Below are 249,437 nucleotides of genomic sequence, written 5' to 3' on the forward strand. Positions count from 1 at the left end.
ATTGATATATTTGCCGTTCGATATGATCCTGTTCCAGTTTCGAAAGATTTGTTGTTTCACGTTGGAACTGAAACCGAATGGGTCTATAGTACGGTGTTGACGAAGTTAGTGCGTTTTGCCAGAAAGCGGTTCGCCCTTGTCCGTCCGGGTTGTCGTCAATTAGACGTATACAGTAGGCACAAATGAAGAAAGGAACACGTTCGAGTATGTGCCTCCGGATTCACTTGAAAATGTTTGTTTTATTCTGATTATGTAGAACCGTTTTCCACCTGAAAATGATTTTTTTATAAGTCGAAAATATTCATGGTAATAATTTTGTAACATGACATGACAGAAAATTAATTCTGTATTTCTATAAAGTTTGATAAGTTGTAGACTGAAATTATATAACACAATAGCTATTTTATTAGAAAAGGAGATGCTCATATTGTACACTGACATAATTTTGTTTTTACTAACATTTCCAATATTAACCTGACTATACCTTTGGATTAACGATTGAGAACCGGAAACAATGTTTGCTACCCCCTTCCACGACCGAAGTTTGACGACACTAGTGTAAAATACAATGCAAACAACTCTACTAGGTATAGGAGTGCATCTATTTACGTAAACTAGGAAATGTTGCGATTTTGAGTTTGATCATTTTCGTCAGGTTTTTGTTTAATCAAAATACAGTACAGTATTAACAATAAGTGTTTTTACTCACTAACTTAACTATCCAAGCGGACGTATTTGTTATGCAATGTATAGTATACTGTCTATAGCACATTAGCATAGAATATTTACAGTGCATTTAAATTAAAAAAATTATCAAAATATGGACATTTAAACAAATTATTGAAAATAGTGATCGTTCATTTCGATACAGGCTTCAGTTCTTTTGTGCATATTATCAAAAACGTTTTCAAGTAAAACTTCTGAAATTGAATATATGGTTTGTTGAATATTTAATTCTTCTATTGTTGTAGGATGGTTAGCAAACACAACTATTTCACAGTAAGTCCAAAGAAATAATACAAGGCACTCAAATCAGGCAACATGGGGGAGCCTGTTGAAATGATTCTGCACCTACTCTACAACAGTGTACCTTACTTACTGTCAATTCAATCTTCACTTCTGCCCGATCCGCATAGATAAATTTACTCAGATATGCTATCTAATGTCCTTCCATGTGGTTATGTAGGAGGGTCTTAGAAAGGGGGGAAATCACGTGACAATTACTTATTTTACGAGGCCCTTTATTTAAATTATTTAAAATAGTTGTATAATATTAGTAGAAGTCCAATTCCTAACAGCAAGTGTTTTAAGAAAAGAGCTAAGACAGCTAACCATTACAGAGGGGCCAGAAGAAACGGGTGGGGGAAGCCGGGATGCGACGTAACTAAATGAACGCACAGTACCAGTGCGAAAATGTGATTTAATAGTGAATGAATGCTCTTTCTTCACTGAAAAATGCGATCATATTTCTGGAACATACTATACTCACTCTGTACTGTTTACTATGACCGTAAGACGACTTTGACTGCATGCGACTTTGGTTGTGTGTGGAAGTTTGCTACTAGAAGGAGTAGGAGTGAAGTACATTAAAAAAACTCAGGTACAATAAAAATTGAAGTAAAAATAAAATGATGTCTCTGTATAAATTACAATTGATACTACTTGATAAAGAACTACAACGGACGCGGATACTTCAGAGCTCTTTGGTTCAAGAGATCATATGACATGATAAGCGCTTTGATGAGGGACACTCAGTTCTTATGGACGGGAGATAACTAAATGATTGATTGTCTGCAAAGAATCGAACTCAAGTTGGCAGAATTATAAATGCTGCTATTTGATTTGCAGTCTAGAGTTCCTTACAAATGATATAGCATAGAGGCACAATAACGTGATTCGAAGGCGTGAATCGATTGAGAGAATTAGTATAATAAAAACCACATACAATAAAAGAAAGAATGTAATAGCACTAACGGTATCTAAACCAAAGAACCCCAGCATTACACGTCGTGACAGTGTGTGACAGCGTGCAAGACAAGGAAACATTGAGGAACAAACGCCATTTTATTTTAAGAGTACATACTGTATAAAGTTTCCCATGACCCTATTTTTAAATATCCATAGAAGAGAATGCTCGAGAGACGTTAAAGAACTTGAGTCAGCTACGACTGCCTGTTTGAAGGTTAAAATGCAGTTCTGTGACTAACACGACAGGAAGCGTTACGAAGAGAAATGCATTGTCCCCTTCAATCAGTTGCCTTATTAATAATACTTTCTTTTTGAACTGAGGTAATTTTGATATTGTTTTTATTTCCAATGGTAAGAAGTTGTAATATTTTGAGCCAGTACTGTACTCCAACCACGAGAAAGTCTCCAGGGAATGAAGGGAAGCAGGGTGATGCTGTGAATGAATGTTGATGTCATAAGATGTCATAAGGTCACACACGAGGGTACTCATATCTCTATTGGCTATCTCTCAAAGCACAAACCATAACACATTTTTATACTACCCTAGTTACAAAATTAGATCACTGTTAATCTCTTGGAGTTTTAATCCCTCCATACAGGAAATAACATATGGAGGAGTGCGCATGATTTTTAAACTGACGTTATAACTCTAATATTATCTATCTACTTCGCTCCAATAGATGACGCAATAGTAAGCACATTCCTTTCACGGTTCATCTCCTGGTTGGAGAACAGTATATACTAGAGTCTGTGTGATGTATCTTGTCTCACTGTGAAAAGAGAGAGAAAGGAGATATGTCTTACTTCGTCTGTATTGTTATGGCGATGGGGGAGTAGAGCGGTGCCGTCCATCCATCCAGTGGTGGAAGGGACTAGTTGATACATTCTGTAGCGCAAAATAAAATTACAAAATATCTCTCTTTGTACTGTGTAGTTCTGTCACTGAGCTTGTCTTTCAAGAAACTGAGTTCCGGTAGCCTGCACAATAACAAGGTCTTGAAAGGAATACTGAAAATTTACAACCCTCCTATAATCTCCACCCTCATTTGAAGGGACTTGGTTTTATTACTACTGAGACAAGATAAACCTTACCAGGTATACTCCCTCCGTTGCAAAATATGGTACAGTAACAAACAAAACAAGTTTGATTACTGCGCATGCGCGCACGAAATGTTTCGCGGTGTGGTATTCTGTTCAGTAGTGAAGGGACTGTCAGACAGGGCAGTTGTGAATGTTTCTAATCTTCTGTAGTGCATCAAACTATAATATTTAAATAGTTCATTATGAACAGAAATCAAATGGGCACCTTCTGTGGTGTTCCTGTTGCAGAAAATGTAACGCCAACCCAGTAATTTTGAACAGAACATCTAAGGCTCAACAGTCGTACAAAAACCGGTTGTAATTTATTGCAGTTTTTATGTAAATTGGTCTCTCTCCAAACAATGTTTGTGTTCTCTTTTATTAATTTGACATCAGACAGAATGCAACGTATTTTATTTATTAGTTTTTCTTATGTTAATTTATCAAACAAATAACTATTTATTGTCGGACCATGGGATCTATGCCCCTTCAGCGCTGTCGTCGTTCTTGGAAAAGTTAACGCCTCTATTCACCCCATTCCACCCGTTTCTCTCCCACTATGTCAAACAGCAGGCCACGAAACTTGCCGAATAGGGATGTTGCCAAACTTCCGTCAACAGTGTCATGTCTCTTGAATATTGCTTCTAATAATGTAAGGTTAATTATTACTTATTCATAATTTAATTTAAGTAGGTTTAATGACGCTGATTGACCAATGCAAAATGCTATTACTTGCTTAATAATATTTCTTTCACCACTCCGTGCTACAGTATTCATGTTGAGTTGACAACACTGGACTGCAAGTGCAAATAAACTATCCCGCAAGAAGGCTCAAAATTGTGAGTAGTGGGAGAGAGAAAGAGAGAGGGATAGAAAAGAGAGAAATAGGAATACAGGGAGAGAAATGAATTGGCGAGGCTGAAAAGGAATTAAGGTTCAGTTCGCATATCTTACGGGGGCCCAGATCCGATGGTCGGACTATAGAAGATGTATTAAAGTTACATTGTATTACTGAGAACTTTAACAAATGTATACCATATTTTGGAATAGAGGGACTACTTATCTAATGCCATATTTAGTCGAATTTGTTATTAGTTTTATGCTATTTTTTTAGTACCGGTACAGTGATTATGAATTTCAGTGTTAAGTTGTAATTTCAAATTTAAGTGGGTAAGAAATTTTTTATAATTTTATAAATGAAAATTATTTACTAACATTTTAGCAGAAGGTATTTTTATATTACTGTACAGTACTCGATTCGGCATTCCATATGGAATTCCATATAAGATTCTTATTGCTAGTCATCTTCTGCTTATCGACATTCGGGATTTAGGCATCTTACGGCCTGTTCCCATGAAATTCTAGATAATCTTGTTGGATCCAAAGTTGTCTACGCCTTACTATGTCCATTTGACCACGAGGTTTGTAGTTGAAAGCAATTTTGGGTAATCTGGTGTCTGACATTCTTGAGAGACGCAGTAGCCAATCCTGTTGATACTTCCTAATTTTTTCAATTATATGTTTTTTTACGTGCAGTTTTGCTTGTATATCTGCATTTCGTATCCCTCTCTCCGAGTGACACCTAGTAAGGATCTTAGGAACCTCATCTGTGTTGCTATTAGCTTTTAGCAGTTTCTTTGATTGAGTATCCAAGTTTCAATGCCATTTGAGGACCGGCTTTGCTGTGATGTTGTGTATTCTTAATTTTGTTTGCATTGACATACTATTCTGAAAGAGCCGTTCTGTACCGTTTTATTGGTCGAAAGTAATATGACGTAGTACAATTGTAATATTGAATATAAATATTTAATAATAGAGGTGAGATACCACTTCCTTGTCTAAGTCCATTGATTGTTTATAGATAGTCTGATAGTTTTCCATTTAATTGTTTGATACATATGCTGGAATTTTTATATAACTTTTTGATTATTTACTTACAAATAGCTTTTAGAAAACCCGTAGGCTCGATGCCGCCCTCATTTAAGCCCGCCATCGGTCCCTATCCTGAGCAAGATTAATCCAGTCCCTAGCATCATATCCCACCTGCCTCAAATCCATTTTAATATTATTCTCCCATCTACGTCTCGCTTACCCAAAGATCTTTTTCCCTCAGGTCTCCTAACTAACATTCTATATGCATTTCTGCATTCACCCATACGTGCTACATGCCCTGCCCATCCCAAGCGTCTGGATATAATGTTCCTAATTATGTTAGATGAGGAATATAATGCGTGCAGTTCTGCGTTGTGTAACTTTCTCCATTCTCCTGTCACGTCATCCATCTTAGCTCCAAATATTTGCCTAAGAACCTTATTCTCGAACACCATAGCTTTTTGAATGCTGCAATTAAATTATGTGTTATGTATATCTGTGTTAAAATTTCCCAAAATTTGCTTTTGTTTGCATCCATTTTCATAAAATATACTTACTTACAAATGGTGTTTAGAGAACCCGGAAGTTCATTGTCGCCTTCACATAAGCCCGCCATCGGTCCCTATCCCGAGCAAGATTAATCCAGTCTCTATCATCATATCCCATCTCCCTCAAATCCATTTTAATATTATCCTCCTCTCTACGTCTCGGCCCCCCTTAAGATCTTTTTCCTCAGTTATCCCAACTAACACTCTATACCAGTGGTTGTCAGCACTCGCTGAAATAGACAACGGGAAAGCAGTGCATCGTAATATGCCTCGTGGTGCAGCAGGAAGAGGGAGAGAAGCATACCCGCCAGCAGCCACGGATGCACCATAGTGCAGAGTTTTATCCGCGGGTAAGAGTCGCTAGCCCGAGGGTGCACTATGCTGATGATCGCTGCTCTATACTCATTTCTGGATTCACCCATCTGTGCCATAAAATCTACGAGGCGCATCCAGAAAGTAAGTTTCCCGATTTTTTCCCCTTGAAAGTAAACGTAATTAGCCGTGTCAATTGCGCATGCGTAACAGATCTATGACGTATCAATCATATGCCAGCCGGACAGGTCCCGCCTGGTGCCAGTAGCGTGGCAGCAGTGGTCCGAAATGGAAGCTCTTATTCCTTCTCCCGCCGCCTGCGAAGTTTGGTCGGTGGTAAAGTTCTTTAATGCACAAAGCATTGCGCCAATTGAAATTCATCGGCAGCTCTGACAGGTCTATGGGCCGAACATCATGAGTAAGCAGATGGCACGTCGTGGTGTAGGCAGTTTTCCGAAGGTCGTCAAAGTGTCCATGATGAAGAGCGCAGTGGGCGACCGTCCCTCATCAATGATGATCGTGTTGAGGTGGTGCGGCAGTGCATCATGGAGAACCGTCGCTTCACGATTACGGAGCTGAGCAGCCATTTTCCGCAGATATCGCGATCCTTGTTGCATGAGATTGTCACTAAGCACCTGCTGTTCAAAAAAGTGTGTGCCAGGAGGGTGCCGAAAAACCTGACACCCGAACACAAAATGCAGCACTGACATTTTTGCAACGGTATCACGATGACGGCGACGAGTTCCTCGACAGGATCGTCACGGGCGATGAGACTTGGATTTCGCACTTCACTCCGGAAACCAAGCAGCAGTCAATGCACTGGCGGCATAGTGGATCTGCGGTCAGGACGAAATTCAAACAGACGCTGTCGGTACGGAAAGTGATGTGCACGGTGTTCTGGGACAGGAAGGGCATTCTGCTCATTGACTTCCTTCCAAGAGGTGAAACAGTGAACGCTGACCGTTACTGTGAAACACTGCGAAAATAGCGACGTGCCATTCAAAACAAGAGGCGTGAAATGCTTACTGCAGGTGTTGTGCTCCTCCATGACAATGCTCGTCACATACGGCTCGGCGCACAGCAGCTGTTTTGACGGAATTTGGCTGGGAGTTGTTTGATCATCCACCCTACAGTCCTGATCTTGTTCCCAGCGATTTTCACGTTTTCTTGGACCTCAAGAAATTCCTGTCCTCCGGTGAGCGTTTTGGCAACGACGAAGAGCTGAAGTCGTCTGTCACACGCTGGCTCCGTTCACAGGCGGCAGAGTTCTACGACAGAGGGATACAAAAGTCGATCCCACGATACGACAAGTGTCTCAATTCTGATGGTGGCTATGTTGAAAAATAGCTGAAACATTGCTGTACCTGTTGCCAATAAATGTTTTCCTGAAAGTGTGTGTTCTTTTTTTTTTAATAGGGAAACTTACTTTCTGGATGCGCCTAGTACTAATACACCGTGTCCCGCTTAAAGGGATCGAGAAATAAGTGATAATTTCAAGTGTAAATAATGGTTTATTAACAAACTTTTTTACATAACTTGATGTAAAAACTCTGCAAGTTTCGGAGAATGCTCAATGCAACTGGATGTATGCGTCTTGAGTTGCTCTGCAAATATCTATCACTTCCCGCCAAGTGTTACGTGGCATTTGTGGAGTCACTAGCGCACCTGCATATTTTGTGATGCGTTGCCTCAGTTCCTTCAAAGTGTTAGCTCTGCCTCTTTGGTACACAGCATCCTTCACAAAGCCCCAGGAAAGAATTCCAAGGAGGTTAGATAGGGTGACCTGGGTGGCCAAGCAAGGGATTCTCGTCTTCCGATCCACCTGTCGGGGAATTTTTCATCCAAGAACTCACGCATCCGTTGATGATAATGATATGGAGTCCCATTCTGCTGAAAAACCGATCCTGGGGAAAGTTGGTCAACAACAAATTTCTGCAGCATGTCCAGATACACATTTCTTGTGACTGTAGCCTCTATGAAGAAGAATGGTCCAGTGACTCGCGTAACAGATTTTCTTCTGTTAGTCATAGCACGAACTGAACTTTCTGTTGTGGTGTTTACATGGTGTTTACCATAGCGTGTTATCCTACAAAATTACGCTAGGGTTGTTTTAGTGTCCTAGCAACAAACACAGGAAAGTTACGCATAAACAAACGAAAATTACGCATGCAGCTGTTTTCAAACTTGGTTGCACAAACTTGGGCAGTTTATCTTGTCAGATGTAAATCACAACGATATCTTTATCTGATTTTAAGTGGTGAGCATTTATACTCCCTGTAAGCGGGACACGGTATATTCTAATAAATTCCCTTAGATAACTTTCATAAAAGAGTCAGTCTGAAAGATATTCCAGAATTTTGAAAACAACAAATTCCACAATTTGGGACATCTGGCTGAAATCTACGGCGGACCACTAGGATCCAGAATACAAAGCAGAGGTTAAATGAAAAATACAATATGATTGCGGAGAGAATACGGAACAATGATAAATTTAAAAATAAAGTACAATTTGAGTTCGGAGAAACATGAGATGAAAATACATTGAAGAGTAATGAGATGAAGTGAAAAAAAATACATAGTATTATACAAGTGATTGTGTAAAATGGATAATGAATCTCTCAATACCAGTAGACAAATTTTGTTAATGTCCTCATTAGAAAATTTAAGAGAAAGGAGAATGGTTTTGGTTAACTTAAATGAAGTTCCCCTAGCGCCAAAAAAGAAGTCCTTTCACTTCCCATGTATTAATATTCATTTTGTATCTCTCACTGAAGTGAGGAATATATGGGTTGTTGTTGTGTCGACCTGGTTGGCGAGTTGGTATAGCGCTGGCCTTCTATACCCAAGGTTGCGGGTTCGATCCCGGGCCAGGTCGATGGCATTTAAGTGTGCTTAAATGCGACAGGCTCATGTCAGTAGATTTACTGGCATGTAAAAGAACTCATGCGGGACAAAATTCCGGCACATCCGGCGACGCTGATATAACCTCTGCAGTTGCGAGCGTCGTTAAATAAAAAATAACATTAACATTATATGGGTTGTAAATAGACTTCTTTTCATTGTTAACGTTGTTGGCTTGTTGATCATCCTTCTCGAAACGGACAGTGGGGTCTGGCTGTAGGAATATTCCACAAATTCTTCACAGGAATTTTTCTCTTTAATAACTCTAACTGAAATGACAACTGCATATACTCTGATCTTGCCCATGACTAGTATCATGGCGGGGATTGACTAATAATCGCGTCCTCTAGCATTGAACGACCGGAAGGACTCGCCTATTGTGTAGTTGAAGTGGAATATGGATGAGAACCTCGACTGCGCAAGCAGAAGAGGACGGACAACAAACAACCAATGTCTATATATTCATACTCACTTTCAAGAAGACTCTCCGACGGTAATAAAGTTGTAAATACGGGCGAATGGAGCAGCGTTGGTGGAGTTGACTACGTTGTTATGATTATTCCGTGAATATGAAAACGTAGCCATAAAAAGTAATACCAAGTAACTTTTATGACAATAAGTTGTCATTAATTCCAAGTTGGCTGAGTAAATTTACGTAGTAGTGGAAGTACTTCACTCCATATACATTTTTATTGCTGCTACGACTCAATTAAGACAGCCGAATCGCTGCCTGGTAATAGCACGTAAAAGGAATGACGTAAATAATGTTATGACTCATATCTGTGCCCTGCAGCGGACAACATAATCGATGAAAGCCGCTCTTGTTTTCGGATGAGTTCGTTTCTATATGTGCATCTTCAACATTTTTCCTTTCTCCGTCTGTTCTTTGCTTCACCTGTTCTTACATCTGCTTTCCATCTGTCCGTTTCTTTATCCTCTGTACCTCTATTTTTCGTCTGTCCCTAAGTTTTCTGTCTGCACCCTGTCCTACAGTCTACTCCTGTTTTTTTCCGTCTGCCCCAGTTCTTACGTCTTCCCGCTATTCTTCCGTGTCTGTCTACACTCTTCTTTTCGTCTGCCACTTGTTATCCTTCTTCCCCCCTGTTCTTTCGTTTATCCCTATTATTCCTTCTATCATCTGTACTTTCGTCTACCAGTTATTCCTCCTACCTGTCTCTATTTTTCCGTTCGTGTCTGTGTTTTCCGTTTGTGTCTGTTTTCTTTTATTTTTCTCTGTTTCCTTTCCTTTATCTCTATGTTCTTCCGTTTGTCTCTGTCTTCTTCCTTTTCTCTATGTTCTTCCGCTTGTCTCTGTGTTCTTTCGTTTTCCTCTGAGTTCTTCAGTTTGTTTTCTGCCCATCTCTCTCTCTTGTTTCCTCCCGTCTGTGTATCGTGTTTCTCCCTTATCTCTTGTTCCTCCCGCCTATCTCTTGTTTTCTCCAGTCTGACTCTTATTCCCTCCCGTCTGTGTTTCTTGTTTACCCCTGTCTCTCTCTTGTTCCCACTGCCTATCTCTTGTTTCATCCCGCCTCTCGCTTGTTTCCTCCCGTCTGTCTCTCTTGTTTCTCCCTGTCTGTCTCTTGTTCCTCCCGCCTCATTTCCTCCCGTCTGCCTCTTGTTTCCTCCCATCTGTCTCTTGTTCCTCCCGCCTCATTTCCTCCCGTGTGTCTCTTGTTTCCTCCCGTCTTTGTCTCTTGTTTCCCCCTGTCTGTCTCTTCCCGTCTGTCTCTCTTATTTCTCCCTGTCTGTCTCCTTTTTCCTCCCGTCTTTGTCTCTCTTGTTTCTCCCTGTCTATCTCTTGTTTCCTGCCGTCTGTGTCTCTTGTTTTCCCCTGTCTGCCTCTTGTTTTCTCCCGTCTGTGTATCTTGTTTCCCCCTGTCTGTCTCTTGTTCCTCCCGCCTCATTTCGTCCCGTCTGTCTCTTCTTTTCTCCCATCTGTGTCTCTTGTTTCCCCTGTCTATCTCTTGTTTCCCCTGTCTGTCTCTTGTTTCTCTGCCTGTTTTTTTGTTTCCTCCGGCCTGTCTCTTGTGTCCCCGGGTCTATCTCTTGTTCCTCCCGCCTCATTTCGTCCCGTCTGTCTCTTCTTTTCTCCCATCTGTGTCTCTTGTTTCCCCTGTCTGTCTCTTGTTTCTCTGCCTGTTTTTTGTTTCCTCCCGCCTCTCTCTTGTTTCCCCGTCTGTCTTTCGTTACATCCCTCCTGTCTCTTGTTCCATCCCGCCCATCTCTTATTTCATCCCGCCTGTCTCTTGTTTCCTCCCGTCTGTCTCTTGTTTCCCCCTGTCTGTCTCTTGTTCCTCCCGCCTCATTTCGTCCCGTCTGTCTCTTCTTTTCTCCCATCTGTGTCACTTGTTTCCCCTGTCTATCTCTTGTTTCCCCTGTCTGTCTCTTGTTTCTCCGCCTGTTTTTTTTGTTTCCTCCCGCCTCTCTCTTGTTTCCTCCCGTCTGTCTCTTGTTTCTCCGTCTGTCTTTCGTTACATCCCTCCTGTCTCTTGTTCCATCCCGCCTATCTCTTATTTCATCCCGCCTGTCTCTTGTTTCCTCCCGTCTGTTTCTTGTTTCCTCCCGTCTTTTTCTCTTATTTTCCCGTCTGTCTCTTGTTCCCCCCGCCTGTCTCTTGTTTCATCACGCCTGTTTCTTGTTTCATCCCGTCAGTCTCTTGTTTCCTCCTACCTGACCGTGTTTTCTTTTTTCTTCCTCTATGTATGTTCGCCTGTCCGTGTGTCCGTATAAGGCAACTGACGTTTCATTCAGTGTACGATATGGAAGAATGTAGATCCACATTGTATTGGTTGCCCATTGTTTTGGCTCTGTATCCCTGTTGCATGAAGTCGTATTACATCGAAAGCCAGACGCGAGAGCGGTCGGCCCTCGAGTGTTGGTCCGACACGACAGCTATTAACAAAACTGCTCCTGTTTCCGATCAATTTGCTGCTGATACATCTTCATGTAATTCATCAAATTTGTTCACTTGCACTGACAAGTCGCGTCTGACATCCTGTGATCAGTTGGGTTTGCAAATTTCCTTTGATTATGTTCGCTCTTCGTCGTTTTAATTTTTGTTGTAATAAAACCGTGTTAGTCATGTTTTGTGTCACAGCGTCGTCATACAAAAGAGCCCTTGTGCTCTGTCAATACGCAGCTCGATAACAAAGCCGAATCGATAGCTTTTTGTACCCAATACGAGTTTCACCATGCATTTCTGAAGTTTCCTGGTATATAGGACAAGCTATTGATTATCCGAAAAACTGAATGCCGTGTCAAACTTCGTACATTTCCTCTTCGTGACCTACATAGAAATATAATCTTCAACAGACAGGAATATTATGTTTACCGAGAGTAAATTTTCAGTTCTTTGTGTCGTTGTGCTCGTCAAAATTAATTATAGAAAAGAGAACAAGAACTTTCAATGAGTTTTGCTAGAATGCCTAAAGCATTCATTTGAATACTAAGAGCTTTCTGTATGTCCGTGAATATCATTGGGTAATGTGTGTGTATGTGCAATATAACAGGTTGTGTGTATAATGAGAAGTAATATGTTATATTGAAATGTAATACTTAATAGTAAAAGGTAAAAAAGGTAAAGGTATCCCCGTAACATGCCATGAAGGCACTTGGGGGGCATGGAGGTAGAGCCCCATGCTTTCCATGACCTCGGCACTAGAATGAGGTGGTGTGGTCGGCACCACGCTCTGACCGCCTATTACCCCCAGGAAGGAACCCGGTACTCAATTTTATAGGAGGCTGAGTGAACCTCGGGGCCGTTCTGAAAGTTTGGCAACGAGAAAAAATCCTGTCACCACCTGGGATCGAACCCCGGACCTTCCAGTCCGTAGCCAGCTGCTCTACCAACTGAGCTACCCGATAGTATTGAAATAAAAAGTGTGATTTATATGTGGAGGTATGTATACAGGGTGAAAGTAATGTAACTGTGCAAATTTTAACAGCTTATTCTTTGGATAGAGTACAAACAATTCTAATACCATATTAGTCCCAAATGAATACTTTTCTCAGAAAAGCTCATCATATCCTTATTTTGAAATGTTTAGACCTATTAATGTTCAGAATATCACTGTAATTTTATGTTTTTTATTTATTATTTTCAAAAGTTTCAACTGGAGAATCTAGAAAATTCACCTGTTAACACATTGATGATATTAAATTTTTACCAGCAAACTTTCCATAAAAACATTTCCATCCCAAAACGCTATAAAATGCTAAATTGTAATTTTAATTTTATATATATATATTTTTTTTTTTTCAACTTTTATTGTCGGTATACTTAAATCCTAGGTTATCTATCATTCCCGTTATTATTGTATTTTTGTTTACCTTGTCTTTTTCGAAAATCTGTAAATTCAAGAGATTATTGTATAATAAATTATACATCGTATACAAAAGTGCTATAAAATGCTAAATTACATTTTTAAAGTGCTCAATTTCTAATTTTATGTTGATTTTACACTTTTACTACGTCATATTACTTTTGACCAATAAAATGGTATGGAAGGACGTCTTTCAACCAATCGTGGCTCCTTATCGCACAACTTTCCTAGAATTTCTTTATTTTTATCACTTCCCTAGCATTTGTTTGTTTATTATCATTTCCCTAGCATTTGTTTCTTTGTTTGTCAACATTTCAAACTGCAAATTATTTACGGTACTATAAAACATGCTTTGCGATCGTCATTTGTTCCCGCATAGACAGTGGACTGAAAATGGCGGCTCTGTTCAAACGTTTTGGTGAAGGTAACATTAGTGAAATAGAATTTTAATAAGTCAATTGAACCGGAATATTGAGAAACCCGACATGTCCAGAAAACTAAACTTTTCAGGAGATACAAACAACACCTCAGGTCCTAGATTTGTGCTCATATTATTTTTTTCTTAACACTTTAGCTGAAATGAATGTTGATGGGAATACGCTATGTGGGGTTTCTCTTCATAATATCATGAGTCTACATGTTTAGAGTACGAGATCATATACAACTTAATGTCGTAAAAAATGGACATGTGAGGTTTCTCAATATTGTGATTAAATTAATATCTATTTTATTGCATTAGAGTACTTTATTTCTTCTAATCTTTATATACTTTCTTCTGTTTTTATCACATTGCTACCATTTGTTTCTTTGTTTGGCAACATTTCAAACTGCAAATTCTTAACGGTACTATAAAACATGCTTTGCGATCGTCATTTGTTTACCGCATAGACAGTCAACTGAAAATGGCGGCTCCGTTCAAACGTATTGGTGAAGCTAACATTAGTGAAATAGAATTTTAGTAAGTCAGTTAATATTTTGTTGCATTAGACTACTTTATTTCTTCTAATCTTTATATACTTTCTTCTAATCGTGTAATAGTCAATTAAATCCCACTTGAGTGTTGATTTTCTCTAGATAAATCAAAACCTCTAGTGAGATTACCGGGCTTAGGGTCGACCTGGTTGGCGAGTTGGTATAGCGCTGGCCTTCTATGTCCAAGGTTGCGGGTTCGATCCCGGGCCAGGTCGATGGCATTTAAGTGTGCTTAAATGCGACAGGCTCATATCTGTAGATTTACTGGCATGTAAAAGAACTCCTGCGGGACAAAATTCCGGTACATCCGGCGACGCTGATATAACCTCTGCAGTTGCGAACGTCGTTAAATAAAACATAACATTTAACATTTAACACCAGGCTTAGGATCCGAGACAACGTAGGAATGAAGTTACAGTGCAACGGAGTACAGATGGAATGAGGTGCGCGTTGAGTTTTGTTTACCTGTGCGTAATATACAATCCGGTTCGTGATCAGAGGTACAGTATTCTTCCGTCTCTCCCTACGAAACGAACTCAAGCTTTCACAATGCATTTACAATTCATAGTGAACATGGTTGTTCATTGTAACACTAACGCCTTCAACGTCGCCGAAGGACATAAAAACATGTGAGGATGTGTCCTACTTCATTCTCCGTCGTCATTAGATTGTACTGTTAACAGTAGAATATAAGCAGCATATTGATGTCGTTGTTTACATGCTCAGTATATCTGTCTATTATTTCAGGGAACTCTATAGTTAAGTAGTGCGTACATTGGTTACTAAAGTGTCCCGGATGCTAAGTCTGGAGATTACTATTGACTATTACACTCTTACTACGTCATACTACTTTTGATCAATAAAACGGTACGAAAGGACGTATTTCAACCAATCATGGCTGCTTATCGCACAATTTTATCGCGTCCCTAGCATTTAATTTTATCGCGTCCCTAGCATTTGTTTAATTTTATCGCGTCCCTAGCATTTGTTTCTTTGTTTGCCAACATTTGAAACTGCGCTGGTCTGGACGTCAAAATATATATATATATATATATATATATATATATATATATATATATATATATATAATTACAAACCACTCCATTCGATGCACAGCAGTTTCAAATATGACTCGCATTGGCATTCAAGAACAAGAATTAATAAAAATCAATGATCATACCTATGCATCTTCTGAAATCCGATTTACAAATAAATGAAGAGCACCATTCGGAAATCCTGAATAAGTTGAATACACCATGTAGGCCTAAATCAACGAGTTCCACTTCTATTATGCACACGTCCAATATAACATCAATTGAACCACCAACCACATTCAAATTTGAAAATTGTACATTCAATAATTATTCCTTTTAAAATTATTCATGTTTATTTTTTATGTCATCGTCGTTAATTAAAACTTTTCTAACACTTGTGTATATTAGTTAGGTTATGTTATAGCTTCTGCTATATGATATTGTGAATTTTATTTCCACTCAACAATAGGATTTTATTCTTCCAACAATAATTCCTTTCTACAATTCGCCTTAAACGCTCTCGTCAACAATTGGATTTTCACTCAACACAATATTTGTTATAGCACTCCACCGACGACAATGACAATTTACTTGGACTATTACAAACAACAATGAACTGTTAATCTTAACTAATATTTACAAAGCACTATTTACAAATCAGAACTATCAGTTCTCAGTTCACAGTTCTTCTAGCTCAGTCACTCGAGTTCACAGTTTCTCGAACCACAGACCTTCAGAGGCAGTCCACTGTACTCGAACTCAGGTTCCTCCAACTGCGGTCCACTGCACTCGAACTCAGGCCTTCGGATGCTGGCACAGTTGCGGACGCACACACGAGTCGAACTCCGGTACACAAGACTGGCTTGCTTGCTCTGGCTTTCTCACTTTCTGGCTGACTAATCAACTGAAAAACTGCTCGAGTTCGTTGGCGTTTCTTCTTTTATAATCACAGCGACGTAGCCTCGAAAGTTCGACGCGTCTCCAGAGATTGCACCCCAGAGAAATCCAGAGCCCTCTCCTCTCTACCAGCACCAGATGCGCGCGCACTCTCGTCGCGTTGACAGTAATACACCCCCTTTCTTCTCTCCGCCACGCGCCGTCCCAAAGTGCTCCGCGCGATCTTCTCTCTTGCGGGACGCTAGTCGTGAGTTCGAATCTCACGTCGCTGTCACAATATTATGGATAGTCACGTATCAGAGATTGTTTCATATTAAGATTTATTGAAAATCATCTGTCAAGTGACGTTGATTACTGGGATTCGGATAATTGAAGTGGAATGTAGCATTTTAATGAAAATGAAACTGAATCAAAGCCTTCTTGACTAGTAACATTGTCATCGTGTATAGATCGAGAACTTCTCGACGAGAAGGCATTGCTCACTACTGCCATCTAGCATGCATCTAGCGTAATATTTGTAATGTTGAGATGGTACAATAATACATTTGAAGACAGTTGTATTTTCGTAAGTCAATTAATATTTTATTGTATTGGAGTACTTCGTTACTTCTAATCTTTATATACTTTCTTCTAATCGTGTAATAGTCAATTAAATCCCACTCGAGTTTTGATTTTCTCTAGATAAATCAAAACGTCTAGTGAGATTACTGTTGATAAATATACCTCCTCTAGTAATTACATGCGTTCTGACATCTGAAAATAGGGAATAGTTGTTCTGAAACTCCTTGTATACGAAGCAGTTGTAAGATTATAATTTGCAAGTCAATTTCTGAAGCAACAAAACTTACAGTAATGTGATAGTTCCCTATTGCATCTGAATTCCCTGTACAAACTTCCTTATGCACGAATCGATTTTAATCAAACTTGGTAAACACATAAAGAAGCAAGACGACGCTTAAGCGACATAAGTTTGGGTCTTTACTTGATGAAACTTTTCCGCAATATTCAAGATAGAAGCCCTACATCAAAGTCATTTCATTAGCACGGACGGTAACGCTAATCATCATTTCATCACATTCCGTCAGCCAAATCGCGCGTAACTTTGTGTAGACGTCATCAGCATCGCGCGTAAGAGACGATCCTAGCCCAAAATCGCTATCTGATAGTGAACTTAGCGTACGTATATTCTACAGAATATTTTGAAATTGGCGTACACGGGCTACATCTTGTGAATCCTGGATGAAAATGGAGACGAAAATGTTAGTGACAAGATTTCATACGAAGAATTTTTAATAACACAATTGGGCAATACTATACAATATAAAATGTTTTAGTAATTCACTGTAATATAATTTTGTGCGAGATCGTGCGTATTTGCTTGTTTTCCGCACAGAACCAATACGCGGTAAGTGTGAAATGCCACATTCAGTATTCCCAACGTAACACACATAACAATTTCCCTCTTCTTACCGCTTAAGCGCGACATTCATTTTACTGCTTTAGGCTTTTAACATATTATTTTTAGAGACGTTTAACATAGTAATAATTATAAATTGGAAACTTACCACTGCAGTTTTACCTAAATTGCAATGTTAATTATAGTTTTTAAATATTTGCAAAAATTAAGTAAAGTCTACTACTCCACGAAACTTATTGCATTCCTGATACAAGTAACATTAAGGAAGCCGTGAAAAAATCAACAAGATTCCAGATGCCGATGTTATTACTGCAATATGTTATATAAATAATATTGTTAAAATATTAAAATGAAAAATAAATCATTACATAACCTTACGTTTGTTTTAAGTTCGCATTTATAGACTGGGGGAAAAAAAAAGACAGACGTATATCACGGCCTGCTGGAGTCTAGTAAACACAGAAAACATTTTATAGCAACAATGTTGAAGAAAGATATTTTGGTGTTCCGAAGTTGCCGTCATTAAACAGAAACCAAGATGGAGATTTCATTGCAACTAATTAGAAATTCGTCTTTCAGGTATGTAATAAACGATCTTCGCACAAAATAATGTACGATACACGAGCGGTATGTTTGTTTTCATGTTCTCGGAAGTTAAAAGAGCTCAACTACGTTTCGCTTTTTCAATCTTTTCCTCAACCATGAAAACGTCAACATACCGCTCTTGTAACGCATATTACTATTATGGAACAAACAAATCCTATATTTATGAAACGGAGTGCATGTGTAGTTGTTTAGTCAACTGTCCGAAGACAGGTCTGAACCTCACAAGTGATACTAAGAAGCCACCACTTGTGAGGCAACTAGGCCAGGAGATAATGGAGTGTGTAAATTTATTATCCTCCATTCATTTTTACCAATTTATGATTTATGAATGATCTACTTGTTATTAACTTTATTCCAACCCATTATTAAATATGGGGATGAGTTTCGAAATCATTCATTACTCATTTAAATGTACTCCAAAAACGTATAATTAAAATTCACTTATCAAAATCTATTGAATACACATCTAATTCGATGGCTCAGTTCAAAAGAAAAACAACTCAAAATTTCAAGTTTTGAGAAACCTGCATTTTAAAGCTTTATGTTGCTGTGAAAAATCAAATGACCATTGAAATTACCCAAATTCTGTTAAATATATTTTATACAAGTAGGCTGTATACAATAAGTATCAAATTAGAGTGTGTTAATTGGATTTGTCACAACAAGAAGCTTTAAAATTCAAGTTGCTCAAAATTTACATTTTTAGTAGTTTTCCTATTGAACTGAGCCGTCGAATTATTTTTTCAGAATTTAAGGTATTCATTATTTATCAAATTTATGAATACTTATTCTGGTACATTCATAAACATAATTCCTTGATAATATACGTGAATACGACTCAAAAAGAAACCGGACAAATCCATTAATAAAACCTAAATCTTTCACTACTCCTGGCCTAAAACACAGCTCAAGTTTTGATCGTAAACTATTTAATTCTCTTGTTACAGATAACTCTGAATTAACAAAAGCACAATTTAATTTACAGAAAACAATTTGTAAAGAAATTTTCCTTTTGGCCTTTAAGTTATCATCAAATTTTGAAGTATTTATATAGGCCTAACAACAGTACATAATTTCAATTTTTACACTCATTATATGTATTCTAAATTTGAATTTATTTTTATTATTTCTGTAGTGCGCGGAAAAAGTGGCACAAGTCACAAATGTTAATTTTAAAGGAGAAGGAAAAAAACTGTCTTCACACTGGTTTATGTCGATTTGATTTTCTTCTGTATGAATTATTGCAGTGGGAGAAATACTTATGTCTCTTTTTCCAAGCGAGCAGATGTTCCGTAAATTGTCAATAAATTATTATTAAAAAGTGTTTGCGGAAACTGACTTATGTCACTTTTCCCAGGCGCTGCAGATTTAAAAGTATCGTTTTACTAGATTACTTATCAAGTTAGGGAGGCCACTCTGGTGTTAAGTTTGGTAAATAACAAAATATTTAAGAGTAAAAATTCTCAGACCGTTGAGGAGACGGGAGAGAGGGCTTATCACTCAGACCGTTGAGGGGGAAAATGTGAAGGGGGGGCTGTTGGCGTAAAATGGTACACGGGTTTAGAAAGATGGCGGGGTGTGGTCGTCAGGGTGTTAGCGGTTAGATCGGTGCGACGTAGATGGGTTCGGTGGGCATGCAACTCATCCCAGAGGACGCACAATAGACCTCAGGTCGCGTTGCATTGGATGTTCCCCTCCCACCATCATAGAGGGAGAGAGAGAGAGAGAGAGAGAGAGAGAGAGAGAGAAAGAAAGAAAGAAAGAAAGAGAAAGAGTAAAAATTGAACATTTAATATAACATTTATTTGGTATATATTTTTTTGCATATTCCTTCCTAAATCATATTTATTTGTTTAATTCATTTTTATTAACTATTGCACACTAACGTACTATGTTCTTCGTTATGTAGTTATTATAATGATGGTATTTTGTATTTATTTATAAAGACAATCTTGCAGTTTTCCCAGCCTATGAGACTGCCTCATTGGACAAAGCATAACTAACACACAGAGCGAAAACAGAATTGAAATTAAAAGAAGAGAACAAGATAGAAACATAGGAAACGAAAGAAAAGTGAAATTAAGAACACGAAAGATAACAAAATATAATAAACATAGTTAACAAACAGATTAAACATTCAGAACTGCCCTCGACCACGAGTTCTGCACATTTGGGTGGCACTAGAACATGTCTGGGCACTAATATCTCAATCTAGTCACTTCAGACCACTCCATAACTCTCATTCCATCTTACCCGGCTGAAACAGTAATGTTTTGGCTCGTTAAGAGTATTGTATTGTATTGTATTGTATTTATTAACATTCCATGGTATTCATACATTACTTTACAGCTAGAATATGGAACAAGTCAAAAAATTTAATATTATTATAAAGTCTTAATTTATAGTCACAGTCTAGATGAAATATATATACAGACAAGATTTACAATATAGTCTACTAGTACAACACAAAGTTTCAGTATCAATTTCATGAAGTGTTATTGGATGTCATGAATTCATTTACAGAATAGAAGGCGTGAGAAGTTAGGTACTTCTTTAATTTGGCCTTAAATAATCTTATGTTTTGAGTTTCATTTTTTATATCGATAGGGAGGCTATTAAAAATTTTTACTGCCATATAACGCACTCCTTTTTGATAGCACGATAGACTTGCCGATGGAGTATGAAAGTGATTTTTTTAACACGTATTTATGCCATGAACTGTTGAATTAGTTACAAAGTTTTCGCGATTACATACGAGGAAGACTATTAATGAAAAGATATACTGACAAGCCATGGGCATTATTTGTAGTTTTTTTAAAATAGTCCTACAAGATTCCCTAGATTTGGCACCTACTATTATTCTAATTACTCTTTTTTGTACTAGAAATATACTGTTACTATCTGTGGAATTTCTCCAGAATATTATTCCAAAACTATTACCGAGTGGAAGTATGCAAAGTATATTGTTTTTAAGGTATTGATATTTACTATCTTTTGCATAGTTCTAATAGCAACACAAGCTGAATTTAGTTTGGGGGTAATTTCTTTAATATGATTTTTCTAATTTAACACATTATCGATTTTTAAGCCAAGAAATTTGGTTGTTGTTGTTTCTAATAGGGATCTATTGTTAATTATTGCGCTAGAAATTTGCGACGTTGAATTTGGACAGGATTTAAATTGAATTATGTTAGTTTTGTTACAATTTAATACCAATTTATTGACTGAGAACCAGTCACATATTTTGAAGAGAATTTCCTCTGTTGAAGATTGGAATGTGTTGGAGTTATTGGCTGTAATTACTATACTTGTGTCATCTGCAAATAATATGGGATGACCTACGTCTTTTATTAGGGGGGCAAGATCATTTATAAACACCAGAAAAAAGTAGGGGACCTAATATTGATCCTTGAGGAATTCCATTATTAATAGTTCCCCATGTCGATGCAGATTTCAAAGTTGTATTGTATAGACAGTAAGGTAAGCATTACTCATTGACGGATTGTATAAGGTAGACATCATAGCTTTTACGAATTTTCTGCTCTCGCTGGTCGCCTGAAATCCATCGCTGATGCACAGTGCCTTACAGTGTGTTGTTTATAAGACGGTGTAAGTGATAAGGCCATGAGAGGCGGTTCATGAGTTCCCTTTCACTTCAGCGTTGTGCCTTGGGCTGCAGTAGAATATAAGAGTGATTTTCTTTTTTTATTTTGATTTTGATTCTTTTCTGTAATTATTTTAAAAGTAGTTTTTAAAATTCTTGTTTATATATTTAAAATTATTCTTTGTATATTAAAACAGAAAACCTATAATAATTGTAAAATATTTGTAAATGCATGTAATTTTTGCTGTCAAATTCTGTTTCAATTCTACTAATATCTTTTGGGTTTCATATTAAAACGTATCATTTTTATATATTTTTCGAAATATTTTTCAAGAAAAGTACTTCAAGTTATAGTATTCGCAGCATGACAAGGGAATTGAATTATTTTGAAGCACACAAAAATGGACTAGAAAGTATGTGTCAGTTTCTTAATAGATTTTCAATACGTAAGGATACAGTTATACCACAGTCTAATATATACAGTCACGAAGCTCAATACGTAGTAAATATGCATTCATAGACAGTTGCTAACCACTAGGATCGCTAATATCGCTTCATTACACACAATGCGAAATAGTACCGGCACAGTCTATTGTTCGTAGCACCCTCACAACTCAAGCTTCGTGACTGTATATACTGGTTTGTGGTTATACCTACTGTATGTCGACAATCTGAAAGACATCAATTGACACACCTTCACATGAACTAATTACTTTAGTTTCGCATAAAATATATGAGAAATAAATCATAATTTGCATAACGCCTTTTATTGAGCACAGGACCCAGTCTCAGCGTGGCAAGCAAGTGATGATTCTGCTGCCCGACAGCGAGATTCATTCCTTCATAAGAGACATAAAGCGTGCGGATTCATTAATACGAATGACGCACATAAAAAGACTTCAACTTTTTCAGGAAAATCTGAGCAGCTGTTTAGCCTTGACAATCACTTTGTTACTGTCCTTGAAGGGAACTGGAAGCAAATCAAATGGGTACAAAAACTGGAAGAATGCGTCCCACACGTAATACAGTCTATACCTGTACTTTATGGACAACTCCGACCTCCCACGTCTTTGACAAGAAACCACAACTCAGTGAATTGGTGAACTCCACGCTCTGAGTAAATCTGTACAATAAGAAACCGACTATCAGTTTTCAAATGCTATTTACTATTATTTTTATTGTTGTTATTATTATTATTATTATTATTATTATTGTTATTATTATTATTATTATTATTATTATTAAAGACGACGTATATGATTATGTCTCGTGACCAGAATATTGTACGAAATGGAAATATAAAAATTGGAGATTTATCCTTCCAAGAGGTGGAAAAATTCATATATCTTGGAGCAACAGTAGCAAATATAAATGATACTCGGGAGGAAATTAAACGCAGAATAAATATGGGAAATGCCTGTTATTATTCGGTTGAGAAACTTTTATCATCTAGTCTGCTGACAAAAAATCTGAAACTTAGAATTTATAAAACAATATTATATTACCGGTTGTTCTGTATGGTTGTGAAACTTGGACTCTCACTTTGAGAGAGGAACATATGTTAAGGGTGTTTGAGAATAAAGTGCTTAGGAAAATATTTGTGGCTAAGAGGGATGAAGTTACAGGAGAATGGAGAAAGTTACACAACACAAAACTGCACGCATTGTATTCTTCACCTGACATAATTAGGAACATTAAATCCAGACGTTTGAGATGGGCAGGGCATGTAGCACGTATGGGCGAATCCAGGAATGCATATAGTGTGTTAGTCGGGAGACCGGAGGGAAAAAGACCTTTGGGGAGGCCGAGACGTAGATCGGAGGATAATATTAAAATGGATTTGAGGGAGGTGGGATATGATGATTGGGACTGGATTAATCTTGCACAGGATAGGGACCAATGGCGGGCTTATGTGAGGGCGCCAATGAACCTTCGGGTTCCTTAAAAGCCATTTGTAAGTAAGTAATTATTATTATTATTATTATTATTATTATTATTATTATTAATATTATTATTATTATTATTATCTTCCAACTGCAATATGGACACTATTCCCGTTCTATGACTAGTGAGGGTCACGTAGGAGCATTTCTTAAACAGCAAATATTGCCGTCTTGTCAGTGTCGCCAACTGTTACCAGATATCACACGATTTTACGTAAGGCATGACTTATTTACTGTCCACACCTGTGGAGTAACGGTGAGCGCGTCTAGCCGCGAAACCAGGTGGCCCGTGTTCGATTCCCGGTCGGGGCAAGTTACCTGGTTGAGGATTTTTCCGGGGTTTTCCCTCAACCCAATATGAGCAAATGCTGGGTAACTTTCGGTGTTGGACCCCGGACTCATTTCACCGGCATTATCACCTTCATCTCATTCAGACGCTAAAATAATCTAAGCTGTTGACAAAGCGTCGTAAAATAACCTACTAAAAAAACTTATTTACTTACAGTACTTTACCTTTATGTTGGAAGGTTATTCTAAGTAATTCAATAGTTTGTAACATATTTTCATAGGCAAACTGTACGAGAAAGGGATCAACATGTTAGGTATTTTGTGTGGAAATGTGAAATTCATTTGTTTGACTAAACAATTGATTCCCGTGACATAACCTAAAAATGTATTTTGTTTGACCACATGAAATTATTAGTACTAACTCCGAAAACTTACCTGACTATAGTCTTGAATTATAACTACAACGCAACACATAAAATAATTATTATGTATTAATATTAATACTGATATTAATTAATTATTAGTATGTTCAAATTTCACTAGCTTCCATAACCGGCTCAGAAATCTAGTACAATTTTAATTTCATGGAACTTCAGTACCGACAAAGTTTGTCTCAGCTGCCAACACAAAAGCTACAAAATCACTACCATTTGTAGTATTTGTCAGTATCGGAATTCGAAACGAAGTTGGCAAAATAAAATTCAACCTGCAAACTATAAAATCACCACAATCCACAAGCATATGTAGTAATGGGGGAAAAATGGTTAGGTTTTACCCTTAAGATATGAAGTAAGCTGACTCAGGCTATACATAAGAGAACTGATTAATCCATCTGCGGAGTAGTGGTTCTAAATCTTTACGTCCTCTTGGAGTATACAGTATGTACTTTGTAAAATCTTAAAAGGTAGATGATACTGTAGTATCATAAAACATGCTGTTTATATTTCTGTTGATATTTATGGACTTCGTCTACCATCTCTTCTTTTTTCTAATGTTTCCTCAAATGTTCGCTTTTTATATGGTTCGTCAGTGAGACTCCTAACAAGGATCGTATAAATTTCATTTGTGAGGCGTTTACTTTTTTAATTTTTTACGCAATGTTCAACATTCACGGCCATAAGAGACTTCGTTTTGATATTATATTATGGAATCTTAATTGAATATCATTTTTCATTTGTTTGCCAATATTCCAGCGTAATATCCCATTCAAAGTTACATAACAAAGGTTGCTTGAAAAAAGTGTTTCCGACAAAATTTATTCTAAGAGTAATTTTCATATGACCGATATTTAACGAGGTGTAATTTATTGGATTAAAATTTTCTCTACGTCCTACAGTGTGCTTAAAGGGACTAATCTAGCTTGACAAAATTAATAATTTCTCCGCAGTCTGACGGCTTGCCATAAAACTTGGTACAAATCTTATAGGTAGCACATATTTTTTGTGTACAAATTCTGATTGCGTTTGTATAAGAGGAACTGCCCCTTTATAAGGGGTGGTTTTAAACAAAATTAATAACTCCTCTATCCAACAGATTTTTATGAAACATTGTATGGAAGTTACAGATAGAATATATTTTATGTACAAACTATATTTACGGTTCCATAAGAGGAACTACTCCTTTATATGACGTGCATTTACATGAAATTAACTTCTCTCCTACATAACAGATTTTTATGAAACTTTGTACAGAAGATACAAGTAGCATATTTTTTGTGTACAAACTCTGATTGCGTTTGTATAAGAAGAACTGCCCCTTTATAGGGGGTGGTTTTAAACAAAATTAATAACTCCTGTATCTAACAGATTTTTATGAAACATTGTACGGACGTTACAGGTAGAATATATTATGTACAGTAGTGGCAAAAAAAAACGGACCGACCTTTGTAGCTGATACAAAAGAATCCTGTGCTGTGTATTGTGTCAAACTGTGGTAATTTCTATATGAATAGTGAAGCCAGAGATATGTACTGCTACTTAATGTAAAAATACGCAGTTATCTTTGCCGAATACAGGTAGAAATGTAATATTGATGCCAGATGAAAATAAAACTCTCAAAGTTTTCTCGTATGTAAGTTTGAGGCACTGAAGGAAACAAAAGACGGTAAGAATCGAACAAATGCAATAAATTTAATTGTTACAATTAATTATACAAGATGGATGTGTTTGTGACTAGCAAAATTTGAATCTGTGACTCTGAAATCAGCTACAAGGGTCGGTCCGTTTCTTTTTTCCACTACTGTACACTGTGCCCACACTAAAAGTATACAGAAATAACAGCTTATATCGTAACTTGGATAAGGTTTATCAAATATTTCTTCTTCATTGTATAGAGTAACTGAAAAAGTTTTTATTTCCACTAGTACACTTCAACATGAGCACCATTTATAGCTCGACAAATACCAAAACGATACTCAACCTCTCACCAGGTGTTCACCAACATATCAAGTGTTATAAGCTAAACTGCTTGAATGATACGCTGTGTCAAATCAATCAAAATATCACAAGTTTTGTCTTTAGAACATTTCAAACATTTGATTGCAGTTGCATTTCTGGAGTAAAACTTAACTTGGTCGAAAAAATCGTAATTATATCAGACTTACATAATGAACAAGAAGACCTTGTGGTGTCTACTTTCATTTTAGCGACTTCATACGAATGGAAATATCGGTCTCACTTGAAGATTATTATGCATTTAACTTCGTAATATGTTTTATGTAATACTTCCTACCGCTTGTATTTAATTTCACAAGTTCCATAGCAGCAAATTCGACGATGTAGTAAGCCTTGGAATATTTGATTCGAACCTACTTCCACTCGGTAATGAGTTTTGGAATAATATTCTGGGGAAATTCTACAGATAGTAACAGTATGTTCCGACTACAAAAAAGAGTAATTAGAATAATAGTAGGTGCCAAATATAGGGAATCGTGTAGAACCATTTTCAGAAAACAATAAATAATGCCCATGGCTTGTCAGTATATTTCTTTATTAATAATCTTCCTCACATGTTATCGTGAGTACTTTGAAACTAATTCAACAGTTCATAGCATAAACACGCGTCAAAAAATGGCTTTCATACTCCATCGGCAAGTCTATCGTGCTGTCAAAAAGGAGTGGGTTATATGGCAGTAAAAATTTTTAATAGCCTCCCTATGGATGTAAAAAATGAGACTCAAAACATAAGATTATTTAGGACCAAATTAAAGAAGTACCTAATTTCCCACACCTTCTATTCTGTACGTGAATTCATGACATTCAACAACGGTTCATGAGTCCACCGAGTTAGCTCTGTGATAGCGTGTCTGCCTCCAGACTAGCCGACCCGGGTTCCATCCTCTGCGGGGTCAAAAATTTTCATGTAAAAACTCTACCTCGGGACTAGAAGAGATGGTAAAAACTCTACCTCGGGACTAGAAGAGATGGCGGTGAACAACTTGTAATCACCAATATGCCTGGGTTAAATCCCAAATCTCTCCACAATGCATATGAAGAAAGTATATGTCACTATTGATAATGATTCGTACGTCGGACGGAGACGTTAAGCCTGGCGGCCCCCTTCGTGCTATTCGACAGGAGTAGGCTACGTGCCGGCGCCGGGTTTCCCCTTCTCCCTTCCTCATCATCATCGTCACCCATCCCATACACTACACTTATATGAACATTTACATATACATTCACCCTAGCACGTGAGATAACCTTCCACAGATACACGTAATGTGCAGCGTGGCCTGCCGAAGTGGTGTGCAACTAGAAAATGGGTCACAGTCCAGCCATCTAACCACTATATGCCAAACCCGAATCACGTAAAGTGAAGTGGGTACGCATTGGATACACTCTAATAATTATTATAATTATAATAATAATGATAATAATAATTACTATTATTATTATTATTATTATTATTATTATTATTATTATTTATTTATTTATTTATTCTGGCGAAGTTAAGGCCATCAGGCCTTCTCTTCCACTTAGCCAGAAACTAAGAAGCTGATACAATTTTACAGACTAATATTTAAAGAACAGTAATAAAAACATACATACATGCATGCATACATACATACATACATACATACATACATACATACATACATACATACATACATACATACATACATACATACATACATACAACGCTTCGTGAATATTTTTGTCTTGTATTAAGTATCTTTGTGTTGTATTAGTAGATTATATAGTAAAACATTTCTATATGTATTTCAACTAGACTGTGACTATAATTAAGACTTTATAGAACTATTAAGATTAGCTGTGAAGCGATTACGAATGCCATGAAATTCAAATAAATACAATACAATATTCCAGTTTTAAGTATATTTAAACTCTTTAAGAATTATTATTATTTTTAGTGACTTATTTTACGACGCTTTATCAACTGCTATGATTATCTAGCGTCTGGAAGGCGATAATGCCAGCGAAATGAGTCCAGTGTTCACCGTCGAAAGTTACCCAGCATGTGCTTTTAATGAATTGAGGAGGGGAAACCCCGGAAAAAAACCGAAATCAGGTTTTGAACCTGGACCCGCTAGTTTCACTGTCAGGCTTGCTAACCCTTAATCTACAGCGGTGGCCTTAAAGATAATTCTTTTCGTAATATTAGGCTACTGATCTATTTTATCAACTTAAAAGTTTATGTATAGGCATATTTAATTTATTGCTGAGTGAATAATTTGCAAAGGCATTGCAAAGCAGTGACCTGGTTTTCAGTAGTGCCGCTCGCAAACTCTGCTTAGTGTAGGCTCGCAGTTGCGATTTTTAATCGCACGATTGTTTAGCCGCAAAAATTAAACGCGTGGTTTTAAATGCCAATACATATACATGTGACTATTCGCAGCGATTGAATAGAGCTGTTTCTAAGACGCGAGAGTGTCGCAAGCTCGAATGAGTCATATGAACAGGCACAGACCTGATAAACATGTCTGACAACGAATCAGAAAGTGTTGATGGCCTCGTAAATAGTGAGCTTGACACTGACTGAATGATAATAAAGATAAGAAACAGTTTTTATGATAAACAATTAGAAGAATGTAGTGACGTCAATTTAAGTCTCAGAATAACTTGTAAAATTGCCCTTTCATTACTCTTTGATTTGAAATCGGATGCACCCAATAACGGTGTGCGTTTTGCTTTGGCACGAAACAAAACAGTAGCTAGTGGTTTCATTGAAGTAAATAGTGATACTACTAGACTACACCCGAACCAGCATCACACTACATTTCTGCGACAGGACTTTTTAATCGCAGCGATAAGAAATCGCAAATGCGCTCTTTGCTTTGCGCAGACAACTTGCAATAGTGATATGCAGCGTAGTTTCGGTTGTTTGACACACCACAAACCATTAATGTGAAATATTATTAGATACAAGCAGTTAAAACATAATTTACTACATAAATTAAGAAAGGCAACACTGAAACTGTCTGTCTTCTAGTTCCAAATATTTGTCATTCTTGTTTAGAAAGTGACGCATCACAGATTAATTGAGAAATGGAGGCGATTTTCCTTTGTGAGTGCTATTTTTTTCAATTCCTCCATGGATTATTTTTATATGCTTTGTCTTTTGGAGTTCCACGTAGATATTAGTCACAAAAGGTTCGCTCAAGGAAGGGGGTAAAAAGGGCCACACATTTCTACTGATTTATTTATTTATTTATTTATTTATTTATTTATTTATTTATTTATTTATTTATTTATTTATTTATTTATTTATTTATTTATTTATTTATTTATTTATTTATTTATTTATTTATTTATTTATTTATTTATTTTTTATTTGTTTGTTTGTTTGTTTGTTTGTTTGTTTGTTTGTTTGTTTGTTTGTTTGTTTGTTTGTTTGTTTGTTCGTTTGTTCGTTTGTTAATTCCATTTTTATTCATTTCTTCTTTTATTCGTTTATTCCTTTATTCGTTTATTTATTTATTCTCCCAAAAAGGCTCGATTTTCTTGGGATTGCTACTGTGATACACCGTGCACTCTGACTATGAAATCACTCACTACTGGTCTGTCACCTCTGACCACAGTTCAGTTGTCGTGTGAGTCCTTACGCACATGACGTCATTCCAAAATCGTTATCAGAGATCGGAAACAATCCTGTATTCTCCACTAGTTAGAAATTTAATCCAAATCATAATATGTCTGTATGCTCATATTTATAGAAAGAATCACGTCAATAATTCTCTCTGAAGTCCACACCTGTGGAGTAACGGTTAGAGCATCTAGCCGCGAAACCAGGTGGCCCGGGTTCGATACCCGGTCGGGGCAAGTTACCTGGTTGAGGTTTTTCCCGGGGTTTTCCCTCAACCCAATATGAGCAAATGCTGGGTAACTTTCGGTGTTGGACCCCGGACTCATTTCACCGGCATTATCCCTTCATCTCATTCAGACGCTAAATAACCTCAGCTGTTGATAAAGCGTCGTAAAATAACCTACTTCTCTCTGAACTTCAGTCAGTGGATTTGTGCTAAGTATAATTATTTCAATACATATTATTAATTATTTCATTATTAAGAATTTAATTTTCTCTGAAAGGTTTTACGTGCAATTCGGTATTTTTCTGAATTATGTGAATTACTACGATTCAGTTTTTTTTTTTTTTTTTTTTTTTACTTGAAGCGTCCATGTTCGAGGTACAAGAGAGAAAGATAGTAAAATTTTAACATGAAAAGTCAAATCTCAGTCACTCATGGCACCATGGAAACAGAAGTAGGGCTATAAGATTAGTTTCATGCCCCGTGGTCTTCAACACCGTTCGTCCCAGTACATTGTCTATTTCATAGAGGTGCCTCGAGATTTTTCAGAATGAGGAAAGCAAACATTACCCACTCCAACCAATTTTTAAGCAAGGGACACGCATTGTTTTCCATCATATTTTGCTTTCAGGATCCATCGGGCAAGATTTTCTTAAAATCAACTGGTAGCCAATTGGCTAGTCTCTTAAACTGAAAACAACTCGTCTTGCTTCTATTTTTTATGATTTCTAAGACGGTAAGACGAGGCCTGAAAGATTGCCGGTAAAATTCATGTTCTGGGAATGATAAGTAGTAAAATATCGCTGCAATCGAATAGTATTGGGAATAAATTTGAATAAGGAACAAAAAAAAAGTTTACTTCCCAGGCAGGATTCGAACCACGAAAGTCTTAGTTACCAGTCTATCGTGCTCTGGAATGAACAAGGCTCTGAAATCAGCTACAAGAGTCGGTCCGGTTTTTTTTTTTTTTTTTTTGCCACTACTGTACAGAATGAAGCACTTAAAATAAGCGAAATGATTTATGTCAATGACTTGGCCATTTAAATATGGACAAAACTTCTCTTTTTCGGTAAGTCTGTCGCTCATTTCCCTAAACATACGTTTTCCAAATCCGTCTTCCTCATAACTTCTACTTTTTTAAAATATAAATTTATGAAATTTTGCTAGCAAGTATACTTCATACTGGAGAATAAACCCTGCCTTTAGCACATTTATTATTTCAAGTTACTTTTTCATTAATAATTATTTATATAAAATATTTAAATTTTACAATTCATGGCAAAATATTTCTTATTTATACGTATATTCAACTGATAATGGTTTATTTTATTAACACATTAATGTGGATAAAAATAGAAAAAAATCATTTTTAAAAATTTTCAAAATTATACAAGATATCAGTGGAATTAATCTTCCCTGCAAAAATTGAACCCCTGCAATTTAAAAATATAATTACCCTTAACAACAGAAGTTTTTTGGATTATAAAAATTTATTATTAATCTAGAAGTATTATCTAATCACTATACCAAATTCCAGCGCAAAATTAATTCAGGATTATATATATGAAGGCACTTGGAGGGCATGGAGGTAGAGCCCCATGCTTTCGATGACCTCGGCACTAGAATGAGGTGGTGTGGTCGGCACCACGCTCTGGCCGCCTTTTACCCCCGGAAAAGACCCGGTACTCAATTTTATAGGAGGCTGAGTAAACCTCGGGGCCGTTCTGAAAGTTTGGCAACGAGAAAAAATCCTGTCACCACCTGGGATCGAACCCCGGACCTTTCAGTTCGTAGCCAGCTGCTCTACCAACTGAGCTACCCGGCCGCCATATATATATATATATATATATATATATATATATATATATATATATATATATATATATATAAATTAAATTTTGAATTTTACTAAATTTATCCTAGCGAAAGGTTTGCTTACTAGAGATGAACAAAAGTAACTGCCGCTCTCGCTCGCTGTGTCCCTTGCATTTGTCTCGTAACTCTTGTGCGCTTCGAGTTTCGCTCATCATTCTCGAAGCACCATTTGGTCGGGGTGGAAAGATTTCGTAACTTTGAATAACATGCATAATTGAAATAAATAACGATATAAATGTTTAAATGAGACAGAAAGACAAAACAGAACAGTATCTTAGTCATCGAAATATTTTGGTTCTATTATATGGTTATATAAATAAAAATAAAAGAATCTCAAATAAATTTGCATTTCTAAGAAACATAAAACATAACGTTAATATTTTTTTACTTAAGATTGTGCACTTAATTTCAAACAGAAGAAAAGAAAATTCCTAGTCTTTTAATAAGGCCTAGTAATTAAATAGAGACTGGGGAACGGATTATTATACACTGAAAGGTAGAGATGATGTTTCAAATAGGCTACTTGATTGTTTATACATATATAACAGTTGCCAAAGTAGATAAAAGTTCAGTCTGGTATAAATAACTGCGGCGATTGAAGGCTGCTTGACGTTCGGGACTTCGGGAGTGATCAATTGTCAATGTCTTGAAACACTCACAAGGAGTTTTTACGTCAACGACGCGACGTATACAACATTGTCGTGCGGGTTTTCGGCTTTGCAGGCGCTATTAGTCTTGCTTTCTCGATCGTTGTTCAACTCTAATGCTTACTTTCTTAAGGCTTGTTGAGGAAGAATAGTTTTTGCGCCATAATTTACACGGAATTTGAAGCTGTAAGCAATCATACTTCAACTCGACAAGAATGTTCACGCAATTACCTCGAGGTATTTTACAATTACAAAGCAACCTGCTCATTCTGTAGTAATGTTGTACCGTATGCATGTTCCCTCCCACCAGGAGTCGTGTAGCTGGTTTGATGCCAATTTCCGTGAAATTGCTGTAGAATAAATGATAGTTATTTCTTAATAACCTAAACAATATGTTTAACAAGTTACAACGTTTTATACCCTACATTGTGGATTAAGCTGTAATGTTTTCGACAAAAAATATAGAATGAGTACAGGTTTTATTCCTGCTAAAAAGTGAAGTGCTCTTCTTTTTACTCTTCACTGGACGACGTATAAAAACATAGTATTGTAATCCTGCAGTAGTTCTTTACGATATAAGCGTTAAAAATAAAATTTTATTTTCTGACTTGGGATGTTTGCGAAACGAGGCCATAGGAAAATATTAGAATAGTATGCAGGACATATGGGAAGAATGGGCGGTTATAGAAAAATGGGAGTTAAGGGCCGAAACGAGAAAAATTTTAGTTATTTTCAATCATAAATCGCATTTTAATTTCTTGTGTGTGAAAAATGAATCTGCAATCTCTTATATATTGAGCAAGTTTCAATGGTACGGCGCTCGGAAACATAAATATTACGTCATATTTAAATGGCTGCACTTTTGAATTTGAATTCCATGCAGACTTTACCAGCTGTTTTCTCACACTTTTTCTTTCCACCGCATTTCGTCATGTTCATAATATAAAGACTGTTACAATTTTTGTGCTAGGAATATGAAATTTTTACTGCATGTTCAATATATTGTGGTTAACGAAACACAGTAGCATTTTTTTATGAACTAAATACTTTCGAAATTAAGAAAAAAGATACATACTTAGTGGATACTAGAAATTTATCTTTTGAAGTTGCATATTTAAAACTATAGCGGTCTTACTAATAAAAACTCTATATACAGACGTTTAACTGTCTTATACTTATACAATGAGTAGCTCGTTTATAAGTCGTGTGTAAATTCCTTACTAATAATCACTACATACGTCGTGTATAACAGTATAAGTGTTACACTGCTACGTCATAGTTTCGTCATTACTTCGTTACGAAAGGAAATAGAATATCTGAGGTTCTCTACTGGATCCGGTAGGGCGCTCTAGTGTGGCGTGTTAAATATCGATATTACAACTGGCTCTAATCGATTACCACACTACATTTTGGTCAAATAGTACAAGCTACAGCAATATTATTCTAATAATTCTATGATTTTTGGTTTGATCTTCTGTGGTTACAAGGTAAACATCATCGTAAAATGACAGTCGATACGAACAGCTGTTAAAGGGACGGCCATTTTTTCGCTATATACAACGCTTAAACAAGGGGTTTCGTGTATATAACTACTGCAAAGCAATTCCCATTGTATAGTTACAGCCTGTTTATGCGTCCATAGCTTATTCACGGTTTATTAGTAACGTTTTCTGTCTCATCTCAGCATAAGTCTCGTATAAAAACTATACACGGTTTATTAGTAAGACTGGTAATGTGTATTTAAAATTGTCTATAACTTACTTAGTTTTTTCTAACCACATCAGAGATGTAAAAAGGAGAAGAATCATGCATGAAATTTAATTTTGTAAGAAGATATAGTTTTTAAAAATATACTATTTTTTTAATTTAAATACCTCAAAAACCATTCAACGGATACATGGAAGACTGATTATATCAAGAGGATGAAATGTACAAAATATGAAGTTGCCACCTTAAGCATTGTAGAAAATAGAAATGTAACTGATCACTCCCTTAATCTGTGGTAGCCTATAATATGCTAGAACGGGAAACATTAGAATGGTTTTAATATTTCGGAAGAATGAACGATTATATATAGATGTATAGTGTCAGAAAAGAGAGGGCGAGAAAATAGGACAGGAAAATAGAAAAACATTGTAACTTACTATTTAAGACTTGAAAAAGCGTTAACATTACCAAAGTGAGAGAATGTTTGTATGAATTTTTTAAGCAATTTCCGTTCGATTTGTCCGAAGGATGAATTTTATTTTTGTCATAAAATAATTGTTAATATTTTCATTACCAAGATGGGGGAATTTTTGTGAGTTTATTAAGCAGATTCCTGTTCGATTGGTCAGAAGGATGAATTTTATTTCTCTCATAAAATATTTGCTAATATTAGAATTACCAAGGTAAGGCAATTTTTGTATGAGTTTGTTAAGCAAATTCCTGTTCGATTGGTCAGAAGGATGAATTTTATTTCTCTCATAAAATATTTGTTAATATTAGAATTACCAAGGTAAGGCAATTTTTGTATGAGTTTGTTATGCAAATTCCTGTTCGATTGATCCAAAGGATAAATTTTATTTCTCTCATAAAATAATTATTTATATTATCATTACCAAGGTGAGGGAATTTTCGTATGAGTTTGTTAAGAAAATTCCTGTTCTATTGGTTCAAAGGAAGAATTTTATTTCTCTCATAAAATATTCGTTAATATTAGAATTACCAAGGTAAGGCAATTTTCGTATGAGTTTGTTAAGCAAATTCCTGTTCTATTGCTTCAAAGGATAAATTTTATTTCTCTCATAAAATATTTGTTAATATTAGAATTACCAAGGTAAGGCAATTTTCGTATGAGTTTGTTAAGCAAATTCCTGTTCTATTGCTTCAAAGGATGAATTTTATTTCTCTCATAAAATATTTGTTAATATTAGAATTACCAAGGTAAGGCAATTTTCGTATGAGTTTGTTAAGGAAATTCCTGTTCTATTGCTTCAAAGGATGAATTTTATTTCTCTCATAAAATATTTGTTAATATTAGAATCACCAAGGTAAGGCAATTTTCGTATGAGTTTGTTAAGAAAATTCCTGTTCTATTGATTCAAAGGATGAATTTTATTTCTCTCATAAAATATTCGTTAATATTAGAATTACCAAGGTAATGCAATTTTCGTATGAGTTTGTTAAGCAATTTCCTGTTCGATTGGTCCGAATGATGAATGTTATTTCTCTCATAAAATGATTGTTAATATTAGAATCATCAAGATGAGGGAGTTTGTGTATGACTTTGTTTAGCAAATTCCTGTTCGATTCGTCCGAAGGATGAATTTTATTTCTTTCATAAAATGATTATTAATATTAAGAATACCAAGGTGAGAGAAATTGTGTATGAGTCTGTTGAGCAAATTCCTGTTCGATTGATCTGACAGTTTATTTTTCTCGTAAAATACTTATTAACAGGGAACGGATTTATATGGACTAAAAATATATGAAATATGTAAATATATATGTAGTTATTTTTACCAAAATATGGAATTAAATATGGATTTTTACCAAAATATGGAATTAAATATGGACTTAAAATTATAAAAAAATGACTATGTACGTTAAATATTGGTACATTTTAATCAAACTAAACAAAAAATATAATGGACGTACCTTATCTTCCAATGTAGTTTCAACAAAACACAATTTTTATTGTCTGTTACCATAACAATAGGTTACAAACATTTCTTTCAAGTGCTGAAAAGTGAATCTTCTTCTATTGTCTCTGAGGATAGATTTATACTGACTAAAAGAGCGTTCGACGTCACAAGAAGTAACTGGTACATAATTCAATTTCACAATGTCTGCTGGGGATAAGTCCAAGTTAATCTTCACTGTTGATTCACCACTCATCACAGCAACAACCTTTTGTAGTTCTTCATATCCAGGGTTTTTTGAAAGTACAGTGTCCACCTTAGCTCTTACTGCATCTGCAACTTTACCTCTACCACGATTCAGTTGTTCCACAGTACTATTTATAATTTCAAAACTTTCAGATAGTGAAAGGTGCCTATTTTGGAGATTTTTGAGCGTTTTTATGATGCATGAAAATGTATGCTGAATGTGAGCTAAGTCATTCTTCACACTTATGTCACAGGTAACTGTTTTCGCAGTATCAATTGAGACTGCATCTTCAGAGTCCAATGCAAGGAGAACATTGTTAATAGAGTCTATATGTTCGGCATAATATTCAACTGCTTCTAGCCATGTACCCCATCTAGTTAAAATTGGCTTTGGTGGCAATGGAATTTCAGGGTACATTTCTTTCAACACGTTAACTCTACTGGGAGCTTTGAGAAATACTTTTTTCACTGATGAAATCAACAAATCTACTTTAGGGAAATTGTCTCTGACCACTTCTGCCACACGATGAAATGCATGCGCCACACAAGTAAAATGAGTCAATTTAGGATATACAACAGATAATGCTTGTCCAGCTTTGACCATATAAGGGGCAGCATCGCTAATAAAGAATAACACATTATCGTACATAATACCCTTTGGCCACAGGATACCCATAGCTTCGTTGAACAGTTTAACTATAGTTTTGTTATTGCACTTTTCTAGAACATCACAATGTAAAAGAATTCGTTCAGAATATTGTTCACTTAACAAACCGATAACTACATTACCAACAAGTCTACCTTCTTTGTCGGGAGTCTCATCAATGGAAACCCAAATTGAACTATCTTTAATTTCATCTCTTATCTTCTGTATTGTCTCATCGTAGATGGATGGAGCATACGTCTTCCTAAGTGTTGACTCATCCGGGATTGTATGTTGAGTATATTTTTCAAGGAATTCCCTGAAGACCTTATTCTTTAGTTTGTAGAGAGGAATATCAGCAGAGATGAGAGAACGGCACAGGTCGATGTTAAACTCAGATCTTACATTCGATGTTGTTGGTTGTGTTAAAAACAATTGTCTCTGCTTGGAATTTAGTTGTTTGTTGGCCTGATGTTTACTAGTTGTAATGTGTTGTTGCACCAGGAACTTTTGTGTAGATGATACTGCACACTGACACAAATTACAAAATAATATTTTATTGTCAGTTGATAAACCATCTTCTTTAAATTCTGAAATGTAACTTGTTAGTTTTGATTTTAAATTGACTGAATGACGTACTTTTGGCATATTTACCGTCTTTATAGTATGATTTACAAAACTGAACCTATGTGTACTCTGACTGGCATTTAACTGTTGAGCTGCACAACTGAAGTCTGTTAAAAATTTTAAATTAAATTAATACAGTTTTGTAACTTACTTTCCCATTGTTGATAGGACTGCTAATTTTCAAATAACTCTGATGTTAAAGGGATTACTGAACATGTGTTTAAATCTCTATTGTTGAAATGTATTTTTAAAAGTTAATGGAATTTTGTTTTGTTTTATTGTTAAACCTAATATAATATGGACTGTTTTATATGAAATATGGAAAATATATGGAAATTAACGAAAATATGTACTAAACTCTAAAATATGGAAAAATATGGAAAATAAAAGTAGGATTTTTCAACCCTACACATTGTGAAACATAAAGATAATGCAAAATATAAATTATATTATCTTTATAAGTAAATATGTATTTACATATAAATCCTTTCCCTGCTTATTAATATCAGCATTACCAAGGTACGGGAATTTTTGTAAGCGTTTGTTTTAGATTATTATTATTATTATTATTATTATTATTATTATTATTATTATTATTATTATTATTATTATGTAAACATAACATTTTACGTCAAGATCTGATTATGATGCCTTCGTATACCTCGTCATTACTCGATGACAATATTTAAATAGGGACACACTCACCGCTACAGTGACGACGCATCCTCCACCTCGAAGTTCAAGTACAGAAAGTAAGTCGCACAGTAGTAAATAACGCCTTGCAACTGCTCCTACCTGGCACAGTTGACGTCAGCAGGTCAGTTCACTCCGCACTCCCAGTAACAACTGACACCCGCAGCTGTGCGGGCTGCGTTCCGCGCCTGCGTCGATCGATAAAGGATCCGGGCAGCAGCGAATTCAGAGAACAGATAATGATAATGATAACTGGGAGCTCGCACTGGTTTCTTACACTGTGTAACAGCATCCTGCTCCAGATTGCTGTTTACTTTGTGTCGTACGGTCCACATATTGGCGAAGAGGAGAGTAATGAATCCTGCCTAGGGTATGGATGCATTTCCTTCAATAGTGTGATGTCCAAACTTTGTGTTAATTGGAGACCCAGAGGCCTAACAATTTCACGTCATATGAGTTTATCGTGTGCGCGTGTAATGTTAGGTTAGGAGAATTCAAAATCGCGTTGTTTTCTTACACAGTGTTCCGCCTCTAGCCAAGCTCGCCCGGCGGGCAACGATGCGTCACTGCTGGGAAGAAAGTTGAATGAACTCACGCGTTTAGTTGATCGATCAGTACTGGCTCAGTTTTTGTGAGTGTAAGGTTACATTTCACATTAAATTCTGAAGCAGGTTATTTAACGACGCTGTATCAACCGCTCTCTTACCCACTTGCTGGTCGAGAATAGTGTCACTTTTGCTCTCAACACTTAAACCTGTTTAGATACTTGTATACGTAGTTAATACGTCGGTACATGTTGGGGTCTGTAGCTCCGCGGTTAAAGGCATACTGTGATAAATGTCTGGCCAACAGTCAGTTGAAGTCAGTGATAAAGGATGGGGAGGGACCATGTAAAATATTGCCAATTAATTCTTTTACTTGCCATTTCAAGAATTGTCACACAATTTTACATTTCTAATTACGTTACCTATCGTTTTATTAAATTGATATTATTATTATTATTATTATTATTATTATTATTATTATTATTATTATTGGAATTGAACGGGTTACATCAGATTCTTGTCTATGCGGATGACGTGAATATGTTAGGAGAAAATACACAAACGATTAGGGAAAACACGGAAATTTTACTTGAAGCAAGTAAAGCGATCGGTTTGGAAGTAAATCCCGAGAAGACAAAGTATATGATTATGTCTCGTGACGAGAATATTGTACGAAATGGAAATATAAAAATTGGAGATTTATCCTTCGAAGAGGTGGGAAAATTCAAATATCTTGGAGCAACAGTAACAAATATAAATGACACTCGGGAGGAAATTAAACGCAGAATAAATATGGGAAATGCGTGTTATTATTCGGTTGAGAAGCTCTTATCATCCAGTCTGCTGTCCAAAAATCTGAAAGTTAGAATTTATAAAACAGTTATATTACCGGTTGTTCTGTATGGTTGTGAAACTTGGACTCTCACTCTGAGAGAGGAACATAGGTTCAGGGTGTTTGAGAATAAGGTGCTAAGGAAAATATTTGGGGCTAAGCGAGATGAAGTTACAGGAGAATGGAGAAAGTTACACAACACAAAACTGCACGCATTGTATTCTTCACCTGACATAATTAGGAACATTAAATCCAGACGTTTGAGATGGGCAGGGCATGTAGCACGTATGGGCTAATCCAGAAATGCATATAGAGTGTTAGTTGGGAGATCGGAGGGAAAAAGACCTTTAGGGAGACCGAGACGTAGATGGGAGGATAGTATTAAAATGGATTTGAGGAAGGTGGGGTATGATGATAGAGACTGGATTAATCTTGCACAGGATAGGGACTGCTGGCGGGCTTATGTGAGGGCGGCAATGAACCTTCGGGTTCCTTAAGAGCCATTTGTAAGTAAGTATTATTATTATTATTATTATTATTATTATTATTATTATTATTATTATTAATTCCGTCATCTGCCGGATGTAAGCAAAATCACAAATCGAATTTCAAAAGCGATGGAAAACATGGTGTTCGATTAATCATCACTGCTTTTACTCGCGTTCAGCAAACGATTGATCATCAATTAGTCATCGATGTGTTCTACTGAATGCGGCGATTACTCACGAAACCAATCGCTGAACTCGTTTCATTCGTTTATTTCCTTTTTGGTATATAGGCCCCTAAACATCTTCGGAATTCAGCTCCCAACTAATGATAATCAGTTTTGTGTTGGGAGTATTTATCATCATACCATATTCAGCCCTGGTGTTACGAAACCGATCCATCAATAGCTGCAAGCCGTGTGCGCTGTTAGATAGAATCGCAGCGTCATCTGCATATCACATGTTGTTTACTGGCTTTCCATTTACTCTGATGCTATGTTGACATTTGTCTGGGACAATTTGGAATATGAAAGCCTGATCCGAATAGAGGTTAGAGAGAAATGACGATAGGATGCGTCCTTGCCTTACATCTTTCAAATCTTAATTCATCATTTATTTTATGACAGATTTTTACCCGAGCTGTTTGATTCCAAAAAAGTTTCGTAATTATTCAGAAGTGCTTTTTATGTACAGCATAATACATCTTTTGAACAATAAAATTCCAGTAAAACATAATGTTTTACTTTATCAAAAGCTTTTTCAAAATCAGTGAATAAAGAAAATACTGTACCTCTTTCAAGGAAACAGTTTTGTGTTAATATTTACATGGAGAAAAGGGGCTTCTTCAGTTATTAACTTAGTTCTAAACCCATTCTGAGTATCACCGATGTCATTATGTAACAGTAACGGTGTAATATTATATTCTTGGTAGCTCTAAACGTTCTGATAAAGGAACCTTCCATAACATCAGGTAGAAGCTTCCTAGGGAAATCTGTACATGGATAAATCGTAGGCTTGCTGGAAAAAGTCAGTAACTACATTGTAAAGCAATGAGACTTATAAGCAACTAATGAGATAGGTTTGGACGTAAATCCCGAAAAGACAAAGTATATGATTATGTTTCATGATCGGAACATAGTACGAAATGGAAATATAAAAATTGCAAATTTATCGTTTGAAAAGGTGCAAAAATTAAAATATCTTGGAGCAACAGTAACAAATTAATATAAATGACACTCGAGAGGAAATTAAACGCAGAATAAATATGGGAAATAATAATCCGTGGCGCTACAGCCCGTGAAGGGCCTAGACCGACAAGCCGGCTGCTGGTCTCACGATCACATGCCGAAGCAGAGGTGGACGATCATCCAACCTGAATGGAGGTATCGTGTGGTTAGCACGATGATCCCCCAGCCGTTATAATTGGCATTCGCAACCGGATTTCGCTACCTATCGTAGCTTCCAAAGTGCATCACGATACTGGTGGGCACCGGTCCCATACATTACCAAAATTTCATTAGAAAAATTTTTCCCCCATGAGGACTCGAACCAGCACGCATTCCGTAACGTGAGTTCTAGACAGGATGCCTTAGACCACGACGCCACGGCGCGGGACAAATATGGGAAATGCCTGCTGTTATTCGATTGAGAAGCTTTTGTCATCCAGTCTTCTCTCAAAAAAAGCTGAAAGTTAAAATTTATAAAACAGTTATATTACCGGTTGTTCTGTATGATTGTGAAACTTGGACTCTCACTTTGAGAGAGGAACAGAGGTTAAGGGTGTTTGAGAATAAGGTGCTTAGGAAAATATTTGGGGCTAAGAGGGATGAAGTTACAGAAGAATGGAGAAAGTTACACAACGCAGAACTGCACGCATTGTATTCTTCACCTGACATAATTAGGAACATTAAATCCAGACGTTTGAGATGGGCAGGGCATGTAGCACGTATGGGCGAATCCAGAAGTGCGTATGGAGTGTTAGTTGGGAGGCCAGAGGAAGAAAACCTTTGGGGAGGCTCAGACATAGATGGGAGCATAACATTGAAATGAATTTGAAAGAGATGGGTTAATCTTGCTCAGGATAGGGACCGATGGCAGACTTATGTGAGGGCGGCAATGAAACTCCGGATACCTTAAAAGCCATAAGTATTATTATTATTATTATTATTATTATTAATATTATTATTATTATTATTATTATTATTATTATTATTATTACTACTACTCTACTACTTTATTATTATCGTCATTCTATATTATTCTGTTGTAACATATTTTCTTCTAATACGGGTATTTTATTTATGTTGTCTCAAACAAAGTTACCATAAAATTTAATGATTATCATAAACAGCTGTTTGACTGGCGTGTGCATTTCAGTACATATTATGACCGTCAGTGTTTTATAGTTGTCACGAACGTCGATCATAATACACAACCTCTGAACGTTCGGTAGGAGTTTAACGTACGGACGAAAGCAACGTAACTTAACGCAAACGAACGTTCATCGTAATCCCAGCCCAAAAATCATCTGTAAGTAAGTAAGTATTATAATAATAATAATAATAATAATAATAATAATAATACTTATTTACAAATGGCTTTTAAGGAACCCGGAGGTTCATTGCCGCCCTCACATAAGCCCGCCATCGGATCCTATCCTGAGCAAGATTAATCCAGTCCCTACCATTATATTCCACCTCCCTCAATTCCATTTTGATATTATTCTCCCATCTACGTCTCGGCCTCCCCAAACGTCTTTTCCCCTCCGGTCTCCCAACTAACACTTTGTATGCATTTCTCGATTCGCCCGTACGTGCTACATGCCCTGCCCATCTCAGACGTCTGGACTTAATATTCCTAAATATGTCAGGTGAAGAATACAATGCGTGCAGTTCTGTGTTGTGTAACTTTCTCCATTCTCCTGTAACGTCATCCGTCTTAGCCCCAAATATTTTCCTAAGAACCTTATTCTCAAACACTCTTAATCTCTGATCTTCTCTCAAAGTGAGAGTCCAAGTTTCATAACCATATAGAACAACCGGTAATATAACTGTTTTATAAATTCTAACTTTCAGATTTTTTGATAGCAGACTGGATGACAAAAGTTTCTCAACGGAATAATAACAGGCATTTTCTATGTTTATTCTGCGTTTAATTTCCTCCGGAGTGTCATTCATATTTCTTACTGTTGCTCCAAGATATTTGAATTTTTCCATCTCTTCGAAGGATAATAATACTTACCTACTTACTTACTTACTTACTTACTTACTTACTGGCTTTTAAGGAACCCGGAAGTTCATTGCCGCCCTCACATAAGCCCGTCATTGGTCCCTATCCTGAGCAAATTTAATCCATTCTCTATCATCATATCCCACCTCCCTCAAATCCATTTTAATATTATCTTTCCATGTGCGTCTCGGCCTCCCTAAAGGTCTTTTTCCCTCCGGCCTCCCAACTAACACTCTATATGCATTTCTGGATTCACCCATACGTGCTACATGTCCTGCCCATCTCAAACGTCTGGATTTAATGTTCTTAATTATGTCAGGTGAAGAATACAATGCGTGCAGTTCTGTGTTGTGTAACTTTCTCCATTCTCCTGTAATTCATCCGTCTTAGCCCCAAATATTTTCCTAAGAACCTTATTCTCTCTCAAAGTGAGAGTCCAAGTTTCACAACCATGTAGAACAACCGGTAATATAACTGTTTTATAAATTCTTTCAGATTTTTTGATAGCAAACTAGATGACAAAAGCTTCTCAACGGAATAATAACAGGCATTTTCTATATTTATTCTGCGTTTAATTTCCTCCCGAGTGTCATTTATATTTGTTACTGTTGCTCCAAGATATTTGAATTTTTCCATCTCTTCGAAGGATGATGATAATAATAATAATAATAATAATAATAATAATAATAATAATAATAATAATAATAATAATAATAATAATAATAATAGGGACAGATTGTATTGAATATTTTACTATAGGATGTACGCCGATAGCAACTTTGTCTGAGGCAAAAGGGCTAATTCGGGCTTACAGTGAAGTAATGAGCAATATGAAAATAATATCAACACATTTCTTGAGTAGACAATTGCTAAGACTTCATGATTACCAAGATGACAAATTGTGCGCATGTGGAAAGGCATCGCCCCTTGTGTTAGACAATATGCGTGTTTACCTTTATACTGTATAATTTTGTCACTCGTTATGGAGTCTAATAGACTGCCATTACCTCGTGCAGCCTTGCATAATATGCCCTTCTCCTCCGTAATATTATGTGGAAAGAAATTCTTATCCCTCTCCAACTTATATTTTAATACATATCGCAGCTCTTACTTTGGATTGTGCCCATTAATTATTATTAGACCTACTTGCATCTTAATGCTGACGTAAAAAAACGCGAACTAGCTTGTAAACTAAGTATAAATTTATAATAGACCTACATTTAGATTGGGCATAGTGTAAACAACAATTACATCTTAACTTTGAGAGATATTTGGGCTTCACTGTGTTAGAAACCCGCCTGCTATGGGACTATTGTTTTGTTTCCTGTCTGTTTGATGTTATAAATTGTGTAATGTCGAGGCATGTTGTCTTGTATATCTCCTATACATCGGTTCGTTGGGGTATGAAAAGTCTCGAAAGTGCATTAGGATAAATCCTCTGTAGTGGCGTAGATATACAGGGTGTTTCGCAATGATTTACCGTCCCTTACAGAGTCTATTTCCGAAGACATTTTGAACAAAAAAAAAGTCATATAAACATGTGTCCTAATCTTAATATTGCCAGAATTACACTAATTTAAAGTTTTTTTGTAAAATACCATTATTTTTTAATTTTAAGGGTAAAATATTATTACAGATAAAGAATGAACTATTCAGGAGTATCATTTCTTTAATTAGTCAGTATTGTGAAGCGAAAAATATGTTGTGAATTCCACAGTTGTTTTCTTACAGATTTTTTTCGATTTTTAACTACAAAATTATATTTTTTTTACGCATTTATAAAACAATTGTTACAAATCACGCCACTCTTATAAATTCTCTAAGATTGTACATTAGGATGCATATTTAAACTGCAAATAATCAAGTTCCTACTGCATAGTGTTGCCTCAAAGCAACACACTAATTTTTAATTTTTTCTGTGTGATGTTTATATTCATTCTGTTGCTTTGAGGCAACGCTCTGAAGTTAGCAACGAAGACAGAGTCGAAGAAAAGTTAAGAAGTTGGTATCTCTGAGTGTATGGCGCCAATAAAACAGCTGACCGTTATTTGAGAAAAAAAATAACTCGTGCAGTAGAGGGCTAAAGTCGGATGATTTGTAACAATTTTTGTGCTAAGTGCGTAAGAATTATGTAATTTTTAGTTAAAATTGAAAAACAAAATCTGTACAACGCAATTAACAACACATTTTTAGCTTCAGAACACCAGTCAAATAAAGAAATACTTCTGAATACTTCATTCTCTATTTGTAATATTCGTTTATCCTTAAGGTGAAAGAAAAAAGGTATTTTACTAACAATTTCAAATTACTGTAACCCTGAAAATATTGAGATTGAGACACATGTTCAAGTAACATTTTTTGCTCAAATTGTCTTCGGAAATAAGCTCCGTAAGTGGCGGTAAATCCTCGTGAATCACCCTGTATGAACATAGATGACACCCTGACGGACGGATGGATGAATGGTTGATGGATGTATGACAGGATGTATTGATGCGTGGATTTATAGCTGAATATATGGATGTGTGGTTTTATGGATCAATATATGGATATGTGGATTTATGAATAGATGTTTGGTTTTATAGATGGGTATATGGGCGTGTGGATTTATGGATGAATATATGGATTTTTGGTTATATGGATAGATGTGTGGATTTATGGATTGATGTATGGATTATGGACTTATGGATGGATATATGGACTTTTGGATTTATGGATGGATAAATGTGCATGTGGATTTATGGATGGGATATACGAAGAAAATATTTGTGGCAGGAGAAACGAGAGAGTGGTGTAAACAGTGCTCACAGCGGAATATATTTCCCATGTTTGTATTAGACACTTTCCCCGTTCATTCCCCCATATCGAATTAAGGTCACTCTCCCTTTAGTTTCTTTAATTTTAGATTATTTCCCAAAGCTGTCATAATTTCTGCCTCTTTGACTTAGTCACACTCTACCAGCCTACAACACATCAAGAAGACAATAAATTATACAGTAGCTTTTGTGCGAGATCGTGCGTATTTGCTTATTTTCCGCACAGAACCAATACGCGGTAAGTGTGAAATACCACATTCAGTATTCCCAACGTAACACACATAACAATTTCCCTCTTCTTACCGCTTAAGCGCGACATTCATTTTACTGCTTTAGGCTTTTAACATATTATTTTTAGACACGTTTAACATAGTAATCATTATAAATTGGAAACTTACCACTGCAATTTCACCTAAATTGCAATGTTAATTATTGTTTTTAAATATTTGCAAAAATTAAGTAAAGTCTACTAATCCACGAAACTTATTGCATTCCTGATACAAGTAACATTAAGGAAGCCGTGAAAAACTCAACAAGATTCCAGATGCCGATGTTATTACTGCAATATGTTATATAAATAATATTGTGAAAATATTGAAATGAAAAATAAATCATTACAAAACCTTACCGTTCATTTTAAGTTCGCATTTATAGACTGGGGGAAAAAAAGACAGACGTATATCACGGCCTGCTGGAGTATAGTAAACACAGAAAACATTTTATAGCAACAATGTTGAAGAAAGATATTTTGGTTTTCCGAAGTTGCCGTCATTAAAAGAAACCAAGATGGAGATTTCATTGCAACTAATTAGAAATTCGTCTTTCAGGTATGTAATAAACGATCTTCGCACAAAATAATGTACGATACACGAGCGGTATGTTTGTTTTCATGTTCTCGGAAATTAAAAAAGCTCAACTACGTTTCGCTTTTTCAATCTTTTCCTCGACCATGAAAACGTCAACATACCGCTCTTGTAACGTATATTACTATTTAGCATCAGGGATACTGAAAATGTGTTTTCCGTGTAAATCTTGTAATAGGTTTTTGCAGCACCATAACACTCTGCCTTGATACTTCATACAAAGCAATCGATGTCGGTAACGGAACAAAAGAGCTATTACTGATACAGGTGAAGTGTCGGAAGTAAACACTAGATACGAAAATGCCCGGCATCCAAACAAATGTATCTTATCAGTAATATCCAAACATCCCTTCAATTGCAGCTAACTTTGTTGCAACGATGCAGATTCAAAGCCCGCGTCTGTAGCCTACATGAATGTTCTTAAGCGATGTGTGGTGTTCGGTTTCGTGACGCTAACTTGTTTGCATATGAGTGAAATTTAATCATCCAGAGTACAGGTTTGTTTGTTAAATTATACATCTGAAGTTCTCAGTAATCTTTTATTAAACAGAATTCTGCACGCAAATACCGCGAATAGCGAATGTGTATCGCTTACTGTACGAGGCCAGTACGACACTTCCTGGATTTCCTAATTAAAACTGCAGTAGAACTTCATGTTAGTCTAATATGGACTCCACGTATTGTTACTGGAGCAACTGCAAATTGACGCCTTTCATTTCTCCTGGTAACTCTAGTTCCAGCACTGAAGTTGAAACTGTACGATTTTCTTACTTTTTGATTGTACAAAGAATACAGAAAGTATTTTGTTACTGTCAAAGTCCCTCAGAAGTTTCGACGTAGAATTACGTCTTTCTTTCACTAGGTATGGGATACAACTTCGGAATTCACCGCCACAAAAATACAATAACCTCTCACCGCTACTGCTCCCCTTGTTCCCTTTATCTTCCTGTTTTCTCCTTGTTCTCCTTGGCTTACATTTGTTCTCATTTCATGCCCATGGTTCTCGCTGTGTTCCCCTTGATGTACTGGTGTTCATCTTGATCTCCATGTATTTCCCTTGATCTCCTTGTATTTCATTTGCTCTCCCTGTATTCCTATTGCTTTCCTTGTATTCTCCTTGTTTACCTTGTATTCGCTTGCTTTCTTTATATTCCCCTGCTCTCCTTGTACACACATTTTTATCCTTATATTTACATTGTTCACCCTCTCTTCCCTTTTTCTCCCCGTCTTTCTCTTTTTCTCCTAGTAGACATTTCCCTTTCTTTCCATTTATTTCCGTTTTCCACATTTTTGTATTCCCCCTTTTTCTCCTGATATTCCCGTTGTTCTCATTGTATTCCAATTATTCCCTTATATTCTCCTTCTCACAGTATTCCCCTTGTTCTCATTGTACTCCCTTTGTTCTCATTGCATTCCCCTTGCTCTCATTGTAGTACCCTTCTTATTATTGTATTCTCGTTGCTATCATTGCATTACCGTTGTTCTCATTGTATTCCCCTTGTTCTCATTATAATTCCCTTCTTCTCATCATATTCCCCTTGTTCTCATTGCATTCCCCTTGCTCCCATTGCAGTACCCTTCTTATTATTGTATTCCCGTTGCTATCATTGCATTACCGCTGTTCTCATTGTATTCCCCTTGTTCTCATTATAATTCCCTTCTTCTCATCATATTCCCCTTGTTCTCATTATATTCCCTTGGTTCTTATTGCATTTCCGTTGCTATCATTGCATTATCGTTGTTCTCATTGTATTCCCCTTATTCTCATTCTATTCCCTTTTACTCTCATTGTATTACCCTTGTTCTCATTATATTCCCTTGGTTCTTATTGTATTTCCGTTGCTATCATTGCATTACCGTTGTTCTCATTGTGTTCCCCTTGTTCTCATTGTATTCCCCTTTTTCTCATTGTATTCCCGTTGTTCTCGTTGTATTTCCCTTGTTCTTATTGTATTCCCCTTATTCTCATTATATTCCAGTTGTTCTCATTGTATTCCCGTTGTTCTCATTGTATTCCCCTTGTTCTCCTTGTATTCCCCTTGTTTTCATTGTATTCCCCTTGTTCTCCATGTATTCCCGTTGTTCTCCTTGTATTCCCCTTGTTCTCCTTGTATTCCCCTTATTCCCATTATATTCCCGTTGTTCTCATAGTATTCCCCTTGTTCTCATTATATTCCCATTGTTCTCCTTGTATTCCCGTTGTTCTCATTGGATTCCCCTTGTTCTCATTGGATTCCCCTTGTTCTCATTGTATTCCCTTTGTTATCCTTGTATCCCCGTTGTTCTCATTGTATTCCCCTTGTTCTTCTTGTATTCCCGTTGTTTTCATTGTATTCCCCTTGTTCTCCTTGTATTCCCCTTATTCTCATTATATTCCCGTTGTTTTCATTGTATTCCCCTTGTTCTCATTCTATTCCCCTTGTCCTTATATTCCCGTTGTTCTCATAGTATTCCCCTTGTTCTCATCATATTCCCCTTGTTCTCCTTGTATTACCGTTGTTCTCATAGTATTCCCCTTGTTCTCATCATATTCCCCTTGTTCTCCTTGTATTACCGTTCTCATTGGATTACCCTTGTTCTCCTTGTATTCCCGTTGTTTTCATTGTATTCCCCTTGTTCTCCTTGTATTCCCCTTATTCTCATTATATTCCAGTTGTTTTCATTGTATTCCCCTTGTTCTCATTCTATTCCCCTTGTCCTTATATTCCCGTTGTTCTCATAGTATTCCCCTTGTTCTCATCATATTCCCCTTGTTCTCCTTGTATTACCGTTGTTCTCATAGTATTCCCCTTGTTCTCATCATATTCCCCTTGTTCTCCTTGTATTACCGTTCTCATTGGATTACCCTTGTTCTCATTGTATTCCCTTTGTTATCCTTGTATCCCCTTGTTCTCATTGTGTTCCCCTTGTTCTCCTTGTATTCCCCTTATTCTCATTATATTCCCGTTGTTCTCATTGTATTCCCGTTGTTCTCATTGTATTCCCCTTGTTCTCCTTGTATTGCCGTTGTTCTCATTGTATTCCCTTGTTCTCCTTGTATTGCCGTTGTTCTCATTGTATTCCCCTTGTTCTCCTTGTATTCCCGTTGTTCTCACTGTATTCTCCTTGTTCTCCTTGTATTCGCGTTGTTCTCATTGTATTTGCCTTGTTCTCATTGTATTTGCCTTGCTCTCATTGTATTACCCTTGTTATTATTGTATTCACGTTGCTATCATTGCATTACCGTTCTAATTGTATTCCCCTTATTTTCATTGTATTCCACTTGTTCGCATCATATACCCCTTGTTCTCATTACATTCCTTAGTTCTTATTGTATTTCCGTTGCTATCATTGCATTCCCGTTGTTCTCATTGTATTCCCCTTGTTCTCAATGTATTTTCATTTTTTTTCTTTTACTCCCCTTGCTCTGCATGTCATTTTTGTCACATTTTAACCTGATTTTCAACGTTATTTTGTTTAAAAGTGCAGTAAGCTTCGTACATTTTGAAATGTCAACATCCTCATGAAATCTTAATACAGTTTAATGGTTCGTTGGTGTGTTGATTAGTCGGTCGGTTGGTTTAACGGTTGATTGATCTGTTTTCTTTTGCCATTATATTTTATTTCATTTTGTCATGTTATTTTATTTTATGTTACTCTATTTTGTGTCATAAAGTTTTATTTTATTTTATATCACGTTATTTTATTTTATATCATGTTATTTTATTTTGTCATGTTACGTCATGTCATTTTATTTTATTTTATTTTATTTCACGTTATTTTATTTTATGTCAAGTTGTTTTATTTTATTTTGTCATGTTATTTTAATTTATGCTATGTCATGTCATTTTATTTTATGTGTCATGTTATTTTATTTTATTTTTCAGCAAGTTCAATAGTTCTCCTTTATAGTTTAAAGAGAAAGTAAAACAAAATATGAATATATTTTAAGTTAAGCGGTGGGTAACATTGCAAATAGTAATAATTACTGTAATTAAAAGCACCGTGATCAGAGATACCGCATGCCTCCATGAATAACAGAACTCGTATATGTAAGTAAGGAAAGACAGAGTTGAGATAAAAAAAGATTAATGGTGCAGAGAACATCACGCAATGTGCAACAGAATGTGAAGTTTGAAGTGGAAAAGAGGGCGGACGCCAATTTTATTTTATGTAGGCTTATACCGCTGTTTATTAGTATCCCCAGATTGACTTGCGAGGCTGGGTAGTTCAGTTGACAGAGCAATTGATTATAGACTGGAATTTCCGAATTCCATCACATGACATGTGTTGGCGGGATTTTTCTGGTTGTCGAAAGTTCTAGAACGACCAAGAGCTCCTCTGGGTTTCCTGTCAAATTGAATATCGGGTCTTCCTCGGGGGGGTAAGATGCGGTCGGAGCGTGGTGCTAACCACACCACGAACAATAGCAACAGAAGCAGGATGATGATGATGATGATGATGATGATGATGAATATAAAGCAGAAAGAACTTTCTTCCTACACGGATAAAGAAACCCAAGACAAAATATATTTTATTTCCCAGTGGCGAATACGCATGCACTGCATGCCTTGTTATTTAAAAAAACACATACTCTATAATTCAAATTATTATAGTTATTATTATTATTATTATTATTATTATTATTATTATTATTATTATTATTATTATTACTACTATTACAATTTTATTTACGTTTATTTTTCGCGTTTTATTTTCCTCAAAAATGTTAAATACTGCTGTATTTAGTTTAAACATAACAGGTTAGACTGCATGCAATTATATATCCTGTATGCAGCGTTTGGCAAAAATGCCTTTTGAAGCCTCGGGGTGTATTACTGTTTACAAATCTCAGAGAAGCGCCGAGCAGAGAAACGGTATCTTAGGGTGAAATACCAGTCAGTTTGGATGCCATAAGGTTCGTTCCAACAACAGTCAGGAACCGTCCGTAACCATCGTGAGCATGCGCAGTACAGAAAAAGCATTCCAACACAGTCCGAACCAGTTCTGAACCGGAAACATGTACTGCAGTCGGGCGTTCCAACCAAGCCCCTACAGTCTCGGCTGCGCGAAACGAGCAAACCGGGGAAAATTGAACGCTGCGCTTGCCGCCATATTGTTGGAGAGCAGACGCATAATAGTAGTACGTAAATCACGCAATTTAACGCTGTGATGATCTAAAATTGACAGATTATGGCCATTTTCGACATTTAACGTAAAATTAGGACGAAATAAACATATTCAAAGTTTCATTGATATGCATTAGAACATTAAAGAAAAGAAAATACGTACGCAGCAATTTATTAGAAAGCCTACTCATACATCCATAAATAGGCCTACACAATACACATTATAGGTTGTATAATTTTACGATAATCAGCAAATTGTTAGGTTTCAGAGACTCTAATATTATATTAACATACATAACTCTTAGATCACAAGACATAAATATATGCACCTTGATTACACAAGTTCTTATTATAATCAAATTCTTAATTGAAATAAATATGTGATAATCAGTATAGACCTGTTGTTAAGTTTTAGAGAATCGAAAATTATATTACCGATACTTCTAGACCACAGGACATTAGGTAATCTGGCAAAATATAATGTGCGAAGTTAGCCAAATTACATTGAATTCATTCTTCAATTAATAAAGGGAATGCTATCAATTATAAAAAGTATCGGTACCGGTACCTAATAAATTGCAAACAATAGGTAATGTGAAGACCTAAAAACTAAACAATCACTTTATGCAAGATAAAAAAAAAACCACATACTTTTCATGTGTGGATTTTTTACATACCGGTATTGTATTTTTATTTTAAATAAATAAAATAGATATATTATCATTGCTTGCGGAGTGATGGTACATAATTTTTATGCATATATGTAATATCAATAAAATGCCATTCCTTGCTTTTGTTAATAAAATATATGTCCGGCAAAATGTAAAAGAGTTATTTATAGGTGAACTCTGAATCCTAAGTTCACAAAGACGGCTTAGCTATTATAGCTATTTATTTATTTATTATCTGTATATTTATTTATCCATTTATGGATCTTGAATGAAAGTTTATAATCTTCCAGATAAATTCATTTACATAATAAAAACAAAAATTTATCTTTCCACTAATGTTTTAACATCTGATGTCTTAGTCTAAATAATTCACTCAGTGGGATTTCTCTACAGTCTGATAAGTATTCTTTATTGTCGTAAACTACTGATAGATTTTTAATGATATTGATATTGTAACAACAGAGATAATATTATATCGCACCTTTTGCAAATGGCTTGGAAAATTAAACAGGGATGGTATTATCGCCGCGCTCTCGTGGTTAACATTCGGCAGGTCTTTGAGCGGCCTCGTGCATAACATTCGGCAGGTCTTTGAAATTTAATTGCATTATTGTTTTCAATTTCTTGTGTCGCCGCTCCAATCACTCGCCTCAATTTCAATATTGCAACCAATAAGCTGCTTCCATTATTAAATGACACTTACTTGTCTAATCCACGTGGACTAAAACCGAGGTTGCAATGTCTTGTGCTGAGGACGAACATTAAGGTATGTGATTAAAAATTATTATTAAAGAATTATTATTAAGAGTTAAGAAAGCCAGCGTACTCGTATATGATATAATAATAATTATACTAATAATAGCCATTTAATAATATAACAAACTAGTGCTTATTCTTATCGAGGAAGTAGACGTGACGCTTAGAGTGAAACCTACAGAGCAACAATCGGTCGGCAAAATTATGTTTTAAAAGCACACCGCACGTTATTGTATGATGCAGACATGTTAAGCATGAGTCCGCGGCGATAATATTTATCATCTTTCAAAATTCTATTGCCATTACTTTCAAACTGTTCACAAAAAACACCAGAGACAAAACGAACAATTGTGTTTACCGCTCTATTTCTACCAGTAGCATGGCGGCGTAAACATGCGCAGACTGGTTTCAATTTTGGACAGCACACCAGCGCTCTGTGTGAGTCTAGTATACTATATAACGTCTTTGGTTCCAACAAGCTTTTGACACGGGTTCGGAACGGTCAGAAATAGTCCGTGGATTGAGGCATGTACGGAAAAGTACGAGAGACGCGCATGCGCATAAGCTCACCAACGTCTCCTGGATACTGAAGAAAGACATGATCGACTGTTCACATCAATGACGTTAAGATGAAAAGTGACAGTGCAGACGAATAATAAAACTAGAGATTTAATTTAAATTTTCGCCAAAAAGAAAGGGAATGGAAATTATTTGGGTATTGAAATAGTTAATTACAATTTCAACATCCAGCTTTGATTAAAAGTATAATAAATAACGTACATACATTAATAATTAAAAAAGAACTATTTTTAGACGAGAGTCCCCCAGTACACGACATTGAATTAGCGGAATTCTTGCCTTCCATATTTTTGTCATCTTTTTATAGAAAATGATCGAAATTCTACTTTCTGCAATTAGAATTAGCTGCAAAACGATAATAATAAGCATCCCGTTCTTAGCAAAGATGATCACAGTTATAGCATCTCTGGATTTAGTACAAAACGATCCGCGAAAGCGTACCAACAGCGACCAGTCCAGTTTCAATCCCATAACAGATGATCAACTAGCGCATGCGCATAAGATGGTACAGGAACCGTACATGAACTGATCCATAACCGCTTGTTGGAACGAACCTATAAAAGCTGAGAGTAAGGATGCATGCTGTATAGCAGTGTGGACTATCTCACAGATTTCTGCCTGCTTGACCGTTTATTTTGTATGGTTATTCCGACAGTGATATGTTTCAGCACAACAGCAAAATCGACACTGTTACTTATCATTCAAAGATCCGCAACTTTCACAATTTAGCTTACAGTGTAGCTTGATTTCGTGACACTTGCAGCAGTGACATGACAAAATTGTATTTGTTGATTTATTTAATGTAAAAATTAAATAAATCAACAAATACAATTTTATCAAGTCACTGCTGTAAATATAGAGTGTTAGTTGGGAGGCCGGAGGGAAAAAGACCTTTAGGGAGGCCGTGACGTAGATGGGAAGATAATATTAAAATGGATTTGAGGGAGGTGGGATATGATGATAGAGAATGGATTAATCTTGCTCAGGATAGGGGCCAATGGCGGGCTTATGTGACGGCGGCAGTGAACCTCTGGGTTCCTTAAAAGCCAGTAAGTAAGTAAGTAAGTATTTAATGTAAAAGTGGGCGACTGTAACGAGTGTGTCAATGTGGGAAAACTTAAATTAAAACATTTCCTACATTCGAACTTCGAAGAAAAGCAAATGATATTTTCTCGAGACAAGCCAGTGATTAAATTAACAGTGGTTACATTTCATATAAACAAATAAATATACTGGTAAGTCCACAGAATTACATTTTGAAAGTTAAACAATTTAAAAAAGGTAAAGGTATCCCCGTAACATGCCATGAAGGCACTTGGGGGGTGCATGGAGGTAGAGCCCCATGCTTTCCATGACCTCGGCACTAGAATGAGGTGGTGTGGTCGGCACCACGCTCTGACCGCCTTTTACCCCCGGGAAGGACCCGGTACTCAATTTTATAGGAGGCTGAGTGAACCTCGGGGCCGTTCTGAAAGTTTGGCAAAGAGAAAATATCCTGTCACCACCTGGGATCGAACCCAGTCCGTAGCCAGCTGCTCTACCAACTGAGCAACCCGGTCGCCATAACTTTATTCTGTATAATAATAATAATAATAATAATAATAATAATAATAATAATACTAGGAATGATGTCCATATTCTTTTGAGAAGATTAACTCCGTACGTAGATGAAATTATTGGGGATCATCATTGCGGTTTTCGGCGTAATAGATCGACTATTGATCAGATTTTTTGTATTCGACAGATAATGGAGAAAAAATGGGAGTATAAGGGTACAGTACATCAGTTATTCATAGATTTCAAAAAGGCATATGACTCGGTTAAGAGGGAAGTATTATATGATATTCTTATTGAATTTGGTATTCCCAAGAAACTAGTTCGATTAATTAAAATGTGTCTGAGTGAAACATACAGCAGAGTCCGTATAGGTCAGTTTCTATCTGATGCTTTTCCAATTCACTGCGGGCTAAAGCAGGGAGATGCACTATCACCTTTACTTTTTAACTTCGCTCTAGAATATGCCATTAGGAAAGTTCAGGATAATAGGCAGGGTTTGGAATTGAACGAGTTACATCAGCTTCTTGTCTATGCAGATGACGTGAATATGTTAGGAGAAAATCCACAAACGATTAGGGAAAACACGGAAATTTTACTTGAAGCAAGTAAAGCGATCGGTTTGGAAGTAAATCCCGAAAAGACGAAATATATGATTATGTCTCGTGACTAGAATATTGTACGAAATGGAAATATAAAAATTGGAGATTTATTCTTCGAAGAGGTGGAAAAATTCAAATATCTTGGAGCAACAGTAACAAATATAAATGACACTCGGGAGGAAATTAAACGCAGAATAAATATGGGAAATGCGTGTTATTATTCGGTTGAGAAGCTCTTATCATCCAGTCTGCTGTCAAAAAATCTGAAAGTTAGAATTTATAAAACAGTTATATTACCGGTTCTTCTGTATGGTTGTGAAACTTGGACTCTCACTCTGAGAGAGGAACATAGGTTAAGGGTGTTTGAGAATAAGGTGCTTAGGAAAATATTTGGGGCTAAGCGGGATGAAGTTACAGGAGAATGGAGAAAGTTACACAACACAGAACTGCACGCATTGTATTCTTCACCTAACATAATTAGGAACTTAAAATCCAGACGTTTGAGATGGGCAGGGCATGTAGCACGTATGGGCGAATCCAGAAATGCATATAGAGTGTTAGTTGGGAGACCGGAGGGAAAAAGACCTTTAGGGAGGCCGAGACGTAGATGGGAGGATAATATTAAAATGGATTTGAGGGAGGTGGGATATGATGATAGAGACTGGATTAATCTTGCACAGGATAGGAACCGATGGCGGGCTTATGTGAGGGCGGCAATGAACCTTCGGGTTCCTTAAAAGCCATTTGTAAGTAAGTAAGGAATGATGTCTCGCCACGCCCAATTTATTGAGAGAAATTAAAGCAATTGCATAGGGCATGCCTTGGTGTTGACTTCATGCTTTCTATATAAATTTCGCACATCAAAATCCACTCCCTTTAATGAGAAGTAGAAGGCTAAGTTTGCCAAGCTGGCCCACCTGTTAGAAGCGAGCAGCTCGTCTCGTCCAATCAATATTTAATTTCGCTCCATGTTCCGAGGATCTTGTCAGTATGAATAGACTCGATTGCTTACTTGATATAGTTCCTCGCTTCAGCAATTCCACTAACAAGTTACTGCTTCTTGTCAATCGTGGGTTTGCTGTGCCGTTCCTAAGTTGGTGTAAACACGCCTATTCATAGCCAAGTTATTGTTGAGCCTTCATTAGATTGCAGGTTTGTGGTAACATTGTGTTTGCTACAGTAATATTTCGATAAGAATCAACAGTTACAAGTCTGCCAGATACACTCATGGATTTTATACAACGGACCTACGGATAAGTACAGTCGACACCAACGAAAATCATCGCCCTTACTGCCAGTTTTATTGTGTAATCATCATATTCCCCGTGTAAATATAATTTTCGTTTCGTTTTTACTATAAGCATATTTGTTTTCACTATTTTAATTATCAAAACTTTTTGATCAACATCATAATCGTTTTCATCACCATCACAATAATTACAATCGCCAGTACAATAATTTTCGTTGACAACAGTAACATTTTTCGTATTATCAACGTCATCTTTGTCTTTGTTATCTATTGGTCATTTTTTAGGAAATATTCTACTTTTTTTTTTTCATTTCTATCTCAATTCAACGCAACAGAATAAAATACTCCAGCCGCAGTGCCCTCCGTCACCGTATTGAATCTCACAAGTGAAGACGTAAAATAAGAATGCCGGAAGTAAAACAACCTGGCGATCCTTCAAACCCGAGACCCTACGAATGGAGATGACTCTTTACTGCAATGCTTAATAAGAGGCATGTTTGGGAAATTGAGTTCTTCCTAATATTTAAATGCTCATTGAGGTGATTTCGGAGACATTCAATAATAATAATAATAATAATAATAATAATAATAATAATAATAATAATAATAATAATAATATTATTATTATTATTAGTACTATTGTTATTATTATTATTAGTACTATTGTTATTATTATTATTACTACTACTACTACTACTACTATTATTATTATTATTATTATTACTATTATTATTATTATTACTACTACTATTATTATTATTATTACTATTATTATTATTATTATTATTATTATTATTACTACTACTACTACTACTATTATTATTATTATTATTACTATTATTATTATTACTATTATCATTATTAAAATCTTGGCCCTTTTTTAATTTTAATGTCATTTTCAGAAATTTACTATCATTTTTTTGTGATTTACAGGTCATCAAGTTCCGAGCTCAAGTAATTATCTTTATGTACAGTAAGTTGGACGGAGTTACGCAATAATAGACCAACCGACAATTAGAAAAAGAAGAAGAAGAAGAAGATATTTGCACAAATTGTTGATGATTAATTTAACTCGGAAAAAATCAAATTGCGATATCTGAATTTTGCTGCTATTTATAAGCAAAAATTCGTTTATTGCATAAAATTCATTTATTTATTTTGCTTTGAAATATTAATTCATCTGCTGGTCTCTTATAAAAAAAATCGGTTAGCCTTTTCTGTTATTATTTGTGCTGTTTTTTTGTAATATTATAATGTTATAATACTTCTTGTATAAAATGTTTTATAAAAAAAAACGATTTATTTCAATGTCCAATATTTCGAAACAGGTTTTGGCGCTTGGTCTCTTATTGCGTAACTCCATCCAATTAGAGGTTGTTGTGACATCATCTATTATATGCATTAGGCCACCACATATCTAAACTTGTCACATTAACATCCGATAATATACAGTAATTAGTACGAAATATTACATTAATTATGTATAATATCTCTATCCTCAATTTCATTGACTGAAATATGCAAAATTGCCTTCTGTAAGTTGTTATTCATGAACGTGTTTCCCTGTGTAAGTCTGGTTCAAAACAAAAGAAATAAGAACCTTGCACGTGCGCCCCTTCCAACCCATTTCCTGCTGTTGTGTTACTGGGATTTGGGATGAGAGTTTTTCTCCGAAACTCTAGGATCGATAAGGACCAGGGTTACGAGGCTTTACACCGAAATGTCACCCCTAAGATATATGAAATGCGGTATTGGTTCCTAGAAAAGTAATTCCGTGAGAACACAGCACTCAGATCGAAAGCGAACCAAGTCTGCGTAATCTTATGTTCCTTCTTGAGTCGCTTAATAGCTTTTCTATAGCAATGGGACAGAATCAAGTAATCATCTTCCGAAGCAATCACAACTGTTGAACCACATCGTCACAAACTTAAAAAAAACGATAGCTATAATCATTTTTTTTTTAATTTTAGTAGGTTATTTTATGACACTTTATCAACATCTTAGGTTATTTAGCGTCTGAATGAGATGAAGCAGTGGCTGTTCCTCGGGGGAGGGAAGGGAGGAACGTCCTCCTCACATTTTCTTCTTTTGAAAGTAAATACCAAATAAAATATTTGCCTTGAAATTCGAGGAAGATTCAATAATTTTTAAGTTCACAGCTATAAGAAAAACTCGGTTGATCGAGTTTCAAACGACGCGCGCTCATGTGCTGCTAGAAAACTGTGAGAAAGATGCGAGATTGTCTGTGTGGAGGAAAGGCACTCCATTCCTCCTCTACTGCAGTTAACACACATAGACAACGGCGCACTAGCGGCCAGAGAAAGAAGCAGAGTTTTAAAGCACGTAAATGAACGGAGAGGGAGGAGATCCTCCTCTGAGTCATGGGCGGGAAATAGAAACCGACTGGTCGTGCAGCAAGCTCGCTACTGCTGCCACCTAACGATGTTGCATTCAACCAGACTATAACACATCTAGGAGGAGACACAACAAAAACAGTTTTAACGCAAAGCTATGAAATACACCATGTAAACTTTTTTTTAAATTATAAATCAAAAATATTATTCATTGCACTTTATATAGGCTACTATTCATGGTTTGAAACTTTCGTGGATATTTGAAAGTTAAATTCGGGTTTATGTAAAACAAAGAGGAAGTAGTTCTACGTAGTTGACCCCTGAAATTCACTTCTATTCATTGTTTACTAGACAGGGCAAAAGCCAAGTTGTCAGTTTTGCACAAATATATTTGAAACTGAAAGTAGGTACTCAAAACTACAGTACATAATTTTTAACATAAAAAATTAATCGGCCACCGGCAGCTTTGAACAATAATGATAGTATGACTTTACAAGAACTGACATTCTTCAAAAGCATGTGATACTGAACTCGTAAAATGTACATATGGCAACACAGACCACGTGGTTGGGTGCAGTGTTCTCGCTTTCCTCAGATTATTTACCATTCCCATTTCCGTAAAACGGTTCCGGTTACGAGTTAGTAGCTAGTCTCTTCCAACACGTGTGATGCTGTAGTGTGCTCGAAAAATGCTACGAGGTTGTGAATTTCCATGTAATTGTTAATTTTCGCAATTATTCAACAATGAATGGAAGTGAAAACATAATATATTTTGGACAATTTAGGAAACTCTGTTTACAAGAACAGATTATTGCTATACAGAAGGGAAGGCCAACCCCAACACTACCTGGTCTTACATATGCATGTAGGCTAATTTGTAGCATGTTTCATTCAAGAAGGTGTCATTTCGTGCTGTTAACTTCTTTCCTCCTCTTAAGAAATATGCAGGAGCCGCCACTGAGATGAAGATGATAATGCCGGTGAAATGAGACCGGGGTCCAGCACCATTAGTTACCCAGGATTTGCTCGTAATGGGTTGAGGGAAAATCCCGGAAAAACCTCAACTAGGTAACTTGCCCATACCGGGAATCGAACCCGGGCCACCTGGTTTCGGGTCCAGACGCGCTAACCGTTACTTCACAGATGTGGACAGTTATAATCATCTTCATCGTCATCATGAACTTTACCCTTCGTTAATAGAAGATTTTAACTTATTTCTTATGCTTTCAAAACATATGCTTTTCTTTAAAGCTTTTAAACTTTAATTATTTAAATTATCTCCCTTCTTCATTTAAGAAAGGTGTCACATAAGTTTTGCACGTCTCATATCAAATTCAAGCCTTGGTTATTTTGTAGCGTGTTTTGTTGCAGTGCAATTTAAGATATATACAGATTATTAAAAAAAATATTACGTACACACATACATGCTTCTTTGACGGCACACAGCGCCAAAACTATGTTTTTCTTTTATTTTTTTTTCAGGACATGGGTTTCTTCTTTTAAAAAACGATCACTTTGCTATTGTATACAACATACCAAATGTTGTCGGTGTTTTTTTTAGACACATTGTATGTAATCAGTTTTGCACAGTAGTATAGATATTGATAAATTTGCAACGAAAAGTGGAAATATATCTTTACGTAATTATATTTCATTGTTGTTGTTTAGTCAACTGTCCGAAGACAGGACTGAACCTCACAAGTGATACCAACAAGGCGCCACTTATGAGGCATGCATTGCCGAATAGCTACATATTATACTAATAATTAGATTTCAGATGTGTATATTTCATTTTAATTAATTAATTTATCTTAGAAAACTCGGTTACTTCATTTGTCGGTTTATTATACATAACACAAAAAATAGAAAATTTTCCTATGATTTTTTTCAGTTGAGAATTGGTATGATTTGGATCTAAAATAAGGCCCATTAATTTTCACAGTAAGTTATTATACTTCATGTTCATCACTCTTTGATGAACGTGAGGTATGGACTCATGCATACTGAATTTGAACTAAATCGTTCGATAATTTAGTAGAAATCGCTGTACACAGATTAATACTAAAATTATTTTGTTTCATGTGCAACATTCCCTGATAAATTGACACGTAGATATTGAATATGAACAAAATCCGTCTAATAGTTTATTGAAAATCGCTGTACACAGACAGACCAGACTAGTACTAAAATTATTATATTTCATGTAGGGTAAAGGTTGGTAATACTGTGTTACAAGTACTATTCTGCGTCAACGTATTAAAGAAATGTTCGTGGATAAGTTGCTGCATAATTTTACTCGTAGCACAGTTTTACCAACCTTTACCCTACATCATTCCATTATAAATTGACTCGTAGATGCTGAATATGAACAAACTCCGTCCAGTACTTTGATAGAAATCGCTGTTCACAGACAGAATAGTACTAAAATTATTATATTTCATGTACATCATTCCCTGATAAATGGCTGTACAAAGACAGACTAGTACTAAAATTATTATATTTCATGTACATCATTCCCTGATAAATTGACTCGTAGATACTGAATATGAACAAAATCCGTCCAATAGTTTAGTAGAAACCGCTGTACACAGACAGACTAGTACTTACTTACTTACTGGCTTTTAAGGAACCCGGAGGTTCATTGCCGTCCTCACATAAGCCCGCCATTGGTCCCTATCCTGAGTAAAATTCATCCATTCTCTATCATCATATCCCACCTCCCTTAAATCCATTTTAATATTATCTTCCCATCTACGTCTCGGCCTCCCTAAGGTCTTTTTCCCTCCGGCCTCCCAACTAACACTCTATATGCATTTCGGGATTCGCCCATACGTGCTACATGCCCTGCCCATCTCAAACGTCTGGATTTAATGTTCCTAATTATGTCAGGTGAAGAATACAATGCGTGCAGTTCTGTGTTGTGTAAATTTCTCCATTCTCCTGTAACTTCATCCCTCTTAGCCCCAAATATTTTCCTAAGCACCTTATTCTCAAACACCTTTAACCTATGTTCCTCTCTCAAAGTGAGAGTCCAAGTTTCACAACCATATAGAACAACCGGTAATATAACTGTTTTATAAATTCTGACTTTCAGATTTTTTGACAGCACACTGGATGATAAAAGTTTCTCAACCGAATAATAACAGGCATTTCCCATATTTATTCTGTGTTTAATTTCCTCCCGAGTATCATTTATATTTGTTACTGTTGCTCCCAGATATTTGAACTTCTCCACCTCTTCAAAAGATAAATCTCCAATTTTTATATTTCCATTTCGTACAATATTCTCGTCACGAGACATAATCATATACTTTGTCTTTTCGGGATTTACTTCCAAACCTATTTCTTTACCTGCTTCCAGTAAAATTCTCGTGTTTTCCCTAATCGTTTGTGGATTTTCTCCTAACATATTCACGTCATCCGCATAGACAAACTAGTAGTAAATTTATTATACGATTAATTATTATCTTATGTTTCGAGTACTTTATTCACTGATAAATTTACTCTTACACGTAAATTCTGAATATTAACGAAATCCTTTCAGTGGTTTAGTAGAAATCGCTGTACACAGACAAACAGTCATACAGATAGAAAGCACGCAGTTACTGCAATATTTCCATTATTTAGATAAATATGACTCGTTGATGTAGGTCTAATTCCATGACTTGGAAGTGACTTGGAAAACAAGAGTACTTCAGATATTTTAAGTAATCGGTCCTCACATGGCTACGTGTCCAGACCATTAGTCCATCACGCAAGCGGTTCGAGTTCTTGAGGTCTTGGATTTTTCATTGAAAAATTTGTCGTGGCAATTGTGGCAAGTTGCATTTAGGTTTCTCCGGGATTCGGGCGTCAACATAATTCCGTCCGATCTCCATTCTATTATCCTTCTATAATATTTCTCGATCACCAGATTGGGACGAGCGGGATTTCCCACAATGCCCGCACGAAAACTGGATCTTCAGCGACCTTTAGGGGAGAGTCGGGTAGTATCGGACGTCGGGTAGTATCGGACAGTGCGTTTCTTTCATCTACCACCATATGGTAGTACCTCAATGACATGGTTACGTTTCTCTATGCGACATCACAGAAATGTAACCATGTCAATCAGGTACTATCATCGTGCAGTAGGTGAAAGAAACTCACTGTCCGATATTATCCGATGTCCGATACTACCCGACTCTCCCCTAAGGCTGGTCCACAATAAACCGGGAACGGAAACGATAACGAGAACGGAAAATTGTTAATATAAAATATTTAAATGTGAGCATTCACTATTAACGAGAAACTTTCCGGAGCCCGGGAACTGGGACGTGAATGTTGGGGAACTTTTAACTTTGCGTTCTCGTTTTCGATCACAACCTACTATATTCATTCTGTTGCCATCATAAACCTATTTCTTCGTCGTATATATTGTGGCAAGGAGGCTGTGACATAATTTTTTCATCCATTGCTTATAACTAACTCGGAAATTCAGTGGAATCGCTTTCAATATATGCTTCGTGTGTATGTGACCATACTACCACATGAATTGAATTCTTGAATATTCGGTCTTACAAATTTTTAAGTTGGTTAACCTGTGTTTATGATGGCTGACTTGTACTCATGAGAGAACACCATTGGTCAATTATACACAAATAACATCAGAATGCGTAATATCGACTTTACAAATCGTTATTGACATACATATCGATATGCATAGCAGGTTCCGTTCTTCGTTTATTGTGAATCAGTATTCACGTTCATGTCCACCACTTCCCGTTCTCGTTCTCGGTTTATTGTAGACCAGCCTTTACTGTAGTTAGCTATAGTGAGGGTCACATAAGAACAGTTCCTAAACAGCAAATATTGCCGTCTTGTCAGTGTTGCCAACTGTTACCTGATATCACCATATGAAGTAAAATCACGATCCTACGTACTGAATGACTTATTTACTTACCGTACTTTACATTATGTTGGAAGGTTATTCTAAGTAATTAAATAATTTGTAACGTATTTTCGTAAGCAAATTATAAAAAGAAATGTATTTTGTTTGACTACATGACATTATTTTTTTTATTTTACTTTTATTTATTTATTTAAGCTGGTAGAGATAAAGCCATCAGGCCTTTTCTTCCCCTGTACCAGGGTATTACAACTACAATATTAAGGATACAATTACAATTATAATTACAATTAATATTACATTTATAAATATAATAAAAATCAAAGTACTAAAAGATTAACAGACTAATAAAAGCTAGACAGTTCATGTTAAAATTAAGAATAGAGAGAAAAAGTTTTTTTATTAACTAAGTAAAAATTAAACCTACTGTACGCAGTAAGTAAATGCTTAGTACCAACTCCGAAAACCGAATATAAATATGTAATGTATGCTTAAGAATACTAATAATTTTGCTATTCTAGTTATAATTGCTGTCTCCGTGAGCATAATTTTATTCCTTCTTCAATAATCTTCTTTTAGTTAGGGGAAGTTATCCCCACTCTCGCAGCAAGCTTTACGCTTTCTTGGTGGAGTCGCTGCCATGCTTTTTCCTCTTTTTGACATTATTGTAATATAAATGTAAACCCGAAAGAAATTCGTTAAAATGTGAAATGGTATTTCTATCGATTACCCACCTGCATTATCACTTACTTACTTACTTACTTACTTACAAATGGCTTTTAAGGAACCCGAAGGTTCATTGCCGCCCTCACATAAGCCCGCCATCGGTCCCTATCCTGTGCAAGATTAATCCAGTCTCTATCATTATATCCCACTCCCTCAAATCCATTTTAATATTACCCTCCCATCTACGTCTCGGCTTTCCCAAAGGTCTTTTTCCCTCCGGTCTCCCAACTAACACTCTATATGCATTTCTGGATTCGCCCATACGTGCTACATGCCCTGCCCATCTCAAACGTCTGGATTTAATGTTCCTAATTATGTCAGGTGAATAATACATTATCACACCCAAGTTTATTATATTTGTTTACACTTGATTATAGTTTTGAATTGTACCCACAACGCAACACATATAATAACTATTATTTATTAATATTAAAACTGATATTAATTAATTATTAGCCTGTTCAAATTTCACTAGCTTCCAGTAACCGGCTCAGAAATCTAGTACAATTTTAATTTCATGGAACTCCAGTCTGTCTCAGCTGCCAACATAACAGTTACAAAATCACTACCATTTGTAGTATTTGTCAGTATCGAAATTCGAAACGAAGTTGGCAAAAGAAAATTCAACCTGCAAACTAGAAAATCACTACAATCCACTAGCACATGTAGTATGAGGGAAAAATTGGTAGATTTCACCCTTAGGGTATGAAGTAAGCTGACGCGGACTATAGTGTGGACTAAGCATGAGCCTAGCTGGGGTTAGGATAATATATCAGCAATGGTCGCAATGCTGGGCCTTAATGATCTCCTCCAATAACAAAACAAAAAAAAATATAACCTTGGCATTGTCTTGCAAATTGCACTGTGCAATCTTACAACGCACAAAAATTAAGGTGGAACTTCCGGTTAAATTAAGTAATAAGAAAAAACAAAGCAATTAAATATTCGTTATGTAATTTGTTACCATAAGCGGCCATTGCTCTCCATGAAGTGACACTGAAAATCGTGGGAGAAGTTTAATGAGACTGGAAGGGCAGGTAGTAACGAAGCTGTGTCGCCAGGCAATTAATTTTGTGCGAGATCGTGCGTATTTGCTTGGTTTCCGCACAAAACCAATCCGCGGAAAGTCCGAAATTCCACATTCAGTATTCCCAACCTAACACACATAACAATTTCCCTCTTCTTACCATATTGATTTTACTGCTTTAGGCTTTTAACATATTATTTTTAGAGACGTTCAATATAGTAATAATTATAAATAGGAAACTTACCACTGCAATTTCACCTAAATTGCACTGTTAACTGTTGTTTCACAATAGAAAAACCTGGTGGTGGTGCTCCAGTGACTCTGAATAACTACACAAATGTAACAATTAATTTCAATGTGCAGAATCAGATGTCAAAGATATTTTCCATTTCTAAACATCTCCTTGACCGGCAAAATTAAACTTGCCGATGTTATTACTGCAATATGTTATATAAATAATATTGTTAAAATATTAAAATGAAAAATAAATTATTACATAACCTTACCGTTTGTTTTAAGTTCGCATTTATAGACTGGGGGAAAAAAAAGACAGACGTATATCACGGCCTGCTGGAGTATAGTAAACACAGAAAACATTTTAAAGCAACAATGTTGAAGATAGATATTTTTGTTTTGCAAATTTGCCGTCATTGAACAGAAACCAAGATGGAGATTTCATTGCAACTAATTAGAAATTCGTCTTTCATAAACGATCTTCGCACAAAATAATGTACGATACACGAGCGGTATGTTTGTTTTTATGTTCTTGGAAATCAAAAAAGCTCAACTACGTTTCGCTTTTTCAAACTTTTCCTCGAACATGAAAACTTCAACATACCGCTCTTGTAACGAATATTACTATTATTTAGATTATAAAAGCTGAAGGAGCGAACTTAAATTAGGGACAGATATTACGGTGTTCAAACAAATCCTTGCGCCAAGAAAGGAAGGCAATCACACGGAAATGCGACACTTAAGGGGAGAGAATAGTATTTTTGGTAAAAAATGAGTAAATTAAAAAAAAATCTTTAAAATACTCTGTGATATGTGTGGAATGCATAGCATAACATTTTGTGGGTATTTGTGCCCTTATCGGATGTTGAGTCGCCATTTTTAAACTTCCTGCGTTAGGCCTATGGATTTTTAAATCACACGGCCACTTTTATTGTTGTTTCCGGTAAATTAAATTTTCAATTTTTTTTTCTTTAAAATACCCTTTGATATGTGTGGAATGCATTGCATAACACTTTGTGGGTATTTGTGCTCTTATCGGATGTTGAGACGTCATTTTTAAACTTCTTGCGCTATGGATTTTTAAATCACACGCCCGCTTTTATCGGTTTCCAGTAACTTCATTTTTTTTTTTTTGCTACATTGCCAGACAAAATGGATATAATTTCTGAACTATTAAAGATTAATGCATGAAATTTAGAACACACATTCTTTAGACTATTAGGAAACTTTTCTCTGTAACAGAATTTTGTTAATTGATTTCATTTTAAAAATATGTCCGCTTGTTTGCAAGAAAGGAAATCAAAAAATTGTTATTCAATTTTAATTGTTTATTTTACAAACGTTGGGACTAATATCAAAATTCTGTTACAGTTTGTAGAACATGCTTTTGCAAATACATTGCAAAAAACTATTTGAATCTATCTTTAAAAACGGTTTAGATATATCGGTTTTAGTAGAATCCTGCATTGGGTAATTTTTTTTTTCAAATTTGGGCCCCCAAATAATTTTTTTTTTTTTTTTCAAAATATTTTTATTTGGTTCAGTTGCCACAGCTATGAGCTCTCTATACACAAAAAATTAATATTTTACACCTAATAGGAAAAAAGTTTTAAAACATACCATTCTCTCCCCTTAATGAAAAGGTGTCAAATTGTTGGGTTCGAAAAGTACTGGGTAGTAGCGGCCGGTGATCGAAATTCTCGGTGACGCCAGATGCAACTACATAGTTTAAGTGCCTCCGATAGGATATTTTTATTCATGATATTAATTATATTTTGTTATATTATTAATATTATTATTATTATTATTATTATTATTATTATTATTATTATTAATGAAAAATAATGTCACTCACGAAATAAGTTATGCTGTGAGTTTGTTCCAGTGATTGAGTGTGATGAAGCAACACATATTATGCTCAGCTGAAGAAGTATGTGTTGAAATTCCCTTTTCTTCTTTTTTTATCCTTTTTCCCCCTTTGACAGCAACAAACAAGGCCACCAGAAAAGTTTATTTTGCACCACATTACCACTTAACCATTTATGTTGCCCGTACCAGGATGCAATAGAAACTCGCGCTTAAGATTATCTGTCAGAAAAATTGTCAGCCATGTCGTAGGTATCTCGGTAAGCTATCTCTCTATTTAAAACTTATTTTCTTTCAATATTATGTCTTCTCGAAAAAGGACACTCTAAACAATGAATTAACTATATCATCATTATTTCTCGCATTTGTGTTTATATTTTCCCGAAACACATAACAACATTGAACCACACTCACTACTGTACTACGAAGTAGAATAGTACAACACCCCCCGCTTGAGTCATAAACTGAGACATAAAGAGAGAGAACAGTGTGGGTCTCTGCCTGCCAAAGAGCGGGAATTTTTATGTTATTTATGGCCTATTTAGGAAGGCAAGTCACAACCTCTATTCCCACCCTTCTATCCTTAAGACAGGCCCATGAGTTGGAGGAGTGAAAGCTGACCATGCCACAAGGCCAGACGAATTGTGCCTCAGCTACTGTTTTTCAAGCCCAACATCAAAGTCCGCGGAGACATACGAAATGCAGAACCCAGACCCGGCACGAGCGATCCTGGCCTCAGGAACAAATTTTACTGCAAAACAGGTCTATATACATCACAAGCCAGACCCGGCACGAGCGATCCTGGCCTCAGGAACAAATTTCACTTGAAAACAGGTCTATATACATCACAAGCCAGACCCGGCACGAGCGATCCTGGCCTCAGAAACAAATTTCACTTGAAAACAGGTCTATATACATCACAAGCCAGACCCGGCACGAGCGATCCTGGCCTCAGAAACAAATTTCACTTCAAAACAGGTCTATATACATCACAAGCCAGACCCGGCACGAGCGATCCTGGCCTCAGGAACAAATTTCACTTCAAAACAGATCTATATACATCACAAGCCAGACCCGGCACGAGAGATCCTGGCCTCAGGAACAAATTTCACTTCAAAACAGATCTATATACATCACAAGCCAGACCCGGCACGAGCGATCCTGGCCTCAGAAAAAATTTCACTTCAAAACAGGACTATATACTCGTACATCACAAGCCAGACCCGGCACGAGCGATCCTGGCCTCAGGAACAAATTTCACTTCAAAACAGGTCTATATACATCACAAGCCAGACCCGGCACGAGCGATCCTGGCCTCAGGAACAAATTTCACTTCAAAACAGGTCTATATACATCACAAGCCAGACCCGGCACGAGCGATCCTGGCCTCAGAAACAAATTTCACTTCAAAACAGGTCTATATACATCTCAAGCCAGACCCGGCACGAGCGATCCTGGCCTCAGGAACAAATTTCACTTCAAAACAGGTCTATATACATCACAAGCCAGACCCGGCACGAGCGATCCTCGCCTCAGGAACAAATTTCACTTCAAAACAGGTCTACATACATCACAAGCCAGACCCGGCACGAGCGATCCTCGCCTCAGGAACAAATTTCACTTCAAAACAGGTCTATATACATCACAAGCCAGACCCGGCACGAGCGATCCTGGCCTCAGGAACAAATTTCACTTCAAAACAGGTCTATATACATCACAAGCCAGACCCGGCACGAGCGATCCTGGCCTCATGAACAAATTTCACTTCAAAACAGATCTGTATACACTACAAAGTTATCAAATACTTCAACAGCGATATGTGTTTCATTCAAATAACTAATATATTATATAAAAACACAAAATTTGATTTCAGTTAAGCCAAGTGACTGAGGCCCGGCTTCACTTGCCTCAATCAGACGCCACTGGTACTGGGTTATTCAAAAGTCACTTTTTATTATTATTATTATTATTATTATTATTATTATTATTATTACTATTATTATTATTATGTTGGACAAACAATATGGTTTGGCCTCACGTTCACATGACGAAGCAGAAGTCGACGATCATCCAACCAAAATGGAGGTATCCTGTGGTTAGGACGATGATCCCCCCAGCCGTTATAGCTTGCTTTCATAGCCGGATTTCGGTACCGAAGCTCCCCAAGTGCATCACGATTCTGGGTGGGCACCGGTCCCATACACTGGCCGAAATTCCATGAGAAAATTTCTTCTCCCATGAGGATTCGAATCAGCGCGTATTCCGTAACGTGTGTCATAGAATGCCTTAGACCACGACATACTCCTCTATTATTTTGCATAATTTATACCCACCAATTGTCCACACCTGTGGAGTGACGGTCAGCGCGTCTGGCCTCGAAACCAGATGGCCCGGGTTCGAATCCCGGTCGGGGCAAGTTATCTGGTTGAGATTTTTTCCGGGGTTTTCCCTCAATCCAATACGAGCAAATGCTGGGTAACTTTCGGTGCTGGACCCCGGACTCACTTCGCCTGTATTATCACCTTCATATCATTGAGTCGTTAAATAACCTATAGTCCCGACGCTGTTATTTCCGGCGTGACTCCGCCTCTTTGCTTACGTCTTAGAAAGTGAAGGCTCTATAAAGTCTAGGTAGGTAGTATCATTCGCCATTTTTGTTCTTACGTTGCCTAGCTACCATACGAGGAACCTATTTGCCACACCGTTAAACATTATCATGTCGTAGCTCCTATGATAATAAATCAAACGCAATGTAATTCAGCAAATAATTGAGCGGCAAATAACGCCTTCGTGTGCTTTCTGCGAACGCCAACGAAAGAGCTAAAATGGCGCCCGATTATATTATGTATTTATCGAGCCTTAAGGAATGAATCAGCGAATCACAAGACGCACACGTTTAAATGTACCCGACCAGCAACGCGATTGGCTGCCTGAAATTAGAGCGACGGGACTATAGATGTTGATACAGCGTCGTAAAATAACTCAATTAAAAAAATATGTACCCACCAGTTGATAATTAATCCTCCGAATGATTCATTATACCGGAATATCCGCATCATCCGGGTCATCATCGGATCGTTCACTCTTCTGTCAAGAATTAATAATGGCTGGTTGAAATATTCTGACATGCATTAATGTAGTCGTCCAAATGTATTATGGCATGATTGGTGTAGTACTCAATTTTGAAAGGAGGGATATTCCTTGTTTCGCGTCCGCTGGCGCAGATTCACACACCCCTGGTACCACCTTGAACCGCAACTCAAGGCCAGCAGAACAAAGCAGCTAAGAGCAGGTCTCCCAGTTGCCAACATCCCAAGCAGACACTTCATTTCCTCTTTTAATTTTTTTGTTCCATTTTACCTCTACACTAGTCGTCCTTCTGATGCATTTTTAAGCGTAGACAAGTGTGATGTAATAAGGGCAAGGACCCGTCTCATGGTGAAGAAGATTCAAAACGATCCCTATCTGTATATCTTTAATGCTTATCATTTCCTGCACAAGAAATTGAAACTTCCATGTAAAATGACACATTTTCTCACATATGAAGAGCATGTGATAATGATAGATAATGATCTAATTGAGTCTATAACTGCAAGATGTAGTGCTGTTTCTATAGAAAATAAAGGAAAGGATTACTGTATTCGTGGTGATAATTCTCCTTTTTACCATTTTTCATAAGAACAACATTAAATTTCGTGGTGATCCATGAATTAGATAATGACATCAACCTTAACAAAACTGTGACATTCATCGTTTTTCCCGCGAACTCTACATATGTTAGGAGGTAATTAAAACAAGTAGTGTTATGTAAATCCTGTGTGAGTTTCTATCACCACGGCATGGCGCGTCCTCAGGTTACGGATAGAGGAGGCGGCCCCAAGATATGGAGGATAGCTGCGAATAACTTATATTGAATAAACAGCCGATAAGGGGCGATCTTTCAACTTATTACGAAACCCCTACATAAACCTAGAAGTGGGATTGATTCTCCGGCACGACCACAGCAAAGAAATAATAATAATAATAATAATAATAATAATAATAATAATAATAATGGTTTATTTAACCTGGCAGAGTTAAGGCCATACGGCCTTCTGTAACACTCAACCAGGAGTAAAACTGCGACACAAAAAAAGAACACTATAAATTTACAAAGTAAAGTACACTACAATTTTACACTCAAAACTGAAGTAGATAATCATAATATAAACAACAAGTCAGTAGAAATCAGACATGTAGTATATAACGTATAGAAAGAAAGAAAAATGCATAATAAAATGTGAACAGTAGGTCAAAATAAATGAGACATACAAAGTATAAAAATATAAGACAATAATAATATTCATAAACTCTCAATGAACTGCTACTACTGTTATTATCAATGATGATAATAGCAGTATACTAGTAGCAGTAGCAGCAGAAGTAGTAGCCTATAATGAACACACTATTGTTAGGTACACACAGTAAGGAAAATTATGATTATATATGAGCTGTTCAGAGCAGAAGTGGTGTAAGTCAAAAATGGGTAATGGGGGTTAAAGTAAACATTCTGTAAAATACAGCGCAAAGTAGCAATTAACATTCAATTTATTTAAGCTATTAGTAGTCAGTGGATAGCAAGAAGGACACATTAATTGCTACTTTGCGTTGTATTTTACAAAATTTTTACTTTACACCTCATTACCCAATTTTGACTTACACCACTTTTGCTCTGAATGGCTCGTATAGCTCAAGTTATCACAATATAGAGATACCATTATCGGGAATATGATTTTATATAATAATAATAATAATAATAATAATAATAATAATAATAATCCGTGGCGCTTCCGCCCGTGGAGTGCCTAGATCGACCAGCCGGCTGCTGGCCTCACGCCCACATGCCGAAGCAGAGGTGGACGATCATCCAACCAGAATGGAGATATCGTGTGGTTAACACGATGATTCTCCCAGCCGTTATCGCTGGCTTTTGCAACCGGATTTTGCTACCTATCGTAGCTTTCCAAGCGCATCACAATGTTGGGTGGGCACCGATCCCATACACTGGCAGAAATTTCATGAGAAAATGTCTTCCTCCATGAGGACTCGAACCAGCGCGCATTCCGTAACGCGAGTCCTAGGCAGGATGCCTTAGACCACGACGCCACGGCGTGGAACGTATGATTATATACGTATAGCTCAAGTTATCACAATATAGACGTACCATTATCGGAAATATGATAAAACTAAAAAAGATAAAATAAAGTATTACTAGAATACCACAAATATAGTGATTACGTGAAAACATGCAATACAACACTTGTCATAACAGTAAGTTAGTTTGGCAACTCGTCATTAGATACTTTTCTAAATTGGATTTGAAAGATTTCAAGGCTCGGCAGCCTTTGACTTCAGGCAGCAGAGAGTTCCAGTGACGAGAGGTAAAGTCTGTGTGATGTATCTTGTCTCACTGTGAAAAGAGAGAGAAAGGAGATATGTCTTACTTCGTCTGTGTTGTTATGGCGATGGGGGAGTGGAGCGATGCCGTCCATCCATCCAGTGGCGGAAGGGACTAGTGGATACATTCTGTAGCGCAAAATAACTTAATAAAATATCTCTCTTCGTACTGTGTAGTTTCGTCACTGAGCTTGTCTTTCAAGAAACTGAGTTCCGGCAGCCTGCACAATAACAAGGTTTTGAAAGGAATCCTGAAAATTTACAACCCTCCTATAATCTCCACCCTCATTTAAAAGGACTTGGTTTTATTGCTACTGAGACAAGATAAACCTTACCAGGTATAACAACAGTGAAAAATGTGTGAAGTGGAATTTCTAGCGTGTTATCACGTTGTGATCGAGTATTAATATTATGATAGGGAGAGAGTGCATGAAAACGGGCGAATAAATAAGAGGGGGATGAATTATTATTATTATTATTATTATTATTATTACCTGCAATTCTCATATTTGTAATAGCTGCAAAAAGGAAAGTTACTTTGTTTATATAGCGCACTGCTCTTGGAATTCAAGAGACCATTATTGTTAGACTGCTATTGTTGGTACTGTTTAGTCAACTGTCCGAAGACAGGTTGGAACCTCATAAGTGACACCAATAAGGCATCACTCATTAGGCAACTAAGTCAGGAGATAGTGGGAATGGGGTGGCCAATTCCTTTCCCCCAGACATTATTTTTGCACTCTGTATGTAGCGCATTGCTTTTAGAATGCAAGGCACCATTGATTTATTGTTACACTGTTGTTGTTGTTGTTTAGTCAACTGTCCACCGACAGGTTGGAACCTCGTACTCATAAGTGACACCAAAAAGGCATAACTGATGAGAAAACTAATCTAGGAGATAATGGGATAGAATGGCAAATTTCGTTTCTCTAGACTATTATTATTATTATTATTATTATTATTATTATTACTACTACTACTACTACTACTACTACTACTACTACTACTACTACTACTACTACTACTACTACTACTACTACCACTTTCCATTCTTTTTAGTAGGTTATTTTACGACGCTTTATCAACATCTTTGGTCATTTAGCGTCTGAATGAGATGAAGATGATAATGCCGGTGAAATGAGTCCGGGGTCCAGCACCGAAAATTACCCAGTATTTGCTCATATTGGGTTGAGGGAAAACCCCGGAATAAACCTCAACCAGGTAACCTGCCCCGACCGGGAATCGAATTTCCATTCTTCTCTTTGTAATGGATGCTGTAAAAAGGAACTAAAAATTGCTCTCTCTATGTAGCTCATTGCTTTGAAAATGCAAGGGGACTTTGAATTATTGCTGTTGTTGTTTAGTCAACTTTCTGAAGACAGGTTGGAACCTTATAAAGTATCACTCATGACTAAGCTAGTAGGTATTGGAATAGGATGGCCAGTTCCTTTTCTCCCTTGACTGTTATTATTATTATTATTATTATTATTATTATTATCATCATCATCATTATTCTTTTTCCACTCTTATGTGTTTATTAATTTTATACTATACGTTGGTTAGATCCAAGCTTGAATATGCATCTGTTGTATGGAACTCCATTACTTCCACTGACTCGGCTAAATTGGAGAATATTCAAAGAAAATTTATTTCCTTGTGTTCTTATAGATTTTTACCAAATTCCGATTATAACTAAGAGATTAAATGCAAGTATTTTAATTGAGGTAGTTTGTTCACCAGACGTCAGGATCTTGATTATTATTTTTTTTTTGTAAAGTCATTAAGGGTGATATTGATTGTGAATCTTTCATAAGCAATATCAGTCTTCATATTCCTGCTAAGGGTTTAAGATTTCATAAAATATTTCATAATAGGAATCCTAAATCTCTCTCTCCGGTCTGCAGATGTATTAAATATGCTAATTTGCATGGATTCAACTTGGATCCATTTAATGTGTAGTATATCTTTGAGTTTTTATGTCAGTATTATTAATAATGCCATTTGTTAAGATATGTATCAAACTATTCTTGTCAATTGCATATCTTTACAATATTACTCATATTATTCCAGGCTTCATTTTTTAATTAACTCACTGATGTAATTTTAATAATTATTTGTCCATTTATTTGTTGCATTTGGTCAATTGATTAATGTAGACTATTCCACTATTTCAATTATCTCATTGTACTAATTTTATAATTATTTATGCTATTCTATTCTGTTGCATTTGATCAATTATTGATGTAGACTATTATATTGTTTGTACTTCATCTCATTGCCATTTTCTGTCATTCATTCTCATCATCATTTGTTGTTTTGTTCTGTTTTGTATCGTGCTAAACTGTAATTGGCCTTGTGCTGTTGTTTTGCACGTTAATATTCTAAATAAATAAATAAATCATCATTATCATTAAAATTGTCGTCATAATTCACATTATTGATATGGTTTATCGATCTTGGGTCATTTTCCGACGATTTGCTCGGACGTGGGTTCGATTCCCGCTTGTGATGATCAACTGGTTGGGATTTTTCCGATGTTCTTCGCAACCGTAACGCAAAAGTGAGGCGAATCCTCGGCCTCATCTCTCCAAATGCCATCTCACTATCATCAATTCCATCGATGCTAGGCGGTTGCACAGTTAATACAAATTGTTAAATAAGCAATATAAATTATTAACCACTACGACCACATAATTTCACTGTCAAAGAATATATGTACAAAATTGAAAACTAACCAGAAATGAAGGAAATAGTTAAAGCAATATATTTTGTGAGTGAACAAAGAGTAAAGTGATTATGTTCGATGTTTGCTGACACAGTGTGCAAATTGTTTTAGCTAATGTTGGAATTACCACTCTCTGCTACTGATCATGTTATTAGTTTAGCACCTAACGTGGAAAGGCAGTAATTTCGCGGCTGTAATAAGTGATACTTTGGTCGTAATTGCTTCACCGGATCTAATAGAACGCTACCGTCCTTGGAGCCGTGCGGTTGATGTTATCGGCAGAGCTTCCGATTGTCTCGCCACCTGCCTTACTTTGTGCAGTTTCATTTCCCGTAGGTGTGGGCAAAACCGGTCTAGTTGCTGTAGCTCTCAGCCTAGGTGAGTAAGTTCGGGGAACTTACGTCTGAAAGCAGAAAAACTCTCATTGCTTTCCTTATTACTACACATGTTTGAACTTGTCATTTTGAATTGTAACAACTGTTAGCACATGCGCTTCAGGTATTTCCAAGAATTCATTCCTACAAGAGTACAAGCTCTAAATTACAAGTGTAACGTGACTCTTCAGTTACTCAGGAATAGAGAAGGACCTTATCATTCCGGAAAGTTACGTTGGATCTCCAGCGTTTACTGAAGCAATTGAAGAGTTCTTTTTTTAAATTGATTATTTTACGACGATTTATCAGCTGCTATGGCCATCTAGCGTCTGAATGAGATGAAGGTGATAATACCGGCGAAATGAGTCCAGAGTCCAGCGCCGACAGTTACCGACATTTGCTCTTAATGAGTTGAGGGAAAACCCCTGAAAACCTCAATCAGGTAACTTGCCCCAACAGGATTTGAACACGGACCTGCTTCTTTCGCTGTCAGGGATGTGATAAGTAACCACTCAGTTTAGGGACTTTATTATTATTATTATTATTATTATTATTATTATTATTATTATTTTGTGGTAAGAGTGATTTTGTCATCCAATGCCACCAGGTTGTCATTTGACATTTCTGATCTTCTCTCCTAGCAATGGCTTAGTTGTAACCCACTTCTGGGTTGGGAAGCCTGGAAGGCGGAGTTACAGTGCCCCGATGATTATGATGATATTATCATTAAGAATTGGCAGGAGAGGTCTTAACGTAAGCCTAACCTGATTTCCACACCATGGACGAACACAGGAACATTCCCCTTTAAAGAAACATTCCTGTGTTCTAACCGGGAATCGAACCTGGGACCTCATGACCACAGGCCCATGAGGCTAGTGACTGATATATATATATATATATATATATATATATATATATATTAGTTGGTTATTTAACGACGCTGTATCACCTACGTGGTTATTTAGCGTTGATGAGATTGGCGATAGCGAGATGGTATTTGGCGAGATGAGGCCAAGGGTTCGCCATAGATTACCTGGCATTCGCCTTACAGTTGGGGAAAACATCAGAAAAAACCCAACCAGGTAATCAGTCCAAGCGGGAATCGAACCCGCACCCGAGCGCAACTTCAGACCGGCAGGCAAGCGCCTTAACCGACTGAGCCACGCCGGTGGCTGATATTAATATTGTAATAGTAATATACATTACAAGAGCGGTATGTTGACGTTTTCATGGTCGAGGAAAAGATTGAAAAAAGCGAAACGTAGTTGAGCTTTTTTAATTTCCGAGAACATGAAAACAAACATACCGCTCGTGTATCGTACATTATTTTGTGCGAAGATCGTTTATTACATACCTGAACGACGAATTTCTAATTAGTTGCAATGAAATCTCCATGTTGGTTTCTGTTTAATGACGGCAACTTCGGAAAACCAAAATATCTTTCTTCAACATTGTTGCTATAAAATGTTTTCTGTGTTTACTATACTCAAGCAGGCCGTGATATACGTCTGTCTTCCCCCCCCACCAGTCTATAAATGCGAACTTAAAACAAACGGTAAGGTTATGTAATGATTTATTTTTCATTTCAATATTTTAACAATATTATTTATATAACATATTGCAGTAATAACATCGGCATCTGGAATCTTGTTGATTTTTTCACGGCTTCCTTAATGTTACTTGTATCAGGAATGCAATAAGTTTCGTGGAGTAGTAGACTTTACTTAATTTTTGCAAATATTTAAAAACAATAATTAACATTGCAATTTAGGTGAAATTGTAGTGGTAAGTTTCCAATTTATAATTATTACTATGTTAAACGTCTCTAAAAATAATATGTTAAAAGCCTAAAGCAGTAAAATGAATGTCATGCTTAAGCGGTAAGAAGAGGGAAATTGTTATGTGTGTTACGTTGGGAATACTGAATGTGGTATTTCACACTTACCGCGTATTGGTTCTGTGCGGAAAACAAGCAAATACGCACGATCTCGCACAAATTTAATAAGTGTGTCTCATCCTCATATTTTGTACAAGACAGCAAACTAGCCTACAGTGGCCGGTCGAATCATGAGTGTACTGTATGTGTGTTACTAATAAGGATTATCGGTCAAAATTCTAATCCAATCAATGTACTTGGCGTGGCTTCCAGATGCGCTCATGAGCGTGATTCATTAGTTATACTCCAAAAGTCACGATGGCATCGGACGCTATAGATCTTGCAAGCAGGGAATAACGACGGAAAGAATGCGAACCAAACAATGCGATAAGGAAGAGCGGGCGACAGGAAAGATCACGAGGTAGTTTGAATGATATTCAAGAGTACAGTCGGAAGAGAAATGACATCGATAGAATCAGTCTTGCGCTGTGATAGTTACATTACACTTTAGTTTGTTCCATTGCATGTGAATACGTGTCTTGTATCGCACGGTATTATTATTTCATTCGTAAGCGTATGTTGCGCGTTTAATTAGCTTCGAATTTTTCTCTTGCTACATTCTTTATCGTTATATGGGTGTCAGACATGGTTTCTCACTGCCAAACTTTCGTAACAGTCTCCAAATATGCCAAATGAAGATGCTGAGAAGGGTATTAGGCTTATCACTGAGGGACAGAGTTCCAAACGAAGTGCTACAAAAGATGTCAGCTATTAAAGATCCAGCACTGCAAACCACCAACACCAAATGGAAGTGGGGAGGCCATGTTGCACGACTTAGAGACGGAAGATGGACGCAGAAAGTCACACTATGGGATCCCCGCATTGGCAAGAGATCACGCGGAAGACCAAGAAGAAGATGGGCCTACCTCTTCAGTGAACGTGTAGGAAGCCATTGGTCAAGCAGAGCAAGACATAGGGAAGACTGGAAAAACCTAAGAAGACAAGTGAACAGCGACTAAAACCAGTGCGACAGAAACAAGCGAACAATATCCAACAGTGCAAAATGTGAACCAAGTGAACAATTCCAAGTTTGTAAACATCTCTTACGCGGAGTAGCTCACCGCGTGAGACAAATAGAGCTCTCCCTCTATAGGAGGAGACCTTTGCCCTTAACGGGACACTTTTAGGCTAATCATTTCACATTCTTCATTTCCACAGCGATGTCCTCATCTGTTCATTTTCTTGGAAGAGACAGTACTTCCATTGGCTCGTACCTCTCGCCCCCTTGGCGTGCTTACATACACACGTCAAAACAGACAGCAACGCCACCATTGCTTTTCGGTAATCGTTCCTTGCACGAGCTATACCAAGAGCGTTACTCCTTAGATAGATTCCAAAAGCCACGGTAGCGTCACTTGTGCAAGGGCATAAAATGGCGTTGTGACTAACAAGGAAAAGACACTACCATTAGTTCAGGTTGGACGACTAGTTGACCTCGTGGTTAAGATTCATCTTCATCTCGTCACTGTGTATCATCAACTTGTAATTTCAGATTGATTGGTGAGTGATGCACTCCGGAGAGATTTGGGATTTAACCCAGGCATATTGGTGCACTATCTTGTGGTTAGAAGTTGTGCATCGCCACCTCTGATAATCCCGAGGTAGAACCTTTACATGAAAATTTCTGACACCGCCAGGATTCGAACCCGGGCCGGTTAGTCTGGAGACAGACGCGCTACCACAGAGCTAACTCGGCGGACTTGAAACTAGAAAGTATAAGCATAAAGACACAGAATTGCATTTTTTCAAACTTTCGGCCAAATTTCACCCGTGTGTTCCATTAAGTTTACATTCCAAATGGATGAAATCTTACAGTTGTTTTGCAAGCTATAGATGTTCATGGGTCCCAACCGTTTATTAAATTTGTCACAATTCGTAGAACCGGTTGTTAAATGTTTTAAGTTTAAAACTTTGTCCTTTTTTTTTTTTTTTTTTTTACAGAAAAGAAGAACATTAATTTTACGCAAAATTCTGTTACTTTTTAATATCGCAATAAAAATAATACAAAAATAAATAGCAATACAGCTCGAAGCGATCATTTTTATTATTGTATTGTTGTTTCCTATCCAAGTGTGTAGGCAGGGATACATGTCTGTAACCTTGAAACCCATGTGCGATTACTTTTTTTTCCCTTCAAATGTCAATATCGGATACGTAACAAATGAAACTTAATGTTCAAAACCACAATTAAAAAAAAAAAAACGAATGGACTTTCAACTTCAGAATACACTATTAAGCACATTAAAATACGATACTTTGTTTTCCTCTTTTACTTCTCGTAAAATTATTTTTTTCATTCCACTTCAGTGAAACAGATTATTCTTTTTCATTAAGAGTATTAATAGTAAATACATTATTTGTCATTGGACCAGTAGCATTCAGTATCATTTAAGCTACGCTTATGTATGATTTGGCCTATGATTCGCACAGAGCAAGCAGTATAGTGCAATGAAACGTTAAAGCTTTCGAACAAGTATTTAGTAGTGGTGGTAGCAGTACATCTGAAAAAAGTAAAATAGATGATGTAATGGTTGATGTTTCGAAAAATGAAAAATTAAGTTGTTAAATGTTCAGTATACCACCGCTATTTCGTAGCAATGCATCGCTGTATTTTTGATCTCGGAAAAATATTTGTCTTTTACGAAAACATTCACATCTGCCACTTCGTAGCATCATGATTGTACATTATTTCTCATCCAGAAGAAATACTATATAGCATTGTAGCGAAGTGGTGGTGATGTGCTGAACATTTAATATTAAAAGGACTTCATACAACAGTAAAAAATATACAAATCGCAATCAATATATTTCTATTCTGCAATTGTATTTATTGTACCATTAAACATACATGTGCGTGTCACTGAAGATCATTGCTTCCATGCCTACTGAGTCAGTCTATCAAACAGCTTCAGATTGTCTTCAAGAACTGAGCTTCTACACGTGATTTTGTCAAGGACCTCTATTGCGATTTTTCCTGGAATCTCTCCATATACACCTTATGGTTAGTCTTCTTCTCTGTGTTTAAAGTGATGTATTTAGTATAGATTCCAGATGTTTACCTGACTTTAGATAAATTCTCAGTTTCCCATGTCCTTTGTGTTCCCTACTTTCAGGGGAGTCCGGAAACTTGTTGATTGTTCCTTGTAAGTGCATGTGCAGATGCATTTTCGGATGTTTCAAACAATATGTCGGTGTGGTCAGACATCAAAGCTAGTTAAGGGTGGTTCACAATAAAACGGGAACGGAAACGACAACGAGAACGAGAACTGAAATAATGTTGAAATAAATGTATTTAAATGTGAACGTTCACAATAGTTAATTGTGAATCCTCACATTTAAATACATTTATTTTAACAATATTTCCGTTCTCGTTCCCGTTGCCGTTTCCGTTTCCGTTCCCGGTTTATTGTGAACCAGCCTTTAGTTGGTATTGTGAATATACTGTACTTCCTTTCTTCGTGACGCGAGAAACCATTTGCGAGTTTAAAATTTCTCTACACATAATTCTGCAGTAGCATGTTTTCATTGAAATTTTCCTTTTTTTTTTTTTTGTAGTCGCATATTATTACTCTATTGAATATTTTTGGTATTAAAATCAAGAAATTTGTGGTTATTATCAGACAAGACGAAGACCATGGTTGTCGCAGGAAAAATAAAGAAGTAAACTGGCTAATTCTAAATGAGACAGTAGAGCAAGTGAACAGCTTGAAATACTTGGGATGTACTATAACCAGTAACGTGAGCTGCTATACTCTATTTTTTTTCATGGAGTGCAGTTTCATAGAAAGGACTTTGCCGACAGACCTTCTACTGCCCCCTACTAATTGGTTGTCATAAATAAATGTCTTACTTACTATGACGGAAATCTTGTCTTCTCTTGTTAGTAACCAATCACAACCCTCGTTCAGAAAAATTGACAGGTGCCCGTCAAATCCACGTGGAGGCAGAGTTGCCGCATCTCTTCCGAATTCCAATAATCCCGTCAGTTTCATTGCATAATTTCGAAGGTCATCAGGATTCTGGCAACTGTGCAATGTTGGGACGAGGGGACAGGATGGAATTGTCAGAGTTGTTTGTGTAGGAAGTCATAAATCTGTAAATGGGTGTTCAAAGGAGCCACCGAACTGCACTCCTTGAAATAAAATAAGGTATACCAGGAAGTCAAAAGGAGGATAGCAATGGCAAAGGAAGCTTTAAAAAAAAGGAGCATCTTCTGGAAAAAGAACCAAGGAAGATACTAGTGAAATGCTGTATGTGGAGTGTGGCATTGTATCGTGCAGAAACATGGACATTACGACGAAGTGAAGAGAAACGACTAGAAGCATTTGAAATGTGGATATGGAGAAGAATGGGGCGTGTAAGTGGACAGACATAATAAGAAATGAAGCTGTGTTGGAAAGAGTGGGTGAAGAATGAATGGTGCTGAAACTGATCAGAAAGAGAAAAAGGAATTGGCTGGGTCACTGGCTGAGAAGAAACTGCCTACTGAAAGGAATTGTGAACGGGGAAAAGTTCGGGGCAGGAGAAGATATCAGATGATAGACGACATTAAGATCTGTGGATCATATGCGGAGATTAAGAGGAAGGCAGAAAATAGGAAAGGTTAGAGAATGCTGGATTTGTAGTGAAAAACCTGCCCATGGACAAAACACTTGTGTACTGTATGTATCAAGCAGAAAAGGTTTTTAAAAATTAGACTGTCAGCTGTAGATCCAACCACCGTGTCTTTACAGAGAAGTCGCTAGATAGAACTGGTTCTGAAGAGATACATTCAAACAATTTAAGTGGCGTCAGAGCTGTTTGCGATGACGCAATCTGGACCGCACCTCGAACAGATGTCATCTCGGGTGATTCCCTTTAGTTCCACGCACTTCGACCAGGTTGCTTGTCCTCGCCGCGTTGCTTTGAATCACGCAGGGGAACTCCGGGCTATTCGCCTGCCATTGCCTCTCCTACGTGGAGGTATGCTAAAGCGTTTAACTTTAACGTATAGGAATTCCAACAGTAAGAAAAAACACTTCGACATTGGAGATGTTGCTGGTTTCTTGCACAGCCTATTGCCTGAAGGAACAGAGTTTGCTGTTATGAATTCTACTACAGCAGTATAAATCAATCAATTCTAAAAGCCTCTGCTTGTCAATTCAGCCATGTTTCTCTTTTCCTCTGTTGATATTTTAATTTCGTCATAGTTGTTGCATCTCGTTCTACTGAGCATGTATTTGATGTACAGTTGAGGTTGTCTAATGCAACGTTTTTAATTCGAAATCGTGAAAAATTCGAACTTACTTTGACATTTCTATACAACACAGTTACCCAGCATTTGCTCATATTGGGTTAAGGGAAAACCCTGGAAAAAACCTCAACCAGGTAACTTGCCCCGACCGGAAATCGAACCACCTGGTTTCGCGGCCAGACGCGCTAACCGTTCCTCCACAGGTGTGGACTATCCGTTCTTAAATTCCTTTATGCCCTTATATTAATCTCTAATGTTTTTATTCTTGCTATTTGTTTCTACCTCATTCAGTTTTTCCTTCAAGTAACCTCTCTTTTTATTCCTAAGTATGTGACTTGCTTCCCGTCTTTCATTGAAATAATTATCTCTATTCGCCTCAGCTGGATCCTGTAAAATTTCGCAGGTGCTCGTGTAAAGGGGGTTAAGTATGATTTGTCTAAACTGGAATAAGTACAGATTTGAACTATCCACAATTACTTTTCTCTTGTGTTAAAGGGGTTAAGTCATTCTTCCATCCATGATGCAGTTCCAGTGCTCCATATTTTGTGACAAAGGGGTTTTGTTCAGTACCAAAGGAGAGAAGTTTACATACCTTACAATTTGACTTAACCCCCTTTACACGAGCACCCGCGAATTTCAGTTTTGCCTGTTTTCTTCTTTCTGCTATCATGGAACAATCTTCATCAAACCACGGTTTCTTTTTCTTAGTTTAATAATAATAATAATAATAATAATAATAATAATAATAATAATAATAATAATAATAATAAATTCGCAAGGGGATTCGCGATCTATTAATTTGTTATTGTTATTATTATTATTATTATTATTATTATTATTATTATTATTATTATTATTGTGCGTTTTGTGGGGTCACGTGGCTAAGAAGTTTGATAAACCCTGTACCACGGCCATATTGATTTTTTTTAATTATCTCTAGTGTATGGACTTGTGTACCACGGCCTTTTTTAATTTTTTTAAAATTATCTCTAGTGTATGGACTTGTGTACCACGGCCTTTTTAATTTTTTTTTAAATTATCTCTAGTGTATGGACTTGTGTACCACGGCCTTTTTTAATTTTTTTAATTATCTCTAGTGTATGGACATGTGTACCACGGCCTTTTTAATTTTTTTAAAATTATCTAGTGTATGGACATGTGTACCACGGCCTTTTTGAATTTTTTTAATCTCTAGTGTATGGACATATGTACCACGGCCTTTTTGAATTTTTTTTAATTATCTCTAGTGTATGGACTTGTGTACCACGGCCTTTTTTAATTTTTTTTAATTATCTCTAGTGTATGGACATGTGTACCACGGCCATTTTGAATTTTTTTAATTATCTCTAGTGTATGGACTTGTGTACCACGGTCATTTTGAATTTTTTTTAAATTATCTCTAGTGTATGGACTTGTGTAGCACGGCCTTTTTTAATTTTTTTTAATTATCTCTAGTGTATGGACATGTGTACCACGGCCATTTTGAATTTTTTTAATTATCTCTAGTGTATGGACTTGTGTACCACGGTCATTTTGAATTTTTTTTAATTATCTCTAGTGTATGGACTTGTGTATCACGGTCATTTTGAATTTTTTTTAATTATCTCTAGTGTATGGACATGTGTACCACGGCCATTTTGAATTTTTTTTAATTATCTCTAGTGTATGGACATGTGTACCACGGCCATTTTGAATTTTTTTAAATTATCTCTAGTGTATGGACTTGTGTACCACGATCATTTTGAATTTTTTTTAATTATCTCTAGTGTATGGACATGTGTGGAAATCCCATGATGTAGCGTCCTCACACCGCAGGACTGGATATCACTCTGGCAAGCGAAAAATATCAAGAATCTGTTGTTTGCACAGTGTAAGTTATGATTCCCATAAACATTCGGGCTTATAAATCAAAGTTAATAGTGAAGTTAATACGCTATATCAAGTACCTGCGTTGATTAGAGGCCTGGTCGCGGCTGACCTTGCCCCAGTTCCTGTTCCCGCCTGTTCCAAGGCCGCGCGGTACTTGATCCAGCTACAGGGGTGCCAAACTCGGCGACACGCACTCCGCAGCCCCGTGGTTCTCACTCACCATCTCGACCTCTGTCGTCGGCCCTGAACACTCCTCGATCTGTATGCGTGCAGCATTTCACCCCGAATAGTTTCCGGGTGGGGATGGTGCACGTTTCGTAATTATGTGTAACACGCACTTATCAGGTGTGCAGTATGTCGTAAGTTACTGTGCGCCGCGCCTTAGGTTGCGTCCTTCACCACCTTCCATCCATCAATCAAGCCAAAAGTTCGTTTACCCGCCCTTTTAATCATATGTCAGTCTTTTCGTCCACCGTCCGATCCGTTTTTACCGTATACATCACCATGAAAAGCCACATTTTTTCCTTAATGTATTTCAAACTTTGGTGACATGATCATTGGGAGTAAACTAAACAATTTATATAATTCAAACTTGAAAATCGAATTTGGGGGCCCAAAGAATTTTTTTGTTCGGAAAAATTAATAAAATTCTGAACCGATGTAACTCCATTAGAAATTTAAACTTCATCTTTCGATGTTGGATGACGTATATATACGTCCGTTGATGTGACATATTAATGAATATTTAAATATAGTCACAATCATGCCATGGTATGAAAGAAAATTTCACTACCTCGAGCGGGATTCGACGCCTGACCAGAGTACAGGAAGCCGCAGGTTCGAATCCCGCTCGAGGTTGTGAAATTTTCTTTCATACCAGGGCATGATTGTGACTATATAAGTATTTAAATGTTCATTAATATGTCACATCAACGGACGTATATACGTCATCCAACATCGAAAGATGAAGTTTACATTTACAGTGTTTCTTTCCACCCATAAGCTGTGCTGACTAGATCAGACGCTATGGACAGTACTCTATAATAGAGTCGCTGGTATGAGAGGAGAATTTCGAGCCTTTGGCGTGAGACGAATTCGATAGCTCAGATGGTAGAGCGCCTGACCGGAGTACAGGAAGTCGCAGGTTCGAATCCCTCTCGAGGTTGTGAAATTTTCTTTCATACCATGGCATGATTGTGACTATATAAGTATTTAAATATTCATCCATTAGAAATTGACTTAGTGTAAAACTTCTTTCGCCAAAATGATCCCCTACTTATGCAGAATGTTACTTACTTACAAATGGCTTTTAAGGAACCCGAAGGTTCATTGCCGCCCCCACATAAGCCCGCCAGCGGTCCCTATCCTGTGCAAGATTAATCCAGTCTCTATCATCATACCCCACCTCCCTCAAATCCATTTTAATATTATCCTCCCATCTACGTCTCGGCCTCTCTAAAGGAGAAGAATTTTATGGAGAATGTTACATGCTGAAATTATTTATTTATCTTGAAACATTCAAAAGATATGCCATATTATATAAGCACCTTAGAAAAAAAATAGGGATATTTCACAGTTACTAACGTAACAATCGTATATACATTGTGGATACATACATGAAACATAATAAATGCTGGTATTTTTATATTAGTACCATAAATTATTTAGTACATAAAGCTCTATTGATGGAATTAATAGGAACGTTTTAAATGTAAACTCTAATTATACAATATTCATTTTAGGTAGTGGGACAAACGTAACATTTTTATTACGCTCTGGAAATAGAGACATAAACTAAACAATTTTTCTGTGATTTGGTATTTGCAAAATGAAACTATAAATTGCATAATTAATAATATGTTTTAGATAAGCTTCGTTGAAAATTTCATATTTCAATTATGAATAGATCACCCAATGTATGAATATATGTCAATACATGTGTGTGACTAACGTAACAGAAAGTAACATGCACAAAAGTAAATTAATACGCATTTACTGATTACGTTTTACTACTGAGTAAGAAGAATATCATTACGTATTCCATCTAAGATTTCATATCTGCAAGTTTTTACAATGAATACTTAATCAATTAATAGATATTACTTAATATCCATTCGGAAACAGACACTCCTATTGTACTGCCAGAATCTTACAACAGTTTCACATCTTTTGCAACTGCTTCCTCATCTCCTGTATTCCTGTAGAGGTTAATGTAAAGATGTCCTACTTTCACTACACTGTGGGTCCACACTTGTGGAGTAACGGTGGTTAGCGCGTCTGGCCGCGAAACCAGGTTGCCCGGGTTCGATTCCCGGTCGGGGCAAGTTACCTGGTTGAGGTTTTTCCAGGGTTTTCCCTCAACCCAATATGTACAAATGCTAGTTAATTTTCGGTGCTGGATCCCGGACTCATTTCACCCGCATTATCGCCTGAATGAAATAAATATATAATATATATTGGAATAAAATAATTATAATCAATTGAAAACAATAATTTTAGTTTACTACATAGCCACATGTGTAAGATTTAATTTAGTACCTCAATGAAAGCTTTTGCCCAATTTATTGGAAGTCTAATTTTTGTTCGTGGGGGGGGGGGATAATAAATGTCGGAAAATGTGAAATACATTAGAAGGGAAGAGGCACTGAAGATGGCGTAAGATATAGAATGTATAGTGCACTTATATTATACATGCAAAAATAATTATAAAATTATTGACATAATGGATACAATTTATATATTTGTGAAAAATTACAAGAAATGAACTTCCAGATGAGGCAAAAACATTATTTGCCAAAATTTTGAAGAACTATGTCATTTCTAGAGTCGATGTATATCTTAATCGCTTCGTTAATCCATTTATTCATCCATTAAAAAGTCCGCACATTTATTAATTTACTTAGGCTTAATTGAATCATTCTTGAGTTTGTCCCTTCATCTTTTTTCTTCAGGTCACCCATCCTCCCACTCATCCATCAATTTGTCCAACTATCCATCCAATTATTGTCGGTTCTTCCTTCAATCAATCCGTTTACTCGCTCGTCTAACCAACCACTAATTCATTTCTTCCACACATTTATCCATCCGTTCGTCCATCTCGACCTTCCTTTAGTCCGTCTATCCACCATCCATTCGATAGTTAGTCCGTCCGTCCGTGTACATCCATCCGCTAGTTCGTCCATCGATATATCATCTATATATTTGTTCGTTCACCCATACATTATTTTATCAGACCGTTCTTCCATTCATCCATTCTTTCATCCATCTATCCATTTATTGAGCCGTTCGCCAATCCATCTGTCCTTTCGCCTATCATTCTATCCATCCGTTCACTCATCCAGCCGCTCATTTATCCATTTATTGGGCCGTTTGGCATCCATCTATTCGTCCATCTATCCTTCCATCCATCCATTCATCCATATATGCAGCCGTTCGGCTACCAGTATATTAATTTATCCGTTCGTTCCCCATCCATCTATCTGTCTATTCGCTCATTCATCTATCCGTTAGTTAGCCCATCCATCAATTCGTTCGCCCATTATTAATCTATTGGGCAGTTCGTCCGTTCATATTAGGCCTATGCATACATTCATCTATCCAACCTTTCGGCTGCCAGTCTATTAATCCATCCGATCATTCAGCCATCCATCTTCTGTTCGTTCGCCGATTCATCCATCTGTTCATCCGTTCTCCCATCATTCATATATTTATCCGTTCGCCCATTCATTCATTCGTCCGTTCCCCATCCATCCATCGTCTGCTCGCCCATCTATCATTTCTTTCATCCATCTGCCAATCGTTCGCCCATCCTTTCATTTGTTCATCTGTTCGCATATCCATTTTTATACAGTATTTGTCCGTTCGCCCATTCATCCATCCGTCCGTTCACAATCAATCAATTCGTCAGTTTGCCCAGCCAGCCGTTTGTCCGTTCGCTCATCCATTCATTCGTCCGTTCGCTCATCCATCCATTCGTCCGTTCGCTCATCCATTCATTCGTCCGTTCGCTCATCCATCCATTCGTCCGTTCGCTCATCCATCCATTCGTCCGTTCGCTCATCCATCCATTCGTCCGTTCGCTCATCCATCCATTCGTCCGTTCGCTCATCCATTCATTCGTCCGTTCGCTCATCCATCCATTCGTCCGTTCGCTCATCCATCCATTCGTCCGTTCGCTCATCCATCCATTCGTCCGTTCGCTCATCCATCCATTCGTCCGTTCGCTCATCCATCCATTCGTCCGTTCGCTCATCCATTCATTCGTCCGTTCGCTCATCCATCCATTCGTCCGTTCGCTCATCCAGCCATTCGTCCGTTCGCTCATCCATCCATTCGTCCGTTCGCTCATCCGTCCATTTGTCCGTTCGCTCATCCATCCATTCGTCCGTTCGCTCATCCATCCATTCGTCCGTTCGCTCATCCATCCATTCGTCCGTTCGCTCATCCATCCATTCGTCCGTTCGCTCATCCATCCATTCGTCCGTTCGCTCATCCATCCATTCGTCCGTTCGCTCATCCATCCATTCGTCCGTTCGCTCATCCATCCATTCGTCCGTTCGCTCATCCATCCATTCGTCCGTTCGCTCATCCATTCATTCGTCCGTTCGCTCATCCATCCATTCGTCCGTTCGCTCATCCATCCATTCGTCCGTTCGCTCATCCATCCATTCGTCCGTTCGCTCATCCATCCATTCGTCCGTTCGTCCATCCATCGTCCGTCCGTTCGTCCATCCATCGTCCGTTCGCTCGTCCATCCATCGTCCGTTCGCTCATCTAGCCATTCGTCCGTTCACTCATCCATCCTTTCGTTCGTTTGCCCATCTATCCATCTATCCGTCCGTCCATCCATCCAGCTATCCATCATTCGCCCATCTGTCTCTTCTAGCCATCATTCGTCCATCTGTCTGTCTTCGCCCTTCTGTCCATCATATGCCCATCTGTCCATCTTCGCTCTCCTGTCCATCATTCGTCCATCTGTCCATCTTCGCCCTTCTGTCCATCATTTGCCATCTGTCCATCTTCGCCCTTCTGTCGACCCGCTCGTCCATCTTCCTGTTGGTCCGATTATCCATTCATTTACTCATTGAAATATGATTTGTGTGAAACGAAAGGAAGAGAATCAGCATTCAGTTGCATTTCCTAATTTCAAGGAAATTCGAAAGTTTCATCTTTCACTACTGCACGTGATTTTTCCGGATGTGACAGAAAATAAGTCATCAAGGACAGCACGGAAACGCGCGGCAGATCTTGTGATATTCTGGATGGCATATGATTCATTTTCTTCCGGTTGATAAGCAATACGCACACCTCCGTCGTTCTTTCCCGATGAGACATACAAAATTGTTTTCCATCTTTTAGTTATTTTACGTATTTGGTGTTATGATTAAGTTTTTTTCATGACTGACTACTATTATACTTTGTCATTCAAATGGAAAATCCCATTTTCAACACTTTACAATTGACGCATTATCCTTCTTGATGCCCACGATAACGAGGAGGAACAATTTATATTTATTCTTCTAGGTAGAGATAGTTATAGATAATTTCAGTTGAAAAGTAACTGGCAGATGTTGGCCGTTTACTTTATTCCACTAACAAAAACTCTTCACACATACATCGCGCCACGACAGTTTCTCGACAATGTTGATGTCTAAAGACGTTGATACAGTTTTGGAAATGTTTTATGACAGGGAATATGGCGCTGACCATGTTGCACCGCATAAATTCGCTGTGTCTCATTAGCATTACAGTAAGCTGTAACGAGAACGGAAATGTTAAAATAAATTTATTTAAATGTGACCATTCACAATAGTTAATTGTGAATGTTCACATTTAAATACATTTATTTTAACAATATTTCCGTTCTCGTTCTCGTTGTCGTTTCCGTTCCCGGTTTATTGTGAACCAGCCTTTAGTGTTTCCATGTTAACGGGAACAGCTAGAAACACAATTAAAGACAACCATGGACGATAATAAGTCAATGAAGAGTTTTGACTTTTACTGTATTACCTCGATACGACACCCACAACTTTACCATGAAAAATGTCATCATCATCATCATCATCATCATCATCATCATCACCATCACGCTTTAGGCCTCTCGACCTGTTGCGAACTTCATACATATTCCTTATTCTTGGTCTTGCCATCGTTTTCTTGGTCTACCAATACTACGGAAGCCCTTAGGTTGATACCCGAAGATTAATTTAGGCAGTCTTTCATTACTCATTCGTTCCACATGGGATCTCCAGTTCTGTCTATATTCCACAATTTTGTTGTTTAAGTTGTAGATATTCAGTGATTGCCTAATTTCTTCGTTTCGTATTCCGTCCCTCCTTGTTACACCCATCACTGAGCGAAGGAACCGCATTTATGCAACTTGAATTCTACTTTTATCTCTATTGGTGAGGACCCACGATTCTGCTCCATATAAACCCGCTGGTACTGCCATCGTCTTATAAAACTTCAACATTGTTTCCTTCCTTGCCTTGTTTTTTAAAGTTCTAGTTATTGTACCACACATTCGGTTGAATATTTCCGTTTTTTGTTTGACATCCGCTTCTTCAAAAGGCGATAGTGTGTAACCAATGAATTTAAACTGGTTGACTTGTTTAATCAATCTATTATTAATAACAAACTTGCAACGAATTTGCGTTGGACCCTGGAATGTCATAGATTCTGTTTTATTAGTTTAAATTTCGAAGTTATACACCTCTATTATTTTCTGCAATTCAAACAGAGCTCGTTGGAGTGCATTTTCAGAATTTGAAGCAGTTACTTGAAAAATGTTTACTTACATATTCTGTAAAAAAAAAAATCTGAAAATGTGAAATAGTTATTCTGAAACATCCTCTATAGAACCTTTTAGGGTGTGAAACCCTGTTGCGACAGGTCGCACCACTTAATTACAAAGTTTGGAAACCTGGCTCTGCCATCTTGCGGTAAGTGCTTCATGGCTACGTGGAACGAGAAGATTGCAGAATTGAATCACGTGTAGTTACCTGTTGATCTTCATCTATCGAGCCTGGCCTCTCCAGGAAGACAGGAGTTTTTCTTCTTCACTGGAGCTTAGCCCAGAACGGACGCCGGCTCATTGCTTCCTGATCTCTGCGTCCGTGAGCGGAAAAGCAATCAGTCAGATGGTTTCCAAGTTAATATTCCCACGAATTTTATAAATTAAATTAAATCGTTGCGCGACAGCCTATTAAGGGCCAAAATCTACCAGCCTACTGCTGGTCTCACATCTACATACCTCTTCAGAACTTAATGATCATCCAACCAGCATGATGGTAGAGTAACTTGTATTCAGCACGGCATTTTCCTCCCCCTAGCCGTTTTAACTGGCTTACGTAATCGGACGAATTTGTAAAAGAAAAGAAACGTGAAGAATATATATGCATTTATGTTGTAAAAATAGATAAATATGCTACAAAATATGCACTATCAGTCTGAGATTATTTTAACAGAATAATAAAGTATAGGCAACTTACGTTTAGTCTGTGGATTTTGAAGTGCTTGCCTCATTGCTGAATGCTCCATTTATGCTGTTACAGTTCACAACTAAGCAGTGACGTATGTTTTCTGTTGTCATTCTTCGCCTGTTGTCTCTCAGCATAGCTTTGTAGCGCGAAAAACTTCGTTCTACGTCACAAGAAGTAAGAGGGGCTTGCACAAAAGCTGTGAGCTGTTCTACAGAAAATTTTGTTGGTTTTTGGGGGGTTTTTCCTTCGAGAATATCTTGAATTTCTGTAAGTTGATAATAGCCAGGGTTTTTGAAAAGAATATTTGCTGTTTTCTCGTTCACTTTATCTCCTACATTTCCTGGAACTGATGTTAAACTGGATATTGTTCTATCGAAATCTGCTACAGACTGCAGTAGAGGAATACCAATTGCTAACTTGAGAGGCTCCCTATGAGGGCGTCATCGTTACGTTCAAAATTCATAAACATAAATTAGTCGTGTTTATGAGGTTACACACTTTTAAAAATTAGGGAAAGATAAATAAACATACATAATATGCAGATTTCCTGCATAAATATTAAAATATGATGTTTTTATAAATAAAGGCAAAATATGTACTTTTATGCACAATAAAAGTAATATCATTGTATTCAGAAATTTGTGATTCATGCAGATAATCTTTCAGCATATTCACACAACGATAGAGAACAAATATGCGAATGCATGAACTTCCTTTCCCTACCCATGAGTTGTGCCTTCTTGGTATCACTTCTGAGGTTCAGACCTGTCTTTGACAATAATAATAATAATAATAATAATAATAATAATTATTATTATTATTATTATTATTATTATTATTATTATAATACTTACTTACTTACTGGCTTTTAAGGAACTCGGAGGTTCATTGCCGCCCTCACATAAGCCGCCATTGGTCCCTATCCTGAGCAAGATTAATCCAGTCTCTACCATCATATCCCACCTCCCTCAAATCCATTTTAATATTATCCTCCCATCTACGTCTTGGCCTCCCCAAAGGTTTTTTTCCCTCCGGCCTCCCAACTAACACTCTATCTGCATTTCTGGATTCGCCCATACGTGCTACATGTCCTGCCCATCTCAAACGTCTGGATTTAATGTTCCTAATTATGTCAGGTGAAGTATACAGTGCGTGCAGCTCTGCGTTGTGTAACTTTCTCCATTCTCCTGTAACTTCAAATAATAATAATAATAATAATAATAATAATAATAATAATAATAATAATAATAATAATAATAATAATCTCCTGGCCTAGTTACCTCATACGTGGTGCCTTCTTGGTATCACTTGTCAGGTCCATACCTGTCTTCGACGACGACAACAACAACAACAACAATAATAATAATAATAATAATAATAATAATAATAATAATGATGATAATAATAATCTCCTGGCCCATTTACGTCATAAGTGTTGTCTTCTTGGTATCACTTGAGAGGTTCAGACCCTTCTTCGACAATAATAATAATAATAATAATAATAATAATAATAATAATAATAATAATAATAATAACAGTAGTAGTAGTAATCTCCTGGCCTAGTCATCTCATACGTGGCGCCTTCTTGGTATCATTTGTCAGGTCCAGGCCTGTGTTCGACGACAATAATAATAATAATAATAATAATAATAATAATAATAATAATAATAATAATCTCCTGGCCCATTTACCTCATAAGTGGTGTCTTCTTGGTATCACTTGAGAGGTTCAGACCCGTCTTCGACAATAATAATAATAATAATAATAATAATAATAATAATAATAATAATAATAATATGCTTTTTCAGAAGCCAAAAATAAGCTATCCAGTAAATCATAAAATCCGATGACTATTCATGATCGCCAAGGATTTTTATTTTTTCATGAAAATTATTGTAATCTGCGTATTGTTGTAATTCTGGGTCACAGTGATTGACAGACACGCATCTTATTACGAAAATGTCTGCAGCTAATGGAAGTGGCTGGGAGAAGTGAATGAAAAGGAGACCGCGCTCAGAGATTTATGTCGTCTCCGCTGTTTTGCGATGCTCATCCGTATGCAGGGCTCGGCCGACGGCAGCGCGCGGAATGCTGATGCCAAATCAACGCTAATGCAATAAGTTTGCAGCTTAATTGCTGTAATCCAGGTGACACAGGACGACGGCTGTTCGTTTGCAGCAGACTGCTCGACCACACGCCAGATGCGAGCTTCGTCGTGGATAAAGCGCTCTGAACTGGTTTCTCTCTAGAAATTCGGTTTTCTGTTGTTACTGTTGTTGTTCAACTTTTACTTCACTGTTATTTTCGTCTCTGCATTTAACAGCAATATAATACCTACTATAATAATTATTCATTACTTACTTACTGGCTTTTAAGGAACCCGGAGGTTCACTGCCGCCCTCACACAAGCCCGCCATTGGTCCCTATCCTGAGCAAGATTAATCCATTCTCTATCATCATATCCCACCTCCCTGAAATCCATTTTAATATTATCTTCCCATCTACGTATCGGCCTCCCTAAAGGTTTTTTTCCCTCCGGCCTCCCAACTAACACTCTATATGCATTTCTGGATTCGCCCATACGTTCTACATGCCCTGCCCATCTCAAACGTCTGGATTTAATATTCCTAATTGTCAGGTGAAGAATACAATGCATGCAGTTCTGCGTTGTGTAACTTTCTCCATTCTCGTTTAACTTCATCCCTCTCAGCCCCAAATATTTTCCTAAGCACCTTATTCTCAAACACCCTTAACCTATATTCCTCTCTCAAAGTGAGAGTCCAAGTTTCACAACCATACAGAACAACCGGTAATATAACTGTTTTATAAATTCTAACTTTCAGATTTTGACAGCAGACTGGATAATAGAAGCTTCTCAACCGAATAATAACAGCATTTCCCATATTTATTCTGTGTTTAATTTCCTCCCGAGTAAATAATATTTATTAACAGTATTGCAATTATCTTCACTGTAACCATTATTGCGATCACCAATACCGCTACCATTACCATCATTAGATCAATACTACCATTACTACAATATGATCATTACCACAAACATTACCAAGAACAAGGTGAATACAATGAGAACAAGGGGAAGACAAGAAGGACAAGGGGAATACAAGGTGGAAAAGAATACAGAACAAGGGGAATACAATGAGAACAAGGGGAAGACAGGAAGGACAAGGAGAATACAAGGTGGAAAATAATACAGAACAAGGGGAATACACTGAGAACAAGGGGAAGACAAGAAGGACAAGGAGAATATAAGGTGAAAAAGAATACAGAACAAAGGGAATACAAGAAGAATGAAACGAGAACAAAGGGAAGTCAAGAAGAACAAAGGGAATACAAGGATAACAAGGGGAATACAAGGTGAAAAAGAATACATAACAAGGAGAATACAAGGTGAAAAAGAATACAGAACAAGGGGAATACAATGAGAACAAGGGGAAGACAGGAAGGACAAGGAGAATACAAGGTGGAAAATAATACGGAACAAGGGGAATACACTGAGAACAAGGGGAAGACAAGAAGGACAAGGAGAATACAAGGTGAAAAAGAATACAGAACAAGGGGAATACAAGAAGAATAAAACGAGAACAAGGGGAAGGCAAGAATAATAAGGGGAATACAAGGATAACAAGGGGAATACAAGGTGAAAAAGAATACAGAACAAGGGGAATACAAGAAGAATAAAACGAGAACAAGGGGAAGGCAAGAATAATAAGGAGAATACAAGGATAACAAGGGGAATCCAAGGTGAAAAAGAATACAGAACAAGGGGAATACAAGAAGAATAAAACGAGAACAAGGGGAAGGCAAGAAGAATAAGGGGAATACAAGGATAACAAGGGAAATACAAGGTGAAAAAGAATACAGAACAAGGGGAATACAAGAAGAATAAAACGAGAACAAGGGGAAGGCAAGAAGAATAAGGGGAATACAAGGATAACAAGGGGAATACAAGGTGAAAAAGAATACAGAACAAGGGGAATACAAGAAGAATAAAACGAGAACAAGGGGAAGGCAAGAAGAATAAGGGGAATACAAGGATAACAAGGGAAATACAAGGTGAAAAAGAATACAGAACAAGGGGAATACAAGAAGAATAAAACGAGAACAAGGGGAAGGCAAGAAGAATAAGGGGAATACAAGGATAACAAGGGAAATACAAGGTGAAAAAGAATACAGAACAAGGGGAATACAAGAAGAATAAAACGAGAACAAGGGGAAGGCAAGAAGAATAAGGGGAATACAAGGATAACAAGGGGAATACAAGGTGAAAAAGAATACAGAACAAGGGGAATACAAGAAGAATAAAACGAGAATAAGGGGAAGGCAAGAAGAATAAGGGGAATACAAGGATAACAAGGGGAATACAAGAACAATGGGAAGGTAAGAGGAACAAGGGGAATACAAGAATAACAAAGGGAATACAAGAACAAGGGGAATACAAGGAAAAGGGGAAGGCAAAAAGAAGACGTGGAATACAAGAATAATGACAAGGGGAATACAGGGAGAAAAAGAGAAATACAAGAAGAACAAGGGAAATACACCGAGAAAAAATGGGAATGCAAGAAGAATAAGGAAAGTAGAATGAGAGCAAGAAAATAACAAGTAAAACAGGGAGAGTACAAGCAGAACGAGTGGGATACAAGAAGAACAAGGGGAATGCAAGGTAAAGGGGGAATTACAAGGAGAAAAGGGGGAGACAATGAGAAGAAGCAGAATACAGGGAGACGAAAGGGAAGGCAAGGAGAAGAAGGGGAATACAAGGAGAAAAAGGACCAGACGAGAAGAACAAGGGGAATGCGAAGAGAAGAAGCAGAATACAAGGAACAAGGCAAAGACAAAGAGAAGAAGCAGAGTACAAGGAGGAGAAGGGGAATACATGGAGAACAAGGGGAATACATGAATAACAAGATGTAAGACAAGGAGAATGGAAGGAGAAGACAAGGGAAACATGAGTAATTCAAGGAGAAAAGTAAAGGTATACAGCATAATAATATTAATAATGATAAAACTATGCTTCTGTATAATTTTATACTCGTACAATAATACGACGGAGAGTAAAAAATTTGCCTTAATAATTGTTTTATTAATTGAATATGTGCAATAAGACTACAAACACTTTATCACTTTTCAACATAGTCCCAACTACGTTCAATGCAAGTGTTCCTGTTATACTGTGTTAAAAATGATGAAGTGTTTGTAGACTTGTTGTACATATTCAATTAATAAAACAATTATTGAGGTTACTTTTTGACTCTCTCTCGTATTATCCACATCCAGTGCTTTTCTTCTGGAGAAAAATGTGGTGGAATATTATAGCGGACGGAGAAATGATTACTGTCCAGTGCTTGGCAATTTTGTCGTTTTTAACCCCTTTTTCGTCCAACTTTCAAGGCTTAAGCGTAGTTCAAGGAGAAATATAAGTTATTAACACATTTTTCGGTTCTATAATGAAAAATACAACAGAAAGGTGCCGGAACCATGATTCGAGCCTCTATAGGTTCGTTCCAACAAGCGGTTCATGGATCAGTTCATGTACGGTTCCTGTACCATCTTATGCGCATGCGCTAGTTGAGCATCTGCTGTGGGATTGAAACTGGACTGGACGTTGTTGGAACGCTTTCGCGGATCGTTATGTACTAAATCCAGAGATGCTATAACTGTGATCATCTTTGCTAAGAACGAGATGCTTAATTATTATCGTTTCGCAGCTAATTCTAATTGCAGAAAATAGAATTTCGATCATTTTCTATAAAAAGATGACAAAAAATATGGAAGAATTCCGATAATTTAATGTCGTGTACTGGGGGACTCTCATCTAAAAATAATTCTTTTTTTAATGATTAATGGATGTACGTTATTTTTTATACTTTTAATCAAAGCTGCATGTTGAAATTGTAATTAACTGTTTCAATACCCAAATAATTTCCATTCCCTTTCTTTTTGGCGAAAATTGAAATTAAATCTCTAGTTTTATTATTCGTCTGTACTGTCACTTTTCATCTTTAACCTCAATGATGTGAACAGTCTATCATGTCTTTCTTCAGTATCCAGGAGACGTTGGTGAGCTTATGCGCATGCGCGTCTTGCGTACTCTTCCGTACATGCCTCAATCCGCGGACTATTTCTGACCGTTCCGAACCCGTGTCAAAAGCTTGTTGGAACGCCCGACTGCAGTACATGTTTCCGGTTCAGGACTGGTTCGGATTGTGTTGGAACGCTTTTTCTGTACTGCGCATGCTCACGATGGTCACGGACGGTTCCTGACTGTTGTTGCAACGAACCTTATCAAAGACAACGTAGGACAACCACTGTGTCCTAGTCTAGGATTTGAACACGTGGTCGTAGCTTCCACACAGCGTTAAACTGCATCCCATCTGTTGCGTACAAGACAACCATAATGACTCGGCAACATTTGAAATGCAGTTACGTTCCAAGCGAGGTCTCGGGAGGGAATAAAAGCAACATAATCAGCCGAAAATCGCCGGTCACATTTCTATTGTTTCAATTGACCTAGTCGAATCGGCCCTGGGTAAAACGATTGGAGAGTAATATAGTCCCTTCACTTCCCCCGGTGATCTACTTCGCATCCGGTACAGATCTACATAGATAAACTAGCAATTTGTTTAACACTTTATTGTCGTATAGTTATACAGTCCGTTCATAAAATCCCTGTACTCGAAGTAGAAAAATGTATTGCGTGGAATACATCACATAAATATATTACAGTAGTACTTACAAATTTGTACGTGTGAGTTGAGATGCTGTTACGATCTTGATGTAATTGCCCCACACTACCGGTAGTGTATCTTACAAACATTAAATTAATAAACATCAGAAATTTAATTGTCCCGTCGGCCTGGGTTGTGCAGTCGTCGTAGAGTGCTGTCTTTTTGTGCCCGAGGTTACGGGTTCGATGGCATGTAAGTGTGCTTAAATGCGACAGGCTCATGTCAGTAGATTTACTGACATGTAAAAAATCTCCCGCGGGACAAAATTCCGGCACACCGACGACGTTGGTAATATACCTCGGCAGTTGCGAGTGTCGTTAAATGAAACATAATTTACAATTTATTTAGTGGTCCCTTTTAATAAAAATCCTCCTCCCCCCCCAAAAAAAAATTTCAGGCGTTTCGGGCTATTGTGATAATACTGACGATCGCCTTAATCTCCTTGATGAAATTTTGCTATCGGAATGCGCCTATACCTTCGAATTGCTAACGTCTTTATGTAATTTTTTTAAAAATTGGCAGCTTTAGTTCCTCTACCGCCTTCACTCTATACGCTTAGGCCTATGACTTCATAGATATCCTAACTTTATACACTGTTTAAATCTAGGCTAAAATTCCCTATGACAGACGTCCTGAAACTTTCCGTGAGATCTTAATAGTTGTAGGATAATAAAAATAGAGAGTGAGTAATTTGGGTTCTCTACTTCCCCGATTGTCTTCCACATATCACGTGTCAGCAAATGGCAGTGCCAACTGACATAATTTCAATGTGATTGATTGATCGACTGATTAATTGATTGATTATTTATTTATTTATTTATTTATTTGCTTATTACTTATTTATTTACTTATTTATTCATTCATTTATTTATTTATTTACTTATTTACTTACCTACTTATTTACTTACTTATTCATTTATTCATTTATTTATTTATTTATTTATTTATTTATTTATTTATTTATTCATTTATTTATTTATTTATTTATTTATTCATTCATTCATTCATTCATTCATTTATTCATTTATTCATTTATTCATTTATTCATTTATTCATTCATTTATTCATTCATTTATTCATTTATTTATTCATTTATTTATTCATTTATTTATTTATTTATTTATTTATTCATTTATTTATTCATTTATTTTTACAGATACGGAATTAAAATTTGGAGCTAGTCTTGATGAAAGTTCATCTGTACGTAGGCAACAATTTCTCACGACTGTCCACAAGTAACATAAATTTTATACAAGGGCTCTTGTTTACTGCACATGTGCAGTATGTTCTAAGCGAAACTTAAATCTAAGGGAGCTCAAATTTTGTTTCCGTGTCTGTACATATGGATGGATGGATGGATATGAGGGCGGAGTCCACACGTGTGGAGTAACGGTTAGCGCGTCTGGCCGCGAAACCAGGTGGCTCGGGTTCGATTCCTGGTCGGAGCAAGTTACCTTGTTGAGGTTTTTTCCGGGGTTTTCCCTCAACCCAATATGAGCAAATGCTAGGTAACTTTCGGTGCTGGACCCCGGACTAATTTCACTGGCATTATTACCTTCAACTCATTCAGGCGCTAAATAACCTAAGATGTTGATGAAGCGTCGTAAAATAACCTACTAAAAATGAGGTGGAAGTGATCTAACTGTGCAGATTGGAGGGAGCATAGAATATATTAAAATAAATAAGTTACGCGTTCTGTAATCATTTGTTTAAGTGCACGGTTAATTATAAAATTAGGTTGAAAGCTTGCGTAGTTCGGCAACAACGCATCGCCGACTCACCTACGAATAAACACACGAATTCAGGCCTGAAAAGCAGCATTCCGTCCCCTAACCATTGCAGTAGGGTTGCCAGACTTTCTAATGGCAAGAAATGACGATAGGTCTGAGTGTTAATCTTTTTATTTAATATGTAAGAAAACCGTCCGTTTTATTTAGAAACTGTAAAGAGATAAACTCTTCCTTGTGATACGAATAACAATCAGAATTGTGCGGATAGTACTTATCGAATAAAACAATGTTAACATTTGGGGGAAAATTATTATTATTATTATTATTATTATTATTATTATTATTATTATTATTATTATTATTATTATTGCTGAGAAAAGTAATCATTTGGGACTAGCATGGTATTAAAGTTTGTTGCTGTGTTCTATCCAAGGAATAAGCTGTTAAAATCTGCAATTTTAATACTTCCACTCTATATGCACGGATGTTAATCGTTTTATTTAATTTGAGAATCAACCGTCCATTTTATTTAAAAACTGTAAGGAAATAAAATTATTCTTTATGAATTTCTGTACTGATAGGAGTAGAAATCAGAATCGTACGGATAGTGTTTATCGAGTAAGACTATGTTAACATTTGGGAGAATTTTTTTCTGAGAAAAGTATTCATTTGGGACTAATATGCTATTTGAAATTTTTGTTGTACTCTATCCAAGGAATAAGCTGTTCAAATCTACACAATTATATTACTTCCACTCTGTATGCACAGTTGTAAATGTGTAATAATCTTCTCAAGGGAAGGGTAAGGTGAAAAAAATGGTAATTTTAGTCAAAATACACGGTTTTTACGTAAAGATTAATTTTTGCTCCTATAGAATTCATTTGTTAAAGTAACAATTCTTATTAGAGAAGAAAAATTCGCTCCAGCGTCGGAGATCGAACCCGGGTCCTTGGTTCTACGTACCAACCGTAGCTCAGTGATTAGAGCGCTTGGTACGTAGAATCGAAGACCCGGATTCTATCCCCGGCGCCGGAGCGAATTTTCTCCCCTAATAACAATTGACACGATTTTTACATTTTCCTTTGTAATAATGTGCAAGGCTTGGTTTATCACTCAACGAATTTTCGGGACTGTACGGCGCATATGTCTGTTTTCGTCGCCATTTTAAAGTGCTGCGTTCAGCTTGCCATTTAAATTGCTTCACTACACGCCCTTTTACTCGAATTTTCATTTTTCTTACTCTTTGTCATGTACAAAATGTATCAACTCCCACAAAAATGAAGCTAGAAAGCTGATTTTTTATGGAACTTTTCTAATATGTATGCCACATAACTTGTTATTTCAATGTTGATATGACTTCAAATACGAGTATTAAAAAAAAGTATTGTGTAAATACTATTTTTTTTTTCAATGAACGCTTGGCTTGTGGAAAAAAAAAATATCTATAAACAAACTATTAAAGATTCAGGCAAGAAAATAGCAAGATTAGTTCCAGACAGTATCTGGAACCTGGTGTAAAAAATTTAACAAAAACGTTAAATTGTAACCCTATTTAATGCATTTTGTACCCGGAAGAAAAAATTATATTTGAAATGTTGTTACGGGAAAACCTGAAGAGAGATCAATCTGAAATTAATACAGTTTATTACAACACATGTGAGTAATAAATGTACAAAAAACCAAAGCTTTAACATTATTAGTTAAGGATTTATATATTTCATGATACCCTCCCCTTAAATGTTCGCTAATGTGAGACGATAAACATGGCAACATGGCAACGTACACAATCCCGCAGAAACAACACGCAAAGCTCTTTCAGATATTGTTTCACTGCGTTCGACTTACACCCAGCCTAAGGAGTTTCACTTCTACTATAAAATAAGCATATTATTGCTTTACAATAACATTGTGATTGCTTGTGGCTCTTCTCAGTTACTGTACCGCGGTCTGAGTTTCGACATTGTTGACGTTTGTTCTAGGTGACTATTGGTCCGGCTCTTACGACATGGCGATATTATTTAGGAAGTGTAGTGGCAGGAAGGAAGCAGCGGTGAGGTGTCGCAGGTCACAGCCTTCGAGTGTATCACGAAATATTTACTTCCTTTCGGGACAACCCCCGCCTCCTCCTTCCAGAGTAACCTTCGCGGACCCACACACTCGGCCAGCACGCTGGATCGTCCAGTCTGCAGACAGCTACAAGCCGGGCAGGCAGCAACCGATAGCAGCAGGTGAGTGCGTGAGTTAGTTCCTTTGTCTTGAGGGTGCAGACAAGTAGCTATATACTCTATAGTTCGTGTGTTATAGTTTTCTTTAACGTCATATAAGGTTTGTTTCTTGTTGATGTCTACATGTGCTACATATTTCAACGAAAGTGGTACCAGTGAGTTGATAAAACATTGTCTTATACAAACGCTCATGATATCTCTCTAAACAGAAGTGCACGAGTGAAGTGATAAGAGAAATTATCGCAGTAATTTCTATGTAAGTGAAATAATATAGGAAAGAAAATTCTGTGAAACTAGCGTTGAGGTAGTTCTGGTGATTTCAGAAGTGAAAATCGTTGAATTTATAAGGGATTTTTTGTGGAGATGCAGTTGATCGTATATGCAAGACATAACAAAAGCCAACCTGTCACAGATTCTTATATGAAGGGTACACGGGAATAACGATCAAGGTCCATTTTAGAAAGTTTCGAGAAAAACGAATTTTAAAGTTTAAGCATTTAGTACTTTGTTATGTGTGTATTTAATAGAAATTGATGTAGTGGAATGTCAAGAACGATTATTTCTTATTACTAGCTAGACCACATGATAGTACTTCCTTTCCACTATAAGATGGCATTATTAACTCAATTTCGATTTTTGATGGACCTTGATCGTTTTTTCCCGTGTACCCTTCATATGCAAAATGTATAAGCGGAATACAGAGGAACAACTCAGCACTAGTTTAGCCGAAAATTCATATCTATACTCCCAATTTTCTTGTTATTTGAACTTACATTAGACGTCATATAAAGTGAAATGGAAGGTAGAGCTATGCCTTTGTAACCATATGTTATACGAACAGGACTGGATTTGTGCAAAAGGTAAGAAGAGATCCAGTGGCGCGGCCAGGATTTTAATCTTGGGGGGGGGGGGTGCTAAAATAAGATGTACTTATGAGAAGACTATATTCCTTAGATCACGGTCTTCAATATTCTTCTGTGTTGTGGGTAAATCTAATGAATCAGAATCGAGCGAGTAGGTTCAGACGGTAGCGTCTGAGACTCGCATTCGGGAGGTCCAGGGTTCAAACCCCGTGACCGGCCAATCTGACTGGGGTTTTTCATGGTTTCCCTCAGTCACAAAGGCAAATGAGATTTTTTAAAATATTATTTTCAAAATATGGTATTGTGCAAAAAATAATCTATAATACACGTTTGTGAAGTGCATTACAAAATCTCGGAAACTGAGAAACTCGCTTTCAAAATTGTCCTAGATTTTGTAAAAAGCACTCCCGAACTTTGTATCGTAATATACTATTGTGTTCAGATGTCACGGACATTTTTAATATTTTCAGTTTTTCTATTCTTGATTGAGAATATTTTAGATACTCGTGATCAAAATTTGAATGCACGCTATTGTAATTTCTATTAAGATAAGATGTTTATAACGCATTATTATATTAATACATAGGCCTAATATCTGCAATAATGTGCAGCTGGAGAAAACTTTGCTTTCTCTGCATCACTACTGACAGTGAAAGTTATCAACAACAACTTTTATTTATTTAAGGAAAACGGAGTGTCATATCTCATGCCTTAATATAATAATGCAGTTAGGGAAAAAGGAGTATCTCGCGAAAAATTGTTACCGAGGGCCGTCTTTGAACACCACAAATTTTATTGAGACCAACCGGGACTTAGGCTTTGTTTATCAACATGGAAATCAGACACACTAGCTTCCAGCTGACGAACAGCATAATGATAACCACACTACATATCGATAAAGACAAACATTCATGTTCTAGCGTCGGTCTCGGTAGCGTAGTTGGTATAGCGCTGGCCTTCTATGCTCGAGGTTGCGGCTTCGATCCTTGTCCATATCGATGGTATTTAAGTGTGTTTAAATGTAACAGGCTCATGTCAGTAGATTTACTGGCATGTAAAAGAACTCCTGCGGGGCAAAATTCCGGCACACCGGCGCAGCAGATATAATCTCTGCAATTGCGAGCGTCGTTAAATAAACCATAATCTTTTCTTTTATGTTCTAGCTGGAATCGTAACTGAGAACCTTGATTTCCGCACAATGTTAAAATTAAATCTTAAACTTTGCGTGTACTGCGACAGAGATTTTTCGTGTAAGTAACTTGCTTTGATTTCTGTTAGGTTGGAAGAAGAGTTTGCTGTTACTGTAATTATATTGATTATAAGATTTCCATTTCCTCTAAGACGTTTTCTTCTTTTTAAAGTAATGAATCCCCCAGTTTACTTGACATGGCTATTATCTACGATAATATCTCCGTACCTAGAAATATGAAACCGAGAAAATAGCCGTGAGTTATCCTGCAATTAGTTTAATTGGAAAATCCGGTGCTCGATTTCTACGTTGGCTGGAGTTTCTTGTGGTTCTTCCCTATTAGTTCTACATAATGCTGAGATCGTGTTTCAGAATAGGACATGATCAGTGATTCTTTTAGAAAAATGTCACCTGGGAAGGGAGGATGAAATCCAAATACTGAATTGCGGGCGTCACTTAAAGATGGGGAAGCCAGACCTGGTATGTGAGCTGTGCGGGAAGATGAGCCATAAGAAAGAGAGTTTATTTCAGGATGGTTAATATTATACGAATCTACCTATCTTCCTCCTTCATACCCATTGGTGATAGGGCCTATAGCCGCGACACAGGACAGGCCTGGCCTTCTTTACTGTACAGTAGTGGCAAAAAAAAAAACCGGACCGACCCTTGTAGCTGATTTCAGAGCCTTGTTCACTCCAGAGCACGATAGATTTGTAACTAAGAGTTTCGTGGTTCGAATCCTGCCTGGAAAGGAAACTTTTTTTTGTTCCTTATTCAAATTTCTTCCCAATACTTTTCGATTGCTGGTAAAATTCATGTTCTGGGAATAATAAGCTAATTAAGTAGTAAAATATCGCTGCAATCGAAAAGTATTGGGAATAAATTTTAATAAGAAAAAAAAAAGTTTCCTTCCCAGGCAGGATTCGAACCACGAAAATCTTAGTTACCAGTCTATCGTGCTCTGGAGTGAACAAGGCTCTGAAATCAGCTACAAGGGTCGGTTCGGTTTTTTTTACTCGTGTATAGCATTAAAAACGTTGACCTATGCAAATCATGTAATTTGGATAATTGTAGTGGAAAACATATGGAAACTAAGCGTTACACTTCATGAAATTAAATTTATTCACAGAAAAATGGTAAGAAAAAACTTAGTACGAAATTAATAGGCCCAGTATTTTTTTTATTATTTTAGTCTTCTTCCAAAATTTAAAATCTCCGTCGTCATTTCGCTGTCAGGCAACCAAGAACCTGGGGGGCTTCGGTGCGTATTATACAGAATTATGAATCGTTTAGAACCCACCACCACCACCACTGTTATTTATCAATCTTTGGACAAACAACGAGGAACATTTATTGTGATGAGAGCGGTTTTGACGTCACACAAACGCAGGAGATGCCCTATTTTTTCAGACGAAGATGACAATCAAAGAAGAATTGGAGATAGTGTTGGCGGAATGACGAGGGAAAACGGGAAAGACGCTCACAACCTTGGCTTTCCCCACTACAAAAACAAATCCGCCTTCGCCTAGTTTTATATGTATTTATTCACACTGCAATGGGTATATACCCGGTGGCAGTGGTAACCAACTACACTCAATGATAATAATAAACTTGTAAATTAAAAATACACTTAATAATAATACCAATAATTAATACTAACAATAATTTATTATAATAATAATAATAATAATAATAATAATAATAATAATAATAATAATAATAATAATAATAGGGAATATCCTAAATTAAATGAAGCACTATCACTTAAAATAACATTTAAAATAAATCTAATTTGTATCTTAAATCTAAGTTCGAACTAAAACCCACGAGTATGATATGTTCATATCTGCACAAGTATCTTTCCACATTACACTCATTTCGCTATCAACTCACTCACTGCACTGGAACTACGATACATATCACTGATTCTATCCTGATTTCACTAACACTTAAAAAACATTTCACTGTTCAAATACTTTGCACTGCCACTATAAACTATAAAGCTTCACTGATACAACACTTCAATAACAAAATATCATTTACATCCTTTACATACTGTGTATAATTATCTTCTATTAGTAAAGTCCTTAAGCCTATTTTTAAATACGTTTTTGGTTGTTGGTAAAGCCTTTAGTAAGTCTGCAGGTAAAGCATTCCAGTCCCTGATAGTAGGATTGAGAAAAGAAAACTTTCCAGTGTCCGTCCTCTGTCTTCTTTCCCTCAATGTATAAGAGTTGTCGTTCCTTGAAGAGTAATTTGGCGGTTGCAACCTATTTTTTATTTCTCTCCAGGCAGGCTCCGCGGTCTGTCAACAGACCTAGCAAGGTGGCCATTAAGGTCTTGTAATATTAGGCCTACTGTTGATATAATTACTTTCCCGGGCCAGGTCGATGGCATTTAAGTGTGCTTAAATGCGACAGGCTCATGTCAGTAGATTTACTGGCATGTAAAAGAACTCCTGCGGGACAAAATTCCGGCACATCCGGCGACGCTGATATAACCTCTGCAGTTGCGAGCGTCGTTAAATAAAACATAAAAAAAATATAATTACTTTTAAAAGACGTAAATTTCGTCTGAATACTCCAGTTTCACCTGCCAGTATCATACCACCTCAGCTTTATTAAAATGAAGTTATTGTTTCTGAAACTTTCCATAGTTTAAAATGGGCGTTCAGTAAAGAATTGCATTTGCATAAACGGTGATGTTATTGGATTGAAGGTGCTATGCGATACGTGATGCAGTCATACTGGAATATCCCTCCATGTAAAGGTAAACAAGTGCTGTAGCAGCTGTGCGTCGAATAGAAAAGCTGCAAGTCTTGGCGGGGGAAGGAAAACGCTGCCTCTACACACGATGAAAAAAAATGTCCAGAAAGCTATGCGTGTTGCGGTGTAATCAGGCGGCTTTCACGTGCGAGTTTTGTCAGGCTGTAAATTGCAGCTTGATTCTACTTGGCATAAAGGTGAAGTGGTATTTTTAACGACGCATTGTACAACTAGGAAATGTAAAAGACTACAAATATTGTCTGTTATGCTTTCGGTAATAACTTTATGGTTCTGGTAATAGTAATATGCGTTACAAGAGCGGTATGTTGAAGTTTTCATGTTCGAGGAAAAGTTTGAAAAAGCGAAACGTAGTTGAGATTTTTTAATTTCCGAGAATTGAAAGAAAACATACCGCTCGTGTATCGTACATTATTTTATGCGAAGATCGTTTATTACATATCTGAAAGAGGAATTTCTAATTAGTTGCAATGAAATCTCCATCTTGGTTTCTGTTCAATGACGGCAATTTTGGAAAACAAAAATATCTATCTTCAACATTGTTGCTTCAAAATGTTTTCTGTGTTTACTATACTCCAGCAGGCCGTGATATACGTCTGTCTTTTCCCCCCCCCCCAGTCTATAAATGCGAACTTAAAACAAACGGCTTCCTTAATGTTACATGCATCACGAAATGCAATAACTTTAGTGGAGTTGTAGAGTTTACTTAATTTTTGCAAATATTTAAAAACAATAATTTAGGTAAAATTGCAGTGGTAAGTTTCCAATTTATAATTATTACTATATTGAACGTCTCTAAAAATAATATGTTAAAAGCCTAAAGCAGTAAAATGAATATGTCACTTAAGCGGTAAGAAGAGGGAAATTGTTATGTGTGTTCGGTTGAGAATACTGAATGTGGAATTTTAGACTTACCGCGGGTTGGTTTTGTGCGGAAACCAAGCAAATACGCACGATCCCGCACAAAAATATTGTACGATCCTTGTAGTAACAACTCTGATTTTTCTGGTTATAACTTTGGGGTTCTTCCGGTAACGACAGTGTACAGTCTGGTAACAATTTCAGGTTCTTCCTATAACAAACGTGTGATCTTATTAAAACAACTTACTCCTTCCAGTAACAAGTTTATAAGCCACCGGAGTGGCCCAGGCGATAGGCGCGTTTGCCTGCTGATCCTGAGCTGCGCTCGGGCTTGGGTCGATTCCCGCTTTTAGCTGATTACTTAGTTGGGAGTTTTCCGAGGTTTTCCCCTACTCTAAGACGAATAGCAGGCATAACAACATAGCAAATCGTCAGTCTCATCTCGTCAAGTATTGCCTCCCTATCACAAATTTCATCGAAGCTAAATAACAAAATAGTAGATACATCGTTAAATAACGAACTAGAAACAGTTATACTCGTATACTCTCTGGTAAGAAATTTATAGTTCTACTGAGAGCAAATGTGTGGTCCTTCGGAAAAATTGATATTCTTGTCGGCAACAACCATTTACTGCTGTTAACAACCACATCCCCTGGTAACACTCCTATACCCGTAACAACTGTGTATTTCTTTCCTCTGGTAACAACTGCGCACTACTATCTTCTGGTAACAACTGCGTACTACTTTCTTCTGGTAAAATAGCTTACTACTTTCTTCAGATAACAGCTGTGCATTCTTTTTTCTCGTAACTTCGTAGGCCTACTCCTTCATTCTGGTAACAACTGCGTATTCCTTTTGATAACAACTGCGTACACCTTTCTTCTGGTAATAACTCGGTACTCATTCTTTTCTTCTTGTAACATTTGCGTACTCTTTTCTTCCGGCAATATGTGTGTATTCCTTTTTTTGGTAATATCTGTGCACTCCTTTCTTCTGGTAATATTCATTTACTCCTTTCTTCTGGTAATAACTATATATTCTTTTCTTCTGGTGATATATTATATTATTTTCTTCTGGTAATATCTGTATACTTCTTTCTTCTAATAAAACTGCGTAGCCTATTCCTTTTTTGTGACAACTGAGGACTCATGCTTCTGATAACAATTATTGTGTATTCCTTCTGGTAATCACTATGTATTCCGTCCTTCTGGTAACAAGTATACTTCTTCTAACAGTAACTGTATATATTCTTCTGGAAAGCTACACTCTTTCCTTCTGGCAATAATTGTACTTCGTCTGGTAATAATTATTTACGCCTTCCTTCTGATAGTAATATGTACTCCTTCCTGCTAGTAATTTTAATTGATTATTTTACGACGCTTTATCAACTGCTATGATTATCTAGCGCCAGAGTGAGAGGGAGATGATAGTGATAATGCCGGCGAAGTGAGTCAAGGGTCGAGCGCCGAAAGTTACCCAGCATTTGCTCTTAATGGGTTGAGGAAAAATCTCGCAAAAAACCTCGAGGTAACTTATCCCAATCGGGATTCGAACCCGGGCCCGTTCGTTTCACGGTTAGATATGCTAATCGTTATTCCACAGAGGAGGACTTCTTCCTGATTATATTCAAGAGAAAGGTTAAACAAAGAAGCAAGAAAAATCAGCTCTTGATGACAGCAGTGACATTACTGATACAGCAAAGCTTGAGATTTTTATCCGCGGGATTGATCAAGATGTTAGTACAGGAACGACCACTGGTTGTAGTTTTCATGCCAAGTACCTTTCCTCCGTCTCCTTACTTCATAGGCTGTCTGTCGCATGTAATCACTGCAGTTCGAGTTTTGGTCACCGCTCACTAGAGTGTGGTAACACGTTAACTTTGAACATTGACACTGTTAGTACCATCTTTACAATGTTTTAAACATTATTGTAATATATTAGGGTCCACACCTGTGGAGTAACGGTTAGCACGTCTGGCCGCGAAACCAGATGGCCCGGGTTCGATTCGCGGTCGGGGCAAGTTACCTGGTTGAGGTTTTTTCCGGGGTTTTCCCTCAACCTAATATGAGCAAATGCTGGGTAGCTTTCGGTGCTGGACCCCGGACTCATTTCACCGGCATTATCATCTTTCCTCATTCATACGCTAAATAACCTGAGATATTGATAAAGCGTCGTAAAATAAGCTACTAAATATATATATATATATTAGGCCCTTATCTTTCGCACATAACTCGTAATGAAACTACATTAAGACACTGCTTTGTTAATTCAGTGCTGCACCGTGATGTCATGGTTTTTATAAAAATAGTCTATGAAGGCCGTGATTCAAGCATACATGTCCAAAGCTCCCTAGTTTGTAGTTCACAAGACTAGACGGCATTTCGGAAGGCGGTCAGCTGCTATATGCGCCGTAGCATTTCTGGTAGTCTATGTGACGTCACAAGCTTGTTCAGTAGAACCAATCGGAATCAGTCTATAACAAGTACTTCCCCAGTCCGTTTGTTCACGTGTGAGTGTTTCAATACATTGAATACTGTAAGTAAAACTAACATATACTGTGTGTAAGATAAATAAATGGAATAAGAGACTGTAAAAAGGCAAATATTGCACAGGCAGGCGCGGAAAATAGTATATTATTTCAATGTACCGAAGTACATATGATATTTCCATGCAGATATTCTGCGTCATCATACGATGAAAGAGTAATGGAACGGAGAAAAATTATCTCCGGCGCCGGGATTTGAACCCGGGTTTTCAGCTCTACGTGCTGATGCTTTATCCACTAAACCACACCGGATACAACCCCGGCGTCGGACAGAATTGTCTCTGATTGAGTTCCAACTCTTGGGTTCCCTCTAGTGGCCGCCCTCTGCACTACGTCATAGATGTCTATGAACATAGGACCGAAGTCCACACATGTGCTGAGGTGCACTCGTTATGAGTGACTAGTTGACCGGGATCCGACGGAATAAGCGCCGTCTTAAATCACTTCGTGATTTACGCATATCATATATTATTTCAATGTATCGAAGTACATATGATATTTCCATGCAGATGTTGCCAAGTCCTTTTCACCTGAACTTACATTGCATTTGAACCTAGGTAATTTGATCGCAGAAAAGTCTTATACAATAGAAGTATCTGAACTCGGTTCACTTTCCGATCTTCGATCAAAATTGATCTTTAGTCAGGGAGTTTTATATAATTGGGCCTTAGTGTGTTTGCTTTGAGACAGCCTGATTATCGCCTTATCCACCGACCAATCTCGCCTGGAATCGAATGGCGCCTTCTCTTATGTATCATTGAACATATTTGTCTGTCTCGGACTGCGAGCATAGATCTTGTCTACCCTCCGTGGGTCATGCATGCTCCTCCGCATCCCGCTAGAACCTGTTTGCGTCTCCGAGATTCTCTTGACCTTGACACGGTTCACGCTGCTCTCCTGGCAGTGCATTGCTCAAGCCACAAACCTGTTGGGATTCCCCAAATCCACACACTCACACCGGCGCGGCGACAGGTTTATTGAACGTCTGCTTGTCAGTTAACGACGTTCTGCTATACTTATCGCGCACTCACCGCTGTCAGGTAAACCCGACCCCACGCGAGGAGAGTACTTCCCTCGTCGGCGATGTCTCATAGTGATTTCCGCACGCTGTGTGTCATCACCAGGCTTCGAGACTTTGGACCCGATACAATAAGTTTACAATGCATGCACTATAGGTTGTTGACTCGCTGCAGGTAGATAGAGATGTGTTGAGGTAACAACGTTGCTATTTAGAGTAGAGTACGGTAGTATGGGGAAACACACATATGTACACTCTGAAAGTAAATATACATTACACAATGACAATGTCAAAAGAATGTGAAAAGCATTTATTCTCCTGTGTTTTATAAGCATTTGTGTTTAATTATACACAGTGTTAATGGTGGAAATAAACATGTAGCGATTTTAATTTTTTCATTTATCCCATTAGTCGTCTTTAGGAAGTGCAGTTACAGTACCGAATTGCAATGTACCTACTACAAGATACATTCTCAGTGTCTCAAACGTAAATATTTTTCGGTTATCTGCCAAAGTTTGTACTGTAGAAAGCTGCGCTCTACGTCGCATGACGTCAGAGGAACAAAACGAAAAAACTTAACATCATTGCAGTCTCTAAGAGACAGTCCTTTATTCTCGGGTGACTCTGCTGTTTATGTTACACAATATTCCATACCCGTTATTTTTACATAAAACTTTCGTTTTACACATTCTGTAACCGGTGTATTTGGTGTCTCATTAATTCTCTGCATCATTTTCTAAATTAATTTGAGGGCTTCCGGCATCTCATGCTCTGACTTTTCTAACCGTGTAATAGTTTCAGACACAGTTTGTATGAAAACCAAATTATTCGTCAGAACCTTCAAATCCAGAGCGTTTTCCTTTGCGTATTTGTTGGCATTCATTCTACAGTACCCCCACTCACTGTACTCTACCATTATACTCAGTACGCCGTTATGTGGATTTCCCACTGAACTGCTCTATTGGGTCCGAAGTCTCGAAGCCTGGTCATCACTCTGGCCCTAGGAGAAGCTGTTCAGTCGTGCTTACTACATGTAGTAGTTCTTAGTTGACGCACATTCTCACCTTTTTTTCCCTTCATAATTATCTTTAGTTTCTTCAGCTAAGCGATGAAAACGGAGTGAGAAAAGTGGCCAATACACTTCGTCTTACATAGACATTTCCCGTTATGGATGGGAGGTTATTCGAAAATAACCGCTTATTTTGCAATTAATTTAACCTAAAGGAAGTTAACCGATCAAAAATAACCGGTTATTTTTGGGTTATAATTTTTTAACAATTCAAAGTCAGCAAATTATTCAGGAAAACAAAATGATAGGTTATTTGCAATAGAAGTCAAAGGACAACTTGGAATCAACTGAAAACCAATCGGAAAATGCACCGTGTCCCTCTTAGAGAGATCGAGAAATAAATGCACACCATTTAAAATCAGATGAAGGTATGTGACCCGGTGAGAAATGGGCCACGGACCACTTCCCTTCCCCCACTCTTTCTCTTCTACTATTACAAAGAACTTGCTAATTTCTTAGATAACTATCCTTTATTATGATAATAGGGGAAAATAAATATACTGTAAGTTCACAGGGCTAACGGCTTTGAAGTTGGGTACCTGGTTCTAATGAAGTGCACTGGAAGAAATTTAAAACATGGAGGCATGAGACAGTTACTCTGCCTGCCATAAAAATCCACTTTAATGAAATCCCCAAGGTAAAAAAAAAATGTGAGACGTTGCGCGAAAAAGGACCTAAAGTCGTGAAAGGAAATTTTTACAGGAGAACAGAATAACGAATTTGGGGTGTAAAAACTCCATTTCTATGTTTTGACATCTTGCGCTACCTGTAGGCTTTTTTTTTACATACTAAACTAGGACGTAGTTTTACACAGTGCTTCTTAAATACCTCAATATTTCTTTTAGTTGCTAAGAAAACAAGTGAAAACTTTAATTTGCATTTTTCTCGAAAAGTACATAATGTAATATCAACATTCAATAAGTAATATTTTAAAAACTATATCACTTAGAACCATGAATTTTTTTAAGTGCTCAGTATTTCATTCTCTTTTTGAAACCACAAAAAAAAAAAAAATGAAAAAATCCGACTTTAGGTCTCATTTCCTGCAACTAGTCACATATTGTTTTGATTTACTTCTGACGAGATGCAGAAACTCTCCAAGTTTATGCACCAATGGTTTAAAAACAGTTGCATGTTCATGCGCATCCGCACTAACATTTATCGTGGAAACAAGCCTGGCGCCATTCAGTAAAACATTCCATAATTGGACCATTCTCCTTTATCGAGGCGACAATCAAAGGGAATAATCTGGACATGTGCAGAACTTTTATTGTTGATCAACTCTCTCAGTATCGGTTTTTCAGCAACAAGAAGAACCCTTGCCTGACCAGCTAGGTCACCCGTCTTGACGCCCATTGGTCTATTTCTGGAGCTTTATGACGAATGTTGTGTACCAACGTGGTACAGTTCACACTTTGCATTATAAATGCAGCTGCAGTAATCACTGTATAAATGTTATGGAACACTTGGCAGAAGGTTGAGTACCTTTTGGATGTCTTCAGGGTAGCTCGAGGCGCACACATCGAGTTGCACTGACCATTCTCCGAAACTAGGAGAGTTTTTACATCAAGTAGTGTTACAAAACCATTATTTATACTTTAAATTAGCACTTATTTCTCGATCCCTCTAAGCGGGACACGGTGTAGTTGAAAGAACATCATTAGATGCTGAAGATGATCAATGACGTACCTAAACAAAATACAAAAAATAATAAGAGGTTATGAAATTGCATCTAGTTGATTACTTCACTCACATTAGGGTTATAGGTAAGATAAATAAAAAATAACACAAATTGCTTAATTTTTACAATTATAACCAATAAATAATAAAGTCAAAATTTCTCGCCTTATGGACAGAGAACATCTACGACAATGTCCATCCTGAGGTCCACCTAGGAAAGTGATCGATATTGGAAATGGAAGCTACACAGAGACCTAATGAGATAATGATATAACAATATTAATAACCTCTGCCATTAGAAAAAAAAACGTTTCTCGCCATTTGAAATGCTCCAATACCCGAAGATGTATATTATGAGCCAATCAGAGATAGCGATTAAGATAGGCATTTATTATTGACATTGATTCGAAGTCGAACTTAATTTTGCCGTCTGTGGACAGATGAAGTAAGTAAAGCAGTAACCCATACCCTATCTAGGAATGGCCTACGAGACAATTTATATACGAGGTTGATTACATAGAGTACAAAATAATAAAAAGAAACAATGCTCGACTCAGTTTACATTTGAGATAAACTTAAAATGGATTTGATTCGATGTAAATTTAAAAAAATAACCGGTCGTTCGTTTATTGAGGAAAATAACCGGTTATCACGTTACCGCAAGCAAAAATAACCGGTATTTAACCGGTTAACCTTATGGGGATAACCAGTTATCAAAATAACAGGTTATTTTTGCCCATTCCCATTACCGTCAGTTCCAGATTCTCTTGCAAAGACGCGCTGTTGCGTACCCTTTAATAACTGATTTTTCTACCATCCCTCTTCATTCATTTTTCTTATTCATTACTGTTCTTCCACGCAATAGTCATAGAAGTTTTAGGTATGTAGGTTATTTACATACAAGGCACGTCCGGAATGTAAGTTTCACGAGGTCTTTTAGAGAAAGAAAACACAATTTCATGAAGATATTTATTGGAACAGATATAACAATTGTTCAGCTACTAGGACATTCGAAAAGTAATGGCAACATAGTTACTGTTTCACACTAAATTTATTTAGGTTACTTTTGATATTACATACTTCAAATATAGTTGAAAATCAACTTTTTGCTAATGACCACTAGATGGAAGTACTGCTGCAAACTATTACTCCATGCAAATCCATCAGGGTTACAACGTGACTTCTTTTGTAGTCGCTAGATGCCAGTATAGTGGAATTGATAAAAGTTGTCGTCTTGAAAGTCGATAAGGCTAATCAATCTATTATATGTGATCTAGTGTAGGAGGGAACAATTGCCAAGCAGTAGCATAGAACAAAATCGATACTAATATGACAATTGCAAATGATTTTCGTCTATATACAACGGATTTTTACACTCCATGGTGAATAGGTAGGCCTACATCAGTAAAATACTGTCTATGAACGCTTCAGTCCCATCTGTTAATTTAATTCCAAGAAAATTTCGATTATCTTCATCTTTCAATAGTCTCTGGATTTTAAGTCACGTCAAATACAGATTATTACAGCTTACATTGTCGCGTGCTGGCCGCATGGCGTAATTTCGGACAGCCTCTCTGTTATGGTGTGCTAATCCGTGAAGTAATGAGTGGTCCGCTCTCAGCCTTGTGAAGTGTACCATCGCATTACCTTGAGGTATCGGGACATCATAGTAACGTGAAGAGATTGACGGAGATGAAAACTCTGATCACAGCAATTAATTCTTGCTGGGTCACGGTCGCGGACCGCTCAGTAAACGCACACGCGAGTATCGATCCAATCCTTGGCATGAAACAATGCGAAGGTTCTCAAGCTAGTTGTCGAGAATGAGACACGGAAATCGTATTTAATAGGTTCGCGTGTCAGATTTTGAGTACGTTAAGTTAGTATTTTTTTTTCGAAAAGGAAGTTAGAGTGGAGGTTGCGTGTTGTAGATTTAAAGCACGTAGGGTTAGGCAATGCCCACACTTGCGATTTTTTGTCGCTGCGACTGAAAAATCGTTGTCGCAGAAATAAGTTACCGACTGCTAGTTGTCGAGAATGAGACACGGAAATCGTATTTAATAGGTTCGCGTGTCAGATTTTGAGTACATTAAGTTAGTATTTTTTTTCGAAAAGGAAGTTAGAGTGGAGGTTGCGTGTTGTATATTTAAAGCATGTAGCATTAGGCAATGCCCACACTTGCGATTTTTTGTCGCTGCGACTGAAAAATCGCTGTCGCAGAAATAAATTATCGACAGCGACCCATAAATCTTTGGTTCGTATGTAGTCTCACTATGGACTTCATTGAAAAACGAAACGAAGCAGACATAGTTATTCGGTGCATCCTATTTAAGTCAAAAGTTAATGAAAGGAAAATAAATTTTACCTGTCTTTCGAAGACTTAAATTGGTCACTATATTCCTTTAATAGTTTATTACAAAGTGGTAGTCTTTTTCTGTCTTTATTATCATTCTATCAATGCCAAGCATACTATTTACGAGGTCATCGTCACCTATCGCATAAAACAGTAAAGTGATCAAAGGTACCGTAATAAATTTAATTTATTTCTTACTTATATGTTATAGTAGTTTTACTCCTTGGATACGAGATATATAAGGAAATACGTTACGCCCGTGCGGGCATTAGGATTTTATAACATGCCCACGGTCCCATAAAGTTTGCCATGGTTACAGGCTATTGGAGGAGAGTAGAGGAGAGTTGGGTAGTATCGGACATTGGGTAATATCGGACAGTGCGTTTCTTTCATCTACCACCGGATGGTAGTACCTGAATGACATGGTTACGTTTCTGCATACGACATCACAGAAACGTAACCATGTCATTCAGGTACTATCATCTGGTGGTAGGTGAAAGAAACTCACTGTCCAATATTACCCGATGTCCGATACTACCCAACTCTCCCCTAATGTTTTCAATTTACACAACTTCTGAAACTGGACAAAATACAGAAATGAATAAAATGAAACATGAATTATTCTTTAGCGGAATTGAAATAGAAATTACATGGTTACATACATTGCTAGAGAGTTTTTTTTTTTTCAATTTGCATAACTTCTCAAACTGAATGAAATATAAAATACAGAAATGAATAAAATGAAACACGAATTAGTCTTTAGCGAAATGAAATACAAATTATTGAGAAATATTACATTCATCCATTTTGTACAAGGTTTTTAATATCAAACTCTCTAGTTACGATTTCATTAGTAACTTCACTGTTGACTCTGACGTATATAAACTTGATTAACATTCATCAAATTAGTGTGGTATATTAATATTTATTTCCTTTTCTAGTAAGCAAGTAAGTCGTAAATTATTGTATTCAACTTGGGAATTATTAATACGAATAATTATTAATATGCCTCGGGCAACTTACAATACCTCGGGCCACGGACCCTCGGTTCAGCAAATCTGTTATTAATTACCAAAATAATACCCTTGATACAAAAATTATTAATATGCTGATGGGAATAATAATATTGTATTTAACCACCCTTTCAAATGCAGAGGCAATTCAGTGTCAAGATTCAACGTCGGCGAGACATGGTTGACAGATTTTGTCTGTAGCCCTCCACCAGGGACAAGATTCTTTTAATATATAATAATCCTACGATACATTACCAAAACCTATGCTTTAAAAACAATTGAAAGCATAGGGCGAATCATTACCGCACAAAGGGAGATGATTGAAGTTGCTTGGTAACTGATGAATAAATTAACCAAATATAGTTCGTGTGTGTGTCGTAATATAAGATTTTAAAATGTTGTGTGCAGTATTAAAAAGATTAAAATATCTCAATCGGAAATGAATTACATTATTAATACACTGTTAATCACTATTTGTGTACACCCTGACCCTCTCATTATAAAATTGAATGTAAAAAATTAAAGTTTCTCATACAACAGTTAAGTATTATATAATGTAAGGACTTATCACTTTTGTTGACTTCGTACAAAATTTTGTCCAATATTCTTTTGAGAAGATTAACTCCGTATGTAGATGGAATTATTGGGGATCATCACTGTGGTTTTAGGCGTAATAGATTTGTTGTATTCGACAGATATTGGACAAAAATGGGAGTACAAGGATACAGTACTTCAATTATTCATAGATTTAAAAAAGGCATATGACTCTGTTAAAAAAGAAGTTTTATATAAGATCCTTATTGAATTTGGTACTCCCAAGAACCTAGTTTGATTAATTAAAATATGTCTCAGTGAAACGTACAGCAGAATTCGTATAGGCCAGATTCTATCGGATGCTTTTTCAATTGTTTGCGGCCTACAGCAAGGAGATCCATTATCACCTTTACTTTTAACTTTGCTCTAGAATATGTCTTTAGGAAAGTTCAGAATAACAATTAGGGTTTGGAATTGAATGGGGTACATCAGCTGCTCGTCTATGCGCAGAACATGAATATGTAAGGAGAAAAAAATACAAACGATTAGGGAAAACACAGGAATTTTACTTGATCCAATTAAATAGATAGGTTTGGAAGTAAATTCCGAAAAGACAAAGTATGTGATTATGTCTCGTGACCAGAATACAGTACGAAATGGAAATATAAAAATTTGAAATTTATGCTTTGAAGAGGTGGAAAAATTCAAATATCTTGGAGCAACAGTAACAAATATAAATGACACTCGGGAGAATATTAAACGCAGAATAAATATGGAAAATACCTGTTGTTACTTAGTCGAGAAGCTTTTATCATTCAATTTGCTCTCAAAAATTCTGAAGGTTAGAATTCATAAAACAGTTATATTACTGGTTGTTCTGTATAGTTGTGAAGCTTGGATTCTCATTTTGAGAGAGGAACAGAGGTTAAGGGTGTTTGAGAATAAAGTGCTTAGGAAAATAATTGGGGCTAAGAGGCATGAAATTACAGGAGAATGGAGAAAGTTACACAACGCAGAACTGCACGTATTGCATTCTTCACCTGACATAATTAAGAACATTAAATCTAGACTTTTGAGATAGGCAGAGCATGTAACACGTATTTGCGAATTAGAAATGCATATAGAGTGTTAGTTGGAGGCCGGAGTGAAAAATACCTTTGTGGAGGCCGAGACGTTGATAGGAGGATAATATTAAAATGTATTTGAGGGAGGTGGGATATGATGATAGAGACTGGACTAATCTTGTTCAGGATAGGGACCTATGGCGGGCTTATGTGAGGGCGGCAGTGAATCTCCGGATTGTCTAAAAGCCATAAGGAAGTATAAGGCAAGAATTTATAGCCTTTTTTTACGAGAATATGATCACATATTAGCAGTCATAATAATTCTACATAATGTATATGTTAAGTACACTATTTTTCAAATACAGCTGGTACATATACTGGGTGTTCATTTCAAAGTGTGTCATGACGTCACTGCTGTTGAGTCACCGATTTGAAGCGAGTTTCAGCTTATATGTTAGAAAAGTTGCCTATTATTTAAGGCGTTCTTCAATCTTTACTTGAGAACGTGTACGGTATAACTTGTATGTCGTAGCAACAGATGGCGGTCTGTACGGTCTGTGTGCTACCATAACCTCTTTCGAACTGTGTTTTGCGCCGGCAAGTCGTACGCAGGGTATTTGTTATCATCGGTTGCGTACGGTAACATTCCACAACACAAATCAAATGCTCCGTGTCCATGTTGACCGTCGAAGTTAATGTCAACAAATAAGTAAGTAATCGTCTTAACCCTCTCCCCATATCCCGACAGTACGTATTTCCAAACAGTTCACATTCCTGCCACTACCGGCGCGACGTTACCGTACGTATCGGTACGTACTCTTCAGAATGAACGCCGTACTTGCTAGGCAACTTCTCTGCCTCATAGGTTATACACCTCTGCGGAAGTGTAGGAAGATTGAATTCTCTAGGCTCATCGGCTAGCCACATGACGGCATACAGCGAGCCATGACACACTTTGAACTGAACACCCAGTAGTAATATGCAAATCCAAAATGTGTACAGTCGTCAGTTTTAAGGACAGCTTTCCATAGTTTTATACGTGCTGGTTCTTTGGTATCAATGTAACATGCGTGTTGTCCGAGAATGAACTGCCATCGGGTGTTTTTTAGTTGGTTATTTAACGGCGTTGTATCAACTATTAGGTTATTTAGCATCGATGAGATTGGTGATAGTGTGATGGTATTTGACGAAATGAGGCCGAGAATTCGCCATAGATTACTTGACATTCCCCTTACGGTTGGGGAAAACCTCGAAAAAAAAAATCCAACCAGATAATAAGCCCAAGCGGGGATCGAACTCCGGATCGACAGGCAAGCGCCTTAGCTGACTGAGCTACGCCGGTGGCCTCTCATTTCCGTTAGAGGCTCAGTAATCCCCAGGGTCATAGTGCGGGCGAAAGGATAGCATCGATGGAGAAAATCCATGACCTCATTGGGAATCGAACCTGCTACCTTCCAGCTTACAGCACAAAGCCTTAATTGTGACGCTAAATACAGTAACTTGTAATTATTACTGTACAAGTTTAGGTGGTGTAAATTGTAAATAGTAAGAGATAAACCCCAGAAAAGTACGGGAGACGGTACACCGCAGTGAAATAAGACATTGGCATTCCTTCCAGTAGCGCTCACACTTGGTAATGAGAGGGGCCGTGCTACACAGCATCAATTACGTCAATCCGGAATTGAATTGGTCGTGCGCCACAGGCATGAGCCTTCAAGATCTGACTTGGCTGCCTTTCGTTTTCCGCAGCCGTCGGCAGTGCGTCCCCACGCGGCCAGCACGCGAGCTATGCAATTGTCGCGGTGCACTTGACAATGACAGCACCAAGGTCCAGTGAAAGTAGCCCGCACTCTCTCGGAGCAAGAGTGGCACAAGTACGCAGCCAGTGTTACGAAACTGTGGCGGAGTGTTACGGAACACATGTTATCGCTTGGATACGCGAACAAGGAATGCGCTCCGACCTCGAGTAAACAGAGCACGGTTCGAGTATTTGTCTTCCCTTTTACCACTCGAATTGCATCAACTTCGTTGCGTATTTCTAGTTTCCAGTACGTTCATTTTCAAGTGCTTGGTACCACTGTCACGAATCTCTTGTATTTCATCCAAGAGGTATTACATTACTCTTTTCTCTTTCTCTATTCACGTGCGCCTTATTCTTATTTTCCCTCGGTTCTCATTGTTTTCATCTTCTTCCTCTTTGCTTTATTCTTTTCTACCTTCCTCACTTCATCAGATCAGTCTCTCTTACTCCATTCGATCTCATTCTTTCCTTTATTTCATCTGATTCTTCTTGCACTTCATTTCATTATCTTTTTCCTCTTCCACTTCTTCCTATTCTACTCATCCATTTCACCCTATCCTACTCTTCAACTTCATCCTATTCTACTTTTCCACTTCACCCTATCCACTCTTCCACTTCACCCTATCCTACTCTCCCACTTCATCCTATCCTACTCTTCAACTTCATCCTATTCTACTCTTCCACTTCACCCTATCCTACTCTCCCACTTCACCCTATCCTACTCTTCAACTTCATCCTATTCTACTTTTCCACTTCACCCTATCCACTCTTCCACTTCACCCTATCCTACTCTCCCACTTCATCCTATCCTACTCTTCAACTTCATCCTATTCTACTCTTCCACTTCACCCTATCCTACTCTCCCACTTCACCCTATCCTACTCTTCAACTTCATCCTATTCTACTCTTCCACTTCACCCTATCCTACTCTTCCACTTCACCCTATCCTACTCTTCCACTTCACCCTATTCTACTCTTTAACTTCACCCTATCCTACTCTTTAACTTTATCCCATCCTGCTCTTCAACTTCATCCTATTTTATTTTTCAATTTCATCCTATTCTACTCTTCCACTTCACCCTATCCTACTCTTCCACTTCACCCTATCCTACTCTTTAACTTCACCCTGTCCTACTCTTTAACTTTATCCCATCCTACTGTTCAACTTCATCCTATTCTACTCTTCCACTTCACCCTATCCTACTCTTCCACTTCACCCTATCCTACTCTTCCACTTCACCCTATTCTACTCTTTAACTTCACCCTATCCTATTCTTTAACTTCACCCTATCCTGCTTTTCAACTTCATCCTATTTTACTTTTCAACTTCATCCTATTCTACTCTTCAACTTCATCATATCCTACTCGTCAACTTCACCCTATTCTACTATTCAACTTCATCTTATTCTATTCTTCAACTTCAACTATTCTACTCTTCAACTTCATCCTTTCTACTCTTCAACTTCATCATATTCTACTCTTCAACTTCATCATATTCTACTCTTCAGCTTCAACTTCACACTATTCTACTCTTCAACTTCACACTATTCTACTCTTCAGCTTCATAATTTCTACTTTTCAACTTCACCCTATTCTACCCTTTAACTTCACCCTATTCTACGCTTCAACTTCATCCTATTCTACTCTTCAACTTGATCATATCCTACTCTTCAACTTGACTCTATCCTACTCTTCCACTTTAACCTATTCTACTCTTCAACTTTATGCCTTTCTACTCTTCCACTTCACCTAATTCTACTCTTCCACTTCACTCCATTTCACACTTCCACCCTTTCTCCCACACACTTCCATTTCACGTAATTCTACTCTTCCACTTCACTCCATTTTACACTTCCACCCTTCTCCCACACTCTTCCACTTCACTTAATTCTACTCTTCCACTTCACTCCATTTTACACTTCCACCCTTCTCCCACACTCTTCCACTTCACTTAATTCTACTCTTCCACTTCACTCCATTTTACACTTCCACCCTTCTCCCACACTCTTCCACTTCACTTAATTCTACTCTTCCACTTCACTCCATTTTACACTTCCACCCTTCTCCCACACTCTTCCACTTCACTTAATTCTACTCTTCCACTTTACCTCATTTTACTCTTCTACTTTACCTCATTCTGCTCTTCTACTTTACCTCATTCTACTCTTCTGTTATATCCCAATATGTAATTATTCCATTTTCACATACCCTAATATTCTACTTCAGCCCGTTCTGATCTTTCACTTCACCTCATTCTACTCTTCCACTTCACCTGCTTTTTGTTCTTCTCGAAGTTTACATTTTTTTCGTCACAGAAAACCTGTGAAAGTATCGAGGGGCTCCTTATTCAGACATTAGGAGATGTAGTTATAATGAACGCACAATGCTCGTCACATATTTTTAAAGTACCAATTCCCGTACATTATTACAAGTTTTTGTGTGTGTCGTCATTTTCAGTATTGTTTCATTATTGCTTAATCATGATTCCTTCCTTACTTAGCTACATTATATACAAGTAATTACAATTTACAGTTGTCCAGTGTGGACACGTTGTCAACGTACTGTAAAGCTCTCCTCTGTGGACGCGGTAATGTGTGCCTTCCGTCAAATTGTTTGAAGTGTCAACATGACACTATGTTACAAAGCGCGCCTGTATCCCAACTTTACGCCACACGCCTTCGTCAGAGAAGTTGCCGTCCTGTCACGGCGGTGTGTCCTTCGGTCTGTCCCGTCATTAATCTGTTTGTGTTTCGAATCAATGACAAGATCTGCTATAAAAGTTCAGTTTCCCTTCCGAATTGCAATAATTAATTACCGGTTTAATAGAGTGATCATTACTGTTTTGCCTTAATTGTCAACCACAATAATGTTTGTATTCACATTCACCGCACGAGATTTAACAGATATGTATCAGCACTCACCATTTCATATTGTTTTTAATTTGAACATAAAGTTAGCGATGTGAAAAACATATGGAGTAGAAGAAACTTGACTGTTACTTACAATTTGTGTCTAGGCTTTGAAAAGTCCAAATAACATTAATACTTCGGGATTTATAATTAATAAGCCATTAAAAAATTCAACAAATACCAGTAACTATAAGATGTGAAGATTAAGAAATTAAAAGATAAGAACAATTCAACTTAAATTCAAAGGAATAAGATAAAACACAGTGATAAAAGTGACGTGAAATCTGTTTCAAGGTATTCTACTTTATGCAAGATAGCAGGTTGTGGCATTAAATATGTTAAGAAGTTACATTGACAATAATTCCTATTAAATTATGGTTTGTATTTAAATTCATTGAAGATAATTGGTACTTTTATACTCGATAATTAGAGATGCGATTTTTTGGTATCAACGATATATGCGAAATGTGTTAATTTTTCAAATTCCGCCCAAAAAAAAAATATATATATAATTTCCAAACCAATATAGAAAAATAATTCTAGTTTCCAATATTAAATTATCTCTTTATTATATGGCAAAAAAGTTCATTCCAATCACTCCTCTAGTTTCTGAGAAAAATTGGGATATATCGCATTGTTTTCAGTTTCTTTTCTGCAATATTTATTTCTAAAATATTTTATTACAATTTTTATATGTTTACTGAAATGTAAAGAGATTGATTGTTCATCTAATGGCAAAATTTCATTACATTAATATTCTCATTATATAAATATATTTCAGATTTATATTTTGCTCCCTATAACATAGTTCTAGTAAACTTATACTAAATTAATTCTCATCATTTTAACCAACTAGCTATCTCAACTTAATTATAATTATTTACTTATTGCATATAGACTGGATTGAATTACATTAGCTCATAAATTAAATTATTACTTTATCTTACAGGCTTATCTCAATTTAAATAAACATGTACTAGTCGTTAAAACTTAACTGAAGAATATTGCTGGAGAATCTTTTTAAGTGTACTGCAAATATTCATAATTTAAATATGTATGTAACTATTGTATTGATTAAGGCTGGTTGAGTGGAAGAGACGGCCTTATGGCCTTAACTCTTCCAGCGAAAATAAAACATTCTGTTCTACTCTTTATCTGTCGTAAAAATTTCAAATAGATTGTTTGATAGTTCATGAGACACAGAAAGAAATGTGCCCTGCTGTATTGTATGGTGGATTTACACTTCTTGGTTACCATACGCTATTTTCCGAAACCTACATTTTCAACGTCATTTTTATACTTTGCAGAAAAAGAATTCGAGCTAGGCTTACGCTTATAACACTAATATCCGCGATAATTTAATATTTTTACTCCTTGGTATTATATTTGGCGAGTTTGTGGACTCCGCTGCACCTAATTTCTGTAAAAGAAATTTTATAGCCTAATCTGTCTGCAGAAGTTCCTCTGGTTGTCATAATTTTGAAGCATCGTGTGGTTCTTCTCCTATTATTACCTCGTCACGTGACTACGGTTTAAAATTGACGCGAGCAGAATCTATCAACTGGCCAAAAGTACTCTTTTTAGCACTACTGGTGCTCCTGTTGTACTCCTATTACTTCTAGGCCTATTATTAGTACTACTATTGCTTACTTACTTACTTACTTACTTACTTACTTACTTACTTACTTACTTACTTACTTACTTACATACTGGCTTTTAAGGAACCCGGAGGTTCATTGCCGCCCTCACATAAACCCCGCCATTGGTCCCTATCCTGAGAAAAATTAATCCATTCTCTATCATCATATTCCTCCTCCCTCAAATCCATTTTAATATTATCCTCCCATCTACGTCTCGGCCTCCCTAAAGGTCTTTTTCCCTCCGGTCTCCCAACTAACACTCTATATGCATTTCTGGATTTGCCCATACGTGCTATATGCCCTGCCCATCTCAAACGTCTGGATTTAATGTTCCTAATTATGTCAGGTGAAGAATACAATGCGTGCAGTTCTGTGTTGTGTAACTTTCTCCATTCTCCTGTAACTTCATCCCTCTTAGCCCCAAATATTTTCCTAAGAATCTTATTCTCAAACACCCGTAGTCTCTGTTCCTCTCTCAAAGTGAGACTCCAAGTTTCACAACCATACAGAACAACCGGTAATACAGGGACATCATTTTATTTTTACTTGCATTTTTATTGTACCTGCATTTCTGAATGTACTTCACTCCCACCCCTTCACTAATGTCCTTGCTCCCGTCAGACACACAAACTTACGGCCGCTGCTGCATTCAAAGTCTTCAAGCAGTGAAGTAAACACTGCAGTGTATAGTGTGTTTCAGAAATATGGTTGCGTTTTCTATAGAAGAAAGAACCTATATTAATAATATCGTACTAAAAAATTATATTCAAGAAACGATAAATTCAATTTCAGAGAATATGCTTAAAAATGTTTTTAATAATACGCGTAAAGAATTGAAGCCTGCATTGTAATGAACGGCAACCATTTTCAGCAACTTGCTTAAAAATTCAGATTAGCTTACTGTATTTTGAATTGAGGTGGCTAGAAGCAAAGGAATGCTAGTGACATTTGTAATAACATGAGTTAAGTGCATCCAGTGTAAGCTAAAGTATCTAAAATTTTAGTGGCAAAGGGATATTTTAATCGCATCACATATTAAAATTTAAATAAAAATTCAGCGATTTTACGAAAGCTTAAATATTTAAACCCCATTTTCTCAAAAGTAACTTAAGTGCACTTACAGCCTTTTACTTATGACCCCCTCGATTTAAATGCACTCTCTGTATTGTATGTTAACTTCAATAATTAATATGCTAAATAAAGTATACATTACATAACGAACATAGCCGCCTGAAAAGTTGAGTTTTTGAAAAAAAAATGTAACTACTCTACTGTATTTTGATAAATTCCGTAAAAGTGATGATCAAACTGAAAATCGTAATATCGTATTTCCCTACAACATAAATGGATACACTACTTTTCTCTCCTCCTATAGCTAGTAAAATGATTTGTTTACATATTGCACTAGTAACATCAAATTCCAGTAATGTTTCGGAGTATAGCCAGGTTAATGTTAAAAATGTTGGTAAAATAAACTGATGTCCCTGTATAACTGTTTTATAAATTCTAAATTATGAGCGTACTGTTCCAGATTTTGAAGTCAGTAAACCCCACAAAATACAGTCATCGCATTGGCCAAGACTTATTTCGGCGCTGAGTGTTAATGAGAACGACTGAATGAAACGACACGCCTGCAGCTGATAGAAGCGAGTGTCCGCGTGTTTATCATTCCGAGTTCGAGTCTTTGTGCGGTGTAACGGTTTTCTCATGCTTGGCCATGGATTTCACAATAGGGCAGGGCAGTGGAAAGGCACTTCCTCTCAATTATCACAGCGCTGTTCTCAGCCTTGGTCAAATTTTTAACACTTTCCGCGTTAAAAATGGTGTGCGAGGTGTCGTGTCCTAGTACAAGGTAGTGAGTAATTTACGTAAGTGTTTATAAATCTTGACGTGAAAAGAAAATGTGTACAGATGGAAGGTGAAATAACCTACGCGCAACTGTTCGGCAATTAGTTATTTACATATTCTTCACCTGAAAACGGTGAAATAGACCCCGAGCATGTCCAGTGGGATTTTTTAAAGAAAATGCGTTTTTGTGGTATCTCCAGTGCTTGGGAAAAGTGCCATAAGTCAGTTTCCACAAACGTTTTTTTATTAATTTATTGATAACTTACTGAAAATCTGCTTGCTTGGGAAAAGATATAAATATTTCTCCCATTACAATAATTTATACAGAACAAAATCAAATCGACATAACCCAGTGTGAAGACAGTTTTTTTCCTTCTTTTGTAAAATTAACATTTTTGACTTGTGCCACTTTTTCCGAGCACTACAGATTTGTCATATCACAATTATTTGTATGTATGTATGTATGTATGTATGTATGTATGTATGTATGTATTCACACTGCAATGGGTATATACCCGGTGGCAGTGGTAACTAATTACACTCAATGATGACAATAATAAACTTGTTAATTAAAAATACACTTAATAATACAAATAATTAATAGTAACAATAATTTATAATAATAATAATAATAATAATAATAATAATAATAATAATAATAATAATAATAATAATAATAATAATAATAGGGAATATCCTAAATTAAATGAAGCACTATCACTTAAAATAACATTTAAAATAAATCTAATTTGTATCTTAAATCTAAGTTCGAACTAAAACCCACGAGTATGATATCTTCATATCTGCACAAGTACCTTTCCACATTACACTCATTTCGCTGTCAACTCACTCACTGCACTGGAACTACGACACATTTCACTGATTCTATCCTGATTTCACTAACACTTCAAAAACATTCCACTGTTCAAATACTTTGCACTGCCACTTTAAACTATAAAGCTCCACTGACAGGAACACGTTTCACTGATACAACACACTTCACTGACACAACAAAATTCTTCACTGATACAACACTTCAATAACAAAATATCATTTACATCCTTTACATACTGTGTATAATTATCGTCTATTAGTAAAGTCCTTAAGCCTATTTTTAAATACGTTTTTGGTTGTTGGTAAAGCCTTTAGTAAGTCTGCAGGTAAAGCATTCCAGTCCCTGATAGTAGGATTGAGAAAAGAAAACTTTCCAGTGTCCGTCCTCTGTCTTCTTTCCCTCAATTTATAAGAGTGGTCGTTTCTTGAAGAGCAATTTGGCGGTTGCAACCTATTTTTTATTTCTCTCCAGGCAGGCTCACCTCTGTATGTTTTGAACAGTGCGCATAATCGAATTCGCGTTCTCCTGTCCTTGAGTGTGTCCCATTTTAATGGTGAATTTTTCCGACAACACTTGAGAGCCCGTTTTTGAATCTTTTCCAGTGTCTTAGTATGTTCTAATCTGTAAAGATCCCAACATGCAGCACCATATTCCATTACTGGACGTACTAGTGATTTATATGCAATCTCTTTGGATTTATCAGAGCCTTTTCTTAGTACCTCATCACAAAGTGTAACGCTGTCCATGCTTTTCCCGCTGTGTCCGTAACGTGTTCCCCCCAGCCGAGATCGCTGCTAAATATTATTCCGAGGTATTTACATTTGTTAACTTCCGGAATGGTTTCACCCCCTAATAAAATAGAAAATAATTGATTCACTGTCGCTTTGTAAAATGTCACCGAGTACTTGCATTAAGACGATTATCGGAACAAGAAACACGTCTGCTTCAAATATTTTATCTTACAGTAAAATCTGTCTTTGACGGAACATGATGGTTCCGCTGCTGCCGTTTTACGCCCCCCCTGCGGTCGAACAGTGGACGACTTGATTCCCGCTTTCGAGAAGTTCGCCGAATAATAACATCCGTGTTGATTCTGCTTACTTTCGGGCCGACTTTAGTAGTAGTTCTCAGCGGACTACTAACTGCTGTGAGGCATTCCACTCTAAACTGAACGCTCAATTTTACTCTTCCCATCCCAACATATTTCACCTGTTAGGGACATTAAAGATGTTCAAATGGAAAATTGCGTTAAAATGAGAAGCGAGAAGAAAACTACTCCCAAAAAATGCGGGACAAACAAAACTACATGTATGTATGTATTATTTACACTGCAAGTGGGCAAGCACCCGGTGGCAGTGGTATACACAATAAAATGTTAAGCAATACACAATAAAATTTACAGTACACAATACAATTTTACAATACATATACAATTTTATACACAATATAATAAGAATACACAATACAATTTAACACAATAATAATAAAACATATATAAAATACCTAATTTTACAATACAACCTACAGGCCCTACATAAGTTTCAATAGTCTTTCACTTTACTCTCATCTCATTCCCTCTAGTGGCACTATGACGCATTACACTGACACTTTAGCACATTTCACTGACACTCTGTAACACATTTCACTGACACTATAGAACACATTTCATTGACGCTATAAATTATCGCTGATCGGAACTGTTCACTACACTGTAAAACCATAACTTCACTGACTCACCTCGCTTCGCTGATACAACAGTTCAAATAAGTCAAATAATTACACCCTTATGCATACTGTACTTATAAACAGAACTACATTTAAACTAAACATTTCTAGTCTAAGGCCCGCTATTTTTAAATAATTTACAATTCAAACCAAGGAAGTAACTCGCCAGGCTAGATAAATACATGTCACCTTAAAAAAATTAAATGTTAAATGTCACCTTAATTTTAATTTGCACTTTATACACAACTTTTTAAGTTATTCTAATATAAAAGAACAAATGGAGAAGCTATTTGATTATACCATTACATGGTGTGAATATCTTTAAAAAATCTGCTACAAGTTTCTCCCATCTTCATAATTTTATTACTTATGCTTGGCAATTGCAACTTTCCATGTACAGTAGTGGCAAAAAAAAAAACCGGACCGACCCTTGTAGCTGATTTCAGAGGGCAGGGCACGGTAGACTGGTAACTAGGACTTTCGTGATTCGAATCCTACCTGGGAAGGAAACTTTTTTTTGTTTCTTATTCAAATTTATCCCTCGATTGCTGGTAAAATTCATATTCTGGGAATAATAAGTTAATTAAGTAGTAAAATATCGCTGCAATCGAAAAGTATTGGGAATAAATTTTGAATAAGGAACAAAAATGTTTCCTTCCCAGGCAGGTAGTGATATGTTAAATAAGTTGGTTTGTGAGAATGATGAATAGAAAAAGTAATTGTTACGTTGTTATTAGGAATAGGAAATAGTAGAAGGTAGGAGTAGAGGGAAAGAAGGAATATTTAATAAACGCAGAAATATAGGAAGTGTGGTGAACGAACATGAAAGACTTAGTGGGTGAACATTAAATGATGAAGAGATGTCGGTCATTAACATCGAGTATTGTACAAGTTGTAAATAGTAGATGGAAGGGACTGCTGGCCCGAATACTATATAAGTGAAGGGCCAGCAGGACCAAAAGTTTGAGTGAGAATAAACCATACCATACCATACCTTCCCAGGCAGAATTCGAACCACGAAAGTCTTAGTTACCAGTCTATCGTGCTCTGGAGTGAACAAAGCTCTGAAATCAGCTACAAGGGTTGGTCCGGTTTTTTTTGCAACTGCTGTACATTATAAACATAATAAAAAGCCAAACATTTTTAACCACACCTACTGCAAGTAAACAGTCCTAAGTCTGTGTAAAATGAGAAGGGAAATGTTATGGTACTCTTCTTAGCTGATGGAAATCAACACGTATGCTATGGGAGAAATAAGGTGACAGCTAATTTGAATCAACACGTACGTTTTTGAATCAATTCGGCGTCAGCCGATGGTTCCGTAGGACATTTTCGATCTTGGCAGGTTTCCTTCTTATGTTGTTGTTGTTGTTTAGTCAATTGTCCGAAGACAGGTCTGAACTTCACAAGTGATACTAAGAAGCCACCACTTATGAGGCAACTAGGCCAGGAGATAATGGGGTAGGGTGCTCAGTTCCTTTCCCCCTCCATTGCATATGAGTCATTAAATTTTAATGTAATTTAAGAAACATGCAAAGACAATTTAAGCCACACATAAATATGTATTTTTACGCTTAGTACTTATTGAGAAAACGTAACAGAACTCATCTTATCCCGATGTCGAACGTAAATTATTTTCAAGGCTTGGATCACCTTGTTCTACTTTATTGGTAAATTGTATGTAAAATAAATCAGACTGCACACTTAAAATCAATATTTATACTTGAGTACAACATTTAAAAAAAAATTATACTGACGTACTGAGTACATGAGACAAATATGTATTTTCGCAAAGCCTTCTCTATAGTTGTGCCATTAACTTGAAAATAAATTTTCGTCTTATACAGGCAATAAGGAGTCAATGCATGGTTCTATAAAACCATTCCTTTTCCGTGTTACGGAAGTTTCCGGTGTTTAGAAGTCCTATCCTGATGTTTAACGTAAATTATTTTCACGACTTTCTGAATGGATCACCTTGTTCTACTTTATTGGTAAATTGTATGTAAAATAAATCAGACTGCACAATTAAAATCAATACTTATACTATAATGTTTAGGTGAGGGGTTTGGACTTTTTCCATTGCTGGTTGTCACAATAAAAAATTAAGACACAACGTTTCGAAGGGTGGTTCTCCCTTCGTCTTCAAGTGGAAGGAAGGAGAGAAGAGAAAAAACCTACTGTTGGAATCGTTACGTACAGCTATTCTGTATGACTCTCCTTCCTTCCACCTGAAGACGAAGGGAGAACCACCCTTCGAAACGTTGTCTTAATTTTTGATTGTGACAACTAGCAATGGAAAAAGTCCAAACCCCTCACCTAAACATTAACGATCCACCATTGCTTTCCAACCCCTCATTTAGATCAACATTTATACTTCAGTAAAACATTAAAAAAAATTATACTGACGTACTGAGTACAGAGGACAAATGTGTATTTTCGCAAAGCCTTCTTTATAGTTGTACCATTAACTTAAAAATAAATTTCCGTCTTTTACAGGAATAAGGAACCAATGCATGGTTCTATAAAATCATTCCGTTTCCGTGTTACGGAAGTTTCCGGCGAAATCGTTTTCGCTTATAAAATTATTCCTTTCTGAGATTTTTTGTCTTATCGACACGTTTCCTTCTCATAAAGTTTCCGTCATAAACAGATTTTACTATATTTGACCTTCTTCTGTTATGATTCAGTTACAAATGTAAGTATGGAATCTTGTAGCGCCTTATTCGTTGTGTAGAGATGCGCAGAAATTAATCAGAAACAACTGACAATGAGTAACAAAGACAATGAAAGGACGGGAAATGGGAGGAGGAACAGTTGAAAGCTACACAATCGCACGTCGGGAAATTGGAGCTGAGAAGAAGTGTCTGTGTGAGCTCCAAGCCTGTTGCCCACTTGTCTCACTCCGACTTTCACCGTTCAGTGTGAAGGAACGTAAGACAATTTTTTAAATGTACGGTCAAAATTGGGCGTAACCTAATAGCTACCACATCAGGGGAGGAATGACGTAAACACGACTGAAGAGCAACAGGTAGAGCCGCCGAAAATGTTAGAAACCTTGACAAAGCAAGTGGTAACAGGGGCCGACGCTGTCGCCGCTAGACAAGGAATCGGAGTCCTTGGGCGAGTGACGCTCGAGTGAGCTCGCCCAGAAGTACCCAAGGTGATACGTGAAAAACCAAGACTCCGATTTTTTTTTATGTTTTAATTGGAAAATGTCTGAATGTACGTCAGGAGTAAGTCCGTGGTCTATTTCTTTTAGAGCCTGAACTGTTTAAGATCATGCTCTATAACTTGTGAAGTTGTTTGTTTATTTTGTAATCATCCTTTATCAGAAATTATTACAAAATATGAATAGCTACTTTAAGCAAATTTGTGTAAAATTAATTACATTGGAAAATAGTTTACTTTTGTGATTTTAAGGATACACTGAAGTGAAATTTGAGAATTTTAAAATATTGGACCAAGAAGGATCGATGTTATCCGGGCTAAAGGGCCGTGGTCTGTTGACGCTGTTGCTACCGTACGTTTCATCTGCTGATGATGTCTGCCACAGGAGCAGACTAAACGTCTGGTAGCAACAGCGCCAACAGACCACGGCCCTCTAGCCCGGATAACATCGATCCTTATAACGCCGGCCGTGAAAGCCTACATTCCAAAATTGGACCAAGAGTTTTAATTTTTTTCACACATATTCTTTGGCATATAAATAGTTTACACAAATTTTCAATCCACTTGGAAAACATTTGATAAGTTGCATTTCTTAAATAGTTCACAAAAAAAGTAATTCCAGTTTTGTTCAACTCTTCATATGAAAATTATTTTTAACTAAAATTTTACTACTATGTTCAACATACTGTCATTAATAATAGTTAGCTTGGACATTTTAAGTGTGCATTAGTTTTGTGTAATCGTTATTTATTATACAAGTTCGTAAAAGTTCTTTTTTGGCACGAGTGCAAAGTTTGTGAGACAAAGCGAAGCACGAATTTGCATTAAATAAATATTTAACGTTGGAAAGGTTATAGGATCACAATGTCATGGCCGTCTAAACTCAACCATTAAGAAATAAGTTCCATGGAATGGCAGCCTGTTTTGTTTATAATCACGATTTCAAGGCCGTCTAAACCGGCCATAATCAAAAAAGCTGTTAGAAAAATTTGATTGCTATATCTTATTACAATAAGTACTACACATGTAATTTCAGAATAATACGGGCTAAAATGTAAATTCGAATGTTAAATTTGTTACTTAGTATTTGTGTTACGTGTAATATTTACATCATGAAAGATCGAGGTAATGTATTAATGAAGTTTGTGTATTGAATGTTGCATTTTCTTTGACAGTGCGTAAAGTAATTACTTAATTTTTTATGCACTTGTGTTGTAAATGCTTATTTTACGCAGTGATAGCATAATAATGCAACTTTACGTACTATCGTAGAAAACATATTTACATTACTATCCACACCTGTGGAGTAACGGTCAGCGCGTCTGGCCACGAAACCAGGTGGCCCGGGTTCGAATCCCGGTCGGGGCAAGTTACCTGGTTGAGATTTTCGGTGCTGGATCTCGGACTCATTTCACCGGCATTATCACCTTCATTTCAGTCAGACGCTAAATAACCTAGATGTTGATACAGCGTCGTAAAATAACCCAATAAAATAAAAAATAAATTTACATTACTGCAGCTCAAATATAAAAAAGATAAAATGTCATGACTAAGCAAATTATTTTTTAATCCTTTTGAAATCCCACTGAGATATCCATGCGAATTTTTATACAATATAGACAGAAAAAGTTGTGAAAAATTTCATTCGGCTGCCTTAAAGTTTGTGGAACTATAAACCGAGAAAAATGGAGTTAAACAGTAGAGACTGCAAGGGATTTAAAAACAGCTGACAAAACAAGTGTTCTAAGGGGAACAAGTCTCTGAGATTTTGCGAGGGTAAAGTCAATATTGATAAATTACATGAACAATGCCATTATTTCATTTCAGTGTGCACTTAAAAATTGTATTCTGTGTGCAATGCAGAAAATGAAAATTATCTTTTTATTTGAGAATAACTTCAATTGACGTAGTTATGTATTCGAATACTATATCATGAAAATAAGTAAAACGTATTATTATTATTCCAACATCTGAGAAATGAATTCATACTGAATGTGCAAAACGTAGAAAGTATGTACTATTTGGAGAAATAATTATAAATGTGCCTAGACAAATTGGGGTCTTAACTTCAGCTCCGCCTGCTACCATATTAAGAATATTCCTAGCTCCGCTTGGAGTCCCTACGGAGAGACTCTTAGTCATTGAGAACTTCACCTTTACCTCTGACCTTATCGGTTCGTTAGCATTTCTACTTTCAAAAACTGCACAATGCGCGCGAAGTTGATGACGGAGTACGCCGCACTTTGCAGTTTCCTAGTGTTCAGAAGTGAATCATTAATAGAAAGCAAAGAAAAGCGAAGTAAATTCGTATGGCATAATATAATGAACGGAACTTGGATTTTAATGACCTGGAATTTGTCAGAAATGACCTTCAGAATAACGTCAAGTCGTTGAAAATATTCTGCAAATTACTACAGTCTGCAATAGGTATAGTATTGCATTAAAATGTCATTTATTCATAACAGGCAAATTCCAAACAGATTTTAAACTCTATAAATTGCATCAATTATATTAGCAGAAATATTTATTTTATCATATATTTTTCAGAACAGACCCTTATATCCATTTTTAATTTCACATAGATTTAATGGTTTATAAATTGTTCGTTGAAATAAATAATATCTCTCCATCGCTTTTGGGTCGTTCAACTTTTTTTTGCTTGTAATTAAGCTGTAATTTAGCAATTTGTATGGTAATTCATTCGCTGTTCGCGTTCCTTCCGATTGATTCTGTATCGAAATGTAATAAATTCAGTTTCCATATCTGTCATTGTTTTTAATGTCACTGCTCCTTGTATTACATCGTTATGCGTCATTCGCAATCCCGTCTTCCAAACACACTAACTTTGGCATGAGACTGTCTTTATAATATAAATTAAACATATAAAATTATAATCATTAATTCGATCACCAGTCACAATAGTGCATGTAATAGTAATATGCGTTACAAGAGCGGTATGTTGACGTTTTCATGTTCGAGGAAAAGATTGAAAAAGAGAAACGTAGTTGAGCTTTTTTAATTAACGAGAACATTAAAACAAACATACCGCTCGTGTATCGTACATTATTTTGTGCGAAGATCGTTTATTACATACCTGAAAGAGGAATTTCTAATTAGTTGCAATGAAATCTCCATTTTGGTTTCTGTTCAATGACGGCAACTTTGGAAAACAAATATATCTATCTTCAACATTGTTCCTATAAAATGTTTTCTGTGTTTACTATACTGTAGCAGGCCGTGATATACGTCTGTGTTGTTTTTCCCCCAGTCTATCATGAGTCTGGAATCTTGTTGATTTTTTCACGGCTTCCTTAATGTTACTTGAATTACAAATGCAGTAACTTTTGTGGTGTTGTAGAGTTTACTTAATTTTTGCAAATATTTAAAAACAATAATTAACAGTGCAATTTAGGTGAAATTGCAGTGGTAAGTTTCCAATTTATAATTATTACTATATTGAACGTCTTTAAAAATAATATGTTAAAAGCCTAAAGCAGTAAAATGAATATGACGCTTAAGCGGTAAGAATAGGGAAATTGTTATGTGTGTTACGTTGGGAATACTGAATGTGGTATTTCACACTTATCGCGTATTGGTTTTGTGCGGGAAGCAACCAAATACGCATGATCTCGCACAAACGTGCATTGTGTGTTACACAGTATCAAAGAAGAACAAATGAACAAAGCAAAAACAAATAAATGCGAATGCAACACCATATTTCCTTTTCAAAATGGATGTTTGCACGAACTCCGTAATGGCGACTGACGACGTAGATGCTCGGTGAATTTTTCTACAATTTTCAGGTTGCGTGCTAGGAGAAATAAAAATCTTGTGACAACCTTCAGAAGATGGAGAAAAATGAACAAAGCAGGCTTAAAAATGTTACATACTGCTTATCCATTGTTAGCAAGGCATTTCAAATTATTATTGTTGTAAAACTTCGTCATATTACTCTCGTAACAGAATAATCTATTCTCTATTTAGTTCCTCGCGCATATTGGGTTCAATAATATCAGTCTTTTAATATTATCTTATATCTTCACCAATTATAATCTATACTAATAATAAATCTGTAGCCAAAATTTGTCTGGTAATTTTCGATTTTCCAAAAATAATTGGTGTTAACATGTATAATTAACCATCCTGCAACCGAAAATCGCTTTTTTGAAATTTTTGTTTGTATATCTGTCTGTCTGTCTGGATGTTTGTTACCTTTTCACGCGATAATGGCTGAACCGATTTATATGAAAATTGGAATATAAATTAAGTTCGTTGTAACTTAGAGTTTAGGCTATATGGCATTCAAAATACTTTATTTAAAAGGCGGGTTATAAGGGGACCTGAATTAAATAAATCGAAATAGCTCGCTTATTATTGATTTTAATGAAAAATATTGCATAACAAATGTTTCTCTAAAAATAATTTCCGATAAGTTTTACTCTACAAAATTTCGATAGGACTGATATTTAATGAGATAAATAAGTTTTAAAATTACAATAACAACGCCATCTAAGGCTCTGTACTGAAATAGAAACAAATGACTTCGTCTATAAGGGGCCTTGGACAACAACAATCGAAAGTATTAAACATAGCCTAAGAGAATGTTTCTGTGTTTGTATGAAGTAATATCGGAAGCTAATTAATTGTTTAATTATTATTTCACCATTGGAAAGTGTAGTTTCTCTAGATGGACATAATTCTACAATGTTATTACAGTAACGTCTGAAACATGTAGCAAGTAATATAAAGTATATACATTAAAACTAAATGATATGTCAATCTTCATTAAACTATGGTTGCATGTAATAACAATTAAGAAACATGTTAAAGGAATTGTCATTGCACCAGATGATTGCACTCTGGACCAAAATGACCGCATTTTAATTATTTAAATACAATTTAAATTAAGTAACATGTTAAACGATTTATCCTTCTATCAAACACGAATGTTCCCTGGATCAAACGTCCTATTTTAATTATGTAATTACTTTATATTTATTTCTAACAGGTGCAGCGGAGCGCACGGGTACGGCTAGTTATAAATAAATATAAATAAACATAACGCTTTCATATTTCAAACAGATGCGAGTCTTTCCAGTACATTTTTTCTAGTATAAGCCTCTTATGTGGTCCCCTGTGGTCTAGGAGTAAATTCAAAGATTGCGGGTTCAAACCCAGCTGAGGTCTGTAGATTTTTCAGGACGCAAAAATCTAGAGCGCAAGTCCTGCGTGGTGGGGCTTTACGTCGTGTGTCCCATGTCAGAGTTTTCAGCACGTTGAAGACCTCCAAGCATAAATTAAGCCTCTGGACCAAATGTCTCTTCTCTCCCACCTTACTAATACGTTAGTTGCATACCACGTGGCGTTTGAGGTACAGTGTCTGTATAAAGACAGTGTGGCCATACGAGACTTCAGCAGTGATTGGTCATTGCAGTCATGTGGTACACGGCCGCCATTAAGTTTCCAAACATCGCTGGCGGGATAGCAAAACATGTAGTTAGATTCGTGTATTTTATGTTATAGATAGAGTGATTTATGTGGTAATAGTGCGAAATGATAAGCTGTTTTGTAGTAAACACCTAAACAGAGAAACAAACGAACAAAGAAAGTGAAGTTCCCTTTAGAAACAACTACCTGAATTTTCTAAAGAACACGGGTCTCTTGATTTACAGCGGTCAAAGATCCCGAACTTAAATTTACTACTGAATGATAGCTGTTATACTAACCTACTTTGCATGAACATCTAGTAGTATGAAAGCCCTTTAAAATAAAGTAGGGATAAATTTAGAATTGTTTATCCAAATAAAAATATGAAAATAAACCAAAATAACGCTCGCAATTATCTTTAAATTAATACATGTGTACATTACTTTACATAATAATATTCTACGTTTAATAAGCGAAGAACCAAACAGAAATAATTAATTGGTATCGTCTTGCAGATTCATTCTTGATTACACGGTTATATCATTAACGTAATACTGTTAAACTTGTTAAATTAACGGCGAGACTTTATGCTGAAACTAGTCTCTAAGATAAAGTACCATAATACTGTAGTTTCATTATTTTACACAGTGAATTTAGAAAGTTGTTAATTTAGATTAGATTAGTAACATGTACCTAAGTGTTAAAAGTGTATAATCATAATCAAGAACGAATAAAAATAATTCTAATAATAAGTTTTTGAATATTAAACTCACCAATTTCTGATGCAGCATTGTTGTCCTCCATGATACGTCTTGAAATTAAATCACTATTTAGTCTACACGTGGGAATTAAATCACTATTTATACGTACGTCTTGAAATTAAATCACTATTTACGTCCTAAATTTCATTTAAATATATATTGTATAATTATGAAGCCCTGCATATAATATTTACAAATGGAAGATGATTTATCGTCAGTTCAACACATTTTGAAAAATACATCATCTGCGGTTGATATTATTAGCTATTAACCCAGCCCATAAAATTTCTGCTCTTTTAACAGAAGTATTTGCGTCGGCATGTACATTCCTACTTCGTTGTGAATTGTACTGAAACAAAGTAAGCTGCCCATGAACAAGTCCTTTGACAGACTTAAAATGTTTCTCAGTATTTGAATGTTCCCTCAAATTACTCAATTTCGCCACAGTTTCCCATCTACACGTTCTGCAATATGCTTTATTCGTCACCCCTACTACAGGTCGTATCCATCCTTTGAACATAAACTCTTGTTTCCATTCCCCCCTATACCTACTTTTGTTGTCGAGATTTTAGTTTCAATTTAGATTCACCACGAATTAATTTCTTCTTCTCGGGAGTTTCTACACCTCTTCTTCTACGCGTGGATTCACATACACTCTCCGAAGAACTCATACTTAGCACTATTGTAAGGCACTGCACATTGACAAACAATCACAAAACTGGCAAAACGTAGGTCAAGATTAACTAAGTGAACTCGACTGATTTTTCATACAGACTGAGGCTAAAATATCAAAAAACGATGGGCATAGAAAGGGATGAAGAAGGGCGAGGGAAATTTCGTAACAAATACAACGTCCAGAGTATCACAGTGACAGGTCTGCTGTTGGGGTCCCGAGGAACAGTTCCTAAATTTTTTGTGATATGGAAAGGGAAGTATAAAGTAGGCAAAGATATTCAAGACAAAATTGTCCAAAACATAATTAAATACTCAGTTGCCATCTTAAAAAATCATCTATCTGGTAAACACTCCACATAATTGTTCAATTATATATTTGTGATTGAAAATCTTTATTTTTATCTAGGGCTATATGTTTTTTCATGTGCCCATTCATGTACAACCATTATTGTAAATTGTGTGTTATTCTGTGTCTAGAGGCAAGCCTTGGAAGGTCAGATAGTAAAAAAAAAAGATTAGAAAATAACAAGGATTTATTAAATCTTAATTTGGCTATTAGGGCTTATACACAGAACACCAAATAGATAAGTGAAGAACGCATGTTAAAAGGCGGAAACAGAATATTATCACAGCGCATGGAGAATTTCAACAATTGTCTCGGCTGACAGCCCGCGAAACCATAATAGAGAACTATTATTTGGTATTCTGTGATCTGCTCACGAGGCCACGTGTTTTTCCAAGAACACTGTCGTCCTTTATTGCCAATAAAAAAAATTATACGATGGCCGCCAAGTAATCCAGTCACAAGACGGCGTTTCATCTCGCAGAGCTCCAAATCCCCTGGTTAGTAAACTATGGACCGTTTCTCTTTTTCCTATCTCGCCTTCCCCCTCGTGTTACTACACAAGAATAATCAACACACAAAAAAAAAAAACAATACCATGGCAATCCATAGCCTTCTATGCATATCATTTTCTTTTGTGCGAGATCGTGCGCATTTGCTCGTTTTCCGCACAGAACCAATACGCGGTAAGTGTGAAATACCACATTCAGTATTCCCAACGTAACACACATAACAATTTCCCTCTTCTTACCGCTTAAGCGCGACATTCATTTTACTGCTTTAGGCTTTTAACATATTATTTTTAGAGACGTTTAACATGGTAATAATTATAAATTGGAAACTTACCACTGCAATTTCACCTAAATTGCAATGTTAATTATTGTTTTTAAATATTTTCAAAAATTAAGTACAGTCTACTACTCCACGAAACTTATTGCATTCCTGATGCAAGTAACATTAAGGAAGCCGTGAAAAAATCAACAAGATTCCAGATGCCGATGTTATTACTGCAATATGTTATATAAATAATATTGTTAAAATATTAAAATGAAAAAATAAATCATTACATAACCTTACCGTTTGTTTTAAGTTCGCATTTATAGACTGGGGGAAAAAAAAAGACAGACGTATATCACGGCCTGCTGGAGTATAGTAAACACAGAAAACATTTTATAGCAACAATGTTGAAGAAAGATATTTTGGTTTTCCGAAGTTGCCGTCATTAAACAGAAACCAACATGGGGATTTCATTGCAACTAATTAGAAATTCGTCTTTCAGGTATGTAATAAACGATCTTCGCACAAAAAAATGTACGATACACGAGCGGTATGTTTGTTTTCATGTTCTCGGAAATTAAAAAAGCTGAACTACGTTTCGCTTTTTCAATCTTTTCCTCGAACATGAAAACGTCAACATACCGCTCTTGTAACGCATATTACTATTAGCTGTCATAATTCCAATCTTTCATTGTTTTTTTTTTTTCGAATTGTTTATTTTACTATTCTTTATGAACTGCTATGATTATCTAACGTCTGAGTGAGATGCAAATGATAATGCCAGCGAAATAAGTCCAGGGTCCAGCGCCGAAACTTACCCAATATTTACTCTTAATGGGTTGAGCGAAATCTAAGAAAAAACCTCAACCAGGCAATTTGTCCCAAGCAGGATTTGAACTCGGGTCCTCTTGTTTCACGGTCATAATCTGTCACGTGCTTCATAATCGGTTAATCTCTTGTTTGAAGACTTTTATTTGTGTATTTACTTCTGCTGACTTGTTAGTTACACATGAAAGACAGCCTCGAGTGATATAACGACTTATTAAATCTACTTCCTTGCATGCTGGGTGATACTGTGTGAACATGTGGACGCTGACACTCCAGAATTTTGAAAGGCCAGTTAGCCGCTGTGGAATATTATTGTAGGAGTAAAAATGTATTATTTTAGTGGGTTCTTTTACGATGCTGTGTCAACATCTCAGGTTAATTAGCGTCTGAATGAAATGAAGGTGATAATGTCGGTGAAATGGGTCCGCTGTCCAGCACCGATAATTACCCAGCATTTGCTCATACTGGGTTGAGGGAAAACACCGGAAAAACCTCAATCAGGTAACTTGCCCCGACCGGAATTCGAACCCGGGTCACCTGGTTTCGCGGTCAGACCATTACTCCACAGGTGTGGAGGTAGCCATGTGACAGACACCAAGACCCAAAGATTAACGGAAGGTTGAAGTTCCTGCATTTGCAGATAAGCGACATTATTAGCAGTAGGAATATCAGTCCTACATGATTAGCACCATTACTCCCAAAGAAAAACTTCTTTGTGCCCATTTCTGTAAGAAACTGAATCGATACTAGGATTATAGAGGAGGTAGAAGGTTCAGATTAATTAGAAAAGTTCATAACACCATCGCGAATTGAACTCGCGATCTCCGATTTTACAGCGTAGCGACATAACCACTATGTTGTATATTGTGGAATAATACGAGTAGTAGTGTAGAATTGAACATATTGGGAAGTATGTCAAGTAGAATTGATCGTATTGAGAAGTATGTCAAATAGAATTGACCATATTGAAAAGGATGTCAAGCAGAATTGATCGTATTGAGAAGTATGTCAAATAGAATTGACCATATTCGAAAGTATGTCAAGTATAATTGAACATATTGAGAAGTATGTCAAATAGAATTGACTATATTGAGAAGTATGTCAAGTAGAATTGATCATATTGAGAAGTATGTCAAATAGAATTGACCATATTCGAAAGTATGTCAAGTATAATTGAACATATTGAGAAGTATGTCAAATAGAATTGACCATATTGAGAAGTATGTCAAATAGAATTGACCATATTGAGAAGTATGTCAAGTGGAATTGATCGTATTGAGAAGTATGTCAAATAGAATTGACCATATTCGAAAGTATGCCAAGTATAATTGAACATATTGAGAAGTATGTCAAATAGAATTGACCATATTGAGAAGTATGTCAAATAGAATTGACCATATTGAGAAGTATGTCAAATAGAATTGACCATATTGAGAAGTATGTCAAATAGAATTGACCATATTGAGAAGTATGTCAAGTAGAATTGATCGTATTGAGAAGTATGTCAAATAGAATTGACCATATTCGAAAGTATGTCAAGTATAATTGAACATATTGAGAAGTATGTCAAATAGAATTGACCATATTGAGAAGTATGTCAAGTAGAATTGATCGTATTGAGAAGTATGTCAAATAGAATTGACCATATTGAAAAGTATGTCAAGTAGAATTGATCGTATTGAGAAGTATGTCAAATAGAATTGACCATATTCGAAAGTATGTCAAGTATAATTGAACATATTGAGAAGTATGTCAAATAGAATTGACCATATTGAGAAGTATGTCAAATAGAATTGACCATATTGAGAAGTATGTCAAGTAGAATTGATCGTATTGAGAAGTATGTCAAATAGAATTGACCATATTCGAAAATATGTCAAGTATAATTGAACATATTGAGAAGTATGTCAAATAGAATTGACCATATTGAGAAGTATGTCAAGTAGAATTGATCGTATTGAGAAGTATGTCAAATAGAATTGACCATATTGAGAAGTATGTCAAATAAAATTGACCATATTGAGAAGTATGTCAAATAGAATTGACCATATTGAGAAGTATGTCAAATAGAATTGACCATATTGAAAAGTATGTTAAGTAGAATTGATCGTATTGAGAAGTATATAAAATAGAATTGACCATATTCGAAAGTATGTCAAGTATAATTGAACATATTGAGAAGTATGTCAAATAGAATTGACCATATTGAGAAGTATGTCAAATAGAATTGACCATATTGAGAAGTATGTCAAGTAGAATTGATCGTATTGAGAAGTATGTCAAATAGAATTGACCATATTCGAAAGTATGTCAAGTATAATTGAACATATTGAGAAGTATGTCAAATAGAATTGACCATATTGAGAAGTATGTCAAATAGAATTGACCATATTGAGAAGTATGTCAAGTAGAATTGATCGTATTGAGAAGTATGTCAAATAGAATTGACCATATTGAGAAGTATTTCAAGTAGAATTGATCGTATTGAGAAGTATGTCAAATAGAATTGACCATATTGAGAAGTATGTCAAATAAAATTGACCATATTGAGAAGTATGTCAAATAGAATTGACCATATTGAGAAGTATGTCAAATAGAATTGACCATATTGAAAAGTATGTCAAGTAGAATTGATCGTATTGAGAAGTATGTCAAATAAAATTGACCATATTGAGAAGTATGTCAAATAGAATTGACCATATTGAGAAGTATGTCAAATAGAATTGACCATATTGAGAAGTATGTTAAGTAGAATTGATCGTATTGAGAAGTATGTCAAATAGAATTGACCATATTCGAAAGTATGTCAAGTATAATTGAACATATTGAGAAGTATGTCAAATAGAATTGACCATATTGAGAAGTATGTCAAATAGAATTGACCATATTGAGAAGTATGTCAAGTAGAATTGATCGTATTGAGAAGTATGTCAAATAGAATTGACCATATTGAGAAGTATGTCAAGTAGAATTGATCGTATTGAGAAGTATGTCAAATAGAATTGACCACATTCGAAAGTATGTCAAGTATAATTGAACATATTGAGAAGGTGTCAAATAGAATTGACCATATTGAGAAGTTTATCAAATAGAACTGACCATATTGAGAAGTATGTCAAATAGAATTGACCATATTGAGAAGGATGTCAAATAGAATTGACCATATTGAGAAGTGTCAAGTATAATTGAACATATTGTGAAGTATGTCACAATTACTATTATTACTACTTACTTACAAATGGCTCTTAAGTAACCTGGAGATTCACTGCCGCCCTCACGTAAGTCTGCCATCGGTTCCTATCCTGTGCGAGATTAAAGCATCTCTATCATCATATCCCACCTCCCTCAAATCCATTTACTACTACTACTACTACTACTACTACTACTACTACTATTGAAATCTCAGAGCCAGGGCACTTTCTTGTTTAGAAATACACCACTGCCTAGAGTTAAGCAGAAACAACGTCTACAGAAGCAGAAATCCATAATACTACTACGCCTGCACGTTCCCCGTGGTCAGTGTTCTAAGTATTGCTTGAGAAATTTTATTTCTAGACAGTCTGTACCTGATTCACCGTAACATGGGGCAGATGGACAACATTCCATCTCTCTGCGCTACCCTGCAATTTGCGATTACCTCGGCGGGAAACTCAACGCTACCTGCGGGCACTCACCCGTCTGACAGTGCTGCCAACTGAAAACATCGCGTAACTCCAGTCGATCCCGCTCCATTTCACCCGAGGCGAACTCTGAACAGACATGCTGTACACAGCCTACGACGCTCTTCCCATTGTAAAGCTTCCCTCTTCAACTACAGAGGATGTGGAATATTGAACTCGCCATTTAAATAGATATGTCGGTTTCGGTTGAGTAGTGATTATTGTACTTTCCTCTGGAGTCCAACTTTCTGTTATAGGTCTCGCAAGAAACGATTACCGAAAACCAATGGTGGCGTTGCTGTCTGTTTTGACGTGTATATGTAGGCACGAAGAGGAGGGAGAGGTGCGAGCCGATAGAAGTACTGTCTCTTCCAAGAAGATGAACAAATAAGGACATCGCTGTGGAAATAAAGAACGTAGCAAGAGAAAAATTCGAAGCTAATTAAACGTGCAACATATGTTTACGAATGAAATAATAATACCGTGCGATACAAGACACGTATTCACATGCAATGGAACAAACTAAAGTCGTAATGTAACTATCACAACGCAAGACTGATTCTATCGATGTCATTTCTCTTCCGACTGTACTCTTGAATATCATTCAAGTTATCTCGTGACCTTTCCTGTCGCCCGCTCTTCTTTATCGCAGTGTTTGATTCGCATTCTCTTGGCTTAGTTGCCTCATGAGTGATGTATTATTGGTGTCACGAGGTTCAAATTTGTATTCAGACTGTTGACTATACTTGTTTTTTTTTTTTAAGATGGGACATGACAGTTAAGCGACCGAACTTGGAACTACAGTGCTATGTTACCAATATGGACTACCACGCTGCCAGCTGATGGAAGGTATAGCTCGCGCAAGAAACAATTACCGAAAAGCAATGATGGCGTTGCTGTCTGTTTTGACGTGTGTATGGGGGCGAGAGATGCGGGCCGATGGAAGTAGTCTCTTCCAAGAAGATGAACAAATGAGGACATCGCTGTGGAAATAAAGAACGTAGCAAGAGAAAAATTCGGAACTAATTAAACGCGCAACATATGTTTACTAATGAAATAATAATGCCGTGCGATACAGGACACGCATTAACATGCAATGGAACAAACTAAAGTCGTAATGTAACTATCACAACTCAAGACTGATTCTATCGATGCCATTTCTCTTCCGACTGTACTCTTGAATATCATTCAAGTTATCTCGTGACCTTTCCTCTCTCCCGCTCTTCCTTATCGCAGTGTTTGATTCGCATTCCTTCCGTCTGTAATCCGTACTTGCGAGACCTATACCAAAGGGATTTCCTTAAGTTTATTATTTTTTTTTTTCAGTTATGACAGCACAAATTGAATTGCGTTGCAAAAGTTTAAGAAGGTAGGCTTAGAACTAACGAATTGAATTGAATTTCGGGAAAAAGTCACTACGACCCAGAACTGCGACCTTTTATGATCTATTGCGCCAACACTCAAGCTAGGCGCATTCCCAACCCACACCGACTGACTTTACCAAGGTTCGCAGCGTACCCAGTTTTCGAGCAGGCAACGCCACTCGACCCTAGGCTTGTCCCATCCGTCCGTCGTCAGCTGGCGTTCGGAAAATGCTATGGCATGATGACGAAATGGAGAAATGTTGACAGAATGATGTAAATGCCTAATATAGAAAACGGTAGAACACTGAGAAAAACCCCAACTCCGACCTTGTCCGCCATAACTATCACTTTGCATTTGCAATAAAAATTCCAGGCCAGACTAGGATTCGAACTTGGACCGCCTGCGCGGTAGGCTGCAGATCTGATCACTCGGCCACCGCAGGAGACCAAGGAGAACTAATAATTTATTTGATACTAGCCGTACCCGTGCGCTCCGCTGCACCCGTTAGAAATAAATATAAAGTATTACATAATAAAAATAGGGCATTTGATCCAGGGAACATTCGTGTTTGATAGAAGAATAAGTCGTTTAATATGTTACTTAATTTAAATTGCATCCAAATAATTAAAATGCGATCATTTTGGTCCAGAGACACTCATTTGGTGCAATGACAGTTCCTTTAACATGTTTCTTAATTTTTATTACATGCAACCATAGTTTAATGAAGATTGACATCATTTAGATTTAATGTGTATATTTTATTTTACTTGTTATAGGTTTCCATTGAATTATGGTAATAACTTAATTTTAACCCTTGTTTTCTACGTATTCAGTAAATGGCGCTTGGCCCACTATGGTTCTGAACCCTTCAAATAACTTAAATTATATTATTTAATATTACATATTATATTAGAAGTTACTGTAATAACATTATAGCATTATGTCCATCTAGAGAAACTACACTTTCCAATGGTGAAATAATTAATTATACAGATCGGTTAATTTAGCTTCCGATATTACTTCATACAAACAAAGAAACATTCTCTGTAGGCTATCTTGCATAGCTTTCGATTGTTGCTGTCCAAGGCCCCTTATAGATGAAGTGATTTGTTTTTTAATTCATTACACGGCCTTAGATGGTAGTTACTTTAATTTTAAAACTCATTTATCTCATTAAATATCAGTCCTATCAAAATTTTTCAAGGAATAAAACTTATCGCAAATTATTTTTGAAGAAACTTTTGTTATGTAACATTTTTCACAAAAATCAATAATAAGCGAGATATTTCGATTTATTTAATTCAGGCCCCCTTATAACCCCTCTTTTAAATAATGTATTTTGAATGCCATATAGCCTAAAATCTAAGTTACAACGAACATAATTTATATTCCAATTTTCATCGAAATGCGTTCATCCATTATCGCGTGAAAAGGTAACAAACATACAGACAGACAGACAGACAGACAGACATACAAACAAAAATTTCAAAAAAGCGATTTTCGGTTTCAGGGTGGTTAATTATATATGTTAGGACCAATTATTTTTGGAAAATCGAAAATTACCAGAAAAGTTTCGGCTACAGATTTACTATTAATATAGATTATGAACTAATTCATCGCTCTACATTATGACGTTTGGTCGCCATGGAAACATACTGCTAGTGTTCTCAGAAAAGAGCATTCGTATGCCAAATGACTAATAGCCCAAAAGCATATTCAGAGTTTTCCGTTAGGAACGCGACTGGACCCCGCAGCCTGCACGGCCTTTGCATGTTATAGCACGGCTCCCCTTCACCGGTAAATCGAGTCCAGTCGCGTTCCTAATGGAAAACTCTGTATATTGTGAACAATCTCGCTTGTCCGTTTACTTATGGAAATACGTCGTTCAGTTGGCAACGTTATGTTGCAATGTTCGGATTGATTATCACCTTTATTACGGCCTCCGTAGAGCAATCATATTACATTAAATATAGGCTGACCAGATTTTTACGGTCCAGCAGGGGACATCGGCAATTTCAGGAAAAAACACAAACGCTTACCTAGTCACTATGCGTTGAAATGTTGTAGAAATGACATGTAACAGTAGATACAATTATAGAACTTTGCACACTAAATTTGTAGAGTATCTTAACTTTTTGAATTAAATGCGTAATTACACGTAACTCCTATACATAATTATAGTCACTAAGAATTCAGTTTCAGTACTGACGCATGCATGGAAGTCTTTCACATAATACTGTACACACTGAACTCTAACACACACATTTTACAAGTACTGGTCTGAAGAATATATCTTTTTAAGGATCTGTTCACTCCCATACAGCTTCAACTAAGTTCTTCACATGAGAAATTCAATTTTGTTTTCACTTGTAATAAAGCTTTAACTGCTTCAACTGGTGAATCACTGACTGGAAGACACATGATTAATGACACTATTTTCAGAAGATTTTCAAATGGAATGGATTTTTTTTTTTTTTTTTTTGAAATGTTGAAAAATATCATACCACTTTTCAGCTGATGGTTTGTCACAAAATTCCTCCTTTTTTAACTACTTAAAAATGGAAGCTGCGGCAGTTCTAACGCTAAGATGACCAAAGACTAAGATGCTCTGTTCTTCTCAAAGAGTGCAGAATATCTCATACGGTGCTCGCTGATTCTTTTGTCTGATACTGAGAACCGTTCAGAAATGTGCATGAATCGCAGCATTTCCAGTAAAATGTTATTGAAACAAAATCAAAGCTTCTGGGGACAAAATTAATTTCCGGGGACAAAAACGGGGACTTCGCTCCCCGAGGACAGCAACTCAAAACCGGGGATTGTCCCCGGAAATCGGGGATGTCTGGTCAATCTAATTAAATATGTTACCATTGTCTTGTGTGTTTGTACTGTCCCCTAACTCTCCTCCAATGATACCCAGTGTTTCAACTGTTCTTAGCCCGAGAGACCAGTAAAAGAGCAGATTTTGAAGGAAAATCAGTTCCATGCACGAACTCCATTACAAGTACATTTACACTCTGATAGAGCTTCCATATCAGACAAGTGAACTGTTTACAAGACTTACTAAACACAAAATTGTTCTCTTGTGTCATTTAAGCTACTAAAGACTTTAGTTTTCTCTCAGGGGATGATGATTGTCTTTAGTTCTTCTTAGAGTTGTTATTTGCTTTAGAAAGAGGATGGAAGGAACTCGTCGTGCCGACACTTGTAAGCCCTCGACTTGTGAACATAAAGAGGGCTTAACTGTCTCGACTTGGTTGTCATAGTGACGGAATGAAGATCACTCTTGTTTTGTCCTCTTTTCCCAATAGATTGGTTTCCAAGAACTCTTCTCCCATGTTGACCATGGACTAACCTTCACTTCGGTCAGAAAAGTAATAAATCAAAGCCAATATATTGGTAGAGTGTACAAAGGTAACTTCTGCGTAGGCTGCGATGGTCATTCATTATTTACTTTGATCTTTGTTGTTACCAACTGGAAATGTTGTCAGGCGTCATTGAAATGTATGCATTATTAATTATCAGACTATCTTTATTAAACACATCATATACAAATTTTTCATCCTTCTAGCAGTAAAATGTGTGTTTGTTCTGGAGGCCTGGCTCGAGACCTCGCAGAGTGAAATGTAATTGTGGAGTGTTGGTGGAATGAAGACAATGATAATGGTGAGGAGTAAGGGGAGAATTCAGAGAAACCACTCTGCCCCCACTTTATCCACCACAAATTCCACCTTGACCCAGACAGGAATCGAACCCGGTTCGCCAAGGTGAGAGGCACAGATCCCGGAATGGATGCCCGTACCCGGTACGGGGAAATTCGTATTTTACGTCAAAAGAGGAGCGGGAGTATTCCGATAAAAAAAACTTTTATAACTTCTGCTCCATGTATTGTGGGTCCCTATCACCATGGCATGGCGCGTCCTCATGTTGCGGATCGAGGAGACGGCCTCCAGATATGGAGGGTAGCTGTGAATATATTGAATGAGCAGTCGCGGACAGCCGATGAGGGGTGGTCCTCCAGCTTGGGGGTTGGGCGAAGGGCTAACAACCCATCACCGTAAAAAACAGCTTGTTACGAATCCTTCAAATAAGCCTCGGAATGGGACTTTATATGATATTCTTATTGAATTTGGTATTCCCAAGAAACTAGTTCGATTAATTTAAATGTATCTCAGTGAAACGTACAGCAGAGTCCATATAGGTCAATTTCTGTCAGATGCGTTTCCAATTCACTGTGAGCTAAAGCAAGGAGATGCACTATCACCTTTACTTTTTAACCTTGCTCTAGTCTAGACTCTAGAATATGCCGTTAGGAAAGTCCAGGATAACAGAGAGGGTTTGGAATTGAACGGGTTACATCAGTTACTTGTCTGTCCGGATGACGTGAATATGTTAGGAGAAAATCCACAAACGATTAGGGAAAACACTGGAATTTTACTTGAAGCAAGTAAAGCGATAGGTTTGGACGTAAATCCCGAAAAGACAAAATATATTATTGTCTCTCGTGACCAGAATATTGTACGAAATGGAAATATAAAAATTGGAAATTTATCCTTTGAAGAGGTGGAAAAATTCAAATACCTGGGAGCAACAATAACAAATATAAATGATACTCAGGAGGAAATTAAATACAGAATAAATATGGGAAATGCCTGTTATTATTCGGTTGAGAAGCTTTTACATTCAGTCTGCTGTCAAAAAATCTGAAAGTTAGAATTTATAAAACAGTTATATTACCGGTTGTTCTTTATGGTTGTGAAACTTGAACTCTCACTTTGAGAGAGGAACATAGGTTCAGGGTGTTTGAGAATAAGGTGCTTAGGAAAATATTTGGGGCTAAGAGGGATGAAGTTACAGGAGAATGGAGAAAGTTACACAACACAGAACTGCACGCATTGTATTCTTCACTTGACATAATTAGGAACATTAAATCCAGACGTTTGAGATGGGTAGGACATGTGACACGTATGGGCGAATCCATAAATGCATATAGAGTGTTAGTTGGGAGGCCGGAGGGAAAAAGACCTTTGGGGAGGCCGAGACGTATATGGGAAGATAATATTAAAATGGATTTGAGGGAGGTGGGATATGATGGTAGAGACTGGATTAATCTTGCTCAGAATAGGGACCAATGGCGGGCTTATGTGAGGGCGGCAATGAACCTCCGGGTTCCTTAAAAGCCAGTAAGTAAGTAACTTCTGCTTTGTTCACTACAAATTTCATCACGATCAAACTGGGGATCAAACACGGTCTTCTTCAGAGAATAGTAATGGTAGCGGTGGTAAGAGTAGCAGCAGCGTATTTTTCAACGAAGCTTTCAACTACAGAAAATGCCAAAATTTTCGTTTTGTGAAATGAAATTTCCATGTTATATTGACCAGAAATTTTCTGGAGACTATGAAGCGATCTTGTAAATCATCTTCTGAAGATGCTAGTAGCGCCAGATCATCAGCGAAAACTATAGCACTGATTTGCAAATTTCTCTTTATTGCTATTTTGCCGTGAGGCTTCAGTTTTCATACTTCCATAATTGCATTCATATATTATAAATAACAGAGTTGACAGCCCACAGTCTGGGTGAACTTCAGCATTAATTGATCTCCAGTCAGGTAATGAATTTTCAACTTCGATATTTCAGTGTTATATATTATACGATTAATTGTAATATGACCAAAAAAACTTTTTATACCATTTTAGTTAAAATATGATTCAATGCTAAAATATGGTAAAATATACATTTATAGGACCAATAAAAACCACGTCATTGTGTTCAGAAAACTTAAGTTTGTAAAGAGAGACCAGGATGAAAATATGTTACAGAAATCGGAGCCCTAATTATAAAGAATATTAGTTATAATAGAGTGGATCGGGGGAAGATGCCTGACCTTTTCTTTGATTGAAAATTTAAGATATTGTTCATTTAGTTTTGAATTTGATATTGAAATATCAAAGTCTGAAAGGTATTTTGAAACTATATTTTTGATACAAAAAATAGAAAACATTAATTACTATGTTTATAGATACAAGTTTTCTTCTTACCTACACTGTAAAATGGCAAATGCAATTAACACATTTACTGATTAATGTATTTTACCTGAACTTGGTTTGATATGTGTACATAACAAAATGGACTTAATCTAAAGCTCATGGACACTTTCTCACTCGTTTATCTCTACTTAGGAACATAGTCATTGCACACAATGAATTCAATCCATTACATTTTATGTCATCATTCCTTTTTAGGTGGCGTTTAAGAGTACGGTAAAAAATCCCATATGCTTGCGATGCTCTAAAACAGTTCATACCCCCTGTTATAACATGTTCCATCGCAAATTGAAGACTGTCCTCAATCCACTGACTTCTGTCAGAGGATCTTACGTAATGTTTACACATTCCCTGCAATAAAACAAAAAATAAAACTCTTGCAACAAGTTGCCATCTTACCCCGAAAAAAAGTGATCATCTTCCCCAAGTATCGGGGTAAGATGCCAAGTGCTGTGACGTAACCTAAGATGGCGGAACAAGGTCGTTGGTTGTTAATAGAACCTTTACTACAATATCCATTACAAAGGTTTGACAGTTATTACAAATTCAGGAATGTATTAAAATTTTAATATACCTTTGCAATTATTTTATAGCAGGAAAATGGGTTGTTTTCTTGCTTTTCTTCTTCTCACAACAATAACACGTGGCAAAATGAGTTAGCTTCCACTCTACAGACATTCAACTGTCTCAGTGATCATGAAGACATGCGCGTGGCGTTCTCTCTTGGGAAAATGTGAAACTACAAAGAAATAAGTATCTTCCCCCGATAGTCATCTCCCCCCTATTCACTCTAAGTTTAATCCTCAAAATGTTTTAATTGTGAAACAGTGATTAGAGTTACGTGAAGATGCCTTTAGTATGGCGAAAACGTTTGTAAATTGAACTTTAGTAATATAAGTAATTTGACGGAAATTTTTGTTCTAATAATAATAATAATAATAATAATAATAATAATAATAATAATAATAATAATAATTATTATTATTATTATTATTATTATTTATTTAATCTGGCAGAGCTAAGGCCAGTAGGCCTTCTCTTCCGCCCAGCCAGACTCTAATTCTAATTGAATACAATTGCTTACATAGTTATTACATTAATATCTAGATCATAAAACAACTTGAAAGTAAAGAATGAAAATTGGATAACTAATGTTAGTGTGACAATAATAAACATTGGTAAGAAATAGTTATAATAATAATAATAATAATAATAATAATAGCAATAATAATAATAATAATAATAATAATAATGAGATAATTTAGATATTTATCTGTGATATATATAACCATTAAACATTGAGAAACCTGAAACAGCTATTATTGTTAACAAGAATTGTTAGAAAAATATTTCGTTAGCCTATTCTTAAATTGGTTTGATGTCTGACAGTCCCTGACATTACTCGGTAGGGAATTCCAAAGTCGAGGAACAGCCACAGTGAAAGAAGATGAATATGAGGATGTTCGGTGGGAGGGAATGGATAATATTGAGGAGTGTTTTGATCGTGTGTCTAGGTTATGATGGGTGGATAAATTTTGAAAACGAGACGCAAGATAGACAGGAGTGGAGAAATGCAATATGTGAAAGAGAAGGGAAAGACAGTGGATTTTCCTACGATCTTCTAGACGGAGCCAGGACAACATTTCGAGGGATGGTGTTACGTGATCAGCCCTGCGAATATTGCAGACGAAACGGACGCACATATTATGAACACGTTGTAGTCTCTGCGCCGAAGTAACGCTTAGGTCAGTAAGCAGAATATCACAGTAATCGAAGTGGGGCATCACGAGTGTTTGCACTAACATTTTTTTCATGGAAAGGCACATTGTGCAAAATAAAGATAGGATTCCCAGCTTTATTCCCTCTTGGAGGATGCCGTGCTAAGGATTTCATCGGCCTCAGTCGGAAATGAACCCGCGTACCTCAAATCTAACGTCCAACATTATACCCCTTAGACCACGTAGAAAGACTCCTTCACGAAAACAAACCGCTGGCCTCTTTTATATTAATTAATCCACGCATTGTCCGGCTTGTGGATGTTGGGAACCTGTTCTGACTTCCGGTTATAGCAGGACCCCACAACGGAGGAAGTTGTTCAAACCGCGTCCCCTTTTATTCAGCAACCCGCATTAAATAGTTGCTGATGATTATGAATACTAACGAGGGGCCTGAACGGAAGCTCGCCTTGAGGTAGGGCAGGCTGGCATCATTAAAACAAGACAGGTAGATATATACATTAACATTACACGCGTACGGTAGGTGGACAAGGTAAATTATTGCAGCGAGATCTGGTACAGACTAGCTCTTTTTAATTCGGGTTTTTGTCTTCGAAGGAACACACTGGTGGAAAATATGCTGTAGCGAGGACGTCCAGTGTTGCTTAGCGACCAGATGTTAGCTGGAGAACTGCTTTCATATTCCCATAAAAAAGAAGTATTTCTTTCTTCTTGTTTCTTTTCCTTATTTTTTTTTTTCGTTTTTGTCCTCTTTTTCCTGTTATTTTCTTTGTTATTTTCATTTCCTTAATCTTCTTTCTGTCTCTTTCTTCGTTGATACTTTGGTTTATTTTTCTGTCCTATCGTTTTTTCCGTCTTTGTTTTATTACTGGAACACTCTATGTTCCCTTCGTTAGTGTGTACGTTTTTATGCTTTCTATCTTATATTTCTAGCTTTCTTCTGCACTATCTTTCTTTTTATATTTTTTATATTCGTATTAATCTCTCATTTCTATCTTGCTTCCTATTTTTCTTGCTTTTTTACCTTTCTTATTTACTTATCTTTCTTGTTTTATCGATCATTCTTGTCTTCCTTCCTATCTTCCTTACTTTCTTTTACCATTCATACCTATCTACTTTTCTTGATTTCATCTCTTATTTCGACTTTTTTCTTTATCATATTCCTATCTTTCTTGCTTTAATAATTCAGTTTAATGAAATTTCGACGATTCTTCCCAGTTCTATTGCATGGCTATCTTAAAAGAGGGAAATATTGTGTTGAGTGCATGTCTGTTTTTAGATTGATTGTGGCACCTTGTAGTTATGGATATAATATATGTTTTCATAGTAGTTTTTTGGTTTTTAGGAATTCAAATACACTCTACACCGGTCCCCTCCGTCCTATCTAATTACGCTCCATAGAGCTGACAATTACAGTAAGTCAAGGTAAAACGAACACTTCACCTGATTTTCGTCGTTGGGCGACTATGGTCCGTCCCAGGAATCTGTGGGGTAGAAAGACGAAACAAGACCTCTGCGGAAGTGGTATGTGGGAGGACTAGGGCCAATGATCATTCTGGGGGGAGGAGGTTGAACGAAGGTAACGATCACTTACAGGGATTGGATCATTTCTATCTAAACTGTATCTTCTACCACGAACATCTTACCCCTTAGCGGCCTCGAGCTGATGCTGCCCGCAATACACTCCGGCACAGATACACTCCTCCGCCATATGTGAAGTTTCTCCACAGAATCCTGGGACAGACCGTAGTCTAGGAGAGGCTATTTCCGAATCCGGAACTATTCGCCAACTGCCTGCCTGTTCAAAGCGAACTCCACACAACGTAGATTCGGAATAGAAACGCTCATGCGCGACTGAAGAATCAGTTATTGGGTAACCAAATGATGTCGCCAACATGATAATACAAATATACCGTTACACATTCTTATCTTCCTATCCTTCTCAATCTCTCTTACCATTCTTGTCTCGCTTCCTTTCTTGTTTTTTTTTACCATTTTATCTTCCTAGCTCTCTTGTTTTCATCGCTCTTTCTTAATTTCCTATCGTTCTTGCTTTCATCAGTCATTCTTATCTTCCTGTATTTTTTGCATTGTTTTACCATTCTAATTTTCTTATCCTCCTTACATTCATTGATAATTTCCTACCTGATCTCTTTCCTTATTTCTCCCATTCTTATCTACTAGCTTCTTTCCTTCTATAGGTTATATCGGCGCATTGTGAACCAAATGGATAAACCGCCATATTTTTAACTCTACAGAGAGGGGTTCAAGTTCTTGAAGACCTGGATATAATAATTCTTAAGTGTATGCCTATAAATGCATGCAGTAGGGGAGAGTTTCTGGTGTCATCCATCTCTTACGATTCATCGCGACCATGTACAAGACAACAAAGTGAGGGTGGCACTTAGATCAATTATGATGATCAAAGTACTCGCCTATAGAGAAAATAATTTTGTCCTCTCTTTTATTCCATGGACTTACCTTTTATTCTTCTTTCTTCTTCTTCTAACTTATATCATATTTTTATTTTCATCTTTCTTTATGCTTTCTTTCTAAACATTTTTCGTCTCTTTGTCTACGTTTCTTACTTTGAATTTTTTTACTTGTTTATTTAACGACGCTATCTCAACTACTGGGTTATTTAACATCGATGGAATTGGTGATACCAAAATGGTATTTGGCGAGATGAGGCCTAGGATCGTCATAGATTACCTGACATTTTCCTTACGGTTGGAAAAAAAACCTAAAAAAAATCAACAAAATAATCAGCCCAAGCGGGAATCGAACCCACGCCCGGATCATTTATGTATGTATTTATTCACACTGCAGTGGGTATATACCCGGTGGCAGTGGTAACTAATTACACTCAATAATGACAATAATAAACTTATTAGTTAAAAATACAATTAATAATTATACTAATAATTAATACTAACAATAATTAATAATAATAATAATAATAATAATAATAATAATAATAATAATAACAACAACAACAACAACAGGGAATATACTAAATTAAATGAAACGATCACTTAAAATAACATTTGAAATAAATCTAATTTGTATCTTAAAATTAAGATCGAACTAAAACCCACGAGTATGATATGTTCATATCTGCACAAGTACCTTTCAAATTACACTCATTTCGCTGTCAACTCACTCACTGCAATTGAACTATTGAATTTGGATCTATCCTTGTTTGTTCCTTCTATCGCTTCATCCTCATATCTTTCTTTTTATATATTCTTCTATCTAAAAGTCCTTTCTTTGTACTTAACCTTCCTTCTTCCTACGTATCTTTATTTTATTTTCTTTTCTTTTACTTTGTGTTTTCTCTATTTCTGTCTACCCATTATGCAACGTCACCTCTTACGCTAACAAGGACACAGTTCAGACACCCAGTCTTAATGGTAGAAAAAGAGAGAGAGAAAAAACCACCAGCGTAGCTCAGTCGACTAAGACCTTTGTCTACCGATCCAGAGTTGCGCTCGGGCTCGGGTTCGATCCCCGCTTGGGCTGATTACCTGGTTGGGTTTTTTCCTACTTTTTTCCTAACAATAAGGTGAATATCAGGTAATCTATGGCGAATCCTCGACTTCATCTCCCTATCATCATTCCCATTGACGTTAAATAATCTAGTAATTGATACAGCATTGTTAAATAACCAAGTAAAAAAAGAGAGAGAAATATATTATACATGTATCCCAATTGTTACTATCATTAATGATTGTGGACGAGTGGGTTTCTAAACAGCAAAGATGGAAGGGCTGGGATTTGGTAACTATTCCTTTAGAGACACTGAAGGCGTCCCTAACAGCCTCCACGCCTTGGAACCGTTCTCGACTGCTGAGCAAATCCCAAGCGGAACGCAAGGTGAAGGAATGCGCGACCTGAGTCACCGAGTTCTTGCTTCACGCTGTGCCGTGAGCAAAGTGTTCCGTCCTTCACAACTATTCGCTAATTCAGGTGTCCGAAACTCTTAACGAGCTTCCAATAACATTTATAGAAATGTTGCAGATGCCAGTAAATATTGTCTTCCTTACAAAGGACGGAGAAATCAAGTTAGCTCAGCAGAAGGACGCGAGTTCGGTGATTAACGACAGGGTTTTTTTTTTGTGACGTAGAGTACATCTTTCTCTGCACCAGGTATGAGCGCACTTTCCGGGTTCCGTAGTGAAATCATAATTTGGAATCTTTTATTGTACGAGGGAGAGTAAAAAAATAACCTTACTAATAATTGTATTAATTGAATATGTACAGTAGCGGCAAAAACCGTACCGACCCTTGTAGCTGATTTCAGAGCCTTGTTCACTCCAGAGCACGATAGACTGGTAACTAAGACTTTCGTGGTTCGAATCCTGTCTGGGAAGAAAACTTTTTTTTGTTCCTTATTCAAATTTATTCCCAATACTTTTAGATTGCAGTGGAAAGGTACTTGTGCAGATATGAACATATCATACTCGTGGGTTTTAGTTCGAACTTAGATTTAAGATACAAATTAGATTTATTTTAAATGTATTTTAAGTGATCGTGCTTCATTTAATTTAGGATATTCCCTATTATTATTATTATTATTATTATTATTATTATTATTATTATTATTATTATTATAAAATATTGTTAGTATTAATTATTTGTATTAATTATTGGTATTATTAAGCGTATTTTAATTATCAAGTTTATTATTGTCATTATTGAGTGTAATTAGTTACCACTGCCACCGGGTATATACCCATTGCAGTGTGAATAAATACATACACATACACATATTTTACTACTTAATTAACTTACTATTCCCAGAACATGAATTTTATCAGCAATCGAAAAGTACTGGGAATAAATTTGAATAAGGAACAAAAAAAGTTTCCTTCCCAGGTAGGATTCGAACCACGAAAGTCTTAGTTACCAGTCTATCGTGCTCTGGAGTGAACAAGCTCTGAAATCAGCTACAAGGGTCGGTCCGGTTTTTTGCCACTATTGTACAATAAGATTACAAACTTCATCACTTTTAACACAGTATAACAGAAACACTTGCATTGAACGTAATGGGGACTATGTTGAAAAGTGATGAAGTGTTTGTAGTCTTATTGTACATATTCAATTAATAAAACAATAATTATTAAGGTTACTTTTTTACTCTCCTTCGTAGTATCAGCTGTCAGTACGACGGTTTACAATGGCTTATAGAATGTAATTCAGCCATATGATCGGGCCGAATATGGCAACCGATTGTACCAGATTCTATGACCAAATACGAGGACTCCGAATGATGTGGTCTTACGCGACTCAAGTGTCACGATGTTGAACTTCGTGATCTCCTTACTCTACACTCCAATGCACGAATTTATTTAATTATATTCGCTTTTACTATAATCGGCATGGGCGTATACCAGTTAAGTTCTTCTGTAAAATGTTCACCTTTTTTATGTTTAACATAGACTATATAATTTTATTTGAACTGAATTAATAGAAAAATTAAAAGGATTTGGTGGAACCAAAATTACAGTGACCTCATTCGAATTTGGTTTGTCATGGAAATGCTTACGTCGTATCGAACAAGCTCAACAATGTAGATGAGTACATTCTTATATACAGAATGTATGAAAAAAAGTTAGGTCAATCGTTATGGAGGTGATAGAGGACCTGATATGCTGCAAAAAAATTAGTAGGCCTACAGTTTTTCTGAATTCCTCTCCGTTTTTGAGAAGCATGATAATAAACGTTCCTTTTATTTTAATAGTATGTGAACACATTTGTTGTTTTATTTCGCTAAGTGTCCTTCGTTGTGATGAATATACTGTATTTTGCAGTATAAACTCGGTTTCTTCAACTTGTGATTAGATATTGTCCAGTTTCTTGGCCGGTGCGGTCTCCAGACTATCATTATGGGGCTACGTGAAGAAACGTGTCTACAATTCTGAGACATCAAATAGAGATGATCTAGTTTCAAAAATTCACACAGCTGTAACGAAGATACGACAGCAGGGAGTGTAGAACTTGCAACACGAGATTACACTCATGATATGTGAGAGAGGAAGACATTTTCTAGCATCTGCTCAGGTAGATTTTAAATATATACGAAAGTATTTTATGCTTATTCATATATTTACCTTTATATTTAGCGAAGATAAATACCAAAAGTTTCATAGACTATGACATTTGTAGGAAAATTTATATCGTGGAATTCAAAAACGGGAACAAATTGGAAAAAAATTGTATTTACATATTTCGCAGCAAATCAGGTTCTCAATCACTTCGTTAGCTATTGATCTTATATTTTGATATACCCTGTAGATCCTATATTATGACAAATGTCCCAATTCCAGTGGGGAATATGTTGGAAAAATAGCTAAAAAATTGCTGTATCTGTTCCAATAAATCTTTCCGTGAAATTATGTTTTCCTTATGTAAACCGCCCCAGGGAAACTTATGTTTTACGGATCTCGTAATTGCTCTCGAGTGGCCAAATTTTGTATAAACACTTATTTTGACATTATTAACATGGTGGAGGAAAAGAAAAATAACTTTTTTGTCTGCCTCCATGAGAACGTTTGCTTGTTAGCACCAAATATGTGTTTTCCTAAGCACCTTATTCTCGAACACCCTTACCTTTGCTCCTCTCTCGAAGATGAGAGTCTAAGTTTCACAACCATACAGAACAACTGGTAATATAACTGTTTTATAAATTCTAACTTTGGTTTTTCTAAGCAGACTGGATGGCACAAGCTTCTCGATCGAATAATACCAGGCGTTTCCCATGTTTATTCAGGGCTTAATTTCCTCTCGAATGCCATTTATATTTTGTTACTGTAGGTCCAAGGTATTATTATTATTATTATTATTATTATTATTATTATTATCTCATTATGCTATGTAGTTTAGTCATCCATTTTATCCCGTCCATTCATTGCCATTATTGTCGTATTATAATCTTGTATATATTTGTATTGCTATTTTATATGATTCCATTCTTCATTTATGATTCCATTATTTCATTTGTAATTATCATTTTAATTAATTGCCATTAATTTAATTATTTCTTTGTACTTTTATTGTAAATTATTGCTAATGTTTTTGTTATATTGTTTGTGCTGAACTGTAATTGGCCTCTGGGTGTTGTACAGCACATTAAATATAAGTAAATAAATAAATTATTATTATTATTATTATTATTATTATTATTATTATTATTATGTTATAAATAAATTTTACTGTCGATTTCCAAACCACAAAATTTTCCCTAATTTTGTGCAAAAAAGTTCATTATTTCACTTTTCGGCTTTTCAGTAGAAGTGGTGGCAAAATTTCCCACGAAAAGAGAAATTTCTGTCGACATACTATCCCTTGTCTTATGCTCTCTGGTAGTTTTATACTCTGCTTAGAATTGATTTGCGTCCCAGGGTAGCTTTACCACGCCGACTCCACGTGCTGCTATAACAATCATCCCACTACTTAATATTCAGAGAAAGGAACTGGAATCGCCTGATTGACTTTCAAGGTCACGGGCCCACGCCTCGACCAACCTGATAATTACATCATCGCCGTTATGTCAGTAATGGGTAAGCCGTGTATTGGGGGAGATCTCACCTTGCCCTGTATCGCAGGATTACTCAAGAATGCCGGGGAGGTGGAAGGAAGCCATTCGGAAAGGGGTTCGCACACCTGAGGGTGAAATGAACGCCAAGTCGTTACGCTCTGTTGCATCTTGGCTGAGCTCTGCGGTCTTGTGAAAGGCGCGCAGCTCTTGCGTGAGAAATGTGGCAACTGTTTGGGACTCGTGATGAAAAGGGGTGCTGCTGCAACATGTAGCAGGTTGCCTCAGACTCAAAGGCCACCGTGCGGGGCATTGATACGAACCTAGTGGGCAATGATTCATGAACACAACTTCGCGAGTCCAAAGAAATACGGATCTCGGCACTCATATCAGATTTATGATGGTCAGATGATCATAGTGGGAATTGTGCATTATACAGGGTGAACCGTAAGTAATTCCATTAATTTCAGGGAATCATTTTTTTTTTTTTAGATATTTCAAACAAAAAAGTTTCATACAGTGATGCTCGTTTTTACTTCCTTTTCGGCATAAAAATATTTTTTATAAAAGATTTCATACAATGCAAATCTGGCTTTCAAGTAAAGCTTCCTGTGAAGCAGACTTGAATAATTTCAAGGGAAAAATTGTTCGGGAGCCGGGTATCGATCCCTTCACTTAGCGCACGAATGCTCTACCGACTGAGCTACCCAGGAACTACACCACACACCGTCCCAATTTTTCCCTTTATATCCACACAACTAAAGTGGGCTGACAAGGTGCCAGAAACCCAACTTTGAGTCCACACAAACTCTGTGTGACTTGATTTGCATAATATATACGTTACTGTAGATACGTTAACAGAAAACCACAAGTCACACAGAGTTTGTGTGCACTCAAAGTTGAGTTTCTGGCGTCTTGTCAGCCCACTTCGGTTGTGTGGATATAAAAGGAAAAATTGGGACGGTGTCGGTTGTAGTTCTGGGTAGCTCAGGCGATAGAGCATTCGTGCGCTAAGCGAAGGATCCCGGGATCGATACCCCAGAACAATTTTTCCCTTAAAATTATTCATTTGAAAAACTTAGAATGTTTCGGGAAAGCCATTGATTGAATTCCTAATATGTTCAGTCAATTTAAGAGAACAGTCTATTATGATAATAAATTATTGAAAGAATTTCAGTTTTGTCCTTCAAATGTACAGAAATTTCATGTGAACAAAATATAACCTTTCGTTTTGCAAAGGAACTTTACAATGTTACATTTGTTTGGATCAAAATTCTGCACATTTAAAGGGCAAAACTAAAATTCTTTCAATCATTTATTATCATAAGACACTGCTCTCTGAAATTGACTGAGCATATTGGAAATTCAACCAATGGCTTTCCCAAAACACACTATGAAATTTTTAATATAAAACAATTTTTATCTGGAAAAGGAAGCAAAACGAACAAAATTATATTAAACTTGTTTGTTTGAAATATCTCAAAGAATCATCATCATCATCATCACTTACCTTATAGCCCGAGTTGAGCCTTGGCATCTTCAGCAATTCTTATCCATGTCTCTCGCTTCTGTGTTTTCCTTCTCCAATTCCGAATTCCGATCATTACCAAATCTTCTGTCACTTCGTCCAACCATCTAAGTCTCGGTCTTCCTTGTTTTCTGTACATCCCTGCGTCATTCGATAAAAGTTTTTTGGGTGTTTCTCTTCCATCCATCCTAATAACATGTATCAGCCATCTTATTCTTGTATCTCAAAGAATAACCCAGTGAAATTAATGACCTTACATATGGGTTCGTCCACACCTGTGGAGTAACGGTTAGGGCGTCTAGCCGCGTAACCAGGTGGCCCGGGTTCGATTCCCGGTCGGGGCAAGTTACCTGGTTGAGGTTTCTTCCGGGGTTTTCCCTCAACCCAATATGAGCAAATGCTGGGTAACTTTCGGTGCTGGACCCCGGACTCATTTCACCGGCATTATCACCTTCATCTCATTCAGACGCTAAATAACCTAAGATGTTGATAAAGCGTCGTAAAATAGCCTACTAAAATGAAAAAAAATATAGGTTCTCTCTGTATACAATCAAATATACAGGGACATCATTTCATTTTTACTTCAATTTTTATTGTACCTGAATTTTTTAATGTACTTCACTCCCACCTCTTCTACTAATGAAGTTCAACCGCTCTGCACACAGATCCAAGACCGCATATACAATCATAGTAGCCTTACGGTCATAGTAAACAGTACGTTCCAAAAATATGTTCACGTTTTCCAGTGACGAAAGAGCTTTCAATATTGAATCATTTTCGCACAGGTACTGTCGTCCATTTGAATACGTCGTAACCCGGTTTCCCCCACCTGCTTTTATTCATGGCGGAAACATAGTAAAGGTGTGGGACTGCGCATGCTGTTGCGATAGCGGCCGAGGCGTGTGACGTCATCTTTACTGCAGACAGCGATCGCAGCTCATTGCGTTGAGTACATTTTCTTTAATAAACCTAACTAGACATTAATTACAATACATAATTTGAACTGATTGTTGCCAATGTTATTCATATTCTTTTCATTGTGCGCTTAAATTCATGTACTCTTTAAAAGAGTTATGAATAAAATTTAAAAAACATAAAAAATTAACAGTAATAGCTTAAAAGTCGCTCCCTCAAATCTGCCGTCCTAGACAGCTGCTTAGTCTGCCGAGGCCTAAATACGCCCCTGATTGCATGTAGGCTGCTGTACCTATTAACTTTCTTTCACTTCAGCGCAACAGGAGCATCCAGCACTAATGTAACAATGGAAAATCGCGGAGCCACTGAGTCTACTGTCACAGAGAAATGCCAAATACTAATACAAAGAATTCAAGAATTAGAAGAGAAGAATTACTCCCTAGAAACGAGGATTAAGGAATTGACAGCTGCCAACAGGAAACATGAAGAAGACAAAAGAAAATTACATGAGGATGTAATTTCATTGAAAAACATTAGACAAACAGAAGTTAAATCTAAAGTGGCTGAAATTTTGAAACCATTTTTCACTATTGGGCAAAATGATGCTCTTTTGAATAAAAAACGTAGGGTGAAATGGTCTGTAGAAGATTACGGTACTGCAATAACACTTCGAAACCTAAGTCCAAAAACATACCGATACTTAAGAACAAAATTAAATTACCCGTTACCTGATTTGTCAACTCTGAGAAAATGGGCAGTAAAACAATTATCGCTTGAGGAAGGTGTACTTCATGATGTCTTCAAATTAATGAAGGCGAGAGCTACAAATATGTCGGAGTTAGATCGTGTAACAGTATTAGCATTTGATGAGATGTATTTAAATGAGGAGGTTTCTTTTGACAGTAGGGAAGAACAAATAATTGGACCTCATAAGGCAGTGCAGTTGTTTTTGCACGTGGTTTGTTTGCAAGGTGGAAGCAGCCCGTATAATATAAATATGATCAGACAATGACAAAAGAAATCCTAACAGACATAATTTGCCAGTTAGAAGGCAAGTGGTTTTCAAGTTGTGGCCACAGTTAGCGATTTAGGTGGAAGTAACAGAAAATTGTGGCGTGATTTGAAAATTTCTACCAAACTAAATTGCAGTTTTCCTAATCCAAATGATTCAACTCGAGAAATATTTGTTTTTTCAGACGCTCCACATTTATTGAAATTACACAGGAATCACTTTCTAGATCATGGTTTCAACTTGAACGGATTGAACATTTCATCAGAACCAATTCATGAACTTTTACGTGCATCCTCGTCCTCTGATACAAAATTAGCTTACAAGTTAACTCCGTTACACTTAAGTGTCCGTGGTACCCAAAGACAAAAAGTTAGTTTGGCAGCACAATTATTTTCCAACAGAGTTGCAAAGGCTTTGAAATGGTGTGGTGAAAACGAGCTGCTGAGATCAAATGAATGGAAAGAAACTTCAAAGGCAATAAAATTAACTAATGATTGGTTTGATTTATTTAATACCGTTTCTAAATTCGGTACCCACCGTGGGCTGCATAGTTACGGAATAAACCTTCAAGATCAGAATATTATACTCTCAGAAATGAATGACGTCATGACCACAGTTAAAGTAGGAGAAGCAAACAGGGAATTACCTTATCAGGAGGGGATTATAATAAATAATAAATCATTAACATTGTTGTATGAGGCAATGAGGTACAAGTACAAAATTGAATACATCATCACAAGAAAACTTAACCAAGATCTGGTAGAAAACTTTTTTTCGGAAATTAGAAGCATGGGTAGAACAAACGATCATCCCTCTGCTTTAGATTTTAAACATAGACTGAAGTGGTACATACTAGGTCGAAATCCATTATCTCAGTTTTGTGAGAACAAAAACACCTCCGATTTGCTTTCGGAAGAAGAGGCATTAATAGTGGGTCCTAGTACAAGCCAATCAGAAGTCAATGATAATCTGCAGAAAGAACTATGTGCAACGGCAGAATTTCTTAAAGGCATTCTGAAACCGGTTAAATTTACCAACGATCGAGATCCTGAAGAAAATATAGGCCTCCCAGAAAAAATATATGAAATCTCTGCAAGACAGCGGATATCCCAGGAAGGATTAAAATATATTGCAGGATATGCTGCATCAAACCATATGGAGCAATACCCGAATCTTGGAATTCCCACAAAATTGTCAACTTCTGCTAATCAAAAAGACTGGATTACTACAGTGTCCCGTGGAAACTTAATTCTCCCTTCTAAGGATCTACAATTGGTTGCCATGCTTATTGAAGTATATTCTCAGATGTGCACGGAGATTCTGTTTCTCATGAGAAATTTATAATAAAAAAGACTGTAAATTTGGTTAATTCTGCCATGAAAAACGAAGCAGAAATCAGTTCTCCTCTTCCGCCAGAAGTAATTACGACATTGGTTAGAACAAGAACATTTATTAGAATTAAAGAAATTAATAAAATAATAAAAATGTCTGGAATTTCAAAGAGAAATATTATAAAGAAAATGAAAAAGATTGCATAAGAATAAGTATTTACTTAACAGAGTGGGATTTATAATGGTGAAATTATATTATGTCGTGTGTGGAATAATAAGGTAAATAATGTAGTAGACTATATTATGTCTCCAATAGCCTGAATATATAAAAATATTTGTTTACTATAATGACAAATTATTCCAAGAAATTCATATACATATGTTAATGAAGGTTTCAAAAGTATTTGAATTCATATACAAAATAATGTACGTTATAAATAACTGTATAGATCTAAGTATGTATATATTTATTACACATTGTATTGTAATTATTATAAAACCACGTGTATATTACAGAAGGCAATATTATTAATGACACACTGCCATATCACATTGTTTCTTGAAACTTGAGTTTAATATGTAATAGATCATAATTTTATTACGTTATCATTTCAAGGTAGTTCCTATTGTACTTGAATTCATGTGTAATGTAATTTGTGTGATATATGGGCCTAATTTTGTGCATATTTGTAGCATAATGTATTATAATTATTATAAAAGTACGTGTATATTACAGAAGGCAATTATTAACGTTGCACTACCATATTACATTATTTCTTGACTCTTGAATTTAATTTATTGTTCACTATTTTATAATGTTATCACTTCAAGATAGACCCTATTTATAGCCTATACTGCCAATATTTACTGAATACACAAACCGTGAGTTTTATTTATTCATTTAAATCTATGGACGCAGATCTAACCATCAACAATCTGTTATGTTGACTGTGTCATTCGAGTGGTGCCTGCAGTAAAGGTGACGTCATGCGCAGACTGAACGAAAACACGCACAGCTTGTCCCACACCTCTACTATGTTTCCACCATGCTTTTATTCGCCAGCTAGTGGCTGGGATGTCTTAGCTCTTTTGTGAGAACATTAATTTCTGTTAGGAATTGGACGTCTACGTAATATTATACAACTGTTTAAAATAACTTATATAAAAGGGCCTCGTTAAGTAATTAACTGTCACGTGATTTCCTCCCTTTCTACGATCCTACGACATAAGCACTTGGACGGACAGTAGATAGCATGTCCGAGTAATTTTATCTTGTCGGATCGGGCAGAAGTGAAGATTGAATTTACAGTACGTAAGGTACTCTTTTATAGAGTAGGTACAGAATTATTTCAACATGAGTTACTAGTTACGAAGGACGAAACTGGTAATTGGAATTAGGTACAATAGTCTATAGTGCGATAATATGCACATTAGAACTGAAGCCTGTATCGAAATGAACGGCCACCATTTTAAAAAATGTGTTTAAATATCCATATTATGATTATTTTTCAATTTAACTTCATTCTATATATTGTACGCTAATGTGCTGTAGACATTATAATATACACTGCATAATGAATACGTCCACATGGATAGCTCAGTTCGTGAGTAAAAACACTCATTGTTAATACTGTACTATATTTTGATTGAACAAAAGCCTAATGAAAATTATCAATCTCAAAAGCGCGATATTTCCTAGTTTACGTAAATGGATGAACTACTTTTCTTCCCTCCTGTACCTAGTAAAGTGATTTGTTTGTACATTACGCCAGTATCATCGAACTCCAGTCGTGGAAGGGGGTAGCAAACGGTGTTGATCCAAAGGTATAGCCAGGTTAATATTAAAAATGTTAGTAAAAATAAAATGATGTCTCTGTACAATATATAGGGCTTTTCAAAAAGATCACTTCAGTTGCTCTTATTTTCTACACAATCGTAAAAATTCTGGTACTGGCATATTACTCTAGAAATGGGGTTTTTGCATCACCATGACATCGAGCTTGTTTCTGATCGTTCTGTTGGTCGTGTTATCAGTAGGCACTTTCCTATAACTTGGCCTGCAAGATCGCCAGATATTAACCCAGCAGATTGTCCGCTGTGAGACTGTCTGAAGGAAGAGTATTCTTGAGCAAACTTACGACAACTAATGAGCTGAAGGACTCCATTGCACACACCGAGAAAATATATTCCAGAACACGAACTCAGAGTTGCTGTATTTAGCATTGAAGAGAGGCTGTTACTTGTACAGTAACAAACTGGTGGACACACACATCTACAATCAAGTTATGATAATTGATGGTGATGCAAAAAATTTCCATTTATTGTGTAATATACCAGTGCCAGAATTTTTAATTTTATTCTCTTCAATTTTAATCAACACTAACAGCAATCAAGGTTCCCAGGCAATCCGACGATAGAAAACAAAAGATGTGAGAAAAAATGAATGAAATATATAAACAATTGAATACGGTAATCATTTAACTTCAATATCTAAATTGTCATTTTTTTTGTTTAAATTTAATTGAAATAAATAGTTATTTTACTGGGAAGTTTTGAAATGAAATATATATTATTTTAATGTACCGAAGTACATATGATATTTCCATGCAGATATTCTCCGTTCCATTACTCTTACATCGTATGATGACGCAGAATATCTGCATGGAAATATCATATGTACTTCGGTACATTAAAATAATATATATGATATGCGTAAATCACTTCGTGATTTAAGACGGCGCTTATTCCGTCGGATCCCGGTCAACTAGTCACTCATAACGAGTGCACCTCAGCACATGTGTGGACTTCGGTTCTACGTTCATAGATATCTATGACGTAGTGCAGAGGGCGGCCACTAGAGGGAACCCAAGAGTTGAAGCTTAATCTGAGACGATTCTGTCCGAAGCCGGGGTGGTATCCGGTGTGGCTTAGTGGATAAAGCATCAGCATCAGCTGAAAACCCGGGTTCAAATCCCGGCGCCGGAGAGAACTTTTCTCCGTTCCATTACTCTTACATCGTTTGAAATGAAAGCCCTGTATGATATTTCTGTTCAGAGTGTTATGTGTTTATTAATGCTTGTGACGCAAGACGTTTAATGTAGCTTGTACCTCTTAAGCTGAGGTCAGAGTAAGGCGTTGGGTTCTTCCTAGAAATCCAGGACGTCTGGAAGATGAGCACCGGGTTGCGTAACTACTGGTACAGAGCCAACCGACACGACTCTAACTTGTATTCCGGCCACGGCTCTCGCTTTCTGTGTGGAATTGCCACCTTGCTGGAACGATGCCTCCACTCTAATTGTTTACATTTCCCTCCGTGTGAATTTACCTCACAATATCGCACCAGTCGACCGAATACAAATAAATGCTTTTATTTAATAGAAAGGAGACTCAGTAGCTGTTAAATGCATCGGGAATCCTTTGTAAAGCATCTTGAATATCGATTTGTTGTAAATCCTATCAAGTCTCACACCAACGCACGTTTTATCTATCTATCTATCTATCTATCTATCTATCTATCTATCTATCTATCTATCTATCTATCTATCTATCTATCTATCTATCTATCTATCTATCTATCTATCTATCTATCTCTATCTATCTATCTATCTATCTATCTATCTATCTATCTATCTATCTATCTATCTATCTATCTATCTATATGTATGTATTTTTTTTCTTTTAATATTAGTTGAACGGCATGTCCCATTACAATAAAGGTACCTAATACTACATGCCTTGCTACCTGTATGTTTACAATATAACACATTATGTCTCGTTTCTGTCACTCTCTAGGCGTATGTAGGTCTGTTATTCTGTTGTGAAAATTTGAGTCTTTCATTATATCTATTGCCTACTCTTATCTATCCTAGATTAAATTATCCTAAGTTTACTCGTCTAAATTTATAACATTGACATCATTTATGAATGTATGCGCATGTCCTTGCATTATTTTAAGCTTTGTGAAAGTCCACTTGCCAGTTTTCCTTAACATTTCCCGCTGGAACGCTAATCTATGTATGTATGTATGTATGTATGTATGTATGTATGTATGTATGTATGTATGTATGTATGTATGTATGTGTATATATATATATATATATACACACACACACATCTGTCTATCCACCTACCTACCGTCCACACCTGTGGAGTAACAGCGCATCTGGCCTCGAAACCAGGTGGCCCGGGTTCGATTCCCGGTCGGGGCAAGTTACCTGGTTGAAGTTTTTTTCCATGGTTTTCCCTCAACCCAAAAAAAATGAGCAAATGCTGGGTAACTTTCGTTGCTGGACCCTGGAGCATTCTCACCTTCATCTCATTCAGACGCAAAATAACCTAAGCTGTTGATAAAGCGTCGTAAAATAACCTACTAAAATAAAAAAATAAAACCTACCTACCTACTTACCCTTCTACTTGTCTGTCTTTGTCTGTCTATCTTTTTACCTCTATTTGTCTGTAGCAAACATCCCTGTTCAGAAAAGTAAAATAATATTTATATCACTCAGAAATTAACGAATATTTTTGTCATTGTTGACTGAGCTTTTGGGCCTGCTTTTTGAAGGTCATCTTCGAAATATAGATCCGTGTACTTACGCTTGCATTGGCCATTGATTTCGTGTTAGCATTCACTCAGAAATTAACGAATATTTTTGTCATTGTTGACTGAGCTTTTGGGCCTGCTTTTTGAAGGTCATCTTCGAAATATAGATCCGTGTACTTACGCTTGCACTAGCCATTGATTTCGTGTTAGCATTCAGCCCATTGTTTTGTTTATGTTTTTGTTTGTGAAGAATTTTAGATAAGAGCGCAAATAGGCAGAGTAGGTGACTCGCCCTTTTTAAACAGGTAGTACGGCCGGCACTTTTGAATCAGACGCTGACGGATGGGTCATCCTGCCTCAGTCCTGACAGATCCAGATCCCATGCCCAGACGAATATCTGTTCGGAAACCCGTACTATACCCAGAATTTCATCTTAGCCTCTTTTTTATTTATTTTTAACTATGCTTTTTGGACCTAGTGAAAAGTATAAACTGTATAGTGCGTGGCATTGTATCGTTTATTATATTTATACGTTCTTTTTCAGCGAAAAATGCTATTTATGGTGTCAAAGTGTTTAAATTTTGTTTTTCCTTGATAGTGACTTTGTATTGATTTCTCTACTGCCTTTTGAGAAAATTATGGGAACTATTTTTCCTATATTGATTTTGATGAGTCACGGAATTATTGGGTCGATTTCTAAAACACGGACGAAATCGTGGTTCCGAACCTCGGCTTTTAAACCGCGATCGAGGTCTGCATCCTTATGCGATTTCTAAAACGAAGTCGAGACGCGGCTTGAGAAGAAACCGAGGTTCGTGGGCTTTATATATGGCAACGCAGCTAAGAATCGATTTCTGTTCTTGTAAACAGTCGATATTAGAAAGAAATGAACATCGGGATTAATATTTTTATTGAATTCCAGTAAGTCGCATTCTTTTGTTCTCAGCTAAGGTATTGTTATATTTGCTAATTTACAGAATATATGTGCGTAAAATACTAGCATTAATTATAGAGAACTGATTTTTAGGTACCAGAATTATATTTCCTAAATAATTAGCACAATTCGAACGTTTATGTTGTAGTTTATCATTTGTTCATAGCTACTGCCAACATTAACTACCTGAAAACCCGGGTCTAACGAATCAATAACCTAAATATTAACTGGGTTAAAGTTTCAATTGAAACTAAAATGTTATATGGTTCTATTTTCACATATAATAGGCCTACTACGTGGAAAGCTGCAGTAGCATAATACTTAAAATAAGGAGACAAAATTACGCTTGCTTCATACATATTCTTGTAGGCCCATATCATATTCGAGTATTAAATAAAATGTCCAGAACTACTGTAAAGGCTAAGAATTAACTTGCATCGTCTTATGGTCATAAAGGTGCAATTAGTATAAAATATTAGGCCTATATCTTACTTCCCTGAAAGCAACAAGAAGGTGTGAAAAACTTGTCAACCTGGCGCCTCTTGCATTTCGTTTCAGATTATTATTTAGCATTCTTGCTAAATTTTGCGTTGATTCCTTCGAAAATTGAAAATATTCGCATGAAATTGTCGTCGTTATATAGTTACAAAGGATTATTCCTGTCTCTCATCACTCTAATCCGAGATTTAATATTTGTAATAACAAATTTTCCTTTCATAGTCATCCAGCTGATCTACTTCCTCCATCTTGTATACATGAAGCCTGGTTTTAAACCTGCCCCAGGCGTGGTCTCTGCTTCAGACCATGGTTTCGAGCCATGGCTCAGAAAAATGAAAAAGACCTCGTTTTATAAACCCAAACGCGGTTTAAAGCCATGGCCGTGGTCTAGACCTCGTTTTAGAAATCGACCCATTGAGTTCCATTTACCCTTACAGTAAATAACTATAGAACTTTTATAAGAATTGGAGACGGAATAATAAGTTTTATGCTAATATTTCGCTTCCGAAACGGATTGACAAGACTAAAATATTAATTAACATTCTAATACGAAAGGGACTGCTAAATTCTGCTCTTGAAGAGTCATAATTAAAGAGATCCACGAATATAGCAATTACAATTACAGCGATTACAGTTATGAAAGAACTTTACAGCCTATTACAATTTCAGATAACAATCCAGAGAAACTAAAATTAATTTAATAAATGTCTACAATCCTGCGGTACGCAGAATAAGAGTTGTGTTCACTTCAAGGCTAGCCATTAACATCGGTGAGCGTTGCTAAGAGACCATGACGAAGCAAATGTTAAACACATTCATTATCTCACATATTATTTACCAACGCTGCATCAGATACTGAGGTCACGCCTCTTTTCACCAATGCTGACTGACTCTATATCAAACCTACAATGAAATTATTGATTTGCCTCTAAGCGACAAAAATATGTGCATTGAGACAGGCTGTAAAATATATAATAAATGTGATTACGTAATATAAAATAAAATAAAAAATAACGTATGATTATCTGCTCTCAAGGTTTAGTGCTATCGACTTGTTTCGTTCACATTTATATGAGAACTCTGGACTAAGATAGGACGTGTACTACTCTATTAGCTGAAATTCTTGCTCATTTTGTCAGCGAACAAGTACTTAGTGAAATCAAATTTAAATTCAAAATTAAATACTAAAAAAATGAATAGGTTATTATTTATTAAAAAATCCTTCTATTTGCACATTTCCATATTCTTCTCGAAACAGAAAGCCTACAGACATAAAACGTCATGCACCTAGGTAAAACAATTTCAGTAAAAAGATTAAATTCCACAACGGTACACAGACTACTCAACATACCAATGTACGAACATGATTACAAAGAAGAGCTAAACACAATCAAATACATAGCACAAGAAAACGGATACAATCCCAACATAATAGACAACATAATACGAAAGACCAAACATAATCACAAAACACATAAGACTACAACACAAGCACAAGAACAAAAAAAAAATACATCACACTAACACACACAAGATTGCAACCTCATTCAAGAAATTAAATTACAACATCGCATACAGAACAAATAATACTCTACAAACAAATACAACCACACAGGCGTATACGAACTCAAATGTAACCTGCAACAACTTCTACATAGGACAGACAGGCAGATCATTTCAAACACGTTACAAAGAACACATCACAGCCACAACAAAATTACAGAACACATCCACATATGCAGAACACATCACAAATGCTAACCACACCTACAGAGACATCAACACAGACCTGGAAATTCTACACATTCAACCAAAAAGCCAGAAACTAAACACACTAGAACAATACGAAGTATACAGACACACAAAAACACATCCAAATGAAATTCTCAACACACAACTCAGTTTCAGAACACACACTCTCTTTGACTCCACATTACACTACACAAACACACCCCCACAGGAAACAAAACAAAAGGCGTCAAGACCAGCAACAACCAGTTCTGAAGAAGGCCCATAACAGGCCGAAACATGTTAACCAGTTACGATAGAATTTAACACGAGAAAGACATATAACACATATTCCGAAATCAAATTCCTCAGAACATCTTGATATAGAATCTTATTTGTGAACCAAATACACAAAATATTATTTTGTATAAAGCAGTTATCGGCAAATATTAAGTCATATTTTAATTCATTTTTGAGTTCCAATAAGTCAAGTATATTCAAATGAAAAACATGCAAATGTTCAGTCTTTTGACTTATTTTAATGTAAAATACCTACTGGAATAGTTATTTTACAATTATTACATTATTAGTGTTAACGTTTTCGCCAATTGTGGGCATCTTCAGACATAAAATTCAATATTTATGTGATAAATATATTAAATATTGACAGATATGAAGACATGACCAAGGTCATGAATTACGTCATATAAAATACAGTCCGCAATACACAGCAAAGGGGACGGTGTGCGGGGAAGGTATTAGTATAAAAGGAGAAAGCGGGGAACACTTCACTCTTGCAAGTTTTCAGTGCGCAGAGACGGACAGTGGACATACCCAAACTGCTTAATTTTGAATGAACAAGTGAGGGTAAGGGGAGGGAGATCATGCCTTATACCTTCACTGTACTTGTGTATTAAGGGGCTGATTCGCGAGTCAAGAATACCGACCACTTCATAAAGCTAAATAGCAAGACATTTTAATTGTGTTTACGACGCTTTATCAACTGCGATAGTTAACCTGACGTCTGAGTGAAATGCCAGCGAAATGAGTCCAGGTTCCAGCGTCGAAAGTTACCCAGCATATGCTCATAGTAGGTTGAGGGAAAACCCCAGAAAACCTTCAACCAGGTAATTTGTCCCTACTAGCACTTAAACCCGGGCCCGTTCGTTTCACGGTCAGACATACTAACCGTTACTCCATAGCAACGAGGACGTGCCAACGATGATGACTTGGCAACAACAACGATGATGACGTGACGACAACGATGATTTTGACGTGATAGCGATGATGACTTGACGACAATAACGATGATATTGACATGATGACAGCGATAATGACTTGATGACAACAACGATGTTAATGTGGCGAAAAGGATGATATTAACGTGATGACAACAATGAAGACGTGACAACAACGATGTTGACGTGACGACAACGATGATATTGACGTGATGATAGCGATGAAGACTTAACAACAACGATTATATTGACGTGATGACAACGATAATGACTTGACAATAACAACGATGTTGACGTGGCAACAACGATGATATTAATGTGATAACAACAATGATGACTTAACAACAACGATGATATTGACGTGATGACAGCGATGATGACTTAACGACAACGATGATATTGACGTGATGATAACGATAATTTGACAACAACAACGATGTTGACGTGATGGTAACGATGATGATTTGACAACAACAACGATGATATTAACGTGATGACAGCGATCATGACTTGGCAACAACAAAGATGATATTGACGTGATGATAACGACTTGACAATAACGATGATGATCTGACAACAATGATGATGACTTGTCAACGATGAAGACTTGACAACAATGATGTTAACGATGATATAACGATGGTTGTGACGACAAAGACGACTGTGATTACGCTAAAGACAACGATGATGTTGATGACGAAAATATTAATAACATAAAGTTAATATTTATGATGACAGTGATGGTGATGAACAAACATGAAGATGACGAAAACGATATGAGTGTGATGATAGCAACGATGATAAGTATGATGAGTATGAAAGCGATGGTGACTGTGACAATTATGATCATAACTACCGTGACGGTCACGCAAATATGATGATAATATAGACGGCAATGAAGCAGGTGATGATGACGAAGTCGATGATTATGATGATAACGATGGTAATGATGCTAATGGACGAATAATCGAATTAGAAATATTTACTTTAGTTAAGCACGCTTATATAATATAGGTGACAGTTCTTCTGTAACACTGGTGACCTTATCGCCTTTCTAATCTGGGGTTCCTAACGGCTCGTGTTGAACAAGACAAAGAATGTTGTGTTGCGGTGAGAACAACTCTGTTTCCTTCCTACCGGCGCGCCGTGAAGGACGGCAACTCCTCGTGTCCCCATGCGTGGCGGACTCCCTATCCCGCGGGCGTGTCTCTTCCATTTCTCTACAGTTACAAGGGATCTCCAAACTTGCTTCCTTCATTTATGAATGGAAAAAATTGACGGGGAAATTTGAGGAAATCCCCGTGATTATATAAAACGTCTATAGTCTAATTACAATAGTGTAACAGATGCAATATGTACTTTTTAACACTGTACTGTAGTGTTAATTCATTTGATATTCTAAACGTTTAAGGCCACACATTCAAAACAGTAATGAGCTACAGGAATTAAACTTTGTGCTAACATACACATTTTACTGTTGGACCTGAAAGTAAAATAGGAATGCTATTTTTTAGTAAAAACCAAGGATCTCTAGCCACATTCATTCAAACTTTATGGTATCGTTTATAATTTAAGCAGGATTAAAAACCGTCATTTGTACAATAAAAAAAATTATAACTAGAAAGTGGTTTGAGCTGGGTTTCTGAATTTGTTTATACATTCAGGTCTACCAAGTAGCAATCGGACCATTATTGCTAAAACTCATAAAAAATGTGTTAAAACATGGAGAGGGGGAGTTGAATATTTGCTAAGCTTAGTGAAAAAGGGATCAAATGTAGCAAGAAGAAACATTGTTTTGGATTTCCCTCTCTATTAGCAGCCATGTTGACCAAAGCATCCTAGCACACTGCCCTGAAATAAGGAGAGATATTATGACAATCAAGACAGTACTGGAGGACAATTAAAAACATTGTTCCTTCTTGCTACATTTTATCCATTTTTTACTAAATTTAGCAAATATTCAACCTCACCTCAAATTTTGACAGATTTTTAATTAGTTTTAGCAACAACGGTCTGATTGCTACCTGGTAGAATCGCATGTATAAAAAAATCCAGAAACCTAGCTTAGACCATTATCATTTTTTGTTATAATATGACTTTCTTAATCGTGCCTTAAATTTATAAACATTACCATAAAGTTTGAATGAATGCAGATAGAGACCCATGGTTTTACTTTAAATTGTAACATTTCTGCTGTACTTTCAGATCCAACAGTAAAATGTGTATTTTAACACAATGCTTAAGACCATGTAGCTCATTACCTGTTCTGGATGGGTGACCTTAAACTTTTTGTCCACACTGAGCATGTGCAGTATGTCATAACTGGAACTTGGAAAATTCAGGTGGTCCAAATTTTGTTTCTTGGTCTGTACATAACCTACGCCTACTGAGGAAGGCCAGAGCTCATAACGGGCTGTAGTGCCAATGACGATGATGATGACGATGATGATGATGATGATGATGATGATGATGATTGTGTAGGAAACCTCGAGACATATTAAGTCTATAATAGAGCGAGACGGGCAGCGTGGAAAACCACTTACACTTCTGTTCCGCTTAAATATTTCACATTATAAAATATCGCATCAGTCGTAGTATCTTCTGTATTTCTGATATGAACAGATATTCTTCTTAAATACAGGTAGACTATTGTAATAGCTATTTATGTAACAATTTAAAACAATTTTACTAAGATAATAAATTGTAATTAGAGTGGTGTTTGATAAATGTTTTCCAGCATATTGTTGTACACCAGAATTGTAAGCAGACTCTATAGTTCGTGAAAATCGTGTTTAATACGCCACATTATTGCACCAGCGCATAAGATATTACCATGACAACTAAAAGTAATGACTTAGATTATGATGTCATAACTTGTTCCATAAAATTAGTATTATGAAACGATTTGGTGTGCAATAATATTTAATACATCATTGCTATCTTTCTTCATAGACCATGACATCAGACTGTCCATCATTATTTAATTTGATCTTAGTTGCAATAGTTTATTATAATCTATTGACGGGAATGTACTATAAGGCATTAAAAAAATAATGTTACTGAGTTGTGTTTTGACATGAACGCGAAACAGACACGTGCACAATACATGTGTAACTATAGGAATTTACTCACAGAGGCCTATCAGTAACAACATTTACTGGATATTCTCATATATACAGTATATTGTTTAGTTGTTAATTGTCTGTGGCTCAAAAACAGCCCTTGCATCCTCGTAATACTTCATTCTCTTTTAATATATTATTATTATTATTATTATTATTATTATTATTATTATTATTATTATTATTATTATTATTACCACCACTCCTACACTACTACTACCATTATTATTATCACTACTACTACTACCACCACTACTTCTACTATTATCACTACTACTACAACTGCTACTATCACTACTTTCACCACCACCACTTCTACTACTATCACTATTACTACCACCACCACTACTTCTACTACTACTACTACTACTACTACTACTACCACCACCACCACCACTACTACTATCACTACTACTTCTACTACTACTACTACTACTACCACTACTTCTACTACTATCACTATTACTACTATCACTACTATTACCACCACCACTACTTCTACTACTATCACTACTACTACTACCACCACCACCACTACTACTACTATCACTACTACTTCTACTACTACTACTACCACCACTACTTCTACTACTATCACTACTACTACAACTAGTACTATCACTACTATTACCACCACCACTACTTCTACTACTATCACTACTACTACCACCACCACTACTTCTACTACTACTACTACTACTACTACCACCACTACTCCTACTATCACTACTACTTCTACTACTACTACTACTACTACTACTACTACCACCACTACTTCTACTATTATCACTACTACAACTACTACTATCACTACTATTACCACCATCACCACTTCTACTACTGTCACTACTACTACCACTACTACTACTTTCACTACTACTTCTACTACTACTACTACTACTACCACCACCACTACTACTACTATCACTACTACTTCTACTACTACTACTACTACTACCACCACCACTACTTCTACTACTATCACTACTACTACGACTACTACTATCACTACTATTACCACCACCACCATATCTGCTACTATCACTACTACTACCACTACTTCTACTACTATCACTACTATTACCGCCACCACATCTACTACTGCTACTACCACCACCACTACTACTACTATCACTACTACTACCACCACCACTACTTCTACTACTACCACCACCACTACTACTATCACTACTACTACCACCACCACTACTTCTACTACTACTACTACTACCACCACCACCACTACTTCTACTACTACTACTACCACCACCACTACTACTACTATCACTACCACTTCTACTACTACTACTACTACTACTACTACCACCGCCACTACTTCTACTGCTATCACTACTACAGCTACTACTATCACTACTATTACCACCACCACATCTACTACTATCACTATTACTACCACTACTTCTACTACTATCACTACTACTACCACCATCCCTACTTCTACTGCTACTACCACCACCACTACTACTACCACCACCACTACTACTACCACCACCGCTATTTCTACTACTACTACCACCACCACCACCACTACTACTACTATCACTACTACTACTACTATCATACTACTACTACTATCACCACCACCACTATTACAAGTAGCCTACTACTACCACTGAAGGATTATCTTATTCACACCGTATTTCATTCCGTTCATTAGACATACTTAAAATCTTACAGAAAATTTTATTTATTTATCATAATTCCATTACTATAATTCCCATATATATACGTCACAAACACTCATAGGGATTTCTTTTTTTTTTTTCATTTAACTATCATAATAATGAAAAATGGCTCCTAAACTATTTCGAAAACTAGAGACCGGACAAATGGCTGTGTGTCACAGTAACCAAGTGGTTCAGACTGAAATTGTCCTGTTTACGAACGACACAGCACCGCTATAATGTAAAATATGCCTTAACCCTCGGGGGAAATCTGTAAGACGAAACAAATGAATAGAAAACCGCGGTATGTTTACACAGCTGGACACGAATTGCCTTCAGTAAATCTCGAGGTAAACAACGCAGCAGAATCTGTGTGCAGCGTGAAGCACGTGGAAGTGACCTTCTGTCTAATATTCAGTAGCAATCTTAGTTCTAATCTACGTAATGGTGTCTTTCTTCACATCGAATATTCTTAGATCTCTACTAGAACAGAATCAGTTGAACAAGTCCAATGAAAATTTATTTTAAAATGTTTCATTAGAAGAGTATTAATTTATTTGTACACTGAATTAAGTTAATGCCGTTCCGTTTTTTAGTTATACCTGCACCACGAAACCACGTCTGCCAACCCCACTCCTACCATGCACAAGCAGCTTGACTTATCTGTATTATGTTTCCAGTATTGTTGTTTTAGTCAACTGTCCAAAGACAGATCTGGTCCCACAAGTGACACCATCAAGGCATCACTCATAAGGCAACTAGGCCAGGAGATAATGGGGTAGGATGACCAATTACTTTCAATGCCGCCCCCTCAAATCTGCCGCCCTAGGCAGCTGCGCCTAAATACGCCTCTGGTAACATCGACAAATTTAATTTGTCAGGTGTATACAAATTAAGTTGTCAATTTCCAGATTACAGTACCACGTATGTAGGTCAAACATGTAGGCATTTTAATATTAGGTGTCAAGAACACAGAAACATTTCCCATGACATTCCCCTTTCAGCTTTCAGTGCTCATGTATATCAGTGATGTCAAAGCAAGCGCATTTTTCTGACCTTGATGTCGTGTGCGGGCATTAAGCGCTAGGTATGCTAAGAGCAGAGGTCTCCAAAAAGCGTCTAGTCCAGGTATGCTCATTCTCTGACTCCCGATTACGTTCTGTAATCACAACCTTCGAATGTAGAGCGTGCTGTTCCTAGTTCGAAGCTCGACGGATGACTGTGGAAGGCAGTTCAAGTACTTAGTAAACGCACGAACAGAGCGGGACAATGACAAACGATCACTCCGTACAGTGTGAGAGGAACACTATTTCTGTTGTGCGTTCGGTGAAAACATTAACAGTCTTACTAATAAACCGTGTATAGTTTTTATACTAGACTTATGCAGAGTTGAGACAGAAAACTTTACTAATAAACCATGCAGAAGCGATGGACGTATAAACAGCCTGTAACTATACAATGGGAATTGCTTTGTAGTAGTTATATACACGAAACCCCTTGTTTAAGCGTTGTATATAGAGAAAAAATGGCCGCCCCTCTAACAGCTGTTCGTATCGACTGTCATTTTATGATGATGTTTACCTTGTAACCACAGAAGAACAAACCAAAGAGCAGAGAATAATTAGAATAATATTACTGTAGCTTGTATACTCTTTGACCAAAATATAGTATGGTAATCGATTAGAGCCAGTTGTACTAACGATACTTAACACGCCACACTAGAGCGCTCTACCGGATGCAATAGAGAACCTCAGATATTCTATTATCTTTCGTAACGAAGTAATGACGAAACTATGACGTAGCTGTGTAACAGTTGTACTGTTATACGCGACGTATGTAGTGATTATTAGTAAGGAATTTACACACGACGTATAAATGAGCTACTCATTGTATAAGTATAAGACAGTTAAACATCTGTATATAGAGTTTTTATTAGTAAGACCGTCAGTGTTTACTATATTGTAAGGTACTGTCAGGAATACTACTGAGCAACATAAAACAACATTATAGGGTCTGCCACCCAGAACATGCTGTTTTCTGTAATATGTATTCATATACCAACGTTATTATTATTATTATTATTATTATTATATTTATTAGGCCTATTACTATTATTATTATTATTATTATTATTATTATTATTATTATTTTATTAGGCCTATTATTATTATTGTTAATTTATTAGGCCTATTACTATTATTATTATTATTATTATTATTATTTTATTTTATTATTAGGCCTATTATTATTATTATTATATTATTATTAGGCCTATTATTATTATTATTATTATTATTATTATTATTATTATTATTATTAGTGTAGTGATTTTATTCCAGCAGAAATACATGTTTTGATAAAATAATTTTTCAGGGGTGCAACGTGCACTACAGCTTCAAGAATTGAAAGCACTTAATGAAAGGTCAAACATTGAAGAGAGTCGAACAATTCAGAGTCTGTGTTTAGGAGCAAGTTATGTAGTATGTTGGGAATTAGCTAAGGCACTAAAACCCTTCACGGATGGTGAACTTGTAAAGAGATGTATGGTGCCTGATCAAAATATATTTAATTATATCTCTGTAGCCTACTGGAATAGTTCAAATGTGAATTCATAGAATATAGATTTAGTGATTTTGAACGTATGGAGAGTGATATTAATCTTTTTGTTAATCCTTTCATAGTAAATTTAGTACAATTCGTGAGAGTGCAGTTCCAGGACGAGTTAATTGATCTACAAAGTAACATAGAATTCAGAACTAATATGTCTTGACAAGCATAGAATTATTAGAAAAATGAACAAAACGAAATATCCCAAGATGAGCATGTTCGCTGCCACTATGTTAGCTACCTTTGCCTGACATATGTGTGCGAAAAATAAAATTATTTTCGAGAATGAAGGTTACTAAATCGAAACATAGATCCCGATTAACAGATGAGCATCTTTTGAAGCTGCGCATTGCAGTAAATTCGTTGGATATAGATTTCCGATTACTTGCAGAAAAGAATGCACATGTTGAATAGACCGCAATGTGTGGTGGAATATGAAAATAACATTATCTATTATATAATAATAGCATAAATATATTAATTACTGTGTAATAAATAATGTAATAACTAAATATTACAGTGTATACTCTTTTCATTTTCAAATTCAGTTTATTATCCGTATTTGTAAGAGTGTAAGAACTATGCCACTGGCGGTGCTGCGATGTACAGTACGATGCAATGTAGTTGCGGAGCCCAGTCCGTACACTACGTGTGTTATGCAGTGCAGTATCATCCGTGTAATCGGCGCTTTTACAATTTTGAGCATACCTGGTCTAGTCATTCGTGATCCCGATGCTGGCCGCCGAACACAGTGTGCTGTAGAGAAGGGGGAGAGACTCGTACCTTAACAGATGGGAGAGGTCAGTGAGGGATTGCGGCAACGATCTCCTTATGTTTACAAATAATAACATCAAAAGGATAAGAAATATCATACGTTCGTATATTATTTTGACATACTATGAAGCTTCTACTTTTGATTGGGGAATATTCAATAATGGAATAATAATTCATTTTGCATTACATCTAGAAGACATTCTGTATGCACGATTTTACAAATGCTCATTCTGTAAAGGGCTTCATTGATTTTCCAATATTCCAAGTTAGAACATAGCTAGCAAGAAGTTTTTTTTTTTAATACTGAGGATACGTGTGTGATTTGTGTTTGTATTCTCTTGTTTCAAATTTATCAAAATATTTCTATGTATTTCACCTAAAATGAAACGAAAAACTATAAGTATATCTTGTGAAACTGAGTGTAAACGTATCGTAATATACTGATTATTATGTATAACCAACAGTTATACAGACGTCCCAAAATAAATTATTTTCACATGTCCAGGACACCTGTAATTGTATGATATTCTTTGTGAAGAGACGAGTAGTGTCGTCGCAAGTTGAATTTTAACACACCCTTAAGAATTTTCGAACAAATTAAACATTTCATATTCTCCCCACTAACACGAAAATATATTTCTCTTCCCTTTCACCGATGAATGTACTACGTTCATGATTAAAAGACATTGTGAAACGGTGGAACACTCCGACCGACACAATAATGGCAGTCCGCCACTGCTCTTCGTTTGCGCATAAACACTGAGTACAGTACAGGTGGGGATGGGTGAAGAGTCGAGTAGTGTCGTCACAAGTTGAATTTTAACACACCCTTAAGAATTTTCGAACAAATTAAACATTTCATATTCTCACCACTAACATGAAAATATATTTCTCTTCCCTTTCACCGATGAATGTACTACGTTCATGATTAAAAGACATTGTGAAACGGTGGAACACTCCGACCGACACAATAATGGCAGTCCGCCACTGCTCTTCGTTTGCGCATAAACATTGAGTACAGTACAGGTGGGGATGGGTGAGGCGGAGCGCACTCATTACGTACTGGCTTCGGTTCCGTTCAGGGGCTTACTCGCGAGTACGCTTTTGGAGACGTCTGGCTAAGAGGAATAAGCAGCCTGTTGGATTAAGGAAACAGTGGTGTACAAATTTCAAACGGAACGTGAAATTTTATGTCGTTATTTTTATATGGCTTCTTTCTGTTTGTTATTTTCTATATTGTCTGTAACAAAAGTACTAACACCTATTTCTTAGCCTAATATTGCAGTTGTGTTTTAAACGTTAATAACATAATAAAGAGTAAAGAAGGAATATTCACACAAATTCCATAATAACTACAACTATACTGTACTAAGTGAATTAAACACATCATTCATAAAGAAAGTGCTATCCCAAAGAAAGACACTGAATATGACATGATAAGTTGAAATTGATATTGAGGTATCTTTAGTCTTATAAAAGTAATTAAAAGAATATTATAGTACAAAACAAGGTTGCCTAGGTATGTGTTTCAACTGTAACTAATATTACATAATAAAACTCTTATCGCATTATGCTTTTAGGTGATATTGGTGCGCAACTTTCTGTTATCAGAATATTAAATTATCTCGAAATCTGCTGAAGCTATAGAGCTGACGTTATACCAACACATAGGCACATATATTTTGTTTGTGATGTAACAGTATTTGCTTTGTTAATTTATTTCCTTACAAACATTTTTCATGCGAATATTTTCAAACTTTTAATGCACTATCTTCAGTAATACGTATTTACGATATATTAGATTTACGAAAACATAATATCTGAAAATTTCACTTTTCTGTAAAATAGTTGAGAAAATATTCCTTTTGAATAAAAAAGCAAACTCGTGAAAAGTGAACATTAAAATTAAAACTTACATTTTTATAATGTACTTATACTTCTAAGACAAATCTAAAAATTAACATGGATACAGTTTTAATAAGTTCTCTTCTCTTTATCCATTGAATCAGTGCTGGCCATCCCTGTATACAGCTCGACCAAGCGGCATATGCTACCTCTTTCGTTTGTCTCTTTCCTTTCCGCTGTAAAGCGCTCAGGCTCTCCTGGGCTCTAAAGCGCGCGCTTGCTCCTATGGGCATCGGTTGACATCACTGATGTATATAATAAAATCATTATCAGGAAAACTCCGGTATGAAAATCTTTCACATAAACAAGAAAGGAAAAACAGTAAACATTTTAGAATTTATTGAAATATACAAAGATAAATAGATAAACCCTCACAATCTTAAGGAAAAAGCCATTTATGAAAAAAATGTTCTCTTTGGTCAAAATATTACTTCAGAATTTAAACAGAAAAAGAACTACGTAGTTACAGAGTCATCATAATCAGATACACATCTGAAATCGATCTGATGAGTCCAACCAAGTTGTACTATTGCCCATTCTCAGTCTTTCTTATAAAAGATCTTATGGAATTGTCTACATTCACGATAATTACAATATATGACTTACTTACTTATTTACTTACTTACTTACTTACTTACATACTTACTGCTTTTAGAGAACCCGGAGGTTCATTGCCGCCCTCACATAAGCCCGTCATCGGTCTATATCCTAAGCAAGATTAATCCAGTCTCTACCATCTTATCCCATCTCCCTCAAATCCATTTTAATAAATTAGCCTTCCAACTCTATATGAATTTCTGAATTCGTACATACGTGCTACATGCCCTGCCCAACCCAAACGTCTGGATTTAATGTTCCTAATTATGTCAGGTGAAGAATACAATGCGTGCATTTTTGTTTGGGATTTAGTAACAAGCTGTTTTTTTTTACGGCGATGAGTTGTTAGCCCTTCGTCCAACCCCCAAGCTGGAGGACCACCCCTCATCGGCTGTCCGCGACTGCTTATTCAATATATTCATAGCTGCCCTCCATATCTGGAGGCCGCCTCCTCGATCCGCAACCTGAGGACGCGCCGTGCCGTGGTGATAGCACAAGATGTAAAAATTTTAAATAGGCCTTACTTACTTACTTACTTACTTACTTACTGGCTTTTAAGGAACCCGGAGGTTCATTGCCGCCCTGACATAAGCCCGCCATTGGTCCCTATCCTGAGCAAGATTAATCCAGTCTCTACCATCATATCCTACCTCCCTCAAATCCATTTTAATATTATCTTCCCATCTACGTCTCGGCCTCCCCAAAGGTCTTTTGCCCTCCGGCCTCCCAACTAACACTCTATATGCATTTCTGGATTCGCCCATACCTGCTACATGTCCTGCCCATCTCAAAAGTCTGGATTTTATGGTCCTAATTATGTCAGGTGAAGTATACAATGCGTGCAGCTCTGTGTTGTGTAACTTTCTCCATTCTCCTGTAACTTCATCCCTCTTAGTCCCAAATATTTTCCTAAGAACCTTATTCTCAAACACCCTTATTCTCTGTTCCTCTCTCAAAGTGAGAGTCCACGTTTCACAACCATACAGAACAACCGGTAATATAACTGTTTTATAAATTCTAACTTTCAGATTTTTTGACAGAAGACTAGATGACAAAACCTTCTCAACCGAATAATAACAGGCATTTCCCATATTTATTCTGTTTTAATTTCCTCCCGAGTGTCATTTATGTTTGTTACTGTTGCTCCAAGATATTTGAATTTTTCCACCTCTTCGAAGGATAAATCTCCAATTTTTATAGTTCCATTTCGTACTATATTCTGGTCACGAGACATAATGATATACTTAGTCTTTTCGGGATTTACTTCCAACCCTATCGCTTTACTTGCTTCAGCTAGAATTTCCGCGTTTCCCCTAATCGTTTGTGGATTTTCTCCTAACATATTCACGTCATCCGCATAGACAAGAAGCTGATGTAACTCGTTCAAACCCTCTGTGTTATCCTAAACGTTCCTAATGGCATATTCTAGAGCGAAGTTAAAAAGTAAAGTTGATAGTGCATCTCCTTGCTTTAGCCCGCAGTGAATTGGAAAAGCATCAGATAGAAACTGGCCTATACGAACTCTGCTGTAAGTTTCACTAAGACACATTTTAATTAATCGAACTAGTTTCTTGGGAATACCAAATTCAATAAGAATATTATATAAAACTTCTCTCTTAACTGAATCATACGCCTTTTTGAAATCTATGAATAATTGATGTACTGTACCCTTATACTCCCATTTTTTCTCCAATATCTGTCGAATACAAAATATATGATCAATAGTCGATCTATTACGCCTAAAACCACACTGATGATCCCCCAATAATTTCATCTACATATGGAGTTAATCTTCTCAAAAGGATATTCGACAAAATTTTGTACGACGTCAACAAAAGTGATATTCCTCGAAAGTTACTAAAGTTAGTCTTGTCCCCCTTCTTAAAAATAGATACGATTATGGACTCCTTCCATTGTTCTGGTACAACTTCCTTTTCCCAAATTGCAAGTACAAGTTTATAAATTTCGCTAGATAATGCCCTTCCACCCTCTTGTATTAATTCTGCTGGAATTTGATCAATACCTGGAGACTTGTACTTTTTTCAGATTAAATAGGCCTAATTATATATATTAGTTGTCACTATTTTTAAACTGAAAACAATTGTATTGTAATTCTTAACATATTTTAAATTTGAACAAAATATATTAAGTAATTATTATAATTAGTAATTTAAATGTCTTTATTACAGTCATTGTCATCAATGATGATGGTGATGCAATCCCTTATACATGTCTGATTTTAACAATTAAAGAAACTTGACAAGTATCCCACATGTGTTCATACAACTGTTGTGATTGTTTATTGTAGTTCATTGTATTTTATGAAGTACTGTATGCTTACCTCAAAAGTGACGGTTTTAATGAAGCAGGTTCCACATTAATTATATTATTTTCCTTTTTAGTTTATTTATAAACGCTTTAACATCTATGGGAATGCCAGTAGGCCGTTTTACTGTTTTTGAGTTCCTCTTTCTATTGTGTGTTGTAGATGACTTGTGTTTATGTAACTGATTATAGATTTTGATGTCACTCTTCGAACGGGATACACCCTATAGTCCACATCTGTGGGGAACGGTTAGCACGTCTGGCCTCGAAACCAGGTGACCCGGGTTCGATTCTCGTCAGGGCAAGTTACCTGGTTGAGGTTTTTTCCGGGGTTTTCTCTCAACCCAATATGAGCAAATGCTGGATAACTTTCGGTGCTGGACCCCGGACTCATTTTACCGGCATTATCACTTTCATCTCATTCTGACGCTAAATAATCTAAGATGTTGATAAAGCGTCGTAAAATAACCTACTAAAATAAAAATACACCCTATACATTACGATATAGATTACGGATGGAATGTGAGAGAAGCCATCAGTCGCATGTCTGTTTTAAAGTCTGTGACCCGAGAATAAAGCCATCGAACCTGGTACTTCTGGTGAATGGGAATCAGTTGGAGTAATAGCTGGAACAGCTGACTTGAAGGTCTTAAAAATTTGATATTTTATGAACATATGTTACACTTCAAGGCTGTTCTGTGGAAAATAAATCAAAATTACACATGCATTTCACATGACAAAATTTCGCCGTTGTCCCCGTTATCCAGGAACTGAAACGAGATTGTTCATAGCAGAAGAGAAACGTTACCTCAGAGAACACCGTCTTTTGAAAAGAATTAATGGAACAGCGGAAATGACTATTATTATGCGGAGGTATAAAAGTCAGTATAGTAATTTTCGAGGAATCGCAACGATATCAACGGCCTTCGGTTTGCTCTCTACTGGGAAGGTTACGTCCACGCGCAGAGAAAATTACTGGGGTTCGTCAATCTCGAAGAAGGTTAGCGTCATTTGCGCGGAAATTGCTGGAGTTCATCAATACAGGTTTAACTAACGACTGGCTGAGGCTTCTTCGTGTGATAAATCTTGGAAAAAAAAATCTCAAGGAAAGACCTGGATGTGCCTGTTACGTGTTTTGTTCGTCGACGTAAGAAGTATATTTTATTATGTCATGAGGAAGCCGAGTGGTGGCGTTTGCAAGGGCTCCTGAAAGGAGAGAAGTAGCCAAGCTTTGACAACTATTGACATCTTGATCGAAAATTAACTTCGGTAAAGAAGTTTTGTTAAAAGTTTTGGTTTAACTAGCGTCGATAGAAAATTTTTCCCCCTAATACCCAATGTTTATTTCAAATTTCAAATGCATAGGAAGATGCTATAAATGATCAAGTACAAATTTATATAAAAAATTCTCTATTAATATTTAATCTTCCTCAACTTGATGAAGTTGCCAAAGACAATGAATATTAAACAGTAACAGTTAAGATGACATTAAAAATGTCTTGCAAGAAATTTGTTTACAATAAACTAAAATTTGCAGTAGGTAATATTTCACATAATGAATACTTGCAGTAAAATAAAAAAATACAGATAAAAAAATAGAATGAGAAAATTCAACTGTAATTTCAATTGAAATGCAAATGTCGCCGTAAAATCTGCAGAGAACCCTTCAAAGCTATAATAGAAATTTCCTTAATTGTTGTTGTTGGGACTCCAAATTTATGACAGAATGACACGAATTGTTTTGTTATGGTCCCTCTAGCGCCCACCATTAATCCGATGACTTCTATATCCCTGAGTTTATATGATGTTTTGTAATAAGAGATAGTTGGTTCATAAATCGCCCTTTTCTCTAGATTAACCTTTTCGGGTTGATTCTGATGCATCTCGAATCTGATGGTCCGATCCAGAATATAACCTTTTGTCTCTCCAGGTTTAAATGTTATAATATCAATACTCCGATGACTTCCGTATCCGCTATTCCACGGACTTCTTCATAGGTAGTGTACAGAACGGAACTTATATCAAATTGCTTACTTGATTTTGCTGGTAATAATTCCAATGTTTTTCTACTTGCAGGTCCTTTTTTCCGGTTCACTTTCAGAATTATTCATTTACCAACGCTTGGTTTGAAAACCCAGATATAATGTTCCATAATTTACTGCAATATGCAATTCAGTGCCACGTCTGTCATGTAGATCAATACTCTAACGACTAGGTCTACTCATAAATTTTCTGCCAGATAGCACATCCAGCAATTTAAAGTAATTAATATATTATGATAACAAATTATTGAATTATCTAATGTATTTATAAAAACTGAACTGAATAGTTTATGCTACAACACACATCGACACCTAAGAATGAAAACCTCATAAGTCGATTTTTTTTTCGAAAATGCGATTTTCACTCAAATTTATAGGAAAGCTCGTGCTCTTATGGTCTACAATTGCAAAATTTTCATTTTTAATCCTTTTTCATGAAAAATGAGAAAAATTGAAAACCACGTATATCTTTATTGCTTTAATTTTAAAATGAAAAGCGAGTATCTCTAGTCATTATAGAAAATCCGACTTACGAGCCATCTATTTGAATGTGAAAACCTTGTATGTCGATTTTTTGCTCTCCTGTAAAATGTAGAAAATTAGACATACGAGGTTTTCATTCTTAGGTGTCGACATGTTAAAATTATTTTATTTTGTTCGCAGTTTTGTTACACTCGTTTCGCTTATATCTCTACTCGGATATTAAAATGTAATTTTTAATGCGTATATACTAGGCCCCTTATAATACAGAATGATACATCAGACTACAGAATATAATTACAACAATAAAAATAGAAATAAAATAATACAATCAATATAAAAAGAGGATACAATAATATTAACAAAATTTGAGGACCGAATAGTCGAATTGGTAATAATGAGATGGTATTTTGGAGAGAATTCGTCATTGCATTACACGACATTCGTCTTACAACTGGGAAAGAAACCTCTGAAAAATCCCAGTCGGGTAATCAGCCCAAGCGGTATTGGAACTCTCACCCTAGGGCAGCCTCGAGGCTCTTTGCCCCTGGACATGCAGGTGGCCGTGCAGAAATTACACTCTGTGCTTATTTTAATAATAACTTCCTTCCTTGTGCCTGTCTCATTTACAATCAATTTCTTGCCTTCTTTTATTCTTTATCTTCATTTTCCCTATGTACTATTTTCTTCTATTTATTTCTTCCTTTACAACTCTTTCGATTATCCCTCCATATTTTCTTTCTTCTTTGTTGCTCTCTGTCTCTTAATTTCTTTGAAATAGTATTGTTTCTCTTTCTAGTAGGGCCTATCCTGTCCTTCAATTTTTTTCTTCATATTTCTTCTATGCTTCTTTATTGTCTTCGTTTCTTTCTTTATTGTTCTTTTTTCGTCTGTTTTCTTTGCTTGCTTTCTTTCTTTGAAGTCTTTTCTTGTTTGATTTTCTTTCTTTGTCTTCCTTTTTCTTTGCATTTAACCCTCAACTGGTATCTATGGGTCAATATAGACCAGCCGTGGCGAAAAGGCCATGGTGCGCCGAGCCACTGTGTAAGCTGCAACGTGCATAGCACCTATGGAGGGAGGCGGACAACCGAAGGGGAAGTTAATGTTTAGGACGTGTAACGAAGAAAGAAATGAACAAGAAAACATAGGACACATTATCACAACCTAAAATAAACTGTCTTCAGAATGTCTCTGCGACAAAGTTTCAAAATCAGGAATTATGTCACTTACTGCCAATCGTAGTTGATCACGAAGGTATTTGTCTGTCAGTTGTGATCTAGATTTGATTTTTACTATTTTCATTGTTGAAAATAATTTTTCACAAACGTAAGTTACAGCGAACATGGCTTCAACAGAGCAAGCGAAAGAACGAAGCTTCAAATATTTATTTTTTTCCAAAGATTTGAAAAGTTCAATATCAGTCAAGTCCTTACATCTAGCTTTCATTTAACGTCACATTGTACATCTGTGAGTTTAAATTGAAAATCTAACCGCATTATTTGTACATCTGCTGTAAAAGAATCGACGTACGGAGATGATAATGATAATAATAATAATAATAATAATAATAATAACACTTAACCTTTTAATGTTTCATCAGTAACATGTAGTAACTTATAATGCCGTTTTATGTTATACAACCGTTTTCCTAGTAATATTTGTGAACAAATCATACATTTAATATTTTCATCATATTGTAAGCAAAAGAATGCATCCTCCCATCCTACTTGAAACTTTCGTTTTTTATAGAGGTACATGGTTTCGAGAGAGATATTGCGACGATACGCCACTCGCAGGTCCGAGACAAATACAAATAGAACGGAGTTTGACTCCAGTGAGTAAGAGGGTGGGGGTTGTAGGTAGGAAGCGAGAGAAAAGCACTGCGAGCCACAATGTGCTCGTGAGTCGCATTTTCGCCGCGGCTGATATAGACCCATATTGCTAGATATCGTAATGTACATTTAAAAAGCGATACCAGTTGAGGGTTTTCTTTGTTTCCTCTCTTTATCTTCTTCCTGTATCATTCTTTTTTAGTAGGTTATTTTACGACGCTTTAACAACATCTTAGGTTATTTAGCGTCTTAATGAGATGAAGGTGATAAGTGATAAGTTACCCAGATTTGCTCATATTGGGTTGAGGGAAAACCCCGGGAAAAACCTCAACCGGAAATCGAACCCGGGCCACCTGGTTTCGCGGCCACACGCGTTAGCCATTACTCCACAGGTGTGGTCATTCTTCTTTGTCGTCTTTCTTTCTTTATCTCATTTCTTTCTTTGCTTTCTATAATTTTGTTTTTTTCTCTCTCTCTTTGTCGCCTTTCTTGGTTTTCTTTGTTTTTTTTTCTTTCTTTGTACTCTTTATCTTATTTCTTTTCCTCATTTAATTCCTGATCTTATTTTTTAATCTTTTTTGTTCTCTTTCTTTTCCTGTATTTTCTCTTTCTTCGTTTTCTTTCTTCATCTTTCTGCTTTGCTTGCTTTCATTCTCTATCTTATTTCTTTCTTTGCTTTCTATAGTTTTTTCTTTTTCTCTTTGTCGTCTTTCTTGGTTTTCTTTCTTCATATTTTTCCTTTATATTCATTTTTTCCTACATTTCATTCCTTATCTTATTTTTATCTATTTCTTTGTTATTTTTTCTTGTCTTTTGTCTTTATTCATTTTCTTTCTTTATCTTCTTATTTGGCTCCTTTCATTCTTTATCTTCTTTCTTTGCCCCCATGTCTTTGTTTTCTTTGTATCTTTGTCTTTTCCCCATCTTTATTTTCCTTCTTTACCTCCTTTTATTCCTTATTTTCTTCTTTGCTTCCTTTTTTATTTGTTTTTTATTTTTCTTAGTCTTCTCTCCTTGTTTTTCATTCATTATCTTCTTTCCTTGCCTCATTTCATTCCTTATCTTACTTCCTAACCAACTTCTTCCTTTCTATGTTTTTGTCTTTTTCCTCTCTTGATTTCTTTTTTAGCTTCTTTCTTTGCCCTCTTCCTTTCTTAGCCTTTTATTTTTCTTTATTTTCTTTCATTATCTTCTTTCTTTGCTTCATTTCATTCCTTATCTTATTTCTTGATCTGTTTCTTTGTTTTCTATATTTTTTTTTTGCCTTTTCTCTTCCTTTGTTTTCTTTCTTTATCTTGTGTCTGTCTTCTTTCATTCCGTATCTTATTTTTACTTTTTTTTTTCGTTTCTCTGTTTGATGTTATTGCTTGCTCTCTTTCTTTCCTTATATTCTTTATACAGTTATTGCTTTAACTATCAACTAACTCGGACTTAGACATGAGGGTGCATTTATTAGGTTATTTTAATAAGAAAGCCCAGTAGTCGTGTTTACTAGGACTCCTAAAAGATGTGGGGCAATAACAAGTGTATGCGATCATGTGCAGTTTCATTGTAAAGTAATTTCATTCAAATCATTACGCACTATAATTACATTGCTCTCACTATTTTTATTTTATTTATTTATTTATTTATTTATTTATTTATTTATTTATTTATTTATTTATTTATTTATTTATTTCATGCTTTCTTCATTTTTCATTTCTTTCTCTTTTTTTCATTCTCTTTTTTTCATTCACTTCTTTCCCGCTTTCATTCTTTCTTTCTTTTCTCTTGTTTATGCTATTTATTTTTTTTATTTTTCACTTCTTTCTCATTTTCTTCGTCTTCGTCTTTTCTCTCAATACTTTCCCTTTTTCTTTAATTCTGGCTTCCTTATTTATCTTCCACGATATTCCTTTATTTATTTATTTATTTATTTATTCATTCATTCATTCATTCATTCATTCAACTTTTTGCTTTATTTCGTTTTCTTTATCTCCTTTCGGTATTTCTTTCTTCGTTTTCTCTTTCTTTCTTTCGATTCTTTGTTCTCTGTATCTTTTCATCCTTTTTTCTTTATTTCCATACTTCCACTCTTTCTCCTTTATTTCTGTCCTTGCTTCAGTCTCTTTTCGTTTTCCGTTTGTACACTTTCTCTTTCTTTCTCTATACATGTTAATCCTTTTTTTTTCACAAATACCTTTCCATCGTCTCATTATTTGTTCTCTTATTTATTTTTCCTTTTCCCTTCTCATTTTTTCAATTCCATTGTCATACATTTTCCCTTGCTTTTTCGCCATTTTATTTAACACATCATTTTTTATTTTTTCTGTGTCTTTTATTTTCTTGCTTCCTTTCGTATTTTCTATTAATTTGTTTCCTTTTCCTTACTTTCATCCTTCTTAGGGGAATCGCCTGGTTTTGAATTAATGAATCTCAGATTTAATGTACTGCGTATAAAAAAGTGTTTCTTTCCTCTGTCCTGTTCTCTGTTATTGCAGTATCACAGTCTAGTATATACAGTCACGAAGGTTGAGTTGTTGAGGGTACTAGAAACAATAGACTGAGCAGGAACTATTTCGCATTGTTTGAGATGAGGCGATAGTAGCGATCCTAGTGGTTAGCAACTATCTATGGATGCATATTTACCACGTATTGAGCTTCGTGACTATATACTAGACTGTGGCAGTATCTCAGAAGTCTCACTCAAGCATGAACCTGCGGTGTTCGGCATACGTGGAACTATTCTTATCGCTCCACACTTCCCGTTGAATGCCGCAGTAAAATAACGCAGCAAAAGCGAGTGGAACGCGAATCTGTGGAATCACGGCGCAGTTCCGCTTCAGTAAGGAACGAGTTTGTTTGCCGCATGTGGGAGTAGCACAAGAAAGACAAGCTGCGCTGTTCGACCTTGAATTATTGAACTGTCTTCGGCGGTCGAATGCCCACCATGCTTGCCATTACACTGCGCTTCGTGGGTTCAAACCTAGCTGGCGGCATTCTTTCTTAATGACAGTAATTCTCGTAACATACTGTATGGTTTATGTAATAGATTAGGAGCGAGAAAGTCAAAGATCGTGAGGCAAAGTCCCTTCAACAGCATGATTTCTTTTTTTCATTCAGTACGTCTTTGTTTGGAACAGCCTCGTGGGTGAGGCTGATAGGGCTAAAGTCTCCCCAGACGCTTTTTTATTTAAGGGCTAATGTTTACTGTACAAGACATCAGTGATAACTAGGGAACGGAATTTGGAGTAGTAAAAGCTAGTATTGGCATCTACGCAGTCATTTGTTTACAACTCTTTATACCAAGTCCTCCCCTCCATGACATACTCGCAGGTCTCTACACGTCAACAACAGGTGAACGGGACAGTTGTCGCATAAGAACTTCAACATGCAGGTTTGCAGTTCAGAGTAGTGAAGTGCAGGTACAATGCCGAAAGTGAAACCAACTAACAATACAGTATTGAAAGACTATATTTGTAAAACCTCCAGATCAAGTATCAAAATTCAGGAAACAATTCCCTAAATTGTCGCTTCCCCCATGTCCAGTTCCTACGAGATGGGGGTCATGGTTAGAAGCTTGCAATTGTTACGCACGTCACCTCCAATCTGTGAAGAAAGTGGTCCAGTCTTTCGATACCGATGACGCGGCTGCGATTCAAATACGCCAGGAACTGCTAAATGATGAAACAATCGAGAAAGAAATCACGGATATTAAGTCAAATTTTAGATATTTACCGGATGCCATTATTCAATTAGGAAAGTCAGGAATAGAACTAGTTGAGCAAATAAATATTATGAGGACTATTGTAAATAAACTGAGTGCAGTAGAAGGTGAAATAGGAAAACGTGTTGGTGAAAAAATGAACAAAGTTTTGATTAAAAATGATGGATACGATATTCTTAGTCGGATTTCAGATGTACTAACAAAGACGTGTCCCAATGACGTCATTCAACATGTGAATTTAATTGACGTATCTTGTTTCAAGTACTCTCTAATTGTCTCTGCAGATTGAGAGCGGAGTTTTTCCATGTTACAAAATTTCCTTCCTTGCAACAGAGCAAAGTTGTATTTTGAAAATTTGAAAATAATATTTACAATTTATTATAACAAGGCATAACAAGAATTGAAAATGCCATTTCGTTTGGATCTACATATTCAGAGGCGAGTTCCATACAGAAGACAACTGTCTATCAACATCAATATGTCCACTGACACGCGAAGATGCAGAGGTTCATATTTAATTATGTATATTTGTAATGTTGTTTATTGGTGTCTTGTGCGTTGCGAAGAAAAGCACATGTAGTTCAAAAAGAAATGCAGATTATGTATGTAGGTCACTATATGTCATTAAACTATTCCATTTGTTTATTCTGAAATATATTTACAGACGTTGCGTGTAAGTTTGTATGAAGTGGACTGTACTCTTCCATGCGCCGTGACGCAGCTCGCTTGACAGTCACTGAGCTACGAATATCTATACTACGTTTCACCATTCTTTATAATATTCCAAATCCCTTTCCCTGGTGATAACGAACACAGCATACAGGGTGATTCAAGAGGATTTACCGTCACTTATGGAGCTTATTTCTGAAGACATTCTGAGCAAAATATGTCATATAAACATTTGTCCTAATCGCAGTGTTCTCAAAGTTACACTAATTTGAAGTTGTTAGTAAAATATCTTTTTTCTTTAGTTTTACGGGTAAAGAAATATTACAAATAGAGAATGAACTATTCAGAAATGTCGTTTCTTTAATTGGCTAGTGTTCTGAAGTTAATATTGTCTTGTTAATTGCTTTGTACAGATTTTATTTTTTTCAATTTTTAACTAAAAATGACATCATTCTTACGCACTTATCACAAAAATTGTTACAAATCATACGACTTTAGGAACTTGATTGTTTACAGTTTAATTATGCATCCTAATGTACAGTTTTAAAGAATTTAGAAGAATGGCGTGATTTGTAACAATTGTTGTGATAAATGCGTAAGAAAATGTAATTTTGTAGTTAAAAATCGAAGAAAAATTCTATACACTATGGAATTCACAACACATTTCTAGCTTCAGAATCCTAGCTAATTGAAGAAATGATATTCCTGAATAGTTCATTCTTTATCTGTAATATTCTTTTACTCTTAAAACTCAACAATAATGGTATTTTACAAACTTCAAATTAGTGTAATTCTGAAAATATTGAGATTAAGACAAATGTTTATATGACATTTTTTTGCTCAGAATGTCTTCGGAAATAAGCTCCGTAAGCAACGGCAAATCCTCGTGAATCACCTTGTAGTTTTAAGCATTTTACATAAAATATTTGACAATAACATTGAAGAGTTCATTAATGATTTCTGGTCGTGACTAGGGGTATATTTTATGCCCGGCGGCGTCAGGGAATTTTTTTTATGATTTTCATATTGTCGTCAACCATTTCATTTAACGCCTCTGATAGCAAACATATTATAATAGAAATTAAGGAAAAAAATTACATTATGTCTTAAATACAGAGTGTCCCAAATAAATTGATGTATACACATTTTGAAACACTATTTCTCAGCTACGAGATGCGACAGAAATACGATTTTTGCGGTTTTGTATTCCTTAAGCCCGTACATGTTAAAAATGGCCCCCTTCCGCCACAGTACACTCCCAACAACGACGTACAACAGAGCGACATACCAATTGGATTGTTGTTAATAGAATATCATTACAGACATGTTCAATCTGAACTCTCAGTTCCTCCAGTATTTGTGGTTATGTGGCATACACTGTACCTTTTAAAGCTCCCCATAGGTAGAAGTCTGGAGGAGTTAAATCCGGAGATCGAGGCGGAAACTCCGCAGCACTTCCACTTCGTCCTATCCATCTCTGGGCCGTCCTCATTTAGTGCGTGAACAAGTCTCGGAATGTAAGGCTTCCATGTTTGAGCTCGAAAAATTCTATGAACACTGGATATGCTGATACCAATCTCACGAGAACATTGCCTCATTGACTTCTTTGGGGATTGTGCAAAAGTCTGCATGATTGCATTAACACTCCTGTTATCGGTGGAACTTCTCTTTCTTCCGCACCGCTTGTTCAACACATCTTGCACCGTTCCGTCGACTTCAAACTTGTCTCGGATTCTTGTGATAATTAACCTTGTTGGTGGTTGTGTTCTAAATTCAACCCTCCAATGTTGTTGAACCTCAACAACAATCTCCACTTTCCAATAACATTATCCACTTACGTTCATCGAACAATAATTGCACCGCCATGTTTTTTTTTTATAAACAGATGAACATGTTTCCATGCTGTCCACTGCCTTCTGAATCATAAACCGCAAAAATCGTATTTCTATCTCATTCCTTTGCTGTGAAATAATATTGCAAAGAGTATATACAACAATTTGGGACACTCTGTATAAACATACTAGAGGAAAACTAAAGACTGGTTACAAAACAGCGCTCCAAGTTTTATCAAATTCAGGCATTATTTTCCAGTGGCGTAGCATGAAATTTTGAGCAGGGGAAGCTAACTCAAATTGTCTTTCATGCAATATGAGAAAACGTATTACAAAAATACAGTCTTAAAATAAATAGTAGTCAATTTCAAGTCAGCAGTCGAAGATTGGTTGGAACATCGTAAGTAACACCAATAAGGCATGACCTCAAATGATACGTAGTAAAATATGATTTCACGGTTTACACATATCTCTTAACAAATAGACACGTACACGTATAACATTAGCTCACTCCCTGTCATACTTAGAGAAACCACAATATTAGTGTCATTACGTAAGTATGCGTCTGTCTTTTGGTTGTGTCCTTCATTGACAGCAAGGGAGTCGGTCATTTGTTTTTTTTAAATCACACTTTTGTTCGTAAGTCAGTCTTGATAATACAATTGACCTAAAAAAATTCAAGTAAATTAGTGTCAGGAACTGTTATTTCGCTCATTATTTATTATATCAGCCACAATGCACACTAACACTTAACTGAACACAACTGACGAAAAGGGATAACTCGGAAACTACTTATTTTCAATGTTAAAGCTAGCTTCTTGCGAGTCTTGCGACTAGGGTAGTTTAGTTACAAAGGGGTGGAAAATCTGCGGGGTGGATTACACAGAAGAAACCAGTCTGCTTGAAAGCTGGTGTGTGCAGGTTTCTTGTTTACTGCTGTATCACAAATCATCCTGAGCTGCCGCATCACAATATTTAAATTCTATTAAAATTAATAAATAATTTTCTGTAGTAATGTCACGAGAGGTCTGAGATCTGCCGATAAATCCACGTCGCTTCGCTCGTGGATTTATCTGGGAAATCTCAGACCTCGAGTGACATTTATTAGGACTATTTCGTGAATAAAATAAAAATTTAAATAATATATCCCTAAAATTCGATCACAAAATGTTAATAATTGTATATTAATGAATACTTAACATATTCAGACATTGTGAAGTTGAAATACTCGTAGATGAATATCGATTATTGCAATAAAGAAATTCGATGTTATTATTCAGTAATGCCAATTGCAAAAAGCGAAATACAGGTTTAACATTGTTAATTACATGTACTGCACTTTTCTCTTATTATTATAACAAATACATTTTCATTATCTGCTGAAATCATAATTTAATTTAACAGTAACAGTGGGGACAGCTATATACCAATGCTCATGTATTCACAGTGAGACACGTTGCTACACAGTGAAGCCATCTCTGTATAGATAGGCCTAATTAAAACACGAATTTTATTACGCCATACGAAAGGCAATTTGATCAAAGACATTATTACTATGCAAGGTCTTTGAGTTTGATATGCGATGATGTTACATAAATTTGAACGTCTATTAATTGTTTAATTTCAATACAAATGTTATAGGCTACAATTTTATAGGTTACGTTAGGCCTACCTGTGGAAGCAGGACCAATGTCAGCTGTGCCTTGTTTCGACCGTTACTTACAATGAGTGCTACACGAAAGCATTTTTATAGCTCGACAAACGCATTCTCGCTGTAGTGTGTAACGGAACTAAAGCTGCATCTACACAGTTCAATATTCCAATCGCGTATGCGTGCAATCTGGGAAGAATAGAATCAAGTTTAAAAGGTACGTTCAATTAAGATGCATAAATATTTTGTGTCTACATGGTGCGCCGTTTTGAACGTGGTCTTCACTGCGTAAATATATTAATTAATATTAAATATCAATCTTGCATTCATTGCTTTAAAGTTGAAAGAAAAGTTTAACCGTGTAGTTGCATCTTAATGTATTCATGATCATCGATTTACGGGGAAACAGTTGGCGACAACGACTAAACAAAAGAACGACCATGCGATAAATTGATAGCGATAAATCTAGCTGCAGAAATTATCGCAAAGTCTGACTGTGATTGGTTGGAATTCAAAATTTCATTACATTTCATTGGTCGAAAATGGAATGACGTCATATAAACGAAATAGTCTCCATAAACTGCAGGTTTATTATGAAATTATTATTAACTGGGGAAGCTAAGCTTTTTAGCTTACATTGACGCTACGCCACTATTATTTTCTTTCGTGAAATAGTATAGTAACCAGTGGCTGGTTTCTGCTTTCAGATCACGATGTATCCCGTGCTCGAGAAGCTGCGGTTCCTGTACCCCACATACGTGCTAACCATCGTATCGCTGGGGTACCTGCTGGCAGAGTTGGGCCACTTCTTGATCGGCGTGACCAGCAAGGCGACGGCCCAAGACCTCCACTATGGAGACATCACGTGCCAGCTGAACTTGTCCGATGTCCTCATCGCCGATCTGCCTGAGAAATGCGAGAATGCCACCACCGAGGAGACGTGAGTACTTTTAATATGTCAAAGATCCTACCCATTCGGGAGAGATTGACAGGGCTGGATTGGACGCATGGCATCCAGCATTAAGGATGATGTTATCAGCGACTGATGTACTTTAATCGTCAGAACTAAGATAACAATAATGCCTCCCCCCCAGTTTCTGACATAGCCAGAACTCTTTCACCTACTACCCAACCTGATTTTACCAGTGACTGTAATCATGTAATTAGTAATTAATATGTCAAGATGTTAAAATGTATGCAATAGAGTGATTCTGAACTCTAAGAATAAAATTGAAACTGAAGTTAAGGAAAAGTATCAATAAATAGGAAACCCACGACCGGCGAAATCTCTTTCGCATGTAATCGGGAGTAGTAGAATATGATATAACGATATTTCCACTGCATAGGGTTATCAAACTCGAAATCAATGTGGTAAAGAAATAGTCGACAAAAATTTGCGTGGAACCTCTATCATGGACACGCTTTTTTATATTTCGCAAATCTACGACACTAACCTTCCAGCTTTATTTTCCTCCCGAAGGAGGCCATATTAATACTGTAATTGAAGGTTTTTTTTTTTTTTGGAAAAACAACCATAGTCCAAAAACATACATTTTCAGAAAAAAAAAAAAAAACTATCTGGCATGGGTGTTGTTGACACTTAAAATATGAAATTCATCATGCTATTTCTTAAAGTGTTGTAGAAACTTGGGAAAACTGAAGTACATTTAGGCCTATAACTTAAATTGGCTTATAGAAATACTGTACATGTCTAAATGTAGATAACTGTGAACAATTGTTGATTTAAGGAGGCCATACTAATACTGTAATTGAAGGTTTTTATTTATTTATTTTTTTTTTTGGAAAAACAACTATAGTCCAAAAACATACATTTTCAGAAAAAAAAACTATCTGGCATGGGTGTTGTTGACACTTAAAATATGAAATTCATCATGCTATTTCTTAAAGTGTTGTAGAAACTTGGGAAAACTGAAGTACATTTAGGCCTATAACTTAAATTGGCTCATAGAAATACTGTACATGTCTAAATGTAGATAACTGTGGACAAAGGTTGTTTTAAGAAAAAATACTCTGTTACGGCTGAAGTGTGCCTCTCCTTTAATCTTCTTTTTCTTTATTATATCCTGTTTCTTCTCCTTTCGTTACTTACGTTTCTACTGTAGCGGTTACTTCTGCACCTACAGATGACTATAACTACCGTAATACAACAATAAATTCACGTGCTAAAATATTTTTCTCTCAGCTGGGTTTTGCCGTGTACACAAGAAGCAATACTGCCCGTCAACTACAGCTTAAAACTGTATGCGTAAATATTTCAAGATGATATGAATAGGATTTTGTAAATGTCACCATCGTCCTGGACAATGACTGTTTTCACAAAAACAAGTGTTTGGGCTATGGTTGTTTTATGAAAATCACTGAAAATGTCCACTCCTATAGCATATGACTATGGTGTTACCACAGTGTAGTTACTACACTCTAGTATATACAGTCACGAAGCTCAGTACGTAGTAAATATGCATCCATAGATAGTTGCTAACCACTAGGATCGCTAATATCGCCTCATTACAGACAATGCGAAATAGTACCGGCACAGTCTATTGTTCCTAACACCCTCACAACTCAAGCTTCGTGACTGTATGTACTAGACTGTGGTGTTACTATCTGGCCGCAATATATCAGTTACTTAGCTTCCTAATATTATACAGAGTGATTCACGAAGAGTTACCGCCACTTACGGAGCATATTTCATAACGCATTTTTAGCGAAAAATGTCATATAAACATGGCTCCTATTCTCAATATTTTCAGAGCTACACTAATTTGAAATAGTTTGTAAAATACCTTTTTTTCTATAGTTTTAAGGGTAAAAAAATATATTACAGTTAGAGAATGAACAATTCAGAAATGTAATTTCTTTAATTAGCTAGTATTCTGAAGCTAAATATGTGTTGTTAATTCCATAGTTACTTCGTAAAGAATTTTTTTTTCTATTTTACTTACAAAATTACATTTTTCTTACGCACTTATCACAACAATATTATTACAAATCATGCCAATATTGTAAACTCTTTTAGACTATATATTAGGATGCCAAATTGAACTGTAAAGAATCAAGTTGGTAGAAGTCGTGTGATTTGTAACAATTGTTATGATAAGTGCGTAATAATAATAATGTAATTTTTATTTAAAAATTGGAAAAAAATTCTGTACAAAGCAACAAACGAATTAACAACACATTTTTAGCTTTAGAATACTAGCCAATTAAAGAAATGATACTCCTGAATAGTTCATTCTCTGTTTGTAATATTCTTTTACCTTTAAAACTAAATAAAAATGTATTTTACGAGCAAATTCAAATTAATGTAACTCTGAAAATATTTAGAATAGGACCTGTGATTATATGGCATTTTTTGCTCAGAATGTCTTCAGAAATAAGCTCCGTTAGTGGCGGTAACTCCTCGTGAATCATCCTGTATAATACTATATGATTTTATAATACTCAGTTATTTCATTTCATTAAGGCTTCACGCGTGAAACGAAATAAACCTTAGAATTTGTAACTATACGTTAGTTTTAGGGAACTATGTTTTCTGTCATAACTTTATAAAATTCCCACCCCATTCCACTTCCTTCCGACTGCCTGCTGCTAGGAAAAGAGGATTACTCCCATCACTAACCGTACCTTCGTGCCTGTTTACTTGATTCGTGCAGGCAAGTGCCATGAGTTTGGAGCTTAACTTTAATTAAGTGAACACTTTTCTACAGCTTTTCTTTTTCTTTTCATTTAACCCTAAGAAAGTTAGGCTATTTGATCCTCTAGGTGACCCAACTGTGAAAATGTGTCTCAGTGAAACTTACAGCAGAGTTCGTATAGGTCAGTTTCTGTCAGATGCGTTTCCAATTCACTGTGGGCTAAAGCAAAGAGATGCATTATCACCTTTACTTTTTAACTTTGCTCTAGAGTATGCTATTAGGAAAGTCCAGGATAACAGCATGTAGCACGTATGGGCGAATCCAGAAATGCGTATAGAGTGTTAGTTGGGAGGCCGGAGGGAAAAAGACCTTTGGGAAGGCCGAGACGTAGATGGGAAGATAATATTAAAATGGATTTAAGGGAGGTGGGATATGATGATAGAGACTGGATTAATCTTGCTCAGGATAGGGACCAATGGCGGGCTTATGTGAGGGTGGCAATGAACCTCCGGGTTCCTTAAAAGCCAGTAAGTAAGTAAGGTGACCCAACTTCTCAGTTGTTGGTTCGTTAAATAAATAGAGCTGATGTTGTTGCAGATGTCACTCCATGGAGATGAATGGCACGCAGTACTGTGAGTGGACTTACAATGGTCTAGGACTGGACTATCAGATCCTGGCCGGGCCCAGCTTCATCGCCGTGTACACCATCGTAGGCGTCATCCTGGGAATCGTTGCTGACCGCTTCAACAGAGTGCGTGTACTGGCCGTCTGTACAGTGATCTTTAGTATCGCCATCTTGCTCATGGGTTCCGTCAAGGAATTCTGGCATCTCGTGCTGCTGCGTATGGTGCTCGCTGCCGGGTGAGAATAAATGCCATACTTCACCTGTCCACACAGCTACTTCACTCATTTAAGTCAGCCGTGGCGAAAATGTGACTCGCGAGCATATTGTGTCTCTCTCGAAACCATGTACCTCTACAAAAACCAAAGTTCCAAGTAGGATAGGAGGACGCATTTTTTTGCTGCCAATATTGTGAAAATATTAAATGTATGATTTTTTCACAAGTATTACGAGGAAAACGGTTGTATAACATAAAACAGCATTATACTACAAGTTACTCATGAAACACTAAAAGGTTAAGTGTTATTATTATTATTATTATTATTATTATTATTATTATTAATATTATTATTATTATTATTATTATTATTATTATTATTATTATTATTATTATGATCCTTTTTCAGCAGATGTACGAATAATGGGGTTAGGTCTTCAATTTAAACTCACAGATTTACAATGTAATGTTACAATGAAAGCTAGATGTAAGGACTTGACAAATGTTGAACTTTTCAAATCTTTGCCAAAAAATAAATATCCGAAGCTTCGTTCTTTCGCTTGCTCTGTTGAAGCCATGTTCGCTACAACTTACGTTTGTGAAAAATTATTTTCAACAATGAAAATGGTAAAAACCTAATTTAGATTATGACTGATAGATAAATACCTTCGTGATCAACTATGACAGGCAGTAAGTGACATAATTCCTGATTTTGAAACTCTGTCGCAGAGACATTCTGAAGACAGTTAATAGGTTGTGATAATGTGTCCTATGTTTTCTTATTCATTTCTTTCTTCGTTACACGTACTAAACATTAGTTTGTAACCTTATACTCTATGAAATTATATATGTGCTTGACGTAAGGAAAATAAAAATCCGTTAATAAGCCAGACAATTGCTTTACTTCCCCTTTGGGTGTCCGTCTCCCTCCATAGGTGCTATGAACGTTGCAGGTTACACAGTGGTTCGGCGCACGATCACATTTTCGCCACGGCTGCTTTAAGTTATTAGAGGGAGGTAACTGTTCTATTCCAAATGTACCGGGTACATAAAAATTGTTGCAATACACTTGCACTGCTGTTCAGGCACATTGTAAGAAACAATGAAATCCATATAAGGAACCATATCCGGAAACAATACTCTTCCGAGTTTTCGGTTTTAAAACCGTTTTTTTAATTGGTTATTTTACGACGCTTTGTCATCTGAAGCGTCTGAATGAGATGAAGGTGATAATGCTGGCAAAATGAGTCCAGGATCTGGTGCCGAAAGTTACCCAGCATTTGCTCCTAATGAGTTGATGGTAAAAAAAACCTCAACCAGGGAACTTGTCCCAACTAGGGTTTGAACCCTGGTCTGCTCGATTCACGGTCAGACATGCTAACCGTTACTCCACAGCGCTGGACTTAAAAACAGTTTTATTCGTCCTCATTTTCCCCTTCTTTTCCCTCTCTTACCCTCATTTTATTTCTTTCTATTCTCCATCTTCCTCAATTATTTCCCCTTTACTTCCACAACTTTTCACTTCCGTCTTTTCACGTTTCTTTCCTTCTCATCTTTTTCTCTTTGTTTTTCTATTATTTTAATCATTTTCCCTCGTTTTGTTATCTTTTTTCTTTCTCATCTACCTATCTTTTTTCCTCATTTTCTTCACAATCGTATCCTTTTCTTTTTCATCTCCTTCTCGTTTTGACTCTTTGTCCCATCTTTTCTTTCTTTCCTTTTTTCTTTTCCTCCTAATCTCTTCTTCCTTTGCTCCTCTTCTTCCTCATCTTCTCTTCCTGCTACTCATCTTTCCTTTTGCTCATCTTTTTCTCTTCCTACCTATCTCTTCTTTCTTTTCTCCTCTTCATCCCTATGTGTCCAGACTTCATTGACATTCTGTATTGTTATTGTTAGGTCATATAGTATCTGGAAACCTCACCATCGGAACTTAGGGCATAAAAATTTTATATTTTGCTCTGTCATTTCCAAACATTGTAACACTAAATTAGAATCAAGATTAATAATGTAAAACAAATTAGAGCCAGATTAATTATTAAGATTCAACAACGAAACAAAGATGAAAATCAGTTTTTATGCTAATACGTTTGTCCTGAAGGATGACTCGATTAAAGTGCGTAACCTAAATGTAAGAGTAAGATTCAGAGCTGACTGTTCTTGATAAATTATTTCCTTAAATTATCTTAAGAACAAAAAACATTTTTACATCAATATATGCCAGACCACTGCTAGAACGTTTGAAACAAAATTGTATTACTTTCTGAACATAAAAAATAAAACACACAAAACATAAAAGATTGATTCATGTATTATTGCTTCCTAAATCGCTTCTTGTTAAAGCTGTAATTGTACCCCTTAAATTTCTTGTTATTGGTGCACTATTAGTTCTGCTTTGAAAAAACTGGAAGTTAGAATTTATAAAACTATTATATTACCGGTTGTTCTGTATGGTTGTGAAACTTGGACTCTCACTTTGAGAGAGGAACAGAGGCTAAGGGTGTTCGAGAATAAGGTGCTTAGGAAAATATTTGGTGCTAAGAGGGATTAAGTTACAGGAAAATGAAAAAAGTTGCGCAACGCAGAACTGCACACATTGTATTATTCATCGAACATAATTATTGTTGTTTAATCAACTGTCCGAAGACAGGTCTGAATATCACAAGTGATACCAACAAGGTACCACTTATGAGACAACTAGGCCAAGAGATACTGGGATAGAGTGGGCAGTTCCTTTCCCCCTCCATTGCATACATCGCTGACTAGCTACGTATTACACTAGTCAGACTTCAGATGCATACAAACAATTATTGTTCTTCCTCTGACACATATCGCTTGTATTCTTCACCTGACATAATTAGGAACATTAAATCCAGACGTTTGTGATGGGCAGGACATGTAGCACGTATGGGGGAATCTAGAAATGCGTATATTGTGTTATTTGGGAGGCATGAGGGGGAAAAAAAACCTTTGGGGAGGCCGAGACGTAGATGGGAGGATAATACTAAACTGGATTTGAGAGAGGTGAAATATTATGGTACAGACTGGATTAATCTTGCTCATGATAGGGACCGATGGCGGACTTATGTGAGGGTGGCAATAAACCTCAGGGTTCTCTAAACCCATTTGTAAGTAATTGTGCTATTAGATCGTAGGAATCACTCTGGTTATTGAATTCCTTATATGAATTTTCCCAAAGCCGAGACCTAGGTAAATCGTTTTCTGACACCCAAAAATAGTAGATTAACCTCATTTCATCAAAATTCTTAGGCACGTTTATAAGATCAAGTTTACTGAGATAGTATAATTATTGCTCATTTAATAGTAGGTACAGCATCTATTATTATTATTATTATTATTATTATTATTATTATTATTATTATTATTATTATTATTATTATTACTACTACTACTACTACTACTACTACTACTACTACTACTACTACTACTACTACTACTACTACTACTACTACTACTACTACTACTACTACACCCTTTGACACGGAAATTGGTCGCTGTTCTAAGACAAAGTCTCACCTCGGATTAGTTCGGGAATCATAGTGTCCGCTATGTTTACACGCGTGCGTTTTACATGGAGAGATTCGAAGCCTGGTCTTTCGTAACGAGAAGAAAGAGCTCTACCACTAACCCATAAACGCTTCGCAGGGAATGCAGATACGTCGCCATTACAACTTTATTTCATTCTCGTGCCTCAATGCTTAATATTTTCCCATGTGAATCGCGCGTTAACCCGGACAGCATTTAGACATATTCACACTACAGGAGAGCGACCATTTTCTGTGTCAAAAGGTGTATGTAGGGCTATACTTTAAATTTTTCGAATTCTTTCAGGAAGTTTCTTTATATTTCAAGCAATTCTATAGATTTTTATTTAATTTTTAACGTGCCAAATCACTGTTTCTTTCAGGGAGGCAGGCTGCAATCCCATGTCCACGGGAATATTATCTGACATCTTCCCTGAAGAGAAGAGAGGTCTTGTCATGTCCATCTTCAACTGGGGTATCTATGGAGGATACGGCATTGCTTTCCCTGTTGGACGATATGTACCTTTGATGAACACATGGGAGCTGGTTAGTCATACCTCACAACATCGAGTTCCTAGTAACTTAATCTTAAGCATCTTCTTGTATCTGAATTATAGCTGGGTTTCTTCCAGTTTAAAACACCCATGACATTATGTTTGTGAGGAAACAGAGCTGTAGGTTGACCTATTGTTTTCAAGGACAGCGGGAAGGAGGATTAATAGGGAGTCACTACGACCTTGAATATTTCTGCGTTAGTAAGATTAAGCACTTAAAGCTCACTTTCTTGTGCAACTTACATTTTAAGCCATATTGTGGACACTAAAATCAACAATTAGGTACAAAGATGTACTTCATTATGAATAACAGTAAAGACTACACATACGTTTTCGCTGTATTCGACCTACATTAATAGAAAAAAATGAAAGGATTTTGTGGAACAGAAATTACACTGACTTTACCATGGAATTGGTTACACCAAATCCTTTAAACAACAATGCGAAGAGTCCATTCCTACACACAAGAGTAGTCTGCGTACATACAGTATATAATCTACTTGGAAGAGTTCATTATAGTTTATGGAAATTTGCAATAAATTATTTAAAAAATAATGTTGTCCAGTTGTGCTTTGACTTGGACGAGTTTAAGATTAAAAAAAGAACAGTAATAATAATTGAGTAGTACTATCCCTGGTCATATTTAAGAGTTTGGTGATCTACATTTTTTTACGTGGTTATTTAACGACACTGTATGAACTACGAGGTTATTTAGCGTCGATGGAATTGGTGATAGTGAGATGATATTTGGCGAGATGAGGCCGAAATTCGCCATAGATTACTTGACATTTGCCTTATGGTTGGGGAAAACCTCTGGGAAAAACCCAACCAGGTAATCAGCCCAAGCTCCCGTCCAAGCGCAACTCTGGATCGGCAGGCAAGTGTCTCAGCTGACTGAGCTACGCCGGTGACTATCCTCATGTTAAAGCCAGCAACATGCGGAAGAGAAGGGGTGCTACGTTTTGTCACTGAATAATAATGAGCTTTCGGTAACAACTGCTAGATGGAATAATAACTCCATGCTATTACTCCATGCGAGCTACAGGGTTATAATGTGACTTCTTTTACACTCACTAGATGGCAGCATATATAAATTGGTACGAGTTATTGTCTTGAAAGTGCATTAGGCTGATCAAGTTAGTTAGTGGGGTTTAAAAAGGACGCGTCAGCTACTATGGCTATTTGCGCCTTATTTAAAATCCTTCATAGAACAGAAACACAATACAATAAGAATGCTTAACCCTTCTCCGGGCAACCTACTTTTGTAACGTTGATGGGCAAGAAGGGTCCGTCGGACCCAAATGCCATTTTAATACATTGACAGAAGAAAATCATTTTATTGTACACAATATTAATCTTCTTTAATAATGATATTATTATAGTGACCAAAGTATCCATGATAATATACATAAATGATATAATTTAGTAGTTTTTTCATGTGACCGAAAAATGGCAGCAATTCAGTGTCGTTACAACACTTTCATGGGTGTGCAAAATTTATTTCCAAATATAGCCGCTCAGCCTCTTGATTATTTATCTATGTCACTTATAACTGAATCAGTATAAAGATTGAAGGCATCAATAGATTTCCCAGGTGAAAGAGTGACTTTATTTATTGACCCTTTGGTAATATTGTGAGCCCTAGCTCGGCCTGTCGGAAAAGGCTGAGAGTTCCACGTGGTGCCATCTTTACCAAAGAAATTAGCAGTTTGAACGAATGCTTCCCCCCATATCCTAGTTCTAGACGGTCGACACTGACCTCTTTTGGATCACATTGGCGATAACTGCTTTTCTCATTGATAGATAGATCCTCATTATCGGCGTTACTGTTTGGCTCGTAGCTAGAATCGTCTTTTCTTAGCTCAGGTTCTCTAAGCAAATCCTGAATGGATTCTTCACACAAGTACTCATGCTGAGTCTGTCAGAATATTTGACCTAATAACAACTCTTCAGTATAACAGCACAACTAAGATGCATTCAGATATACTGTAACATCTGAAGACCGTACCTTTGTCTCTTTGACTTTCTTCGGCTTTTCCATAATAATTACTCCCATATAAAAATAAAGTAAAGGTGAGAGATTCAGTCACTCTTTCTATTATAAACTACACCGTATTATGGCTAGCATAACTTCACCCTGACTTATTTATATTTATTATAACGCATAATAGGTCCATTTTTGTAAATGCCATTGTTGTTGAGCTTCGGAAATAACTTTGCCAACATTCCATTGCCGTCAGATTATCATTGAATGGTTTCAAAGAGTGAAACCTAGTTACGAAGTGAGAAAAACCAATAAAATATACTGTGGTCCAATAGACCCTGCATGCCCGGTTGAGACTTTAAAGAAGTAAAAGTGTTCTGGAACATTTGTGCAAAATACTACAATATTTTCCTTCTCCCTAAATATAAAAAACACAGAAATTAACAAAGTCATTAAATTTCAAGTAGGTAGAAATAATAGCTTTAATTTTATTCACAAAAATAGTAGTGCCAGGGCCCGACGGACCCTTGTTGCCCGGAGAAGGGTTAAAAGAACTAAAAAGCGTTGTCACAGTTAAAACGAGGTACACAAATGCAGTTTCAACAAGGTTATGCATAAAAATCATACAAAAGCTACCACAAATAACTTATCTGGCGCATTTAGGCTGATCAATCTGTTATATTTGATCAAGGGTACTACTAAAGAAAAAGTAAAAAAGTGTGACAACACTATATTCCACTTTTATAAATGCTTAAGAATTAAAGACAATGTTCATTTGTTAGCACTAATTCAGGAAATTTTTGTGGCATTAGCACATTATCCGGCATTGCCTTGTCCCATTAGCAATACACCAGAAAATCTAGTGTTGGTATAGCGCTGGTCTTTAAGTGTGCTTAAATGCGACAGGCTCATGTCAGTACACTTACTGCCATATAAAAAAACTCTTGCAGGATAAAATTCCAGCACACCGGCAATGCTGATATAACCTCAGCACTTGCGAGTATCGTTAAATAAACCATAATTTCTTTTCCTAGTAATTTAATTCACTGCACAATTAAATGTTAATACTTTCAGAGTATACATTTTACTAAGACTATGGTCGTAGTCCTAGACGGGAATTGATCTTTTTTGTTTTACTGGTTTTAGGAGTAGACTCTACTGTATATGCAACAAAACCTATGCCTTTTGAATTCGTGATAATATTACTTTATTTCACTTCACTACTTACAGATGTTAGTGTATGTGTTCAGCTAGGGATTGTCGTCAGGCTTTCTTAATAATCGACGACCTGTATAAAGATTTAGGAGACAGTTTGTTGGAGCAACTATTGTAAACCTTAAAAATACACTCACAGGTGCAATAAAACATGCTGAATTACTTTAGTAGTGGATTTTACAGATAGTGTTTCTGCACTAATTTCCAAATTTCTAAAATTCCAATTTTTCTACATGGTGTCACCCGTCATGGGAAAAGGGAATATTTGTTCTCTGCCTGCACTATAATTTGGGCAAATGAAATTGGAAATTTAGAAAAACTAATTTTTATTATTTATTTGCATAGCTAATCACAATAAACAAATGTCATGTTTCAAAGCAATAGTGCCATTCCATTTATATTCCCTCCACTTTTTTTGTTTTATTGTCAAGTTAATTCCAGTGGACAATTTACCTCAGTTTACGGTATGAAAAATAGATATTTCAGAGGAAATAGGGAGTGAGTATGCCACGCGATATAACATAAAAGGTCTCCCCTAAAAATTTTTCTCACCTCCAAGCAAAAACTGAAATGACGCCCCTACTTTTACATTAGACTCCTAGGCAAAGATTATGAACAAGGCGAAGTGTCAGGGTAGGCAGGGTAAGCTGAGCTTCCCCAGACATTTTCGAAGTTGGGACAAGATCAATTTAGAATCTAGTTGATTAAAAACAGGAGCATTTCCGCGTTTGGTTTATCTTTTAGTGATATAAAGCACGCCTAGATCACCATGCCTTCAGCCCAGCTTACCCAAAATTTTTGTCATGCTTCGCTACTGGAAAAACTTTGTATAATATGAAGTCCCCTGTCGGTATGTATTGCTACAGTATAAATTTTCTTTAAACAAATAAAGGCGTGAGAATTATATAGTCCTAAGTGAGACAGAAAAAATTTTACAGGAGGATGTATTGAAAGTTTAGAGTCCAATGCTATTAGATGCGGTATCACAATTTCTTCAGCGTATACTTATGTCATTTGCTGAATAAATTTTATAATATCCTACAAGTAGATACCCCATATGTATAAGAAAAGAATTTGTACCGAAAAAAAACAATTCTGTTAAAAATGTGGCTTTGAACTATATCATTCTAGTCAACAAAAATAAGAGAATGCTACAAAATGTTAACACAACTCCAAAAAGTTAATAAGATTGTCCGTCTCCAATGGATTCCAGCACACTATGGAGTCATGGGGAATGAAACCACAGACACACTTGCCAAGAAAGGCACAACAATAAAACAAAAATATAAATTTAATTTCTCATATTCCTCAATAAAACGCTTGATCACTACAAAATTTTCTCATTCATACCTACAAGAAATAGAATCAAATGCTAAAGACAAAAAATGGATTACACTACTTTCCAACCCAGATATAATCCCCCAGAGACCAAGGAAAACAGCAGTTGCAGCCTTCAGACTATTGACAAATCATGACTGTCTAGCAAGTCATCTCTACAGAATAGGTATCTCAGCTTCACCCATATATGTTCTGTGTAACGATCCAGCAGAAATGAATGGAGACCACTTGAAGACCTGTGAAGCATTACGATCAGAAGAAACTACAGTTCAAAAGTATTGGAAAGCACGACTGCTAATGGCTTCATTGCCAAATGCAAGGCACTAGACAACAACAACTATCTCATTCTCATCCCTTCAAATGTTTAGCCATCATTTTAGTTTCAATCCACTTTTGCAGCACTCTTATTCATTTCAAGATCCTAGTTCTTCTTTTAGATTTTAATGTCAATACATGAACTTGAGAGTTTAACAGTTATAGATAAAAACTTGGTGGTGTCGTAGGGCTGGCGGCTGTGCTACTATGGAGCAGGCGTGGTTGGACTCATCATCGCTGTCTTCACTGCCTTCACTCTGCGAGAGCCTGCAAGACAAGCCATTGGGGAGGAAAATGATGCAAATGCGAATGCAGCTGTGGTGCAGGGAGAAGATGTTGCTCCTAAGTCAGGCGAATGGAAAGTGATGCTGCAGCCTAGAGTTATCATGTTGTGTCTTGCAGCATCTATCCGGCACACAGGTTTGTGTAAATTCTTGCAAATTCTTTTATTTTTGCATTGACTCGTTATATGAAGCAAAAGGAGAATGTACTCTGATGTTGCTGCAAAAAATTGTCTTGATAATTACACGGGTATACATGTTTTCAACGTTCTTCTTAAGTTAGAGCATTCTGTTTGTTCATCTGTCAGTGCACAGGGATTTATTCTGAACTATTGAACAGATTTTGTTCATATCATTTTCTATGAATAAATAAATGAGAGAATGATGTACATGAAATATAATAATTTTAGTATTAATCTGTCTATGTTCAGTGACTTCTACTAAACTATTGGACGGATTTTGTTCATATAGGCTACAGAGCAGTAGCAGCCGGTGATCGAAATCCTCAGTGAGGCCAAATGCAACTAGTTTAATTTCCTCCGATAGAAAATGTTTGTTTGGCATGTAGCACGTATGGGCGAATTCAGAAATGCATATAGAGTGTTAGTTGGGAGACCAGAGGGAAAAAGACCTTTGGGGAGGCCGAGAACTAGATGGGAGGATAATATTAAAATGGATTTGAAGGAGATGGGATATGATGATAGAGACTGGATTAATCTTGCACAGAATAGGGACCGATGGCGGGCTTATGTGAGGGCGGCAATGAACCTTCGGGTTCCTTAAAACCATTTGTAAGTAAGTATGATAATTATTATTGTTATTATATTATTAATATCATACTGTATTATTATCAAGCCTAGGGAGTTCAGCAGTTTAAAGACAGGTTAATAATACACAAAGTATGTATTGGTGGTTGTGTTTGTAAAGAAACTTCCTCCACCTAGTCCCGAAAGACTACCCATTCGACTTCGTACTAGTGATCGGTTGTCTGGTTGTTGATAGCTAGCATTCCAAGAGTACAGGCGAGTACAAGTCTACTGTGCACAATTACTATGCCGAAAGTTTCACTGAAAATGAAGGTAAATTGAAAAAACTTGTGGAAGTATACGGAAGTAAGTACTTTTGTACAGATAATATTGATATGAAATATAACGTGTGCCACACTGTAATAAGGGGCGAGAGTCCCAAATACATAGGACAGCATATCAAAACTCAGAGACATGAAGCTCATTTACAATTATTCATACGTAACGAGAAGGAAGCAAGCGCGCCTTCTGTTTTAAATTCTGATAGACACAATGATTTTTTTCAGGATTTATGTGAAATAACGGTGAGCGCCAACATTCCTTTTAACAAGATGGAAAACCCCCACTTCAAGAATTTTATAGAGAAGTATACAGGTAGAATTGCCCTATCAGAGACAACTCTACGTAAAGGGTATTTAATGTTATGTTACGAAAATGTTCTGCATAGCATTCGAGAAGAAATAGCTGATAACAACATTTGGGTTTCTGTAGATGAAACCAGTGACAGCAAATGTTGTTGTTGGCATACTCAATCCACAAAACACCGGGGAAAGGTTATTCCTGTACTATTTTGCAGCTCACTTTGTCAAACGTAACGTAATCCTTTTGTTTTACGCTAAAGTTTGGATGAGGAGTTATTTTTGTCGTAGTCTGTACTAAAACACCAGTGTATGTATCGAATACTCACTGTGTGTAACGAGCGTCAGGATTCACTAAACCTCCTTTCATACTTAACTTGTAAGCATTGTTTACGTGCTGAAGTCCCGAGCTTTGATTATTATTATTAGTCTATTATTATTACTATTAATGAAAAATGATGATAATTTCACTCACCAAATAAGCTGTTATGCTGTGAGTTTCAATATGTTGAAATTCCCCTTTCTTTCTTTTCTTTTTATTTTTTCCTTTGACAGCAACAAACAGGGCCAAGAGAAGTTTATTTTGCACCACATTACCACTTAACCATTTATGTTGTCCATACCAGGATGCAATAGAAACTCGCGTTTTAAGATTATATCTGTCAGAAAAATTGTCAGCGATGTCGTAGGTATCTCGGTAGTCTTTCTCTTTATTTAAAACTTCCTTTTTTTCAGTATTATTTCTTCTCGAAAAGGACACTCTTAACAATGAATTAACTGCACCATCATTATTTCTCTCATTTGTTTCTGTTTATATTTTCCCGAAATATATAACAACATTGGCCCAGATTCACTACTTTACTACGAAGTACAATAGTAGAACACCCTCGCTTATGTCCATAAACTGAGACATAAGGGGAGAGAATCGAGTGGGTCTCTGCCTGCCAAAGAGCTGGGATTTTGTTATTTATGGCCATTCTACCCTTAAGGCCGGCCCATGGATGGGAGAAGTGAAACCTGACCAGGCCAGACGAATTGTGCCTCAGCTACAACGTTTTAAGCGTAAACTCAAAGCCCGCGAAAGGACATGAAATGCATAAGCCAGACCCGGCACGAGCGATCCTGGCCTCAGGAACACATTTTACTGCAAAACAGGTCTATATACATCACAAGCCAGACCCGGCACGAGCGATCCTGGCCTCAGGAACAAATTTTACTGCAAAACAGGTCTATATACATCACAAGCCAGACCCGGCACAAACGATCCTGGCCTCAGGAACAAATTTTACTGCAAAACAGGTCTATATACATCACAAGGCAGACCCAGCACGAGCGATCCTGGCCTCAGGAACAAATTTTACTGCAAAACAGGTCTATATACATCACAAGGCAGACCCGGCACGAGTGATCCTGGCCTCAGGAACAAATTTTACTGCAAATCAGGTCTATATAGATCACAAAGTTTTCAAATGCTTCTACAGCGATATATGCTTCATTCAAATAACTAATACAGTATATAAAAACACAAAATTTGATTTCAGTTAAGCCAAGTGACTGAGGTCCGGCCTCACTTGCCTCAGTCAATCAGCCGCCACTGATACAGTACCAGTACTTACCTACAAGTTAATTTATCAGGAAATGATGTACATGAAATATAGTAATTTTAGTACTTGTGTCTCTGTGTTCAGCGACTTCTACTAAACTATTCGACAGATTTTGTTCATATTCAGTATCTACAAGTCAATTAATCAGGAAATGAGATAGGCCTACATGAAAAATAATAATTTTAGTACATTTTGAATCTTGCGTACACTATTTTTAACACTTGAATATAATAAATATGTCTGCATTTATGTTATTGGTTATGTGATCGGCGTATGTAGATGTACATAGACCGATCACATAACCAATGCTAACCATACATACAATAACATAAATGCAGACATGAAATCCTACACATACAACCCAAGAACCAAAAACTCAACACACTAGAACAATACGAAATATACAAACACACTAAAACACGCCCCGATCAAATTCTCAACACACAGATCAATTTCAGTACACACACACTATTTGACTCCACTCTCCAACACCTTTCAACAATCAAACACACCCACATCACAGGCAGAGAAGTTCGAGATGACGCCGAGATCTAGTAGGCTCTGAGGATGGTGCGTGAAGCACTGAAACGGCTGTAAGCCGCACAAACTTACATAATTAACACGAGTAAGTCCGCTAGTTAATCAATTAATTTTAGTACATACCGGTACAGTATTAGGCTGTTTATGTACACGATTTCTATTAAACTGAATGGATTTTGTTCATGTTCAACAAGTCAATGTATCAGGGAATGATGTAAATGAAATTTGATCATTTTAATATGGTACTAGTCTGTCTGTGTACAGCGATTTCTACTAAACTATTGGACGGATTTTGTTCAATTTATCAGGGAATGATGTACATGAAATATAATAATTTTAGTACTAGTCTGTCTGTGCACAGCGATTTCCATTAAACTATTGAATGGATTTTGTTCATATTCAGTATGTACGAGTAAATTTATCAGGGAATGATGTACTTTAAACGTAGTAATTGTATTACTATGATGTCTGTGCACAGCAATTTATCTTAAACTATTGAACAGATTTTATTCATTTTCATTATCCATGAGGAAATTTATTAGCAAATTGTGCTTTTGTGAAATATAATAAATTCAATAAAATTAAGTGTTTCGAAGGTTACAGGTACTTCATCATACGTTTTATATAATTTGTAAATAAATGAGTTCATTTGTAATTTGTGAACGATAAAATTATTTCTTGAGAAATGCAAAATATTATTTTAATGTTGATATCTGTTTAATGTCAATTTGCTTCTTTCCTATAGGTGGTCTCTGTTTTGCGTATAACTGCGACCTGTATTACCAGTTCTACTTTCCGGATTACGATCTTGGCTGGTGGCTGTTTGCTGTCACCATTGTGATTGGTAGCATTGGTGTGGTGTTTGGTGGCGTCGTCTCAGATAAATTTGTCGCCAAGATGGGCATCAGGTCTCGAGTAGCTGTCCTAGCTATCAGTCAAGTAAGTATATGATAGTTCCCTATTATAGCCGATATTAAACACTGCCCTTAATTAATTGATTATCTAGCGGACTTACTCATGTTAATTATGTAAGATTTGTCCGGCTTACAGCTGTTTCAGTGCTTCACGCACCATCCTCAGAGCCTACTAGATCACGGCGTCATCTCGAACTTCTCTGCCTGTTATGTGGGTGTGTTTGAATGTATCTAGTAGGCTCTGAGGATGGTGCGTGAAGCACTGAAACAGCTGTAATCCGGACAAATCTTACATAATTAACACGAGTAAGTCCACTAGATAATCAATTAATTATATTCAAGTGTTAAAAGTAGTGTAAGCAAGATTCAACATGGACTGCCCTTAATCTGTTATAGGTACAAATTCCGAATTTAGTCTTAAAAGAACACTAAATTATCACACTATAAGATTATTATTACAAAACTTTGTGAAATACAATTAAGTAAAAATTAATTTCATTTCGTGGGAGTAAAATGAGAATTATAGCTTTTTGGAAGAGGTTCTGATTGGGGTTCTCTCATTGCTGATAAATATCATAAGCAAGGAGCAGATTCATATGCACTTAAAAACCAGGACATATAGACCAAAAATAACAAAATATGCACTGTTAAAATAAAAAATAAAAAAATTCATTTTAAGGAATTTACTATTTATTGATGGTTCTTCTGCTATACTTAAGAATATTGAGACACCATCAGTTGTTAAAGTAGCTTGTCCTCCAATTCACTGCATAAGCAGTACATTTCTGGCACATTTTTCGTTAATTCAGAATTAATAATTTTCGTGCAGCAAAGCTATTCTAAAAAAACATGCACTCTTGACACACTGTCGAAGTTTCTTTGACATGTCATCATAATAAAATAAAATATTCTGATTTGCCATGTTGAAAAGTAAAACACAGAAAATTGCTTTCATTCATTCATTCATTCATTCATTCATTCATTCATTCATTCATTCATTTAGTGTTCTGCCCAAGGGCACGTCTTTTACTGCAAACCCAGCTTTCTTCAGTCTTTCCTATTTTCTGCCTTCCTCTTTATTTCCTTGTATGATCCATATATCTTAATGTCGTCTATCATCTGATATCTTCTTCTACCTCGAACTCTTCTCCCGTTCACAAAACTTCCAGTGCATCCTTCAGCAGGTAGTTTCTTCTCAACCAGTGACCCAACCAATTCCCTTTCCTCTTTCTAATCAATTTCAGCATCATTCTTTCTTCACCCACTCTTTCCAACACAGCTTCATTTCTTATTCTGTCTGTCCACTTCATATGTTCCATTCTTCTCCTTATCCACATTTCAAATGCTTCTATTCGCTCTCTTCACTTCGTCGTAATGTCCATGTTTCTGCCCCATTCAATGCCACACTCCATACAAAGCACTTCACTAGTCTCCTCCTTAGTTCTTTTTCCAGAGGTCCGCAGAAGATGCTCCTTTTTCTATTAAAAGCTTCCTTGTCCATTGCTATCCTCGTTTTGACTTCCTGGCAGCAGCTCATGTTACTGCTTATAGTAACACCCCAAGTACTTGAAGCTGCCCACTTGCTCTACTGCCTCGTTTAGAATTCGCAAATTTATCCTCTGTATTTTTCTTCCTATTACCATGCTCTTCGTCTTATTAGCATTTATCTTCATCCCATACTGCTCACAGCTGTCATTTAGTTCCAGTAGCATATCCTTTAGTATCATTTCCTCTTCTGCTAACAATGGCATATCATCAGCAAATCCTAAGCACTTTATTCTTCTTCCTCCTACTATCACTCCTCCCATGTTCTGAAAACAGTTCTTTACTAAATCCTCCAAGTAGATGTTGAACAGGGTAGGTGATAAATGGCATCCTGGATGTTCTCCTGTCCCAATTCACTTCCTTCTGACATTTCTTCGTCTATCCTGATTTTCACTTGTTTCATATAAAAATTAGTGAACAGTCTCCTCTCTTTCCAATCCACGCCAATTTTCTTTTGTATCCCCATCAGTTTATTCCAATCCACTCTGTCAAAAGCCTTTTCTAGGTCCACAAATACTATGTACACTTCTTTATTCTTCTCTAGGTATCTTTTGCCGATTGTCCATAGCAAAATTGCATTATCGTGCCAATATTAGGGCTTTGTTGGCAGGGAGTGAAATTCGAGTTTAGCGAGTGCAAAGAAGTTTGTCAACACCTCCTGTAACTTCTGCGCCGATCATATTGCTAAAATCAGCCCCCTTCTGATAAATATCATAAAATGCGACGTTTAAAAATTTGTCAGTTTATTGGTTGCCAACATTTGCAGATATAGCATCTTGAATTATTGAGGTTTTTCTTTTATCCCGTCAGTCTGGTAGTGTAAAGAATCAATTTTTGTGGTGAGTAATTATTATTAGAATTTGAAGAGGCTACAGCCAGTTATGCTTGGAACACGGGCCACAAAATATTTTAACAAGATAAAGGCCATAAAAAGTAAAATCTGACAAATTGGATTATATTTAAACCATCGCCAGCTGACACTGCACAAGGATTGTTGTTGGCAGGGCTGGGCAGTATTTGAAATACATTTGTATTTTGTATTTTGCAAGGATTTTAGAAACTATTTTGTATTTAAATACATAAAATTGATGTATTTTGTATTTCAAATACTCAAAATACTTTCTTCTTCTTCTTGTCCTTCAAGTTTTGGATTTATATTTGAAGAATGAACTTCTGTCTTATTTGCCTATCCATTTCAGATGTGCTAGCCATACACTTAGTTTTCTTGCCATAACTGATTTCCTTAATGTCATAAAGAAATCTCCAACAGCATCAAGGATCCATCACCCAACACTTGCTAAGTGTTCAGCATTATGGAATGCGTCTAGGAGACCCAAATTCTCAGAAATTATGTCAGATGTCTTGAAATATTCATTAAATTTTTCTTGCCCAACTCGATGGAATTCTCAAATATTGCAATTCAAACATGATGTAAGCAGTATATGTGAAAAACTGGGATTGCCAACCTTCAAAGAAGTTGAGTTTCAGTACCTTGAAGAATATTGTGCAGTTCTGAAACCCATTGCCGTAGCCCTTGATTTAATGCAAAATGAGAAGACGTGCTATTACAGCCAACTTCAATCCACATTAATTTCCCTAAAAAACAGATTACATATTATGTTATCTAGTAATCTACGCCATCTATTCCAATTAACTCCAATCCTAATGAGTTCGCTTTCATCAAGATTTAAAGTGATGTTTGATCTCAGCTTAGAAGCAAATTGAGCTATTTTGGCAGCTTGTTTCCACCCATCATTTAAGATGAGATGGCTACCTGACACTGTCTCACCAAATGATAAGAGGAGGACACAGAATATGTGTGTGAAATCAGCTGAGCAGTTCTCGCTACACCTTTGGTCAATTCAGACGATGAAGATGATGAAAACAATTTTTATGTTTTCAACTCAAGTACAACAGAGTTTGGAAAGCAAAAGGAAAAAAACTTGTCTACTGCGGAGTATGAGCTCATACAATTCTTCAATGGCAAAGGGACAACCCTGTGCTCTCTAGAGAATTACCCAACAGTGAAACAAGCTTTCATAAAGTATAATACAAGTTTGTGTTCCTCTGCGCCTGTAGAAAGACTGTTCTGTTTTGCAGGATTTATTCATTCACCAGCAAGGGGATCCTTACTTGATGAACTTTTTGAGAAACTGGCTTTTTTGAAAGGGAGCAGTAATTATTCATTGTTAACTGGGAAAAGAAAGAATGTTCAGTGATAGTGTTTATATAAAGCTTCGAGATAAAAATAATTTTAATGTTAATATTACTTACTGACTTACTTACAAATGGCTTTTAAGGAACCCGAAGGTTCATTGCCGCCCTCACATAAGCCCGCCAGCGGTCCCTATCCTGTGCAAGATTAATCCAGTCTCTATCATCATACCCCACCTCTCTCAAATCCATTTTAATATTATCCTCCCATCTACGTCTCGGCCTCCCTAAAGGTCTTTTTCCCTCTGGTCTCCCAACTAATACTCTATATGCATTTCTGGATTCGCCCATATGTGCTACATGCCCTGCCCATCTCAAACGTCTGGATTTAATGTTCCTAATTATGTCAGGTGAAGAATACAATGCTTGCAGTTCTGTGCTGTGTAACTTTCTCCATTCCCCTGTAATTAATGTTAATATAATATTTTATATTTTCGATAATATTCTTATTTCTTTATATATTGTATCGGGTATTTGAAATACAAATCTATTTTGAGTATTTGAAATACAAATGTATTTTGGTTACCGGTATTTTTTTTAAAGTAATTTGTATTTGTATTTCAAATACTATTCTTTGAAGTATTTTGTATTTGTATTTAAAATACTTGGATGTCAGTATTTTGCCCAGCCCTGGTTGTTGGTAATTTATGTTATACCGAATTAATTTTCTCTTACTTTTATCTAAATTAACCTTCTTATGCCAGCCATATTTATATAGAATTTCCTAGGAATTCCATGCATGATTTCCTAAAAATACTGATTTTTCTTTAATTGCATTCACCACAATTCTGATGAAGAAACTGTGAAATTTTTTCTTGTTGAAGGATATATCCATACAAAAACAAAATAGTACACACTGTTTATATATTTCAATTCACAGTTAATAAAAAATATGTTTCAGAAGCTAATATTTTTCAAAATTTAATTAAAAATTTTTCATTATTTTGCAGTCTTGAAAATATTTACAGACACTTAGTAAAGAGCACTCATTTATGAAAAATATAACAAATTTTGATAGTGTTTTATGCAATAATTTGGCCACAACATTGGTAGGTCAGTGTATTATGAGCATATATCTAATGATCACCCTTATATATTATATATATTTTTTTATTGGGTTATTTTACGATGCTGTATCAACATCTAGGTTATTTAGCATCTGAATGATATGAAGGTGATAATGTCGGTGAAATGAGTCCGGGGTCCAACACCGAAAGTTACCCAGCATTTGCTCGTATTGGGTTGAGGGAAAACCCCCGAAAAAACCTCAACCAGATAACTTACCCCGACCGGGATTCGAACCCGGGCCACCTGGTTTCGCGGTCAAATGTGCTGACCGTTACTCCACAGGTGTGGACTATATATATTATATTGAATTCAGTGAACTGTACATCAGCATTGCCTAGTGCGTTTTGAGCTATCTAACTTAACAGCAAATGAAAAATGAACTTTCTCTGAAAAGATTGTTTGCATGTGGAAAAGGAGTAAACTTACGGCAAGTGGGAAAATGTAGACTATATTGTTATTTTGTTAATCCATTTTTGAAAACATACAATATGATTGCAGCATTTATACATCTTCTTCTTCTTCTTCTTCTTCACTATGACCCTTGTAGCTAGACAGTGCTTGTAGTATAGCCTTGGCCTCCCGCATTACTAGTAGGTCTACTAGTACTTCAGTATTTTATTTTGAATAATTTATTTACCTTCCCTCAGCTGAGTGTTCCCTTAAACAACGCTACTATTAATAGCAGATCTAAAATTTGTTAATGACGAGAAAAATTCGAGTCATTGTTTAAGATTTAAGTTTTAAAGGTTTCACTAAAATCAAAACAGAAAACAGAGAAAGGAAGGATTTTGTTGTTTTATTTCTGTAATATCTTCTACAAAGAATCAGTTTAGTTATATTCTATATGCATCTACACAAATAAGTTTGCCATTGAAAATAATAAATTAAAATTTTACTGATTTATACTTGCCAACATCTGCACAGTCCATATATATTTAACTGCAACATTTAAATCCGTAAAAACTTGTTAAACGTTGTTTAAAACAGATAGGTTCCTTTAATAAATGGGCAATTATAAAAAAATTATCTAATTTTTATAGATTGTTTTATATTTACCAGTACCATTGAAATTGTCTAATATTGCCTACTTTTAGTAACTACCATGTGAAATTTTTATCTGACTGAGTTGCATGTTTCTTGTTTGCAGTTGATTGCCACCCCATTTGCATATGGCAGCGTATATTTCGATCCTCTTTGGGCTCTCATCACTCTTGCAATCTCCTATTTCTTCGGTAAGTTGTAGTAACATAGTTCTTGTTCTTGCATTTCGTCATTATAGCATCATGGCATATTTCATTTCATTTATTGTATTCCATAGATCTTGCATTAGCATTGAAGTTTTAAGATGTGGAGCAAGTCAAAATTTTACAACATTGCAATTTTTTGGCAAGATATGGTAAGATGAGGCCGAGAGTTTAGATGAAAGTAGAGTAGGTATCGGTAAGTGAAATTACTCAGAATACCGATAATCATAAATCTGGTAAAGAATTAGTCATCATTAATTGTCTTTTTAGGAACAATTAATATTAGGTACCCTCCACAAAACTGGCTTCATTTATACACTGATGGATCCTTGATCTCCAGAGAACAAGGTGCTGGTGCAGGTGTTACATGCTGTCTCTTCTCACTTTATAGATCTCTTGGGTATGGAACAACAAGTTTTGATGGAGAAATCATTGCAATAAGTGAAAGTCTCAGGAATCTTCTATGCCACATCAATAAATTTTAAAATGCAGTTATATTGTCAGACTCCAAAGCAACTATTCTATCAATAGTCTCTAAACATGCACATTCATCTCAAACAGCAGAAATAACTAAAATGCTCTCTCAATTAATATCACTCAATAAAAGAATTGTATTCCAATGGATACCATCCCATTGTGGAATCCTGGGAAATGAGAATGCGGATGCTTTTGCAAAGAAGGGCAGCACTGCTACTTACAGACCTGTTACTAAATCTACGTATTACTCTGTGAAGAGATTTATTAAATCCACATACTTAGACTTCAACAAACAAAATTTGATAACACAATCTCAAGGGAAAAATGGAACTCTCTGCATCATAATCCACAGTTAATTCCCGATTTACCCCGAAAATCGTCTGTAGCTGCATTTAGATTGGCAACAGGCCATGATTGTTTGGCCAAATACCTGCATAGAATTGGAATATATCAGTCCCCTAACTGCCCATTGTGCAACTCAAACCAAGAAATGGATTCGGAACACCTCAAAATCTGTGTTTCAGTGGCTGGTCATGATAATATCTTTGAAAAATATTGGAGTGCAAGAGGTCAAATGACTTTATTGTCAAACGCCTGGCATTAGAAAACAACAACAACAGAATTAGTCATCATATTCAGTTTTCTGATTTCCCTTCGCCAGCTTTTCTACCTATATAAAAGCCCATTCTCAAGCCCTCCCTCTCACATGTACTCAGGTATATCTAGAATTCAGAACTACGGTATTTAGTCTTTATCTTTCCTTTTATTGTGGGTACAAACGAAATGCTGTTTGTAGCAGTACATTGGCGTCTATTCTTTTAAACATAATGAGATCATTTCAGTAGTTAGTTGTTTACTTGTTAAGTTGTGTAATAGGAATGCTATAAAGTAGGAATAGAACAGAATAAAAATGCAAAGGGGTTATAGGCCTGCAGGTTGTGACCAGAATTTTTTTTTTCCTAGGTAAGATTTAAGATTTCATAGAAGCCCAAAATCGTCTTAAATTGATGAAAAATAATTGATGTATCACTTCACCGCAAACCAAATGGTGGAGTGAGACACCAATATATTTTTAAATAAATTAAAAACAGCTATCCATTCACAATATTTCGGTATGCAATAAGAAACTAGAATACAAGATTATATTAAAATCAAGAGTGGGCCTCATTGCCAAGAAACCCTCCACGTACATCACTTAAAAACGCCTCATCACGGCGACTCAGACTGAGAATTTTCCACATTTCTTCATAGCTTAACATCATACTGAGCTGTTTTAGTCAACATTTTCTGAACAATCTAAAACGATTGACTACATATTTTCAACACATCATATGTGATTAACATTGTATCACAATTATGATCAATGAAGACTTAACCTATACGTCAATTAACATTATATATGTCACTTCAATATTTTATGTTAAGCACACAAGGTTATTATAGTGCTAAATGTATTTTAAACATTCATCTAGTTTTAAATAATGTTTGCTTAATTACAAATGAATATTTCGCTATACAGGTCGAGAATAATCCATAGTCTTCCAACATCATACTGAACAGTTTTAGGCATAAAACATTGAACAATTTTTTTTTTTTAACGAATTCAATTGAATTTATGTTTTAAACACATTGCATGTGCTTTAATGTTCATATCGCAAAATGATCTATGGAAGATTTAATCTATATGTCATTTAATGTATGTTACCCACCAATTTATGTCAAGCAAACATGGTTATAAGTGTTCAAATGTATTTAAAACTCACCTAGTTTTTAAATATTGTATGCTAAAAATATCACCTGAGGATGACCTCTAGGCAGGTCGAAAATATTCGTGATAACTTTTACCAATTGTACTTTTCAATGTAACAGAATTTTCTGTCATTGATAACTGATAAGTGATTGACCGAATAAAATCTTGATTTTAATATAATCTCATAAAACTTATCTGACATTCAACATGACCTTTAAATTTAGAATACAAGATCCATGTTTTTGTTGCATGAAACATAGAAATGAACACACGTTTGCCAAAGATGCAAGTAACTTAAGTTTGAAACTGTGTCACTTCACCTCATTCTAAGGTAACTACTAATTTAAGCCTAACTGCTGAAGTTAGAATGAAGTTTCTTTTAGTTGAACAATTTGTCAATTTTCTATGCGAAATTTTGTCGATTCCTTAGCATCCCGTATTTTCTTCAAAAAATTTGGCAACCCTAGCTTGTTGTGAGACAAAGGGAAAGACAAGAGGGCTAGAAAGAAGCAAAGAAAATTGTAATGGTAATGCAGTAGGTATGTTGCCATGTCTCTTCCATCTCTAATGTGGGTATTTAAGAACAGTCACAGTATGAGGTATGTCTATGATAAATAAAAGGTTTAGACTCGTATTAATAACATTATGTAACTTTTTGAGGCTTGCATTTACTCGGTGTTGTATCAATACCGGTAACTGAAATGTGGAAAAAAAAATTCTTATTAAACATGGAGTTAGCCAGAGATGAATTTTAGATTCATTGCATTGTTTCTAGTTTATATTAAAAATTTAATCTCAACTATTTAAATAATTTATCCCAGGTAATCTTTTTTGCATATGATAACAACTGTATGGTAATTATTTAGAGCAAATAATATGATCATTTATATATAGGTACCGGTAGTGTTCAGTATAATGGATGATTGCTTTAGTGCCAATAAACTAGCACTTTGTTGATAAAGCCTGTGTAATCAAATTCAGTACAGTACCATAAAGTGGGGTGACTTTGAACGCTGAGGTGACTTTGAACAGTAACTTAGCGCCTTTCTAAATTAAATGCTGTACCCAATTGCGAAAAAACTGTTTAATTTGTCAATAAATTAGTTCAGTTTTTTCGCAATTGGGTACAGCATTTAATTTAGAAAGGCGCTAAATTACTGTTCAAAGTCACCTCGGCGTTCAAAGACACCTCGGCATTCAAAGTCAGCCCACTTTACGGTACATGTAATAGTGCTCAGTTTTCCTTTAATTTTAGATTTAATGGAATTGATCTCAAAGAATCTATAAGCACAAAATTTCTTGGTTTGGAATTGGATAATCACTTGAACTGAATATATTGGACTACTCCTGAATTGAACTCTGTTATGCATTAAGATCCCAATCTTTCATTGGCGTCATAAACACCCTCAAAATGGCATAATTTCTGTAATGAAATATGGATTAATATTCTGCGACAACTCATCTTAACCTAAATTTCCTCTCCTCTCACAAGTCAAAGAGACAAGGACTTACGAAATACCATACACCAGTGCACCAATGCGTAACTTACCAGACTGAAATAAGAGAGAGATGCTGAAGTGAATGCTACCAGGAAGGGTTTACTTAAAGACGACAATGAAAAGAGCCTTAACTGCATTTACAATACAGAGAGACCTGACACCTTTCTTTCTCCTCTATACATTGATACTCTGACTCCCATTCTGAATACCTACTCTGAAGATTTGCCTACAATACCATACTGCTGAAAAACATTTTTACTTTCTGTAGTCTCTATTCAATACCTAATTCTCTCTTTACCCTTTCCTATCCAGTCCTCTGACTGAACTCTTACTTTCTTCGACCCCGACAGTATTAGAGCATTCGAAGCCTAGGGGTTCATTCCACTTTCCTTCCTACCCTTCCTACTTTTCTGTTCCTAGTGCTGACCTGCTATGGCACTAAAATCGTCCTCCAGTGGCTTAAGGAGGGAAAGCTGGTGATCAACAAGATCTCCCAACTAGGTCCAGTGGACCCGTCGACCAACAGCAGGTGTGGTCCTCCAGACATTCTGGGTGTGAATGAAGTAGCCACCAAAACATTAAAATATGGTGTTCACTTAAATCAGCTACAACTTGCCATTTTCTATGGATTCAGAACATCTCAAAATCTGTGCGTCAGTGGCTAACCATGACAATATCTTTAAAAAATGTTGGAGTGCAAGAGGTCAAATGACTTTATTGTCAAATGCCTGGCATTAGAAAACAACAACAACTTTCTGTAGTCTTATCAATAATTCAAAACACATTTACCCTGTGGCGACTTGAGATTTTTTTTGTAGGACATGTGAGACTGACGATTGATGACCAAGACAGAAACTAATAATAATAATAATAATAATAATAATAAAAATAATAATAATAATAATAATAATAATAATAATAATAATAATAATAATAATAGAGCATGCTACAGTTAAATTCTTGTAAATGATCAAATACAACTTCAGATTTTCTTTCGGCAGTCCTATCATCTGAAAGTCCTGTTAATTCTTGTGTTTTATTATAGCTTATTTTATTTATTTTTATGTAATTTTGGTTTTTATTCATTTCATTTTTTATATTACCGGTATATCATTTTAAATTATTTATTATTTCGTTTATTCTTTTCTTTTAAAATGACCAATGAACTGCATTTAAGGAGGCTACAAGGGTACTTGAAAATTCGTATCGTAGTCTCTGACAGGGTTTCCACACCACCACCCAGAAAGAAGGGTCGTAATAATACTGGGTGGTATAGGATATACGGTCATATCCTCAAACACGGTTAAAGTCAAGCCATACCCCGCCCTCCTCACTCAACCCTGTCCGTAACTTCACTGCTAGAAAAAACCGTTTGCTGTAAGATATTTGGATGGTTCCTTGGAAAGTATTCCTAAGATCTCAGATGTGCAGTGGCTACAACTCACGACAGAAAATAGAAGTTTGAAGAAAATTATTATATCGGGACGCATTGAAAATCAAAATCTGTAATTAAAATCTTTTCTATCCTCAGAGGCACGAAATTAAACTGTAGGATCACCCTCATATCCTTCATGGAGGAATCGCCACTGCATTTACCAGCAGCATTTACCCATTGCATATGGTCAGATTTAGAAATTATTGTTATAAAATGAAATTGTTGGTTAGTTGATATCTAATGTTGAGCAGTTGACAATGATGTTCTCTCTCTTGCACTCCATTATTTAGCAGGAATACTGGAAAATAGAGTAAACGTTGGGCAGTGAAGAACATCTTGAGCCATATCTTCATTAAGATTACAGAAAAGACATAGATTCTGCAATACCGAATCTGTGTAAATGTTTATTGAGGCTATCATGGCCTATCAGTAATCTGAAAGTTGTCACCGCAGGTTTTTGTGTTATTAAATTAGATCTACTCCATAATATCTCCCACTTTTCCATTTGCTTTAGAAATACTGTAATTTGTTTTAATCCAATTGTTGTGTTCTGACGTTATTATTCTTTTAACCGAGTGGTAAGACATAGGTAGGCCTACAGATAACTTTGGAGTAATTTTCTACCTTTCTTGGCCAAGAAATCAGCTGTCTCATTACCCCCACTCCACAATGTGCAGGTACCCACTGAAGTACCTGTTTATTTAATTTGGCCAGTTGCCTTAACATTTTACGACACTTTGGAATATTGAGGTTTTTTGCTGCTACATCCGATGCTGTAGCAAGGATAACTTACTTACTTACTGGCTTTTAAGGAACCCGGAGGTTCATTGCCGCCCTCACATAAGCCCGCCATTAGTCCCTATCCTGAGCAAGATTAATCCAGTCCCTATCATCATATCCCACCTCCCTCAAATCCATTTTAATATTATCTTCCCATCTATGTCTCGGCCTCCCTAAAGGTCTTTTTCCCTCCGGCCTCCCAACTAACACACTATATGCATTTCTGGATTTGCCCATACGTGCTACATGTCCTGCCCATCTCAAACGTCTGGATTTTATGTTCCTAATTATGTCAGGTGAAGAATACAATGCGTACAGCTCTGCATTGTGTAACTTTCTCCATTCTCCTGTAACTTCATCCCTCTTAGCCCCAAATATTTTCCTAAGAACCTTATTCTCAAACACCCTTAATCTCTGTTCCTCTCTCAAAGTGAGTGTCCAAGTTTCACAGCCATAAAGAACGACCGGTAATATAACTGTTTTATAAATTCTAACTTTCAGATTTTTTGACAGCAGACTAGATGACAAAAGCTTCTCAACCGAATAATAACAGGCATTTCCCATATTTATTCTGTGTTTAATTTCCTCCCAAGTGTCATTTATATTTGTTACTGTTGCTCCAAGATATTTGAATTTTTCCACCTCTTCGAAAGATAAATCTCCAATTTTTATAATTCCATTTCGTACAATATTCTGGTCACGAGACATAATCATATACTTAGTCTTTTCAGGATTTACTTCCAACCCTATCGCTTTACTTGCTTCAACTAGAATTGCCGCAAGGATAACTGCTTTTTAAAATCAAATAGTTTCACAGCCTTCTCAAATTTATCAATTCGATATCAGAAATTTTTTAAATTTGAAAAAAATTGATAAAATTTCACTATCAAAATTAGTACTGTTTGAATCTAATCCTCTGTTAAAAAATAATTACACAAGCATTAGTATCTCCATGATATGGTAAAGTAATCTCCAATTCGGGTCTCCAGGCAGGGACGTTTTTTCCGAGGATTCATGCCAGTGGTGTATTTCTAAACAAAAAGTGCCCTGGCTCTGTGATTTCGGTAGTACCGATGGTTGTTGTCTTCGTCGTCGTCGTCATCGTCATCGTCATCGTCATCGTCATCGTCATCGTCATCGTCATCGTCATCGTCATCGTCATCGTCATCGTCATCGTCATCATCATCATCATCATCATCACCACCACCACCACCACCACCACCACCATTTCCGCAGGAATACTTATGGAATGTCAAATGAAAATACATGGGTTCGAATCTAGATAGAGAGGTTTTTAGGTCTGCTGAATAGATCTCACTATGAAATTGTTTGAATATGAACAAAATTCAACTTTTATAAATGCAAAATTTGACGACAATATGAAAGTCATAAAATGTCCCTAGTTCCACCCTGTGACCTCGAAAAATAGTACCCTGGTGCCACTAGGGTCCGCTAGACTTGAAATATACGTATGATTCTTGCATGTAAATTCTATATCAATTAAAATTTGTTAACCCTCGCATTACGAATGGGGTCCTGAATTCCTGAGGAGAACATCTGGCAACCCTATGTAAGACTCATGATAATTAGTGAAAATATTTCCCAATTTTTATTGAGACTACTCTGCCTAAGAGCCTTAGTTTACGAACAGTGTTTGTATTTCACTTTAGAATAAAGAATAGGAAAATCTCAGCTCCATGCCTTTTATAAGCAGTGTTACCATCTTCCTAAATATAATTTTAGTTTAAATAATGGATAATATTTTATCTGGGAGACATGTTGGGTATATTTAAGTGCCGAAACCATGAGAAATATACCTTATAGGCAGAGACCGGTAGTTTAGGCATTATGAATCATTAAAATAGGCAGGCAAAAAGGCATCATAAATAGCTAAAGTAGGCAGGCAAAAAGGCATTATAAATAGCTAAAATACCCAATAAAAGACAATTACAAAAACCTTGCACTAGACCCACAACTTTGCACTTTCCACAAAGGGATTTCGGCAGCAAGAAAAGCTTTACACAAGTCGAATGCAAATTGAGATTTTGGACTCGATGTTGCAATTACTGTTGGAAGAAATCTTCCTCCCAGTAGCCTTGGAAAGTGCATTTTTGTATTTGGTTGTACAGATATGAAATATTTAGCTTGCTACAACAACGTCACAATGAAAACTGAAAGAAAAATAACGTTAGACCTGCACTCATTGTTTGCCTTGTCAAATAAGCACAAGCGATAATTAAAACGCTTACTGTTATACACTTTTGTACGGCATCACTCACTGTTGCAAAGAGAATATGAACTGACTGAAAGACAATAATATGTTGTTGTTGTTGTTTTCTAATGCCAGGCGTTTGACAATAAAGTCATTTGACCTCTTGCACTCCAATATTTTTCAAAGATATTATCATGGCCAGCCACTGAAGCACAGATTTTGAGGTGTTCCGAATCCATTTCTTGGTTTGAGTTGCACAATGGGCAATTAGGGGACTGATATATTCCAATTCTATGCAGGTGTTTGGCCAAACAATCATGGTCTGTTGCCAATCTAAATGCAGCTACAGACGATTTTCGTGGTAAATCGGGAATTAACTGTGGATTTTGATGCAGAGAGTTCCATTTTTTCCCTTCGGATTGAGTTATCAAATTTTGTTTGTTGAAGTCTGAGTATGTAGATTTAATAAATCTCTTCACAGAGTAATACATAGATTTAGTAACAGGTCTGTAAGTAGCAGTGCTGCCCTTCTTTGCTAAAGCATCCGCATTCTCGTTTCCCAGGATTCCACAATGGGATGGTATCCATTGGAATACAATTCTTTTATTGAGTGATAATAATTGAGAGAGCATTTTAGTTATTTCTGCTGTTTGAGATGAAGGTGTGTGTTTAGAGACGAAAGACAATAATATACATTCGGTGAAGTCACTTTCATTGTAGCAGTTATAGAAATAAATTAAAATATACCTGTAGGCAATTTTTAATAATAAATTAATAAATAATAGATAAATAATCAAATAAAGGCAAAAAAAAGGCAGAAAAGGGCAATATAAAACTATGACGTTTCAATCACAAAGATATAATTCATACAGATTTACTTTCAAAATGATGATAGATTTAACACATTTAAAAAGGGATTCTGCCAAAGTTCCGGTCTCTGTTTATAAGCTTGTATATTGTCACTGATATGTCTATTAATTAGAATTTTCTTTTGTTTCACTTAGCTGAGATGTGGTTCGGCATCGTGTTTGCCATCCTGGTCGAGATTGTACCTCTGAAAGTGAGATCAACAACTGTAGGAGTCTTCCTGTTTGTTATGAACAACATCGGTGGGAATCTGCCCATCTTGGTGGACCCTGTATCCAAAGCTCTTGGCTACAGAGAATCTCTATACATCTTCTATGGAGGCACCTACCTTATAAGTAAGTAAATTTGAAGTTCGTAAATTATTTACATACTTATTCTATTCTGATAATTTTAATTATTTTGGAACACTAATACTTAAAATGACCATGTTAATAATAACAGTTGCTGGGCTTAACATAACAGACTTTTTTCAGTATAGTTTTCCTTTTAATAATAACAAAATCATAATCAAATTCTAATGTGGTCTGCAGCTGAATTTTTAAGGACAGTAAAAATATTTAACACACTTTTCTTTGGAAGACAAATAAAATACAGATCCAATGTCCTAAAAGAAACTGGTAAGGCATTGGCATAGCTCAGGTGGTAGTACGTTTGTCTCCCGATAAGGTAGAGCAGTCAATATATGACTACAGGTACAGTTATTGTGAAACTATAAAATGTTTTGAGGTTTTACTCAAAGAAATAAAATTGTAAGATCAAAATGAAGAAAGCATTTCTAGGTACAGTAAACAGTGTGAATAAAATTCAGGATCATGGAATTATATAATCACATCTCGACAACAAAAAGCTGAAGAATCACAGTCTCATGAATTTGGTCTAGAAGCATCGCCGTATTAGTAAAATTCCTTGTTATACAAAGTCGCAATTTTCATTAAAGAGCATTTCAGAATACTTGTTATTTTATATATCAGAAGTCATTAATTCAGGAATATAACGGAACTAATGTGTTAACTTAAATTTGTCATATCCAGGTTCCGTCATGTTCTTGCTCACCATGTTCCTGATGGGTCCACCAGCACCGAGACAACAACAAACAGAAGAGAAGTCTCGAGATACAGGCCATGATAATGCTGGCTTCACGCTAGAGAGAATTGCCGGGATGAATGGAACAGCAAATGGCCATGCTGTTGAGAGTAGCAGACTGTGAACAGATGAACGGAAGACTGCAAGAAGTTGCTGTAGCTTATGTTCTAAATAGAGCAAGAGACCAACACACTGTTAATACAGATTCAGTCTTATTAAAGTCTCTGAGCCATCGAGAATAATAATCGAAAGCATGTACCACTACTTTAAAATTAAAAAAATAATAATAAGGTTATGGTTGGCAATAGACTCTTCTTTTAATAGGTAGTTCTTATTTTATTGAATTCAGAAACTGATTTAATCTAAACCTTTTGTAATTTTGAACAACAGATGTAAAAAAATTATTGAAGCAATGAAAACTGTAAACAATTATGGATAAAAGTTGTTAACAGTTTACTATTATTATGTTGATGTACATGCTTTTAAATTACTCATCTGAATGTAATGTTGGTCATAACTCTATTGCTGTGGAATTAAACTGGAAGTGTTTCACTGTTGCTCAAGTTGGATGGAATGGTTCAGTACAAAGTAAGAAATCTGGGACCTCTGCTACGTTTTCTTTCATATCTAATTGACATATATACCTACATTGTTTTTTTTTTACATAGAACCCAAAGCCTCAGAAATAAAGCACTACCAGTACTCTCCTGTAATGAAGTCTAGAAACAAATGATTAGCTGGAGCACCGTTTCTCTGTAGAAATAAATCTTATCTGTCCCAAGTACTGCAGACATTTATGGGGTATGACATTACAGACTTACCCGGTACCATATCAGTAATATGAGAACTGATAATAAATCTAGTTGAAACACAAAACTTAAAATACCGTATTTATGTTTATTAACTACAACCTTTAATGATTGAATGTGCAAATGATCACATCTACATATTATTGTGCCCAAATTCTTAAAATAAATGTCATGTAAGGGAAATTTGTTCAATAAATTTTCCTGCATATCATTAAAAATTTAGATCACAGAACTGTAGAGTGTTTTATGTGGCCATTTTTTAATAAGGAACTAATTAATTATACAGTATGTTATAAAAAGTTATGAAAGACAACAGCAGGCTAATGAAATTTTCTGTTGGCTTGTGCAGGGCGTGTGTGTCTTTTTAACTGTAAGTATTAAGAATTAAGTCAGTCAGTTGCTGATTAGCACACGTGTGATCTATTTACTGCCCTATTATCCAGGAAAGAAAGAATTGGTAGTGTCTGTGTGCTATATATTAAATTGGGGGGAAAGACACTATGTATATCCCAACAGTGAGGTTCATTGTCCATTTTAAAATGCGAGTGTTTCGGTATGTTTGATGTGATAGCAGATGTTGGCTCTCTGAAATGAATCATCCTTCATGTTGTAATATAATTCATCTTTCATTCCACACCAAGTGTGCATCAAGTTTCATGCCTCATCTCACATAGAATGTGATGAGTATAGTCAGAACAAATAACAATCGGAAAATATACTCAATATCTATCATATATAATACGGTAGGTTCTGTCATAAATGTCATTGAACCAGTGGCGGCTCCTGCATATTTCTTAAGAGGAGGAAAGAAGTTAACAGCACGAAATTACACCTTCTTGAATGAAACATGCTACAAATTAGCCCACATGCATACATGTAAGACCCGGTAGTGTTGGGGTTGGCCTTCCCTTCTGTATAGCAATAGTCTGTTCTTGTAAACTGAGTTTCCTAAATTACCCAAAATATATTATGTTTTCACTTCCATTCATTGTTGAATAATTGCGCAAATTAACAATTACAAGGAAATTCACAACCTCGTAGCATTTTTCGAGCACACTACAGCATCACACGTGTTGGAAGAGACTAGCTACTAACTTGTAACCGGAACTTTTTACGGAAATAGGAATGGGAAATAATCTGTTAGGAAAGCGAGAACACTGCACCTACCCACGTGGTCTTGTTACCACATGTACATTTTACAAGTTCAGTATCACATGCTTTTGAAGAATGTCAGTTCTTGTAAAGTCATACTACCATTATTGTTCAAAGCTGCCGGTGGCCGATTAATTGTTTATGTTAAAAATAATGTAGTTTGCAGTACCTACTTTCAGTTTCAAATATATTTGTACAAAACTGACAGCTTGGCTCTTGCCCTGTCTAGTAAACAATGAATAGAAGTGAATTTCAGGGGCCAACTACGTAGAACTACTTCATCTTTGTTTTACATAAACCCAACTTTAACTTTCAAATATCCACGAAAGTTTCAAACCATGAATACTAGCCTATATAAAGTGCTATGAATAATATTTTTGATTTATAATTAAAAAGAAGTTTACATGGTGTATTTCATAGCTTTGCGTTAAAACTGTTTTTATTGTGCCACCTCCTAGATGTGTTATAGTCTGGTTGAATACAGCATCGTTAGATGGCAGCGGTAGCGAGCTTGCTGCATGACCAGTCGGTTTCAATTTCCCGCCCATGCGCTGATTCAGAGGAGGATCTCCTCCCTCTCCGTTCATTTACTTGCTTTAAAACTCTGCTTCTTTCTCTGGCCGCTAGTGCGCTGTTGTCTATGTGTGTTAACTGCAGTAGAGGAGGAATGGAGTGCCTTTCCTCGCACAGACAATCTCGCATCTTTCTCACAGTTTTCTACAGCACATGAGCGCGCGTCGTTTAAAACTCGATCAACCGAGTTTTTCTTATAGCTGTGAACTTAAAAATTATCGAATCTTCCTCGAATTTCAAGGCACATATTTTATTTGGTATTTACTTTCAAAAGAAGAAAATGTGAGGAGGACGTTCCTCCCTTCCCTTCCCCGAGGAACCGCCACTGCATTGAACTATTTCCGTAGGTCTGTCATAAATGTCATTGAGCTATGTTTTTTAAGGGAGGAAATAATTTTCACACACTGAAATTAAAAAAATTTGGCCTTTGTAAAATTAAGGTAAAGCAGTGAACTAGATACTACATTTTACAGTATCTATGTTTAATGTCATTGCTTTTCATCAGTAATGGAAACATATCGTCGCCTTGGAAGAAGACTGTCACATTTCTAAATGTGTTAATTTCCAGGAGAAGCATTTTAAAAATGAGGTGTTACATAAACCTTGATATCTCAGTCCAAAAAGTAAATACTAGAAAACAGTTTTATGTGAAAAATGAAGATTACTATATACTACATTAGGCCTTAGTCCCTCAGTATTGTGATGATAAAATATCTCTTTTATAAGACCCATTTGTATTATGACGGTCTTTCCCCAATAATTGAGAGATCATTTTAGGTTAATTAAAGGCAAAGCTTTCATTATTAGAGTGTAATTATTTTATTTTTATGCAAAAAGTAAGAGAGTTTAATTTGTGACGATTTTCCACATAAACGTTTACATCTTTGGCAGTTAAAATTCATGGAAAAATAAATAATGGTGACTTTTGAGTTGTGATGGTCTTCTTCCAAGTCAACGATATGTTTCTTCTTTCATACTTGAAATAAATTTGCAATTAATCGAGCTCTAGAAGTATACAAAAAATATGCAGTTTATAAACTGCACATTTAAATGCAATAATTAAAAGTTTATTTTCTCCTATAAATAAATTTTAGATATGTATTTATTTTTCTGTTTAATATTAATGTAGGTGTGGTAATTGCAAATAATTAATCGGGGAAAAATAAGCATATAATTCTTTGATATCCATTATAATAAGAACTTTATTTTGTTACCAAATGTACAAACATTATTGTATTTCTTGTACATTTATTTTTTATACAAGTCTGTGATACTAACAGCTAGAACTCTGAAATGGGTGAAGAGGGACCATTTGTGCTTCCTAATAAAGAAATCCTCGTTACTTGAAGGCATAAAAGTTGAAAAACATGTCACACAACTTTTCAGCAGCATATTGTAGGATAGCGGTAGCACAGTTCACAGAGCAACTCTCTACAACTGGAAGGCCCTCGGTTCAATCCCGAGTAATGGTGGGATTGTTTTCTGTTGCCAAAACTTCCAGAATGTCCCTGAGGTTCACTCAACCTCCTATCAAATTGAGTAGGTCTACCAGGTCTTTCCCAGGGGTTAAAGGCGGTCAGAGCATGGTGCTGACCACATTTCATTTTAGTGCCTAGGTCATGAAAGCATAGCGCTCTAATTTCATTCCCCCCATGCGCTTGTAGCGTGTAAACCTTTACCTTACTTACTATGTTTTAGAATAAAAATTGCGAAATATTGAGGGGGAAAAACTATAAAATAATGAAGTGCTTTATACATATAATTTTTCAGTTTAAGAATTCAATTAAATGGATCGAAGCTCAAAGTGTTAAAAATGTATCATATTTTCAAAAGGCATTGTAAAATACCCAACAAATTTAAGATATTTTAAAATTCTTCATCTTGTGATTGAGACAGAAGTACAGGGTGCGTCAGAAAGAATGGATGGATTTCATGTGGCAAGAAAATTGTAAGGATTCATCAAATCAAAAATTTATTGTTATCAACAGACTCACCAATACATGCAGTTTATTTATGGAATACAACATCAGCCATATGATGTTCTTGGCTTTCAATACAGGCATCGAGGCGTTTTCTGAAGTTTGCCATCACTTTCACAGTCATAGCTGGTAGGATTGCCGCTATTTCTTCACGAATCGCCTCCTTCAGTTCGTCCAGTGTATGTGATCGATGTTTGCAAACTTACGCCTTCAAATGGTCCCAAAGAAAGAAGTCGCAGGGCGCGAGATCTTACCGTAGCCTCGGACAATCTCAGTGCAGTAGCATGTTTGCGGGCTGATTTTTGAGGTGGCCGGAAAACCTGGTATCTGTCTCCACACATGCGCTCCGTGTTCGTCCAGGTGTTTTCTTCTTTAATGTTGAACCTGTGATACGAAATGAAGCCACCCACCGCGAATTTGTATTCCGAGTTGGAATTCTAGCACGACATCCGATGTCGAAATGGTCCTGAGTGGCGATCACAGACTCTTCATTTTTCAAAAATGTCTCTGCGATGAAAGCACGTTGTACGCTAGACCAACACCATTTTCTCAACTGAAACTGCATTCTCTGGCTGACCCAACAGTCGTGGTCCCCCTCACTCTGTCCCTCCCCTCGCTGCGATCGATAGTTTGAAATCTGACGCACTCTTTATTATCAATTGCTTTATATTCACTTTTCTGTGGGGAATAGCAGTGATTTGCATATTCTTCAACACATTCTGCCACATTTCTTCTATGTTTCACTTATAAACTTCTCATAAAATTAGCCATCCTTAGTAATTGAGTGCTTAAAGGGACTGGGTAGTGATGCCCATGAGATTAAACAATTTCAGTACAAAAGTTTAGTTCAATATTTCTAGGCTTTTAGTGCTCAGAGTGGAATAAAAATTTCCATGCTTATACAATCAATCATTCTGAATTCAGTGGCATATAAGACAACTAATTAGTTTCAAACCCAAGTGTAAACGAAAGGCCGTCTGATAACCTGTTTTCCCACTTTGCTAAGTGTACCTCATTCTTCAGGTGCATATTACTTGCTACAATCTTCACTCATATACCTTGTATTTTTTTAAGTTACCAAGTAATATATATTGTAAATTTTGAAGCAAAATTTAGTTAAATATTTCACTTCTAGTGAAACAGAAAAAAATATTGAACTTCGTTTAACATCTTTTGCAATTTTTTTTAGTGCATATATTTTTTTCTCGTGTTATGTGTGTGATGTTCTTAAACCCGTAGGTTTACTATGTATAACACAGGCTGCAGAAAACACTGTAAAAATTTCATATAAACTGATTCAGTAGTTTTAGAGAAAAATGCACTTAAGTTTGAAAACAGCATTAAAAAAAAGAAAGATGTATGAATTACATACACCGCCAAATTTAAGGAGGCCATTTAAAGGGCTTATCTTTAGAAATACCCCCACAATATTTATATTGTTTTAAAAACAAGTTTTTTACCTCTTTTTGAAACAAAATAAAAAATCGGATTTGTAACCTCCCAATCACTACCTGGTTCCCTTAATATATTTGTCACTAGATCCGAGGTACATTGATTCAAACGTGGCTGAGGGTGATGGATAGCTGATAAAAATCCTTAAATTCATCAGCTGTTTCTTAATTACATCAAAAGTCAACACTTGTTACCATACTCTCCTATAATCGTATTATTGGGGGAAATGAATTAGACCGCCTTGTTGATACCCCATATTTACACTGCCAGACTAACGAAGTCTAGAAAGAGCTTAGTTGACCATACATTCACTAAAAATAAATCATTTTCTTCAGAACCTTAATTTACGATTGTTATTTGTTGTACGACAAAATTTTGTCATAATTAGTAGTAAAACCTATAGGGATGGAACCCTCAGAAACCGATCAGTGTAAAGATTAAAATTTTTTAAGTGTTCCTACATTTAAAACTAAAAATTCATAAATGAAAAGTATTAGTATTTTATTTCTGTAATATCTTCCATGAAACTACAACGTATTTATATATTTTTTTTTTTGTATATAATACTATCAGTACACAAGACTTACCACTGAAAGTATAAAATTCAAGTTTTGCTGACTTACACTTGATCGGCTTGTGAACTGTTAACGTGTATGGAAATAAAAGTGCACAAATACTATGTGATTCGTGAGGTGAGGCTGGGCTTCTGTCGATATGTGTTCCTGTTCATGTTGATATGTAGATATTTGTGAGTAGTTGTATGTATTTTAGTGTCTAGTCTCTTATTGTTTCTTTTGTACGTATATGTAATTATGAAATATAGAGGATATTAACATTATTCTTTAATGTTTCCATATAATTCTTCCTGAAACATACTACTTTCACTAGAACCTCCATCAGTTTCCATTAATGGTATAGTATTTATTAGCTATCGTTATAGCAAAAGCTAATGACATTGTCAAAAGTGTGAAATTATTGTACTAAAATAATAGTACATTATGCAACGAGCCTATAATGAAGGAAGTGAGTAGGGATATTTATGAAACGAGCGCAAGCGAGTTTCATAATTTTCATACGAGCTTCTTAATTACCATTATAGGCGAGTTTCATACGACTTTTTATGCTCGACCATATTTCTAACTTGATATTAATTTTTTAGCAATGTCCCGTATGTTGTGAGATGTGCGCAGACGCGAAAGTATTGATTTTTTCCGAGGAACAGATGTCCATGTTGACCTTGCTAGGCCATAAGAACCTACAGAGATAACACTTGACATTAAATTAGACATTGAAAAACGAGATGACAAATTGAATTTATTTGAATATTATTTACAATTAACGCTAATTATTATAGTAACAGAACATAACCTTCTGCGACAGTATTGGATTTCCAGCCTCCGTGACTTTTCGCTAATTCTCTTTCGATTGCATATCCGAGAATAATCGATACTTGCTGTTTTATAACGGTAGAAAGCTGACCTGTCATTGGCTGAACAGTTGTAACCTGAGTCGTCATTGGCTGAAAGACCTGACCTTTAATGAGTAGGTGTACTTTAATGACATGCATTAAAGGTCTGCTACCAGGTGTATAATTACTACATTTCGGCATGGTCGAGCATAAAAAATATTATATTACATACACCACTGAAGATAAAACAAACTGATCCCAAATACTCCTTAGAGTTTACAATCGATAATCAAGAATAATTCTACTCATCATCTTTCAGCATATCGATTCCATGTCTCTGGAATTCTCTCCCTGACCATGTCAGAGACTCGGACAGTATCAAAATTCACATTTAAATTAGAGAATCACATTCTAGTTCATGGAATTGCTTGTTAAACACCTGCCAGGGTGCGCAACTTCGGGTTAACCCACAACATATAATAAATATTGTAACCATGCTGCTGTAAAATTAACAATTAATATGTAATGTATTATTTATTATTATTATTATTATTATTATTATTATTATTATTATTAGTTATCACTATCAATCATTGCTATCATTGTTTTCTTTCTTTTTTTCTTGATGAGAGCTCCATAGTGTTCTTTTGACCCTGTTGGCCCTCTATATGGCTTTAATTTAATTTATATCATTTTCACCAGTGTTTGTAGTTTTAGTATTTATGTGTGCTATCTGGTAGGATGGAAGAGAAGGCCTTATGGCCTTAATCCTGTCAGATTACTTATTTATTGGCTTTTAAGGAACCTGGAGGTTCATTCCCACCCTCACATAAGCCTGCCATTGGTTCCTATCCTGAGCAAGATTAATCCAGTCTCTACCATCATATCCCATCTCCCTCAAATCCATTTTAATATTATCTTCCCATCTACGTTTCGGCCTCTCCAAAGGTCTTTTACCCTCCGGCCTCCCAATTAACATTCTATATGCATTTCTGGATTCGCCCATACGTGCTACATGCCCTGCCCATCTCAAACGTCTGGATTTAATGTTCCTAACTATGTCAGGTGAAGAATACAATGCGTGTAACTTTAACCCTCTTAGCTCGAAATATTTTCCTAAGCACCTTATTCTCAAACACCCTTAATCTCTGTTCCTCTCTCAAAGTGAGAGTCCAAGTTTCACAACCATAAAGAACAACCAGTAATATAACTGTTTTATAAATTCTAACTTTCAGATTTTTTGACATCAGATTGGATGATAAAAATTTCTCAACCGAATAATAACAGGCATTTCTCATATTTATTCTGTGTTTAATTTCCTCCCGAGTATCATTTAAATTTGTTACTGTTGCTCCCAGGTATTTGAATTTTTCCACCTCTTCAAAGGATAAATTTCCAATTTTTACATTTCCGTTTCGTACAATATTCTGGTCAGGAGACATAATCATATACTTTGTCTTTTCGGGATTTACTTCCAAACCTATCTCTTCACTTGCTTCAAGTAAAATTTCCGTGTTTCTCTAATCGTTTATGGATTTTCTCCTAACAATCCTGTCAGATTAAATAAATAAATAAATAAATATTAAATAGGCTTATATCTAGATGAAAATTGTAACACACTGATCCCAAATAACATTTCCTACTCTCTATTTATATAGGTACAATAAAACAAGAATTAACTTAATAACAATTTATGCGAAATTTCTAATATATTACAAAAATAATAATAAACTCAGAGAAAGAAACCTAAAAAAATCTTTATAGCCCAAGATATAAAGACTACTTTTAACTTTGGATAGTCTGCAATATGGTATGTCTAGTTTTTCTTTGCTACGAGTATTGTACTCATGTTTAGCCATTCTACTGATGAAGCCATAAAGATTTTTCTTTATGTACAGAAAGAATTCAAGAATATATTCATTAACAACTGTTAAGACGGACTCCTGTATGAACAATGGTTTACAATGATGTGCTTGGTACTTCTATGATAATTCTTATTGGTTTTTTTCTGAATCAGTAGGACTTCATTTAGTTTATTACCATTTCCCCACACCAGTTTCCAATTGTCAATCACGTTGAAAGTTTTTCATATTTCCATAACTCACTGGTGTTTTAGAAGGCAAATTCCCTCCCATCCAGCTCAAAATTTACCTTCTAAGATTTTCAAGTGCATCTAAACTATTTTGTTTCACCGAGATAAGTTTAACTTCAGAAAAAGTGAAATAAGCATTTAAAAATTCATTGTTTTCAGTCATATGAAAGTCATTCGAAACAATTGTGGCCCCCTCTCTCTCCCTTACAGTGTATTAAATGATATACTAAATCTAAAAACGTCACTGGTATTTGGAGGAAGATTTCAGCAACTGTATCGTGGGAATTTATTCAAAAGAGAAATATTGATGGTGTTCGGGTAAAGGAAGTTAAGTCATTCTTTCGTGAAAACAGAGTTTTGTTCCCTAGGTGATTACACAAGTTAAATTCTACAAGTGGGAGTGCAAGAAAATAAAAGAATACTAGCATTTGATGTGTTTAATTTGTGTAGAAAATTATTTCCAATAGGTTACGAAGTTTAATTTTCATTTATCTCAAAACTCATTTTTATGACTTATCTTCCTTCACCCAAACTCCATTGATATGTTTTAGAATAATAAGGTTAGTATATTATTTTCTCATAATGTATGAAGTTATAAATCACCAGTCTGGAATCAGATTTTATGGAAAAAGTACTAATTCCAAGTCACTTTCCTGTTTTTCAATTAATTTAATTTATTTCATTCCACAGATCAGTGGCGGCTCGTGGGTATTGAATTAAGGGGGGCTGCATACAAAAATAAACCAAGCAACTTACTTTATTTAAAGATTAGTTCCATGCGCCTTATCTTGTAACTTGTGTATAAATGAGACAGGCTCATGTTAGTAGATTTACTGGCATTTAAAAGAATCCTGCCGACAAAATTCCAGCACACCGGCGATGCTGATATTATCCCTGCTGTTGCGAGTGTCGTTAAATAAACCATAATTTAATTTTTTATATGCAGATTTGAACCTTAGAAATATCTAACTGGCGATGTTGTAGTTGGTTGTATAATATATATATATATATATATATATATATATATATATATATATATATATATACACACACATACATACATACATACATACATGATACATCAATAAATGAAAAAAAAAAAAAAACTGAGCCAGAAATTGAATTCAGGATCTTCAAGAGTACGCACCAGGGCGCTTGCCTCATTTATTGCGATGTTAGAAGTTTCAGATTCCATTATGGTTTGAAAACATTCTAGCAATGGCTCCTTCTTCTCATGAACAACATTTACTGTTCTGATTTTAAATCCAACTTGTTGCCCCAGCTGATGGAATTGTCTTTGAAACACATTAATCTAATACAGACTGTGTGGAGATCGAGAGAAGAAAGCAGGGATACTGGATAAATTAGCAAAAAAATATGCGTGCCTTTGTATTTTGTTTAGCGGCTCTTTCCATTATGAGATTCAACTGATGGGCACTTAATTCCACATTTCTCCTGAATTGTTAAGGTACTGAACTGAATAGACTGTAAATATTGTACAGAATTAAACAATGTTGCACTTGTTATACTCATAACATTAAAGAAAATGTATTTAAAACTGCGCGCTACTGACAAGCTGCTGCAAATTTTGCAGCACCTGGAAACTCTGGATTCATGGCAAGGGGCAGTAGGGAGGAGGGGTAAAACTAACGCGCAAAGCATCCGAGACGAGACTGGCAGCTCCAGGGGAGGAAGTGGCTTCACCCTATAGTCCTTGTCTCTGGTTTCGCTTTGGCAGCACCAGGGGAGGAAGTGACTTCACTAACAATTGCGTGCATGTCATTGAGAGCGAATTTTTTTTAAATTCGAGCCGCTAAATAGAGACTGTATAATAAATGTATTTCACGCCATAAAACGAGACAAGAGCCACAAATGTCTGGGGGTGCTGCAGCTCCGCAGCCCCTCTTCGAAAGCTGCTCCTGCCACAGATGTTCCATCAGTAGTTAGTTTTGAGATGTAGAACAAATTTAAAATAATCAGTATTATAATGTAATACTGAATTATTTATGCTTGTAAACTGAATTAGTCTTCTTACTGTGAATGTTGTGATTAGTCCTAAGACAATTTTGATCTATAAAACCTTCTAGAGTTAAAACGTTAAAAGTGTTACAATTTAAA

At 36.3% G+C, this 249,437-nt stretch overlaps 2 protein-coding genes across 5 annotated transcripts in view; one reads left to right on the plus strand and one right to left on the minus strand.

The window, feature by feature from the left end:
* LOC138692264 (protein unc-93 homolog A) overlaps positions 1-38,524 on the minus strand; it is a 270,619-nt gene extending 232,095 nt beyond the window's left edge. For 2 of the 3 annotated variants that reach the window (XM_069815445.1, XM_069815426.1), the window contains exon 1: positions 38,396-38,522. The gene's annotated coding sequence lies outside the window, so the exon portion shown is untranslated. Of the gene's footprint in view, positions 1-38,395 lie in introns of all 3 variants that reach the window. The other variant, XM_069815435.1, reaches the window with a different exon arrangement.
* A 65,775-nt stretch (positions 38,525-104,299) lies between these two features.
* Positions 104,300-238,500, plus strand: LOC138692280 (protein spinster homolog 1). 2 transcript variants are annotated; one of them, XM_069815457.1, is made up of 9 exons: positions 104,300-104,518; positions 204,222-204,454; positions 207,768-208,031; positions 211,935-212,097; positions 217,146-217,377; positions 221,512-221,705; positions 227,655-227,739; positions 236,909-237,106; positions 237,803-238,500. In XM_069815457.1, the coding sequence occupies exons 2-9, from the start codon at positions 204,228-204,230 to the stop codon at positions 237,976-237,978; spliced, it is 1,539 nt and encodes a 512-aa protein (XP_069671558.1). In that variant the 5' UTR covers positions 104,300-104,518; positions 204,222-204,227; the 3' UTR covers positions 237,979-238,500. The 2 variants fall into 2 exon arrangements, with proteins under 2 accessions (XP_069671558.1, XP_069671567.1); XM_069815466.1 differs by lacking the exon at positions 104,300-104,518 and adding an exon at positions 104,633-104,771 and having other exon boundaries at positions 237,803-238,118.
* The last annotated feature ends 10,937 nt before the right edge of the window (positions 238,501-249,437 follow it).

The sequence above is a fragment of the Periplaneta americana genome, chromosome 2 (genome assembly GCF_040183065.1).
Source record: "Periplaneta americana isolate PAMFEO1 chromosome 2, P.americana_PAMFEO1_priV1, whole genome shotgun sequence".
NCBI classification, from domain to species: Eukaryota; Metazoa; Arthropoda; class Insecta; order Blattodea; family Blattidae; genus Periplaneta; species Periplaneta americana.

Bases quoted from the DNA above. Each gene is read 5' to 3' on its own strand.
- LOC138692280 (XM_069815457.1), top strand. From the start codon at position 204,228: ATGTATCCCGTGCTCGAGAAGCTGCGGTTCCTGTACCCCACATACGTG. The intron at 204,455-207,767 runs GTGAGTACTTTT...ATGTTGTTGCAG, and splicing joins AATGCCACCACCGAGGAGAC to ATGTCACTCCATGGAGATGA. The intron at 237,107-237,802 runs GTAAGTAAATTT...TGTCATATCCAG, and splicing joins TGGAGGCACCTACCTTATAA to GTTCCGTCATGTTCTTGCTC.